The following is a 288,358-nucleotide window of genomic DNA, read 5'->3' on the forward strand; positions in this document are numbered from 1 at the left end:
TGGGAAACTCCTTTGCTCCTCTGGAAAGAATAAGAACTTCTTAGAGGATATAAGTCTCTATATTGGTAAAGGTCCATGCTGCAGAAAAGATAGGAGCCCTTAGCATGGTGGTGTATTTGCCCTGTGGTTGTTGGTGATCATGGATGGGGAAAAAGGCACTGGGGTTTTCAGAGGCAGCTCATTTTCCATTAGGCCTCAGACTTCCCTACAATGTGCCTCTCTGCCCTTCAATTGCCAGGGTCAGTGCATCTATTTAAAACAAGAGATGCTGTCTTGAGTACAGCTTGTAATAAGCAGTTTATTCTGCTTTGAGTGCCCTAGCAAGTTATCTGATCTTTTCAAAACCAATTAGTACGTATCTATCATCTCATACTTTGGCCTATAATGACATTTCCTTTAGCTATATACTATGAGCTTGATATCACAGATATGGGAAGAATAGAAGATTAAGATTTTAAAAAAATTAAAATCCAGGGAAAGAAGATGAAACCATGAAGTCATTTAGCTCAACAGAGAATCTCCTTGGATGTTCTCAGAAACAGAGTCTTTAGCCCTCAGGGCTCAGACCCAGAAAAAACTTCTCAGAAGTTTTGTCCAAGGGTTGTGGTCCCTGCTTTTTTGAGGGGAGGAGCCTCGTACCTATTTAAAGGCACCTGGAATACCATAGGAAAGGGGTTCCCCACCACACAGTGGCACATGTGAAAATACAAAAATAAGGATTTTGTTTCCAAGATTTCATAAATAACTGGGTGGCAGGTATTAAATAGGACCACGGGAGAGAATGAGGATGTGGAGTTACAGCTTGTTCTCCTCAAAGAGGATCTGGGCATAGACAGTGCTGGTAGGGATGCCTCTGGCAGCCTGATGGGGCTTGATCAGCTCCAGCTCAGCATAGGTCAAGTTCTCCTCAGCAATCTTTGGCTGTAAGACAAAACACAACAAAATTCTGGCTGACCACAGGAAGTTCCATATCATACATTTATTCATCAGGCATGCACTTTCATTGCACTTTGGGCATTCAAAGAGGAACAAATGAATAAAAATTTACAAGGACATATAAAACCTAAATAACATAATATAGATCTCATGTCTCATATAGAACACTATGCCCTACAAACAAAACACTGTGACTTGTTTTCAAGTCAATACAGAACACTAACAAAAAAGTGATTAAACATTAGACCAAAGAAAACTTTAATTCTGAAAAGTAAAAGTAATGCAACTAGCAGTCTTTGATCAAAAGGAAAAAATAAAAGATAGAAACAGAAACAAAAATCTTAGAAATTAGTAACAAAACCAGAATTACCATCTAGGAATTTTCTTAAATGACTTAACCTGTATAAAACTAAAATTTAAGAATATCTTCAAAATAATAAAAACTTACTTGCTAGAACCTAAAAAAACACAATGTCAGAGAAAAATCATAGACTTAAATATTTACATTAAAAATATGAATTAAATGGATGAACCCTCCTACTGAAGAAGTTAGAAAAAGAACAAAATACATTAAAGAAAAGCAGAAAGAAGGACCAAAATTAAAACCAGATTGTGTGAATCAGAAAACAAGATAAAACAAACAGAAAAAATTTATTTATTAGAATTAATAAAAATATCCAAAAGCTTGTACTTGGAAAACACCAACAAAATAAATAAACTAAAAATACTGTAATCAAGATAAAAAGGGAAACACATAAATAAATAAAATAGGAAATAAGAAAATATAATGTAAATAAAGTAAAAACTTTAAAAATTCAAAAACTACCTTTCTCAACTTGTTGCAAAAAAAAAACCCCTAAAATACTCAGAATGAGTAATGTTCTAGAAAAATATAAATTATAAGCATTAACTCCAAAAATGAGTGTACTAATTATCATAAAAATAGAGAAGAAACTGAAAGAAGGAAGGAAGGAAGAAACAAGAAAGAAAAAATATTGTGATATACTCTTTCTCAAGAACACCAGGCCCAGGCAGTTTCATACAAATTTTTAAAAAATTTTTAAGGAACAAATAATTCCAATGTAATAAAATAATCAGTGCATTAGAAACAAAAGAAATTCAAATATTTTACAACAATCTCATTTATTGATATAAATTTTAAATAAAATTTACTAAGAAAGAATGAAGAAGTATATTAAAAGTTACATAATCAAGATAAGTTGATTTTATTTCAGGAATGCAAAGATACTTCAATATTACAAGAATCTATTTAGAATATTCTAAATTTAGAACCTAAAGAACCTATGTTTAGGTTTAGAACCTAAATTTAGGTTCTAAATTTAGGATATTCTCTATTTAGAATCAATATTAGAATAATAGTGGTAGATGAAAAAACGTTTTTGTTATCTTCATGGATACTGGAAAGGCATCTAATACAATTTTTAAATATTTTTGTTAAAAACAATTTTTGAATAAAGTAGTTACAGGTGTGTGTGTGTATAACCATGTTTAAGAAATATTATTGAAATAAATACTTGGTGATGCAACCCTAGTGATATTAAAAATCTAAAGCTGCCATCATTAAAATGTGGTACTGGCAAATGAAAAGATATAACATTAATGGAACTGATGAGCAAGTCTAGAAATGACACCCACCTCATTTCAACAACTGATGGAGGGATATGTGAATAGTCTTTTGAAAAAACATTATATCCTTGTATCAGTCTTTATACCAGAGGAGTTCCAGATGAATTAAACATTTTAATGTGGAAATAAATTCATAAAAGTGCTAGAAGAATGTGTAAATAATCTCAGCATATGAAATGCCTTTTAAAGCATGATATAATAATCCAGAAGCAATAGAGAAAAGATCTGGACATCTTCATGCTATATAAGGCAAAATATTCTCTAAATAAAGTCAAGGAACAATTTAAAAACTGGGGGAAATATCTGTAACTTATATCAAGGGGCTTTACAACTCAACACAATATGGCTCACAATCCTTCAAAAAATGAAGCAGAGAATAATGACTAGAGAGTTCACAGGAGAGGAAATACAAGTGACTCTTATGAAATGAGAGTCAATCTCTCTCCTAATAAGAGAATTGTGATTTAAAAATCACACTTACACTATACATCACTTTTTTGTCTTTCAGAAGAACAAACTGACATTGCCAGAAGGGAGAGGGTGAGAGGATGGGTAAAAAAAGGTGAAGAAAAATAAGAAGTACAAACTTCCAGTTTAAAATAAGTCATGGTGTTGTAATGCACAGCACAGGGAACATAGAACATAGTTGATAATTTTGTAATAACTTTGCACATTGACAGATGGTTACCAGACTTATTGTGGTGATTATATTGTAAGGAATACAAATATTGAGTCATTATGTTGTACACCTGACACTAATATAATATGGATGCCAACTACACTTTAATAAAATTTTTAAAAAGGTAAAGGGATTAGCCAAAGAACATATATGCATAACCCACAGACACAGCCAATAGTGTGGGGATGGCCAGAGGAAAGGGGGGGTGAAGGCGGGGAGGAGGGTGGCAAAGGGGGATAAAATGAGGATGCCTGTAATAGTGTAAACAATAAAAATAAAAAAAACAATAAATTGCTAAAAGAAAACAATAAATTTGCTAAATAGAAAGAAACAGGTCCTATTGTGTATTGTTGGTGAAAATGTTCATTGGTATAAGCAAGACTCTGGAAACACTTGCATTAACATCAACAGAAAGACTGGTGCATCCCTCCAATGGTGCATATGCTGTGATCTTTACAAGGAGTAATATATATATGCTGTATGTTTTACTATCATTAAGTATATGTGTATATATTTATATGCTTAGAAAATCCTTGGAACCTGCTTGAAAAATCAAGAGTATGCACTTTTCTCTCTGGGGAAGTAAACTACATGATCAAATGGACACCTCCCTCTTTATTGTATGCATTTGTTTATATCTTTTGAATTTTCTGGTAGGCACATGCATTCAAACATGTTAATTAATGTTAATTCATAATTAGAGAAATACAAGTCATTACCTAAATTACGGTCACAAAAGGCACATGGACCCATTTAAGCAGCCACACTTTTGCTTTTGGTTTTTGGCTTTGGTTGTGCTGTTACTTTGTCCTGATTTTTGTTCTTTTGTGCTTAGATCTTGTTTATCTTGCCAAAATTCAGGACAAACACTTTGCATATAATTTTTCTTAAAGGAAGAATGTCAAAAGCAGAAAGCCCCTTTGCTTCTGAATAAGATATAATAGGAACATGGAGCAAGACACAAAGAGAGTATCTCCAGAATTCCTTACAGCCAGTATATACTGGTCAGAGCCAAATGCCAAGTGACCACTGGCATTGGCCAGTGAATTGGCCATTTTTTAATTTCAAAGTTAAGGACGTTTATAGGGATGAAAACCTCCTGTTTGTCTTTTGACACCAAAACTCTACACTGCTTCTAAGTTGTCCATATCTTACAAGCCAACAAAAATCCCATTTACATCTTGCCTTTGGTTTAATTACATTTTACATTATAATTCCATTTAGAAATGCCATGTGTCCTAAAATAAGCACTCAAAACCCAACTCATGTAAATTTTAGAACCAATATTTATGAAATCATATTGTCCAGGTGTTTTATTACATTATCCTGAAATTGCATTGTTTTCTAGTGTAGATTATCTGTTTATTCTTAAGTTATTCCATTATGTTTGGATATGAAAAATAACACTAGCTTTCTCAATACAGGTCACCAGACTGGCTTGGCTGGTGTGTTGTATTCATACATTTTTATGATGTTTCTATAGTAAACATAATTTAATAAAGCCAAAGCACACTAAATAAATAATTGCATCTAGAAAAGCAATAAAAACAAATAAAATTAGTACTTTCATAAGTGGAAAGGTACTTCAATTACTGCTACAAGCACCAACCCCCTCCCCATAAAGTGTGTAGAATCATTTCCCTTATGCATATTTCTGGGATATAATAATTTGATTGAAGATATGAGGCAGCACACAGGAGGCTCTGAATTATGAAGTGTATACAGTTTCCAATAGAAGATGCATAATATCAGTCCTTGGCACCTTTAAAGAACCTACTGTTTGTCTGGCATGCACACTTGATTGTTACAATCAACCGTGTGTTAATTACATCTTCCATCGTGTTTAACTGGAAATAAATTCCTAAGGGCAAGTGAAAGAGGCAAGTGTAGACTCCTCACCAGCCTTTTTCATGCTACCTTTCTTCACACCCACATTTCAGTGGAGGGTTTGGGTGCACTGAGAAGTAGCTCAGAGAAAAGTATCAGTTTATCAGTAAGATTGGGTAAGGCTCTAGAATGGTAATAAACAGGAGCCAGGAGCAGAATATAAAGGTGAAAGTAATTGCAGTGGGATGGAGACAGGGTGAGAGCCTGCTGCAGAACCCAGCCTGTACTTCAGGTGAAGAATGCAATCTTGGCCAATTCACGGCAGTCCTGGGTTTCAGCTAAAGAATATCTCCTTGTGCCTATGGCAATTCAAGGACTGGAGTACAGTAGGTCTCTGGAGATGAATCAAGAAGCTCTTCTGTTATATCTCTGCCATCTACTAGCCTTCAAAATGACTCCTTCAAGACCCCATCCTGTTCATGGGGGTGCAGGAAGTACACAAGTGTATGGGGCATTAGTACTCAAGACTACAAACGAAGTACTCTTGAGCTGGTTATTCACACTTTAGGTTCCACTGAAACACACAGGAAACTGATGAAAATGGGATTTACATTTGTACCTTGACACATGTACCTGATGTTGTTCTATTTACTGGAAGTCAGGAGGGAGAAGGAACAGACAGCAGAAGTGAACCAATAGCTGGAAGCCCAGGTAGGGTCCTTTAGAAACAGCCTGGAATGTTCTAAACATGCAAGAAGCAACTGAGCCATTTCCTCTTTCCCAGGACTGTTTGGTTTACTTTCTGTTCCTTTCACCATCCTGCAGACACTCCTGGCCAGTTTCTTTCCCTCCAATAAAGGTCTGATATTTGTGTTCAACTGCTTGGTATATTCTAAACCCCTCTGTTTTATGAATCTTTAATCTCGCTTTTCATATGTTTCCTCCCAGCCAGGGCAAACCCACTCCTTAGTTTGCAGGGGGTTTTATGCACAAGAGGGGATGGGGGTTCAGATACAGACAGATGTTGATGCATCATCAAAGGAAGGGTGAAATTAAAGAAGGTTCTAACTCGCAGTTCAATGAAGTGTTCATGAAGAGGAGGTAAGGAGAGAGGCCCTGGGGCTGCCATCCTATACTTAACTTGAGAGGAATTCAGACCTCAATTCAAATGTCAGCTGCATGATTTTTGGCCAGCTCTATCACTAGCCTTCAAGGATCCATCTTGTTCATGTGAATTAGGTTTTAAATGAAACGATGTATGTAATGATTTTGGTACCGCAGTGCCTACCTTATAGAAGATGTTAAAACACCTGTGTGCTGAATAAATAAATGTTTTGATATCATCACTTTCTCACTAGTCAGTTAAAATATCCATTTGTCTATGTTCTGAATTATGTATGAGCTACCAAGAACTATGTGAACTAAATAGCCCTGTATATCTTTTGACAGATAAGAAATAGATTCTGGGAAATTTGTTGTTATGGGTTCAATTGTGTTCCAGAAAAATTCATATGTGTAGAAACCCTAACCCCCAGTACCTCAGAATATGACTGTATCTGGAGACAAGGTTTTAAATAGGCAATTAAGGTAAAATGAGGTCATTAGAATGAGCCTTAATATAATATGACTGACTGGTGCTCATATATGAAAAGGACATTAGGACACAGATACATATAGACAGAAGACCATGTAAGGACAGGGAGAAGGCAGCTGTCTATGAGATAAGGAGAAGGATTAAAAAAAAAAAAAAACCCAACCCTTCCAACACCTTGATCTCAGACTTCTAGTCTCCAGAACTGTGAAAAATAAATTCCTGTTGTTGAAGTTGTCTGGTATGTGGTATTTTGTTGTGGCAGCCTGAGCAAACTGATGTATTAGAAGAGAAGGGAAGAAAAGGGAATAGTCTTTCTTTAGGGGAGGAGAAATGAACTACCTGATCGGGGCGGGTGCATACAAGAGATCAACACATGTTATCTTGACCCCAGAGGGAGAGGTCTACAGCTTGATGCAGAGAGCTCTGGAGCTATCAGCCAGTGACCCCCAACACACATGCCTCCCACCTCCAGCTGCCCTCCCCCCACAGCTTGGCTTGATTCTTCATACCAGCTGCACAATTTCACTTCTACTCAAACTTCCTGTTGTGTCTTCCAGTAACACAAAGAGGATTTCTCACAATTTTTAAGTTTAATTTTCTTAAATGCCATGTAGTACAAGTGATTTTTTTCAGGTGGATAGTGTATGCATTTTTAACAAACAAATTAGTGGCCACCTCCATGACAGGGCACAGAACAATTAGTTACATCAACACTCTCTCTTGTACCCCTCTGCCCTCTGTGGTCATGTCTTCCCAACAACTTTCCCCCCTGGAGCCCTCTGATCTGTTTTCTATCACTACGGTTTTTTTGTTGTTGTTAGAGAATGTCATACGAAAGGAATGATACAGTATGTAACCTTTTGAGGTTGGATTTTTCTCAACATAATTCATTCAAGTTGTTACATATATTAATGATCTGTTCCTTTTGATTGTTAAGAAGTATTCTGTGGTGTACCATGTATACAATTTGCTTATCCATTTACCTGCTGTAGACATTTGGATTGTTTCAAGTTTTTGCAGTCGTGAATGAATTGCTTAAGTATTCATATGTATATTTTTGCCAGACTTGGGGGAAATACCGAGGAGTAGGTTTTCTGGGTGATATGAAAAGTAATGTTTAACTTTATAAGAAACTGCCACACTATTTGTTCAGAGTAATGCACCAATCTTCCCTCTCACCAGCAATGTCTGAGACTTTTAATTGCTCTGTGTTCTTGCAGGCACCTGGTATTGTCAGTATTTTTTATTTTGGCTATTCTAGTAGGTGCCAGTAGTCTAGTACTTACCTTTTCACTTTCCTTAAGGACCTCACTGGTCTTAAACTCAAACTCAAGTGCTCATTGATGGCCGCTGAGTCACATTAAATCCCCACAAAGCACAACATCCTCTCAGAAGAACCAGGAAAAGGTGATCACAAAGAGCAGTTTTCTAGTGCAGTGATGGAACCTCTGGACTCTACGAAGCTTTAGGGATGCCATGTCTTCCACCTCCTATCCACCTGTTCTGCCAGGGGTGAGATATGCAGCAGCAGATTTCAGGCTCCAAGCTAAACCCCACTTTTCTAGTTTAAAACCTTCTTCCCTCCAGTTTCAGAGAATAGAAAATATGTCTACAGGAAGGATCTACTTCATGGGGCTAAAACTAGACAAGTCACCCCAAAAGATTCAGAAGCTGAGCATCCCATTCTTTGAGCTCCTAATCGGTAGCTTTTGAGTCCTTCATTTTGTAGGTGTGTCTACTAGGAAAAAAAAGAGAGATTTCACATTCCATGGAGACTCCAGCAAAACAACGTATTTTTATAGGGATAACAGTTGGATGCATAAGTTAAATTAAGTTGCAGGAATAAAAGAAAAATGCATTTACAGCCATTGCAGGTTCTCCAATGTCAGAAGTTCAATTGGGTAATACCATTATCACAGCAACAAATCAATAACTAGGACATGGGATGTTTATGCTAACGTCACCTTGAAGTTAAGAAATGTTATTGCAGTTCTACTAGAGTTGCACTATCAGGCATCTATTTACCCAAGAGAGAATTACATATTATCGAGGGCAGACTTCCTCTTCCCCCTTGAAGATAAGTGCTCATTTTTTATTCAATAGAGTAGTACCTGGCAAAACAAAATCTCCTCACAATTTCAACACATATAGAACTATAAGCCATGGAGAGGGGGATGCTGTGTATTCAGTGAAGCTCTGTTTGGGTCCAAGCTCAAGAGAGAAAACTATGTTGTGATCCCCAATGGTCCTGTAGGAATCAATGTGCCTTGGATATGAACTTGACTTAATTTTGAGTTCCACAGGCTTGCTGATTTATATTTAAACATATTGTAAAGAGAAATTGAGTTCCCTGAGGTGCAGGTTAAATGGAAATAAGGAATCAAAATGAACAAAAGAGATACCTTTCCCAGACAGAGATGTTAAATAGTTAAAAAATAAATAAAATAAAAAGACACAATCCAAAAGTGACTTTGGGAGGTAGCCGAGTGTGGTGATTGAGAATCAGTCCTTCTGAGATTGCAACTCAACAAATGTTAATTAATGTTCACTATCTCACTCAGTCCTCTCACCACCCCTGTGAAGTAGGTCCAGTGGGTCCAGTGGTCATGCTCACTTTACAGATGAACAAGGTATTATCAGTTGGAGTTTGGACTCAGAACAAGGCAGCCCTGCCCAGGATCCACACGCTGCTCCTCACAGGGATCCAGCCCTTACAGATGACTAAGACTGACTGCTGACTAGACATGTCTTGACAATCTGAGCCAGGGTCTAGAGATCAGGACTCCTGGTCTATCGCACATGGGGACACAGGTGCTCTCTGGGCCAAAACGTGACCTTCCTCTGTTGCTTCAGACATCTGTAAACCTTGGTATTATATCTGCCCAGACTCCTACCCCACATCCAGCTTCCACATGGTTATTTAGTAATTAATGGCCCATAAATAACCTAGTGTTCTCTAGGACTTTGGATAGATTAGAAAGGATCTAGGACTAAGGAGAGGTCTTGGATGGAGATGAAGATTTCAAAGTCCCGTCCAGGATTGTTGGCACCTTAGATTGGATGAAGTCACTTGAAAATCTTAAATGGAGCAAATTCACATTATGCTCTAAAGTCTGGAGAAATCAAAGAATGTTTAGCAAAGGGCATTCCCAGAATGAATTTGACAGGACAGAAAGTCACATGCCTCTGGCTAAGTGCTTTGGGACAGAATGAGGTGACCCACAGAACCTGTTAAAGCCATGCACAGAAAGGCCTGAGGCTTTGCAAGTTGTTAGACAGATGAATGTCTCTAGATTTAACCAATGCATATTTGGGGAGCTAAAATGTTATTATAGATAATCCTCTTGGGGAGGATCCTGATACATAAAACTTTCACAGTGACAATGATCGCATCATGATTGAATATAGTCACTCATTTTCTTTTCCCTATGGACCTTCCAAAAGTAGTTTTACTGGCAGTATTATTGAAGAGAATGTTTATGCCTAGAAAAAGAGCCCACTCTGAGAATCTTCAGTCTGGAATACTCTCATTCCTCTAATCAGCTGTAAGCTGTAACACCGTGCTAGATTCATCAGACTGTGCAAGGGTCTGTGTAGTGGTAGCAAAGACCATGGACTCTCAGAGACAGAAAGACTTCCATTTGTAAGCTGTGTGACCTTGGGCAAGTTAATTAGCCTCTCTGTGCCTCCACTGCCGTATCTGTAAAGTTTGACTTAAAATAGTACCTATGTCACAAGGCTATTTGGAAGGTTAAATGCATTCACACATGAAATGTAATTAGAAAATTACCTAGTAAGTAAATAGTAAATGCTATCTAAGTGTTAAATTGTTATTATTGCTATAGAATTTATTATAAAGTAAAAGAAGTGTTATTTTAACAATCAGTCCCTTTGAAATGCTGCAATATTTAGAGGCAGAGAGAAAAAGACACTCAGAAATCATTTGGAAAATACCATGTATGAAACTTTGATGAATACCATTGGGCCTTAGGCCAGTGCCCCCCAAAAAGGCAGTGATTTTTTTTAATAGTGGAAAAGCTAGTTCTTCCAAAAAGATAGGTCGAACCATGCCCCCTCACTGCTTTGCATAAATCTTCCAGTGGTTTCTCATTACCCTTAGGATCATATCCAGAGTCCCTATCAGGATCATGACCCATCAGGATATTGCATGGCATGCCTCCAACCTCGGATCACACACAATCCTCACACAATGGCTGATTTCAAGATGCTAAGATTTGCTCTCTCTACTGGAGAGCAGTAGATCAGAGCATGCTGCTGATATAACTTAGCTCCTAGGAAGATACCCTACCCTCTCAGATACCAGCTGGCACATAAAACATAGTGCACATTTTAAAATAAATGGTTGAATGAGTTTAAGACAAAATAGAAGCAAATCAGTCTGGCACAGTCATTAAAATTCCTCTTATAGATATCCTTGCCCTCAGGAGTGTAGGGAGGGGGTGCTGTCAGGAATTATGAGCAGAAAAACCATGAACTCTTTTCTCTTTCAGCCTGTCTAGGGTATCCATACGGACATACTACTGAGAGTAGTATACATGGGTTCTACTGCTTGGAATCACACAAAATCTACCTGTGGCTTCCAACTCAAAAGGCTAATATGAAGATCAGATCAGATCAGATAAGAGAAGATGAGATGAGATAAGATGAGATAAGAGGGCAGACACGTGGTGCTCGTTACACTTAGTAGCCATTAAAAGAATGGGAGGATCTACATACACTGATGTAGAAACATGAGCCTGGTATGTTATCAATGAAAAAAACAATGTGTGAACATTTTATTTAGGATCATTCTAATTTTTAGGGAACTCTGCACACAGAAATAACCTATACTCATTGTGGGCTGACTACATGTGCACTTTGGGAACATATATACAGATATGGGTACAGTTTTGTATATACATAGAAAAATACTCAGACGCATATAAGCCAAATTTCTAAGAGGTTATCTCAGAGAATTAAGAGTCTATGGAAGGAATTTTACTTTGTATTCTAACATGTAGAGATTCTGAATTACCAGTCCCAGTTCTGTACCCAACTTAGACTCACCATTACAGTTTTCATCATGTAAAAATTCATGCAGTAAGGTCAGGACAGAAAACTCCCTGAGATCCAGAGGACTAGGACTTTACTGAGTGTTTCTGATGAAAAGAAGCACAGCCTGAGCCCTCTGGGTAAGAACAGTGACCTGGAGCCAAGTATCTGGCCAGACCCAGCTCTGCCACTCCCTGGTGCAGGAGCTTGTGCTGGTACTTCCTCCCTGTGCCCCCATGCTTCATCTATGAGATGGAGATACTAACAATGCTTAGGACAGGGTTGGTCCAATGTAAACATGGGGATAGTGCCCACATAGGGAAGGACCATTGCCATCATCTATCATCTATTATCTATCATTATCATCATCATCGTCATCATCATCATCACCACCATCATTACCACTAGCATTATGGCATAGACACAAAGTAGGGAACAAACCAAGAGAATAGACTGACAGCTATGAGGGGGTGGAGCAGTGGTTAGGGACTGGGTGAGAAGAGTGAAGGGATTAAGCAAAAAAGAAACAGAGAGAGACTCAAGGACATCAGTGTGCTGACTGTCAGAGAGAGAGGGTTGGGGAGAGGTCGAAGATGGTTGGGGGATAAATGGTGATGACGAATTCTAGAATTGTGTACCTGGGACCTACATGTTTTTTTTGACTGATGCCACCCCAATAAATTCAATAAAGAAGACCAGATATAATTAGCAGTAGATAGCAGTAGATATGCTAGTTTATTTGTTGAATTCACATGTAATGCAGGCAATGGGCACATATGATTGAATAGTTTGTACTCTTCATTTTTCTATGAATACTCTAATCATAAATTCATAAGGCCATTGTTGCCTTTTGGACATCACGTGTGCTTGTTGCAATTTATAAATTCAGGTTGAGAAAGTTATAACAATAAATTAGAAATGAATCTGGCCAAGGAAAGAAAATCCCCTTAAATGTATTACCAGTTTGTCACAAACACAGAATTTCATATAGAGATAGTCTTTCTGATGTTTTAAATGCATAGCTTGATGTAACAAATACAATGATATTTTTTCTTTTTTCTCTGAAATGGCACTTCATTTCTAGTATTCTCAATTTGAGATTGAAAAAATCCTTTAATAACAACTCTAAAGTGCTCTGCATTAAAAACTGAGGTTTTAAATGAAATAAGTTTTTTTAAAAATCAAATGTTAGCACAAATGATATTGTTCTATGAGATTACAAAAATAAAATAGAGCAAAAAGTTTTTAAAAATTTCCCAGCAGTGCAATGATTGCAGCAATGAGGTGCCCAATAAATGCAGCAAATCAGCTGAGCTAAGACGGAAAAACGACCCTACTGCTCCACAGGGACAATGCCGGCAGACGCGCAGGGACCAGCATGTCCAGACCAGGCCCCTTGGGGATCCAGGGAAGGCCTGTGAAGCCAGGTGGGTTGCTCATAGGACTGAGCCTGCTGGAACTCCAGGCTTGGCTTGCCTCTCTGCCACCTGTTCACCTTTGTCAGGAGCTGCAAGACTCATGGTCCTTCCTGTCCCCACAGCACCTTGCACACTGCCTGGCAGCACTCAGTAAATGCCCAAAGAAGGAATAAGTGGATGACTGATAATGGTTGGCATGAATCAGTGATGCAGAACAGGAGAAACATAATCCTGACGAACCCAGTTTCAAAGTCACCTCCCTCCTGACAGCACAAAGCCATGCTACCCTTCTACAACAGGGTGAGGTAACTTCCTTGGCAGTACAATTCCTCTCATCTCTGTAAAGTGGTCCCAAATGACTGTGTAAGGCACTACCAGTCTTAAAAGACTACCTGGAAGTAACAGCTTCACTTGGCCTGTCATTAATAAAATCAGAGCCTTAACTAAGTCCCACTGACCTCTGACATGGCTGAGAAACATCTAGCTTCTTTTGCAGACAGTGTAAGGCATCAGGGGCCTTGGCATTAGCCTTCTGCCAGCCAGGAAATGCTGGCCTATGTCAGAGCCAGCAATCTCTCAGACAAGTTCCCACTTCCACTTTTGGAGGTCTTACCCCTTCTCCCAGATGACAGCATCCCATTCATGAATGGCCCCACCCCCTTCTCCAGACTGCAGGAAGTCCATGAAACCAATGACTTCCGTTTTCCCCTCTCATCCCTTAAGAAGCCTCAGCGTCTGCTCTTCCCTCCAGTCAACATACATAACTCCCGGTGACAATAATGGCATGTGCATGTGTACCGAGGGGAGCATAGAATTTTTATCTCTGTAAAAATGGCACTAGTGTGGTATAAGCAAAGTTTTTGTTTTTTTCCCATGGCTTTTACTTGGGGCAATATATTGTACATGTGGTTGTACATTTTTTCCTTCTTTTTAATTTTAAATCGAGATTATGAACATATTTTATGCAGGTTAATATATCCTTTTCATGTAAAATTTAACTGAAACCAGTTCTATCTAGCACATTAACGACAACAAGAGAAATTCTCTGGCTTATTATAAACATCCTTCAAGAAACCTGAAATGTATGTCCTCTGGAAATAATTTTGCTGGGATTTGGGTTATTATTAAAACCCTCTCAGAATTCTCTCACTGGTGTCTAGTGTACCTCAAAGCCTTCTCTGCTACTGATCAGAGAAACACTCTCAGTCTTGGTGGTACCTTCTCAATCATGAAAGCTGGGAAGGGAGCAGGTGCTTGTTTTCTGGCCCAGGCCAACAACGAACAGAGCATGGCGCCTGGTCCTGAGCTGACCACAGGGTGAAAGGCTTCTTCCTAAGGCTCCCTCTTAAGTACCATAAAGTACACCCCATTTCTTCTGTCCATTCTTTCAACAGGTTGAATGTAGATTTTAAACTCACAGGCATTCCAGAGAAGCAAATCTTGGTCACATATTCCCTGCTAGTCAGAAATCTACCTGTGAGAGGCCCTAGCAGATCATTGGACAGAGCTACCCCAAGCTGAGATACAGACAAACTCTCCAAAAAGGGTTTTCAGGAAGGAAGGAGAGTCACAATACCCTTTAAAAGCACATTCTCACATTTAAATTTCTCTTTGTTGATTAAGCAAGAAAAGCCACCATTTCCCTCCAAGTGGACTGAACTCTTTTACTAAAATGTAAGTCCTCTGTGGGGGTGGCTGGCAGTGACCAGAGCAGAGCTGGCTACTGAGTTTGATAAGTTATTCAGAGCTGCACTTCTCTGCTTTAGCATTCCTCAATTTAACTGGGATCTTGCTAAACTGCAGATTTGAATTCAGTAGGTCTAGGGTGGGACCTACCACTTCTAGGTGATTCCTAGGCTGCTGATCCATGGACCAGACATGGAGCAGTGAAGATTTAGAGCTAAAATCTCAGATATCTGCCTTCAGTCATTCAGCAACCTCACAGACAATCTACACATTCCAGACTCCCTACTGGGGATACATAAATGCGGAGGACAGGTCTTCAATAATGTTAAAACTAGTGCTAATAAAAATGTAAAACTTCTGCGCATCAAAACATACAATCAAGAGAAGGAGAAGGCAACCCAGCGAATGAGTGAAAATATTTGCAAATTATATGTCTGATATATAAAATATCCAAAATATATGCACAAAGATCTACAATTCAGTGACAAAAACACCACCACTGATCATCAGGGAAACACTAATCAAAATCACAATGATTTACCACCTCACACCAATTAACATGGCTATTATAAAAAACAGAAAATAAGTGTCGGAGAGGCTGTAGAAAAATTGGAACCCTTACGTACACACATTGTGTTGTTGTTGGAAATGCAAAATAGTACAGCTGCTATGGAAAACAGTATTATTTCATTTCCTCCAAAAAATAAAAATAGAATTACCATATAATTTCACTTCAGCAATTTCCCTTCTAGGTGCATATACAGAAGAATTGAAAGCAGGGACTCAAAGGCATTTGTGCAGCCATATTCACAGAAGCATTATTTTCAATAGTTAACATGTGGAAGCAACCCATGTGTCCACTACAGATAAATGGATAAGCAAAATGTGGTATATACTTGCAATGAATTATTAATCAGCTTTAACAAGAAAGGAAATTCTGACACATGTTGCGAAATGGGTGACCCTTGACAACATTATTCTAAGCGAAATAAATCAGTTACAAAAAGATGAATACTGCATGATTTCACTTACATGATATACCTAGAGTAGTCAGAGTCCTAGGGACAGAAAGTAGGATAGTTTTCAGGGCTGGCAGATGAGAGTGAAAGGTTGTTTAATGAGTACAGATTTTGCAGATGGAAAGATTTCTGGAAATTGTACAACAGTGTGAATGCACTTAACACTACTGAAATGTACACTGATAAATAGAATAGTAAATGTCATCTTACATGTATTTTAGCACAATTAAAAAAGAACTATTCCCACTGTCTGTACTATCTAAGGTGTCTACGGTGTATATAGTATAAGAAACATAAAGGTCACTTTGTAGGAGGAAACCACATGATTCCAGTGGAGGATAAAGTCAAGTCATGAAAGTAAATATGATTTCAACATGGAGTGGGAAGTACTAACATACAGGCAAGGCCAGGTGCTGTGGCAGCCCCCCAAAAAGGCCCTGACATCAGATGGATGGAAAGGTGGTGAGCCAGCTGTGGCAGCATGTAGGAGGAAAGGGACAAGCCTGGGCACACCAAAAAGTAACAGCCAGGCTTCAGCCGGCAGTGCACATGGGGGTGACGGGGAGGCACCTAGACTCTGGACAAGACAGCCATTCCCTGAGGCAGGGACTTCCCAGGCGGACCAGGACTAAGGAAAGGGGATGGGTTTGGCATGTGCTGGAGTAAATTTGGGGTGTGTGTGAAGCCTGTAGAGGAGCATTCCATACATAGTCCAGAGCAGTTTGGAATTGGCTTGGAGACCTGTTGGGGAAAAATGTATTGCACAGGTGACTGCTGTACCTGTGAGAGTGTTGACTCTCTCAGACAATGTGTTCAAAGAGAAAAGAAACCCAGAAGCAGCCATCACTCTGGAGAGGTGGAAAAGGGAAGCCAGCCTGACCATCTGGGGAGTAGCAACAGCAGGAGAAAAGCAGTTAGGTGGGGCCACAGCAGGTGCCTCATGTCTGCCTCCAGGGACAAGGGTATCAATGCATCTACGGGTCAGAAATAACAGATTAACTGAGAAGTGCTATGAGAGTTGGCAATGGGAAGGTTGCTGACATGCAGACATATAATTTTGGTGTCCAGGAAAACCTTGATTTGTAAAACAGTGAGGCTGAAGGGACAGGAGGCCTCAAAAAGAAGGTGGCAAGTGAGCCCCATCTAGTAAGTGTGTGGCAGTTCGGTGGGTGGATTAGGATAGGGCCTCTGGGGCCAATGGTGAAAGGACCTAGACCAATGGGAAACCAGGTAGAGGAGAGAGATGGTAATGGCCTGCGTGCCCGGTGCCACTCACATAAAGCTGTGCTTCATTCATCCTGGAAGCAACAGGGAGCTATGAGAGTATTTTAAGTGGGGAATGACATAGTTAGAGTTGTCTTTTAGATAAATCCTTAGGTGGTAACATGGAGGATGGACGGGAAGAAGAGAGACAGGATACAAGTGGCCCCCTGGGGAATGTGTGGTAGTTAAGCCCATGATGTTCCCCATATTTCCGTCTTCATTGTTTTGCTCAAAGAAATCATCTTCTCCTTTGAGAACAAGGGTGGCCTAGCCCCTTCCAGCTAGCGAGAGCTATGTATGAGTAACTTAATGGCAGAGAGGATGAGGCGGTGTGGGGGTGGACTCTGAATGAGGCAGAGGAGGGCATGAAAGTTCACTTAGCCTAGAGCAGGGTGTCAAATGCATTTTCACGGGGGCCATATCAGCCTCATAGTTTCTTTCAAAGGACCAAAGATAATTTTAGGACTGTATAAATTAACTACTCCTTAACAGTTAAGTGAGAGCTCAGCACTGCCGTCAGGTAGAAACAAGGTGCCAGGCTGGATAAAACAAGGTGGAGGGCCAGATATGGCCTGTGGGCCTCATGTTTGCCACCTGTGGTGTAGGGGGTAATGTTCTCTTGTCTTTTAGGTGGTTTCAGTATGCTGACTACCATTCTTTAGAATTCACATTTCCTTTTCTCCACAACCTCTCCAACACTTGTTGTTTGTTGCTGTTTATGATGGCCATTCTGACTGGTGTAAGGTGGTATCTCATTGTGATTTTAATTTGCATCTCTTTGATAGCTAGTGATACTGAGCATCTTTTCATGTGTCTCTGGTTCTTCTGTATTCCTATTGCTATTTTCCTTTCAACACTGAGCTTCCTTTCAACACTGAATTTCTGTGATAGGGAGGCAAGACCTCCTTATCACAGAAACTGTTTGTTTTCTCTTCCTCCACTGGGTCTCTAAATCAATAACTGACTTAATGCAATAAAAATAAGTGTAATGTACTTCTGGCTTTCTCTTTTTCTTCTGAAACAAGGAAGCAGTGACATTTTTTCCTGGAAGTTTGTGAATTAGCTCAAAGGATGCTGGGAGGTCTGCTGCAGGGTCACAACCAAAGGGAGGAAATTCAAGTCCCCAGGAGGCTCCAAAGGGTCTTTGATCCAGTGCCCATCCTCCAACCCTAATTTAAAGGAAATGACACATTTTGAATTTTGTTAAAGTGCCCTCAAAAGGATAAAGAACCACTAATATATTGTAATAACAACTCTTTGTCAGTGTGCAAAGGTCGTCAGACAAGAGGATTACTTTCTCCATTGGAAAGAATCTGTGTGTTCAGTGTGGCCTCAGTACCTTAGTACCTAATTTTGAAAGCAGGTGGCTGAGTTTGGTGGTTGTTAAATAAAGAGGACGCATTTCTCAAACTTCATTATAAAATGTTCAAAATGTCTTTCTTCCCTCTTTTTCCTACTTGGGTACTTTGTCTTTTTTAAAAAAATCTCCTAGCCACTGTTACTCTCTGGTAAAATATACTTCTTGCAAAATGTCATGTTATCTTGGAAACTTAAGAGAAGATGTCCACTTGTTAATTCTTTGAGGGTGGAAACACAAGGACACAGGCTTGTTGTTTTTTGTTTGGAGCCTGGAGGGTCCATCTGCCAAGGGTGGGTATGTACAGTTGAGATGAGAAATGGAGCCCATAAAGCACCAGGCAGAGGTGCTGGCGCACAGTAGGTGCTCAACAGATGAAGATTCTCCCCTTTGGTCAATAAGTCAGTGGAGGCGGTAGGCAGGTTGGTGTTTGAGGTTACCCCATGTCTCGTCACTCTGGAAAAAAGGGCTGCGGAGCTCTGAGGCCTGCAAGTGCTCTAGGACGCCATTTCACAGAGATTGTGGCAAGATGGGAAAACCATAGAATTAACCACCTGAACTGGCACCGGCCCCAAAGAAAAGATGCCTCCCAGTTTATTTTCTAAATTCCCCACCAAAGCCTCTGTGAGCCAACAAGCAGCTATTGACTTTGGATTCAGTGACTATCAAGACTTAATGATTGAGAGATAAATATTGACCAAACTGGGACTGAGGTCAATGCTGGCCTCCAGGGGAAATAAATCTTAATATTAAATAAAACCTGCAGACGCTAGAATTTTTTATCCAAACTGGTAGACAGAGACCCATTTCAAGTCAGCACCTTTCTTTTTTGTGTATTATACTAACTATAAACTGGTTTCCAAATTGACTTGTTTCTTGGTAGCATAGGAAATTTCAAGTCTTTTCATATCTTAAATGATCAGGGGACAATTTGGTATTTAAAAAACTATTATTGGCAGTACTTCCATAAAACATAGAGTCCTTTTGAAATGCATATAACTGCCCAGGACTAACCCTCTGTGAAAATTAAGCATTTCCTGGAGGTTGGAAAATGGCGATACAGTAGAAGGGAGCAGATTCCACTTCCCCCTACACACAGGAGAAAAACCTGGCCAATCTACGGAGGAACAGAGCAAACAGCCAACAGTTCCCCAGCATATATGAAAATAAGCGACCAGAAATTGTAGCAGATACTGAAAAATCAGAAGGTAAGGAGACTACTGCAGGACAATTAGGTCCCAGGGACCAGCACGGAGACGGAGACAGGGCTTTAGCCCCAGGCCAAGCACACAATGTCTGGTGCCCAACATTTGGGAGCCCAGCGCTCAGTGCTGGGTCTACCCCAGGCTGTTTAGGAGCCATGGGCCTGCCACAGAGTCTTTGGGAGAGAGCTGGATCAACCGCTCCCTCCCTCCCTAGCCAAGCAGGGTTTGAGCAGCACCGGGAGAGACCTTGTTGCTTGAAGTTGCAGAAAGGTGAATAAGGACAGAGAGGCAAACACACAAGGGCTGTGATCACCCTCAGAGTCTGTGGTCACTGGCTTAGGAGAGTTAAGAGTCGCAGTGTCGGGCTCTGAACCAGATGGTCACCAGTCTGGCTGGAGAATTGGGATGTGCTGAGCAGCAGGCTTGAGTGGGAGGAATTTCTCAGAAAGTAAAACTATTTGGAGGATTCTCCTATAACAACCACTTGGCTTACCCACACCCAGTCCGGCAGCAATCCCAAGGGTGCACAGAAATCCCTGCATTTCCCCCATAGCACAGGGAAGGGTTCATGCCCAAGCCCATGGGACCCAGGGGGCCTGGCCGGCAAGCGCACCCACCCTCACCCCAGCCCATGACAATGACCAGTGAGAAAAGAACCCTCTGAAGAAGACCTGGATCCCCTGCCTGGGCCCCTGGGGAGAGGTGCCAGACTAGCTCTTGGAAGAGTGCTTACGAGACTGGCTGAGTATACAAGAAAGGCCACACCAATCACTCCTCAGCCTGCTGCAGCCAGCAAGACCAGAAAAACGAGTTTGGCCAGTTTGAAACCAACAAGAGGTATTGGGTGGTTTTTTTTTTAATATTTATAATTTTTCTATTTTTACTTTTGTTTATCTTTCAATACCTTTTTCCTCACTTTCTTTCTTTCTCATTTTACTCCTCCTTCCTTTCTTTCCAATTTTATCTCTTCTTCCTCAACTTCTCCTGCCTTTTTTTCTTTAAGACCCACAAGTAAGATAAAAAGCATGGAACTATAAAAGGATCAGAGTTGGACCCAAAGAGGGACATCCCAACAGTTGAGAAAGAGAGACAAATTTCACTTTGCTATTGAAGAGAAACTACAAGCTTCTGCATATTTGTATTATTTTTTTCATTATTCTTACATCTTTTATGTTAATAGTATTTTTGTACTTCTCTCTGTAGAGTTTTCTAAGCTTGGCTCGTTATATTGTATCATTTGACAGGTTTCTCCTGTTCTCTCTTCCACAGAGTATTGATAATTTACTACACTTCACGTCACTTGTGTTACTTTAGCACACTACTCAAAGGTCTATACCCTGTATTTATGTTATCCATATTACATAGATTCTGTCATATGACTGGTGCTCCATTATTATTGTAAATAATAGCTGTTCCATACAATTGTAAATACTTCACATCACCCCTCCCGGATCTTAGCCCACTTCACAGTTTCCTGAACTCTATTACTGTAGTGGTTAACTCTATTCTCTCACAAACTATACCTATTTACTATCCTTTACTCTCACTTTTCATCAGAATCTGATCTCCCACAACTTCACTGCTTTCTAAATCCAACTCACAATCCTTCCCTCCCCAAAAAGAGTCTTATCTTCTTTCCATCCTTCCTTAAAAGTGGCTAGGTGGGTTGAAGATCACGGTTAACACTACATAGCCAAAGAATCTCTTATCTCTTCTCTACTGGCTGCTACTGTCAGTGTCATAAAATACTCTCCTGCTGTCATAAACCATTTTGCCTTCCTCTCCAACTGATCACAAAAAAAAGAGTAAGTGAAAGTGGTAAACACCAGGAACCCACTGGAAGAGGAAACCCAACACCAAGGAAACACCAACAGATAACAACAGAAGAAGTAAAGGAGGGAGTGGAAACCATACAAACCTCAATCCAGGACCTATCTGGAAATACAACTAAGTAGTGGAGAAACTACCCAGTATAAAAAACTGAACAAGAGCAAAAGAGAATCCTCAAAAGCCTGTACATACAGACAAACTAGCTTCAACACAACCTGCCCTCAACAGCACAACAAACTACAAGAGGTGGTGGACAGAGTGACCTTCAGTTACCCAGATGGTGAGAAGCACCCACCTAAGAAAGATCCAACAAGAATCAAAACCCAAAGACAAACACAGAGCCAACATAAAGGACAGCCCAAGACCAGTGAGCTTGGAAAATGAAAGAGAAAGCAACACAGAATCTCACAGGGATTCCAGCATAGAAGTTCACACCATAAACCCAGGAAGCCAGAACAAATAAATTTAAGAAGCTGAAGCTAAAAAGAAGAGTCTCACAAAAAATGGGAAGACAAAGAAACAATCGCCAAATGAAAGGAAAGGAGGAAGCCTCAGAAAGAAAGCTAGATGAAATAGAGGAAAGTCAGTTATCACATATTGAATTCAAAGCACTGGTTATCAGGAAGTTCAAAGACCTCACAATGAGCTACCAGAAACTACAGGGGAACTACAATGAACTCACTGCAAACTATATCAACATGGAAAAGGAAACAGAAACTATCATCAAGGGCCAAGAGGAAATGAAGGATACAATTTCTGAACTGAAAAAGACAATGGAAGGAATCAAAAGCAGGATGGATGAAGCAGAAGATCAAATCAGTGAGTTGGAGAACAAAGTAGAAACAAACACCCAGAAAGAGCAAGAAATGGAAAAGAGGCTCAGAAGGAATAAAGAGGGATTAAAAGAAATGCAAGACAATACAAAATGTAATAATATCCATATACTAGAGAAACCAGAAGGAGAAGGAGAAGGGTAAGGGATAGAAAACCTATTTCAAAAAGTAATGATGGGAAATGTCTCTAATTTGATGAGAGAAAAAGTCATGCAAATCCAGGAAACACAGAGTCCCAATCAAGAGGAACACAAAGAGGCCCATTTCAAGACACATCTTAATTAAAATGACAAAATTCCAAGACACAGAAAGAATCTTAAAGGCAATAAGGGAGAAACAGGAAGTAACATAAAAGGGACCCTAATAAGATTAACTGCTGACTTCTCAATGGAAACACTCCAAGAAAGAAGAGAATGGAAAGAAATATCCCAAGTAATGAGAACCAGAGGCCTACAACCAAGGCTACTTTACCCAGCAAGGCTCTCAATCAAGATAGAAGGACAAATAAAGAGCTTTCAAGACAAAAGAAGTCTAAAAAAATATGCTTCCACCAAACCAGTCCTACAAGAAATACTAAAAGGACTGCTTTAAGGGAAGGAAGGAAAAGAGGGAGACAGAGAGGAACACAGGTACAAAAATGGCAATGAATAAGAACCTATCAATAATAACCTTAAATGTAAATGGATTAAATGCTTCAATCAAACGACATAGAATAGCTGAATGGATATGAAAGTGTGACCCACACATATGCTGCCTACAAGAGACACACCTCAAGACAAGAGATCTACACAGACTAAAAGTGAAGGGCTGGAAACTAATTTTCGAAGCAACGAACAGGAAAAAAAAAAAAAGAGCCAGGGTAGACTCATATCAGACAAAATAAACTTCAAAAAAAGAGCCATAAACAGAGACCCAGAAAGTTACTTCATAATACTCAAGGGAAGAATCTACCAAAAAGACATAAAAATTGTAAATATATATGTACCCAGCATATGAGAACCAAAATATATAAAGAAAATCTTAGAGGCCTTCAAGAAAAGTACTGACAGCAACACAATTATACTAGGGAACCTTAACACCCCACTGTCAAAAATGGACAGATCCGCCAAAGAAAATACCAACAAATATATGGTGGCAATGAACAACGCCCTACATGAAATGGACTTAACTGATATATAGAGTGCCCTTCATCCCAGAGAAGCTAAATACACATTCTTTTCAAATGCACATGGAACATTTTCAAAGATAGACCACATGATAAGACACAAAACAAGCCTCAACAAATTAAAAACTGAAATCATAACGAACATTTTCTCTGACCACAAAGGACTGAAACTAGAAACAAACCCAAAGGGAAAAGATACAAAATACTCAAAATCATGGAGATTAAATAGCATGCTATTAAACAATGAATGGATCAAAAAGGAGATCCGGGAGGAAATTAAAAAGTTTCTGAAAACAAATGAAAATGAACTCACAACAACTCAAAACTTATGGGACACAGAGAAGGCAGTCCTGAAAGGGAAGTTCATAGCAATACAGGCCTACCTTCAAAAGACAGAAATATTTCAAACAAACAACCTAACTATATGACTACAAGAACTCAAGGAACAACAGCAAAAAAAGCCCACAGCAAGTAGAAGAAAGGAAATAACCAACCAAGACCAGAACAGAAATAAATAACATACAGACTAAAAGCACAATTCTAAGGATCAATGAGTGATGAGCTGGTTTTTTTAAAAGATAAACAAAATTGACAAGCCTTTAAGCAGGCTCATAAAGAAAAATGAGAGAAGACCCAAATAAACACAATCAGAAATGAGAGAGGAGAGATTACAACTGACACCACAGAAATACAAAGGATTGTAAGAAATTAGTATGAAGAACTGCACGCCAAGACATTTGAAAACCTAGGTGAAATAGACAAATTTCTAGAAAAATATAATCTTCCAAAACTCAATAAAGAAGAAGCAGAAAGCCTGAACAGACCAATAGCAGCAGTGAAATTGAAGCAGTAATCAAAAAACTCCCATCACACAAAAGCCCTGGACCAGATGGTTTTGTAGGAGAATTCTACAAAGCATTTAAGGAAGAGCTAACCCCTATCCTTCACAGACTATTCCAAAAAATCCAAAATGATGAAAGACTCTGAAACTCTTTTTATGAGGCCAGTATCATCCTAATCCCAAAACCAGATAAAGACTCAGCACAGAAAGAAAAGTTCAGGCCAGTATCGCTGATGATCATAGACGCTAAAATCCTCAACAAAATATTGGCAAACCACATCCAACAATAAATTAAAAAGATCATACACTATGACAGTACGATTCATCCCAGGGATGCAAGGATGGTACAATATTCGCAAATCAGTAAATGTAATATATCACATAAACAAAAGCAAAGACAAAAACCACATGATCATATCAATAGATGTGGAAAAAGCACTTTATAAGGTACAGCACCCATTTATGATAAAAACACTCAACAAAGTGGGAATAGAGGGAGTATTCCTCAACATATTATAGGACATATATGAGAGACCTACAGCCAACATCATATTCAATGGGCAAAAACTAAAAGTTTTTCCACTACGATCAGGAACAAGACAAGGATGTTCACTTTCACCACTTCTATTCAATACAGTATTGGAAGGTTTAGCCACAACAATCAGACAAGAAAAGGAAATAAAAGGCATCCAAATCAGAAAGGAAAAAACAAAACTGTCACTATTTGAAGATGACATGAGAGTATACATAGAAAATCCTACAGATTAGGCCCAAAATCTGCTCAACCTAATAAATGAGTTTGGCAAAACAGCAGGATACAAAGTCAATATCCAGAAATCAAAGGCACTTCCAAGAATGAAACAGCAGAAGCAGAAATCGAGAAAAAAATCCCGGGACTTACGCCAAGATGGAGGCATAGGTGGATATCCCTGCCTTCACACACAACCAAGTTTAGAGACAGCTAAATATGAGCAACAGAAAACACAGCCAGAACACAGAAAATTAAACTTTTCAGAAGTCTGTTAACAACAAATTCTTCAGTCTGACTGGTAAGGGGTTGCACAGGAAAACTCGGTCAGATGGACTCAGGCGCACGGAATCCAGGCGCAGGGTTGGACCTAGTTAGTGACGGAGCAAGAGACCAAGAGAGCGACTGCGGGGAAACAGAAAGGGAGCATGGCTGCGGGGTTGACTGTGGTCTCGCATTGCGGATAGACAAGCTAGGGAGTGGGCGATTGGACCAGGACCCAGCGGGTCCCCACAGCTAGCAGCAGGGAGGGCGCCGCCGTTTCCCTGCTCTGACGCCACCTCCACATACAGAGTCATAACCCAGCGACTCTGAGTGGCCCTACCCTGGTGAACCACCTAAGGATCTGCTCCTCACCCAGTGGCACAAAACAGCAGAGGGGGCCGCCATTTCCCCGCTCTGACCACGCCCCCACATACAGAGTCACCACCCAGCGACCTGCGAGTCCAAGGCTCCATTCCTCACACTTAAAGGGCGCGAACAGACCAAAAATGGCTCAAGAAGATCTCAAAGCCCCAGAGCCTATAAATCTAAGCGATGAAGAAATAGCAAAACTCTCAAACGCACAGTTTAAAACACTGGTGATCAGGATCCTCATAGAACTAGTTGATTATAGCCACAAATTAGACAAATATATGAAGGCGAAACTAATTGAAATGAATGGAATTGCACAGGAAACCAATAGCAATGAAAAGAAAACTGGGACTCAAATCAATGGAGTGGACCAGAAGAAAGCAAATAATGGCCAAACAGAAAAGAATGAAGCAGCAAGAATTCAGAGAAATGAGGAGAGCCTTAGGAACCTCCAGGACATCTTTAAACACTCCAACATCTGAATTATAGGGGTACCAGAAGGGGGAAAAGCACAGCCACCAGTGGAAAACTTATTTGAACAAATAATAAAGGAGAATTTCCCCAATCTGGCAAAGGAAATAGACTTCCAGGAAATCCAGGAAGCTCAGAGAGTCCCAAAGAAGTTGGACCCAAGAAGAAACACACCAAGGCACATTATAATTACATTAGCCAAGATTAAAATGAAGGCGAGAATCCTAGAAGCAGCAAGAGATAAGGGGACAGTCACCTACAAAGGAGTCCCCATCAGACTGTCAGCAGATTTCTCAAAAGAGACTTTACAGGCAAGAAGGGGCTGGAAAGAGGTATTCCAAGTCATGAAATCCAAAGACCTACAACCAAGATTGCTCTATCCAGCAAAACTTTCATTTAGAATGGAAGGACAGATAAAGTGCTTCTCAGATAAGATCAAATTCAAGGAGTTCATCATCACCAAGCCCTTATTATATGAAATGTTAAAGGCACTTACCTAAGAAAAAGAAGATAAAAAAGATGAACAGTGAAATGACAGCAAACTCACAGTTATTAACAACCACACCTAAAACAAAAGCAAAGTAAAAGGACAGCTAGATCAGGAGTGAACCATAGAAATGAAGATCATATGGAGGGTTAGCAACAGGGGAGTGGGAGGAGGAGGAGAAGGGGGGAGAAGGTACAGAAAATAAATAGCATAGATAGTAGATAGAAAATAGAAGGGGAGCAAGAATAGCATGGGAAATATAGAATCTAAAGAACTTGAGACACATGGTCATAAACTAAAGGGGGGGTAATGGTGGGGATGGGGGGGTAGGGTGGAGGGGAATGAAGGGGGGAATAGAACAACTGTAACAGCATAATCAATAAAAAATAAAAGAAAAAAAAGAAAATAAAGAAAAAATCCCATTCCATATAGCAAAAAACAAAATAAAATATCTGGGAATAAACCTAACCAAGGAGGTACAAGGAAGACACAAACAAATGGAAAAATGTACCATGCTCATGGATTGGCAGAATTAACATCATCAAAATGTCTATAATACCCAAAGCAATTTATAGATTCAATATAATACCTATTAAAGTAACAATGGCATATTTCTCAGACATAGAACAAACACTTCAAAAATTTTATGGAATCATAAACAACCCTGAATAGCAGCTGCAATTTTGAGAAAAAGAATAAAGTAAGAGGGATAACAATACTTTATAACAAACTGTTTTACAAGGCCACTGTAATTAAAACAGCCTGGTACTGGCATGAAAACAGGCGCATAGACCAATGGAACAGAACAGAGAACCCAGAAATAAACTGAAGTCTCTACAGGCAATTAATATTCAACAAAGTGGTCAGCTACATAAAATGAAGTAAAAATAGCCTCTTCAACAAATGGTGTTGGGAGAACTAGACAGCTATATGCAAAAAAATGAAATTTGAACACCAACTTACACCATACACAAAAATAAATTCAAGGTGGATAAAAGACTTAAATATAAGCCATGACACCATTAACTTCCTAGAGGAGAACATAGGCAGGAACGTCTCAGCTATTTCACGCAGCAACATTTTTACTGATATGTCCCCTAGAGAAAGGGACATAAAGAAATGAAAAAAAAAATTGGATCTCATAAAAAAAAAAGCTTGTGCATGGCCTAAAAAAACAATATTAAAATAAAAAGAGTGCTCACTTCAGCAGCACATATACTAAAATTGGAACGATACAGAGAAGATTAGCATGGCCCCTGCGCAAGGATGAAACACAAATTCGTGAAGCGTTCCATATTTTTATAAACAAAGCAACAAACAACAAATGTTGGAGAGGTTGTGGGGAAAAGGGGTCCTTAGTTCACTGTTGGTGGGATTGCAGACTGGTACAACCATTATGGAAAACAGTATGGAATTTTCTCAGAAAAATAAAAATCAACCTGCCTTTTGACCCAGCAATTCCGCTGCTAGGATTATATCCCAAGAATCCTAAAACATCAATTTCAAAGAACCTATGCACCACAATGTTCATAGCAGCACAATTTGCAATAGCCAAGAGTTGGAAGCAACCTAGGTGCCCATCAGTAAATGAATGGATCCAAAAATTGTGGTAAATATACACAATGAAATTCTATGCAGCAGAGAGAAAGAAGGAGCTACTGCCCTTTACAACAACATGGATGGAACTGGAAAGCATTATGCTGAGTGAAATAGGCCAGGTGTTGAAAGACAAATACCATATGATCTCACCTTTAACAGGAAACTAAACAACAAAACAAACAAGCAAGCAGAAAAAAAAACAAAGACATTGAAATAGAGAACAAGGGGACAGTGACCAGAGGGGAAAGGGAAGGGAATTTAAGGGAAAAAAGGGGGAGGGATTTGGAGGAACAAATAGGAAGGGCACAGGAATGAGAACTAAGGGGGGTGGAAATGGGAGGGAGGTGGGGAGCGCGGGGCGGGGGAGGGCTGGGATGGGAGAAATAGACAAAAAAACTGTACTTGAAAAATAACTAAATAAAAAATTTTTTTTTAAAGTTGAAAAAAAATAAAAGAGAACCAACTGTGTGAGAAAACGTATTTGCCAATGATACCTCAAACAAGGGTTTAATATCCAAAATATATGGGGAATTTACACAACTCCACTGTAAGAAGACAAGCAACACAATTAAAAAGTGGGTTAAGGACTTGAACAGACACTTCTCCAAGGAGGACATACAGAGGATCCAGAGACACATGAAAAGATGCTCAATATTGCTAGCTATCAGAGAGATGCAAATTAAAACCACAGTGAGATACCACTTCACACCAGTCAAAATGGCCATCATAAATAAACCAACAAACAACTGTTGGAGAGGTTGTGAAGAAAGGGGATCCTAGTTCACTGTTGGTGGGATTGCAGGCTGGTACCACCACTATGGAAACCAGTATGAAATTTTCTCAGAAAACTGAAAATGCTTCTTCCTTTTGACCCAGCAATTCCACTGCTAGGATTATATTCTAAGAACCCTGAAACACCAATGCAAAAGAACCTATGCACTCCAACGTTTATAGCAGCACAATTGACAGTAGCCAAGAGTTGGAAGCAACCTAGGTGCCCATCAGTAAATGAATGGATCCAAAAACTATGGTACATATACACAATGGAATTCTTTGGAGCAGAAAGAAAGGAGGAGCTCCTACCCTCTGCAATAGCATGGATGGAACTGGAAAGTATTATGCTGAGTGAAATAAGCCAGGTGTTGAAAGACAAATACCACATGATCTCACCTTTAACAGGAAGCTGAACAGCAAAACAAACAAGCAAGCAAAATATAACCAAAGACACTGAAATAGAGAATAGGCTGACAGTGACCAGAGGGGAGAAGGGAGGGAATTCCAGGGAAAAGGGGAAGAGTGTTTACGGAAACTAGTATAAAGGTCACAATGGATGAAAATTAAGGAGGGGTGGAAATGGTTTGGAGGGGGAGCACTGGAGGGTGATCTGGAATGGGAGTAAAAGAAAGAAAACTGTATTTAAACAACAATTAAAATTTTTTTAAAAAGGATTTCCTGTGTTGAATCTCCATGCAGAGGACCATGCCAATGGGAAACAAACACACAAACAAAACAGTCAATAATGGAAAGTTGTGATTAGGACAGGAGCTATTCTGTTGTAGGTGGCCCAAACTGCTTAAGGCGGCATTTTGTACCAAACAGGTAGGTGTACAACTGACTTTTATTTGATGGATAAATGAAAGGTGGGCCCCCCCTGGCTGTGGAGTACAGAAAGTTATCTATTCAAGACTGATGGTACTGGGAAGAGGTCATCACGGTGTGGTCACCAAGGGAGAAGGAATGCTATCCCCGTTGGTGGTGGGAACTCGCTTTTTTAAAACAGTGTGTTCTCACTTGCAAATGTAGAGATGGAGAAGGACTTACTGTGAGAATAAAATATGATGGCATGCAGAAAGCTCTTTTTGGGATGTACCCCTCTGGTATATCAACAGAAATTTAATAAATAGATGTTTTTATCAGGACTAACAGATTGGTTTGGAAACAATGGGTCCCTGAGCAACTGAGAATGTAAGGTGAGGAAACTTACAAGTCATAGTTACTCTTGAGGTTGTTGATAAATATCAGAATTAAGGATAAAGAATCTAAAACAGATGCACACATACCCATGCTGATGTACAGTGGAATGCATAGTTGAGAGGAGAATGAGTTCAGCCTGTCTGGGGAGACTGAGTCTCATGGGAGGGACACAGGATGCTCCAAGGCAAGGAAAATCGGTAGTTTCAGCTTTCCTGTTCAATCCAGTTTCCAAAAGCCTCCTGAATGACCAGAGATCTTTTCAAATCAGTAAATAGTCTGCTGCTGCATTTAAAGATGAGGGTAGTGAACAGAGGACAACTGATGAAGAATTGTTGATGATATGAACTAAATGGAACTGTATTGTATGAACCCACAATTCACTGTAGGCAAAAGAAGGCTCTCTTTGGAAAACAAGTGAACCAACTTTTCCAACACAAGCGTAAGAAATCTGGGCATAGAGCAGCAGGGGTGGGAGGTCTAGCCATGACAGGACATTAGAACCATGCTCACGACTTACATTTAAGTCTTTTATCCACCTTGAATTTTTTTTTGTTTATGGTGTAAGTTGGTGATCGAGTTTCATTTTTTTGCATGTAGCTGACCAGCTCTCCTAACACCATTTGTTGAAGATGCTATTTTTACTTCATTTTATGCTGCTACTCCCTTTGTCAAATATCAATTGACCATAGAGACTTGGGTTTATTTTGAGGTTCTCTATTCTGTTCCATTGGTCTATGTGCCTGTTTTTATGCCAGTAGCAGGCTGTTTTGATTACAGTGGTCTTGTAATACAGTTTGGCATAAAGTATTGTAATCCCTATTTTGTTCTTCTTTCTCAATATTGTTGCAGCTATTTGGGGTCATTTATGGTTCCATATAAATTTCTGAGATGTTTGTTATATATCTGTGGAACATGTCATTGGTACTTTAGTGGGGATCTGTTAAATATGTAAATCACTTTGGGCAGTATGGAGATTTTGTGCAGCCCAATGTTCATAGCAGCACAATTGACAATAGCCAAGTGCTGGAAGCAACCTAAGTGTACGTCAGTAAAGGAATGGATCAAAAAAAAACTATGGTACATTTACACAATGGAATTCTATGCAGCAGAAAGAAAGAAGGAGCTCCTACCCTTACAACAGCATGGATGGAACTGTAGAGCACTATGCTAAGTGAAATAAGCCAGGCAGTGAGGGACAAATATCATATGATCTCACCCTTAAGTGGAACCTAATGAACAAAATAAACAAGCAAACAAAATATAACCAGAGACATTGAAATTAAGAACAAACTGATAGTAGCTAGAGGGAAAGTGGGAGGGGATAATGGGGGAGGGTGGCAAAAAGAGGAAGGGTTTTCAGGAACAAATATAAAGGACACTGGGGCAAAACCAAGGCAGGGGGTGGAATCAGGGGAGGAAGGTCAGATGGCTGGGGTTGGGGGGAGTGGTGGGGTGAAAAGGCAGACAACTGTACTTGAACAACAATAAAATTTTTAAAAATGTTTATCATTTCAAAAACAAAACAAAATATATTCAAAATATACTCAAAATAAACTCCACACTGAGGCAAATGTTCAAATGAGCTGGTTAAAATTTTATGCTTTGGTTCAGAAGGACCCTTGTTCAAGTCCTGACTGCAGGCCACACACTGCATGAACTTGCTTGCATAAGTCACCCATTTTACTGACTCTCAGTCTCGCTGTCCCCATCTGTAAAAGCAGAGTGACAGAATCTACTCCATAGAGGTGGTATGCAGAATCAGTAACAAATTTCCATCCTGCTAGACTGACCTGGGCTTTGGGAGTACAGCTATGACTAGAGCAGATATGTTCCTTGCCTTCATAGACAAGCAACTGGTAGAAGAGAGAGGCAATTAATAGACAAATATAAAGTATGTGAAAGAACATCTGATGGGGAGTGCTGTCAGAGGGTGGGCATGTTTTAGGTAGGACTTCAGAAAGCTCCTTTATTGAGGTAATGATTGAATAGAGACCCTATAGGTAAGTGATAAGCCACAGGCATCTGTTTAGAGGGAAGTTCCAGGCAGAGAGGACAGCTGGTACAAAGACCCTTGCAGACCTTTTGGTTTAAGGCCTGGCAGGGAGGCCAGCATAGCCAGAGGGAAATGGGAAATAGGGGTGGCAATAAAAATGATGTCAAAGAGGTAATAGGATCTTTTACCTCTTTGTAGTGGGGACAGCACACCATAGAGGGCTATACTGTCCAATGTGGAAGCCACCAGACTAATGTGACTCTTAAGCACTTGAGATGCAGTTCTGAAATGAGATGTGCAGTAAATGTGACATATATACTGGATTTTGAAGATTTAGTTGAACAAAGGCATGTGAAATATTTCATTCATAATTTAATATTGATACATTTAAATAATACTATTTTTGATATATTGGGTTAAATAAACCATGTTATTAAAATTGGTTTCATCTGTTTCTTTTCAAATCCTTATGCTGGCTACTAAAAAATTTAAATTGCATATGTGGTTTGCATGATATACAGTGTTATAGGTTACAGTGAAGAGTTGGCATTTACCTTGAGCAATGTGGAAAGTAAACATTTATACACATAAAACTCTTAGCATGTCTCCCAGAACATAGTGGGGAAAGTTTATAAAACTGATTTCCACTCAGAGATAAATTGCTCAAATGTAAAGGCAAATAAAGATATTTAAAGGGGAAGACAATGAACTTAAAAAAGAGTAATAATACTGGTAAAAGTTAAGTTTAAATAATTACTTAGGATATAGTGATAAAATACATGGAACTAGCAAAAAATTATTATTGAAATAATAAAATACAAAACAAAGTAAAATTAAAAAGAATCTGACAAATAGATACAACTGGATCTATTTCTGAATTTCAAATGGACCAGAGGAAAAAAAAGGCAATCCCACCCCCAAATAAAATCCAAAACATACAAGTATTTTAGCCATCCTGGTAGATGTGAACTGGTTTTATGGTTTTAACTTGCATTTCCATGATTCCAATGAGATTAAATAATTGTCATGAGATTACTTTTATAAAGTGCATGTTTAAGATGTCTTCCCATTTTCTGTACTGTTGTCATTTGTTATTGATTTGTAGATGTTTATATGGATAATCTTTTGTCAGATAGATGCATGACAGATATGTTTGCCCAATTTCTAGCCTGTCTTTTGATTCCTGTATTGATAGCTTTAATCAGAAGAGACCTTCTAAATGTCAATGTAATCTAAATTTTTCAATCTTTTTTTTATGGTTGGTATTTTATGTGTCTTGTTTAAAAAATTTTGCCCACCCTGAAGTTAGGGAGATATGCTATGTTTAGGAGGCTTTATTTTTAACTTTTTTTTTTACTTCAGTCTATGATCCTTCTCTAATTTCTGTGTGTGATTTGAAGTAGGGGTTCTGGATATCTTTTTTTCAGATGGATAGGCAATAGACCCATTATCATATATTGAAAAGATACACCCTTCTTCACTACATTATAATGTCACTTTTGTAATAAGTCAAGAGACAATACATATGTAGATTGGTTCAGGGTTCTTTATTCTGTTCCTTTGGTCTATTTTTCTACCTTTGTGCTCTTACTATGTTGAATTAAGTACTGTGGTGTTTATATAAATCTTTGGAGTTGATATATAAACTCTTCACTTTGTTCTTTTTCTTCAGAAATATCTTGCCCCTTCTTACTACATATGCATTTTAGTATAGGTTTGGCAGTTTCTCCCCCCCTACACAACTGATGTACATTAGTACCAAAATAAGCATCAATATGATTAGAAATTTAAAAAATTAAATATCCATGTACCCATACTGATATAAAAATTTAATGAATAAATAAATGAGGGAAGGGTTCATTCATCTTTTCCTTACAAAAGAACTTTAAATAATAAATGTAGTCAGGTTGAAGAAAATAAAAAATGACTATTAATATACTATAGCAAAATCCACTGATGAATGCTAAAAGCAGTGAATGAAGTTTAAGGGAAAAAAAGAATATTTGCATAATCTTGATGTAACTCCCCTAATGTATTTATTAATTACTCTGGTGGTTTTGACAAGTCCACAAATTCTCCACTCTTCCCCCCTTGAATATGAATAGGACTTACTGACTGGCTTTCAATAAATAGGATGTGAAAAGGAAAAAACAGTACTTTGGTACTGAATAAGTCTGGCAGATGCCACCTAACCAAGTGATAGATTCATACCACCATTAATCAGATATACTGACATCATGTACATCTGATATGATGCAACCAGAAGGGAGTATCACCTCTGTGTTGTTCTTCTCCCAAATCTGTCACCCTATTCCAATCATCAGAAAAACCCAAATCAAGGGAAATTTTAAAAAATAACTGGCTTCTACTCTTCAAAAATCTCAAGGCCATGAAAGAAAATGACAGGATGGAGGGACTGTCACAGATTGAGAGACTAAGTGCAAAGTGATGGGATCCTGGAGCAGAAAAAGAAAGTTAGTGGAAAACTGCTGAAATCTGGTCAAAATTGGAAATATAGTTAGTGCTAATGTGCTGAGGAAAATTTCTTAGTTTTGACATTATTCCATGGCTATGTAAGATGTTAACATTAGGAGAAGCTGGGCAAAAAGTAGACAGAAACTGTACTAGCTTTACAACTCTTCTGTAAGCCTAAAATTATTTCAAAATAAAAAAAAAACTATAATGAATTTCTTTTAAGGTTCTTCACTGTGGCTATCAGGTAAATTTATACATGCAGGTCCACTTTCTATTTTATACATTCCTGAGTGTGACCTTTTTCTTCTGTTTGAAAGCAGCATTTATAATGAAGAATTCCACTTGGATTGTAAGAAAGACATGATGGAACTACGTATGTAGAAAAGCTGGCTCAAAAGCTGCTCCAAGAAGACAGAATGCTCCAGCTTGGGATGAGAGCACCAGGGACTTTCAACATGTTTTGAGTCAATAAAAGTACCACTTGGACCCAGAAGTGTGTTAAAGGTTTGAGGGGACAACAACACAGAATTTAATTACTCACCAGGGTGGTTTTCCTTTGTGGTTTCAGCAGCTTCGGTTTATGGAAGGTGGCAGCTATGGGAGCTGTGGAAGTATGTCAAGGGTTCAGCTTGTAATTTCCCCTGGGACTCTTCTTAACACCCACATCTTATGAGCATCACAGACATACTCTACGGGGACAGAAGGACTCTTCCTACTCCAATGAAAGAACTCTAGTTTCTCATCTAGGTATCGGTGGGTGCCCCTCCTAGTCCTTGGACATGTCAGCCTCTCCCCTCATAAAGTTCAACAAAAAACTCTGTATAAAGCATTGCCCTCTGCAACAAGGTCAGATGTGCAGATGAGAAACACATAGGATTGGTAAAGGCTGAGGCTGGTACCTTCCCTGGGGTCCTAACTGCACACTAACACTGACAACAATGACCTTTGGCTGTTACAGCAGCTCTCATTGGTCATCAGGGAGGGTGGAAACTGAGAAAGGAACTGAGACCCTTAAAGAGAAGGAAACTGAGGCCCTTTCCCTAATGCCCCCTAAATACTAACATAATTAGTATTTAGCTTATTTGAGACTTGAACTTGGCCTTGAAAGTCAGGCAGATCTCACTTCAAAGTCAGGCTCTACTACTTAGCTCTCTGAGGCTCATTGTCACCCTTTTGAAGGGGAGGTACGATCTTCTCTGATGAGACATTAGAGCAGCATGTGTCTGGCCCAGGCAGGGGTTCTCTGCCCCCTTCCCTTCCCAGATCTGCACTTGTAATGCCTAAAAGAACACCATGTCATACAGCCCCTCTGCCCACTCAACACATGTGCAGCCTTAGCACAACTGGACTTCACCACAGGGCTCCAAGTATCCCTAGGAAACATCCTGTAAAACAAAGGATAAAATGTACCTTGCTTCATTATTGAGATATTTATCTGGGTAATCCTAGTACTTCCAACTTCCAAAAAATATTTCAAATTTTTGAGGTATGAACTTCTCTTAACTTGGCCACAATTATTTCAGAAACTATCTATAGACAGTCTTAATTCTCCTAAGATGTGTGCAGTTCTCTCCTCCACAAATATCTTTCCCTCCTCATTTATGTTCCTCTAAGTCATAACTGGAATCAAAGAATGACCCTTGTTTTATCCTCAGAAAAAATATAACATAAATTACATACCTGGTTTACATCTTTAGAACAAGCAAAGAGCCTTCTTTCCTTTGAATGAACCAAGAAGATATGACATCCTCTTGCCCCTCCCCACTATGTGCAGAGCATATTGATAGTTCAAAGTAAAATACACTGTGGAATCAGTCTGTGATGTTAACCTCCCACATCCCTGCTAAAGCCATGTTGGGCCAATGGTACCACCACCAGCCCCACCCCAGGATGGGGCTCAGTTATGACCAGAATCTAGATGGGGTTCTCTGGACCATATAATCATTACATGGCATGTCCTCCATCTGTCTGCTCACCCTGTGACCCCACATCAAACCCCTGGCCAACTACTGGATCAGTCATGGTGGTTTCCCCATGGATAATAGCAGGCTGGCTTCCTACCTTTAGCAGGAACTGCGGGAGGAACATCAGTGTTTTCCTTTGACCTCTTGCTCTTCTTGGGCTGCAATGGGGCCAAGCTGGTCACACTGGTAACAGTCTCCCCTGAGCTGTAGAAGAAAAGGGTCCTGGTAAAGGAAAGGCAGGTTTGTTCCAGGAAAAAGGAAAGGAAGCAAGAATTTCTAATTTTCCCTGTGTACCTTTGTAAGATAGGGTTACCTTATAGCTGAACTGGGATTAATTGCTCTTTGCTTATCTCCAGGGATGTCTGGAGGTCTGGTACTGACCCTCGGCCAAGACAAGAACAATGAGATGAGCTAGTTAGTGATTTATAATAGGCTGTTCAAAGTTCAAAAATCCTGGAGACACCCAGGGCCAGCCTCTCTACATCTCTTAGGGATGTATAGATTTATGGTTTTACTCAAGGTTTCATTGGTTATACAGCCTGGCTCGGCTATATCACGAGTAAGGTATTAAGATTTATCAGTAGAAACTTCTGCTTGAGCTCTTCTAAAACCAAGATTCCTTGCACACATCTTTGTGGTTCATAGCTGAAAACAGAGCAGCTCCTGTGCAAATGAGACAGGACCTTGGAGAGTTGCACCTGGAAGTCCTGGGGGTCCTTGTGATTGTTCATGCTTTCTTCTCCTGCTGTAACTTTACCTTCAGTTCAGGCTAAGTGAATGCAACCACAGGGGTGTTGTTCTCAATCACTGACTGTAGTGTCAGATCCTTTCTATGTGTTATCCATGATAGCACAAAGGGATGGGCTGATAAGTCTAATATTAGAGATAAGAAAACCAAGACTTAATGATAAATGATTTTCTCTAAGTGACAATGTTAGTATGCAGCCTACATGAAAGCCGCAAACACAGGCTGTCCTGATGTGAAACCTGTTCTTGACATCATGTATGGAGTGGAGTCCACATACTTCCCTGAATGGTCTTTTATAAATGCATCCCATTGGTTCCAGCAACCCAGAGGAAAGGCCCTTTTAGAATCTCTTGTTTTGGGCACATTTTCTAGTCAGAGAGGTAGTTATCAAGAGAGGCTCTCTTCCTAATACATAAAGAATCTCTAGAAATCCATAAGAATATGACTGCCTGCTTAGTAATCAAAATGAATGAAGGTGATAGACAGTTTTCACATCAGAGGAAAGGCTCTTACCTATGAAAACATGCTAAAACTTTTCATGAAAGAACTCCAAGTTAAAACATACTGCACTTCCTTTCTCCATCTAGTGATTATATGAAAAATATCAGAATAGAAGTCATTGAGTTTAAGGCAAAGCCTTAAAACTCTTTTAGCAAATGTGTGGGGAATCAGGCACTTAGAAGTATTGTAGGTATGAATATAATCCCTTCTTAAGGGAGAAAAATGTGCAAATCAGAATAACTTGGGCTATCAGAATTACAGAGGCTTATAATTTTTGACCTGGCAATTTCATTTCTAGGAATTTATTCTGTAGATATTCTTGCACATGTATGAAAATGTATGCATGAGTCATTACAGTGCTGTTGGTAATAGCAATAGATTGGAAACAACCCAGCTGTCTATCGGCAAGGGACTGATTAAGGAAATTATGATGAATCTACAAATCTATTCTTAGAATCATCTGTAGCTGTAAAGAGGGATGAAGAATCTGAAATAAAATCTGAATAAGAAAAGACACATTATTAAGTGAAAAATCTAGGTGCTGAAAAATATAAAATGTGATACTTTTTGAAAAAAATAGGGGAAAATAAGAAAAAATATCTACTTATTAGTATTTTTATATATATGAATAAAGAAACTCTGGAAGTATCCATAAGAATTTAAAATCAGTGGTTCCTTAGAATGGGGGTGTTTAGGAGCTGAACAGATGGGAAACTGAATAGGGAGGGTAGTAGTCACTATATATATTTAGATTACTCAGCTTTTTATTTTATTTTTAAATTAATTTATTTAATTGTTGTTCAAGTACACTCTTCTGACATTTACTCCCATCCCAGTCCACCCTCCTAGTGTTCCCCACCTCCCTCCTACTTGCACCTCCCTTAGTTGTTGTCCATGTGTCCTTTACACTAGTTCCTGTAAACCCTTCCCCTTTTCCTCTGAAATTCCCTCCCCTGTCCCCTCTGGTCACTGTCAGCCTGTTCTCTATTTCAGTGTCTTGGTTATATTTCAGTGTCTTGTTGTTTAGGTTTTTAATTTTAATTTTTAAACCACCTGATTGTATAATCTTTTAAAAACAGTAAATTAAACACAAATAAATACCTAGATATATTTAATAAAAGAAAATATGCTATTCTAATGTAGTCCTAAAATTTGAAACATAAACAAAGACTGAATTACACACATAGTGGGAAAAATTCCAAGAAAACAATTCACACTGAGCTTCCCCAAAGATGGCTTATTTTTACTGGAAGCAGAAATTCTAACTGGTCATGGCCTTAGAGTACATAATCAATTATGTAAATTCACAAGTAGCTGAAAAAGATGTATGTTTACAAAGCTCTGATTGCTAAGACAAAACAAGGGATCAGAAACTCTCAGAACTTCTTAAACATACAAGCACATGTCAAGCTTCATTTTGTAGCTGTTTAAACTCCTAAAATGTTTACTTTTTTCTTTCCACTTTAAGTTATACATTAATTCATGTTCATGATTTAAAATGGTAATTACAGGCATGGAAACAAAAGAAAGTAAGTCTATCATAACCAAAGTACAACCTTCATAAATACATAACACAAACCTTCATTTCCGGTCTTTTTCCTCTTGTGGTACTTTTCTTAACAGACTTCATTCCTTAGAGAGGTTTTTGGTTCACAGCAAAATTGCGGAGCAAGGTACAGAGATTTCCCATATACCCCACCCCCACCACCTCCTTGTAGATATACAACAACCCCCATTACCAATATCCTTTACCAGAGTGGTACATTTGTTACAACTACATTGACAGATCATTATCACCCAAAGTACATCATTTACCTTAGGGTTGATTCTTGGTGTTGTACATTCTATGAGTTTAGACAAATATAGTATAATGTGTCTAATATTGTAGTATTATAAAGAGTAGTTTCACTGACACAAAAACCTTCTGTGGTCCACCTGTTTGTCCCTCCACCTCTCAGCTTCTGCCAACTACTCATCTACTTACTCTCTCCATAGTTTTGCCTTTTCCAGAATGTCATACATTTGTAATCATACAGATTATAGCCTTTTTAGATTGGCTTCTTTCACTTAGTAACATGGATTTAAATTTCCTCTATGTCTTTTCATTGCTTGTTAGCCCACTTCTTTTTAGTGCTAGAAAATATTCTATTATCTGGATGTACCACAGTTCATTTGTCCATTTCCCACTGAATGAAGGACATCTCATGTGCTTCCAAGTTCTGTTGTAAACAGAGCTGCTATAAACCTCCACATTTAGGTTTGTGGTCAGACAGAAGTTTTCAGCTCTTCCTTGGTTTTTATATTTTATTTATTATATTGTATTTCAATTTTGCACCCTTCTTTTTATTTAACATACATTTCTCTTACTGTTACATCCTCATACTATTCCAGTGAGAAGATATGCCACAGTTTACTTAGCCATTCCCTAACTTCTAAACATCTAATTTGTTTCCCAGTTTGACATAGAAATAATAATGATATAAATGTATTTATGCATAACTTCTATTCAAGACTTTTGTTTTTAGGATTCTTGGAGTTGGACTTACCAGTTCACAGACCATATTCAACTCTAATTAATGGCTGCTGTCAAAATGCTTTGTGGCAATTTGGAACTACTTTTATAGCCACTTTGTCAATGGATGAAGTCTTCATCCTCTTTTTTGTTGTTGTTCTTTTCACCCTCTTTAAAACCAGGTTTATCAGCTTAACAAATTACTCACTTAATGAACAAAAATGTGATTCCCCTTTTCCTTGCATTTCTCTGATTGTTAGTGAGAATGAGTACTCACAGGTTTGTCTATTATGTATCCTCATTTATGAATGATGTATGGACATCTTCTGCACTTATTTATTAGGATCTTGAGATTTTCCTTACAGATTTGCACACACTGTTCAATCAGTCTGACATGTTTATTTCAGACATTTCCCCCAATTCCCTTCAAATTTTGGCTTTTTGTTAAACATACAATAATTTTTCTTGTTTGCCAAAATCATTCAAATATTTTTTTGTCTATCATCTCTGAGTTGGATCTTCCTCCCCAGCTGCACCTCACATCCTGCAGAATATATAACAGTTGCCCTTACTCTTCTCTTTTCTGGGCTATAATTCTTTAGTTCTTTAATAAAAAGGAAAGCTGTGGGACATCACTGCTGTGAACTTAGGCTGTCATGCCCAGGCCTTAGTAAACTGGAAAAGATCTGCTTTGTCATCACCGTTTCCTTTCCAAACTGCATGCACTAAACTAAATATAGTTCTTTTTAAAATATATATTTTATTTATTATGCCATTACCGTTGTTCTATTTCCCCCCTTCATTCCCCTCCACCCTGCACACCCCTCCCCCACCATTCCCCCCTTTAGTATATGACCACGTGTCTCAAGTTCTTTAGATTCTATATTTCCCATACTATTCTTGCCCTCCCCCTATCTATTTTCTATCTACTGTCTATGCTACTTATTTTCTATACCTTCTCCCCCTTTATCCTTCTCCCACTCCCCTGTTGCTAACCCTCCATGTGATCTTCATTTCTATGGTTCTGCTCCTGATCTAGCTGTTCTCTTAGTTTGCTTTTGTTTTAGGTGTGGTTGTTAATAACTGTGAGTTTGCTATCCTTTCACTGTTCATCTTTTTCATCTTCTTTTTCATAGATAAGTTCCTTTAACATTTCATATAATAAGGGCTTGGTGATGATGAAATCCTTGAATATGATCTTATCTGAGAAGTACTTGATCTGCCCTCCCATTCTAAATGAAAGCTTTGCTGGATAGAGCAATCTTGGATGTAGGTCTTTGGATTTCATGACTTGGGAATACTTTTTTCCAGCTCCTTCTTGCCTGTAAGGTCTCTTTTGAGAAATCCACTGACAGTCTGATGGGAACTCCTTTATAGGTGACTGTCCCCTTATCTCTTGCTGCTTCTAGGATTCTCTCCTTCATTTTAACCTTGGCTAATGTAATTCTGACGTGACTTGGTGTGTTCCTTCTTGGGTCCAACTTCTTTGGGACTCTCTGAGCTTCCTGGATTTCCTGGAAGTCTATTGCCTTTGCCAGAATGGGGAAGTTCTTCTCTATTATTTGTTCAAATAAGGTTTCCACTTGTGGCTATTCCTCTTCCCCTTCTGGTACCCCTATAATTCAGATGTTGGAATGTTTAAAGATGTCCTGAAGGTTTCTAAGCCTCTCCTCATTTTTTGAATTCTTGTTTTTTCATTCTTTTCTCTTTGGTCATTTTTTTCCCTCCTTCTGGTCCACTCCTTTGATTTGAGTCCCAGTTTCCTATCCATTACTATTGGTTTCCTGTGCATTTCCCTTCATTTCAATTAGTTTAGCCTTCATATGTTCCTCTAATCTGTGACTAAAATCAACCAGTTCTGTGAGCATCCTTACCACCAGTGTTTTGAACTGTGCATCTGAAAGTTCGGCTATTTCTTCATCACTTAGATTTATTGGCTCTGGAGCTCTGAGTTGTTCTTGAGCCATGTTTTGATCTGTTTGTGCCTGTTACATATGAGGAGCGGAGCCTTAGTTGTTCACCAGGGCGGGGCCACCCAAGTCTCTGGTTTGTGAAGCTGTATGTGGGGCGGGGTCAGAGAGGGACAGCAGTGGTTCCTTCTGCTGCTTCCTGCCTCTGGGGCCTGCGCAGTCCGTCTCACTGCTCACTCCTTTACCGGTTTATCTGCACACAAATGTGTGACCTCAGTGGGTCCACCACCTTGCACCCTCAGTGGGTCCAACGCCTTGCGCCCTCAGTGGGTCCACCCGCTTCTCCACCCCTGGGATCCACTCACGGCTGCTGGCGCACCTGGGTCGCGCACCCAGGTCAGTCAGGTGGATCTTTCCTGTCTGACCCCACTCTGCTGCTGGCTCTGCCCCTCTTACCAGTTTGGCTGAAGGGTTCATTGTTGTCAGACTTCCATATAGTTCAATTTTCTGTGGTTTGGCTGCATTTTTCTTGCTAAAACTTTGTTGTTTTTAAACCTGGTTGTGCGAGAAGGCACAGTGCTTCCACCTACACCTCCATCTTGGCAGAAGTTCTCAATATAGCTCTAATTTATGTTTCAACAATTAGTTACCACAATGACATGTAATAGACATTATTTCCCTCAGAATCTGATGTCCCTCATTAAGCCAGCAAAGCTGGTAAAAAATTTTTGACTAAGAAAGCCCAGTTTATGATTACTTACAAGACAGTTATTCTATATCTTATTTGGAACAGGATGGTATTTTGTCTCTGACACAAGGGAGTAAGTATTGTTGGGGCCAGTCAAACCAAAGGAGATAGAAAACAGAATGGAAGCTATGACTGAATTAGAGAGCTGCATGAATGAAGGGAAGTGCTATATGTGAGGAACAGAACTGTTTTTCTGGCTCCAACAAGGGTAGAGCCGGAGGCACATGGGTGGAGCATGTATGATGTTCCGGTATGGCTGTTTCTTACAGAAGCCTCTGTCCCATACAGCCTGGGCACCTCCACTTCATGGCACATGGTGACCAGATGTAGTGAATGGGCACTGAACCAGTGGCAGAGAGATGACACTGGGCAAGTCACTCACTTCCCTGAGCCTCATCTCACAACCTGTAAAAAGGGGATACATAACCTTGCTATCTTTCTCACAGGATTTTTACCAGGGTTGGATGAGATAGTGTAGCCTTAATTACATGGGGCATGAAATAGCTAAATAGCACTGACCCCCAAATCCATCATGTGGGTACAGTGTGAACAGGGCATTTCATGGTACTACCCAGGTATCTCATGGAGGAATGTCTTGGTCCTGAGAGGAAGGCTGCAAGTTTCAACTTAAATCTTGATCAGAAAGTCTTTCTGCTCAAGATATTACAGAATTCCCTCTCCCATTGGCACAGATACACCAGTATGAGAACCAGTGCAGGAAAGAGCAGGCAGGGAAGAAGGACAAAGAGGATGTACCCTGAGGAATGAACCACCGCCCTATAATAAGGAGGCACCCTTGGTCTCACCAAGTGCTGACCAAATTGTGAGCAACCACATTCTGCAGAAGCTGAAGTTGATAAAACCTGTTTGTCTCTATCCAATGCAAGGCATTGTGTGGAAAGAACTTGATATCCATAGTCTCTGACCCAGATGTGACAACTAAGCCTTAGCGGTCTGGGCAGGAGACATGGGATCTGATGTAGGTCAGTCTGCCTCCTCGGCCCAGAAACAAGGACTCTGGGCCCCAATCAGAGAACAAGAAAACTAGTACAGGAAGAATGGAAATCAAGTCAGATACACAATGCCTGCTTCATGCTTAAGTCAGTTTCATAAAGAGAAGGTACTGGAAGGCAATACTAGCACCCCAGTGAACTTAAGTTTGTAGTAAATTCAGAGTGGGAAGCTCCCAGGCCCACTATACCTTCTCTAACCTCTGCTCTGGAGGGAGGAGGAGAAAACAACCTAAGTGCTGGGTCTTGGGGACAGGAGCTACAGCTGGGGCCCAAGACCAAGGGCCAGTCTGGCCCAAGATTGGGCAGAGGTGGAGGGGAGCACATTCCTGTTGTTGGAAATTCTGGAATAAGTGATGCCAGCTGGCAAAATGGAGGTGAACAAGGGTGGGCCAGCCTTGTGGAGATCTGCCTCTATTTTTGAACTTAGTAGTAGGGAATAGAAAAAAATAAATAAGAAAGCATAAATGGGCTGATCTACCAAAGAACATGTGATAACTAAAACTCACAGCCCAGCCACACCTTGCTCTCATAACTAAAAGTGAGATTACCCTCACACTGCCCTGAATCCTCAGAGGTCCTCACTTCCATGAACCAAATTCCTCCAGCCCCCAGCCTTTTATCTGCTATGCTTCTTTCCCCTATCTCTGCATCTGCCCTCCCTAGTCCTCTTCAACTAGAACACGCTTACTTATCCTTCATGATTTGGCCCACATACACCTCCTATAAGCCTGCCCTACCACCCACAGATGCCTGATATGGTGTTAGGAATATCTCCTCTGGGTACCCATGACAGATCCATGGGCACCCCAAGGGTACTGCCACAATTTTACCTCTTCGGGTCTCCTATTTGATGCAGACTTCAAAGGCATAAGCTTTGTGTTATTTCATCCATGCTTTATAGGCCTTATAAGCTGTCCTACATAGTAGACTCACTCATAAGTACTGCCTGAATAATACTAGAACCATTTGTACAGATCTCACCATTTACCAGAAACTGACTCATTTAATTAATCCTTCCAACAATGCTATGCACTAGAGCTATCATTGTCCCCATCTTACCAGAGAAATTGAAAAACTACTCAAAAGTACACAGTGCATGAGTCTGGATTCTAACTCAGGCAGCCTGGCCCCAGAGCCTTGAACCATCATGGAAGATGGCTTTCACAGAAGAAATAAGTGTTTGTAACACTAATATTATTCCCTAGTATACAAATAAAGCCAATAGTTACATATTTAAGTTCAGAACACATATCTGTAGATTCTTTTTAAAATCATAAGTCTGTCTTCACTCTAATACCCTTCACGAATCAGTACTAATTAAATCTCATATTTGGATTATTGGTGTATGTTTAAAAATCTTTGATGGTTCTGAAAAGACTGCAAAATGCTTTAGTTTAAGCTAAGCTCATAAACCAGAGTAAAACTGTGCCTATAATTTATCCAACATATAAATAGTCTCTGCCCCTGTTTACCCTTGAGAAAGTGTATGCACCAGAAAAAATTAAGAAAGCTTGGATAATTTCAGTTGTAGCTGCTATTGGCACAGGTAATATAATGTCTAGTTTAATTTCTCCCATTTGCAAATATTTTGTTATCTCAAAACTGTAAGGAGAGGTCCAATAAAAGGTCAGGAAATGCGCTAGCTGGGAATTGCTTTTCCTGTGCACTTGCCCATTTTTTCTCTTGACAGATTTTTTTTGTACATAACCTACAGGAAAGAAGGCATCTGAATCCACCAAAGAGATGTGTCACGGTGTGGAAGCCCATCGCACCCACAGGCAACTAGTGGCATTTCATTTGGAGAAGTGCCATGCAGTTGCACTGATCTGAAAGCGGTTTTCTCACAGGAGGGCCTGTCTCAAAGCTCTCAAGACCCTAAGAGGCCTGCTTGAATCTGGCTTTATGCTCCACAATAGCACTTTGCCATGGGAGACAAACAGTATACCATCCCTGAAAGTCATACTTGTTCCCACTTCATGGATGACACAAATTCAAGATGAGACTTATTTTCTTCTGTTTGAAGTTATTTCAATAAGTTGTAAGATTCTCCAGAGCCTCCAGATTCTGCCCAGTTGCATGAAAAGGTCCCCCAATTCAGTGACTGCAGGCTCAGTGCCAGTATGTGTCTTCTTCATGAGGGTTCCTCCCCTGCAAAGTGTTTCCATTCCTGGCACCTTGCCCTAGTCCTGTGCTCTCTGCCCATTGTTCCTCAGGAGGAAGTGGTCTGAGGACAGAGAAGGACATCTGTCTTGAGATTCCAGGGGCCCAGTTGCCCACTGACAAAGCATAGATGAAGGAGCCAGGATCTGAAAGCCCCCTGGCAGTACAGGGACAGGAGGATCTGCCTGGGCTACAGAGACAGAGCACACAAGCCAAAGACAGTTCAAAGGCAAAGGATGGCCTGGTCACTAGTGAGGTACCATGACAAGGAATCTGGGCTGCATCTAGTCAAATTAACATGATTCTATCAGGAAGATAAAGGGAAGTCAGCAAGTTGCCCATTTCCATGTATGTGGGAGCAGGCCTGGCCCCTTCAGGATGCTGGGTACAGTGGAGTACAGGCAGGCTTTCCAGAGGCAGATATGCAGGCTGGCCCAACAGAAGACATGCCCACAGGGAAAGCTCAACTCAGAGATCCAACCAGTCTTGTTGACAGCACCAGATCATAGAGGAGGTGGCATTTTAGCAGAACTGTGGTCATATCTGACCTCTGCTAGGCATCCCAGGTCTGGGGAGACCCAACTCCAGTGCCTGACAGGCTGGAATGATGCCCTGTCTTGTACTTCTAGCTTTGGTCAGCACCAGCTCAGAGTAGGGCAAGTAAAGGGAAGGCCTGGGAGGGGAGGGAAGGTCTGGGAGGGGAGGGAAGCAGGCCCGAACTCCTTGTACTATATGCTACTATAGAGAGGCCAGACACTAGAGTGCAGTAAGCAAATCCTAAGAAACAGTGAGGGCTGGCTCTCCACAGCCTCTGACCCCCAGCTATCACTATATGTAATGCCTTATGGGGGCATATGCTCTAAAAAAGAAGCAAGTAGCTTTATTGGGGCATGACTTATTCACTATGAAGTTGACTGACCACAGTGTACAATTCAATTTTAGTGTATTTATAAAACTGTGCAATTATCACTACAACATAGTTTTAGAACATTTCTCTCTCCCCCCAAAAGTTCCCTGTAGCCTGTTTATAGTTAATCCCTATTTCCACCTTCAGCTCTAACCAAATACTACTCTACCTTCTGTCTCAATAGATGTACCCTTTCTGGACATTCAAACAAACAGAATCATACAATATGTAATTTTTTTTATATCTGAATCTTTCACTTAGCTTAATGTTTTTGAGGTTAACCCATGGTGTAGTATATCAGCAGTTTGTTATTTTTTATTATCAAATAGTATTTCATTGAATGAATGTACTAAATTTTGTTTATCTATACACCAACTGATGAATATATTTAGGATTTTTCCAGCTTTTGGTTATTATGAATAAACCAGCTATGAACAATTGCATATATATCTTTATGTGGACATATGCTCTCATTTCTCTTGGGTAGATTCATATGAGTGGAATTGCTGGGTCATAGGATAAGTTTATGTTTAATGTTTAAGAAACTAACAAACTCTTTTCCAATGCGGCTACACCATTTAACATTCCCACTAGCAATCACATATCTGAGGCTCTATTGTTAGGTTCATATAGATTTATAATTGTTATATTTTCCTGATATTTAGATCCTTTAATAATGATGAAACTTCCTTCTTTGTCTCTTATAATATTTTTGTCTTAAATTATATAATTTAGTTATAACCTCTCTTATTATTACTGTTTGCACAGTATATCTTTTCTTATCCTTTGGATGCTCTCCATTTACTGGATATGCATGTTGCCTCAGTGAGAATTATGCTTTCCCCAACCATAACCAAGCAACACACAGGTGCCATTAACTCCATCTCATAGGAAAAATGTCCCAGGAAAAGAAGGCAATACAAGGCCGGGGATGGGAACAGAACAACAGAGAGGCTGAGAGAGAAAGGGGCCCACCCTCTAGTGTCTGGCTTCTAGGATGGGCTTTTTTTTTTTCCTCAGGGTTCAGTGGAGGATCGCAGCAGGAGAAGTGATAACTACTTTGATGTTCTCTCTCAGACATATCTTGATGAAGAAGTGGAATACTGAAGTCACCTTATATATACGTGACTTATACAGTCCACTGGTACCAACATTCTATCACTTTGAGTGAAGTGTGTAAATCTCACTCCTATTTAGGTCATTTTATCTTCAAATAACAATGTTCTTCTTGAGTATCTTATGATTTTATAATTTCTTTTAATCATCAAATATTATTTTTAAAACTCATGAGGAAAAAAAGCTACTTAGGTACCTATATTTATGTTTTATTTTTCCTTTTTCCTTCCTCACACTAAGATTTTCTCTGCTATTTCAAGAATTTCTTTTAAAGTAGGCCTGATACTGACAAATTCATTTAGTTTCCCTTCATCTGCGAATGTCTTTATTTTCCCTTTTTCTTAAAGGATAATTTTGCTGGATACAGAATATGTGGTTGACAGAGTTTTTCTTTTTTTTCCTATTTGAAAATAGTGATTCAATTTCTTTCTGCCCTCCACAAATTCAGATAAAAAATGCGCTGTTATTAAAATTTATGTTACCTTGTATGTAATACATTGCTTCTCTCTGGTTGCTTTTAAGATTCTTTTCTTTTTCTTTGTCTTTCATAATTTTCTTTTAACCAACTTTCAGAGTCCTCCTGTCTCCTCAGTCCTCTTCAATATAAGAGATTGGTTGTCTCTTATATTATTTCCAAGGTTTAGAGTTCTGTTTAGCAGGGAAGAGCAGGGACAAACTGACCTATGCTGTCTTGTCTGGATCAAAAATATCACATTTTTAAACACTAAAAGGTTGCAATATTTATCATAACTATTATGTTACCTGTGAGGTGTGTTCCACGAGCTAAAAGACTAGCATCTTAGCGCATATATTACTAATGGCTTCATTTTGCAGAGGGCCATAGGATAAGCAAGCATTGTTGGAAAAAGATTAGGAGTAATTGTGGGCAGGAGGCATCAAAGCAGTTCAGTCTGGTTGCCAGCCTCTATTTAAAAGGGGAACCATCCTTCAGGAGCAGCTGCCAAACCTCCTCCAGTGTGAATGTTGGGCCATCAGGAACCACCTGTTTTCTGGATCCTCTGGGAGTGATAGCCAGAGCATGGAGTCTAGAAATATGCAAATGCATGCAGGGGTATCACACATTTTTAGGCCAATTTGTGAACTAATGTGCAGGCCTTTAAGTAAAGATACAAATTTAAACAAATTTTTGGTAATATCAAAAGAAAGTAAAATAGCAAATAGTTTTTTTAAAAAAAGGAAAAATATTCCTACCTGTTCTGAGGGCATTTCACCAAATAATGTCTTGCTGTTAAAGGAAAAAGAAATAGAAGACAGTAAATAGATGGTACTTTAGACATACATGAGCCAGGAATTAACAGGAGACCTAGGTGCCCAAGTGTTGACCAGGTACTGGTTCAAGCCACTTCTCGAGACTTTCATATTTCTCTTTGGATGAGTACAGCAGAGTCAAAGCATGGATATGTCAGGGATTTGATATTGCTCCACACCTGCATCAAGCCAAGCATGAAGCCAGACACCCAGACTTCCTGGTTACCTGATCCAAAATATTGTTTTTATTTTGTTTTGTTTTTTGTTGTTGTTACTATTGTTTTTTGCTAGGTTGAATTGTCTTCTAGTTTGAAGGGTCCAGGAGTAATAGTCACCCAACTTATGAGCTTGGCCTTAATGATGAAAAAGCTTTCTTGGGGTCACCTGTTTCCACTTAAGACATTCTTCTCTATAAAATGGGCTTCCATTCTCTGATCAATGCTCTTCCAGGACTAACAGATATCCCTTGAAAAATAGTCTTAGGCCAAGATATCTACCACAGTAGCTCCCCTTGAGAAAAACAAGATTCTACTTGTAGAGGAAATATAAGAATGCCTAGGCAAGTATCCTAACAAGTCTCCAATCTAACCTCACAGTTGAGTTCACCTCAAATAGAAGTAGAACTGAAGCAGCCACAGGGCCTTGGGGTTGTGTGATAGACTGTATGATCACACCTCCCTGTACCTTTCCACACCTATGTGTAACACCCTCCCACACTGACTCTGGGCTTGGCCACATGGCATGCTGTGATCAATGAAACACCAGCCAAGTAGAGACATAAAAGGCCCCTTTGTCCTGAGGTTTGTGCACACACACACACACTCTCTCTCTCTCTCTCTTTCTCTCTCTTCCCTTCTCCTCTCAAACCCTGCCCTGCACTGCCCTCCACTACCCTCCCCTGAACCCCTTACTCCTCCTCCTCCTCCTCTTTTTCTTTCCTCCCTCTCTCTCTCCCTCCCTTCTTGCAGGGAATTCTGCTACCACAAGCCTGGTTAGCCTATTGAAAGATGAGACCACATAGAACAGCTGCAAGTCATCTCAGCTGAGGCCCTAAAGCAGGCCCCAGCTGACTGACCACTGGACTGAAGCTGCATGAGTGAGTGTCTCCAGTTGATCCCAGAACAGCTAGGCTGAGCCCAGCCCAAATAGCTGATCTGCAAAATTGTGAGCAAATAATATGTTGTTTAAGTTATACATTTGGAGTGATCTGTCAAGAAGGTGACCAATTCAGGTTCCAGACTAGGATGAGAGAATCTCAGCTTTAAGGGGGGCTTTTGCACATTTATCTGGCCCAACTGCCTCTTAGTGCCTAAACTCTCTCTGTATTTCATTTTAGTACTATGTATCATATAGTCTATAGATACAACAATAATGTCACAGTTAATATTTGAGGACTTCATAAATTCCTGGCACTATCCTAAGCATATTATATAGATAGGTGCTTTGTATACCCTGGGGCTTGCAGACCCCAGGCATTCTTAGAAAGGGCAGTTTTAAGGAAATCTATTTCTAGATTCTCCCCTTTCCTAACAATTCTTTTTCCTGAAACATCCCTGAGGTCAGGCTCTATTCCTTTCCTCCCTCCCCTGCCACATCACCCTTTATACTTCAATCCAGGCATAGCCTTCACCTACCCTGGCTTATACTGATACTATAGAAACCTGTTCCTGGGACAAAAACTAGTGGGCATCAAACAAGAGATGATTTGAAATATTGGTGCCAGTGTTGAGGAGATGAATGACATGACTGGGCCACTAAACCTTTCACTAGGAGGAGGTTTCCAATATTTTGCTTTCAATAGGGACTGAATAATGACCTAGTCCAGTTGTCAGCTCGTAGAGTATTAAAAATCATTTTCCATGATAAATTACTATGACTTTTGACTTATAACTATTGCAGTTTAAAGTATTGAGTATAAGAATACTTCGTCCAGAACTTTGGGCCATGTTGAAGGCATAGATAGATATACTTTTCCTCCTCCCACAACAACAACAAAAAAGAACAACAATAAATTTAAAACCAAAACTGCCAGAAAATCAAATTGTATGGAAGTCCAACGACCAAGGAGTTAAAGAGAAACATTCATTCAGACTGGGAGGAGAGGCAGAGAAGACACGGAGCAAGGCAGCAGCTGGTGGTCCCACATTTGCATGCAGATAAACCAGGAGGAACAATTGGGCAGTGGGACAGACCAAGCAACCCAGGGTTCCAGTGAGGAAAAAGAAGCCTCAACACCTCTGACTGAAAGAATCTGTGGGGGTTGAAGGAGCAGGAGAAACTTCCAGCCTTACAAGAGAGCTCATTAGAGAGACCCACAGGGTTCTAGAATGTATACAAACCCACCCACCCAGGAATCAGCACCAGAAGGGCCCAATTTGATTCTGGGTAGCAGAGGAAGTGGCCTGAGAGCCAAGCAAGTGACATTGTTCCCTACCAGCACCCCAGACAGCACCAAAATGCAGCAACATAGGTTGCCCTGCTCTGGTGAGTACCTAAAGCTCCACCCCTTACAATGTTACAGGTTTGCCAGGACAAAGAAATAAGGCCCAAATGAAGGAAAAGATCAAATTTTCAAAATACAACTAAGTGATGAACTGATAGCCAACCTATCAGATGCAGAATTCAAAACACTGGTAATCAAGATGCTTATAGAAATTGTTGAATGTAGTCACAAAATGGAGGAAGAAGTGAAGGCTCTGCAAAGTGAAATAAAGGAAAATGTACAGAGAACCAACAGCGACAGGAAGGAAACCAGGACTCAAATCAACAAGTTGGAGTAGAAAATAAACACATGAGAAAAAAATTGGGACAACTGTAATAGCATAATCAATAAAATGTACTTAAAAAAGAAAAAGAAAACTTCATATTTTTATATTGAATGAGGTGTTTCAGAGCTAGTATCTATTAAAAAATAGAAATAAAACTGAGGCTGAAGTGTATCACTAATCAAATTTATACGAGTGTATATGAAGTAAAATAAAGATTTGTTTAACATTTCTAATAAAATTTTACTTCTTATGGTTATTAATTATTTATTTAAATTTTGTATGTATGTGGTTTTAATTTTATATTCATTTTCCAAATATTACTCATTGTTCAATATTGATACTTAATCCAGAAAAAATTTAAAACTTAGAAACTTATGAAATAAGAAAATAAAAAATTGAATTTAAATTTTGTGCAAATTATTTCACAGAGAATTGTAACAGGGTGATCAATCAAGGACTTTCAAAACAAAAAAAAAAAGTACTAAAGTAGGATAACATTTTCTTGGGTAAGTGAATTGAATATAAAAGCTTGAGACTTCCGGCCAAGATGGAGGCATAGGTAGATACACAACCAAAGAAGGACAACAAGTTTAAAAACAAAAAACAGACTTCCGCCAAGATGGAGGCATAGGTGGATGTGCCGTGCCTTCTCACACAACCAAGTTTAGAGACAACTAAATATTAGCAACAGAAAACACAGCCAGAACACGGAAAATTGAACTTTTCGGAAGTCCGTTAACAACAAATTCTTCAGCCTGACCGGTAAGGGGCGAAACCAGCGGCTGGTGAAGCGAGGTTGCACAGGAGGACTCTGTCAGACGGACTCAGGTGAGGAATCCAGGCATGTGGAATCCAGGCACAGGGTTGGAGCGACCGAGTGAGCGACCTGCTCGCTAGTGAGCGACCGAGCGAGCGACCAGGCGAGCGATCGCGGGGGAGACAGCGGAGGAGCGGTGCAGCGTGTTGACTGTGGTCGCGCATTTGTGCGCGGGTGGACAGGCGAGGGAGTGGGCAGTTGGACCGGGGTCAGCGGGTCCGCGGCAAGCAGCAGTGGAGGGCGCTGCCATTTCCCTGCTCTGACCCCACCTCCACATACAGTGTCATAACCCAGCGACTCTGAGTGGCCCAGCCCAGGTGAACCACCTAAGGCGCTGCTCCTTACCCAGCTGTGAGAAACAGCAGAGGGGACCGCCATTTCCCCGCTCTGACCACGCCCCCACATACAGCATCACAACCCAGCGACCTGGGAGTCCAAGGCACCACTTCTCACACTTAAAGGGCCAGAACAGACCAAAAATGGCGCAGGAAGATCTCAAAGCCCCAGAGCCCATAGATCTAAGCGATGAAGAAATAGCAAAACTCTCAGACACACAGTTTAAAACACTGGTCATCAGGATCCTCACAGAACTGGTTGATTATACCCACAAATTAGACAAATATATGAAGGCGAAACTAATTGAAATGAATGGAATTGCACAGGGCACCAATAGCAATGAAAAGGAAACTGGGACTCAAATCAATGGAGTGGACCAGAAGAAAGCAAATAATGGCCAAACAGAAAAGAGTCAGGAAGCAAGAATTCAAAGAAATGAGGAGAGTCTTAGGAACTTCCAGGACATCTTTAAATGCTCCAACATCCGAATTATAGGGGTACCAGAAGGGGGAAAGGCACAGCCACCAGTGGAAAACTTATTTGAACAAATAATAAAGGAGAATTTCCCCAATCTGGCAAAGGAAATAGACTTCCAGGAAATCCAGGAAGCTCAGAGAGTCCCAAAGAAGTTGGACCCAAGAAGGAACACACCAAGGCACATCATCATTACATTAGCCAAGATTAAAATGAAGGAGAGAATTCTAGAAGTAGCAAGAGATAAGGGGACAGTCACCTACCAAGGAGTTCCCATCAGACTGTCAGTGGATTTCTCAGAAGAGACCTTACAGGCAAGAAGAGGCTGGAAAGAGGTATTCCGAGTCATGAAATCCAAAGACCTACAACCAAGATTGCTCTATCCAGCAAAACTTTCATTTAGAATGGAAGGACAGATAAGGTGCTTCTCAGATAAGATCAAATTCAAGGAGTTCATCATCACTAAGCCCTTATTATATGAAATGTTAAAGGGACTTATCGAAGAAAAAGAAGTTAAAGAAACATGAACAGTGAAAGGACAACAAACTCACAGTTATTAACAACCACACCTAAAACGCAAGCAAACTAAAATGACAGCTAGATCAGGAGTGGAAATGTAGAAATGAAGATCTCAAGGAGGGTTAGCAATAGGGGAGTGGGAGGAGGAGATGGGGGGAGAAGGTACAGAAAATAAGTAGCATAGACAGTAGATAGAAAATAGAAGGTGGGGGCAAGAATAGCATGGGAAATATAGAATCTAAAGGACTTGAGACACATGGTCATAAACTAAAGGGGGGTAATGGTGGGGATGGGGGGGTAGGGTGGAGGGGAATGAAAAGGGGAATAGAACAACTGTAACAGCATAATCAATAAAAAATTTAAAAAAAAACAACCAGAACTGCCAGAAAATTGAATTGTATAGAAGTCTGACAACCAAGAATTTAAAGAAGAAACAGTCATCCAGACTAATAGGAGGGGCGGAGATGGGCAGCTCAGGGGGAGAGGACTCAGGCCAAGGTGGTAGCTGGCAGACCTGGTGAGGCAGCCGCTGGCAGAGCAGGTCGTTCCATATTTGTGTGCAGATAAACTGGGAGGAATTGGGGAGTGAGATGGCACAACCCAGGGTACCAGCATGGGGAAATAAAGCCTCAAAATTTCTTATTGAAAAAACCTCTGGGGGTTGTGGGAAAGGGAAAAACTCCCAACCTCACAGAAGAGTTTGTTTGAGAGACCCACAGGGTCCTAGAACATATACAAACCTACCCACCCACCTGGGAATGAGTACCAGAAGGGCCCAATTTGTTTGTGGGTACAGGAAGAAGTGACTGAAAGCCAGCCAATCAAGTGCTAAGCAAGTGGCACTGTTCTCTCTGTGACCCCTTCCCCACATACAGTACCACAACACAGCAAGGGGCTGATGATGAATGCCTAAGGCTCTGCCCCTTACTACATAACAGGCAAGCTAAGCAAAAACAAAAAACAAAAAAACATTTCTTGGGGGAGCTATTTTCATTCAAAAAAATGAAAGAGCAGATCAAAGCTCAAGTAAAAAACACAAGTAAGCTGGGCCTGCGAACCACACAATCGCAGCTCGATTCCCAGTCAGGGCACATGCCTGGGTTGCAGGCCAGTTCCCAGCAGGAGACTCACAAGAGGCAACCACACATTGATATTTCTCTCCTCTCCTTCTCTCCTTCCCTTCCTCTCTAAAGATAAATAAATAAAAGCTTTAAAAAATACAACTAAGCAACAAAGAGATAGCTAACCTATCAGATGCACAGTTCAAAACACTGATAATCAAGATTCTCACAGAACTGGTTGAGTTTGGTCACAAAATAGAGGAAAAGGTGAAAGGCTATGAAAAGTAAAATAAATAAAAATGTTCAGGGAGCCAACAATGAAGAGAAAGAAACCGGGACTCAAATCAACAGTTTGAACCAGAAGAAAGAAACATTCAACCATAACATAATAAAGAAATAAAAAATGAGGAGAGGCTTCAGAACCTCTAGGAAAACTTTAAATATTCCAACATCCAAGTCATAGGGATGCCAGAAGGAGAAGAGGAAGAGCAACAAATTGAAAACCTATTTGAAAATACAATGAAGGAGAACTTTCCTAAACTGGCAAAGGAAATAGACTTCCGGGAAGTCCAGGAAGTTCAGAGAGTCCCAAAGAAGTTGGACCCAATGAAGCACACTCCAATCAATGCACATCATAATTACATTATTCAACATTAAAGATAAGGAGAGAATCTTAAAAGCAGCAAGAGAAAATGAGACAGTTGTCTACTACGGAGTTCCCATTAGGCAATCAGCTGATTTCTCAAAAGAAACCTTGTGGGCAAGAAAGGGATGGAAAGTATTCAAAGTCATGAAAGGCAAGGACCTACATCCAAGATTACTATATCCAGCAAAGCTATCATTTAGAATGGAAGGGCACATAAAGTGCTTTCCCAGATAAGGTGAAGTTAAAGGAGTTCATCATCACCAAGCCCTTATTGTATGAAATGTTAAAGGGACTTATCTAAGAAAAAGAAAATCAAAACTATGAACAGTAAAATAACAAAAAACTCACAACTGTCAACAACTGAAAATAAAAAAAAACAAAAATGAACTAAGCAAACTAGAACAGGAAGAGAATCACAGCAATGGAGATCACATGGAGGGTTATTAGTGAGGAAGAACAAGGGGAGATGGAAGAAAAGGTACAGGGAATAAGTAGTATAAATGGCAGGTAGAAAATAGACAAGAGGAATTTAAGAATAGTACAGGAAATGGAGAAGCCAAACGACTTATACGTATGACCCATGGACATGAAGTAAGGTGGAGAAATGTGGTTGGGAGAGGGTGTGCATGGCAGAGGGGAACAAAGGGGGGGGAAATGGGACAACTATAATAGCATGATTAATAAAATATATTTAAAAAATAAACACTCAAGGAGAAAAAGGAGTAATATGAAGTTTTTAACAGCTAATGCTTGTTTATAGAGTCTTTTTTAATTAATAGAGCTAGTTACTGAAATCATGACACTTGGATGTACAAGGAAGATTTGACCATTTCATTTTAAGATGTCAATATTTGAGATGCTCTGGAAATTACAATCTTTGCAAAAATTTACACTGATGATGAAAAAGTTTAGATGTCAACAAGACACATTCAAGGGTCTACAGTTTTTTTAAATGATTTAGGAACTATGCAAGCAAACGTATTTGGGACTACAACTTTGTACTCTAATATTCACAATCATCTTGTCATCACACCTCTTTTACAGCTGGACATGAGGTACAGAGAGGTTAACCACATTGCCTAAGGTCACACGGCTAGTGTTAGGGGCTGAGCTATGGCCTTCCAAAATTAATATCTCAGAATGTGACTATATTTGAAGAGAGGGCCTTTAAAAATGTGATTAGCCCTGGCTGGTGTAGCTCAGTGTATTTAGTGCGGGCCTGGGAACCAAACAACCAAGGTTGGATTCCCAGTCAGGGCACATGCCTGGGTTGCAGGCCAGTTCCCAGCAGGGGACACACAAGAGGCAACCATACATTGATATTTCTCTCCCTCACTCCTTCTCTTCCCCTCTAAAGATAAATAAGTAAAATCTTCTTAAAAATGTGATTAAGTTAAAATAGGTCCTAGTCCAATATTATTGCTGTCCTTAAGAGAAGAGACTGGGAAGGAAACACGCACAGAGCAGACCACACGGGAGGACGGCCACCTATAAGCTTTGCACTGGCAGCCTGAACAACTAACACACTTAGGACATGAGAACACTGACTCCAGAGCCCTCACTGTTTCCAGGCACACTGGGCAGCTGGGGGTAGGGTTGCAAGAGATAAATAAACTGAGACTCACAGAGAAATGCTGGCCCACTGTGTCACAGGTGACACAGCAGAGCTGGACCGGGCCCTACAGAATGCCTTGCACTGTCTGCCCTGTCTTTTGGGAAGTCCACTACAGCAGCAGTGATGTGAACAGAAGCAGAACCTGGGAAGAAGCAGAGGGATTCCTGTAATAGTTGGCCTTGGGGACTGACTCAGAAGGACCATGATCTTAGTAAGAGTAGTCAAGACCAGGCACAGGAGATGCTCCTCTGCCAACACTTGCTTCTAAGTTCTCAACCAGGTGAATGTAGGGCCTGTGTCCCTTTAAAAGACTGCCCAAGGGGCCAAAAGTGATCTTGAACACCGAAGGTGAGACTTTCAGGCATCTGAGCCATAGACCTCAACCACGATCCCCCTTAAGTACACACAGCATAATCAGTGCTGATTACATATATGTGTTAACCTGTTTTAGTTTTGGCTCCCCAGGAAGCACAGTCTGTAAGATCAAGGTTCAAGTGCATGTCTATGTGGGAGATGATCCCAGGAAACCCATTGGAGAGTGGGGAGATGAGACCAGAAGGAGAAGAAAGCCAATGAAGGGGTTATCCTGGAGCTAGTGTTCCCCATGGTTCATAGCCCGGCACCTAGTGTACTTGACTCCAAAGTCCCCAGCTTCCATTCTGCTGGCAACCATTCTGCACAGAAATGAAAATGTGGGATGCAGTTCCATTTAATGGCGATCTTTTGATATTTAGGACTTTAAAGACTCTAAAAGGAAGGACTATTATTCTCATCTCCCCTGAAAGAAGATACCTGTGAGCACCAGGCCTTGGGCCACACTTTATCAGCCTCCTCAGCTGTGGCCACACTGCTCCTAGCCTCCACCACATGGCCAACCTCCCAGGTGACATGTCTAGGCTTGAAAGCTTTCTCACCTCCACCTGGCCCTGTCCCTGTCATCACAACCACCCCCAATAGCTGATATGGGTGGCAGCAGCCTTGTAGCAGTGTTGGGGCATCCAATGGTGGCTGACCTTCCCATACCACTTCCACTCCCCACCCCACCTGCAGACCCTCAGGCCTTGCAGTGACACAGAGATAAGACCTGTGGATATTTCTGCTCTGTTTACTTGAATATTCTGCACTCATGGTGAGCACTATAGCAGCCCAGCACAGGGCCCTGGGCATTTGCATAACCCTGGCCTCCTCCAGTCTCAGTACAGGCAGGGAGCCCTGCAGCCTGGGAGGACAGACAGAACCTATGTGTGCCCTTCTTCCTGCCAGCTCTTTCCTTTGCCAAGTAGTGGGCTCCTACCATGCCATGCTCAGGAGCCCAGCTCCCTTCTGGAAACATCCTGTCCCGGCAATGTTCCTAGGCCAGCACAGTTATAAGGACAGATGGGATTGTCTCTCTGGGTCACCAAGTGGAAAGCTGAGGAGAACTAAGCTTTCTACCTCCTATTCTTTTGGTATGAAGAGCCACTTTGTGACCACAGCCATTCAGTGAAAAGCACAAGCACATAAAGTTGTCTATCTGAAGTCATGCTGTCCTACATGGAGTCATGAACCCAGGTGGCTATCAGGCACTGAAAATATGACTATCCCAAAATGAGATGCTGCAAGTGAGATCATGCTGAATTTCAGCATTAGTGTGAAAAGGAGAATGTAAAATATGTCATCCAGAATCTTTATATTGTTACTTATTGAAATGATATTTCGTATATATTGGGTTAAATAAAATTAATTTCCAATTTCTTTATACCTTTTTACATGTAATGCTAAAAAAAGTCCAGTTACACACATGCCTCTCACTTTAGACGTTACATGTGCCCTAGTGGCAGGGATGGCTGATCCCACAGTCCTCGTGACCTGACAGAAGGTGCAACCTAGAAAGGTGAACAGCTTGTGGAACAAGGTGTTCCCTGGAGCCACCCACACCCAGGACTGGCTACCACACAGCACCTGGAAGAGTGCTCACAATAGCTCTGTGAGGTAAGAGGATCTCTCATTCCCATCTTACCTGTGGCCTAAGAAGCCAGGCTTTGTAGGTGCAGGAGCTTGAATCCAGGCTCGAGGTTCAGCACTATGTTTATTCAGCTCCTGTGTGTGTTGGGAGATTGTGGGGGTGAAACAAACTCCCACAATGAAGGCAGCAGAAGCCAGCGAGCCTGTCCACATGCTCTGTAGACAAGACCATCACAGAAGTTCCTGGAGAGGAGAGCTCGTGCTTGGGTCGCCAAGTGTCTGACACCAAGCTGCTGAGCTCTCCATTTTCCCAAAGCCCAGGAGTCACCCTTCTACTCATCCATAGACACTCTGGTCTGGGTTTTGCAGCCTTACCTCAATAGTGTGCCTATAAGTGGGAGAGAGCTCCCAAGCTCTATCTTTCTCATAGCTCTGGGAGAAAAGATTGCAGGCCTTTTGATCCTATGGCCATGAAGGAGCAGCTCAGAGCAAATTGAGGCAGGGGGCTGTGGCTGTCTAGCAGGCCCTAGAAAGTCCTGGCTCTGGTGCTAACACAAGCCACATGGAGTCCAAGTGAACACGGAGCATAGACACAAAGGAGTTGGGCTGCCCCCTATGTGGTTCTAGTGTGCCTTTAACTCTGTTATTTTAAAAGCTTAGATACAGAAGGTTGACAGACTGTTGGGGCCACCCCAAAGCAGTGAGACTGGACTAATTTCCCAATAAGGAAAGACCTTTGGAAACCAGTGTGCTTGGGGAACTACTAGAATAACTTGGGGCTAAGTCCTGGGCCATCAGTGCTGGTGTTTTCAGGTGACTCTGAGCTGCAAAGGCCCTAGGATGCAATTCCAGGCTGCTGGCACTAACAAAAAATGGAGACAGAGTCACAGCTCGGGAAGGGAGAAGAAAACATCTCTGTGCTTGGCAAGCAACACAGGGATGCCATTAACTGTAGCTCATGGGAACAGTGGGTGTCCCAGGAAATGGCAATGCAAGGCCAGGGCTGAGGGCAGAACAACAGGAAGGTGGAGAGAAAAGGGGGCTCGCCCTCTGGTGCTTGGCTTCTGGGATGGGCTTTCTTTATCTCATGTTTCAATGCAGGGATTGCAGCAAGAGAGGTGACAGCTACTCTGATGTCCCCTTTCAGACAGATACAGATATTGCAGAGGGAGTGGGAGACTGGTGCTGGGTTTACCTCTGCTTTCCACATGTCTGTGAGCAGCCTGAGAACCTGGAGGCTCTTTGGCTCCTACATAGGCAGCAGGGGCTGGATTTTCTGTGGTCAGGATGCACAAGGCCCACCAAACCCACTCTTGCATAGTAACCTCAGAAACCATCAGTATAACAAGGGGGTCTAAACTGCTATTGGTTCCTAGTAAGGCTTGGGCCCTTCACATGCCAAGCACTATTCTATGCACTTTATATGGTTTTAATCAAAATGAAGCAAGTTTGTTTTGATGCATTAAGTGTAAGAATATGCTATATTTGAATTATAAGAGTGTTATTAGTTTTTATTTGGACATATTTGTTTTGGCCCACAAATGCATGACTGCCCCAATGAGAGCCATGACCTCCCACAGCTAACCAATAAAAGGAACAGTCTCCTGGGGTGGAGCCCACATAAGACATGTGCCCTGTTCTAGCTTTTACTCTGGTGCCTGCTGGAATCTGCCACTTTGGAATCACTGCCACAACCTCCCCCTGCTTGGGTACAAATGGTACAGTGCTCCCAAGGAACTAGTTGCCTGCCTGGAGAATGCCCAAGCACCACCAGCTCTCAGGGCCCAAAGTGGTCACAATTACATCCTGGCCACCTGAGGGACTGGGGTGTTTCCCTCATTCATCCTGAGCTGGGAGCTTCCCACTGAGTCTGTCAGTGTGGAAAGACAGCAACCAAGTTTTCCTTGTGTGGTGGTTTAAAGGTGACCACAAAATCTTTGACACTCTCCTCCCTTCCCCTGAGTCTGGGTTCCCATCATGACTAGCTTTACCTAATAGAATGGGGCAGAGTGACGCTGTACCCAGGTCCAGGCTAGGCATGCCCTTGGAGCCCAGAGTTACCAAGAGGGCAATCTGGACACCCACCCTGCTGGTGAGACCAGAGAGAGAGACAGAGAGCAATGTTATTGGCCCTGCTGTCCCATGTGTGTCAGAGGTGGGACCCAGGGCTGAGAGTGGCACCATCCTGGATCTTAGCCCTGTTCCACTTTAGATGACTGAGGCCACATGGAAACTCGAGGTGACTACCAGCAGAACCAACCTAACTGAGCCTAGCTCAGATTGCAGAATCTTGAGGAGATAAATGTTTAAAGCCACTGTGTTTGGGATGATTTCTTATGCAGCAACAGATACCTGCAACATTTGGGGATTAGCAGTGTGCATGCTCTGGGTAAGAGCTTGCTTACTCAATGACAAGAAAGGCAGCTGCTCTAAGTTACATATTCAGAACAAACCTGAAACAAGATCAGACTTATCAGATCCCCTCCCTCCATTCAGATCAGTTTGTTGTTTTTAAATTTCACTGAGAAAACCAGTTGTGAAGGGTCCTATAATCCAGGCCTCAATGGAGGCTTAGGGCTCCTCACTGCAAATCTACCTACAAACCCACTCCTAAAACTCCACAGATTCTGATCCAGGGGCTGCTGTCCAGAGCATCACAAAGGTGTCTGCACCCTCCCACACCTGCCTGCAATGGGGACAGGACTACATGAGGGTTACTTCTGTGGAAGTTCTGTAGAGGACACACATGGTTTGGAAATGGAAGTGACAGTATTGGGGGTTCTGTACAATGTGTGAGCAATTTACCTGTGCTCTGCATGCCCCTACTTTCTCAGTTGTGAAAAGGGGACCTAATAAAACGACTTCCATGCCAGAGAGAGTATTAGGAGGAAAGCAGAACTCTATTGGGCCTGTCCCCAGGGGTTCCTGGAGACCTAATTTCCTCCAACTAAAGGGATGGAGTTCCCTGGCTGGTGTAGCTCAATGGATTGAGTGCAGGCCTGTGAACCACACAATTGCAGTTTGATTCTCAGTCAGGGTACATGCCTGGGTTGTGGGCCAGTTCCCAGTAGGGGACGAATGAAAGACAACCATACATTGATGTTTCCCTCCCTCTCTCTTTCCCTTCCTCTCTAAAGATAAATAAATAAAATCTTTTAAAAAAAAGGGATGGAGCATAAGACCTAGGTAAAGCCTTCTCAAAGTACAAGGCCCACCCCCTGAGGGCAACTGGATTAAAGATATTGTCTTCTTTAAAATTGAACATTCAAAAGAAGAGATTTAATATGAAATGTTTTATTGTGTTATAAATTACATTTATTTCTCCTTTATATTGGGTTGGCCAAATAGTTCATTTAGTTTCTTCTATGTGATGGCTCTTCTTCTGTATGATGATTTTTAGTAGTGCTTAGTTGTCTGTAACTTCATTCTAAACAATTTTGTTAAGATTGTATTGTGACAGCTGTCATATCAGCACGCATTTTTAAAACACTTATCAAAATTGGTGAATTTTTGTGCAGCCATTTTAATATTAGAGATGAAAGAAAATATGTAACATTTTTGCATATTATGCTTTATTATTTCAAGAAAGATAAAAGTGCAACTGAAATGCAAAAAAAGATTTGTGCAGTGTATGGAGAAGGTGCTGTTACTGATAGAATGTGTCAAAAGTGGTTTGTGAAGTTTCTTGGTACTACTGACATTTTGGCCAAATAATTCTTTGTTGTGGGGCTGTGTTATGCATTAGAAGATGTTTAGCAACACCCCTGACCTCTATCCACTAGAAGCCAATAACAAGAGATAGCTGACATACTCAGAATATCCAAATCAATAAAGTTTTTGGTGAAAATGAAAACTGTGTCTTTTATTGTACAGAAAAAAAACTAAATAGACCTTTTGGCCAACCCAATGTTATAGTTACAGCATTAGATTGATTTTTGTGGCTACAGGTAGCATATCTTATTTTTTACTTTCATTTCAAAATAGCAATGGGGTCATTTCAATATATTTGCTGTAAAAGGGAGTGCTGGGTAGCATAAAGTTACAAAGAACTTGCTCCAAGTGTGGCCCCAAACTAGCAGTGGTGGCACCACTTGGGATCTGAGTAGAAATGCAGACTTTCAGACCTGCTCAGACATACCAAATCAGAACCTACATTTGAGCAAGTTCCCAGGTAAATGAGCTGCTCCTGAAGGTTGGGATAGTGCACTGCTTTAAGGGATCTGGTGAGGGCAAATAGTGAGCCACCATTCACACTCAGTCTATGAGCCCATGAAGTGACTGGGGCCTACAGCCTGCCTGCTAAAGCTCCATGGGACAGAATCTGTCCTGCCAGGGCTACAGGATGCCAGCCTGCTACAGGCAGCTACACACACCCAGAACCAAGCTGCCAATGGGCTACAGAAGCTATGAACTGCTTTTTGGAAAGGACCTCAGCAACAACCACCATGGAAGGCTGAAGGAAAATTCCTCGGCAAGGGAAGCCCCCAGAGGGCTAAGATTTCCTTGAATAGAAATGTGGTCCTGGCTGATGTAGTTCAGTGGATTGAGTGCAGGCTGCGAAACAAAGGGTCACTGGTTTGATTCCCAGTCAGGGCACATTCCTGAGCTGCAGGCCAGGTCCCAGGTGGGGCCACATGAGGGGCAACCACACACTGATGTTTCTTTCCCTCTCTGTCTCCCTCTCTTCCCCTCCCTCTAAAAATAAATAAATAAGATCATTAAAAAAGAAAAACTATGGGGGGCTAGGAAGCAGGCTGGTTTAGGCTTGAGTACTCCCTTTTTCAAGACTTTCTCAAGCTCCTCAGCTTTGCTGTCTGCCAAATGGGAGTGATATGGGCTGTGATCCTGGACTGGTAGTGAGTATTACATGAGAACAGAATGTGGAAGAGCAGGCGAGGGGTCTGGCTCGCAGCAGCTATTCAGGCAATGCTGTGGGTAGCTCAGCAGGGCTTTGGGCACTGTGTACGCGAGACCATCTGGAGCCCACTCAGGGGGAGCAGATGAGGGCAGCTAGGAGCTGGGTTCTGAGTAGCTGTGGGTGAGGCCTGCCCCAATCTGCCTTTGGAGGATTTGGGGGAGAAGGTCATCTCCTGAACTGCCTTGCTCTGTTCTCCTCCTCCTACCTAAGCACTAACATAGTATATATAGCATAGCCTGCACTTCATAGCATGTTCTCTGTCATGACCCTGAGCCCAGACAGATATGTCTTTAGAGCAAAACAGACTTGGAGACTGACTGTGTGGCTTCCCAACTTCCACATATGGGAGCCAAGCAGCTAGAAGCCAAACCCATTTGTCCACCATTTGTTGAGTACCTATCATGAGCCAAACTGCAGGAGAATAGATTAGACACATGGTCCCTCTCTCACACACCATTCTCTTGAAGGGACACATGCAACATGGCACATGAGCTCTCAGAAGGAGTCAAGGGTTTTAGGCAGGAGGAAAGCTCAGGAATTGCTGCTGTGGGTGGCAGATACCATGGAGGACAGCTCTCAGAGCACAGTTAGGAGTCACATACAGAGCCTGGTGGGAAGGGCACAGGCTGGGAGGAGAAGGATCTGGCTACCACCCTCACTCCATCTTCAGGTGCTCAGTGTTCTGGGTGTCCCGGGAAACCTCCCTGGGTCCCTGTCCACCCTTCTCTGCCATGCTTAGGATCCTGGGGGCTGACTTCTAAGCACTTCTATGAATTCTGGTTGGTGGGACTGAAGCAACAGCAGAATATCTGGAGGAAGGGATAGGGAAGGGCTGAGGAATGTATGCTCCTGGCTACTTCCCTTCTGCCTCCTGGTTTATCATTGCCTAAGTCCCTCTTCTAAGGTTCCTCTTGGTGACACTTCTTCCACAGCTGCAGTTATTACAAGTTATAGGTACCTCTCCTCCCCTTGTCCCCCAAGATCTAGGGTGGAAACAGCTTCTCACAGGTGCTGGTCCATGAGTACCTGACCTCCCACTCTCCCTAGTTCTCTTAACCCTGCTTGAACCTCTGAAGAGAGTCCTCTCTGGAAACACTGCTCAGTTTCCCTGTTTGACTGTCCCCTTAAGCTGTGACCACTGAATCTAATTCTTCCTAACTTTATGACCTTAGGCTAAGAGTAATTATGTACAACTCTAACTATGTGTCATCATAAATACAAGATATTTATAAGGAGCCAGAATGTGTTAAGGGTTTCTGTTTTTATTTTTATTTTTAAATCTAATCCTCACAACAATCTTATGAGGCTGGTATATTACTGTTTTCTCCATTATCTAAATGGGAATTGTAAGGCAAGGTGGGTAAGTCATCAGCTGGTAAGTGAAGAGTCATTGTTTGAACCAAAATGGTGTAATGTTCAAGCCCAGTTCTGATCCAGATCTTGAGGAGCAACAAGGTCCTCATCTGTTTCAGAAATTCTGAAAGGGGTTGCAGAATGGGTTGCTCAAAAGAAATGTACAGGAGCTTGTGGAAATGTGACATTGGGGCTTGGTGATAGGAGGGCTAAAGACAGAAAGCAGATAGCAATTGTGGGGAAAAATGATTCACTAAGAAGAAAGAGTAAAGTGGGGCAGTTCAGGGGAATAGGGACACCAACAAGAACAAGGGAACCCTCAGACTAGTTGAAAAGAAAGGGAAGAGAAAAGCTCTCTAATAATCCCACCTGCTTGGCAAGCACACCACTGGGCACTACACTTAAAGTATAAATACTCCAACAAAATCCAATCTAAGTAAGGTGCTGTCAATCCTACTGAATTTCATAATGAGGAATCTAAAGTTCAGAGTGGCTAAGGAAAGTTTCTAAAAACTCAGTCTCAAATGGCAGAGCCAGAATCAAACCCAGGTTCATTTGACCCATAGCCTCTTCTGGGAGAATGGCAGAGGTAAGGGCCCTTAAAACAGAAGAAGGAAGGAAGGGATTTTTTAAAGAGGATTAAAAGATAACAGTGATCACAGTCAATTTTAGCGAGTGAAAGGGAGGCATATCTTGCTCACTTGGCTGGCCATTCACAGGTACATAATTCCTGACTGCTACCTTTTTCAACCAAGTTGACACTTTGTCCAGAGTTCTTCTGCTGTCTGTAGTTTGGTTGTACTCCCATTCCAGTCATGAGCATTCTGTTCTCTTACCTCTGGACTTCCTCTTGTTAAGCACAGACTGCCAGACAATGGTCAGGGTGAAGAGCAGAACACTGAGGATCCCGATGCAGCACACGAGCACAGCATACACATAGAGATCTGAAAGCAAGGACACAGCAGTGATTACCGAGATGATACATATCAGAGGAAATGCACCAAATAAAATAAACATCCTACAGTCTACAAAAATCAAATCAAAACGAACCACAAACCAAATGTAAAATATAAATTAGAAAACTTTTAGAAAAAAAACTAGAAGAAAAATCTCTGGGATCTAGGACTAAGCAAGGAATTCTTAGACTTGACACCAAAAGGACCACCCATAAAAGAAAGAGTTACCACACTTGATCAAATTAGACTGTTTTGCTCTGTAAAAGCCCATATGAATAGAATGCAAAAACAATCTACAGACTGTGAGAAACTATCTGCAAACCACAAATTGAACAAAAGAACTACTATCTAGAATATAAATAACTCTCAAAACTCAACAGTAAAAAATATATAATCCTATTAGAAAATGGGCAGAAATGTACAGAAATGCTTAACCAAAGAAAATATAAAAGTAGCAAATAAGCATAGGAGAAGATGTTTGACTTCCTTAGCCATTGGAAAAGTACAAAGTTAAACCACAGTGAAATATACCACAGCTATCAGAATAGGTAAAATAAATATAGTGACAATACCAAATTCTGGCAAGGATATAGATAAACTAGGTCAGTCAGACATTGCTGGTGAGAATATAAAATGCTACAGCCACAGTCTCTTAAAAGACACTCCTACAACTAACTAGCATTTGACCCTGCAGTTACATTCCAGGGCATTTGTTTCAGAGAAATGAAAACTTAAGTTCACACAGAAACCTATACAAGTATGTTTATAGAAACTTCATTCATAATAGCCTAAAGTTGAAAAACAGTACAGAGGTCCTTCGGTGGGCATGGTTAATCAAACTGTGGTTCATCCACACCAGGAAATACTACTCAGCAATGAAGAGGAACAAACCACTGACACACACAGTAACCTCTCCAAAGAATTATGCTGAGTAAAAAATAATCCCAAAAGGTTACAGTATGGTTTTACAGAGGGAGTGGGAAGAAAATGGGTTTGGCTATAAGGGAAGCTCGTAGTGATAGGAATGTTTTGTGTCTTGACTATATCAATTTCAACATCCTGGTTGTGATACTGTACTAGAGTTTTTCAAGATGTTATCATTGGGGGAAATTAGGTACAGAGTACAGAACAGTACAAAAAAATCTATCTTCTTTTCTTAGAAGTACATGCTGATCTACAATTTTCTCAAAATAAATTTTAAGTTCAAATAGTTAAAACATGTTCACATATGTCTTAATAGACTGGGTGGCATAAGTAACAGACATCTTTCTCAGAAGACCAGGTGCTGGCAGGTTGGCTATCTGGTGAGAGCTCTCTTCCTGGTTTAGAAACATGTCTTGGTATCCTCAAATGGCAGAGAACAGAGCCACAGCAAGCAAGTTCTTATGGGCTTTCCTCTTATAAGGAGATTAATGCCACACATAGCTTCCATTGTCATGACACAATCACCTCCCAAAGTTTCTATCTTCACATACCATCACACCAGGGATTAGGATTTTAACATAAATTTTAGGAGACACAAACACCCAGCCCATAACAATATATATCCATTTCTCAAACTCCAGTGATCAATTCTATCACCAATCTGACTAATAAAATGCTCAGAAGGTGAAAAAGAAAGCCAAAAGCTTTATTTTAACCTTCTAGGCCTCAAAATACCACAGATGGTTAGATTTGGTAAATTATTGAACTTAGCAAAAATGTTTTGCTGACTTCAATTTCTTTAGCCAATAGATATCAATCATCAGCCACTTTCAGCACACTCCAAGATATGAGAAATATAACAATGAACATTCGGAGGTTCTCTCATCAAGAAATCAGAGGCTGCATAGTACTGGAAACACTAGGAATGTTTGCCCAATACTAGGAATAGGCAGAGAAGAAACATAGCCCAGCCTGGGAGGGTTGAGAGGGGATTCCGAGAGAACTGGAAATCTGCTCTGAGTCATATTGAAAATAACACAGAAAAAATGCAAAAACATGTAGAGAAAATAAATATATATAGAGAGAAGAAAAGTATTCGACCTCCATCACCCTAAGTACTGCTAACATCTGGTGTCCATTATTTTTTTAATATATTTTACTTTAATTATTGTTCAAGTAGAGTTTTCTGTCTTTTACTCCCCTCCCAGCCCACTGACTCAGCCCTCCCCACCTCCCTCCCATTTCCCCCCCTCCCCTAGTTTTTGTCCATGTGTCCTTTATACTTGTTCCAGCAAATGTTTCCCCTTTTCCCCTGAAATTCCCTCCCCTCTCCCCTCTGGTCACTATCAGTCTGTTCTCTATTTCACTGTCTTTGGTTATATTTTGCTTGTTTGTTTTTTTGTTGTTTAGATTCCTATTAAAGGTGAGATCATATGGTATTTGTCTTTCACTGCCTGGCTTATTTCACTCAGCATAATGCTTTCCAGTTCCATCCATGCTGTCACAAAGGGTAGGAGCTCCTTCTTTCTTCCTGCTCCATAGAATTCCATTGTGTAAACGTACCATAGTTTTTGATCCATTCATTTACTGATGGGCACCTAGGTTTCTTCCAACTCTTGGCTATTGTAAATTATGCTGCTATGAACATTGTGGTGCATAGGTGCTTTTGGATGGGTATTTCAGGGTTCTTAGGATATAATCCTAGCAGTGGAATTGCTGGGTCAAAAGGCAGGTCCATTTTTAGTTTTCTGAGAAAATTCCATATTGTTTTCCATAGTGATTGTGGAAATCACAGTCTGCAATCCCACCAACACTGTGAACTAGGGTCCCCTTTTCTCCACAACCTCTCCAACACTTGTTTATTGCTTTGTTTATGATGGCCATTCTGAGTGGTGTAAAGTAGTATCTCATTGTGGTTTTAATTTGCATCTCTCTGATTTGATTACATCTCTCTGATAGCCAGCAGTACTGAGCATCTTTTCATGTGTCTCTGGGTCCTCCTTGGAGAAGTGTCTGTTCAAGTCCTTAGCCCATTTTTTAATTGTGTTGCTTGTCTTCTTAGAGTGGAGTTGTGTAAGTTGCTCATATATTTTGGATATTAAGCCCTTGTCTGAGGTATCATTGGCAAATATGTTTTCCCATACAGTTGGTTCTCTTTTTATTTTAATACTGTTTTCTTTAGCCATGCAGAAGCATTTTATTTTTATAAGATCCCATTTATTTATTCTTTCTTTTATGTCCCTTGTTCTAGGGGACATAACAGTAAAAATGTTGCTGTGTGAAATAGTTGAGATTTTTCTGACTATGTTCTCCTCTAGGACTTTGATGGTGTCACCACAATATTTAAATGTTTTATCCACCTTGAATTTATTTTTGTGTATGGTGTAAGTTTGTGCTCAAGTTTCATTTTTTTGCACATAGCTGTCCAGTTCTCCCAACGCCATTTGTTGAAGAGGCTATTGTTACTCTATTTTATGTTGCTGCCCCATTTTTTAAATATTAATTGTCCATAGTAACTTGGGTTTATTTCTGGGCTCTCTGTTCTGTTCCATTGGTCTATGTGCCTGTTTTTATGGTAGTACCAGGCTGTTTTGATTACAGTAGCCTTTTAATACAGTATGGTATCAGGTATTGTGATCCCTCCTACTTTGTTCCTCTTTCTCAAAATTGCAGCTGCTATTTGGGGTCATTTATGGTTTCATATAAATTTTTCAAGTATTTGTTCTATGTCTGTGAAATGTGTTATTGGTACTTTAATAGGTATTGAATTGAAACCTGTAAATTGCTTTGGGTAGTATGAACATTTTGATGATGTTAATTCTTCCAATCCATGAACACAGTATATGTTTCCATCTGTCTGTGTCTTCCTTGATTTCTTTTTCAGTATTATGTGGTTTTCTGTATACAGGTCGTTTATCTCCTTGGTTAGGTTTATTCCTAGGTATTTTATTTATTTATTTGTTTGTTTGTTTGTTTGTTTTGCTGAATCAAATGGGATTTTTTTCTTGATTTCTGCTTCTGCTGTTTCATTGTTGGTATACAAAAATGCCTTTGATTTATGGATATTGACTTTGTATTCTGTTGTTTTGCCAAACTCATTTATTAGGTTGAGCAGATTTTGGGCCAAATCTATAGGATTTTCTATGTATACTCTCATGTCATCTGCAAACAATGACAGTTTTGTTTCCTCCTTTCTTCTGATTTGGATGCCTTTTATTTCTCTTTCTTTTCTGATCACTGTGGCAAAAACTTCCAATACTATGTTGCATAGAAGTGGTAAAAGTAGCAACCTTGTCTTGTTCCTGATCTTAGTGGAAAAGATTTTAGTTTTTGCCCATTGAGTATGATGTTAGTTGTAGGTCTCTCATGTATGGCCTTTATTATGTTGAGGAATGCTCCCTCTATTCCCACTTTGTTGAGTGTTTTTATTATAAATGGGTGCTGTATCTTATCAAATGCTTTTTCCACATCTATTGATATGATCATGTGATTTTTGTCTTTGCTTTTGTTTATGTGATGTATTACATTTACTGATTTGCTAATATTGTACCATCCTTACATCCCTAGGATGAATCCCACTTGGTCATGGTGCATGATCCTTTTGATGTATTGTTGGATGTGATTTGCCAATATTTTGTTGAGTATTTTAGCATCTATGTTCATCAGAGATATTGGCCTGAAGTTTTCTTTCTTTTTTGTGTCTTTATATGGTTTGGGGATTAGGACGATACTGGCTTTATGAAAAGACTTTGAGAGTCTTTTATCATTTTGGATTTTTTGGAATAGTCTGTGAAGGATAGGGGTTAGCCCCTCCTTAAATGTTTTGTAGAATTCTCCTGTGAAAGAATCTGGTCCAGGGCTTTTGTCTGTCAGTAGTTTTTTGTTTGTTTTTTTTTTTTAATTTATTTATCTTTAGAGGGGAAGGGAAGGAGAGAGAGAAAGAGAAACATCAATGTATGGTTGCCTTTCATGCGTCCCCCGCTGGGAACTGGCCTGCAGGGAACCGGCCTGCAACCCTGGCATGTGCCCTGACTGGGAATTGAACCGCGATTGTCTGGTTCGCAGGCCTGTGCTCAATCCACTGAGCTATACCAGCCAGGGCTCCTGTCTGTCAGTAGTTTTTGATTACTGCTTCAATTTCATCTGCTGTTATTGGTCTGTTCAGGCTTTCTGCTTCTTCTTTATTGAGTTTTGGAAGATTATATTTTTCTAGAAATTTGTCCATTTCACCTAGGTTTTCAAAATTTTTTGGCAAACAGTTCTTCATAATAATTTCTTACAATTCTTTGTATTTCTGTGGTGTCAGTTGTAATCTCTCCTCCTTCATTTCTGATTGTGTTTATTTGGATCTTCTCTCTTTTTTTTTCTTGATGAGCCTGGTTAAAGCCTTGTCAATTTTGTTTATCTTCTCAAAGAACCAGCACCTGTATTCATTGATGCTAAGAATGTGCTTTTAGTCTCTATGGCATGTAATTCTGCTCTGATCTTGGTTATTTCCTTCCATCTACTTGCTCTGGGCTGTCTTTGTTTTTGTTCCTCGAGTTCTTGTAGGCGTAGGGTTAGGTTGTTTGTTTGAAATGTTTCTATCTTTTTTATGATGTATACATATATAATTATAAATTAAAATCCTATAGTTTCATATATTGCTTTTTCTTTAATCTCAATTGCTCATTAAGCTCTCTTGAAAAATTATTCTGAACTATTTTTAAAAATATGATAAAAGTTTATCATATTAATATGAGTGATTTAATATCTTATTATTGGTAACTCAAAGTGCTTCTAACAGTTATGTATAGGAAATGATTCTATGATGAGCATTTATAAGCTTAAATTGTAATGTATCTCTTTCATTATGTTCTTAAGATTAAGTTCCTAGAAGTAAACTTGCTTGGTCAGCAAGCATTCACCTTTACAAAGCCCTTGGGATTTGGAGAAGCAATTGGGTAAGTGCTTAAACTGAAAGAGCAAGCACGCCAGGAGTGGCAGGGTATCAGGCTTCCATGGCGAGCCTGGAGAAGCAGGTAAGGCTTATGGTCAGTGAGAGAGGAGGGAGAATGGGATGAAATCAGACATCTCAGTTTCCTGCCACTCAGTTTCCTGTCACATGTTCTCCCTCCTCGGCTCCGGCCCCAGAGAAGCCCAGTGCAGCTGATGCATTGAGCTCCTCCCATGCCTCAGTGTAGGTATTAGAGCTCAGTCAAATTTTCTTTTTCCTAAGCTACTCTGAGTGGGGTTCTGTTCATGGAAACTTAGGAGCCTGGGGAAAAAATTAAGTGGAAAGCATAACAGGACAATGTGGTAAGTGAAGAGAGTACCTACACTAATTTTTAAGGGAGCAGGGTAGTGTCTCCTACAGAGGGAGCTGGGAGCCAGTCCTAGAAGCAGAGAGGGACTGGAGTGAGAGTTCTAGAAGCCAAGGGAGTAGAACATTGTAGCAGAAAATCCTTAATAGCAGTAAATGCTGCGGGAAGACACACACTGGTTTTCCCACTAGGAAGCTACTAGAAAAGTCCTGGGGTAAAGCTAATTCAGGGGATGGTGGGAACAAAGCCCGATTAAAGAACTAGAATTAGTCAATGGCACATGAGGAGTTTGAAACAGAAATAGAAAAAACTCTCTCCTACAACCCAAATTAAAACAACCTTTCCATAGATTCCTCTGTCTCAGATGTGTGGGCTTTGAAGATTAATATGGTTGAGCACTCCACAAATGGTCAGAGTTAGGAGGGAGGCTTGGGGCTCCATGTAAAAACATGAAACTCTGAGAGACAGAGCAGAGGTCATAGAGCAGGTTACATGATAGGACATAGGCTGGGACCAAATATGAAGAACATGTGACCAGTCCTGGATTCTACCCCATGGAGCAGACTCTTTGGGAAGAGGGTTGTAGAGCCATGTCTGGAACAAGAGGATGGGGAACAGTGTGGTCACAGTGTCAGGCAGACAGACGTGGGCCAGGTGCACATACATGTGCCTCAAAGGGGTTCTGGAGAGGTGGGCCCCTGGACTAAAAGACAAGGAAAATTTGGCTTCAGTTTCATTCCTGGAATAGACAAAAATACCCTACTCTGTGCCACTGGAGCCGAATGATGTGATCCACAAGCTCACCTCATCAGAACTCTTTCCTTAGTTCCAGGACTGCGGAAACCAAGGAGGGACAAGGCCATAGTGAGAACCTCCCATGTGTCCCTAGAAGTATAATGTAGACATCTGTGGCAGGAGGCCAGGGGCTCCCAGAGGCCCATGTTAAGGTTTCAGATCACAGCCTCCTCAACATAGCACAAAGGGGCTCTCCACAGGCAGCCACAGATACAGTATCATAAAACATCTGGCCAGTCTGGAAGGCTCAGCAGACTGCCAAGCACACAGGCCCTCCAGGCTGTGGACACTGGCCAGCAGGCACCAGCTACCCATGTGTGAGTTTCCACAGGCCTCAGATAAATTGTGCCTGTGCTCTGTTGTGTTCTTGAAGCTATGCGAACCTTAAAAAGTATGGACCTGCAGAAGAAAAGCTTAAAACAAAAAACAAAAAACTGAGTTTCCCTAGATTGGGCAGCAACTATTACCCAAGAATTCTCATTTTCCCCTTTGTTCCCAGCTTTCCTTTTGCTGCACAAAAACTATGAAAAAAAAAAAAGAAATTAAGCTCTGAGCCATTTAAACCAGGGTCACAGACTCCTAAAATTCCAGGGCCACCTTCTACAAGGGGAGCTATTGAAAAACCTGTGACTTACCTGACAGACAGCCATTCTGGGGCCAGAAAGGCAGACTGATGCCTTTAATTTTTAGGTAAAAACCTGTATAATTATAAATAAATGTTGTCTCAAATGTTTTTAAAGAGACTGAACCAGTGTTTGTCCAGAAATTGATAAGCCTTCAGGTATAAATTTAACAAAATGTCTGCACAAAATTATATCTGGGATTCCCCTTTAAAATACCACATCTACCTGCACACTGAAATAATTCTAAAAATTGTATTATATTCCCTGAATTCATTTGCACTTTTGTCTTTTGCCATTGCACTTCCAAAGGCACCCATGTCATTTTTAGCCTCAATTGCAAGCTGTCACACAGAAAATGTCTCCCACAGCCACCAGCACAGGCATCCCTGAAGCAGATGGTGAGGCTGGTGGGCTGGAGTGATGATCACAAGGCTGGGAGGCTGAGATGGAGTGTACAGTGTCTGCATGCCAGCTCCTGCCTTTTCACAAAGCCAAGCCACAACAGCCCAGGAAGAGTAGCCCACAAAAAAGGCAGACAGCACCTGTTTCTGGGCCACCCTAAGGCCTGCAGGGGTATTCAGAGTTGCTCTGAAATCTGGTGACCCCAGTAGAATGGAGAAACACAATGCTCCCAAACCATTGAATTTAGAAAGTTAATGTCAGTCCTCTACATTTCCAGAGCAAAGGCCAGTGCCTAGAAGATCACAGCTCTGTAGAGAAAACTGTGTACTTCTGCTATTTCTTACCCAGCCTACAATATCATCTTGCTTGAGGCAAAATACCTGAGCAACAGCCCAGAGCAATTTTAACTCCTTCCAGCATCTCCTGAGAGGCCTGACAATGCCTTTCTTTGTGCTGCTGTGCACAGCCAGGCCCAACTAAACCCAGGAGGATGGATGAATATCCACCAGCAAGCCCTACTGCAGTTCTCCCATCCAGGAACAAAGGGGCAAAGGCCTGGGAGCAGGTGCCAGGGAATTTCAACTGTCCCCCTGACCTCGCCAACACTGTGTCTGGATTCAAAAAGCAAAACCCAAGAGAAACTGATGCCAAAATCACTGGGAAAAAGAACCATGGAAACAACTGCTCTGAGACATGCAGAGTAAGAATGCAGATTCTGCTTTTCAGAGAGACCTAGTTTTCTGTGTTGAGATGAGAGGGCACATTGAGCTACAGACATTGTATAGAGTTAAATAGAGAATAACCCTGATGTTCCATAGCCACATGTGAATTATAAAATATTATTAATTAAACAAAGTGTCTTAGAGATGTTGATTATGCTGCAAGGTGTATGGGGACTATATCTTGTTAGATTGGAATTGCTCAAGAAACCAGATGGATGCAGAGAGCCAAGGAGCAGGGTTTATTAGTGGGGAGTCAATCTAGAGAGGTTAAGACTCATTTGATTGTTCTTAGGGCAGGGTTTTTAAGTGCAAAAACCCATGAAGGGTAACTGGTCAGGGTGTCAGAGTCTGATTGGCTAGAGCTGGTTGCTGAGTGCCATTTCTGCTGACCATTTTTCTTGATACATCTTGTAAGACCTCAGGTTAAAGCTGCATCCTGTTATGCCAGATAGGCCAACCCAAGACCCCAATCTTAGCTGGGCATCTGTTTGTCCTGGGTAGGGTCAGTAGGCAGTTTTCCAGAAGGCATTTCCCAGGCTACAGTTTCCCACAGTGTAGTTTTCTCACCTGGTGATTTTCCATTCTTCCTACATCTACCTAGGTCTGTCACATGCCACAGTCTTTCCAAATATATAGTGTTGGTCTTTGAAAACACCTCTAGCCCTAAGTGCAAATTATTGGATTTCTTCCTAAATGTAATAATCTGACTTTCAAAAGGGAGCACAGAGTCTGGGTTACTACTAACAAACTTGCAGAGATTGTTATGCATCTGATGATAAAGAGGGCTCTCCCATCACAGCTGCCAGCAACCTGCCATAGGGCCCCACAAGACTGCCCTCTATCATAGTGCCTGGCTCACAGAAACACAGGCTAAATCTATCACTTTTTCTACTGTTTCACCCTGTGAGTGTTACCCAACAAGAAGTCCGGGGGGGGCAATATTTGGCCCACCTAGGCACACCAAAAACTGCTACAGAACAACAGGGGCCCCTCCCAAGGACAGAGTACTAATATCTGCTGTGTTCTTTTGTCCGCCACCAATTGGAAAGACATCTCTCAATGCCAGAGATTTGTGAAAAGGAAATGAAATGTTTATTTAATGTTATTTAGGCCTAATGCCTCCACTAAAATATCAAAGTCTTTTAGGGTGTACACCTAAACACACACACAGCTCTCCCTTCTCCCACTGTCCCAACTCCGGGTACCGTAAATCAGGAAAAGAGCACACGTCTGTGTTTCAGGCCACTGGCACTGTAGGCTGTGTCACTGTGCAGGATCTCGAGTTAATCCAAAGTTATGTGGCACTCTCTCACGGTCCACTGGCAAGAGTTCTTTGTACCCAGTTCCAGTCAAAGTCTCTCTTGCTTTCCAGGCCACGCAGCCAAAGGGGGCACCCCAAAGCCACATGGGCCTCTTCTACCAAAGCTGCAGGGGTTCTCACTCCACCAAAAGCATGTGGCTTTCTTCTTCACTTGGCTGCAGGGATCTCCATTCTGGCAAAGCTGTGTGGTTTTCCCTTTCACCTGGGAAAGAGGGGGTCTGCACTCTGCCAAAACCACGTGGCTCCCTCTTTCACCTCACCAAGAGGGGGTCCTCACTCTGCCCAAAACCGCATGGCTCTCCCTTCACCTGGCTAAGAGGGGACCCTTACTTTGCGGAAACCACATGGCTCTCTCCTCAATGGCTGCTGTTTCTGGGTTTTAAATCCTCCTGCCAATCTTCCTCTGTACCCCTATTTCTGACTCCTCCCATGATCAGTTACACCTGCCAGTATTTCTGTATTATTACAAATTTACTGGGCTGCCATCGTTAGTCTGGGCAGATATGGCACCATGTCCTGGAGCCAATCTTCTCCAAGTTCCCACACAGGTGCTATAACTTGGGGGACCTACCCCCAGTTACATCTTGGGGGAAGCAACTTCATCCCCCTAGCTCCAAGCCTGGCCACAGCCATTTAACATATCCAAAAAATAAAAATAAAAAATAAAATAAAATAAAACAAAGACACTGAAATAGAGAACAAGGGGATAGTGACCAGAGGGGAGAAGGAAGGGAAGTTAAGGGGAAAATGGGGGAGGGATTTGGAGGAACAAATAGGAAGGACACAGGGACGAGAACTAAGGGGGGTGGAAATGGGAGGGAGGTGGGGAGCAAGGGGCGGGGGAGGCTGGGATGGGAAAAATAGACAAAAAAACTGTACTTGAAAAATAACTAAATAAAATTAAAAATAAATAAATAAATAAATAAGAAAAAAATTTAAAAAATAAAAAAAACATATCCAAGTGACCCACCAAAGGCTATAGATATGTTAAATGACCATGCCATGGATTAGCTGCAAGGCTGTGGCTGTACAAAACAGCCCTGCATATTCCTGCTCCATGTGTTCCTTCCCCCAACTCACACCTGTGGGGAAAGGGGTGAGGACATCTTATATGTCTCTCCAATATTCCTATACAATTTGAATTCTGGACACCATTCCAAATCTTTTTTGCCCCCCCCCCCGGCTGTACCCTGTATCATGAAGAGTCAAGTCACTTTTGTGTTTTTGCTAATGAACAGACATTCACTGAATGAAGGACTAAGAGAAGAAATTTGGGATTATTTTTCTAGAAGGTCATCACATAAAGAAAGAGGCAGCTACAATATATGCACATGAAAAGCAGGGAACACAAAGATCACTGTGAGAGTAAAGTGCAATCTGAGGAACACGATGTGTATTTATGACTTCAACATGAAAAAATAAATCCTAATGGCCCACCTGGGTGACACCTTAGAGTTGGCAAACTAAGTTCATAATTATGGTGACATTTTTCTAAGAAAAAACGCCTCAACGCACTGCTTCTATCTAGATTTTGGGCTGGTGGGTTTAACTCCAAGTGTTCTTGCCTAGGGCAAGCTTTGCTTCCACCCCACCTATTGAGTTAATAAAAGAGGATGGTGAAGCCCCAAGGCACACAAGTCTCCTAAAATTGTTTTGACAAGGTCATGCTCATCAATAAATGCCCTGCCTTCACTAGATATAATCCCTCTCAATTTCCTGATAACCTCTTAACATTAATTAGTTTTGTACTAATCAAAGACTCTGCCTGAGAATTTACAAAGCTCATTCTTTCCTTGTTTGTGGTCATAGTCCTCAACCACTTTGTGATATTTTTGTGGTTTTCCTTACTTGAAGGCCAAGGTTCTCAAGCTTGGCATGCCTGGCATTAGGGGCCATATCACTCTGTTGTGGGAATGTGCCCTGTGTACTGTAGGCTGTGCACCTACCCACTAGATGCCAATAGCACCAAAATGCTAGCTGTGACAATCAGAAATATGTTCATGTGTTGACCAATGTCCCCTGGAGAGGCAAAACTGCCTCCTGTTGAGAATCATTGCCAAGGCTCAAGTGGGAGCTTACATCAGCACCCTGCCAACCCATGGCTGGACACCACGTCAGAGTTTCTGATTTGGTGAGGGTAGTGCCCTATTAGTACATCTGTAACAGGTTCCCAGGTGATTCTGATGCTTATTCTGCTGGTCTGAGACCAGCCTAGAATGATTGTTCTGAGGCCTGACTGCGCTGGAATCACCTGAGGAGTTTTCAACAAGCTCTACCACCACCAGAACCTCCAAAATAGGCAGCAATGTTTTCAAAGATCTCCTGGTGATTCTAAAAATGGGTCAAAAATCCCTTGCTTAAGGTTTTCAAACAGTTTCCAGAATCCCAAACTCCTTAAGAATCTGTGATAAAATTAGTTCACAGTGCATATACTTTCTATTTTTATATAAGGTGAAGACCCCATCCTAATATCACCTGAAAGTAGGAATTCTGAAGCAAAATAAAGCAACCCCAAATTATGCAGTTTGGGGCTTTAACCTCCACCTTTTAAAAACCTTTTGGCTGAAACCACCAGAAATTCCCATCCTACTCTTGAGTAAGTTTGGGGCTAGAGAACAACTTGGCAAAATTAAGAAGTGGGGATCTTTTCCTATTATTTTATTCCTTTCCTATTACATACATGTGAGATAACATCTTATAATAAAAATATGCTAGCTTTACCTTCAAAAAATGCCCAAGTCTTTTTCTTTTTTTCAAAGGATGAATCTTCAGAAGATTTCAGGGAAATCACTGTAAGACAAAAAGGAACAGCACAGCATAAAGCAAGGCAGCTATGGACCAGGCCCACATTGCAATCCAGAATAATGCTGTATGGCACATATGGCACTTTTTATAAAATAATTTTCACTTTTGAAAAACCACATTTAGTTGTCAAAACTCACAGGCAATGGGGAGCTGCAATGACTGACATGGAACAACTGAGAAAGCTGACACACTGGAGGGGAACTAAGATTTCTGTTTAAAGCCAGTAAATGGCAAATCTGAGACACAGTTTAAATAAAGTCCCAACTGCCCCCACATTCTTGCAAAATAAAGAATTCTCCAATGGGGAGTCCAAGAACCAAAACATTATTTCTTTTACAATTTGATATCCCAAGATAGAGAAGCCTGAGGTCACCTGATGACTAAGGGTTAGTGCTCTGAGCACCATTCTTCATGCAAGACAGTCACACAAAGCAGCAAGCATCTGATTCTGAGATTATGTTGTCTTGTTGGCTTTCAGTCAATGGTTGATCACTGAATTCACTGTGCCTGCTTTCAATAGTCATGGAAACAGAACTGAGTAACACTGTTTTAAACCTTGAACATCATACTAAAGAGTCTGAAACCATGCAAAGGCTTCATGCACAGGGGTAACATTATCATAATATCTAAAAATTAATATAAAAAATGTAAAATGTCAGAGAATTAAAATACTGTCCTATAGGACTTTCTGAGGTGAGAGAAATGTCTTGTCTACACTGTATACACAGTAGCAGTCACTGGCCACATGTGGCTTTGTGGCTAGTCCACATGGGACTGAGAAAGTGAATTTATAGTTGTATTTCATTATTTTAAATTTAAATAGCCACATGTATTCAGTGCCTACCAAATTGAAGAGCTCTAGAGAAGAGAATCTAGGACTCTAATAAAAAGAATGTATCTATCTATCTACCTACGTTATCTATCTACCTACGTTATCTATCTATCTATCTATCTATCTATCTATCTATCTATCTATCTATCTATCTATGTTATCCTTCAGAGAATAATTAGGATAGCTGAAATATATATGCACATATATAATTGTGTAATATAAATGTATTTATGAAATATAAGTACGTAATTAAGAAAGCTGAACCCTCGCTGGTGTAGCTCAGTGAATTGAGCGCAGGCCTACGAACCAGAGGATCGCGGTTTGATTCCCAGTCAGGGTACATACCTGGGTTGCAAGCCAGTTCCCTGCAGGCCAGTTCCCAGCAGGGCAAGCACTAGAGGCAACCATACATTGATGTTTCTCTCCCCCTCTCCTTCCCCTCTAAAGATAAGTAAATAAAATCTTAAAAAAAAAAAAAAAAAAAAGAAAAGAAAGCTGAAATGCAGATGTTTTCAGCTTTTCTAATTGTTCTCAGAAGGAGGGTTTTGGCTTGCTATAAGTTAGTCTGACATTACTGAAGAACTCCTTTCCCATTTGAACTTAAATTCCCTAAAACCATAAGCAGTATCTTCTACCTCTATATCCCCATCATTGGGCACACTGTCTCATAGCTGGTAGGTACCCAGTAAATAAATAATTTTTTTCTTTCTAATCGCCCCACAAAGTAGGCCACCTGAAAGTCTAGGGATGAATTCAGTAGATATTTGGTCTGGTATGTGATATTAGATACAATTTGTTCGCCATCTTCCTTACTTAATTTGCCCCATCCACAGGTCCTATAATTGCTGACTACCAGAGCAAAAAATCAGTTTCCCCCTCAAGAATTTAAACTAAGAAACAGGGTAAATATGGTTGTATAAACCCTGGGGCTGAAAGAACCTGTGAACTTTGAGGCAGGAAGCTGTGTTTGGAAAATAGGCAAGCAGAAGAGCATAGAAGGCAGAGTCTATAAGGGAAAAGTAGAGGTGAGAGGCTGGCAGACTTGATGTTGATGGCACTTTGGGTCCCAAGAGGGCTGATGTATTGCATTTGCTATCCTTGCATTCCATGAGCTTTATATTATAGCCTTAAACTATCGCCTCTTCTCTTCTGAGTTACCTTAAATGGGTTTTCATAGCTTCAAGTAATAGAGTCTAGTCTAGGCTAGGCTAACTACAAAGAGTCTTAGTGACAGCAATACAGAAATTAGAAATAAATTAGAAAGAAATCTCCAGGGCACTTAAGCTTTCAGACAGTCAAGTATGCCTATCATGATCCAGAGCCTTAGCACTTTGAGTGTGCTCCACAGACGAGCAGCTTCAGTGTCACCTGGGGACCAGTCAAAAATGCAGAATCACTAGGGTTCCAAACTAGAGCTACTGGATCAACATCTGCTTCTAAACCCAGACTTCTTGGGTGGATCATATGCCCTTTAGAGTTTGAGATGAATTAATGTACACTGGGTTGAAATACTAAGTTGCCATTTGCTGGTTGTATGACTGGGAAAGTCACTTTACTTCCCAGTAATGCAGGAATAATAAGTCCTACTCTCAGGGTAAATGTGAACATAAGATGTATTAAAATATGTGAAGTGCTCAGAACAGTGCCTGTGACCTAGTGAGCCATCTCTATCCACAAGGATGTTACCTGCTCTAAATTCCAAACCTAATTCCAGCATGGATTTTTGCTATCAGCCCTTTGCCTCAACGTGTGAATCTCTGATTGTTCAAATGGTCCATAAGAAAGAGCTTCTTATCCTTGGAGCTAAATGTTTGCAGCTCAAATAGGCTGTTACTATTCTAGTAAAGAAAAGTACCTTCAGACCATTTTTCATTCATCTTTCATTTTTCCTTTCTCAAATTTGTTGGCTCTTGATCTAGTCCAATTACAAGTCCCTTTGCCTTATTTGAGACAGAAGGTAAGATTTCCCTAATTAACACATGGAGATATGTGCAGAAAGAGCTAGCAAACCAGGGTTCTAAGCTAATGGGTCTGTAAGAGAGGAATTCAGGGATGTTCATCTCCCCCAGTAGCAGCTATTTTATGGGAAAGTGCAGCACCTTTGATCAATAATATCAGTCATACCCTTTATCTGTTCCTATAAGAAAGAAAAACCGTGGATAAATTCGACCACAGTTTCAGAAATTTTTCCAAGTTTCTGCATAACAATCTTATTTCAGCTGCCAATCTCCTGCTATTTCAGAGTGAATTTGATACAGTCAAGCCATGTGCCTGAGTCTGAAAGCCATAAGGACACACTGTGGATAGAGCTAGGCCACCGTAACAGTAGGGCTTTGTAGTGGACAAGAAGTGGGTCCACTGACCCTGTGGTGGGTCTCCCTCCACAGTCAGTCTGGGGAAGCTGAGTGGAAGAGGCCACTAAGGGATAGATGGGATGGCAGAGGATGAAGTACTTCAAGGAAATATTTTGCCTGACCAAGAGTGGCAAATTTTCCAATCACAGATTATTACAGTTGGTCAAAAATTCTATGAGATAAAATGCAATCTCTTGATCAAAGAGCATGTGCAATGGTTTACAATGACTTTAGCCATCAGAAAGTAACAGCCCATCACTTTCAACTGTGTTTGCCTAAACTTATGATCTAGCCAGACTTCCAGACAATTGAAAGAAGACAACAGCAGCCCTTCATAACCAAAGTCCTAGTTCTTACTAAGCACCAGTTCAGGGAAGCTGAAAATCCTTACCTTCTGACAGCTACCTAGGACTCAGGCAGTTCTCAGTTCAATCCCTCAAAGATTAGGCAGTCATCAGCTGCCAGCCTTTTTAACTACTGAGTTGTCTTATAGGGTTTTCATGGTGGGTTGAGGCTGTACTCCTCTGGGTAATGGAGTAATGGGACTTCAGTCCCTGGCCAGGAGGGAGCATAACTGAAGGTAGTAACACTTCATGACTCTCCCCAACTCCCATCTTCATTCACCCTCCTTCTTACCCCTGATCCAAGTGAGCTTCTGACAAGCTGTCCTGCCCTGAATGAGAGGAATGTGGTCACAGTCCTATTCTGGGTGGCCTCTGTCTTGCCATGTGCTCTGAGACTGGACTTTCAGTAAATAGCTAACATGGGAATGGGCACTGTGTGCCCCTTGGAAATGTTTCATTACCCCAGTTGCTGGGAGTGTTGCCAACCTTGTTTCCCAGACAGTCCTACTTGGGGCCACTCATGTGCACCCTTCTTTTCCATCCTTCCTGGATCCAGAGGTCCAAGGAGGGTGGGTGGTATAAGGAACCCCTCCTCCCACAGGGCTCAGGGCCTGGAAGAATGTGAGGAGGAAGAAGCCCATTTAGCCTCAGTGTCAAACCACTTTCTCAGTACAGCTTTACAAGACATAGAGTGGGCATTTGGTTTCTGTCTAACTCCCATGCCCACTTATGAGTCACATGAAGCTGACAGAGGAGAAGGGAGTAAAGAGCACTCCAAAGTTGTCTTCAAATGACCTACTAACTGCTTTGTAATTTCCTTGGGACCCCAGTACCCAGGTCAAGGCCATCTGCCCTTCTGATGAGGCAGTGGCCCAGATGCCGGAACTGCAGGTAGTGCTGGGGCCCCTCCCTGAGTGAAGGGGCATGCTGTGGCAGACACTATGTACTGCCTCCTCTGGGAGGAACTGGTTAAAAGTGTCCCAGGATTAAATAGTCTGGAAGAATGAAGCACAGAGGTACCAAGACACACAGATCATATCAGTCTTATGTCTGGAGGAAGCAGGATAGAAAGAAAGACTCTTAGTCAAATCCCCTTTAATAGGGCCTATGGGGACACCATCACTCTGAGAAGTGTGAAAAATGAGATCCTTGATTCCTAACTTGAACAGAATGTCCACCGACTCCCCTGGGGAGGGCATGTTTCACAGGCTGTCACAGATTGTGTTCCCTGAGTTCATGCCAAGACTCTTTGACAATGACAATGCCCAGGGCCAAGGGGCCTCCACTTCCCTTCCTGGTCTCTGTTCACCGACGATAGTGACATCTTTGTCTGGACCAGTGTTGAAGGACTGATCTCATCATTCATGGAACAGGTGGCTGACAATTTTTAGAGGCCCTGGGAAGGCTTCCTTTTTCCCAGTATTCTTTTCTACCTGCTTACCTATGTCTGAATTCCTTTAATAAAGAATTGTACAATTAAAAGCTTAATTTGTACCCATAAGTTACATCCAAGGTGAGGTGCACATTTATGACACAGAAACCTTCCAGAATTCAGGTGTTGATGGAGAGGGAATTAAAGAGAGCCCAGCACATAGGAGTGAGTGGGCCTGAAAGAACAGTGGCAAGGATAAGGGGAAAAACATGGAGGTTGGGCGGCCACACCTTAATTTTTCTCTTTCTACTGCTGGCCAGTCTGAGCTAAAGTATTTTCCAGATTCTCTAGATCTTCCATTGGTGCCCAAAGCCTAAGAAAAATTTAGTGTTAGAAGAAGTACCTGGAATTCTGGTTAAAATGGAGAATTCCAGGCATCAACCTGATCTTCCGGTTTGAGAAATCTGGGGAGAACTCAGCAATCTGTATGATTATGGAGCACACCTTAAAGAAAATTCTGACTATTGAGGTCTCTGGAACCTACTAGGAGAAGCCTTGCATCATACACTCCTAGTAAAGTAGGCACCAAGTCCACAAAGACATGGGAGAGGAAGTTCAAGTTATAAGGGACCACACCCTGGGCCTCAATCTCCTATCCAGCCTAGGGCAGGATCAAAGACTAGAAACTAAACCAATTCCTCTTCATTTTAATCCAGGGAAAACAAGAAAACAGCAAAACCTAATGACTAAGCCAATTACACAAGTATTGTTTTCAAAGGACTCTAAAAGGGCCCCTTTAAGTAGCAGTCTTTCAGTACAGTGAATACAAAGTGAAGAGTATGGCTTTAGAAGAAGTTCTTTTCAAAAGGATAGGCATCTATAACAATCCACGTGTCTTCCCATGTGCTGACTCAAACTGAGAAACTGGAGAAAATCTGAGTAAGAGAGACCTTCTCCAATGATCATCTAATAATACTTACATATTCTCTCCCCAACAAATGTGTTGCCTTAGAATGTCTCACTATGTGTTTTACTTGTTTATCTTGTTTCTTACCCACCTCCCCATCTGAAGGGTAGGGACCATATCTTTTCTTCACTTCTAGAATCCTTCGTGGCTATAACAGGTCATAGTTACTTTGAATGAAAGAGTGAATGGAACAAACATTAAACCATATTGGTGGGTCAAAGTCCTGGGACCATGACATTATGACATTCTGGGAGACAGGAAAGAGAGGCCAGGGCAAGGGGCCCCATCTTACCCAGCCATTTTCTTCCCCTGGAAGCTGTGCCTCAGAAGTGTTGGGAGTGCACCAGTATACCAGGCCAACAAAACAGCCTACTACTGAGTTCTGGCTAAGATGGAGGTATGGGTAGATATGTTTTGCTTCCTTGCACACCCAAAAGGACAACAAAAAATTTAAAAACAAAACTAACCAGAACTGCCAGAAAATCAAATTGTATGGAAGTTGAACAACCAAGGAGTTAAAAAAGAAACATTCATCCAGACTGGCAGGAGGGGTGAAGACAGGCAGCTGGGGTGGAGAGGACACAGGGCAAGGAGATGAACCAGGTGGGTGTGAGGTGGCGGCTGATGGTCTGAGTGTTCCCGCATTTGTGCGTGGAGAAGTCAGGAGACACAACTGGAAAGAGAGATAGACCACACAACCCAGAGTTCCAGTGCAGAAAACTAAAAGCTCAAAACCTCTGGCTGGAAAAACTTGGTATTGAGGCAGCAGGAGGAACTCCCAGCCTCACAGGAGTGTTAGTTGGAGAGATCCACAGGGTCCTTACACAATGTATACAAACCAAAACACCCAGGAATCAGCACCAGAAGGGTCCAATTTGATTGTGGGTAGCAGGGGAAGTGACTGACAGCAGGCCGAGAGCCAAGTGAGTGGCATTGCTTCCTCTCTGACAACTCCCACACATACAGTGCCATAACCCAGTGACTTGGGTTGCCCCACCCTGGCAAATACCTAAGGTTCTGCCCTTTACAATGTAACAGGTATACTGAGGCACATAGTATGGCCCAAATGAAAGAACAGATCAAAACTCCAGAAAAAGAATTAAGCCATGAAGAGATAGCCATCCTACCAGATGCACAGTTCAAAACCCTGGTAATCAGAATTCTCACAGAAATGGTTGAGTATGGTCCTGAAATAGAGAAAAAAGTAAAGGCTATGCAAAGTGAAATAAAGAAAAATATATGAAGAATCAACAGTGAAGGGAAGGAAACTGGGTCTCAAACCAACAGTTTGGACCAGAGGGAAGAAAGAAACATTTAACCAGAACAGAATCAAGAAACAAGAATTCAAAAAAATGAGGAGAGGCTTAGGAACCTCCAGGATATCTTTAAACATTTCAACATCCTAATCATAGGGTTGCCAGGAGAAGAGGAAGAACAAGAAAGTGAAAACTTTCTTGAAAAAATAATGAAGGAGAACTTGCCCAATCTGGCACAGGAAACAGACTTCCAGGAAGTCCACAAAGCCCAGAGAATCCCCAAAAAGTTGGGCCCAAGAAAGCACACCCCAATACACATCATAATTTCATTATCCAAGATTTAAGATAAGGAGAGAATCCTGCAGCAACAGAAAAGGAGACAGTTACCTACAAAGAAGTTCCCATAAGACTATCAACTCATGTCTCAAAAGAAACCTTGCAGTCAAGAAGGGGCTGGAAAGAAGTATTATAAGTCATGAAAGGCAAGGACCTACATCCAAGATTACTCTATTCAGCAAAGCTGTCATTTAGAATGGAAGGACAGATAAAGTGCTTCCAAGATAAGGTCAAGTTAAAGGAGTTCATCATTATGAACCCCTTATTATATAAAATGTTAAAGGGACTTATCTAAGAAAAAAAGATCAAAACTATAAATGGTAAAATGACAACAAACTCACAACTATCAACAACCAAACCTAAAAGTAACAACAACAAAACCAAAGTAATTGAACTAGAACAAGAAGAGAATCACAGAAATGGAGGTCACATGGAGAGTTATCAGCAGGGAGGGGGAAGGGGTAGAATGGGGGAAAACTTGCAAGAAACATAAGTGGTAGATACGAAATAGACAGTGGGAGGTTAAGAACAGCATAGAAAATGGAGAAGCCAAAGAACTTATATATATATATATATATATATATATATATATATATATATATATATATCACCCATGTACATGAACTAAGGTGGGGGAATGCTGGTGGAAGGGGGGTGCAGGGCAGAGGGGTATAAAGGAGAGAAACAAATGGGACAACTGTAATAGCATTATCAATAAAATATACTTTTAAAAAAAGGACAGCTTTCTATGCAATGCTCTGGCCTCTGCATGACATGCTTTGAGTCTGTTATGATTCACTTTACAGACTCTGAGTTCTTATCTTCTTAGAATGTCGGAAGTTTTCAAACCTTAAGCAAAAGGTGATTTTTAAGTTCTTTCAAGTTGAAAGAACAAAGGAAGAATTTAAGGCCCTGATCTCTGGTCTGTAGACCTTGCCAATTTGCACCCAGGGGGCATACAAATCTGGAGAGCAGATGCCAACCTGCCTCAGTTTGCTCAGGCAGCATTTTTCACAGATCAATGGAAGAGAAAAATCTATAGGGGCCAGAAGAGGTTGGTGGTATGAAATATGCACAAAAAATCCTTTAAAAGACCATTAAATAAAACAAAGATGAGTCTAAACCTTGCTCCAAATTTTAAAAAGTAATATACTCAGTTCACTGGTCCTTCTTATTCAGTGATGGTTCCCAGGGAAAATATTAAATGTAGCTGTGTCCCCACTATTTACTAGAACAGCATTCTCAGGGAAGGTAACTGAAGCCCCAGAGACACAGAAACCTTCTCTGTTTCTGCTCTCAGAAGTTTGCCTATGGCTTTTGTTCCCTCTTGCTCTCCAAGACTCAGGCCAAAGGCAGTCAGTCTCTCTTGGGGTGCAAACAAAGCATCCTGCAGTGATGGAGCAACTGATGAGAAATGGAAAAGCTCTAGTTTTGCCTATTTCAAGTCATTCTTTCCTTTGCATTCACTCTAAAACAAATTCTAAAAATCAAACAAAAAACAGATTCAACAGACTTTCCTCATCCCCCTGCAGTTGGAAAAGAAGTTTGCATTCTGAAATGCAGTCAGCTGCAGAATACCAAGGACACGTGTGCCCCCAATCAGCAGCTAAGAAACTTTGATACTTAGGGCTTGGTAACTGGCCCTCTCCAGATACAACTCCAAGATGGATCTATATTTTCCTTTGCTGTTGCCTTCCACTCCTTGTTGCCATTAATTAAAATAGTATTCTACCAAAAGGTTTAGATCACTCATTCATTCTTCCATCCAAAGAAACTGTTATTGAGCCCTTTTGTGCACCATGCATTGTGTCAGGTGTGAGGATGCATTTAAGAAGAATCTGGCATTGTCTCTGGAGTCAAGTTCCCTGCCAGGTCTACCATGCCAACTTTCTTATTATCACTATCCACCCTGGCCTTTGCTAAGCACAAACACTGAGCATCCAACCATCCAGTCATCTGCAAATTCCTTTTCTCCCCTTGCTCAGTGTCTGATCAGGCTAACCACATCTTTGCTCAAGCTAGTTGGTCTCCTGATACAGCATGACCTATACTGTCATAGCCCTTCTTGCCCTGGGGTCCAGCAAAATTCCACATCCTCCCAGGTGACCTTCTCATATTCTCCCAAGAATGTACCCTTGTCTGTCTCTTACTCCATTGCCAGAGTTGCCTTCTTGTATGGCCCTTTCACATTCTCATGCTATTAACTACCTCGATAATGTCTATCTGATCCACAAGTATACCCACATGTACATATGTCTTCTCTACACTCCTGGGGTGAGGCTGGCACCCCAGGAGGGTAGAAACTAAACCTCTTCACTCTCACTTCTTTTTAGGCAAGGCACAGTGGCCACAGACTCATCAAACAGGGCAGGTTACACACTTGCTCACTTTATGTTTTCAATCTCTTCAATTCTTCCAAAACAATGGCAGTTGGAATGAGGGTAGGTACAATGAAGAACTGTCTTAAGCATTATTTAAATTACACTCCAGTTGTCCATTTGTTCCCTTTGAGTATCTGTACCTGTTGACACTTTAAATATCATGATTCGTGCTTGTTTAATTAAGCAGTAGCACTCAATGTTTAGTTAATCTCATTCCTAATTATCTCCGTCTCTGGAGAAAAAGGAATTATTTAATTTCTTCTACCAAAACTTGAGACATCAGTTCCCTGTGGCAGTACTCTCAGATCCAGTTATTAAATTACCTCTAATCTCATATTATAATTTCATCTTTGCCCCCAAATACTTTTAGGTAATAGTCTTCTGTTTGCTTTGTTCACTACTCATATTTAAAGCTTACATATATGGTTATAAGTCAAATAACAGTTTGGCTTATTAAAATATGCTATGTGGGGTTAGAATGAAATACTGACTAAACTGCAGGAGACAGCCTTTGCAAATTGCTTCTATTATCAGCATTTTCATTGTTGATGAAGACATCTCCATTTCAGAATACCAGACTGTTTCTGAGTCTGTGGGTGTTTGAGCTGGGCTGAACAGCCATTGAGGGCAATTTGTTTATGAAGTTCGGGGAATTGAAACTGTTGAACCCCTAAAAGCAGAAGCCTAAAATGAATGACAATGTCACTCTGAACCTTGGGAGTTTGTGCTCCCTTGTATGAAGAACCCATGTAGTTCTCCAAGGCTGAGCCCTGAATACTGGCCTATCTCCAAGCTTATCAACAGCTAAGGACACATGGCACTCAGGACTGGCCAGGGCCTGCCCTTATCTGGAAGCCCTCAGGCTTCATCTCAAACTGTCTCATGGACAGGTGATGAAAATACAGGCTTTGGGGCTAGTCCAGCCTCCCATCCCTACCCTGGCTGCCCTATTGCTTAGAACAGGATCTGCATTTCCTGGGAGGGACATGCCAAATCAGTGTCTGAGGAAGACACAAGTAAGGGCCACAGGGACATCAAACAGGATGGAAAAGGATGTGAGGCTCTCAAAGCTCAGGGAAAAGAGTCAAGGAATGAATCACTGAAGAGCAGAGACAGAACATAGACAGAAGTGCCTGGATGCAGGGACACTAAGTAGAGATAGGGAAGGGCATGTGGAGGACAATGGGGACACTGACTTTCCAGTAATAGAAAGACAGCCACTTCATTTATAAATTGCATACCAACAGATGCACAGCGAGTGATCTGCCAATGATGAATGTGGAGAACAGATGCAGGTCAGACAGTCCTATGTGTCTACAAGGACAGAGCATAACAACCATCCTCAATTTATTACCAAAAAACCCACAAATTACCACAACTAGCAATATATTATTTTATACTTAATGGAGAGATTTGGGTCTCTATATGTCAAATTTTCACTTCACTTCAAAGTGACCCTGGAATTTACTCAAAAGATGACAGCTTATCTCAGCCTCTAGGGATATATTATGCTTTCAGATTTTAGGACAGAAACACTTAGACTATGTTGTTGGACCCCATTACCTAAAAAGCAACACTTGTTAGCTATTTCTTTTGGCCTAAGGTGACCAAGAACACTTGGAAATCTCTGCACTAGTTTATCTATAATATCTTCAATTCAGAAACCCTTGAACACTCCCAAAATAAGTAAGTCACCCTGAGAAAGAGATAGTTCTCTGAGTGGCTTCATCTTCTTGTTGGAAAGTACACAAACCTCGGCTCATACTCCCTTAATTTCCATCCTGACTTCCTTGTTCCACCAACTCCAGCCTTGCTGTGCCTCCCGTGTTTGGTGCAGGGCAATCAGGACTGACTTCCCTGCTATTCCTGGAGTTCGGTCGGTTCTCTCACCATGTCTTACCTGCAGTGAGGCCCACACCTGCATTTCACTTGCTTCACTGGAGCTGAGGACACAGGGCTCACTAGGCTGCTGAGATGGAGGTGAGCACACCTCACTCCCACCTGGAACACTATGCTACTCTGGATTTTGTACAGATTGACCTTCTGGGATCCTAGGAAAGAGCTGCTGTATCCTCACTCTGCAGTGCTGCTCTTCCACTGAGGACACTTCACCTTATCTACATGGCCAATGGGCAGGAAAGAAGGAGTTACTCCTCCTGCTGCCCCAAATGTTGGTGTTTCCCAGGGCTCCTTCCTTGGCCCTGCCACACTGGGTATCTCACACCCCCTCCCATGCTTTCACCTCTCTGACTCAGAAATCAGCTCTCACTAGCCAGATCAGACAGAAGCATCATCCCATGTGTCTATGTGCCAACTGGACATCAGTGCAGTATGGCCTCCTGCTACATCACTCTCAATCCTAAACTTCACCTCTGGAGCAGCTCCTTCTCTTGTGGTCCCTCTGTCAGCTGTGGGGACCACCTTGGCTATCACCCCAAATCTTTCTCCCTTGCCCACATCCAGTCAATCCTAAAGTCTTCTCATTTCACCTCTTAGTGTCTCTCCATTCCTACTTCCCAGTTTAGTCCTCCATCATTTCAAGCTTGAACAACTACAAAAGACATTCCCTCCATACCCCCTTGTCTGGTGCCTCCAGATCTATGTCCTAAGCAGTTAAGAGAGGGACCTAGCAAAAGACTTTAAATGCTTTTCAGCCTAAAGCAGAGATTCCTCAAACTTCCTAATGATAAAATCACCTGGACTGCATGTTAAATATTCAAATTCCATCCCAGACCAAAAAGACCAAATCTCCTGGGCAGAGGTTTAGGAGTCTTCATGTTAACAGTGGCCCTGGTGATGCCTATCAATAGGCAAGGTTGACAATACTGGCCTACAAAATCAAGTATAAATTCCTTCATATTTGGTGTGTAAGCCCTTCCACCATCATCCCTGCCTCCTTCCCCTACTTATCCATAGCTGCCCCTGCCTCTCAGTTTAAACTCCAGGAGTCTTGACCCACTGTTGTAGGGCCCCCACATACTGAGCATACTGAGATGCCTCTCCTTCCATTCCCTGCCCTACCTAAATGCCAGTATCAGTGTAAGCACTGCCTTCTCCCTCAGCCTGGGGGCACTCCTATATGATCCCATGATTTTTGCATATTTATCATTGCACTTACATGGTGACATCATATCTGTTTATGCATTTGCCACCCCTATGGACAAATCCATGTATATGTCCCCAAGTTTCCAGCATAGCAAGGGCTTGGAGCAGAGCAGGTGCTCAATAAATGTCCACTGAGTAAAGGGGCAAATGAATCCACCAAGAACTCCTGAACTCTAGGCAATATTATTTTCCAGTTCAATTTCTTTACTGAGCCAACCAAAGCTTCCTTTGCTGAACTTATTATGGCTCTGAAGGCTGCCACTCATTTCTTTATCATTTTTGACACTCTTCTGTAGTATGAATCTATCTTTTCAAAAATGAGGTTCCCAAAACAGACTGTGTATTCTGCATTACTATCTCACCAGCTCAGTACACTTGACACAATTACTGTTCTTCTCAGGGACACCAGGACAATTTGTACCTGGATGGAAATGACACCGGCTGTTTGTGCTGCCATATCACATTGCAGATGCACATCTAATTCACCACCATCATCACTGAAGTCCCTTCACAGAGACAGCCTCTTAGCCTCCTGTTGACTACCCAACAGTGCCTGCAATCCATTTTCCACACATGTATGATGTTGTCACTTTCCAAATTGAATCTCACTCTGTTATTTCCTACCCATATTTCTTACCTCTCTGGGTTCATTTTTATTATGCTTTACTCCTCGCTAACATTAGGAACATTTGCCAATTTTGTATTTTCTGTAAAGTTCATTAGGATGCAGTGTGCTCCTTTTTCAATGTCATTGATAAAACAATTAAATGAAATGAAACCCAACATTGACCCTCCTGATTTCCACTGGAAATCTCTCTAGAGGATTCAGTGCCATGTGTCACTTAGGACATGTCAATCCATTTTCCTGCAGGCTGGGCTTTCACTCAGTGAGAGGGTCACATGGCACAAGCAAATGAAGGACCTGTGTGATATTCTGTACCTTTTCTTATACTTTGGGTATTAAAAATGACATTGACGAGTTCATCTAGCATGACAGACTCTCTAACGTAAGCCAAATATGACTCTATTGTCATTTAGAGGGTCATAATACATATACATTCTACATTATTTATCATTTCATTTTGTGCCAAACAGAAACAATAACCCTAAAGCCAAACCCCCTGCTGCAATCTCACACGTACATGTTTTGCAGATGAACCCCAATTTAACACTTCCACATTTATCAAAATCATCATTTTCTATCATATCTTAATAATTTTAATATTTAACACATAAAATGGTTATATATGCTGTACTCCAAATTGCTACATCCTGTGTTTCTTAGCCAAACACTTTTAGGGGTGTCCTCAGGAAAAAGCCATGACAAATTCTTCATTAGTATAAGTTTTTTCCAGAATAATTTGCTACTTATTTTCCTTTGTCACACACACACACGCTAATACTAACCCTGTTTGGGGGGGGGAACTCAAAAATATAAAGAAAAAAGTAAAGCAAATAATACTACTGATATTGAGGTAGGTTGGTTATTTATTTTGTTCTCAGGTTTTTGTTCCTTTCTTCTACTTTGTATGATGTTGGCAAAGCATTTTAAAAGCACAGAACTAATGAGCTGGATTTGTCAGGAGCCACCATCTGAGTTACACAGCATGAATGTAACAGGCTGTAGGTTATGCCCAATTCCATGGGTATCCCTTTATTAGTCCTTTTCTCTCCCACCCCAAAGAGCTATGCAAAGTATGAGTAATAAGGACTAGTATTGTAGTAATAGACTTGACTATAGTAATATATATAAACAATCTAAAGATGCTAAACTGTAATCGATGTTCATGATAATTTAGTTGTGGCACCCCAATAATATTCATGAGTTTAATTTACTCAACAAGCAGGCAAGTGAGCTTTCCCAGTAATGACCTTTGCAGCTGGTGGGCTCATTGACATTTTCATCTCCTTCTCTTCAGAGAAGAAACTGTGACCTTTCTGAAGTGATCATTCATGGGTCAAAAAGAATTCCAGCTAAGAAAAAATGAGATGTCCTGGAAAATGCAAAAAGTGTTAAAAGGCAAGAAGCATGCAAGTTCCTTGATTTAAAAAAAAAAAAAAACAGAAAAGTAGGTTTTATTTATTTTATTTTTTTCTCATTTTTTAATTTAGTTATTTTTAAGTACAGTTTTTTGTCTATTTCTCCCATCCAAGCCTCCCCCCGTCCCGTGCTCCCCACCTCCCCTCACACCCCCAGCCCTCGTCCCTGCGTCCCTCACATTTGTTCCCCTAAATCCCTCCCCCCTTCCCCCTTAAATTTCCTTCCCTCTCCCCTCTGGTCACTGTCCCCTTGTTCTCTATTTCAGTGTCTTTATTTTTATTCTGCTTGCTTGTTCATTTTGTTGTTTAGCTTCCTGTTAAAGGTGAGATCATATGGTATTTGTCTTTCAGCACCTGGCCTATTTCACTCAGCATAATGCTTTCCAGTTCCATCCATGTTGTTGTAAAGGGTAGGAGCTCCTTCTTTCTCTCTGCTGCATAGAATTCCATTGTGTATATGTACCACAATTTTTGGATCCATTCATTTACTGTCGGGCACCTAGGTTGTTTCCAACTCTTGGCTATTGTAAATTGTGCTGCTATGAACATTGTGGTGCATAGGTTCTTTGAAATTGATGTTTTAGGATTCTTGGGATATAATCCTAGCAGTGGAATTGCTGGGTCAAAAGGCAGGTCGATTTTTATTTTTCTGAGAAAATTCCATACTGTTTTCCATAATGGTTGTACCAGTCTGCAATCCCACCAACAGTGAACTGAGGACCCCTTTTCTCCGCACCCTCTCCAACATTTGTTGTTTGTTGCTTTGTTTATGATGGCCATCCTGACTGGTGTAAAGTGGTATCTCATTGTGGTTTTAATTTGCATCTCTCTGATAGCTAACGATATTGAGCATTTCTTCATGTGTCTCTGAACATTCTGTATGTCCTCCTTGGAGAAGTGTCTGTTCAAGTCCTTTTCCCATTTTTAATTGGGTTAGATGTCTTCTTAGAGTGAAAAGTAGGTTTTAAAACTATAGGCTATAGGACTTTTCATCCATCTATGGCAGGTCTCTAGAATGGATTTTCTTTATTATTAAGACTTTATTTTTTAACAGCAATTTTAGTTTCAGAACAAGATTGAGGGAAAGGTACAGAGTTTTCCCCTATACCCTACACGTGCATAGACTCCCACACTATCAGCATCTCCTACCAGAATGGTATAATTGTTATCATCAATGACCCTACACTAACACATCCACATCCCACAAGATCCACAATTTATATTAGGGTTTACTCTTGGTGTTGTACATTCAATGGATTTGGACAAATTATTAATTATACAAATCCACCATTATAGTATCATACAGAGTGTTATCACTGCCGTAAAAATCATATGTGCTCCCCACCTATTCATCTCTCCCTCCTACCTAACCCTGGTCTTTTTACTGTCTCCAAAGTTTTCCTTTTCTAGAATGCCATAGAGTTGCCATCACACAGTTGGAGAGCTTTTTCAGTTTGGCTTATTTCACTTAGTAACATAAATTTAAGTTTTCTCAATATCTTTTTATGGCTCAATAGCTCATTTCTTTAAAATAGATTTATAAATACAGGTTTTAAGAAATTAAAAAAGGAAAAAAGTATATTACTAAGAGACACTGTCAGGCCAATCTCAATTGCTTTTCTGATAGGTTTACTACTGGGGATCATGAAAAAATCATGGATATCTCAAAGCTGGCTTTTTAGTAAAGTAATTGGCAGTCTCTAACAGTAGCTATGTGAGCTAAATGGCAAAATATGGTTAAGATAAAAGCTCAAGTGCTAAAGTTAAAATTCCTAGTACTTTAACAAGAGATGACTCTACTTCTAAAGTGCTGGCCAGCATACTAAGGTAAGAAAAAGTAACAAGATATAAATTTGCAGATACCATTGAGAAGCAACTAAAAAAGACTACATGCCAAAAGTGAGACAGAGGAGATCCAAGATGGCCTCAGAATACGTAAGAGATACATTCACCTTTTCTCACGACCAAACTGGTATTACAACAAAAATATAGATCAGTTATCCTGAATAACCAGCTGAAAACTGGCTGAAGAGGAGTGTTATAACCAAGAATTGGCAGAAGAAGCCACATTGAGACTGGTAGGAAGTCTCATTCCTACCAGTCCCACAGGATATGCAAAAAGGACCTTTGCTGACATGCAAAAAGGACTTGCTCCACTCCCATGGGTGGCAGCAAGGATGCTGGAGGGATATCTCAGATGTTAAGGTCATCCCAAGAAGTATGGGGTCTCAACCATACACCAGGTTCCCCAGCCCAAAGCACCAGAGCTAGAAAGAGGCATCCACATAACATCTAGATCCCCTAAGCCTGATCAGCAACTCCCCCTCTCCCAACTCCCTACTGAAATCAAGTTCCTGGCAGACTTTGGAGCAGACTGAGTGGTGTAGCTCTAGGACAGAAGAAATTTCCCCCCACATGCTGGACATGTGCAGAGCCTTCCTTTCACACAGCTAAATCTTTGTCTGTTAGGGACTAATAAATTCTGCTGGCTTCACACTGACAACTCCCTGAGACCCTACTCTACCACAAAGGTATGCAAGTACCCAACAGGTAGCACCTAGATTTGTTATACCCTGGTACATTTGCTGCATGATCCCAGACCAAGGACTGGCAACAAGTTTCCATGTATCATTCTGAGGGAAATCAGTCATCCCTACCTGCTGACTCACTAAGAACCTATCTCATGAAACTCAGGTACTGCTAAAGGCTCTTTCAGTAGCTGAGCCTAACAGGCAGCCAGAAGACTGAGGCAGGTAGAGGTGGATCTCAGGACCCTTTGGGACTTTTGCTGGCCTGCCTCTGGGTCTGCTGTTGGAAAATCTGACCTTGGTGTACAGCCAGATCCTCCCTACACATACCCAGGCCCAGCAGAGGTAGCCACATACTGTGGATTGCTTTGTAGCTCCAAACAGGTTGCTCATGGCCAGTCACAGGCAGCTTCTAACACTGGTCTGCAGAAAAGTCCCTCCCCAAAAGTCCCAGAACCAATACCCCGTAGTCAGCTTCATATAATATCAGAGAAGGATTCAATATGCTTCAGAAGTAGCATATCCAAAGGAAGATCTCAGAAGACACCAGACTCTGCTGAAGAGAACTCCACACCTGTAGTCAGCACCTGCATAGTACCTCGTACACCATGATTGGAACTGATGCTCACAGTCAGCCAGCCTGAGGGTTAATGCCATACAGGAACAGACCAATGAGTCCAATTAGGACTCATTTATAACAGGAGGACCCACATAACCTACACGAGGGTGGTTCCTTTATTCCTTATATGGAGCAACCAGCACAAGTTATAAAGAGATTTCACCATGGGGTCCCACAGGACACCTACTAGGTAAGGCCACCATACCAAGACTGGGAGTCATAGCAGATCTACCTAATACATAGAAACAAACACAAAAGGGCAGCCTAGATAGGGAGACAAAGAGACATGCCCAGAAGGAAATAATAGGAGAGATCTCCAGAAAAAGAGATAAGTATAACGGAAACAAAAATTTATCAGACATAGAGTTCAAAATGTTGGTTGTAAGAATGCTCAAGGAATTTAGAGAACTACAACATGAAAAAGAACAAAGAAACCACTTTAAAAAGTCAGAAATGAATACAAGATTTTAAATGAAGAGTACACTAGAAGGAATAAACAGTAGATTGGATGAAGCAAAGGACTGAATCACTGACATAGAAGGTAGAAAAAACACCCAATCAGAGGAGCTAAAAATAACAGTAACTTTTAAAAACAAGGATAGTTTAAGGACATTTGAGACAACATGAAGTAAGCCAACATTCATATCATAGGAGTACCAGAAAGTGAAGAGAGCAAGCAAACAATCAAGAAACTATTTGAAGAAATAATGACTATAAACTTCCCTAAATGACACACAAGTCCAGGAAGAGCAGGGAGTCATAAACAAGATGATCCCAAAGAAGCCCATACCAAGACACACCATAATTAGTATGGCAAAGGTTAAAAACAAAGAGCAAATCATAAAAGCAGCAAGAGAAAAACAGTTAGTTGCCTAAAGGGGATCTCCCATTAACTGTCAGTTGATATCAAAATAGAAATATTTCATGCCAGAAGAAATTGGCATGAAATACTTAAAGAGATGAAAAGTAAGCACCTACAACTAAGATTACTTTACCCAGCAAGGCCACCATTCAAAAACTGAAAAAGAGATAAGGAGCTTCCCAGACAAGAAAAAGTTAAAAAAGTTTGTTACCAACAAACCAGTATTATGAGAAATGTTAAAGGGTCTGCCTTAAGAAGAAGAAATAAAAAATAGAGGAACAATCACATAAACAAAAGCAAAGACAAAAATCACATGATCATATCAATAGATGTGGAAAAAGCTTTCGATAAGGTACAACACCCATTTATAATAAAAACACTCAGCAAAGTGGGAATACAGGGAGCATTTCTCAAAATAATAAAGGCCATATATGAGAGACCTACAGCCAATATCATACTCAATGGGAAAAAACTAAAAGTTTTTCCACTAAGATCAGGAACAAGACAAGGTTGTCTACTTTCACCACTTCTATTCAATATAGTATTGGAAGTTTTAGCCACAGCGATCAGGCAAGAAAAGGAAATAAAAGGTATCCAAATAGGAAAGGAGGAAGCAGAACTGTCACTGTTTGCAGATGACATGATAGTGTACATGGAAAATCCTATAGACTCTACCCAAAAACTGCTCAAACTAATTAATGAATTTGGCAAAACTGTGGGATACAAAGTCAATATCCAGAAATCAAAGGCATTTTTGTATACAAACAATGAATCAGCAGAAGCAGAAATGAAGGAAAAAATCCCATTCGATATAGCAAAAAGAAAAATAAAATATCTGGGAATAAACCTAACCAAGGAGGTAAAAGACCTGTATACAGAAAACTACACAGCATTGAAGAAAGAAATCAGGGAAGATACAAACAAATGGAAACATATACCGTGTTCATGGATTGGAAGAATTAACATCATCAAAATGTCCATACTACCCAAAGCAATATACAGATTCAATGCAATACCTATTAAAGTACCAATGGTGTATTTCACAGACATAGAACAAACACTTCAAAAATTTATATGGAACCATAAACGAGCCCGAATAGCAGCTGCACTTTTGAGAAAGAAGAACAAAGTAGGGGGGATCACAATACCTGATATCAAACTGTATTACAAGGCCACTGTAATCAAAACAGCCTGGTACTGGCATAAAAACCCGCACATAGACCAATGAAACAGAACAGAGAGCCCAGAAATCAACCCAACTCTCTACAGTCAATTAGCATTCAACAAAGGGGGCAGTAACATAAAATGGAGTAAAGATAGCCTCTTCAACAAATGGTGTTGGGAGAACTGGACAGCTACATGCAAAAAAATGAAACTTGAGCACAGACTTACACCATACACCAAAATAAATTCAAGGTGGATAAAAGACTTAAATGTAAGTCATACACCATTAAAGTCCTAGAGGAGAACATTGGCAAGAAAATCTCAGATATTTCACGCAGCAACTTCTTTACTGATATGTCCCCTAGAGTAAGGAATGTAAAGAAAAAAATAAACAAATGGGATCTCATCAAAATTAAAAGCTTCAGCATGGCTAAAGAAAACAGTATTAAATTAGCAAGACAACCAACTGTATGGGAAAACATATTTGCCTATGATACCTCAGACAAAGGTTTAATCTCTAAAATATACAAAGAACTTACACGACTCCACTCTAAGAAGACACCCAACCCAATTAGAAAATGGGAAAAGGACTTGAACAAACACTTCTCCAAGGAGGACATACAGAACATTCAGAGACACATGAAGAGATGCTCAATATCATTAGCTAGCAGAGAGATGCAAATTAAAACCACAATGAGATACCACTTTACACCAGTCAGAATGGCTATCATAAACAAAGCAACAAACAACAAATGTTGGAGAGGTTGTGGGGAAAAGGGGTCCTTAGTTCACTGTTGGTGGGATTGCAGACTGGTACAACCATTATGGAAAACAGTATGGAATTTTCTCAGAAAAATAAAAATCGACCTGCCTTTTGACCCAGCAATTCCACTGCTAGGATTATATCCTAAGAATCCTAAAACATCAATATCAAAGAACCTATGCACCACAATGTTCATAGCAGCACAATTTACAATAGCCAAGAGTTGGAAGCAACCTAGGTGCCCATCAGTAAATGAATGGATCCAAAAATTGTGGTACATATACACAATGGAATTCTATGCTGCAGAGAGAAAGAAGGAGCTACTACCTTTTGCAACAACATGGATGGAACTGGAAAGCATTATGCTGAGTGAAATAGGCCAGGTGCTGAAAGACAAATACCATATGATCTCACCTTTAACAGGAAGCTAAACAAGCAAGCAGAAAAAAAAAACCCAAAAAACAAAGACACTGAAATAGAGAACAAGGGGATATAGACCAGAGGGGAGAAGGAAGGGAAGTTAAGGGGAAAAAGGGGGAGGGATTTGGAGGAACAAATAGGAAGGACACAGGGACAAGAACTAAGGGGGGTGGAAATGGGAGGGAGGTGGGGAGCAAGGGGCGGGGGAGGCTGGGATGGGAAAAATAAAAAACTGTACTTGAAAAATAACTAAATAAAATTTAAAAAAAATAGAGGAACAGAGTCAAAAGAACAAAATGGCAATAAATACACACCTATTAATAATCACTTTAAACTTAAAAGGCAGAAATGCTCCAATGAAAAGACATAAGGTAATAGAATGGATAAGAAAGCAAAACCCACATATATGCTGTCTAAAAGATACCTATCTCAGAATGAAAGATACACACAGACTAAAAAGTAAATGGATAGAAAAAGATATTTTATGCAAATGGAAATTTTAAAAATGCTGGGTAGCAATACTTACATCTGACAAAAATAGACTTAAAACAAGGCTATAGTAAGAGACAAAGAAGGACACAACATAATTATAAAAGAGCAATCCAACAAGAGGATATAACCCTTGTAAACATATATGTACTCAACATAGGAGCATCTAAATATACAAAGCAAATGTTAATGGAAATAAAGGTAGAGATCAAGAGTAATACTGTCACAGGAGGAAAGTGTAACACCCCATTGACATCAATGGATAGGTCTTCCAGACAAAATCAACAAGGAAACAACAGCCTTAAATGACACACTAGATCATAAATATCCCTGTTGAACATAAATGCTAAAATCCTGAACAAAATAATAGAAAACCAGATCCAGTAATACACTAAAATGATCATACACCATGATCAAGTGAAATTTATTCCCAGCAGGCAAAGATGGTACGATATCCACAAATCAGTAAGTATGATATACCACATAAACAAATGAAAATTAATAGATTCGGGAAAGACATCTGATAAAATCCAGCATCCATTCATGATAAAAACTCTCAGCAAACTGGGAATAAAGGGAATATATCTCAACACAATAAAGACCATGCATAGCAAACCCACAGCCAACATCATACTCAGAGGGCAGAAATTACAAACATTTCCCTTAGGACAAGGATATCTGCTTTTACTACTCTTATTCAACAGAGTTCTGGAAGTCCTAGCCACAGCAATCAGACAAGGAGAATAAAAGGCATCCAAACTGGAAAGAAAGAAGTAAAATGATCATTATTTACAGATAATATAATACCATATTCAAAGAACTCTATCAGAAAGGGAAACTAAGGAAACAATCCCATTTATAATTGCATCAAAAAATAAAGTACCTGGGAATAAATTTAACCAAGGACATAAAAGACGTGTACTCAGAACATTATAAGAAACTGAGGAAAGAAACTGAAGAAAATACAAATAAGTGGAAGCATATACTGTTTTCATAGATAGGAAGAATTAACATTATTAAAAATGTCCATCGTACACAAAGCAATCTATAGATTCAATTTTGTATCTTCCATCAAGATACAAATAGCTTTTTTCACAGAACTAGAAAAAATATTCAAAAAAATTTATATGGAACCACAAAAGGTCCTGAATAGCAACAATGACCTTAAGAAAGAAGAACAAAGTCAGAAGAATCATGCTACTTGACATGAAACTATACTATAAGACCATAGTAGTCTAAACAGCATAGTATTGACATAAAAACAGACATATAGATCAATGGACCAGAATAGAGAGTCCAAAAATAAACCCACATTATTATGGTGAATTAATATTTGACAAAGGATGCAAGAACATACAATAAGGTAAAGAGTGCCTATTCAATAAGTGGGGTTGGGAAAATTGGACAGATAATGTACAAAAAAAATGAAAATAGACCACCTTTGTATATCACACACAAGAATACACTCAAAATAAATTAAAGACTTAAATGTAGACTTAAAACCATAAAAATCTTAGAAGAAAATATAGACAGTAAAATCTCAGAATTTCTCATAGCAATATTTTTTCCTTATATAACTAACTCCTAGGCAAGGAAAACAGAAGAAAATGAAACAAATGGGATTACATCAAACTAAAAAGAAAACCATCAACACAATGAAAAGACAACAGTGAATGGGAGAACATATTCACTGATACATCCACAAGGGGTTTAATATTCAAAATTTATGGAGGCCTTATAAAACTCAATGCCAATAAAACAAACTATCCACCCTGGTCAGTGGCTCAGTTCATTCAAGCATCTTTCTGTGTACCACAAGGCTGTGGTTTTGATCCCTGGTCAGGGCACACACACACTTAGGTTATCAATCCCCAGATGAGGTATGTATGGGAGGCAACCAGTGAATGTTTCTCTTTCACTTCTTTCTCTCTCTCTCTTTCTGCCTGTCTCGCTCTCATTCTCTCTCTCTAAAATCAATAAACATATCCTTGGGTGAGGATTAAAAATAACTTCAATTTTAAAATGGGCAAAGGACCTGAATAAACACTTCTCCAAAGAGGACATACAGATGGCCAATAGACATATGAAAAGATGTTCAATTCACTAACATTGAACTAATCATCAGAGAAATGCAAATTAAAACCACAATGAGATATCACCCCACACCTGTTAAAATGGCTATCATCAATAAATCAAAAAACAACAAGTATTAGTGAGGATGCAGAGACCAGGGAGCCTTCGTTCACTGTGGGTGGGAATGTAGATTGGTGCAGCCACCATCAAAAGCAGTATGAAGTTTCTTCAAAGAACTACAAATGGAACTTCCTTATGACCCAGTGATGCTACTTCTGGGAATATATCCAAAGAAATATGAAATACTAATTTGAAAAAAATGCTCCCTTATGTTCACTGCAGCCTTGCTTACAATAGCCAAGATTTGGAAGTAGCCCATGTGCCAATCAGTAGATGAGTGGATAAAACAGCTATAGTACATTAGCATAATGAAATACTACTTGGCTGTAAAAAAAAAAAAAGTAATCTTAACTTTTGGGACAGCATAGATGGACCTGGAGAGTATTTTTCTAAGTGAAGTAAGTCAGTCAGAGAAAGACAAATATTGTAGCTTATACTTGCACTTATATGTAAAATCTAACTAACAAAATAAACTAAAAAAATAGAAAGACTCATAGACACAGTGAACAGATTGACAGCTGTCAGAGGTGAGCATGTAGTGAAGGCTGGGTAAAAAAGATGAAGGAATTAAGCAAAATTAAGCAAAAAAAAACACAAAAAACCCTCATAGTCAGACAATAGTTTGGTGATTGCCAGAGGGAAAAGGGGTTAGGAAGAGATAGGAGAGGGTAAAAGGAGAATAAATGGTGATAGAAGGCCACTTGATTTGGGATGGTAAAGACACAATACAATATATAGAAGATGTACTACAGAACTGTATCCCTGAAAACTACATTTTATTAATTAATATCACCCCTATACATTCAATTTTTTATAAAGTAGTGTAACTTATATTGCTGAATAAAACTTAACAACTTTTCTATAAACAGGGAATAACCAATTTAAAAGAGATCCATGTGTGTTTGTGTGTGTGTGTATACATAAAAGATATATTCTAATTACAAGTATAAAAAACTAGAAATAAACACAATAAAAATGTTTAAGATTTATGTGAAGAACTCTTTACTTAAAGATATTTACAAAACAGACAAACCCTGAGTGCATGAAGGAACACAATAGGTTCTTGGATAGGAAAATTTAAAATCATAAAGATATATAAGATATATATGACAACCCAATGTAATTTATAAAGTCAGTTAAAAGGAATTTAGCTTATGAAGAAAGTGGCATTCAAAACAGGGAAATTTTATTTGATCAATAAATAGATGACATAAGGACAATAAAACAGCCATTTGATAACAAAAAGTGAATTAGCTACTCCACACCTTGGAGTATATAAATGGACTCCACACCTTGGAGTATATAAATGGACTCCAAATAGATAAAGAAGTAAAACTTTCTTTGAAAACATTAAAGACAAATATGGAAAACACTTTTATAAGCTTGGGGGGAAATATCTTCCTGGATAAGATATACAACCAAAATGCCATGTGCAATTTGTCAAAAATAAACTACATCTCAATAATAAAATACAACTAGAGGGACTTCCGCCAAGATGGAGGCATAGGTGGATGTGCCATGCCTTCTCACACAACCAAGTTTATAGATAACTAAATATTAGCAACAGAAAACACAGCCAGAACATGGAAAATTGAACTTTTCGGAAGTCCGTTAACAACAAATTCTTCAGCCTGACCGGTATGGGTGAAACCAGTGGCTGGTGAAGCGGGATTGCACAGGAGGACTTGGTCAGACGGACTCAGGCGAGGAATCCAGGCTCAGGGTTGGACCTAGTGAGCGACCCAGTGAGCCACCAGGCGAGCGACCTCGGAGGAGACAGCGGGGAAGTGGTGCTGCGTGTTGACTGTGGTCGCCCATTTGTGCGCGAGCGGACAGGCGAGGGAGTGGGCAGTTGGACCGGGGCGCAGCGGGTCCCCGCGGCAAGCGGCATTGGAGGGTGCCGCCATTTCCCCGCTCTGACCACACCCCCACATACAGCCTCACAACCCAGCGACCTGGGAGTCCAAGGCACCGCTTCTCATACTTAAAGGGCCAGAACAGACCAAAAATGTCGCAAGATCTCAAAGCCCCAGAGCCCATAGATCTAAGCGATGAAGAAATAGCAAAACTCTCAGACACACAGTTTAAAACACTGGTCATCAGGATCCTCACAGTACTGGTTGATTATAGCCACAAATTAGACAAATATATGAAGGCGAAACTAATTGAAATGAATGGAATTGCACAGGGCACCAATAGCAATGAAAAGGAAACTGGGACTCAAATCAATGGAGTGGACCAGAAGAAAGCAAATAATGGCCAAACAGAAAAGAGTCAGGAAGCAAGAATTCAAAGAAATGAGGAGAGTCTTAGGAACCTCCAGGACATCTTTAAATGCTCCAACATCCGAATTATAGGGGTACCAGAAGGGGGAAAGGAACAGCCACCAGTGGAAAACTTATTTGAACAAATAATAAAGGAGAATTTCCCCAATCTGGCAAAGGAAATAGACAGGAAATCCAGGAAGCTCAGAGAGTACCAAAGAAGTTGGACCCAAGAAGGAACACACCAAGGCACATCATCATTATATTAGCCAAAATTAAAATGAAGGAGAGAATCCTAGAAGCAGCAAGAGCTAAGGGGACAGTCACCTACAAAGGAGTCCCCATCAGATTGTCAGCAGATTTCTCAAAAGAGACCTTACAGGCCAGAAGGGGCTGGAAAGAGGTATTCCAAGTCATGAAATCCAAAGACCTACAACCAAGATTGCTCTATCCAGCAAAACTTTCATTTAGAATGGAAGGACAGATAAAGTGCTTCTCAGATAAGACCAAATTCAAGGAGTTCATCATCATCAAGCCCTTATTATATGAAATGTTAAAGGGACTTATCTAAGAAAAAAGAAGTTAAAGAAACATGAACAGTGAAAGGACAACAAACTCACAGTTATTAACAACCACACCTAAAACAAAAGCAAACTAAAAGGACAGCTAGATCAGGAGTGAAAACATAGAAATGAAGATCTCAAGGAGGGTTAGCAACAGGGGAGTGGGAGGACGAGATGGGGGGAGAAGGTACAGAAAATAAGTAGCATAGACGGTAGACAGAAAATAGAAGGTGGGGGCAAGAATAGCATGGGAAATATAGAATCTAAAGGACTTGAGACACATGGTCATAAACTAAAGGGGGGGTAATGGTGGGGATGGGGGGTAGGGTGGAGGGGAATGAAGGGGGGAATAGAACAACTGTAACAATATAATCAATAAAAAATTTAAAAAAATACAACTAGAAAAAATAGCATATAGGAAAAAATGGCAAATTTGACTGTATAAATATCCTGAAAATGTAAACTTTTCTACATGGCAAAAATAAATAAATAAAGGGTAAAGGCAAGTAACAAATAAGAAGAAAAATTTGCACCATATGTAACAGCTAAAAAATTAATAATCAGGGATAGATGATAGATAGATAGATAGATAGATAGATAGAGATAGATAGATAGATAGATAGATAGATAGATAGATAGATAGATAGATAGATAGATAGCAATTGAAAAATAGGCTAAAGTTATGGGCAGGCAATTGACAGAAGAAAAATTTTAAATGGTTGTAAGAGAATTCAGAAATGCAGTATTGCTCCAGCAGTAAAGGTGTCTGGGAAATGTTGGACTCTAACATTCTGTGACTGTTTAACTCTCTGTAGCCTCAGGTTTGGTTAAATACCCAGAAAGTCAGAATGCTGCCCAAAGATAAATATCATACCAAAGGAAGGAGGTTAACAAGTATATAGAGTATGGGTAACTGTATGACGTTATCTGTTAACTTAGAAATGCATTGTTGCCCTGGCTGGGTAGCTCAGTTGGTTAGAGCATCATTCTGATATACCAAGGTTGAGAGTTCAATCCCCAGTAAGGGCATGTACAAGAAGCAACCAATGAATGAATGCATCAATAAGAGGAACAACAAATTGATATTTCCCTCTCTCTCTCTCTCTCTCTCTCTCTGTGTATCCCCCCACTCCTCTCTCTAACAAACAAACAGACAAACAAATAAATAAATTCCTGCCCCCTGCCAGAGGTAAGCTGCAGGTGAGCAAGTGAAGTTTCCCTCATATTACCTACCGCCTGAGCTCCACCTCCTGTCTCCCTCCACAATCCCCCTCCCCCATCTATGGAAAAACTGTCTTCCAGGAAACCAGTCCCTGGTGCCAACATTGGGGATTGCTAGTCTACAAGACTACCTACCATTTGGTTTTACTATTAACCCCCTATAAAACAGAGACCCTGTCCTAGGAAGTATATGTATTTCTCCCCAGCCAGCCAACACTGGGAGCAAGTAGCTGCTTTGCCCATGTATGTAAGTTTCTTCTATTAAAGCTCTTATGAATTTGAATAAGGCTACATGTCATTTATTTGTAATTGATCCTGAATTTACACTTTTGGGGCTTTCCCCGAACAACAGTCAATAAACTTATGACTAGATATACAAGCTCACTACTAATCGAGTACAATAATTTAAATTAAACTGTATTGTATTGGAGATAATAATAAATATTAAAACAATGAAATATTACTTTCCCATCATTGTGATAAATAATGGAAAAGATTAATAATATACATTGTTAATGAAGCTTCAGGGAAACAGATATATCATGCAATGATGGTCAGAGTATAACTTTGTAAAGTCTTTTAGGAGAGCATCTTGGCATTGTCTATTAAAAATTTAAATATGCATAGCCTTAGGCCCAGCAATTCTCTTTCCAGAAATCTAACCAACAAAAACACTTGGAAATGTATATAAGGATGTTCACTGAAGCCCTTGTTGAGTTAATGAAATATATGAAGTTTCCGAAGTTTTCATCACTGGGGAATGACAGGATGTAGTTTGGTATTGCCTTGCTATGTAATATCAATGAAAAAAGTGCAAATAATATCACCAACAATGTTTATAAAGCATTAAGTGTAGTGTTATAATATGGGTGTGGGTACGTATGAATGCCAATAGGAGAGGGACTTGAAAGCTCTAAACCAAATCATTGGCAATGATTATCTCTGGGGATAGCAATGGAAGTGGGATATTAGGGTGAAAACAGGGGAAATGCAGACTCTCACATTTTAATTTTGAGAGTTTTTGAATCTTTTACATATAATATTTTTCTACATAATGCCTTTGTCACAGCAGCTTACAAAAACATTGGTATGACTACATTATGTTGTGCAAACAGTGCTAAAAACAGAAGTTACATGATGCCATATATGGAAGAGGTCTCCAAGAGCTAGCACACACAAAGATGCCCTCATGGAGGAGGAAGGGTAGATGAGGGACCTTAAATAAGATGTACAATTGGAATAGGCCAAAGGAAAAAGGGTTAAGGTCTCTTGGTCTCCTCCAAGACAGGGTGACATTATCCACCAAGTCAAGAGCATTTCATTCATTTGTTAAGTACTTATTGACAGTCTGCTGTGTACAGATCATCATCATCATCCCCCCAAAGTATGTATTGTGTAGAAAAATCCATGCAAAAAAGGCACTTTCAATGCCGGTCGATATATAAATTCATTAACTACTATAGAGACCAATTCGACTCTTTAAATTGTATCAGTCTTTAACTTGAGTGTACCATTAGCCCTTGCAATCATTTCCAGAATTTTATTCTAAGGACAGAAGAATTAGTAAAGATTTACTGACCAGGTAGCAGAACAACTTTAGTGACAATAACTAGGAAGCTAAATTGTGGTACATCCATACCATGAAATATTATTCCACCATTAAAAGTAGGTTAAGGAAGCATATTTAACATAGGAAAATGTGAATATTATTTAGTAATATGAGAAAAGCAAGTCCCAAAATGGTATTTGTGGTACAAGTGAAATTAGGTTTTTAATTTTTATGTGCATAAAAATGTCTGAAAGGATTTATAATAAAATGATAAGTTATGACTGGGTGGAGATATTGCAAGTCATCTCTGTATTTCCCATGTTTTCTCTAATCAGACTATATTATTTTTGCAATAGAAAACAACCAACATGTGGAAATCGGGGTAAATCAAAAGAGCCAACACTGCTCTGACACTTGCCATGCCAAGAACCATCCCTTAACTGCATCAACACAAGTCAACCTCTGTTTGCAGCAGCAAAAAGAGACCATCAGTCTTTCTGGAAGTTTACAGGGAAATAAAAGCAATTTGATCTCACATTAATAACATTGCAAGGACAACAGAATACTCCATGGTTGTGGGTGGGTAGTGTTAGAAAGAATTCCCAAGAAAAGCTAGTTCCTCTCTCCTTGAATGACTTGAGAAGCCCATAGGAAGGAGGAGAGCCGAGTGAGCATGCAGAAAAGGTGAGTGAGCCATGGGGCCCAGGGGAAAAGGCTTTCTATTCAGAAACAACTCTTATTGAGGGAACATATTAAAAAATGTTTAGTTTTAAGTTCTTAAGTTAATAAGCTTAGTAATTAATGCATATAAAAAGCTAACATTTTAGGAACTGAAGGTATAACCCACCCCAAATTCAGGAGACCATAAGCAATTCAAACTTTGTGCCCCAGAAAGACTGAAGGAAATCAAGATGGTATCTGAGACCATTGTGCTCCAGGGATAGAAGTCTACGTGAGGTCAACAAATGAAAGGGTGTTGAAAAATTGCCAGACTGCAGCTTTTATCTGAATAACATCTCCTGAATTCCAAACCCCTTCACTATACTTTTTTTCTACTTATAAGAATGGTCAGCTTGAAATAAAATGTAATCTAGTCTTTTAGGGAACATAACCTGCTGTCTCCTCAGATCACCAGCCATCTGAATAAAGCATTCCTAAAGATTCAATTCTTCTCCTTACTTACTAGATCTGGTAGAGATAGGCAGCACAAACACCAACTTTTCTGGTTTCACGCTCAGAGTTTCTATTTAACATTCCAAGCCAAATGCATCTTCCCACAGAACTTTTCATTGTGTTGTTATTTTTGCTCCTGTTTTCCTTAATAACAACTACTCAAGTGCAAATTTAGGAAAACAAGGCCCTTGGAGATGATTGAAGCAAAGGGACTGGGGAAAGATATCCTGGGAGGCTGGAGTCTCAGGCCTGTCCCCAGACTGGCCCAGGAAGGACAGAAGCCAAGCCTCCACACACTCCCCTTAGCTCCGTGCAAACAGGTTCCAACCTAAACAAGCCTATCTACTTTCAAGCCATTCCCTTTGGGTTATCTCTCCTTAATCCCTTACAGTAGACTCCTAGAAGCCTAAGTGGATCTTTCTAGAGGTATGGTCATTGATTCCTAACGTTTTCAACCTTCTCATGAGAAACCCATGGTCCAGCCAAGAAGCTGAGGAATTGTGTAATACGAGAAGCTCTGAGGCAGGACAGGTACAGCAGGGAAGGCTCGGGTCCTTGGAGAGTTAGAACCACCTCCAGGGGAGAGACCAGAATGGGTTAGGGGAGTGAGCCCCAGATAGTGACAGAAGAAAGAAGAGGAGGAAAAGAAACAGTGAGTGAGAAAAGGCAAGATGAAGAGGAAAGAGAGAAAAGGGGAGTGTCGGGGAATGGGAGGAGAGGAGTGAGAAGAGAAAGAGGATTTTGAAAAGGGGAGGAAGGAAGATAAGGAAAAGGAAGGAAGGGCAAAGAGAAGGGAACAAAGTGAAGAGAAGAAAAGAAGCAGGGGCAGATTTTTAATCCCTCTGAACACTTAGAAACTACCTCAGAACAAGTACACCCAAATGTTCTAAAAGGAATCCACTTCACTCCCTGAAAGTAGATTTGCTTTAGTACACTAGATGACTGTACTCATTTGAATGTAGGGAACCTTTTTATCTATTCTAATTGGTAGACTTACTGCCAGTACACTTAGTGTATGGCTCCAGAATATACTATGATGTAAAAAAAAAAAAACAGAACATACATACAATCGTATGTTTCAGAGCCAAGTGATATGCAGAATAAATTCCCTTACCAGCCTTCTGTTTTCTGTGCCAAAATACATGAGTATATTTATACTAGTAGTCATTTATTCTCTTGACTTAAGTTGCTAAAACAAAAAGTGATGACATTTTGTTTTTTAATTATTTTTTAAATTTTTTATTTAGTTATTTTTCAAGTACAGTTTTTTTTTGTCTATTTCTCCCATCCCAGCACCCCCACCCCGCCGCCCCGTGCTCCCAACCTCCCTCCCATTTCCACCCCCCTTAGTTCTCATCCCTGTGTCCTTCCTATTTGTTCCTCCAAATCCCCCCCTTTTTTTCCCCCTTAAATTCCCTTCCCTCTCCCCTCTGGTCACTGTCCCCTTGTTCTCTATTTCAGTGTCTTTGTTTTTATTGTGCTTGCTTCTTTGTTTTGTTATTTAGCTTCCTGTTAAAGGTGAGATCATATGGTATTTGTCTTTCAACACCTGACCTATTTCACTCAGCATAATGCTTTCCAGTTCCATCCATGTTGTTGCAAAAGGTAGTAGCTCCTTCTTTCTCTCTGCAGCATAGAATTCCATTGTGTATATGTACCACAATTTTTGGATCCATTCATTTACTGATGGGCACCTAGGTTGCTTCCAACTCTTGGCTATTGTAAATTGTGCTGCTATGAACATTGTGGTGCATAGGTTCTTTGATATTGATGTTTTAGGATTCTTGGGATATAATCCTAGCAGTGGAATTGCTGGGTCAAAAGGCAGGTCGATTTTTATTTTTCTGAGAAAATTCCATACTGTTTTCCATAATGGTTGTACCAGTCTGCAATCCCACCAACAGTGAACTAAGGACCCCTTTTCCCCACAACCTCTCCAAAATTTGTTGTTTGTTGCTTTGTTTATGATAGCCATCCTGACTGGTGTAAAGTGGTATCTCATTGTGGTTTTAATTTGCATCTCTCTGCTAGCTAATGATATTGAGCATCTCTTCATGTGTCTCTGGATATTCTTTATGTCCTCCTTGGAGAATTGTCTGTTCAAGTCCTTCTCCCATTTTTCAATTGGGTTAGATGTCTTCTTAGAGTGGAGTCGTGCAAGTTCTTTGTATATTTTGGAGATTAAACCTTTGTCTGAGGTATCATAGGCAAATATGTTTTCCCATACAGTTGGTTGTCTTGCTAATTTAATACTGTTTTCTTTAGCCATGCAGAAGTTTTTAATTTTTATGAGATCCCATTTGTTTATTCTTTCCTTTATATTCCTTGCTCTAGGGGACATATCAGTAAAAATGTTGCTGCATGAAATAATTGAGATTTTCTTGCCAATGTTCTCCTCTAGGACTTTAATGGTGTCATGGCTTATATTTAAGTCTTTTATCCACCTTGAATTTATTTTGGTGTATCGTGTAAGTTTGTGCTCAAGTTTCATTTTTTTGCACGTACCTGTCCAGTTCTCCCAACACCATTTGTTGAAGAGGCTATCTTTACTCCATTTTATGTTACTGCCCCCTTTGTTGAATATTAATTGACTGTAGAGAGTTGGGTTGATTTCTGGGCTCTCTGTTCTGTTCCATTGGCCTGTTTTTATGCCAGTACCAGGCTGTTTTGATTACAGTGGCCTTCTAATACAGTTTGATATCAGGTATTGTGATCCCTCCTACTTTGTTCTTCCTTCTAAAAAGTGCAGCTGCTATTCAGGCTCGTTTATGGCTCCATATAAATTTTTGAAGTGTTTATTCTATGTCTGTGAAATATGCCATTGGTACTTCAATAGGTATTGAATTGAATCTGTATATTGCTTTGGGTAGTATGGACATTTTGATGATGTTAATTCTTCCAATCCATGACAAAGGTATATGTTTCCATTTTTTTGTGTCTTCCCTGATTTCTTTCTTCAATGTTGTGTAGTTTTCTGCATACAGGTTTTTTTACATCCTTGGTTAGGTTTATTCCCAGATTTTTTTTTTTTTTGCTATATCGAATGGGATTTTTTTCTTGATTTCTGCTTCTGCTGATTCATTGTTAGTATACAAAAAATGCCTTTGATTTCTGGATATTGACTTTGTATCCTGCTGTTTTGCCAAATTCATTAATTAGTTTGAGCAGGGTTTTGGTAGAGTCTATAAAATTTTCCATGTACACTATCATGTCATCTGCAAACAGTGACAGTTTTGTTTCCTCCTCTCCTATTTGGATGCCTTTTATTTTCTTTTCTTGCCTAATCGCTGTGGCCAAAACTTCCAAAACTATATTGAATACAAGTGGCGAAAGTGGACATCCTTGTCTTGTTTCTGATTTTAGTGGAAAAGCTTTTAGTTTTTTCCCATTGAGTATGATATTGGCTGTAGGTTTCTCATATATGGCCTTTATTATTTTGAGAAATGCTCCCTGTATTCCCACTTTGCTGAGTGTTTTTATCATAAATGGGTGTTGTACCTTATCGAAAGCTTTTTCCGCATCTATTGATATGATCATTTGGTTTTTGTCTTTGCTTTTGTTTATGTGATGTATTACATTTACTGATTTGCGAATATTGAACCATCCTTGCATCCCTGGGATGAATCCCACTTGAGATCATGGTGTATGATCTTTTTGATATATTGTTGGATGCGATTTGCCAATATTTTGTTGAGAATTTTAGCATCTATGTTCATCAGCGATATTGGCCTGAAGTTTTCTTTCTTTATTGTGTCTCTATCTGGTTTTGGAATTAAGATGATGCTGGCTTCATAAAAAGAATTTGGGACTTTTATATCCTTCTGAATTTTTTGGAATAGTCTGTGAAGAATAGGGGTTAGCTCTTCCTTAAATGCTTTGTAGAATTCTCCTGTGAAACCATCTGGTCCAGGGCTTTTGTGTGATGGGAGTTTTTTGATTACTGCTTCAATTTCTTTTGCTGTTTTTGGTGTGTTCAGATTTTCTGTTTCTTTTTCATTAAGTTTTAGAAGATTATATTTTTTCTAGAAATGTGTCCATTTCCCCTAGGTTTTCAAATTTCTTGGCATACAGTTCTTCATAGTAATTTCTTACAATCCCTTCTATTTCTGTGGTCTCAGTTGTAATCTCCTTCGTTTCTGATCGTGTTTATTTGAGTCCTCTTTCTTCTTTTCTTGATGATCCTACTTAAAGGCTTGTCTATTTTGTTTATCTTTTCAAAGAACCAACTCCTGGATTCATTGATTCTTCGAATTGTGCTTTTAGTTTCTATGTCATTTAATTCTGCTCTAATCTTGGTTATTTCTTTCCTTCTGCTTGCTCCGGGCTGTCTTTGTTGTTGTTGCTCGAGTTCTTGCAGGCGTCGAGTAAGGTTGTTTGTTTGAAATGTTTCTGTCTTCTTTAGATAGGCCTGTATTGCTATAAACTTCCCTCTCAGGACTGCCTTTGCTGTGTCCCATAAGTTTTGGGCTTTTGTGAGATCATTTTCATTTGTTTCCAGAAATGTTTTGATTTCTTCCCTAATTTTATTTTTGACCTATTCGTTATTTAATAACATACCATTCAGTCTCCATGATTTTGAGTGCTTTGGGTTTTTTCCTTCAGGGTTGGTTTCTAATTTCAGTCCCTTGTGGTCAGAGAAGATGCTTGGTATGATTTCAATTTTCTTGAATTTGTTGAAGCTCGTTTTGTGTCCTATTATGTGGTCTGTCTTTTGAAATGCTCCATGTGCATTTGAAAAGAATGTGTATTTAGCTTCTTTGGGATGAAGGGCTCTATATATATCAGTTAAGTCCATTTCATCTAGGGTGTTGTTTAATGTTGCAATATCTTTATTGATATTTTGTTTGGAAGATCTGTCCATTTTTGATAGTGGGGTGTTAAAATCCCCTACTATAATTGTGTTGCTGTCAATATCTTTCTTGAAGTCCTCTAAGATTTTCTTTGTATATTTGGGTGCCCCTATGTTTGGTGCATATATGTTTACAATCTTAATATTTTCTTGGTGAATTCTTCCCCTGAGTATAATGAAGTGACCTTCTGGGTCTCTCTTTATGGCCCTTTTTTTGAAGTCTATTTTGTCCGATATGAGTATTGCTACCCCAGCTTTTTTGTTGTTGTTGTCCATTTGCTTGGAAAACTTGTTTCCAGCCTTACACTTTTAGTCTGTGATGGTCTTTTGTCCTGAGGTGGGTCTCTTCTAAGCAACATATGTGAGGGTCATGCTTTCTTATCCATTCAGCTATTCCGTGTCTTTTGATTGGACCATTTAATCCATTTATGTTTAAGGTTATTACTGATAGGTACTTATTCATTGCCCTTTTTGTGCCTGTGTTCCTCTCTGTTTCCCTCTTTTCCTTCCTTTCCTTAAAGCAGTCCTTTTAGTATTTCTTGTAGGACTGGTTTGGTGGAGGCATATTCTTTTAGAATTCTTTTGTCTTGGAAGCTCTTTATTTGGCCTTCTATCTTGATTGAGAGCCTTGCTGAGTAAAGTAGCCTTGGTTGTAGGCCTCTGGTTCTCATTACTTGGAATATTTCTTGCCATTCTCTTCTTGCTTGGAGTGTTTCCATTGAGAAGTCAGTGGCTAACCTTATTGGGGCTCCCTTGTATGTTACTTTTTTCTCCTTTGCTGCCTTTAAGATTCTCTTTGTCTTGGAATTTTGCCATTTTGATGATGATGTGTCTTGAAGTGGGCCTCCTCGGGTTCCCCTTGATTGGGACTCTCTGTGATTCCTGGATTTGTGTGACTTTTTCTCTTATCAAATTAGGGAAATTTTCTCTCATTATTCTTTCAAATACGTTTTCTATCCCTTGTTCTTTTTCTTCTCCTCTAGTATTCCTATTATTCAGATATTATTATGTTTCATACTGTCTTGCATTTCTCTTAATCCCTCTTCATTCTTTCTGATCCTCTTTTCATCTTCTTGCTCTTTCTGTGAGATGCTTTCTACCTTGTCCTCCAACTCACTAATCCAATCCACCGCCTCATCTATCCTACTTTTGAAACTTTCTACTGTGTTCTTCAGTTCGTAAATTGTATTCTTCATTTCCTCTTGTCCCTTGTTGATAGTTTCTATTTCCTTTTTCATGTTGATGCAGTTTTCAGTGAGATCATTGTAGTTCCCCTGTAGTTTCTGATAGTTCATTGTGAGCTCTTTGAACTTCGTGATAACCAGTGCTTTGAATTCACTATCTGATAGTTGATTAGCCTCTATTTCATCTAACATTCTTTCTGAAGCTCCTGCTTTTTCTTTCATTTGGGGATAGTTTCTTTATCTTCCCATTGTTTGAGACTCTTCTTGTTAGTATCAGCTTCTAAAATTATCTGTTCTGACTCCCTGGGTTGATGGTGTGAACTTCTATGGTATGATACCTGTGAAGTTCAGTGGTGCAGATTCCTTCAGGTATTTTGACGTTCTCCGTCTCCACCTACTCTCACTCTGGTCCTTGCGCTGGTCCTGGCACTGGTCACCTACCACTGCTGAGTGTCCAGGCTCCTGTAGCCAACTCCTCTAGCACTCAGTCCCGTTGCTATGGCAGCGGCACAGGGACCGAGAGTGTTCCAGCTCCCGTAGCTGACTCCTCTGGTGCCCAGGTTTGTCACAGGGGCTTGGAGTGTATGGCTCCCGTACCTGACTCCCCGGGGCCCAGGCCCATTTCTATGGTAGCAGCACAGCGGCCTCCAGTGTCCCGGCTCCAGTAGCTGACTCCCCCTCATCCAGGCCCATCGCTATGGCAGCGGCACAGGGGCCGAGAATGTCCCAGCTCCCCTAGCTGACTCCTCTGATGCCCAGGCCCATCAGAGGGGCTTGGAATGTCCGGCTCCCATACCTGACTCCCTGGCTCCCAGGCCCATTGCTATGGTGGCGGCACAGGGGTCGCATGTGTCCCAGCTCCCGTAGTTGACTCTGCCGCTGTCTGGTGTTTCAGCATCGGTCACAATCTCTGGTCTTTTAATTTCATAAATGCTGGGTAATTGATAGTTTATTGTGCTGTTTCTCTATAGATCTGCCAGGATTTTCACCCACGAGTACAGGAGCTAGAATCTGCTCTGTCCTACTCTGTCGCCATCTTCCCAGCATCCCCAACATTTTGGATTAATATATCGTTCTGTGCTTAAGAAAAATTCTAAGGACAAAGGTAGGCTTCTTAAAGACTATCCATGTAAGTTATTTACATTAACATATCCCTTATTTATGTAGGATACTAAAAATACCTTTCACAACTGAGTTTTATCCTTTGAAAAAAGCTTATCAAAAGCTCATTAATGCCTTTAATATTATACTACATGTATATATAAAATTAGGTTCTTTTTTCATATTCAGGACTATCAGCTTTACTTTATGATCTCCTTGCTCCTGTGCCAGACCAAATTCAAAGCAATCAGAGATGTAATTTTCGCAATCAATGGGAAGTCTTATTAAAATTGTGAGAGGTGTCTTGAATAGAACATTTGTGATAACAATAACCCTCAAGTATGGCACTTGGTAGCTAACATGTGCCAGAATGATGCCCACACCTCCTGTCTGTCTCCAGTTGGAAGGGCTACTTCTGGTCCTTTGCCCACTTTCAGGTGAATTTCTCAATGAGCTTTGGGCAACAGATCAGAGTCAGCAGTCTTCCCTGTTCCAAGGCCTGGCAACTGACATCAGGACCTCTTGCGTGCCTCCTCTGTGGACGCTTGGCACCCAAAGGCCAAAGTAATACAGGCTCTCAAACCTGAGCTCAAGGTTTGAGAAGCATCCAGTCAGTCCCAGCTTTCAATGTGAAGGATGTTTTGCTCTGGGGCAGGCTGGGCAGCATGGGACCAGGTTCTTGCTTCTTTCTGTCCTTGCTTTCACATCTACCAAACACGTCAGCCCACAGAACAATCTATCCTCAGTGCATGACCTGGCTCCTTATGGTCGTGGCTCTTAGAGGCTGAGAAGATGTGCTCTAACCCAGCATAGTCATCCTGGAAGCTGCCCGGCCCCTTCAGGGAGGCCCACTGACCTGTCCCCATGCCTCTTCCAGGAGAGCGTATATGCTTACCTCTAATTTCTGTCTCTGAAGAGCCATTGGACCAGGCTGTCCATTTATTCTTGTACTTACTAATTTCCTGAACTTTGCAGACATAATGCCCTTGATCAGCTGGTCGGAGGGTCAAAAGAGAGAGCATGTAGAGTACCCCATGCCTTTCCTCCAGAAGACGCAGCCGCTGCCGGTAGGAGCTGCGGCTGAAATTCCCATAGTACTGCACCACCCTGAGCTTGGTCATCTTAACCATCAAGGTTTCCTGGGTGTTGGGATGTGCAAAAAACCAGCGCACGGCCAGCAAGCTGTCCTTTCGCCTCTTCTGGGAGATGTGGCAGAGAAGAGTGGCATTTTCCCCCTCCACGTAGTTAACCACAGGTCCTGGGGACACAGTAACATTGAGGGCCCCACAGACCTCTGCAGAGAAAAGAAGAAGAAAGATAGTGAGGAAGATCACTCTTCTTCTATAGGTGGACACAGTGTGTCTTTTTCCAGGAGCTGATGTGATCTGCATGGATAGAGAGTTAGACTACCCCAGTCCCTCCATTCTTGCTCTTTGCCCTCAAAATGGCCAGAAAGAGGGTTCCTCTGAGGGAACCCTCTGATGGAGCACACATCTTCTCCTATGAAATGGTTTCATCCACACAGAATGGCACTGACCACCAGGCCAAAGGTATTTTTTTTAATTTGTTTAAATGAATTGCTGATGCTTAAAATTGAGGATATAATATTTCACATAAAAATTTGGAGTTTTGGAATCTCTTATGAATGTTCAGCCCTCATAAATCCCTCACCACCCACCTCCCCAAGGCCTGCTTGGACCAGTTCTACCACAGGCATAAATGGGCAATGCTGTGGGTTCAGGAGCTGCCCTTCCAAGCACCTTTCCCTGTTTCTAGTTCAGCTGTCACCAAGACAAATTATCAGATAGCACTAGTCAGGCATGTATTAAATGAGTACTTAGAGCTAGAACCATGGGGGTTTCTCATTTTCTTGCTCCAAGTCCCTTTGGACTCAGGGCTGACATGCAGGAATAAAGATGAATGAGCCCGGGAACTGGAAGGGGTGAAGAAACCTCCCAATCGCCCACAAGATGCTCCAGCATTGCAGGCCTGGTCCACTACTTCTTGTCCTTTGGTTTCTTAGTTACAGTCACCTCAAGGGCTGCCCCTCCAGATTGTGCAGGGCAATCAGGCTGCCCTGAAGCTTCCAGGTGGCCCCTTCCTCTGACCAGCAAAACTCAGAAAATACAAAGGATGCCCAGAACCTCCTCTGTCCAAGCAGGGCTGTTCTGTCCCCAAAAGCCACATCCTCACCCCTGTGCAGTCCAGTGCATGACTACAGGAAGCACCATTCCCTGCCCAACCCACTGCCTAAGCAGATGTCCTGGATCATCCTAAACCACAAATATCTCCTAAATGTCATCTGGTCAGCTGCAGGGGTCAGGGCCTGAGGTCAGAGTAACCAAAAGTTCTGAACTCAGGTCAGTGCTGCAGGTAGGCAAGGAAGGATGACAAAAAGATGGGAGATCTGTATCTTATGCTGTGAAGAGATTGTGAGTCAACCTGGTGAGTCCCTATGTGTGTCACGGTGGGTTGGGGGTGCAGCATAAAAAATATTCTTGCCCTGGCTGGATGGCTCAGTTATTTAGAATATCATCTGTATACCAGGTTAAATTCCCAGTCAGGGCACATACCTAGGTTGCATGCTTGCAACCTGATACACTGATACCCAGTCAGGGTGTATATAGAAGGCAACCAATTGAAGTTTCTCTCACATCAGTGTTCCTCTCTCTTTTTCTCTCTCTCCCCTCTCCCCCACTCCTTCCCTCCCTCCCCCCCCCCCCCCCCCCCCCCCCCTCAAATCAATAGCTATATCCTTGGGTGAGGATTATACATTAGCCAATAAGGTCATCCTCTTGTATGTTTTCCACTATTGATTTAACAAACTGAACACCTTGAGAGATATGACTTGAAGGTCAATGTTCTTTCATTTTCTTTCTCATCTCTTAGAAGCCAGGCTCACCAGGATACTTCAGGACCCTTAATTTAACCACATGATTAAGCGCACTTTGCCACATAAGGTAACATTCACAGATTCAGGGATTAGGACACAGACATTTTTTGGGGGGAAGGGGGTCACCATTCAGCTTACCATATTATAATAGTCTTTTGTTACCTTAAAAAAAAGATGGAAGCAAATTCAGAAGAAAAAGATTGATGCTCACATGGACTCTAAGTAGCTTGTGGACAAGAATGAGGTCTTCTGTATCTACAGTGACAAAGGACAAAGTAGCCCAGGGAGTTACTCGGGGAATGTACATGCTCTCTAGTAACGATCTCTAACAATCTCACTGTCAACACAAGTCACTGATGCAGGACAAAAGGGGGAAACTTCCCCAACTGTCTCCCCTGCATCTCACCCACCTGGCCTGCACTTTGCTCATATGCCATATTAGTCCAGGAACATTTCCCCTGACTGCTAAGTTCCTGTCTAAAAGGCCCTCATGTTGGGAGTTACCTGGAGAGCAGCCACACACCCAGAATACCAAGCTGACCCAACTCCAACAGCAACACAGGCGTTCAACAGGCAGAGAGCAGCAGAGGCAGCAGCTGACCTCCAGACTTGAAGTCCAGCTCCACCCACCCCCAAGGGTGGGCTCCCCACTGGAGGCAAGGAGAAGGGGAAGGCAGGAAATTAAAACAATATGGGTGGATGAGGGCAAGGCTGGGTCCCCACACCCCAGTCTCCTTCTATTAACACTGCATGAAGGAGGGATTTTTATGGTGAGAGAATGTGCCAAGTACTCTGGTCCCCAGGGAGGCCAGATTCCATCCTGGAAACAAACCAGTAACCCTTCCACTTCCACAGCTCAGGCCAAGAGTAAGCAGTTCCCATGAAGGGAATGGACTGAGCCATCTTCCCAAAACAAGTCCTCCCCTCCTTTTTACCTATATGTCTTTCTGCCTTCATTCATCCCATGTTCTCTCACAAAGGGCTCCAGCACAATTCTCTCAGCGAAGTGCAAAGATTTCTGATATGGGCTGAATTGTGTCCCCTCCTAATTCATATACTGAATCCCAACCCCTAGGACCTCAGAATGTGACTGTACTTGGAGAGAGGGCCTTTAAAGGGGTGATTAAGTTAAAATGAGGCCACTAGTATAGACCCGAATCCAACACGATTGGTGTGACGATTGGTGTCCTTGTAAGAAGAGGAGATTAGGACACAGACACACACATAGGGCAGACCATGTGAAGACAGAAAGAAAGTGGTCATCTACAAGCCAAGGAGAAAGGCCTCAAAAGAAATCAACTTTGTCAACACCTTGATCTCAGACCTCCCAAGGACTGTGAGAAATACATTTCTGTTGTTTAAGCTACCAGTCTATGGGACTTCATTATGGCAGCCCTAGTAAACCAATGTAACCTTGTTCACAGGAAGACTCATTTCAGCCCTAACTCTGCCACCAACCAGACAGTCGCACTCACTTTCAATAAGAATAAGTGCAACTGAAACTGTGATGCCCAAAAGGCCCTTGGAATCTTAAAGCTTTGCTAAAGAACATAGGCTCTCAGGCTGTGGGGTACTCCCAAGCCTGTGATGATCTTGCTCCGAAGGCCAAGTACCCCAGGGTAACATGCTCCCCTAGGCACAGAGATGCCTAACTTAAACCCAGGAGACACAGCTCACGTGTGTGGGGGTGAGGAGGCACTGCAGGAGGCGAAAAGATGCAGGTGGGGAGCCTATGCCTGGCCAAGGTTAGCTGACCTGGATACTGAGTTATATACTAGGTGAGAGCCACACTTTCTTCTCTACTTCAGTCACCAGGACTCGTGTGGCTCAGGAGAGAACACAGCAGAGGTGGGCAGGACCACAGAAAGCAAAGGCAAAGCTGATATGGAGCCAAATGGTATCTGGGGGGTCTAGGCCTTTCCCTTCTTGATCTCAGTCTAAAGAATAGAGCATACACACCCTGGAAGGCATGAAGGAAGCCCAGAAATCCTGGGCCAAGCCAGCTATAGGACAAGGGAGAATGGGTGTCACCAGACCCTCCTACACCTGGTAAGGTAAGGGAGCAGTCCCGGGCAGGGCAGAGTCTCCCCTCTTCTGGCCTAGGAGGGAGAACTGTCAAAGTTTGGCCCAGAAAAGAACTAAATTTTTTGCTTTGTGATCCTGGGGGAACCTCCATATTCAGAGTTCCCATTTCCCCTAGTCTATGCTTCAGCTTATGCTTTGTACCCTTAACCGTTCAACACATACTTGCTGAGCAACAGCCATGTGCTGGGCACTGTGTGAAGAAGAAGATAGCATTCTTAATTTCATGGAGCCTTCAGCCCAGTAGGAAAGGCAGCTAGCTGCTCATCAGGAAAAAGACAGGAGTTTGTGACAAGTAGTGTCACACACTGCAGAAACAAGATACAAGGCTTAAACAAATCAGGGCAGGGTCCTGACATAGTCTAGGGGTCAGGGGAGAGAACTTGGGGAGGTGACCATGAGATGAAGAATGAGTTGGACTTAATGCCACAAAATTCAGGGCAGCTGAAGGAATCACTCTCCTGGGAGAAGGCCCCACCTGTGCAAAGACCCTGAGGCAGGAGCACCTAGAACAAGCTGGAAATAGAGAGATCAGCATCCTCTAGTATACACGTGGCAAACACGAGACCTGCAGGCTGTATTCAGCCCTTCACCTTGTTTTATCCAGCCTGGCACCTTGTTTCTACCCAGCTGCAGCGCCAAAATCTCACTGAACTATTAAGGAGTAGTTACATTTATACAGTTCTAAAATTATATTCAGTCCTTTGAGGGCAACTGCAAAACTGATGTGGCCCCCCAGTGAAAATGAGTTTGACACCCCTGACCTAGTGAAGTCCACTGCCCCATGGCCCATGCAGCCACCTGGATCTGCAGATGGATTTCAGGAAAGGATTTTCCACACCCACCAGGGCCTCCAAGGCCAGTTCTTAAAGGAGGCAGGGAAGACACTGATACAGAGAAGGACAGGACACTGCTGCAGTGAACCTTGTTCCTTCAATAAGCACAGGCTCCATTACTTGGGAGCCCTGGTTACCCCATGTGGTCTGGGCACTGGGCTTCTCACGGCTCTAGGACATCCCAGTGGCTTATTGGGGCTGGGCAGAGAGTCAGCTAAGTTGGAAACTTGGTTCTATTAGGAGTAATTCCCTCAGAGCTTCATTTTCTTCATCTGAAAAATGAAAAAGTAATCCCTTACATGGTGAGTATAAAGCTCCAGTGTGAAACTAACTTTAAAACCTTGATAATAGTTTGCATGCCCTGAAAACTAAGCAGGTAGGGACAATAAAAAGTGACATACACGCTGACCCATGAGTAGGGTGGGCTTCCTTGGTGTGTGTCTTGCAGTTACACAGGGGGCCCCCCCATTTGGTTTGATACTTCCTGTCATTCCCTGCACATTTTAATAATTTCTGAGTAGGGGGCCCCACCTTTTTACTTTGTACCAGATCCCACAAATTATGTATCTGGTTCAGGCTGTAAGCAAACACTGAATTCCTGTGGGTAAGATTGATGGGGTATAACCAACTTGTTCCTATTTGGATAATGTTTTCCAACAGCTCAGAAAACGCCTAAAGGACATCAGTGTAGTCAAATAGTACTACTCATCTAGCACACAACCTCTCCTCATAAGGGGAGGGCAGCAACTTCCAGATACTGGCAAATGTGGGACTTATAGCAGAAACAAGGCACCAGCCTTGACTGAGAGCAGAGGTGGGCACAGCCTGAGTCCTTCTCCTCTAACCTGGCCAGTGATGTGCTAGTGGCTCTGTGCCCTGCACTTCTTTTCTGTCCTGAGGAGCCTTGCCCCACTCATTTCAGAGAGCCACGTGCCTCTATGTTTATAAGGAATGCAAATTTTGTGTACCACTCAACAGCAAAAATCTCATTCTCATTAAATGGTTAGTGTGAAATCATGACAAGTAAATCTCTGAAAATAATACAACTGTATTCCTTGAAAACCCATGGCCCTAGGATGAAGCACTTACTGAGCACCAAGCACAGGTGCAGGGGCTGATGCAATCATAATAAGCCCACCACCTGAAAAGAGCTCTCATCCAGGACAAACATACGGCTTTGACCAGTGGTAAAGGCTAACATAACATTCTCTAGATGTGAACTCCATGTCAAGTACTATCTAAGCACTTTAGATGTATTTTCCCAATTTACCCTTACACTGTGTTTATCCCCATTTACAGACAAGAGGGGTGAGGCCCAGAGAGGCTAAGCCACATGCACAAACTCCCATAGAATGTGGTAGAGCTAGAATTGAACCTAGGCCATCCGCTTCAGAGCCAACTCTCAACCAGCACTTGGTACCAGTTTGGCTTCTACTAAATACTTTGCCCCTTGGTTTGCTGTAAAATGAGAGGTGGTACCAGGTGATTGCTAAGGTCCTACTCTGCCCCAAAATAGAGAGGTAGAAAAGTTCAAGGGTTAAGACTTTAGACTCATTGTATAAAGTGGCTCTGCCAGGCTCTGCCTTGGGGGATGGTGACAAGGAGTCACAGGTGAAACACTTAGAAGAGTGGATAGCACATGATGAGCGCTGCCAAGCAGGAGCTGTCATCATCATTACCTGAGCTACCGCCTTGGTCACAGCCAGAGCAGGCTCTAAAGAATCCTGAATTCCAGCTGATGTCTCCTGGAACATGAAAATGTCCTTGACCCCCAAAAAGCCTCTCTGAGGGTGCCCTCTCTGACAGCACCCAAGATTAGGAAGGTGGTCATGGAGCCTGGGGACAAAGACCCCTGTGCCCTCTTGCATCCCAATTAGCTGCTGGCTACTCTACACAGGCCATCAGAGCTGGCCAGGCCCAACTATCACAGTCAAACCTGCAGCTTTTGTCAGTCAAGACGGTGACAGCCCTAAAAGAAACATATCCCACAGTGCTGATTTCAGGTTCACTAGAAACCCCATTGCTCTGGTAGCCAGGGGCAATGGGTGAATTTCTTCCCACCATAATGATCCAAGTCATTCCTCAGATTCTGATCTATGCTAGTTATCTCAAAGGCCATCTCTACCACTTGGTAGCTGGGTCACCCCTGGGAAATTACTTAACACTGAGCATCAGCATTCTTGTTTACAAAACAATGGCAATACAGCTTAGCCAGTATAAGCATAGAGTCTAGACCCAGGCTTCCTGGGTTCAAATCCCAGCTCCACCACTTATAAGCCTTATGATTTAAGGCAAGTCAACTCATGGGCCTCTGCCTCAGATTCCTCATCTGTAAATTGGGGAATTTGCAGCACCTCCCTCAAAGATTATTGGCAAGTTTAACTGAGTTAATGTTTGTACCTGGATATACAAGTATTTGCTCTTGTCATTATTATTTTGAAGTAGTACTCTGAATAAATGAGATAACTGTATAGCACAACACTTGGAACCCAGTTGGCTCCCGGGAAACCTGACAGCCATTGATACACTTATTTTTACTATTATTCTAGCCAGCGTGGCTCTTTCAGCTCTGAGGCAGGCAGTAAGGGCCCTGAGGAATAAAGAGAGAAAATTCTTCAACAACTTGGAAGTGAGCGCAGAAACCCCCAAATGAAAGCCAGCGAGCTGTGCGGGTAGAGGCTTTCCGTAAGGCAGGGTGCTATGTAAATGCAGCTATTGGATACCCTATCTCACCAGGCCCGGTCATCACAAATGGCCCAAATATGTATGTCCCCAGACCCAAAGCTAGCCAGGGAGATCCAGCCCCTCCAAGGAACGTCCAAAGACAGTTAAGGGAAGTTGCTGCGCAGACTAACCGGCTAACAGTTGTACGTACTGTGGAGGAAAAAGAAAACCAACAACTAGGGTTCACGCTTTCCGGTTTAAATCTTCTACTGAGAGACCTGGCCCTTGAAAGGGAAAGGTTGGCTGTTTTGAGCTTCTCTGTGGAGCGACAGGGTCCTTGCCAAGGAAGGAAAAAAGGGGGAGAGGGCGCCGCCCGTGCCCTCTGGCAGGCATCCGCGTGGCGACAGGGACAGCACAGACTCGGTCCGCCAACGCGCACAGGGAGGGGGAGGCCTGGAGGCAGCCGAGCCTCCTCACCAGGCCCGAGCCCCGAGCCCCAGCCGCCCCGAGCCCGCCGGCCGCCCCTCACCCGCCAGCCGCCATCCGCGGTGCTTACCCGGGGCTGGAGCCCACGCCAGCAACAGGGCAGTGGCCAAAGCTAGCAGCCGCATCTCCCCTCCGCTGCCACCCAGAGCTGTGACGCGCCGCTGCCCGCTGGTGCTGCAGCCTAGCCCGCCCCGCGCCCGCCCCCAAACCCGGCCCGAGCCTCGGCCGGCCTGGCCCATCCTGGCCCGCCCCTAGGCAGCCCGCCCCGCTGGGCCCGGCTTCAGGGTGCCTGGGGCCGCCCTGGGTGAGGGCAAACCGCGCCCCCCCCACCCCACCCCCGCGATCATTCCAGGGCGACCTGTGAGCGTCTCGTTTTCACTACTCCCATTTCACAGATAAGAAAACTGAGATTCTGAGAGCTGATGGCTGGACAGAAGAAATACGCAGCTGCAATGGGATTCTCAGTCTGTTAGCATCACAGACAGTTATTTCTGAGGAGAGGAAATCTTGGAGCTTGCAGGTGGGGTGGGGTGGGGGAAGGACCAAATGTCCCTGTGTGAATGTAACCTGCTGCCCACCTTCTACAGAGACATTTGTGAGCCAAGGAGCAGAGCGGTCGGGAGAGAAGTTCTTTCCTGCTGCATTGAACTGGGTATGGGGGTGCCAGGGATGGGTACCCTTGCAAAATGAGAGGGTCCACATAGGCACTGTTAAAAATAAAGACTGCTTAGGGTTCTTTCAGCCACAGCCTGGTCTAGGTACTTAGCACCATGTCACTAAATCCTGACACCGTGAGGCTCCTGGGATGGCTCCTTAATCTCTATATGCCTCTGTTCCTCTGGTTTCCCCTCGTTTCCCATCTATCCAATGGGATAATGGACATGTTCCTCACCAAGTATTTAAGAAGATCAAGTTACACAGGTCCAGTTAAGGCCCATGAATGTCAGCTATCGTTAGTATTATTATCATAGGTAAGGAAGTGGAAGCAGGAAGATGAAAGAGCTGACCCAAGTCACACAGCCAGGGAGTGGTGACAAAGCCACTCAGCCCAGGTCACTCTGAGTCAACACCTAGTCTCTTTACCATGGTTCTAAACTTGGGGTCTGAGCCTAACTGATGTGTTAGTCCAGGATCTCCAGGGCATGAACAGTGCATGTTAGGTATGTTTTGTGTCTGTCTGTAAGGGAAGGTCTTTGAGGGGTTCCAGAAACAGTAGGGTCTGCTTGGGACTGGGTCCATGGAAGCAGAGGAAAACAGAGTCCCCATCTCCTTTCCTCTATGGGTAGTGAAGGGAGTGTGGACGGCAAAGAGAGAGAGGTGGTATTGAGCCCCAAAATGTGTCCCAGAGGGACCATCTACCACTATAGCCCAGGCCAATGGGTGTAAGACTTTGTGATCACTCCAAATCTCAGGCACTGCCTGAGGTCCTAGGGCCCATGGTCCTTATAGGGCTCCTCTAGCTGAGAGACCCTCACACAGTACAGGGCCCTGCAGGGACTGGGCTGACCATCAAGGCAACCAGACTGGGGAGTGGCCCTGCTACTCAGCCAGGCTGGTGAAAGGACCTGAGGAGTCTGTGGTGAGCTAGCTTCAAGGTCCCTGAATCTAACTGCAAGGACAACAAGTGAAGACAGGAACTGATGCGTGCATCAGCCCACAGTGTCCACAGTGTTATAGATGAGATACGAGACAAATTCACACAGACTATCAAGTCCTGTGGGGGAAGGGACAGCAGGGCTACTCTCAAGAGGAGAGCACACCAAACCCTGCCTTGACAAGCTTTTATTCGGTTCAGTTAGCACAGGAATACAGGTGAAGCTCATTAATCATTGTCAGGCAGTAAGGATCAAACAATGGATAGCATACCAAGAACTACAGGGGCCTATTCTGAGTCACGGTCTGTTAGATACAGGGCTACAAAACTTTGGGAAACAAACTCATTTCCTGCTCAGACCCTTATTATTTAATTGGGAGCATTCTTAGCAAAGCAGTTTTCACAGGAGTTTATGTATTCTTTCTTAGACCTGATCACCCATGGAACCCGCCCTTTCCAGCACAGGGCTGCACTGCCCTCTGTCATTGTTTCAGGCTTAAATCAGACAGGGGGAATTAAGGCAGCCAAGAGATTAGGAGACTTCTCGCAGACAGAATGAGGACTTGGGCTATTTGTCAAAGCCAAGAGGCGAGGGTCCATCACCCACTTTTGCTATAGCCCCCCAAGTCCTTCCTCGGGTCCTCCCTGTGATTATGCCTGTCTTAGGTTGCTCCCCTTTGGGGAATCTTACCCATCATTGGCTAACCGATCAAGCACTGGGGGCCAATTATGGATGAAGTAAAAGGAGCAGAAGCAGCACTCCTGCCAGGGAGTTAAGCTTTGTCTCCTTAGTGGCTTATGGTCAGAAGGTCACTCACTCAGCCTTAGCCATGGGGGGTTACAGCTTCTCAGAACAGGCAGGGTGGTTACCAACAAGGAACTGGTGCCAAACTGGATCCTACAGCCCTAGAAAGCAAACATTCCTAGGAGACTTCTAGACCAGAGCCTGAAAACCAACTAATTCTGTGAGGTAACTCAGTATCAAAGAGGCCTGAGGCCTTTTCAGAGTTCCGTGGGCCATGGAGTGTCTGAACTGGGAACTTGAACTCATGGCAGAAGAAGAGCACTGGCTCTGAAAGTCAGCTGGCATCCCACCTGAACAGTTGTAGGTCCTCTGAACTTTATTTCCCTGATGCAGTTGACAACATGTAAAATGGCATATCAACATGACTACATATGGGCAGGGAACCAAGGAAATGGCAGGACAGTTTGGTGTCCTTCATGACCTTCTACCTCAACACTGCTGCTTTCAGTTTACTCTCCCAGTTGGTAGAAAGTAGAAGGACACATGTTAGCCAGCTTTGAGGAGCAAGTTCCTGCTTCGTTCATTGTATCACTTCTTAATATCCATCTCTCCTTGCAGAGCTGAGCAGATGTTCAGTCCAGCACTGGACCTAAATGCTCAGCCTTTTTCTTTGCCAACAGGTGTAGTGCTGGGGATTTGGGGCTGGAAAGTGTTTTTCTTGCAGTTCTGTGATACATAACATTGTTCTGTTTGCAGCTATGCTCTCTCTTAGTACTCTTCAGCTTCCCCAATAATCTGCCAAACATTGGTAAGACCTTTGTTGCATGACACAGGATCAGAGAAATATACCCAGTTCCCAGGGAAGACTCAGCCAATGAGCCAGGTGAGACTCAGTAATTTAGCTGCTGTGGACTGCAATAGCAAAGGGCTTTGCCTTGCCCTCACACACAAGTTTAGGATGATTTGAAAACCCTCCACTGGCTTATTTGCCTGTCCTCTGGCTCTGTCAGGTCTGACTTATTGTGAATTAGAATAATACAATCTAATTATATATTTAAAAAATTACCTCTGATAAAAATCCCCCCTGTCTGGGGGATTGTTTGGGGTTTCTGGATGAGCATTCACATTGTTGTGAAGTTGATCCAGGTGCCTGTGGACACTAAGCTGCATGCTGGCTCTACTCAACTAATCCGGATTCAGCCATTCATCACTGAAGGAATAGAAATCCATATTCCCTCAAAATCCCTAACTGCATCCTGCTGTCTCATGGTGCCTAGGAAGTGCAAGTCTCCTTTTCCTCTTTCATTATTCAGTTGTTTGCTAAAACCTGGGCCCAAGATGAAAGTGTGGCATGGCTTTGTAATTAGTTTGATTTTGTGTATAGGAAATATATTCCTAAACTAAAAGCACCAAGAAAAAGTAAACACTCCCCTTCTAAGGTGTTCAGCACATTTCTGTATTGCTTCTTCAATCTGGATTTATATAAGTAATGTTTAAGTTTTCCTCCTCCATATGGCTCACAAGCATTTTACTGCAAAAAGAAGTTAGTCACACGCTTGTATTTTCACTAAAGGGACTGAACAAAGAGCAACTCAGGATAAAAGGGGTTTCAGCTGTGACTGATGGGGGAGGATGAGAAAGAAGAGATCACAGTTACAGAGGACAAGTCCATCCAATTAGGAAAGTCATGAGCCACTGATGGCAGACCTTTCACAAAACCTGCAGGATCTTTTCAACTCGTAACAGGAGAAGAGGAGTAAAGTGCGCTGTTTTTTCCATTAAAGGTAAGGAAATGTGAAGCTGTAAGCCTGACCATGTATCTATCTACATAGAAATAGCTTCTCCACACCAACCACACTGGTGACTCTGATAAATTGGGGTCATTCCACAAACTTAGCAGTGATTGTGAACTTGGTATCGGGGACTCTGCAGGTTGGCTAAATGAAGAAAGAAATGGCCTCCAGAATCTAGAAGGCTCCAGATGGAAGGGATTGCAATAAGGGAGAAATTAAGAACTGAACAGGTTATCTAAATCACTGACCTCAATGAAGGCCATGCCCACTTCCTCTTGCTAGTGATGGGAACATTTACAGTGAAGATAGCCCTTGAACTGAACCTTAAAGGATAGTGGGAAAATCCTGAAAGCAGAGTGAGGGGCTTGTTCCAAGCAAAGGAATAGCATGAATCAACGCACAGAGACTAAAAGATATAGGACTTTCAGGTCCTGTAGGTAGCTTCTGGGGGCCTAGAAAACCAGTTGTGCTCAGTGGGTAGAAATTGAGTCAGAAAAGTAAGAAGCTAGAAAAATTCTTTGGTAAGTGGAATGATGAGACTGAAATGGATAGCCAACTGAACTGGCCAAGCAATTTTCAGCCAGATACAGAAAGTTACTAGAGTGGAAAGTCCCTGGTGCTTAGGGGGCTTATACCTTAGGTGGCCTTTCCTCCCCTGGCATATTGCTGGTCATGTGATTTAGACCCCTTGAAATAACTTCTAGGCCTCATTTATATTTTAGTTTCAGGTTCAGAAAAGCAGCAAAACCTTTTAGGCAATGCCAACACCAGTTGCAATGTCTAATGATGCCCTGTCCTGGCACTGACCAATGAGTGAGACCATTACCCTGAAAGGGTACACCTGGAAAAGCTGAGCATTTTGTTAAGATCCGACCCTAAGACCTCTCCTAAATCTCCAGCTTTTAAAACCCTCCAAAGAAAGGAACCATGCCCACACCCTTCCCTTCTCCCTCCTCTTTCTACCACAGGCATGTATCTCTTAAACTCTAAGGGACCCCATGAGATTTGCGAACAGGGGAGCAATGGACAGTGGCAGCTTGTTCATAGCTAATCCCCTGAACCTGTCCCTGAAGCCTCCTTTTCTCTGACTTCCAAGTGAGCTGACAGCAGCCCAGCCTTGGCACACTTCTTTCCCATAGTATCTTTAGAGAGCCAAAGCAGCCTTGTCTAGTCTCGTTCTTATTGCTTCTTCTGTCCTAAGCCCTTCATCATTTCACTGTCTCCAGCTCTAATAAACTTTCCTCAAAATCACCTGGTTCATGCTGTGATATTTTTTCTGCACAAAGTCAAGAACACACACACTCTACGGGCCTACCCTAGATAGATCTGCTCTGGGCCTGGTCCCCTTACTGTTAACAAAATGAATGGAGGAACAAATAGGAACAAAGTTCTAAAGGCCCTCAAATGCTTGACCAAGAAGTTTGCACCTCATCCCAATGATGGTGGTTGTCACTGAAAGAGGTGATGTCACAAAGTGGTATGGGAGTTCAGAGTTAGTCACACTAAGATGTGTTTCAGTGATATGAGGATTGATTTTGAGTTAGGGGCAACTTAGCTCAGGAGAAACTTCTTTTCCTCACATCCACTGCCTGGAAAAACTTGAATTAGAGGCCTTGTCCATGGTCCCTAACAAGAGATTATTAGAGATAATCTCTTTTGACCCAGCTATAGGGTAGGACAAACTTTTATTTACAATGTTGAATTTTAAAGTCTGTGAGGTAGAACCAGAAAGAGATAACTAACTCATTCTCAAGCCTATACAGGATTCCATGGGAACAAATGCCATTGTCCAGAGCCAGTCCTTTGAGATGTGAGAAAGGCTGAGTACTGAGCCCTAGAAAATCCATTCTTGCTCAGTACCTAACACATGAAAGGGTTATCAATAAATATTTCAGGAGTGTATCGGTGAATTGTTAAATAAAGAAAGAAAGAAAGTTTGTGTAAGTTTGCTGGGGTGCCATAATAGGATACCACAAACTGAGTGCTTAAAAACAGAAATGTATTCTCATAATCCTGAAGACTGGAAGTCTGAGATCTTCACCTCAGTGTTGGTTTCCTCTGGGGCCTTTTTCCCTGGTGTATGGAGGGTTGCCTTTCCCCTGGATTTTCACATGGTCTTCCTTCTGTGGGTTATTGTGTACTAATTTTTTCTTGCAAGTACACTGGTCATATTAAATTAGAATTCATGCTAGTGAACCTGCTTTAACTTAATTATAGCCTTAAAGGTCCCATCTCCAAATAGTTTCTGAGGCACTGACTATTAAGACTTCAACAGATGGATTTGGGGGGGACACAATTCAGTCCACGACTGGAGGGGAAAAGGGAGGGAGAGGAGAGAAGAGGCAGGTAGGTTTTATGTGAGAGTTAAGACAAAGGGAGTTGACAAATGGAGATGTAGATGGGGAGCCAAGAGACTGCTGTCCCCGGGAGGCCAATTCACCCAGGTAAACTATCAAAGAAAGGGGCAAGGAAAGATCTAAAATGGCAGATTAGGTCAAAATTGCAATCACCCTCCCCCCTGACCAAATCAGAATCACAAATAAATTATAGAACAATCAAATTGGATAAGCAACTGTAGACTAACTAAACAGAAATCATCTGAAGAAGCCACATGGAGACATAGGAGGGGCGGAAATGTGAAATGGGCTGGCCCCACACCTACATGTGACAATTGAGAATCTAGAAAGATATCTCAGCAGCAGAGGTCCCTCAGGGAAGTGAGGGGACTCAGCCATAGGTTGGGCTCCCTAGCCCAGAGTACCAGTGCTAGGAAGAGAAGCCCGCATAACATCTGGCTATGGAAAACAGCAGGGATCCTACCTCCCCAGGGGAGACAGAGGCTGCTAGAAACCCAGGCATTCCCTTAAAATGCCAGTGCACAAATTCTCACTCACCGGCATTTAGCCTGGGCTACAGTGGAGGGACAGCAGTTTGGAGGATGCCAGAGTTATACAGGGAGAAAATGAGATATGTGGCTTTAGGGCAAGGGCTGGAGGGACAGCCTCCAATGACACTGTATTGAGTCCTCCTACAGCACAGCTCACAGGCATCATCTTTTCTGGGTTAAGTACTCCTCCCCAGACAGCATTAGCCTAGGGAGCCACACTAACTACATTCTGATGACTTGCACAAGGCTGGGGCTCTGTTGGCAGCAGCCAGCCTGGGCCCACACTGCAGTCTTTTTTGAAAAGCTCTCAAGAAATTCTGATCAAGTTTGAGGGATGCCAGAGACACACAGACAGAAACTGAGTTGTGTGGCTTCAGGGTGAGTGCTGTCTTCCTGCATGGCCCATCTTTACTGTTAAGCCCTCCCCCACACCGTCAAATCTTAATCTGGTTTACACTAATAAATTCTAGTAGCTTTGTGCTAATGACTCCCTGAGGTCTTCCTCCCCACAAAGGTCCCAGATGGGTGGCAGCTGGCCTCTATGTACTCTGAGAATTTTGCTAAGTGGTCTCAGACCCAACACTGGTGCTAAGATTGAATCTGTATTAACCTGGTGAATACCACTCACCCCTACCTGACTCATACAACTCACATCCCATCTGAGGCTGAAAGAGAAGCTGAATGTAATAGGCAGCTGGTGGGTGATGGCAGATCTTGGGGTGCCTTGGGCCTTTGCTGACCTGCCCCAGACCAGGTACTGGTAGAATTCAGCCTAGGTTCACAGCTTGGCCCCTCCAATGTGCACTCAGGTCCAGCAAAAGTAATGAACCATGGGCAGCTTTGTCGCACCTAAGTAGCCCATGGCTAGTCACAGTCAGTGGCTGGCACTGACCTGCACTAGGGTCCCTCCCAAGCAGCCAAAGAATCAACACACCTGCGGTCTGGCTTCAGACAATAACAGAGCGCCACCCAATTAGCTCCACAAGCAGCACACAAAAAGCAAGGTCTCAGCAGGTATTAGACCCAGATGGGAAAAATTCCATTGTGTGTGATTAGCCCCTGCACAGAAGCTAATACACTGTGATTGTGGCCAGTCCTTACAACCAGCCAGCCTGAGAGTTATACCCGCCTGTATACATGATGACACTAATCAAGGCTTAACTATAACAAGGGGGCACACATACTCCACATGAGGGATACTCGAGGCACCTTTGTGTTCAGGCTCAGGTGATCAGAGAGACTGCACTGGGTCCCACTAGACGCCTACTACATGAGGCCATCATACCAAGATTGGAAGACATAGCATTTGTACCTAATACACAGAAACAAGCACAGAGTGACAGCCAAAATGAAGAGACAAACAAACATGCCCCAAGTGAAAAAAAAGGGAGAAATCTCCAGAATAAGTACTAAATAAAGACAATCAAACTACCAAATACAGAGTTCAAAACAATAGTTGTAAGGATGCTTAAGGAACTTAGAGGAAGAATAGAGGAACTCAGTGAGAATTTCAATGAAGAGATATTAAACATATAAAAGGATATAGAAAGCATAAAAACAGTCAGAAATGAAAAATACAATAAGTGAAAGGAAGAATACACTAGAAGGAATCAACAGCAGAGTAAATGAAGCAGGTTTAATATGCAATTTGAAAGACAAGATAGCAGTAAACACCAAATCAAAGCAGCAAAAGAAAAATAATTTTTTTAAATGGGAAAGTTTAAGTGACATCAGGGGCAATGTGAAGCATAACAACATTTGCATAATAGGGTTACCAGAAGAAGAAAGAGGTCAAGAGATTGAGAACATATTTGAAGAAAAAATGAGGGAAATTTCCCTAAATTTGTAGAAGAAAAAGATGCAGAAATCCAGGAAGAACAATCCCAAAAAAGATAAACCCAAAGATACCCACACCAAGACACATCATAATTAAAATAGCAAAGACTAAATATAAAGAGAGAACCTTAAAAGCAGCAAGAGAAAAACAGTTACCTACAAGAGTGTTCCATAAGACTTTCAGTGATTTTCTTAACAGAAATTTCTCAGACCAGAAGGGATTGCCATGAAATATTCAAAGTGATAAAAAACAAGGGCTTCCAAGAAAGACTACTCTACCTAATAAGGCTATCATTCAAAATTGTAAGCAAGATAAATCCTCCCAGATAAGAAAAAACTAAGAGGTCATCACTACCAAACCTGTATTACAACATTGGCAAAGGTGGCCCTGACCAGTGTGGCTCAGTTGATTGGGCATCATCCCGAAAAGCAAAAGGTCACTGTTTTGGTTCACAGTTAGTGCACATGCCTGGGTTGTGGTTTGGTCCCCAGTCAGGGCATGTGTGAGAGGCAACTGATCAATGTTTCTTGCTCCGGCCCGCGGAGCAATCAACTGGGGCTCGACCACCTACCTAGAACAAATGAGTTGGGGGGACAAGAGGCGCGAAGAATGGCAGCGAGACAAAAGATTCTGATCAAGCTGCAAACTTTATTTTTCCGAACTGGGTATATATATATATATATATATATATATATATATATATATATATATATATATAGGGGGGAGGGAGAGGAAGGAGATTAGGTTGCTTGCTATTGGCTAGCTTGAGACAAAGAAGGGCCCGCTTATTGATTACTTGGGTGCAACTGGTACTCGTGGACACCTCATGTGCCTGTAGCTGATTGGCTTGTGGAGCGCATGCACACCTCATGTACCTGTAGCCGATTGGCTTTGTGGAGCGCACAGGTTCCTGTAATCAATGCAATGTTTTTAGCTAGAAGCCAGGTGGAAGGTTCCCAACATCTCCTCCCCTTTTTATTACTTTGAGGGCGAGGAGAATGTAGATAGGGTAGACTTTAACTGGCTGGGGGAGTCAGAGGCCTGACTCCTCCTGGGCTCATTCTGAGCTTTAGGGTACCTTTTGGGAGGAGAGGAGTTGGGTACCAACCTCTTTGCAAGTCAGCTTACCTCTCAGAAGACTCGAAGTGGCCGTATGTACAGGCCTCTCCTTGCAGTGCTTTGCCTTGCACCCAGCGGTGTCTATCACAGCTACTTGGCTGTGAAGCATACCTTCGAGGGTTATGCTGCTCCCGCAGGAGGGGAACCTGGCAGGAATCGTGGACTAGCACCCCAGCGGCTGTACGGCTCAGAGTCCGCTCCATGTTTCAGCATTTCTAATTGTTGATAGTGCACCTGAATAGGTCTTCCTAGTACACTGTTAAGTTGTTCTTTGACTAAGTTGGTTATACGTCTAAGAATCCAGGGGGCAAAGGAGAGGATGAGGGTGATAGAAACTAAAGGTCCTAAGAGGGGAAGGGGGTAGGGGAGAATTCCGTTAAGTCCACCCCAAAGGGGGTGTTCGGAAAGTTCTTTTCTTCTTTTTTCTAAGTCTTCTTGTAACTGTTTTATCTTGTCTTGGACGATGCCCAGTTTGTTGGCATAGAAGCAGCAGTGTTCCTGTAAAGCCAAACAGATACCTCCCTGTTCTGCAGTAAGTAAATCTAGACCTCGTCTGTTTTGAAGGACAACTTCTGCTAGGGAGTCTACTTGGTCTTGGATGTCACTAATGATACTGGACAGAGCCTGGACATCATCAATTAGTTGTTTAGAGAGCTTTGTGTATGAATGGACTGCGACTCCCAATCCTGCAGTCCCTGTGGCAACTGCTCCAGAGACGCCTAATCCAACTAATAAGGGTATGAATGTTAATGCTCTTTTTTGTCGGCCTGCAATATGGTCTAAGCTGGGAATGGGGACAGGCTCATCTCCGGGGAGAACATCTATATCTGGTAGTAAGGTAGCCAAGACACATAGCCCGGTCCAGTTAGCGGGCAAGGCTGAAAAGGCCAGGTTGTTTCCACAAACAAATAATTGTCCATGACCTGGGCAAAGGGGGTTACTATAATTGGTTATGCTTCTACAACTAGTAAACTCTATAAAGCCGACGGGAATGTCGAAGCTATTATTTTGAGCTATGCCTTGTAAGCACGGGGAGGGTGGGAATATTGTAGGTTGGACTCTAAAAGGTAAACTAGGGTTACATTGTAGCTGTGATTTATTAAGGGTGGATATATTGACAGGAATAGCTAAAGGCATGGGGGTGCCTAGGCTCATACATAACCAGCAATCCTAGGCTAGGTGAGGGTTAGATATGTTAAGAGCTTGATGTGTGGCTATTAAAATGTCAGCAGTCTGGGTATCTAGGTCTACTCCCCACAGTTTGGGGAAAGCTAGTAATTCAGTGGGGGGGTGGATATGGTTAAATCAGTGAATTTTTTAGCCACGGCCTTGATTTCTCGAATGAGAATTAAGGCTTCTTGAATGGAGGTTTTTTGGAGAAGGGGTTTTTGGTGGATTGTTGGTGGCTCGGGGTTGTTTAGAATGGGGGCTAGAATACGGGTGGCTGCGGGTGGTAGGTTTGAGGGTGCATAGGGGGGCGGCCGAAAAGCTGGGAGATCTTTAAGTAAGGGGGCAGAAGAGAGGGGAGGCCAGTCAGGGTTATTGTAATGAGTGGCCTCTTCTTCCAGTTCGGCCTCTTCTGCTGGGTTTAATTGGTCGACATGGTTATTTGAGGAATTACGGGAAGGGTTAGGGGTTTTTTTTAAATCTCTTCCTCTATGTTAATAGAAATTGAGGGGCAAATTGAGGGGGCCCTGGAAGGGGGCCAAGATTGATTTTTTGAAATTTCTTGTCCCTCTTTACAGAGATTTTGGGCTGAAGGGGCCCTCGAGGGGACCAGGATTGATTTTTTAGAACTTCTTGTCCCTCTTTACAGAGGCTCTGGACATCCGGAGAATGCCCATGAGTGACTAAGATTTCTTTAATAAGATTAAAATAACTGAAGGCGGTGATAGGGACGGTCTCGGGGCCAGAGACTCGATAATAGTCATTAAGGCAATCTCCGACCCGGTTCCAACACTGCGGGTCAATTGTCCCCTCTTGAGGGAACCAGGGGCACATTTTCAATATAAAGTCAAAAAATAAAACTAAATCCTTTTTCTTAACTCGAGTTCCTCGCACCTTGAGTGTTTGCTTTAATTGACTTATAAAAATACCATTCTGTGAACATGCTTGTTCCATGATTGGGGGCCTTACCTGGCCGAGTTCGCCATCGAGGGGAGGGGCTCCTGGATCTGTCTCGCGGTCGAGTAGTCAATCCAATCTGTGTGGGGAAGTCACTGGCGGGGACGGCGCTTTGTTCCGGCGGCTATCAGGCCCCACGTTGGCCGCCACTTGCTCTGGCCCGCAGAGCAATCAACTGGGGCTCGACCACCTACCTAGAACAAATGAGTTGGGGGGACAAGAGGCGCGAAGAATGACAGCAAGACAAAAGATTCTGATCAAGCTGCAAACTTTATTTTTCCGAACTGGGTATATATATATATATATATATATATATATATATATATGGGGGGAGGGAGAGGAAGGAGATTAGGTTGCTTGCTATTGGCTAGCTTGAGACAAAGAAGGGCCCGCTTATTGATTACTTGGGTGCAACTGGTACTCGTGGACACCTCATGTGCCTGTAGCTGATTGGCTTGTGGAGTGCATGCACACCTCATGTACCTGTAGCAGACTGGCTTTGTGGAGCGCACAGGTTCCTGTAATCAATGCAGTGTTTTTAGCTAGAAGCCAGGTGTAAGGTTCCCAACAGTTTCTCTCTCACATCAATGTTTCTCACCCTCTTTCCCCCCCCTTGAAAAATAAACAAATATATAAAATATTTTTAAAAAACAAATGATATAAGGACTTCTTTAAGAAGAAGAAAGAAAAAAGAAACATAAATATGAATATAAAATGGCAATATATATGTACATATCAATAAGTCACTTTAAATGTAAATTAATTAAATTGTCCTATTAACAGACATAGGGTAGCTGAATGGATTTTTTTAAAAACAAGACCCATGTATATTATATCCACAAGTGATCAAGATTAGACTGAAAAACACACAAACACTAAAAGTAAAGGGATGGAAAAAATATTTCATGCAAAAGGAAACAAACAAAAAATTTGGGGTAGCAGTACTTAGACAAAATAAACTTTAAAACAAAGGCTATAGCCCTAGCTGGTGTAGCTCAGTGGATTGAGCATGGGTCTGTGAACCAGAGTATTGAGGTTCGATTCCCAGTCAGGGCACATGCCTGGGTTGCAAGCCAGTTCCCAGCAGGGGACACACAAGAGGCAACCATACATTGATATTTCTCTCCCTCTCTCCTTCCCTTCCCCTCTAAAGATAAATAAATAAAATCTTTAAAAAAAAACAACAAAAAAAGAAAGGCTATAATAAGAGACAAAGAACAATGTTACATAATGTTAAGGAGATCAATTCAACAAAAAATATCATTCTTGTGAACATTTATGTATTCAACAGAAGAGTACCTAAATATATATAAAGTAAATACTTTTTCAAAAGATCTTAGTTACTTATCTTTAGATAGATAGGAAGGGACAGAGAAATGTCAATGTGCAAGAGATACATTGACCAGTTGGCTTTCTCATGCCCCCAACTAGGGACCTTACCTGCAACACAAGCATGTGCCCTGACTCAGCATCAGACCAGCAACATTTTTGTTTGAGGGCTAGCACTCAACCACTGAGCCGCAGCAGCCAGGGTAAAGTAAATATTGATATGGACATAAAGGGAGAGATCAATATTATCACATTTATAGTAGGAGACTTTAATATCCCATTGACATCAATGGGTAGAAATCTTCCAGATAAAAAATCAACAAGGAAAAAGTGGCCTTAAAAGATTGTTACAGAACAAGAGGTCTGAAGAGGGGGGCAATAGCTGGCCCACCTAGGGATGCCAAAAACTGCTACAGAACAGGGGTCCCTCCCAAGGACAGAATACTAATATCTACTGGGCTCTTATGTCCGCTGCCAATTGGAAAGACATCTCTCAATGCCAGAGATTTGTGAAAAGGAAACAAAATGTTTATTTAATGCTATTCAGGACTAATGCCTCCACTAAAATATCAAAGTCCTTTAGGGTATACACCTACACCCACACAGCGCTCCCTTCTCCCACTGTCCCAACTCCGGTACCATAAATCAAGAAAAGAGCACACGTTTGTGTTTCAGGCAGCTAGTATCCTCAGCTGTGTCAGGCAGGATCTCTAGTTAATCCAAAGTACTCTGGTACCTTCTCATGGTCCACTGGCAAGAGTTCTTTGTACCCAGTTCCAGTCAAAGTCTTTCCTGCTTTCCAGGCCATGCGGCCAAAGGGGGCATTCCAAAGTCGCATGGGCCTCTTCTACCAAAGCTGCAGGGGTTCGCACCCCACCAAAAGTATGTGGCTTTCTTCTTCACCTGGCTGCAGGGATCTCCATTCTGGCAAAGCTGCCTGGTTTCCCTTTCACCTGGGAAAGAGGGGGTCTGCACAAGCCAAAACCACGTGGCTCCTTTTTTCACCTGGCCAAGAGGGGGCCCTTACTTTGCTGAACCCACATGGCTCTCTCCTACATGACTGCAGGGGTCCTCACTCTGCCCCAAACCATGTGGCTCTCCCTTAATGGCTACCATGTCTGGGTTTTAAATCCTCGCGCCAATCTTCCTCTGTACCCCTATTTCTGACTCCTCCCACCTGCCAGTTACACCTGCCAGTATTTCTGTATTATTACAAGTTTACTGGGCTGCCATCATTAGTCTGGGCAGTTATCACCCCATGTCCTGAAGCCAATCTTCTCCAAGCTCCCATGCAGGTGTTATAACTTTGGGGACCTGCCCCCAGTTACATCTTCGGGGAAATGACTTCATCCCCCTAGCTCCAAGCCTGGCCACAGCCATTTAACATATCCAAGTGACCCACCAAAGGCTATAGATATGTTAAATGACCATGCCATGGATTAGCTGCAAGGCTGTGGCTGTACAAAACAGCCCTGCATGTTCCTGCTCCATGTGTCCCTTCCTCCAACTCACACCTGTAGGGGGTAGGGGTGAGGACATCTTATATGTCTCTCCAATATTCCTATACACTTTGAATTCTGGACACCATTCCAAATCTTTTTTTGGGTACCCCCCCTTGGCTGTACCCTGTATCAAGATTACATTAGTTCAATTGAAATTTTTAGAGCATTTCATTATAAAACAATAAAATATACATTCTTTTCAAGTGCACATGGAACATTTTTCAGGATAGGCCACCTGTTAGGCCACAAAACAAACCACAATAAATTCAAGAAGATTGAAATAATATCAAGCATCTTCTATAACCACAATGCCTTGAAACTAGGATTCAATTACTAGAAAATAACTGAAAAACACACAAACACATAGAGACTAAATAGTGTGTTACTAAACACTAAGTGAATTGACAACAAGATAGAGGACATCAAAAGATACCTTGAGACAAGTGAAAATAAATAAACAACAACCCAAAATGTATGAGACACAGTGAAAGCAGTCCTAAGAGAAAATTCATAGCAATACACGCCTACCTCAAGAAATAAAAATAATCTCAAATAAACAATCTCACCTTACACCTAAAGAAATTAGAAAAACAAAGCCCAAAATGAATAGAAAGAAAAATAATAAAATCAGAGTGGAGAAATAAAACAGTCTAAAAAACCACAAAGTTCAGTAAAACCAAGAACTGTTTTTTTTAATGAGTAAGATTGATAAACTTTTAACCAGACTCATCAAGAAAAGAAAGAGAAAGGACCCAAATAAGTAAAATGAGAAATAAAAGAAGGAAAGTAACAGCTGATACCACAAAAATACAAAAGATTATAAGAGAAACATTAAAAACAACTATATACCAACAAATTGGACAGGGTGGAAGAAACGGATAAATTCCTAGAAATGTACACTCTTCCAAGAATGAACCAAGAGAAACAGAAAACCTCAACCACCAATTACAACCAATAAAATCTATTTAGTTATCAAAAAACTCCCCCAAAACAAAATCCTGGTCTAGACAGCTTCACAGGTGAATGTTACCAAACATTCATACAAGAATTAACACCTATCTTTCTCAAACTTACAAAAATTTCAAGAGGTAGGAAGGCTTTGAAGTTCATTTTATGAGGCTACATATGCAAAAATTCTCAACAAAATACTAGGAAACTGAATTCAGCAATACATTTAAAAGATCACAGCCATGATCAAGTGGAATTTATTTCTGGGAAGCAAGATTGATTCAAAATCTGCAAATTAATTAATGTGACACACCACAAACAAAATGAAGACTAAAAATTGTATGATAATATTGAAAGATGCAGAAAAAGCATTTGACAACAACCAACATCCACTTATGATAGAAACTCTCTGGACAGTGGTAATAAAGAAAAGATAACCCAGAGCAATAAAGGCATACATGACAACCCGCAATAGACATCACACTCAATGAGAAAAAGCTAAAAGTGTTTTCTTCAAGATTAAGAACAAGACAAGGATGTCCACTTTTACAAATATTATTCAACATAATATTGGAAGTCTTAGCCACAGGAATCAGACAAGAAGAAATACAAAGCATCCAAACTGGATAAGGAGAACTAAAACTGTCACTTTTTGCAAATGACATGTTATTAAACATAGAGAACCCTAAAGATTCCACAAAAAAACCCTGCTAGGACTGATAAATGAACTCAGAAAAATAACAGGACACAAAATAAATATTCAGAAATTGATTACATTTTTATACAACAATAATGAATTATGAGAATGGGAAACTAAGAAAACAATCATATTTACAATTGCATAAAAAACAAAATACCTAGAAATAAATTTCACCAATGTAAAAGACCTGTACTTAGAAAATTATGGCACTGAAGATATAAACTGAAGAAGATACAAATAAGTGGAAGTATGTACTGTGCTCATGCATATGAAGAACTGACATCATTAAAATGTCCATACTACCCAAAGAAATCTATCAATTCAATGCAATCTTTATCAAAATACCAATGGAATTTTCACAAGACTAGAACTAGAACAAATAATCCCAAAAATGTATATAAACCCATATAATACCCTAAATGGCCACAGCTATCTTGACAAAGAAGAAGAAAGTTGGAAGTATTATACTACCTGATATCAAACTATACTACAAGGCTATGCTAATCAAAGCAGCATGGTACTGGTATGAAAACAGATACACAACTTTATGGAACAGAATAGGGAGCTTAGAAAGAACCCACAAGTATATGGCCAGTTAATATATGACAAAGAAGGCAAGAACATACAAAAAGTTAAGATAGACTATTCAATAACTGGTGTTGGGAAAACTGGACAGATACATTTAAAAAATGAAACTAGATCACTTTTTCATACCATATAACAAGAATGAACTCAAAATAAATTAAAGACTTAAAGATTAGACTCAAAAAGTAAAACTCCTAGAAAAAATATAGGGCTTAAATTCTCTGACATTTCTCTTAGCTATATATATATTAGATACATCTCATTGAGCAATAAAAATAAAGGAAAAAATAAACAAGTGGGACTGCATCTTTTTGGGCATTTAAAAAAAATTTAATATGCAACTAAAAGAGAGGGTTAGCATTTTATCTGAAAAAATGCAGATGTAAATTGGACACTGTCAAGTTTGACAATCCAGTAAATTACTTCTGTAGGCAAGTCAACCAGAGAAAATCCAATAATATTCTTTAAAAAAAATTTATTTACTTATTTGATTATTTTTCAAGTACAGTTTTCTGTCTTTTACTCCCATCCCAGCCTACCCCCCTGTGCTTCACACCTCCCTCCCATTTACACCCCCCTTAGCTATTGTCCATGTACCCTTTATACTAGTTCTGCTAAATTCCTGCACTTTTCCCCCTGAAATTCTCTCCCCCCTCCCCTCTGGTCGCTGTTACCCTGTTCTCTATCTCAGTGTCTTTGGTTATATTTTGCTTGCTCATTTGTTTTGTTGTTTAGCTTCCTGTTAAAGGTGAGATCATATGGTATTTGTCTTTCAACACCTCACTTATTTCACTCAGCATAATGCTTTTCACTTCCATCCATGTTGTTGCAAAAGGTAGGAGCTCTTTTGTTCTTTCTGCTGCATAGAACTCCATTCTATATATGTACAATAATTTTTTTATCCATTCATTTACTGGTGGGCACCTAGGTTGCTTCCAGCTCTTGGCTATTGTAAATTGTGCTGCTATGAACATTGGGGTGCATAGGTTCTTTTGGATTGGTGGTTTAGGGTTTAGGATATAATCCCAGCAGTGGAATTTCTGGGTCAAAAGGCAGGTCCATATATAGTTTTCTGAGAAAATTCCACACTGATTTCCATAATGATTGTATGAGTCTGCAATCCCACCAAAAGTGAACTAGGGTCCCATTTTCCCCACATTTGTTGGGGAAACCTCTCCAACATTTGTTGTTTGTTGCTTTGTTTATGATAGCCATTCTGACCAGTATAAAGTGGTACCTTATTGTGGTTTTAATTTTCATCTCTCTAATAGCTAGCAATATTGAGCATCTTTTCATGTGTCTCTGGATTCTCTGTATGTCCTCCTTGGAGAAGTGTATGCTCAAGTCCTTTTCCCATTTTTTAGTTGGGTTAGTTGTCTTCCTAGAGTGAAGTTGTGTGAGTTTTTTGTATATTTTGAATGTTAAACCTTTGTCTGAGGTATCATGGGCAAATATGTTTTCCCATACAGTCGGTTGTCTTTTTATTTTAATACTTTTTTCTTTAGCCATGCAGAAGCTTTTAATTTTGATGAGATTCCCATTTGTTTATTCTTTCATTTATATTCCTTGCTCTAGGGGACATATCAGTAAAAATGTTGCTGTATGAAATATCTGAAATTTTCCTGCCAATGTTCTCCTCTAGGACTTTAATGGTTTCATGGCTTATATTTAAGTCTTTTATCCACCTTGAATTTATTTTGGTGTATGGTGTAAATCAATGCTCAAGTTTCAATTTTTTTGCATGCAGCTGTCCAGTTCTCCCAACACCATTTGTTGAAGAGGCTATCTTTACTTCATTTTATGTTACTGCCCCCTTTGTCAAATATTAATTGACTTTAGAGAGTTAGGTTTATTTCTGGGCTCTCTCTCCTGTTCCAATGGTCTATGTGCCTGTCTTTATGCCAGTACCAGGCTGTTTTGATTACAGTGGCCTTGTAATACAGTTTGATATCAGGTATTGTGATCCCTCCTACTTTGTTCTTCTTTCTCAAAATTGTGGCTGCTATTTGGGCTCATTTATGGTTCCATATAAATTTTTCAAGTGTGTTGTTCTACGTCTGTGAAATATGCCCTTGGTATTTTAATAGGTATTGCATTGAATCTGTATATTGCTTTGGGTAGTATGGACATTTTGATGATGTTAATTCTTCCAATCCATAAACGTGATATATGTTTCCATTTGTTTGTGTCTTCCTTGATTTCTTTTTACAGTGTTGTGCAGTTTTCTTCATACAGGTCTTTTACCTCCGTGGTTAGGTTTATTCCCAGATATTTTATTTTTGTCTTTGCTATGTCAAATGGGATTTTTTTTCTTGATTTCTGCTTCTGCTGATTCACTGTTAGTACACAAAAAATGCCTCTGGATATTGGCGATGTAACCCACTGTTTTGCCAAATTCATTTATTAGTTTGAGCAGTTTTGGGGTAGTATATAGGATTTTCCATATACACTATCATATCGTCCGCAAACAATGACAGTTTTGTTTCCTCCTTTCCAATTTGGATGCCTTTAATAAAAGGCATCCTTTTCTTGCCTTTTCTTGCCTGATCACTGTGGCTAAGACTTCCAATATTATATTGAATAGAAGTGGCGAAAGTGGACATCCTTGTCTTGTTTCTGATTTTACTGGAAAAGCTTTTAGTTTTTGCCCATTGAGTATGATGTTGGCTGTAGGTCTCTCATATATGACTCTTATTATATTGAGAAATGCTCCCTCTATTCCCACTTTGCTGACTGTGTTTTATCATAAATGGGTGTTGTACCTTATCAAAAGCTTTTTCCGCATCTATTGATATGATCATGTGGTTTTTGTCTTTGCTTTTGTTTATGTGATGTATAACATTTACTTATTTGCGAATGTTGAAACATCCTTGCATCCCTGGGATGAATCCCACTTGGTCATGGTGTATGATCTTTTGGATATATTGTTGGTTGCGATTTGCCAATATTTTGTTGAGTATTTTAGCGTCTATGTTCATCAGTGATATTGGCCTGAAGTTTTCATTTTTTGTTGTGTCTCTATCTGGTTTTGGAATTGAGATGATGCTGGCTTCATAAAAAGAATTTGGGAGTTTTCCATCCTTCTGGATTTTTTGGAATAGTCTGTGAAGAATAGGGGGTTAGTTCATCCTTAAATGCTTTGTAGAATTCACCTGTGAAACCATCTTGTCCAGGGATTTGTTGTGACGGGAGTTTTTTTATTATTGCTTCAATTTGTTTTGCTATTATTGGTGTGTTCAGATTTTCTGTGTCTTTTTCATTGAGTTTTGGAAGATTACATATTTTCTAGAAATGTGTCCATTTCCCCTAGGTTTTCAAATTTCTTGGCATACAATTCTTCACAGTAATTTCTTACAGTCCCTTCTATTTCTATGGTCTCAGTTGTAATCTCTCCTCTTTCATTTCTGATTGTGTTTATTTGAGTCCTCTCTCTTCTTTTCTTGATGAGCCTACTTAAAGGCTTGCTATTTTGTTTATCTTTTCAAAGAACCAACTCCTGAATTCATTGATTCTTAGAATTATGCTTTTAATCTCTATGCCATTTTGTTCTGTTCTCATCTTGGTTATTTTCTTCCTTCTGCTTGCTCTGGGCTGTCTTTGTTGTTGTTCCTCGAGTTCTTGCAGGCATAGGGTTAGGTCATTTGTTTGAAATGTTTCCATTTTTCTTAGGTAGGCCTGTATTGCTATAGACTTCCCTCTCAGGACTGCCTTTGCTGTGTCCCATAAGTTTTGGGTTGTTGTGAGATCATTTTCATTTGTTTCCAGAAGCTTATTGATTTCTTTCCTAATTTCATTCTTGACCCATTCATTGTTTAATAACATACCATTCAGTCTCCATGATTTTGGGTGCTTTGGGTTTTTTTCCTTTGGGGTTGATTTCCAATTTCAGTCCCTTGTGGTCAGAGAAGATGCTTGGTATGATTTCAATTTTCTTGAATTTGTTGAGGCTCATTTTGTGTCCTATCATGTGGTCTATCTTTGAAAATGTTCCATGTGCATTTGAAAAGAATGTGTATTTAGCTTCTTTGGGATGAAGGGCTCTATATATTTCAGTTAAGTCCATTTCCTCTAGGGTGTTGTTTAATGCTGCAATATCTTTGTTGTTATTTTGTTTGAAAGATCTGTCCATTTTTGATAGTGGGGTGTTAAAATCCCCTGCTATAATTGTGTTACTGTCAATGTGTTTCTTGAAGTACTCTAAGATTTTTAAAATATATTTGGGTGCTCCTATGTTGGACGCATATATATTTACGATTTAATGTCTTGGTGGATTCTTCCCTTGAGTATTATGAAGTGACCTTCTGGGTCTCTCTTTATGGCCCTTTTTTTGAAGTCTATTTTGTCTGATATGAGTATTGCTACCCTGGACTTTTTTCTTGTCCTTTTGCTTGGAAAATTTGTTTTGATCCCTTAACTTTCAGTCCGTGTAGGTCTTTTGTTCTGAGGTGGGTCTCTTGTAGGCAGCATATGTATGGGTCATGCTTTCTTATCCATGCAGCTATTCTGTGTCTTTTGATTGGAGCATTTAATCCATTTATGTTTAAGGTTATTATTGATAGGTACTTATTCATTGCCATTTTTGTACCTGTGTTCCTCTCTGTCTCCCTCTTTTCCTTCCTTTCCTTAAAGCAGTCCTTTTAGTATTTCTGGTAGGACTGGTTTGGTGGAGGCATATTCATTTAGACTTCTTTTGTCTTGGAAGCTCTTTATTTGGCCTTCTTCTTGATTGAGAGCCTTGCTGGGTAAAGTAGCCTTGGTCGTAGGCCTCTGGTTGTCATTAGTTAGAATATTTCTTTTTAAAAAAAATGTATTTATTTATCTTAAGAAGGGAAGGGAAGGAGAGAGGGAGAGAAATATCAATGTATGGTTGCCTCTTGTGTGTCCCCTGGTGGAAACTGGCCCCTGCTAGGAACTGGCCTGCAACCCAGGCATGTGCCCCGACTGGGAATTGAACTGCGATATTTTTGATTCACAGGCCCGCACTCAATCCACTGAGCTACACCAGCCAGGTTGAATATTTCTTGTCATTCTTCTTGCTTGGAGTGTTTCCATTGAGAAGTCAGTAGCTAACCTTATTGGGGCTTCCTTGTATGTTACTTCTTTTTTCTCCCTTGCTGCCTTTAAGATTCTCTCTTTATCTTGGAATTTTGTCATTTTAATGATGATGTGTCTTGAAGTGGGCTCCTTTGGGTTCCTCTTGATTGGTCCTCTGTGTGATTCCTGGATTTGTGACTTTTTCTCTCATCAAATTAGGGAAGTTTTCTCTCGTTCCTCTTTCAAATACGTTTTCTATCCCTTGTTCTTCTTCTCCTTCTGGTATTCCTATTATTCAGATATTATTATGTTTCATATTATCTTGCATTTTTCTCTTAATCCCTCTTCATTCTTTCTGAGCCTCTTTTCTTTTTCTTGCTCTTTCTGTGAGATGTTTTCTACTTTGTCCTACAACTCGCTAATCCTATCCTCTGCCTCATCAATTCTACTTTTGAAGCTTTCTACTGTGTTCTTCAATTCAGAAATTGTATTCTTCATTTCCTCTTGTTTTTTGCTTATAGTTTCTGTTTCCTTTTTCATGTTGATATAGTTTGCGGCGAGATCATTGTAGCTCCCCTGTAGTTTCTGGTAGCTCATTGTGAGCTCTTTGAACTTCATGATAACCAGTGCTTTGAATTCAATATCTGATTGTTGACTTGCCTCTATTTCATCTAACATTCTTTCTGGAGCTTCTGCTTTTTCTTTCATTTGGGGATTGTTTATTTGTCTTCCCATTGTTTTTGAGATTCTTCTTGTTATTCTCAGCTTCTAAAATTGATCTGTTCTGACTTTCTGGGTTTATGGTGTGAACTTCTGTGGTAGAATACCTGTGAATTTCAGTGGTACAGACTCTTGCATGTATCTTTATGTTCTCTGCTTCTACTTACTCCTTTTTGTGTGTGTGTGTAATCAGTTGGTGGGGGCAGCCAAATGGTTTTTGACAGCAGAAAAGTATTTTATGATATTACAGTCACAGCCGGTGGAGAGGAGATAGGCGATCTTTAAGCTATGTATAGTGTTAATCTTATTCTTCAACCCAACCTGCCACTTTTACGAAAGGATGGACAAAAGATAAGCCTCTTGATGGGGAGGGAAGGCTTGTGAGTTGGAACTAGAAAGCAGTTAGGTTGCAGACAGTCAGATTTTGAGGTAAGGTGAGAGTAAGGAATAGTAAATAGGTATAGTGTGTGAGCAAATAGAGATAATTACTTGAGTAATAGAATTCAGGAACTTGTAAAGTTGGCTAAGATCTGGAAGATTTGTTGTGAAGTGCTTACAGTTGTATAGAACAGCTATTATTTACAATAGTTTTAGAGCAACAATCATGTGACCGACTCTATGAGATCTGTCTGAATAGGGGGTGCAGAGCTTCGGGTAGCGTGCTAACAGAAAAGAAACTGCATAAGGTATAGAAAATTAGAAATACATTGTGGAAGAAAGAACAGAGGAGACCTGTCAAATAATACAATATAACCAGCCTAGACTAAGAAGCCTATACAGGAGGAGGAGGAATACAAAGATACTATTAGAATATAAAAGAAGTGAGAATAATGAAAAAAATAATACAAATATGCAGTAACAAACAAATAAAAGAAAACAGCACAAAAAAAGGCAGGAGAAGGGAGGAAAAAGCAATAAGTTTGGGAAGAAGGACTAAAATAGGAAAAAACAAAGAAGAGGATCAAAGTATTGAAAGATAAAGCAATAATAAAATTCAAAATAAATAAGATTACTTAAAAAAAACCCATAAAACAAAACAAAAAATCTTCCCTTGTTGTTTTAAACTATCCAAACCAGTTTTTCTGGTTGCAGCAGGACCTTTCTGTGGGCCGTGTTGCCAGCACATGCCAGCCAGGCTACCAGACCTGGATGCAGGTGCCCGTACTCCCATCAGGTTGCCTGGTTCCCTTGCTCTCTGGTGCAGTTCTTCCTCGCTGCTAGGCTGGGTGGGAAGCAAACCAAGCCCTCGCAGGAGAGCACCTCAGTCCACTTTCAAAAAAGAAAAAAGCCTCTCCAGACAGCCTGCCTCTCAGCCCAGCCCAATCCCCAGCCAGACTGGTGGCAACAATGTGCCTCTCAATTCTCCAGGGCTGGCAACCACAGAGTCCACAGGTGAACATGGCCCTTTGTTCTTGTTGCTCTCTGTTCTCTGTGTAAACTCAACCACACAGGTCTCTGCCTGGCGCAGCCCAGGCGGGGAGGGAGAAAACTGGTGACCCGCGCTGGTTACCTACTGGGGCTGCTTGGTACCCCTGCTCCTGATAAGGACACCTCAGGCACCGGTCCCAGACCAATGTCTCTGAACCCCAATTGCCATGGAGCAGGGTCCAAAGATGAACTTGGCCCTTTGTTCTTGTTGCTCTCTGTTCTCTGTGTAAACTCAATCACACAGACCTCTGCCTGGCGCTGCTCAGACAGGGAGGGAGAAAACTTCTGACCCATGCTGGTTGACTACAGGGCTGCTTGGTACCCCCCGCTCCTCAGGAGGATGCCTCCTGCACCGGTCCCAGACCCGCTGCCGGTCCCAGACCTGCTCCGAAGGCCATAGCACCAGGGTCACCTGGCTGCTGGTGCTGGCCCTGCCTCTGCTCCTGTCTCCACTCAACTCCCCTATTCGCCACTAACATGCCGCTGACCAGAACCTCAGCATGTCACAATCGCTGCTCTCCCAACTTCATAAATGCTGTGGATCTATTACTTAATTATGCTGTTGTTTCTCAGTAGCTTGGCCAGGCTTTTCACCCACGTGTACGGGAGCTGGAGTACTTTCCCTCCTACTCCGTCGCCATCTTCCTCTCCTCCCCTCTTTTGCCCATTTTTTAAGTGGGTTGCTTGTCTTCTTAGAGTGGAGTTGTGCAAGTTCTTTATATATTTTGGGGATCAAACCCTTGTCTGAGGTATCATCGACAAATATGTTTTCCCATAGGATTGGTTCTCTTTTCATGTCAATGCTGTTTTTACTTAGCCTTGCAGAAGCTTTTTATTTTGATGAGATTACATTTGTTTATTCTTTTTTTTTTAATTTCCCTTGTTCTAGGGGAAATATCAGTGAAAATATTGCTATGTGGAATATCTGAGATTTTTTTGCCTATGTTCTCCTGAAAGACTTTTATGGTATCACAACTTATATTTAAGTCTTTTATCCACCTTGAATTTATTTTTGTGTATGGTATAAATTGTTGGTCAAGTTTCATTTTTTTGCATGTAGCTGTCTAGTTCTCCCAACAGTATTTGTTGGAGAGGCTATTTTTACTCCATTTTATGCTGCTGCCCCCTTTGTCAAATATTAACTGGCCATAGACACTTGGGTTTATTTCTGGGCTCTCTGTTCTGTTCCATTGGTCCATGTACCTGTTCTTATGACAGTATCAGACTGTTTTGATTACAGTGGACTTGTAATATAATATGATATTAGGTATTGTGTAAATGGAGCACTTTAAAATAGAGCTGGAGCTCCCAGCTCTGAGGAACTGCCTTGTACTCCTTATGCTCCAAAACTGTAAAAACAGGGCAGGATTACCTTTGTACTGGGACTAAAGCCACATTGTGTCTCAAAAAAACTACTTGCAAAAATAACAACAGAGTATATATTATGACTACTAGATATGATGACTACTAGACTGAAAATTAAAAGCATTATTTTAGAATTAACATCACTACATTATGTTATCCCACACTGACAAATATCTTCTTTCCCTTCCTGTTCCCTTTTTTTCACCTTGCCCTCCTGATAAATATCCATTGCCTTTATCCCCTAATCAGAACATCATTTGGGCTTCTTCCTGAATCAATGGTTCTACAATAGTTATTCTTATTAATTTCATGTATGATCAATTGGCTCTCACTTTGAATGGTCTTTTTATTTTTATGTTAGCCAAGAAAATACAAGTTAACATTTGTAATTAAAGAATACTTTTCTAAATTTAAGTGATATCAATTTTCACAAGCTTCTTTGAATCTTCATCATTTTTTAAACTTTATTGCTTTAAAAAAAACTCACTGTTTCAATTTGCATCTCTGTGCTTTTTAGTGAAACTGAAATGAACAGGTCAGGAGAGAAAATAATCAGGCAATTCCCAGGAAATGAAATGCAGAGGGCTGTTAAACATGTAAGATATTTAACCTATTATAATAAGAAAACTACAAATTAAAAAAAATCATGATATACATGATATCATTTTCACCTATAAGTGAGTTAAAGATATTGACAATTCTATGTCCTGGTGAGGAAAGACATGAGAAAATAAATACTTTAATATCTACTTTTATACTCTTTTGGTAATACTGTAACTTGCTGTACTCAAAGGAAATTTGGTAACATCCATTAAAATTTAAAGGGGGAAATGCTGTTTTTTTTTTATCAAGTAAACAAATTTATTGGATAAAATTCACAGCACAGGTAATTAACCACTGCCATTTATATTTGTACTTTCTGTTACATCCCGTCCTCGCGAGCAAGAAGGGTCGGAGACTGCTGGGTAGTCAGAGGTGTTTTATTGGCCAAAGTTTCAAAGTTTTACCTGCGCAGGGGCGAACTCTCGGGGTGCCTCCGGAGACACACGAGTGCCAAAATGGCTGCAAATGAGAGTCGCGCCTAACGCTTACAGGCTAGGATTCTTATAGAGGCGAGCAAGCAAGCAACTTCCAGAAGCAGAAGGTGGCAGTTAGCTATTGGCTCAGGGGCTATACCAAGGTGCGTGATCTGACCAAGGACTGGTTACTAGAGCTCGTGGACAGCTTGTGATAGTGTGGCTGATTGGCTCTTAAACCTCATGCTGTGGTTGTGGTCTTTTTACCCGCCCCCCCCCGCCTTGGCGTTCCAGGAGCTGACTTAACACAATCAGCTCTGTACCTCCTTTAAGTGCACCCTGTCCTTATGGTCAAGCGAGCAGCTAAAATTGAGAACAATCACTTCCTCATTTCCCTGGCTCCTTCATTCCCCCCTTCTGTTTGGAGCAGATCAAACCCTTGATTCTGTTTCATTAGAAGGGAGAATAGTATAGGGTTGTGATAAGACCATTAATTTCACTACCTCTACTCTTTCTTTGATAGAGGCTAAAAGTTTACTTATAACAATAGGTCCTATAGTCAATGCTAATAGAAGAATCAAAACAGGGCCAGCTATAGCGGATATTAGGGTAGTTAGCCAAGGGGAGGTTTGGAATATAGAAGCATACCAGCTGGAGTTCTTTTCTTCTAATTTCCTATCTTTTAATCGGTTGGCGAGAACTTTGATGTTCTCTCGAATTACTCCAGAGTGGTTGGCATAAAAACAACACTCCTCTCCTAGGGCTGCACACAGTCCGCCCTGCTGCAGAAGCAAGAGGTCAAGTCCTCTTCTATTCTGTAGTGCTACCTCTGCCAGGGAGTCTATCTGGCGTTCAAGATAGATTACTTGATCTTGCAATAGGGCAATGTCCTTCGAAAAGGATTGTGACAATTGCTTCAGACTCTGTTCCCCATGGCCTATGGCCCCAGCCCCTACTGCTGCAGACCCCAAGACCCCGATAGTGGCCAGTATAGGTATTAATAACGGTGCTCTCTTGGTTCGCCACCAGGGCTGTACTAGTGAGGTAGGGTCGCCTCCATATAGGTACACTTGGGGAACAATATATGTACTGATACACAGTTCTGGGCGGCGGGTTGGCACCAAGCACTTGAATATTCCTTGAGTGCAAATAAACCATAACCCCTCAGCAGCTCGGGTCACTTGTGGTGTATTGATGGTTCCCATGATGGGGGTGATACAATTGTCTCGCATCCCCAACTTTTACAGTAATAATCCTTTACCCCTCCACAGAGGTCTTGAAAATATTTCATGTCATTCCCGACCCAATGCGAACACACATAAAGGTCGGTATGGAAAAGGTCTTGGTTCAGATTTTCATTTCTGTTATAGTCAGATCCTTCTATCCCTGGAGTTCCTCTTAAGGTCAATGCCCTATTTGGGTTAATAGAGGTGAGTCCATTCCCTTCACATAGCCTATGTCCGAACCATTGAGAGAGGTCAGCTTGCAGGGTTACTCTGTTGTCCTTCCCTATGCCGCTGCTGGCAATTACTTCACTATCAGAGAACCTAATTATAACCCACTGGTGGGCCAGTCCTCCCGTGGGGATGGCCCAAGAGGCAAGCCATATTCCTATGAGTGGGAGAAAGTAAGCTTTAGGGGTCTGTCTGGATCCTTTCGAACCCGCCATTCTCGAGAGTCTTCTCCTGGTGCTTGGGCTACCTTGGTGTGGGAGAGGTGTATCCAATATGGCTTCTCAGCTACTCAAACTGCAGTGGGGGTACTTAGCAGTACCTGGAAGGGCCCAGTCCATCGAGGCTCTAAGTTCCCCTTTCTGTGGTTGAGGATCCACACCCACTGTCCGGGCTCCAACGGCTCAAGCGCTGTGCCTCCTCCCTCCAGGTGGCGGGCTTGCTGCAGGGCACGCACCTCGCTCCGGATCTTCTGCAGCGTCTGCAATGGCCTAAGGAAGTTGTGATTAGAGACTTCTATCTCTTCCTTAGTTAGGCGGGGAACCAGGGGTATAGGTTGACCAAATAGTATTTCAAAAGGGGCCCAAGTCTTAATATATGGGGTACATCTCACACGGAAAAGGGCAAAAGGGAGTAGCTCCACCCAATTTTCGCCGGTCTCTTTCTTTAACTTTACTAGAGTTTCTTTGAGGGTTCTATTCATCCTCTCTATCTGCCCTGAACTCTGGGGTCTATAAATGCAATGAAGTTTCCAATTAATCCCTAGCCTGGCCACTAATTCTTGTGAAACCTTAGAAACAAATGCAGGTACGTTGTCAGATCCTATGGCTAGGGGTACCCCATATCTAGGTATAATTTCTCTCATTAAAATCTTACAGACTATGGAGGCCGTCTCTCCTCTTGTGGGGAAAGCCTCGACCCACCCTGAATAAGTGTCAACTAGGACTAGTAAATACTTGCAGCCCGACTTCCCTCTAGCTATTTCAGTGAAGTCAACTTCCCAGAGTTCTCCTGGGGTATTCCCTCGATATCTCACAAAGCAGGGCAACTTCCTGTTTTGTGCATTTACCTGAGCACATGCCCTACACCGTGAGGTGATCGAGTGAATTACTGCTCTGAGGTGTGGCCCTAGGTAGTACTTTCTAATCAGTTGCTCTAACTTATTCTGACCTAAATGGGTGCTGGTATGGATATCTTGCACTACTTGCCTTACTACCCCTTGGGGCAAGTAAATCCTAGTATCAGGGAGTACTATCCATCCATACTTATCTTTTCTTCCACCTAATTTGGTTCCCTCTTGCTCCTCCTCGGTGGAGTATTTGGGATCCAGTGGCAATTCTGGCTGGGGAACTAGGGGGAGCAAATTGTCACCTTGGCTTGTTGCAGTCTCCTTGGTGGCAGTATCAGCTAAAGTATTTCCTCTTATAACTGGGGAATCTCCCTTCTGGTGGCCCCTGCAATGTATGATAGCAACTTTCTTGCGTAGCCATATGGCCTCCAGGAGGGTGAGGATCTCCTCACGATTTTTAATGTCCTTGCCTCCTGTGGTCAGGAGGCCCCTTTCCTTGTAGATAGCTCCATGGACGTGGGCAGTGGTGAAGACATAGCGGCCGTCAGTATAGATATTGACGACCTTTCCTTCAGCTAGCCTTAGGGCCTGGGTCAGTCCTATTAACTCCGCTCTTTGTGCAGATGTTCCTTTGGGCAATGCCTTTTGCCATAGCACCTTATCCTCTGTGGTCACTGCTGCTCCTGCATACCGCTGTCCATTTTTGATAAAGCTACTCCCATCAGTAAACAGAGTCAGATCTGCCTTTTCATAGGCTTGGTCTCGCAAGTCTGGGCGGGCCCCGGTCACTGTGTCTAGGACCTGGGTGCAGTTATGAACAATCTCAGCATCTGGAATCGGTAGCAAGGTGGCCGGATTCAAGGCAGTTGTCTTAAGGAACTGCACTGCTGGAGGATTCAATAGTTGGGCCTGATACTGCGTCAGCCACGCATTTGACAACCACCTGTCTGGGGGTGACCGCAGGACTTGTTCTATATAATGTTCACCAATAACTTGTATATCCTGTCCCAGAGTTAGCTTGCTCGCTTCCTTGACTAGCAATGAGGTGGCTGCAATGGCCCTCAGGCAGGCCGGCCACCCGGAAGCAACCGGGTCAAGTTTCTTGGATAAATAGGCTACGGGTCTCTTCCATGGTCCTAGTGTCTGACTCAATACACCTAGGGCTACTCCTTCTTTTTCTGCTACAAACAATTGGAAAGGCTTAGCCAAATCTGGCAGGGCCAGAGCTGGGGCAGCTACTAATGCTTCTTTTAATGCCTGAAAGTCTTGTCTCTCTTTTTCAGTCCATGCGAATGAGTCCTCTTTGCCCCTGGTTAGCTCATGCAAGGGCCTCACTAGTTCTGCAAAGCCTAATATCCACAGCCTGCAGTATCCCACGGCCCCCCAGAAATTCACGTACCTGCCTTTTGGTGGCCGGCTCTGGAATTTGCAGAACCGCCTGGATCGGTTGACTGGACAGAGTCCTCTGTCCCCCCTGCAAGTTGTACCCCAGGTAACTTACAGTTTGAGTCACGATTTGGGCTTTCTTGGCGGAGACCCGGTATCCCATCCTCTCAAGGTCCCGCAGCAGATCTAGGGTGGCTGTTTCACATTCCTCTTGTTCTTGAGCTGCTATTAGAATGTCATCTACATACTGGAGGAGAACTATGGTGGGGTGAGATTTCCAAAACTCCTGGAGGTCTTTACTGAGGGCCTCATTAAAAATTGTAGGTGAGTTTTTATACCCCTGGGGCAGTCTGGTCCATGTGAACTGCCCTACTAGTCCATTTTCGGGGTCGTTCCATTCAAAGGCAAAAATCTCCTGGCTCTGAGGAGCCAGGGGTATACAAAAGAAGGCATCCTTCAAATCTAAAACAGAGTAATAAGTATGCGTTGGGGGCAACGAGCTTAACAGCGTATATGGGTTGGGGACAATGGGGTGTATTGTCTCGACTCGGGCATTCACCTCCCGCAAGTCCTGCACCGGACGGTAATCCTGGGTTCCAGGTTTCTGGACAGGCAACAAAGGGGTATTCCATGCGGACTGACACTCTCTTAGAATGCCTGCCTCTAGCAGGCGCCGCAAGTGTCTCGTAATCCCTTGCCTGGCCCGCGCTGGTACAGGGTACTGTCTTATTCTGACTGGGCTTGCTGTACTGGACAGCTGAACCAGCACTGGTGGCTGGTGGATGGCCAGCCCAGGCGGGTTAGTTTCTGCCCACACCCCTGGTACCTTTGACTGCAGCACTTCGGAGACTCTGGCGTCCCCTTGCCTCTCTTCCTGGAGTGCAGCCAGCAAGTACTCCTCAGAGAGGGGAACTGTTACCTCCACGCTGGCTCCTGCCGCGGGGTCTTCTTGTTGCTTGAAGGTTATAGTGGCTTGGAGCTTCTGCAACAGGTCCCTCCCCAGCAGCGGGTATGGACAGTCTGGGATAACTAAGAAGGAATGAGTGATCGTGCCCCGACCCAAGTCCGTGATTCTGGCAGTTGTTCATGGGTAAGCTTCTGCTTCACCCGTTGCCCCTACAATCTTGGTGGTTGCCTTCTGAATTTGCCCTCGGGGCTGCTTTAGGACGGAATAAGTGGCTCCCGTGTCGACCAGGAAGTGTGTTTGCTTGCCCTCGACAGTTAAGGTGACCATGGGCTCCTGGGAGCCAACAGGTATGGAGCCCTGGCCCCGTCAATCCAGAGTCTGGAGGAGGACTTCCGGGCCATGTCTGGGCCCTTACTTGCTCCTCCTAACTTTGGGCAATCCCATTTCCAGTGTCCTTTCTCCTTACAGTAGGCACACTGGTCTTTGTCTAAACGCTGTCTCTGACCTTTCTGCTGCTTTCCACTTCCTTTTCCTTTCGGAGGTGCCTTCTGTGCCTCGACCAGGATTTTGGCCACTTCTTTCGCTCTCCCTACTTCTGGGTCATCCCTGTTTATATATACTTCCTGTGCTATTTCTAGGAGCTTGCTTATATTTCTCCCTCAAACCCTTCGAGCTTCTGTAACTTCTTTCTGATATCTGAGGCTGCCTGCGTCACAAAGGCTATATTGACTAATCTCCTGTTTTCAGGTGCCTCTGGATCTAGTGGGGTATACACCCTGTAAGCCTCCCTCAAGCGCTCTAAGAAAGCCCCGGGCGACTCATCTCGTCCTTGCACAACTTCACTGACTTTACTAAAATTAGTGGGCTTCCTAGCTGCTGCCATGAGACCCCGCAACAGAGCCCAGAGCCCGGCAATATTGGAGGAGCGCTTCCCTCCCACCACTCGAATTTGGATCCCAGTTAGGAGGTTGGGAGGGCAGGATACCCTCTAGCTCTAGCCTTCCTCCCACAGTGGCCCCCTCCTCCCCCATAATGGCTTTTGCGGCCTCTCCCATAATTCTATCCCTTTCCTCTGAGGTGAACAAGGTGTGCAGAATCTGTTGGCAGTCATCCCAAGTGGGCTGGTGTGTCCTAAAAATAGTTTCTAAAAGGGAAATTAACCCCTGCGGCTTCTCTGAGAAAGGGGGGTTCTGGTGCTTCCAGTTGTATAAATCACTGGTGGAGAAGGGTACAGATCAAGCGCGGGGGAGCCCGCGGCGCATCCGGCGCGGTGGGGGCCTCTCGCAAGGGTAAAATGGCCCCTCCTGCCTGAGGAGGTAAAACGGCGGCCACTGTATCTGCCCTGTCGGGGGGCCCGTACCTTTACTATACTGAGTGCCGCCACGAGTATGAGGCGGACTCTGGACCCCTCTACCCTCCTCGGAGGAGTCTGGCAGGTGCTGGGTTGGATACGGGGGTGGAACAAGGGCTGGATCCAGAGGATCCTCGGGCTGACCGGGCAGTACGGGGTATAACCTGGGTCGGGCTGTAGTTACAGTACGTGACCCCCCCGCATCTGGTTCTTCTCTCACCCCTGTGTCACCTTTCTGCCCTGTGGTTACACAGATTGCCCTCTTCCCCCCCTTATTGGCCTGTATACATTTCCGAATGTATCCAGGACGTTCAGTGGCTATATCCACCCAGACATCAATATAGACAAACTGATCAGGATGGGGCACCCGATACACTGTGGCCCGAACAGCAAACAAGAGGGGGAGATCAAAAGTCCCTTCGGTGGGCCACCCCACGTCAAAAGTTGGCCACTCAATCTGGCTGAGGGTCCGCAGGAACTCCGGGTCGGGCGGAGGCCCACCATATCCACTAGCCCGCCTCTGAAAATCAGAAAAGTTGTTCAATAGACAGTCGAGGGGCGACCTAGGCACTGATCCATTCTGGCCCATCCTGAAGTGCTGGACAACCTTAGGGATTTCAGAAACAAGAAAAGAAATGACCAGAGCTAACACAAAACACGTAAACAAACGCCACAACTCCCTACCATGCACTCTCCTCTCGCACAGGCGAACCGCGGTTCTCAGGCCTGCGTTCTCTCGCAGCGCAGCGCAGCGCGAAGTGGAACTAAACACAAAGCGACCTAGTCGCCACTCCCGAGGGCGTCCCCTCTTCCGGGAGCCCCTGGGTGGTATTGCGGTGACGTCTCACCTACCACTTCAGGGTCAAACAGTCTAGACTTCCAAACCAAATGTAAAAAAAAGGATCCTTATTACTTACGTTCGCTCGAGCAGCTCACCCAGTCTCCGAATTTAGATTTTAAATCTCCGCTGGGGCCTCCAAATGTTACATCCCGACCTCGCGAGCAAGAAAGGTCGGAGACTGCTGGGTAGTCAGAGGTGTTTTATTGGCCAAAGTTTCAAAGTTTTACCTGCGCAGGGGCGAGCTCTCGGGGTGCCTCCGGAGACACACGAGTGCCAAAATGGCTGCAAATGAGAGTCGCGCCTAACGCATACAGACTGGGGTTCTTATAGAAGCGAGCAAGCAAGCAACTTCCAGAAGCAGAAGGTGGCAGTTAGCTATTGGCTCAGGGGCTATACCAAGGTGCGTGATCTGACCAAGGACTGGTTACTAGAGCTCGTGGACAGCTTGTGATAGTGTGGCTGATTGGCTCTTAAACCTCATGCTGTGGTTGTGGTCTTTTTACCCGCCCCCCCGCCTTGGCGTTCCAGGAGCTGACTTAACACAATCAGCTCTGTACCTCCTTTAAGTGCACCCTGTCCTTATGGTCAAGCGAGCAGCTAAAATTGAGAACAATCACTTCCTCATTTCCCTGGCTCCTTCACTTTCTTAGTCCATCCACCTCTTTTTCTGATGACAGGATCCTGATTTTCCAGTGGTGGGGTGGGGGGCTGGTATTTGTCATCTCAGCCAACCAAGGAATGTTGAGCTAAATCCCAGCTCCGGAAACAAGTCCAGATTGGTCAAAGCCAATTGGGCACAAGCTTTAATCTGGGCATTAGGAATAAGACCAGGATTTAAACAAGAACCATAGGAAGAGACCGTTTTCTTCCTCTGAATCAGTGCAGGGCTGCTGAAACACGTAGCTTTATGAAGGTACCCTTGGGGCCAAAGGGCCCCTCCCGTGGACAAAAGATGAAGTGAACTCTGTAGAAGAGCACTTTACTTGTGATTTTTTTCCTGAGAAAGGTTCAGATTTTGCGCTCTATGGGTAAAATTACATATAGATAAATATTTGTTGTAGTATTGTTCATTATAGAAAAAAGGAAACATTTTAAAGATTCAACAAAATAAAGAAATGGTTAAGTAAATCACAACATAATCAAATGGTAGAATACGATATTGCAATAAGAGAAGATCTGTACATACTAGTAAATAAATTCATATTAAGTGAAAAAAGATGCAAAGTATTCCTACTTATATAAAAACCTAAAATGTTAACTCCTACCCCCACAAACTCCAAACTAAGTTCTAGAATATCTGTGTATGTACAGGCACAGAGGCAATCTGAAGAAATGAGAACAGTGGTAACCTCAGGAAAGGGAAAAAAGATTAGGTGGGAGATTGTATTTTCCAAAGGTGGCCACACCAGTATATCTCTCTCACCCCAAGTGCTCTTTTTACCATGTGAAGTTGACACTCCTTTATTGAGAAAGATAAGGTGGATTTGCCTCAACTAATCAGATGCAAAATTATGCTTGGAGATAGTCAATGCTAGGTCATAAAAAACAATAGGTCCCCTTGGTTGGTTATCTATCTATCTATCTATCTATCTATCTATCCATCTATCTCCTTTCTTTAACACTCTTCACACCCCTTAAGACAGCCAGTAGGTTTTGAGAAAGCCCAGGCTACTTAGAGGGACTGATATGGGTGTGGTGCCCTGAATGAGGGAGGAGCCACAAGAAATGCCTGAGGCTAGGTAAACAAGCTAGTACTTTGCATGAGGACAGATTTCCCCACCCCCAGACAGAGACATGGTAGGAAGAAACCTTGCACAGAACATTCACAGGCTAGTGAAATGTTTGGATAAGAGAAAAGTCCTCCTACTCACCATCTGGTCCCTGGGTGTGGGTGGGACCAGGTGACACAGTACTTGTACCATGAAGGTCAACATGGTGGCAGGGTGAGATGCACTCTTATCAGTCTAGTCTAAGAAAAGGAGAGGATTGTGGGATTGGCTGGTGAGGGAGGGTAAGGTGGGGGGGAGGGTTGCAAACCTTTCCTGAGTGCAGGGAAGTTTGGGTCAGGAGATTTAAACCAAGGGAAGGGAGAAATATGTGCCTCTTTCCTTTGGGACTCACCAGCACAGATGTGTAGGCTGGAGTGTATGTGGAGTCAGCTGGGTCCTGGATCCATGGGATGATGGCAGTGTTGGCTCCACACATGCACCCCAGGAGGTAGCTTGAAGACAGAGAGCTATTCACTTAGCAGCCTTGGGCTCCAAAGGACAGATATGCATGGGATGGGATTTCTGGGCACTGTTTCTGGTTCTGTAGATTGCTGGGGTTTGTCTGAGTTTTGAGGAAGGGATAAGCCTGGAACTAGGGAGTCCTTCATCCTCCCAAATTGTGCAACATTTTAATAAAGACCTCTTTCCTTCCCCACCAACCTTTGTTTTTGGAATTTGTCTGTGGGTGACACTGGGCAGCTGAATCCCACTTTTGTTCAGTAACAAGGCTACATATAGGTGTTCCAGCCAACAGTTTCAGCAGAAGTCCCAGCTAACCACTATAGGTATGAATGAACAAGGTTTCAGATAACTGTACCTTCGAGACTTTGAGTCTTTCAGTTTGTACCCCAGACATCTTATAGCAGAGACTAGCCATCTTTGTGGAATTCAGCTACCTGTCCTGCCTGAGTTTCTGACCCTCAGAAACTGTGAGCATAGTAAAAGGGGTTTTACATGCTAGATTTGGGGCAATTTGTTATGCAGTCATAGTAATTCAATGTACTGATTGTCCTTATTCTAGTGAGGCAGCTCATTGACCAGCATCTGTATTGTTGTAACAGGGTGAAGCCAAAGAGCCCCCCCCCCCGCCAAATGGGGATTTGTAATGGGGTCCAGAACTCAGGATGTCCAGGAAACATTAGAAAAATATATATAGGATGTCCTCACACCCACAAGTCTGAGCTAGGGGATGGGACACATGGAGCAGGGCCACAGAGAACTGTTTTGCATAGCAACAGCTTTGCAGCTAACCTCCAGCATGGTCATTTAACATATCTGTAAGTTTTAACTGGTTTCATGGAAATGTTAAATAGCTATGGTCTTGCTTTGAGCCAGGGGGATAGGAGTGAATTTCACCCAGGATGTAACTGGGAAGCAACTCCCCCTGGTTACAGTGCCTACGTGAGAGCTTGGAGATGATTGGCTCTATGCCATGGGGCCATGTCTGTCCAAACTTACTATGGCAGCCCAGTAAAGCTGGAAGAATATGGGAATGTTGGCAGATGTAACTGATTGTGGGAGGAGTCAGAAATGGGGCTGCAGAAAAAGATTTGTGCTGGGATTTAAAACCAGGCCCAGCAGCCATGCTGGGGCTTTTTAGGAACATGTGACTTTAGTGAAAGTTGGGACTGTGCAGCTTTAGGGTGCTCCCTTTTTGCCATGTGGCTTAGGAAGTAGGAGAGACTTTGCCTGGAAGAAAAGGAGTAAAAGGATTCTTGCTGGTGGGCCATGAGAAGGTGCCACATGGTTTTGAATTAACTGGAGATCATGGCAGTGACACAGCTGATGGTGCCATAACTGAGGGGCTGCCTGAACCACAGACTTATACTTCTTTTCTTGAGATATGGTACCCCAGACTGGGCAAAGAGAAAAAGGAAAGAATGTGCATTTTTGGGTATTCTAAAGGATTTTAGTATTTTTAATGAAGACATTAAGTCATTATTCTAAGTCTGTATAACTTTTTAAATAAACAATCCCTTTCCTTTTCACCAATCTCTGGCATTGGCGATGTCTTTCCCTGGTGGCAGGTAAGGCAAACCTAGTATGGCAGAGTGACCCCTAGAGCACAAGGGTGGGTCCATTCAGTAACAGTATATCATTCACACCCACCACTCCGAGTCTGTTCTGTAAAATAGTGAGCCTTCTGGGCCCAGCTGAGCATTGTGGTTCCCTGCCACCCATTATTCATTACTTGTTTAATCCCATTATGCATGTATAGCAGTTACAAAATTATTAACCTACATCCCTATGGGAAACTAATTTACAGTGTTTACATTTTTGTCTTTAGCCTGAGCTTTTCTAGTCAAAATATCATTTTCCAAATTATTCGGCTCAGTCCTTTTTTCCCCCAGGAATCTACATAATTTCTCTTCAGTCCTTTCAACACTCCTGCCAGGTAGGTACTGCTAACTCTACTTTAATGAGGGAGGTTGACCAATTTAAAAAATGGGCAAAAGACTTGAACAGACCCTTCTCCGAGTAGGATATACAGTGGGCCCAGAGACATGAAAAGGTGCTCAGAATCACTAGCCATCAGAGAGATGCAAATTAAAACCAAAAGGATATATCACTTCACACAGTGGTGTTTATGACCATCATAAACAAATCAACAAACAAAAAGTGCTGGAGAAGACAAAACCCTAGTGCACTGTTGGTGGGGAAGCAAACTGGTGCAGCCACTGTGGAAAACAGTATAGAATTTTCTCAGAAGACTAAAAATGGAACTGCTTTTGACCCAGGAATGCCACTGCTGAAATTATATACTAAGAACCCTGAAACACCAATCCAAAAGAACCTATGTCCCCCAATGTTCATAGCAGCACAATTTACAATAGCCAAGTGCTGGAAAGAACTTAAGGGTGCATCAGGAGTAAATGGATCAAAAAACTATGGTATATATACATGATGGAATACTATGCAGCAGAAAGAAAGAAGGAGCTCCTACCCTTTGTGACAGCATGGATGGAACTGGAGAGCATTATGCTAAGTAAAATAAGCAAGGTGGTGAAAGACAAATACCATATGATCTCACCTTTAAATGGAACCTAATCAACAAAACAAATAAGCAAGCAAAATATAACCAGAGACATTGAAATTAAGAACCATCTGACAATAACCAGAGGGGAAGCTGGAGGGGATAATGGTGGGGGGAAGGAAGGGTTTTCAGGAACATCTGTAAAGGACACATGGACAAAACCAAGAGGGGATGGAAGCGAGCGAGAGAGATGAGAATGGCTGGGGTTGGGGTGAGGGCGGGGGAGTTGAGGGGGCACGTGCAGACAACTGTAACTGAACAACAATAAAATGATTAAAATTTTTTCTGAGGATCCTAAATAAATAAATAAGTAAATAAATAAGGATGTATGTTGAAGCTCTAAAGGTTAGGGGACATGCAGGTGGGAAGGATGAAAGGCAGGAATGCTTTGCCGGGCTGTCTTCTGCTGCTCCCATGGCTGCTTCCTGGGGGGTGGCTTAGAGCAAAGCCCCACCAAACTGTGAAGTGTCCTTCATGATCACGTTGCCTCTGGGCTGCTTCTGGCAAGCACCACAGAAAGACCCTCTGTCTCTTCCTCTTGCTCCATGCAAACATTTAGCTGAGGCCACACATACAGGGCTCCTGCTCCCCTGCTCCTGGGGAATGGAGGAGAGGATGGCTATGGCCAGGTGGCCCAACCCACTGTGTCTGAGCCCCACAGTTTCAGCTGGTCCACAAGCCTTGCCAAGAACCTCAGGACTTCATTGCCACAGACAGCAGGGCTGGTGTGCAAAACCTGAAAAAGACTAACACAGCACTTTCTTTGAGCATTGACTCCTGGCCAACTCATCTCACACATATTATGTGAGCACTAACCCTCATCAAGAATGCTGGAGTATTTTCTAGTCTCAGCCTTTTTTCCAAAACTCTTCAAGAGATGCCACCTCTTGCTTCCTTTCCCTTTTCACTCCAAAGATTGTTTTATGCCAGTCAATCAAGGCTACAGGGTGAATCAAATAATTCATTCCAGACCTAACAAGCATTCTCATTGCTCATGAACAGGCAGAAATAGCCTGTCCATTTGGCCAAGGAGTCTGATGCTACCTGGGAGGTGCATCATTGTGGCATTTCTACGGCTGGGCTGCTATTGTCAAGTGTTTTAAATAGGCAGCACTCTTCTCTTCACACTGGGAAGGGGGAAACTAACCACCTTACCAACCTCTCCGTAAAGAATTCTTATTGTCAGATGTAATAACACATGAGGGAGGGAGAGACGTGGTAAGCTGCCCCAGATGCTACAAGCTGGGTATAGGATGGGCGCTGGAGTAGAGAGTTTCTCCCAGTGAAGGTCAATTTTCAGGACTTATTGAGGACCTTAACCTTTGTGCTAAATCTGCAAAGAAATCTCCAGAAGTTATCAGAAATGTTGAGCATTACAGTAGAAAAGTATTTTTTGTATGTGTTCATTTTTGTTGCTTCTGGTAACTATTTAAAAAGTGAGTCAGTGGACAATGTAAGGAAAAACTCATCCCCAGAGAAATGTAATACAAAGAGCTCTTCCTCAATCTCCCAAGCAAATGGGAAAAGGAGTTTGCTTTTTTTTTTTTTTTTTTTGCCCTCTGACTTAATAACAGACAGGCTTCTTCTTCTCCGTGGTTTGACTGGAACTGTCTTAGGATTTAGGCCTTAACCTCAGGGCACCCACACAAATAGCCTAGGCCTTCTCTGTCACCAGAGCAGAGGGTGGGGGTACCCCTTGGGCTGGGCCCTTGGGCTTGTCAGTGGCTATGCTCCAGGCTCCAGAGCCCCTCCCTGGCCCAGAGCCTCTCTGCCTCCTACCCAGTTCTGTTCATGAGGCAGGAATGTTTAATGAGAGTTCTGCAGGCAGAAATGCCTTTTTCCGACTTGGGCTTTCTTGGGAAAGTGATCTCAGTTGGAAAGAAGGACTTCCTGGCTGGAGGCCATGCATGTGACCCAGAAACTCTAGGATCCCAGCAGCTGGTCACTCCCCATGCATGTTCTTAGAGAGCCACGCTGAGAGCTCTGGGGGAGGGGAGGATCTTCCCTCTTTCTATGTTTAAAATGTACTGGCCACAAGCCACCTTGAACCTAACTCTCAGGCCACAAAGTGTTAACTCATTCTGAGTGAAACTCTGGATGCATTGGCTTCATCTTAGAAGGTAAGATCCCAGAAACTCCAAGGCCAACAGTGAGTTACCATAATTTCTAAGTGTTCAGGGATTAGTCCTGCCCAGCCTTCCTTTCACATCCAAAGCATTTGCAACACCCACTGGAAAGCAGCATGTGTGCTCACATTTAACCAGGGCAGAACTGGAAGGATTTATTTTTATCCCCACAATTAGAATGGCTGTTGCAGACCCTCACCTTCAGACTGGCTTCTTCCCATTTAGTCTTCAGGGAAAATGTCTCTTCTGTGAGATGATGGTGGAGGGAGGAAAAGGCCAGCCAGTGTCCCTCCCCCAGCATATCACCAAAGCCTTGTAGTTGATTCCAGGCCCTCCTGGAATGAAGTGGGAGTGAAGTGGGGACTTATGGGAAGGCTGGATAATTTTTTGTGAACTCTCACAGGAAAATTCTCAAGAAAGGAGTCTGAGGCCAACACTGAGGGGCCAGAATGTGAGGTGATCCACCCATGCACACAGTATAGTGAGACTGGCTCCAGCTCCCCTGCACACCTGGGTTCAGGGATGTAGTTTTCATGTATAAATTTTGCCCTTCTTTAGTTAATTTCATTCCTAAACATTTTATTCTTTTTGATGCTATGCAAATGGAATTGTTTTTAAATGTCTTTTTTGGACTATTTATTACTATTGTTCAGAAATACAGCTAATACTAAATTTGCTAATTAATTCTTACAATTTTTTGTCACCTACAAATATAGTTTTACTTATTTTTCAATTTGGATGCCTTTTGTTTCTTAATTGCTCTGACAAGTATGTCAGTAAAACATTGAAATAAAGTGGCAAAAACTGACCTTCTCTTTCTATCTCTGAGGAAAGCTTTCAGCCTTGTCATTGGGTATTTTGCTAGCCTTGAATTTTTACATATGCCCTCTTTTTATGTTGAGTAAATATCCTTCCAATTCTAGTATATAGAGTGCTTTTATCATAAAAAGGATGTTGGATTTTGTTGAATGCTTTTTCTGCATCAGTTGAGATAATTATACATGTAGGGCTTTTCCCCTTCATTCTAGTCACTTGGTACATTATGTTGTTTGTTTGATTTTCAAATGTTAAGCCAGTCCTACAGCCCCAGGATAAATCTCACTTGGCTTTGCTCCAGTAGGGAGGTCTGGTTCCAAAGACCCCTCTTGCTCCACGTGATCAGGTCACTGAAATGGGAGGTGGTCATGGTGAGGGGAAGTCATTTCAGTGAGGCAAAACTGGGCTCTGGCACACCCACAGTGCACAGGGAACAGTCATAAAGTGGCTGGAGTAGTGTGCCTGTCCCACCATATGTCACCTGAACCAGCCAACATCATGGACACCTACTCCTAGAGGACAGAGAAGTCCTGCCAGTGATGGTGAGAAGGAGGTCAGCTTCACATGATTCACTTTAGAAGGGAAAGGTAGCTCTCCTCTGAAGCCATTCCTAGTGCAACTGGCTGTCAGAAATTCACCAAATACAATAGTCCTCCCTCTCCATGGCTTCACTTTTTATGGTTTCAGTTACCAGCAGTCAACCACAGTTAGAAAATATTAAATGGAAAGTTCCAGAACCAAATAATTTAGAAGTGTTAAGTCACATGCCATTTTGAGTAGCAAGGTGATATTACGAGCTATCTTGCTCTGCCCTACCTAGGACGTGAATCATCCCTTTGTCCAATGTATTAATGTTTTTGTCCTGGCTGGTGTAGCTCAGTGGATTGAGCACAGGCCTGCGGACCAGAGGATCGCGGTTCAATTCCCAGTCAGGGCACATGTTTGGATTGCAGGCTGGTTCCCTGCAGGCCAGTTCCCAGCAGGGGACACAAGAAAGGCAACCATACATTCTGATGTTTCTCTCCCTCTCTCCTTCCCCTCTAAAAGATAAATAAATAAAATCTTTAAAAAAACCCTCCCTGTGTATTGATGTTTTATATGTTACTATGTGTTAGTCACTTCTTGGTTATCAGATCACTTGTCTTCATATTGCAGTGCTTGTGCTTAAGTAACTTATTTTATTTAATAATGGCCAACAAGCACGAGTAGTGATGCTGATAACTCAGATATGCCACAGAGAAGCTGTAAAGTGTTTCCTTTAAGTGAAAAAGTGTATATGTATGTATGTATGTATGTATAGAAAAAACATAGTGTATATAGGGTTCAGAAGTATGTGCAGTTTCAGGAACCCACTGGGGGTCTTGCAACATATCTCACATAAATAAGGGGAGACTACTGTGTGATAAACATCAGAGGCAAGCACATAAGAATAATTTATTATTTATAGAAGACTATAAGCATCTGCATATTATTTAAATTTTGATTTGAGTTTTAAAGCAATTTTCAAAACTTGAAGATAACCCAGCAAATTCATTATTGCTTTTTTGGATAAAACACAAAATAGGCTATTTACATAGCACAGATTCATAGGCAGTGTTACAGTCCAGTGAAATATCACTGTAGAGGCCAAAAAACTTTTTTACATTATTTGCATGTCTTAGCAGAAAAGGTATGAATGTCTCTTAATTGAAGCACAGCACAAATGCAAATTCAAGTCAGCTTATTGGAAAATTACAGCCCACAAACATTTAGTAATGTGATAAGGAGCAGTCACACTGTAGGATTCACCACCCAACCCACGACAAATTAAATTGATCATAATAAAAGCAAACTAAGATAATTAAAAGGCAAGAATAGCAGCAATTGAAAACTGATCTCTCAAGACCTCACTGATGAGGTTCTGGAAACAAAGCATGCTTCCCCAAATTGCCAGATTCCTCTCTGCACGAGTCATGTGCAGAGGAACTTGGCTGCACTGCATGAGAGCCAGATGTCTTAGCAGGACCCCACATTTCAGTTCTTCCAAAGCCTAATACTAGGACTATTTTAATATACAAATGCCAAACATCTGGACCGAAAATAATTCAGATTGACAATGTACAGTCCTCAACTGAATGTAAAAAAATGAAATTAGTGTAACCATGCATTATTCCTTTATGAGGATGGAAAACAAACTTTAATGAGTTTAAGGCCAAGAGGGGCCTCCAGTGGTATGCTGCAGCCAGCCAGTACTGACCAATGATAGCCAATTATTAACTCTTTAAATAACTTTTTGCAAACCAGTTGTTTAGTAGTCATTATCAAAATTAAAATCATATAAACTTACAATTAAATAAATTATATTAAAAACAAAAGTAATAAATACTTAAGTCTCATCAATTCCTAATTATTTTTACTACATTTTGTGACATACTGGCAGCCACATTGGCAGGGATTAGAGGGAGAATTGATACCATGGTAATAGGCAAAGGCTAAAATCAAGGCCTTTTGTCCCACCCCCACCCTGACAGGGAGCAGGTTGTGACACATTCAGCATCACATTGCACCCCTGGGACTCCCACATGCAATCGCTGAGCCCACAGTTCAGACTGTAAGACATGCCCTTTAGGCAATTTTACCCTGATAACTCTATTTTTGGAAGTTTGCCCAGTACAAGCCATATCGTAACCCTTTGGAGTTCTTAGGACACTCTCATCTACATGTGGGTCACAAGTTAGGAAAACACTCCCATCTATCATTTGGTAATTTCACAGCAACCTAGAAGTGTGGGCAAGGGAGCATTTTCTCCCTTTTAATAGATGAAGAAACTGAGCCTCAGAAAGGTGAGAGAGATTTCCTGGATTCACACACCCTGTAGGATGGGAACCTAGCTTTATTGACTATATTAGTTAGATGAGGCAGACAAATTTAATTTAAAAAAATTAAATAAACACAAGGTCCAGAACTGGTATATTTTGGTAAGAAAGTAAGTTGAAACAAATTATCTGGATATATATATAACCTTAAAACTAAAATACTGTCTAAATGGTAACCCAGCTTCATTCCTAGTGAAATTAGGGGTGTGCCAAAGATTTTGCTAGCTAGTTTTTAGTAGTGTTATTTACATAACAGTACTCAGAAGCAACCTGTGTCCCAAGGCAGGAAGTTGAGCTAAATTGACTGGATTGTATCAGCCTCACCTGGGAATGTATTAGAAATGTAAATTCTTAGGTTCCCCATGTGGGCCAGCAATCCATGTTTAAATAAGTCCTCCCTGAAATTGATTCAATGCCTGCTAGAGTTTGAGAACACCTGGATTAAATAAATTATGGGACAACTAAACAATAGAATACAATGTGGCTAATAAAAATATGGAAAAATATGTTCACAGTATAATAAGTAAAACATATATCATGTAAACCCAGTTTTGTAAACTTACTATATGCATATATTTATATGCACACCAAATGATACACACCAAATTGTGAACAACATTTATCTTTGGAAAAGGGATTCCCCCATCCATTTCTTTATATTTATTTTCTAAATGTTTTATAATAAACATAAGAAAATGTTTTAAAAGTAAGCAATAAATTACTTTTAGTTTTATTTAAATACTAATAAATTTTTGTAATAAAATTTATTACAAAAATAGGCTTACTTTGCAAAGCCCAATGGCCCCTGTCCATCCATCTTTAGGATGCTGCACACCAGGTCCCATGGGCACTCCTTCAGCACAGGGCATTAGCATCTGGGTCAGAGGGCAGCACTGGCTCACTGGGTGCAGAAAATAAGGCTGGGGTGAAGAGCAGAAACCTGTGCCTGCCCACACAGGGTTAAAATAAACTGGCTAAAAAGAAAGTCTGTGGGAAAGACATGACATTTTTTTTGCAAGAAAACATGAACAAGGACAAATGAGGTTGGAGAACTGTGGCTCAGTGAGAGGCTGATCAAAGCCAGCTGGGTATGCAGGGCTGGCTGCAGGGAAGAGAGGCAGATGGAGGGAAGATCCCAGGGTGGGCTGGGTGGGCCCAGGCACAGAGCCAGCAGTCTTTCTACCCAGGGGGCGCTAGGACACAAACATAGCTTGGAGAAGTTGGGTATGATTAGGCTTCTGGTACTTTGAGACCTGAATGAGCTGGTCCAATTGCCAGGATGGGAGGAAGGCCCACCCAGATTCTATCTTTTTTAGCCTCAAGTTTATAGAACAGAAAAGAATCAGCATTTATTTATCATTAACTGTGTGCCAGACATGGAGCAGAGTGTTTCATTATGTTGGTTAATTCCTGTAATGGTCCTAGAGGAGATCATTGCCGTTACTCTAATTTTCCAGTCTAACTTGCTCAAGGTCAAAAGTTGCTATGTTCAAACTGAGATCCATATCCATCTACAAAACACTGGCTTTCCCCATCACAGCAAGCTGGATTGTTATCAGTGCCTTCCAGTGTCCTCCCAGTGCCCACCCCATGTCCCTTTCAGCCTGCTCTGGACACCTGCTGTAGCTTACAGCTTTTCCACCCATTGACATCCACCAGTCCAGAGCAACAGAACTACTAAAACAGCCTGTGTGAGCCCCAGCTTTGACATTACTTGAAACTTGTAAAGGCGAAGGCAGTTTTACAATGCTCATTTAAGATTGCGGTACATTTGCACAACAGAATACTACTCCATTATAAAAAAAGAAGAAAATCTTACCTTTTGCAACAGCATAGATGGACCTGGAGATCGTAAAGCTAAGTGAAATAATCCAGTCAGAGAAACACAAATACCATATGATCTCACTTATATGTGGAATCTAATTAATAAAATAAACTGATCAACAAAATAAAACCATAGGCATAGAAACATGGAATAGGCTGACAAGTGTCAGAAGGGAAGAGATCTGGGAGACTGGATTAAAAAAGGTGAAGGGATTAAACAAAAAACATATATGAGGTCTGTCCGGGAGGTATCCAGCCATGTAATTTGGGAAAAGCCAGAAGTCATAGGCACCACATATGGGCTATAGGGGTGCTGGGTCACTTGGATGATTTGATGTTTTGCAAAAAAAACTCTGCACGAGACATGATGCATGAGCAAGTGCCTTGTTGTGATGAAGCTGCCAATCACCCGTTTCCCATAGCTGTGGCCTTCTTAATCATCCAAATAGTTTCCATGGAAAAATGTTCAAGCTTAATGCAAAATTTTATGTATATTTATTGCTCTACTCACTCAGTTGTTTCGAATGTGATGGCTACACAGTACACATGCTCACTCAAGGGCTTTTATTGCCCCCACTAACTAGTATAGTGAAGTCATCATTGTTCATGCATGCATATTCCAGTCCACTCTCCTTGGCTGACAGGCTACATTGATGTTGTGAAAACCGTTCTTCTTATATTAACAATGGTTGGACTCAGACAGACCTTATATGTGTGTATGTGAGTGTGTATGTGTATGACACACAAATGCAAACAAGTGTGATAACCAAATGGAAGGGAGAAGGGGAAAAGGGAGAAATGGAAGTGGATAAAAAGGGAATAAGTGAGGATGAATTTGGGTGGTAAGCACAAAATGAGGTATGCAGATTGTGTTTTATTGAGTTGTACACTTGAAACCTCCATGGTTTATTAACCAATGCCACCCCAATAAATTCAATAAAAGTAAATAAATAAAATAAAATTGTGCCCCCAAAATGCTAAGCGCATATTATAAACTATCATTAATGTGAAGAAATGCTTCCCTCAGGAGAAAAACCACCTCACTGATTTCATCAACAATAGCTGAAGCTTAAAAGTTACACTATATTTGAGCTTTCTCAGTTGGCCTTGGCCTAAATACAACCTTTCATTCATTACTTTTATAGCACAGATACAGGCTCCCCTCTCAGACTGGGAGAGACAGTAGAGGGGTTCCTGTCAGGACCCTGGTAATGTCTGAAAGCATGACCCAGGTGTCAATTACTTCCTGGCACCACCCTGGAATTGTACATATTCCTTCTTTCCCTTATCACAGTCACTTTCCTTATCTGGTGAATCATTATCATCCTCATTTTGGAAGTCAAAGGAAGAAGATGATTTTGGCCTGCCTGAGGCCAAGTCACACCCATACTGACAAACACTCATCTTTCCTTATAGCAACATCAAGGGTTTTACATGGCTAAACTTTTAAAAAATCTTCTTTCAACATTATTTTCTCTATAAAAAATTTCACTCTAATGGAAAAACTTCTCTCTCTTTGAGGGCAAATTCCATTCCTGCCATCTTGCTCCAGTGCCTACTGCCCCCCTCCTTAGGGAAGTAGCGTCAGCCCCTCAGTCTGGACCTCATTGGGAGGGGAAGTACCCCACAGTTCAGGAGCATAAACCCTCCGTGTCGTCCTCTGCAACTTGGATTGTTCTATCAGTGTTGAGCCAGTAGTAGATGCAGAGCCACCATGGGGAGCTGACAGCATCTAGATGCCATACCTGCCATCACACCTAGAGAGTCCACCCTGATTTAAGGTCTTCCCCTATCAGTTCAACCAACTAGTGAAAGAACAGCCACCTCTAAGCCAGCTACTTCCAAGGCAGAGCAGAGAAATGAGTACTTTCCCCCCTTCTCCTGCTTACTACACCTAATCTGACATCCACAAGTCTCCACCTGACTTATCCCACACCTGTATCTATTCTCACTGCACCCACCCTCCACCCCAACCAGTCCTTGGGCTATCCTTGTCCCCTGATTTTGTTTTTTCTATATTTCTGCCTTTTTTGCACAGTGGTCTTATAGCTCATTCTGTCCACTTCCCCACGTGGGACTCCCTCAGCCAAGGTCACTTGAGAGCACCCCATCAGGCCAGCCAAAGCAGCTCATATTTATCTCAGTCCAAGGGCAGCCTAACACAGGTGCCAAATATGAACTGCAAACTAGGACGAAGGGTACAGAGAGTGACATAGCTCCATCATAATATCAGGGTCCAGCAACCTTGACAGGCTACACATTACACTAGGGGATAATATCATTATGCATAATACTATGACTTACACCATATTCACACTGGCCATGCTACATGTATGCTGCAGTTTTAGAAGTAACAATTCTAACTGCCCTAGAGAAATTTTCATGTTTGTGCCAACTGAATATACACAAGAATTTTCATTAAGTGTGGTTTACAATAACAAAAAATTAGAAATGACACACATTTAAAAACTGAATATAACATTGGAAATAATTTCAATCAGTAAAAAATGGGAAAATGTTTAAAAGGCAAAAAACATTGGTGAGCATGTGGGGAAAGGACACTGCTTGTGCACTGTTAGTGGGAAAGTGAATTGAGAGAGACTAATTAAAGAATATTTAAGCAGTAACTACTACAATTTTTATTTTTAATCCACCCATGGTGATTAGCCTATCAGTTTTTAATTTTTTTAAGATTTTTATTTATTTATTTTTAGAGAGAGGAGTAGGGAGGGAGAAAGAGAGGGAGAGAAATGTCAAACAAGCAAGCACAATAAAAACAAAGACACTGAAATAGAGAACAAGGGGGCAGTGACCAGAGGGGAGAGGGAAGGGAATTTAAGGGGAAAAAGGGGAGGGATTTTGAGGAACAAGTATGAAAGACACAGGGTTGAGGACTAGGGGGGCAGGAAATGGGAGGGAGGTAGGGAGCACGGGGGGTGCTGGGATGGGATAGATAGACAAAAAACTGTACTTGAAAAATAACTAAATAAAAATAAATAAATAAATAACATTTCTAAAAATTTCCAACATTAAAAAAAAATCAATGTGTGGTTGCTTCTCATGCATTCCCTACTGGGGACCTGGCCTACAACCCAGGCATGTGTTCTGACAGGGAATCAAACAACCTCTTGGTTCACAGGCCCACACTCAATTCACTGAGCTACACCAGCCTGGTCAGCTTCTTTTTGAGTCACATACAGTCATTTAAATTTTCTGGGAAAATAATCCATTTTATCTAGATGTTCAAATTTTCTGCCATAAAAGTGTTCTGTGTTGTACTTACTTTCCTTCAACATCTTCCTATCTATACCTAAATAACAATAAATGTTTATTAAACACCTATTTTCTGCCTGTCACTGTTTTAGCCTCTGGGATACAATAGTGAACAAGAAAATCCTTGTCCCCAAGTACCCAGCATACCTGTGGGGGATAAATAATAGACTGATAAAATGTTATGTTGCTCTGCTTCTATTGTTTTGCTTTAAGGATCATCTGTTTTTGTTTATTGGAATACATGGTATTATTGCATTAAATAGTGGACATTTTTGATGGCACATCATGGAGACTCAGGATTCTGTTATCTCACTCTGAAGAGTGTTGATTTTTGTTGTTCTGTGTTTTCATAGATTTTGCATTTGTTTATTTAGCATCCATTAATCACAGAGCCATCTAACAGCCAAAGTCGTTTATACCTCCCCTGCAACCACATTTTGCAGGCAAGTGAAAGTCGTATTGTAAACTCTCCAGGTAATCCTGGGTTCATAGCCCCAATCACTTCCATTTTGCAATTGTCACACATTAAACGAATAGTTTCCCTGCTTCGAATTACCCAGGCCCAGGTATCAGACAACTAGACATCACCCCTGTAGCCCAGAGCCTGTCAACCTTATTCAAAGTGGCCAGTCCTAAGCTGTTTTCCCTTCTCTGCCATGCCTCTCCTGTAGAAAACACTATGAATGCTTTTGCCTTGCTCCTATCTCCTGACCAAACTGGTGCTTCCGCTGAGGGTCTGCAGGTCATAGGGTTTATATTTCTTTTTTTCTGCAGGAAATATACCTACTAAATTCATCCTAAATGAATGGACTTCTGTATCATTACAGAGTCATCTAAAATCTGGGCACAAATCATTAATCTGTCAAGTTAAATTACTGCAAATGATCTTGCTTCTATAGATTTCTGGTTTTAGGATTTGTTGAGTGGGTCTATTTCAGTTTTTCCTCTGGTCCTAGGGCAAAACCCCCAGTCATGGTTTCAGTGGAAACCAGATGTTTTTACCAAGTGTACTAGTAAAGGTTCTTCAGAGAATGGAACCAATAAGATGTGCATATGTGCATATATAAAGAGATTTATTTTATGAAATTGGGTTATGCAATTATGGAGTCTGATAAGTCCAGATCTGTAGGGTAGGCCAGCAGCCTAGAGACTAGGGAAGAGCCACTGTTGCAGTTCATGTATAAAGGCTGTATGCCAGCAAATTTCCCTTTTGCTCATGAGAGATCTGTCTTGGGCTATTCAAGCCTTCAACTGATTGGAGAGGCCCACCTACATCATGGAGGACAATCTGATTTACTCAAAGTCCACTGATTTCAATGCTAATCTCATCCAAAACACACCTTCACAAAAACATTCAGAATAATGTTTGCCTACATATCCAGACACTACAGCTCAGAATATCTTGCCCTCTTCCCTGACTAGAAACTCCTCATGTCCAGACTAAGACATGACTCTCTGCTAGTGGTTATTATTTTTTTCTGGGCTCCAACAGTACTCTATTGACACCTCTAAAATAACATGTGCTTACTCTGCTTGCCTACAGTTTCCTCTGTTTAAGGATCACACCTCTTCCCTGGTCTTCCATAGGGGCCTTACCTTGTAATGGCTAACATGTATAGAACATTTACAAGTTCTGGACACTGTTCAAACTGTATTTCATGCAATAACTCATTAGAAAATCACAGTACCCCTCTGTGGATACTATCTCCAGTTGACAGACAAGGAAACTAACACTAAGTGAAGGGAATCGTCGGAGTCATGTGCAGAGTAAGGGGCAGACAGCTGAATTAGAATTTGTTCATCTGGGTTAGAGCCTATACTTTTAATGGTGTTGAGTGAATGATTCTGTCAATAAAGGAGCACATAGCTTGTTACAGTGAGTGCAACTATGTCCAAAAAAGCTTGGCTTGGAGGTTCAGACAATTTAAATAAATAAAGTATCCATAAAGTCTAGAAGGAAGTAACAAGTGCCTCAGCAAGTTTTCTCTAGTTCTGTCATCTTTTATTTTCCTTCTGAGACCAATCATTTCCTTATAGACATCAGTCTCACTTATTCCCAACCCTAATAAACCCAGATCAAGGCCTGATGGGGGAGTAGGAGTTGTTTATGTAACCTGACTTCAGAAGGCTGAGGGAGCCAAGAGGAGGGAGCATCATCTACCTTAGCAACAGGCGGGGCCTTTTGGATGACATGGGCAGAGTTCACACAAACTCCTTCCTTAGAATGAGTCTACTGTTGTCAGGGAGCACAGTCCTGCTGCTGGCTACAAATGTCCCCTCAAAACACTTTTGGGGTAATTCTTATACATGATTTGAAATCCTTTTTGGTTAGTGAGTAGTTGTGTTTGACTCACAATATGTTGCCAGTATATAAGAACCACCTCCTGATTTAAATTCAGGAAAGGACAAAAAAAATCAAAACTTCCTTGTAAGGTTTCCTAATGGGTCATTATTTTTGCTAAGAAAAACAGTGGGCAACTCTGAGCCACTTCTCTGGAGAACTCAGGCCACTCTACCAAGGGCTCCTGCCAGTCCACAGAGGGAGCAAAGGTGGGATTGTCTTATCTGGGGTAGGGAAAAGAGTGGTGTCAAGTCTACACCTGCCTTACCAGGGTCCCAGCACTTTCTTAGTCTCTGCTATCTAATGCACACAGTGGTTATATGTTGCTAATCTCAGCAGCCCCTCAGTAATTAAAAAATGTCTGTTTTTTTTTATGTTTAAAAAATGTTTTTCTTTTTACTGAGCCTACCCAGTTCAAACAGATTTGTCAGCTATCTCACTAATTTTATTTATATAAGTAAAGACTAGATTTTATTATGAAGATTAGATTTTATTACAAAGATTTTATTTATAAAAGTTAAGATGAGTAAAGATTTGGTTTATTGTTTGATTATAATCAGTTTTATATTACTCAAAAGAAATTTATTATCATTAGAAAATCATCAGGCAAATCCTGCATTAAGGGACAGTCTACAAAATCTTGACAAGGGCTCCTTAAAAATGTCCAAGTCATCAGAAACAAGGACAGTCTGAGAAAGCACCACAGCCAACAGTTGTCTCAGAATTCACAATGTAATATGGTGTCCTGGGAGGGATCCTGGCACAGAGAAGAGATATTAGATAAAAACTGAAGAAATCCAGATATGATATGGACTTTAGTTGATAATAATGTCATGATATTGGCTCATTAATTGTGACATCTAAACAATACTAATGTGAGATGTTACTTTAGTGTGTGGCTTGTGGGAACTCTTCAAACTACCCTCACAACTTTCAAGAAATCTAAAACTATTCTAAAATAAAACCATATATCAAAAATATATAAAGAAGCTATATATTTCACCCAAAATTTCACTAAGAGTGGAAACTTCCTTAATCTCAAGATGTGAATTTTTGAATGGGATAAAAATTGACCAAAACAAATTACAAGTAATAGATCACATTTGCTGAGTGGTAATCACATGCCAGTGTTCTAAGAGATTTATGTCATTACCTTATTTAATGTTGACAAAGAACCAGGATAAGAACTGTTAGCCCTTTTTACAAATGAGGAAATTGAGGCACAGAAAGGTAATGTATTTTGTCCAGCTCACAAAGAAGTATGTGGCTGTAGAGCCTACATGCCCTGCCATCATTCAGTACTGCTCAGAGTGGACCATAAGTGAAGAAAAAACCTAAGTCAGGTGAAATTCCAGGACTGTGAACACACAGATCTAAAATACACTAAGAAGTGAGGCTGGAATCATGGCCTTAGTGACATCCTTGCACTGTACCTGAGACAAGTGCCACTTATTTGTCATCCAGTGAGAATGTACATTGCAAAATCATATGCTTTGAAGAATGATTAATTTATAGGACACATCTGTGATTATGATAAATAACCAAGGAGGAAAAGGGTCAGTCAGCAAGATGAGCCCATAGCAGAGCCTGGCCTGGGCCTTCAAGGTTCACCAGCCCCTCTGCTGGTAGCCTTGTCTCCACTCAGATCTGCTTCCACCTGTCTAAGCCACCCTTCTGCATATCCTGTCTCATGGGAGAGGAGCCTTACAACTCCTCCAGGTGATTCTTCCTGCTTTCTCTCATGGGTTCTTGAGTACATGTAGGAGCAGTCTCCAATGTGTGTGTTTTAACCCTTGTTCACAAGTTTGAACACTTGTAGAAATGTGGGTTCACTCTTTCTCCAAGTGCAGCCCATCCTTTGGCTCCTTAATAGTTGCTACAACAGATCCAAGACAAGCTGTAGAACTTTCCCAAGACCAGAGATCCTGGGTCCTCCACTCTCTGGGCAATGACACCAAACTCTAGGAGTGGTGATGCTGAGTTTGCCTCTGCCTCAACCCCAAATCTATCTGTTAACAAGTCCTACATCTCTACCTCCAAACTGCATCCCAAACCCATCCATTCTCTCCATCTTTGCTGCTGGCACTCCAACTCAAGCCTTTCTCAGCTCTTGTTTGAATTGAGGTCTGGACATGGAGTAGGAATCTAGGACTGTAGACTGATATTGACATGTCATGATTTATTTGAAAATCACAACTCTGATATTTTCATCTCTATCTGCTTAATTGATTTCCCTACCTCTCAACTATTTGTAAAGTTGGATGATGAAAAGGGTTGTCTGCTTACTTATTCTAATCCCATATGTTCTAGAATAGAATATATCACAGGACATATAAGAATTCTATGAAAATTTTATATGTGCTATGATAAGAATTCTATAAGAATTTTAACACATATAGAAGAGTATACACATATTGATTAATTTTATGTATTAAATTTTAATTTATATGTTAACATATGTTAAATTTATATAGAAATTAATATATACTTAATTTGTTGATCTTGCCAGATAACCCTTTTCCAGCTTACCTTCTTCTCCTTCAGGTATTAAATCCTGAAATCAACAAACCTGTAGTAGCACTCCAGATTCTGGCTGGCTACTACTGCCAGCCGCAGCCTGCTTCGCCTATGTTACAATGGTTCTTCCTCTTGTGTTTGAGTGTCATCTGCTCCTTTGCTTTGGACAAGGGGCCCTACCCACCAAGATAGATTGTCTGGGACTTGCATGTGTTCTAGAGCTCCCAGTTCCCCCCGAGTTATCACAGCCCCTTCCCTCCACCATGCTTCCAAACCACAGCTTGAAGTAGTCGAAATGCCCTTCACTGAAGACATTGCACCCACAGACACAATAATTACTTATGGCTGCTTCCAAACATATCCAAGGAGATATGCTCACCAGAAGCTCCATCCACAGGATCTAGTCCCATGGAGAAGGAATGCCAAAGAGGGCATGAGAGAGCTCCCAGTAAAACTACCACAGGAGAAAGCCACTGAGCTTGAATTTGGATATAAGTCAAGGAGACTTATTGCAAAGGTTCCCCAGCCCCTTTTGCCTCCTGGGCATGTCAGCCTTTATAACTTGAAGAAATAGCACTTGTCTTCAGTGTAATTCTCTGTGTTCTTCAAACACAAGAACTTGTGTGGTGATCAAACAAAAGCATAGCCCAGAAGTGGTGCTGGGAAAATATGTCATGATGTAGTGTCAGGGAGAGGACCCTATGGTTCTGTTGTGTCTATAGAAAATTAAATGATTACTGAAAATCCAAAAGCATTACCTTCAGTTCACAAGTGTCTCTGCCACTCACAAACCAGATGTCTTAATTAAAATGCTGCTAACAGAAGCAAATCAATTAACATAGCTTACATGATGGTTTATTTTATCTTACACACAGAAAATTACTTATGAGTATTGCATTACTGCTTTAGGTTATCAGTTAACAAAGGCTGCTAATGAACTACATTGTTATCAAGTCAGATGAAAGATGCCCTGGGAATCCAGGCAAATTATTGTAACACAGCACTTTGTTTTGAAATATAGCTCATCTTTGATCACACACAAGGAGAGTAATCGAATCCAAGAAAAACTAGTCCATGTAACCACCTGGATTTCTGTTGAATGGAGAGGCAAAGAGTATTCCAAATGAAGCCCCAGAAACACAAGGCTGATATTACAGGGCAGAGAAATGTTAACAGGGGTGTGCCACAGAGTCTTACATTTATGAGAATAATAAAAATATGTGGATTTCCTAAGTCTCTCCATGACAAGGTAGGCACACTGTAATAATATCCACAAAATAATTCTATGAGCATAACAATACCCACTCACATTTATACAGCTTTCTTCAAGGCACAGCATCTGCTTTCCCATTTAGTCTTTTGTTGCCCCCATCATCTTAGGAGCTGCAGAGCTCCAGTCTCAGTACATGGCCATGAGACCTCCTCCTCTCACTCTAGTCCAGTGTGCCATTTCTTCTATGGAAGATCAGTGTTTCATCTATAGGAATAGAGACTGCCCCATGGTCTTCATGTATCAGGACACCTGAATGTTCATGGGCAGATTCTTCTGGCAGCTAAGAAGGTAAAGCCAAGAGTTCTGGAAAATGCTGCTTACCTGTTGTAAGATGGTGGTGTTAAAGAGTCTGTGTCCTGAGTTGGGTTCTCGTTCCACGAGTATTGCTGTGGTGGAAGCAATGCCATCACAGAAGCATGGCAGCTCTGACACGGGAACCAGGATAGGCAGTGCAAGTTCAGTGGCTTCCATCCTTTTTAACTACTGGATAAAGTGCTCATGCCTCCCTCAATGTAACAAGCTTCTTGCAGAATACAAGTGATATTTTCCTTCAGGACAGAGGCACTGTAGATTCTGTTCAAATAATATATTTGCCCTGGATATTGAATTCCATGTGAAGATCTATCACCAGTTTTGGACAAATTCAAGACATCTCCAAAACTTAAGTGGACAGTTGTCTAGACTGCAAACCTCTCCTGAGTGGCTGCTCATTTAGAGCTCAAACATTTGTGCATCTCTGGAAAAGAAGAGAACCATCTGGGAAACTTATTGACAGAGTGACTATGGTCTAATCATGGCACACAATTAAACAGGTGTGAAAAACTTTACCAGCAAATGATACCAAAGTGGGACATTTCTTCATGCAACATAGAAAAGGACCTGAAGACCAGTGGCTTCTAGGTAAAGAGGAGATTTTTAGGTAGAGCTCAAGCTGAAGGTTGTTATCTGCCTGACAGATAACTCAACAACACCTCATGCATTTTGATAACAAAAAGAAAAGTCATTCCCTAAGGTTAACAGGCACGTTTAAGGGAAAGGTGCCACTTTCTATACTTGAAGAGTTTTTACAGACCTGAGAAGATGCTAAGAGGAACAAAGTAGGCAGACCTACAGGAATGTAGGTCTGATACTATCAAGTTTGAACTACACAGTGTTACAGACAATGAGACTTTGCTGTACATAGTTTGCTAGCTTTGACAGGAAGGGTGGGAGAATAGGTATGTATTAAAAACCAGGAACAGAGAAGAAAGATGAGGTTACCAAACCAGATCTCAATACAGAAGAGCCTGGACTGAAAGTAGGGCAGAAACCCTGCTGTGGGCCCTCTTGGCTAAGGTCCTCATCAACACATGCATGTTGAGACTGAAATCACACCAACACTTAATTGCAGTTTCACATAAACATTATGTATAGTTATAACAGAATGACATATTTATGCCTATATTGCATACCTATTTATGCCATTCCATTGTATATATTCAAGTCTTAACATCTTGATGTTTAATAACATCTCCCCATGGGGGAAGATACAGCACTAGCAGAGATAGGGCAGAGTGAAGCATCAATGGACAAGTCAAGTCAATGGCCATAAAAGGGACAGCACATACATACTTACCTACCCATGCGTGGAAGACCAAGGGCACAGGTTGAGGTTGGAGTTACAGAGCTTATTGGCAGCAGAGCCAACATGGAAAATTAGCAGGTTGGAAAGACACAAGGACAGTAAGAGAGAGAAGTGGATAAAGGGATTCCAAGAGAGGGCCTAAATGCTGTCAGGTGTTTGTACTTCTTTTTGAAAGTGTGATGGGGCCAGATCAAATTTAAGTTGGTATAGAACACAGGTGGCAAACACAAGGCCCAAAGGCCAAAACCATCCCTCCACCTTGTTTTATCCAGCCTGGTACCTTGTTTCTACCCAGCAGCAATGATGAGCTCCTTGCCCCTAGTAAGGAGTAGTTACATTTATAGTCCTAAAATTACATTCAGCCCTTTGAAGGCAACTAAGACTGATGTGGCCCCTGGTAAAAATGGGTTCAACATCCCTGAAGAGATTCAGGCTCAATAGAAAGTTTACTCTTCCTATTGCCTTAAAAAAATCCTGAGTTCAAAGAGTCCCTCGAAAGGTTAATTAGACTGCAGACCCAAACAGGGTATAAAGGAAAAGGGTCTTTTAGAGACTGTAAGATTATGGTGGTTACCTAAACCCAAATCTTCCACCACATCCTACAAAAATTATATAGACCAACAAGTAAAGAAAGAAGAAAACAAAACAAAACTAAAATAATAATAAAGGTGCCTGTCTATACTTCTTGGTTTGCTTAGGACAGTCCCAGAGTATATCTGCTGAGGGTAAGTTAATGCCTTCTCATGTTGAAAAGTCTTTTGACCAACTCCAGCACATTTTTCTGATTTTAAAATTTTAATAAAATAAGAATTGATAGATACTTTCTCAGTGTGATAAAATACACATACTTCAGTCCTAAAGCCATCTCTTACCTAATGTAAAGCATATTACCTAGTGTATTTCCCACTAAGATCAGGTGCAAAACAAGTCTACACACTGTTTCCACTATTGTTTAGCATTGGTGGTCTTAGCTGATATAATCAGGCAAAAACAATTACAGGCATAAAAATTGGAAAGGAGATCCACAGTTTGGCAGATGATATGATACCATAAAATTTAGAACATGATAAAGGTGGCAAATAAAAGATCAGGAAGAAAACTAACACAAACAATAGCAGCATTTAATAAGGCAGATGCTATAATGTTAATGTACCAAAAAATCCATAAACAGTCAATGACCAAGTAGGAGACAAATGAGGAAACTACATTTATAAAGCAACGAAATCACAAAATATTTAGAAATAAACCTAACAAGAAATGTGAAAAACCCATGAGCGTAAAATCTGAAAATTCCTGAGACACATAGAAACAGACTGGTAAAAAATAAATCTCTTTTCTGTGAATGACTACTTAATATTGCAAAGAAGTCAATTGTCTTCCATTGACTACATAGATATAAAGCACTTCCCCCAAATACCAACATGTATGTATTCCTAGAAAGATTCTGAAATTGATTCTAAAGCTCATCTGGAAAAGGAAATTTGCAAGAACAGCTAGGACAGAAGAGCCAGAGTGTACCCCTAGAGAGGAAACACAGTGCTTGAGGAGAACAGCCCAGGCAGACATTCGAGTGTGCCAACAAAGCCTCCACAGAGCATATACTAGCACCTGAATGATCTCAGGTACCACTGGAGAACAACTTAAATATAGAAACTGTCCAAGGACATGTAGAAGTTTAGAACATGATAAGGGTGGCAAAACACTAAGGAAAAGAGGGAGCATTAAAAATGATATTGAAATAACGGGATCACCATCTGGAAAAAAGATACAATTAAATCTCCATCTTATACTACACTCTACAATAAATGACAAATAGTCAAATTAAAAAAACACAGAAGAGAGGAAGGTGGGGATCAAGGGGCGGGGGAGGCTGGGATGGGAGAAATAGACAAAAAAATTGTACTTGAAAAATAACTAAATAAAAATTTTTTTAAATTAAAAATTAAAAAATTGGTAAAGAAAGAAACTAAAAAAACACAGAAGAGCTAGGAAAAATTTATATTTATGTACATATATATACATAAAAACATTTCTTTAATTTTATAAAATATTGTATATATGTAAAAATTTTAATTAAATATATTTGAAAAATGAACACAGAAAGGATAAAGCAGAAACTATTGAAATGAGTTAGCTCAAAGCATAGTGAAGTAAAGAAGACTTCTATGAGTTTATATATTTACATATTTTATCTTTGAACTATATACATGTTTGACATACTCAAAAAGTAAAATTAAACTAAATAATATGAAAGAAGACATGAAAATAGCAGACAAACTGAAACAAATGTTTCTAAATATATCAAATTAATAGCATAACCACACACAGAAAATAAATTCAATTTGAAAACAATACACACAGAGAAGGCTAGATTCTAAGAAGAAAAAGAACTATAAAGAAATACTCAAATTACTAAGTAAGTTTGTGATTGTAATTCTGAAAATATTGTGTATGTATAATATGATGGAGAAAATGAATAAATCTGAATCACTTTCATGTGATTAAGAAACAGGGTTTTTATCTTGGAGTAGGCCAGATAAAAATATGGAATAAGAAAATTAAGAACATTAACGTATTAAGTGTGTGATTTTAATACACACTTCCTGTCTGTCACAATAAAGCCTCAGTAGTTATTACACACATCATGCCCAGATCTTAATTTCTAAAAACTATTTCACATCAAGAAAAGAAAGCAAGGAGAGGTGGAGAAAGGGAGGGAGAGAAGAAAACAAGAACCCTAGGGAAAATGGGTGATTCCAGGTTTGAGCAGGAACAGTGTAAGGTGAACTTGGGGGATTGTGTTGTGCTGAAGTCCCAGAAATGCTCAGCGAGTAATGGGGTCCTGTCAAAGCCACTAAGAAGTGACTTGGACTGGATAAACTTGAAATAATAAAACATAAAAATTTTATAATGGTGATGAATTAAAATGCATTGAAATTCATAGGAATAATATTTAACAACTAAAAGAAAAAAAACTGGGGAAAAGAAAAAGTCTTTTCTCAAGAAAAATGTCAGCTAGTAACTGTAGAAAGAATGCTGGAATTAGAAACTCAGTATTTTGTAATTCCCAATGCAATAACTGATTCAAACATAAATAATAAAGGGATATTAAATCACTGGGTGAAGAATTGTTGAGGGCCAGGATGTTCACTTGGTCTCAGAGTACTTCTCCTCAGATAAATTACTGGTTACAAAGGGGAAATTCTATTTCAACACTATAGAGATGTAGCAGTCACTATCTTGACCAAGTGATCAAACACAGAGTTCCCAAAAGTGAGAGAGCCTGACACCACATGCCTCCTGATGCAATGCAAGGAAAAAGAAACAGCTTGACAAAATTCTCCATCTGAATTTACTCAGGAGGACACAATCAGACAAATCAAAAAAAAAAAAAAAGGGACATCATACAAGACTTAGTTACTTCAGAAGTGACAATGTTATAGGGCAGCAATTTTCAACCGGTATGCCATGGGAATTTTTAAGACATGCAATACCTGAACTTCTGGCCAAGATAGAGGCATAGGCAGATAACTCCGCCTCCTTACACAACAAAAAGAAGGACGACAACAAATCTAAAAACAAAAACAACCAGAACTTACAGAAAATTGAACTGTATGAAAGTCAGACAACCGAGCTGTTAGAGAAGAAACACTCATCCAGACTTGTAGAAGGGGCAGAGACAGCAGCAAGGCAGGAGGACTTGTGGCAAGGAGGTGGCTAGAGGACCAGGGTGGGCAAAGCAAAAGCTGGCACAGAAGGAGGTCCCAGATTTGCATGCAGATAAACTGGGAAGAACAAGCAGGGAGTGAGACAGACCATGCAACCCAGGGTTCCAGCATGGGGAAATAAAGCCTTAAAACCTCTGATTGTAAAAACCTCTGGGGGTTGAGGTGGCAAGAGGAACTCCCAGTCTCACAGAAAAGTTTGTTGGAGAGACCCACAGGGTACTAGAATGTACACAAAACCAACCACCCAGGAATCAGCGCCAGAAGGGCATAATTTGCTTCTGGGTACCAGAGGAAGTGATTGAAAGCCAGGCGAGAGCTGAGCAAATGGCACTGTTCTTTCTCTGACTCCTTCCCCACATATAACACCACAACACAAGGATGTAGGTAGCCCCACCCTGTCAAATACCTAAAGCTCAGCCTCTTACTATGTAACAGGGGCACTGAGACAAAAAAAAGTGTCCCAAATGAAAGAACAGATCAAAGCTCCAGAAAAAATACAACTAAGCAACAAAGAGATAGCCAACTTGACAGATACACAGTTCAAAACACTGGTAATTGGGATGCTCACAGAATTGCTTGCGTATGGTTGCAAAATAGAGGAAAAAGTGAAGGCTATGAAAAATGAAATAAAGGAAAACATACAGGGAACTAATAGTGATGGAAAGGAAACCAGAACTCATATCAACAGTTTGGGTCAGAAGGAAAAAATAAACATCCAACTAGAACAGAATGAAGAAACAAGAATTCAAAAACTTGAGGAGAGACTTAAGAACCTCCTGAACAACTTTAAATGTTCCAACATCTGAATCACAGAGTTGTCAAGGGGGGAAAAGGAAGAATAAGAAATTGAAAACTTATTTGAAAACATAATGAAGGAGAACTTCCCCAATCTGGCAAAGGAAATAGACTTCCAGAAGTTCAGGAAGCTTGGAGAGTCCCAAAGAAGTTGCACCCAAGGAGGAACACACCAAGACACATCATAATTACATTGCCCAAGATTAAAGATAAGGAGAGAATCTTAAAAGCAGCAAAAGAAAAGGACAGTTACCTACAAAGGAGTTCCCATAAGACTGTCAGCTGAGTTCTCAAAAGAAACCTTGCAGGCAAGAAGGGGCTGGAAAGAAGCATTCAAAGTCATAAAAGACAAGGACCTACATTCAAGATTGCTTTATCTAGCAAAGCTATCATTCAGAATGGAAGGGCAGATAAAGTGCTTCTGAGATAACGTCAAGTTAAAAGAGTTCATTATCACCAAGCCCTTATTATAAGAAATGTTAGAGGAACTTATCTAAGAAAAAGAAGATCAAAATCATGAACAATAAAATGACAACAAATTCACAACCATCAACAACTGAACCTAAAAAATAAAATGAAAACAAAAACAAACTAAGCAAACAACTAGAACAGAAACAGAATCACAAAAATGGAGATCATATAGAGGGTTATAAGTGGGGAAAAGGGGGGTGGAATGGGGGGAAAGGTACAGGGAATAAGTAGCATAAATGATAGGTAGAAAATAGACAGGGGAAGGTTAAGTACAGTATAGGAAATGTAGAAGCCAAAGAACTTATATGTATGACCCATGGAAATGAACTAAGGGGCAGGGGGAATGCAGGTGGGAGACTGTGTGGGGTGCAGGGGAATAAAGGTGGGGGGGAATGGGACAACTGTAATATCATAATCAATAGAATATATTTTAAAAGGAAAAAGACATGTACTATCTGACTATTTCTCAGAGGTACTGACCTCTTTTTCTTATGATTATCAAATAAAAAGTTGACAACAGCTAACACAATAGCTGTCCAGTGTGAACGAATCAAAATTATACCTATTTTTGTCAGATTGGCAAAAATATGATATATTTTTTGGTGTGCAGTAGAATTTTAGAATTTGTTTATGTGTGCCATGAGATGAACAAGGTTGAAAATTTCTTCCATAGCATGAAAAAGCAGAGATTTAGCCAAACGAAGAGACTGATGACACACACAAAAAAGTTTTGAAATTTTTTTCATCAAATGGAGTAAACTGGCTAACTGCTTGATTGGCCTCTGTCAAGGGAAAGTCTTGGGGAATGAAAAAAATTAGCTATGTTGCTATTACTCAGTTTCTCAGCTCTACTTGGGCAAATGCCCCAGTTTCATTTTCTGTCTTGTCAAATTGCCACATACTAGGATTTTCTATAAATGTCCAAAAAATATGTTGATTCCTGGTCTTGCACCCATTCTACACATGGCCTTCTGGACCATTGCTAGCAGTTGCCTCCAGTCCCGTGTGGGGACACACAAGAGAACCTCTGCCACTGCAGGAGAGAGACTATCTCTCCTCCTTTCAGTAAATGATGACTCTCACAACTAACTCACCTTTCAGAGAGAGAGGTTGAGGATTAACCTGAAAACATAATTTATCCTATTTATGATAAATGCTTTATGAAATCAGTCTTAGATGACAGAAAGCAACACAAAGTTTTGCTACAAGAAAATAACTTTCCTGTCCTTTGCCTTTTATTTTGGGTCTAATTTCTTCTTGACTCAGCCTGATTCCATCTAGTATTAGTTTCAGAAACTTGAATTGTGCCTCCCTTGTCTTCAAAAATCCTTGCGTTTTAGAGTATTTGTGATATGACCCATCACAAGAGTAGTTCCCTGTGCCTGCTGAAGGAATATGTCCTGGGAGGAAGCTCCAGCCAGCCAATAAGACCCAGTTATCCACTCACACCATCCTTCATTTCCTCCTTCCCTCCCTTCACTCACCTGCCTTCCTCCTGCTCCCTTCATATCCCTTTACCTGTACTTCATTTTCACAGTGTTTATTGTTTGCATGACAACAGTAGCCACCTCACCTGGATTGTGGAAATGGCTTCCTATGTCTCTGGTGTGTCAGAATAATCCAGATTTTAGACACACGAAACTGAGAAGCTCCTGATATGACCATACATAGAAACATAAAACCATAGTAACTACTTGTTTGTGTCATACTGTTCATAGCAGCATCTTTACAAACACAAACATATGTGTGCCAGTCATTTATTATACATCATCACAGTTTCTTCCAGTCCCTCATCCTGCTAGTATGTTGCATTCTCAGACACACACACCAGAGTTAAAAATTGGGTTTTGTACTTCTTGCCAAGATGGAGGCATAGATACACTGTGCCTCCTTGCACAACCAAAATAAGAATAACAATTTAAAAACAAAATAACAACCAGAACTGACAGAGAATTAAACTGTATGGAAGTTGGATAACCAAGGAGTTAAAATAGACACATTCATCCACACTAGTAGGCAGGGCGGAGTCCAGAGGCTGAGCAGAAAGGGGTCATGGCACAAAAAGTGGTAGCACCAGGTGCACAAGACACCCTGGGCATGCAAGGCATTCTGGGCTTGCAAGATAGCAGTGGCTGGCAGACCCCAGGCTCAGGATGGCAATGGGCTGACCCAGCAAGGTGGTGATCGTGAAGAAAGGCACTGCACACAAGGCTGGCTGACCCGGCAGTCCCACATTCACATGCAGATAAAGCACCCAGAAAAGCCCAGTTTGCCTGGGAGAAAGAGCAGAAGGGACTGAAATCTGACAGAGAGTGGAGGAAGCACCCTTATTCCCTCTGGAACCCCACCCCCACATACAGCGTCACAACCCAGTAACTGGGTTGTCCCGCCCTGGTGAACACCTAAGGCTCTGCCCCTCATATGTTACAGGAACATCAAGCTAAAAAATAAGTGGCCCAAATGGAAGAATAAATCAAAGCTCCACAGCAAATACAACTAAGCAACAAAGAGATAGCCAACCTATCAGATGCACACTTCAAAACACTGGTGATCAGGATGCTCACAGAATTGGTTGAATTTGGCCACAAATTAGATGAACAAGTGAAGGCTATACTAAGTGAAATAAAAGGAAATGCACAGGGAACCAGTAGTGATGGGAAGGAAACTGGGACTCAAATCAATGGTGTGGATGAGAAAGAAGAAACACCCAATCAGAAAAGAATGAAGAAACAAGAATTCAGAAAAATGAGGAGAGGCTTAGGAACCTCCAGGACATCTTTAAACATTCCAATGTCGGAATTATAGGGGTACCAGAAGGGGAAGAGGGAGAGCAACAAGTGAAAAACTTATTTGAACAAATAATAAAGGAGAACTTCCCCAATCTGCCAAAGGAAATAGACTTCCTTCCAGGAAGTCCAGGAAGCTCAGAGAATCCCAAAGAAGTTGGACCCAAGGAGGAACGCACCAAGGCACACCATAATTACATTACCCAAGATTCAAATGAAGGAGAGAATCCTGGAAGCAGCAACAGATAAAGAGGCAGTTACCTACAAAGAACCTCCCATTAGACTGTCAGCTGATTTTTCAAAAGAGACCTTACAGACAAGAAGGGGCTGGAAAGAAATATTCCAAGTCATGAAAGGCAAGAACCTACATCCAAGATTGCTTTATCCAGCAAAGCTTTCATTTAGAATGGAAGGGCAGATAAAGTGCTTTTCAGATAAGGTCAAGTAAAAGGAGTTCATTATCACCAAGGCCTTATTCTATGAAATGTTGAAGGGACTTATCTAAGAAAAAGAAGATAAATATATGTATAGTAAAATGACAGCAAACTCACAATTATTAACAACTACACCTAAAACAAAAACAGAAACAAACTAAGCAAACAACTACAACAGGAACAGAACCACAGAAATGGAGATCACATGGAGGGTTAGCAACAGGTGAGTGGAAGGGGTAGAGATGGGGAAAGGGTACAGATAACAAGCAGCATAGATGGTAGGTAGAAAATAGGGGGAGGTTAAGAATAGTATAGGAAATGTAGAAGCCAAACAACTTCCATGTATAACCCATGGACATGAACTAAAGTGGGTGAATGCAGGTGGGAGGAGGTGTGCAGGGTGGAGGGGAATGAAGGGGGGGATGGGACAACTGTAATAGCATAATCAATAAAATATATATTTTAAAAAAGAATTGGGTTTTGTGAAGTGTTACATTTTTTGAGAATGCCAATACTAAGATATTCCTGAAACAGAGTCTGCAACAAGCTCAGGAGACTTCCAGAGCACCAAATTTCCAAAACTAAGTACCTTAACTCAGAGAATATCTCTCAGTGTGTGTGGGTAGTTTGGATGGCCAGGGGAATATTGCTCATCCATGGGTGATGGTAAGAGTACTATGCTAGAATCACCATCTGAGCACTCTATCCTCCTGACACAGGTCCAGAAATGGCACATAGTTTTTAGCCACATGGCCAGGATACACAGAAGCAAGCCTAAGCCCTTTTGGCTACCATAGCCTGTGCTGCACCCCCTCCTCTCATGACACCTGCCCACCGGCCCAAAGGAGCAGAGCATAAGTAGAGGGAAACATGGGGTGCACTCTAGCCCCCCTCAGAAGCATTTCAGAGTGGATAAAGGGCTAGCATGACAGGAGAAAAGCAGAAATATAAAACAGGAGGGAAAACGGTACTGCAGCAGCAACCTTACCTTGGGGCTGTCTTCTTTAGTGCGATGGTATCTAAACAGAGAAAGCAGGGCATTAGGAAGGAGGCAGTAATCAGTGTGCAGCTCACTCTGCGTCAGGCAAGGGGAGGGTTCATAGCCAACTGGACTTAGGCAGGACTGAGAGGTTTCCTGGGTTGGGGCCACTGGAGGTATTGGTCCTGGGCTGAGTGCCATGCCCACACTTTTGGCACTGTCTGCACTTCTCTATTCAGATCCTGTCAACGAGAACTATTTATTAGTTTAGTATGCAGGTGAGACTGAGCCTTCCCTAGAACACCCCTTCCTGTTTCATTCCTTGCCTCTTCTCTACATGCAGTTCCTGCTAACGTCTGTCCTAAGATCTGACATGTGCCTCCCTATATGATGAAGTGGCTATTTGCTCTTTCTCCTTCTTTATTCATAGGGATATAAAATAAATGGTAAACAAACTCTTATGACCAATTAAGTCCCTCATGCACTTGAACACGCAAGCATTTCAGGAAGCTCCCTGAATGCTGTCACTCCCCCTCTTCCTGGCTCAGATACCACCCCCCATGCCTTCTGTTTATCTTTACAGATAATCATCGAATCTTCCTGAGATGTGGTAAGGTGTCTTCCTCATCCTCAGGAAAACCTCATGGAAAACTTCATCATCATTCCAAAATGCCTCATATGGGGGTGGTTTTTGCAGGACCCACCTTGAGGAAAAGGGGTGTGAATCATGGTTTCTTTTTGCTATCAAAACTCACAAACTAACAGCTCGGTGCCTGCCTGAGATATGCCACCCTGTGGATATCATGGAACACTGAGAACCCTGTGAGGTTCATGAAAGCCCAATTCTCCTTGGATCAATAAGACTTCTGCAATTTATTTTAAAAATGTCATTTGTCCCACATGATCTACGCTGGCAGGACCTTCCACCCCCACCCCACCCATGCTAGAACCAGCCTCATTACCTCCAGGGATCAATTTTATCTTTCCCACCCTTCTCCAGGAAACATGATTCTTACAAACATCAGAAACAGAGAGTCCCAAAGAAGGTGGACCCAAGAAGGAACACACCAAGGCACATCATAATTATATTAGCCAAGATTAAAATGAAAGAGAGAATCCTAGAAGCAGCAAGAGATAAGGGGACAGTCACCTACAAAGGAGTTCCCATCAGACTGTCAGTGGATTTCTCAAAAGAGACCTTACAGGCAAGAAGGGGCTGGAAAGAGGTATTCCAAGTCATGAAAACCAAAGACCTACATCCAAGATTGATCTATCCAGCAAAACTTTCATTTAGAGTGGAAGGGCAAATAAAGTGCTTCTCAGATAAGATCACATTCAAGGAGTTCATCATCACCAAGCCCTTATTATATGAAATGTTAAAGGGACTTACCTAAGAAAAAGATAAAAAATATGAACAGTGAAAGGACAGCAAATGCACAGTTATTAACAACCACATCTAAAACAAAAAGCAAGCTAAAAGGACAGCTAGGTCAGGAGCAGAACCATAGAAATGAAGATCTCATGAAGAGTTAGCAACAGGGGAGTGGGAGGAGAAGGGGGGAGAAGATACAGAAAATAAGTAGCATAGACGGTAGGTAGAAAATAGATTGGGGGGGCAAGAATAGTATGGAAAATATAGAATCCAAAGAACTTGAGACACATGGTCATAAACTAAAGGGGGGAAACGGTAGGGGTGGGGAGGTGCAGGGTGGAGGGGAATGAAGGGGGGAATAGAACAACTGTAATGGCATAATCAATAAAATAAAAATTAAAAAAAAAAGAAACAACTAAATAGAAAAGCACAGAGATGGAAAGACAGAGATATAGGGTGTGGGGGGGGCAATTACTGTATTACTTTTTGGCCCATGACTTTCTATTTTTTGCTACCAAGTATGCTAGAGTAGTTCTCACTGCCTTGTGCTGGGTGGCTGTAGGGAACACACCCTTGTCACAGACAGAGCCTCAGTTGAGTGTCACTATTTGCTTACCATTGAATCTCAGGTCTGAGGAATCAATATCAAACAAGTGCTTCTTGATCATGCAGATCTTCAGGGCCAAGAAACCAGCTAATATGGCAACACCCAGAGCTATTCCGATGATGGCATATTTGATATCTGAAGTGCAAAGAGGAATTGAACATTGGTTTCAGTGGGTTGCTACCCTGAAAAGGTCTTCTAGGCTCCCTTTACATCCTGTATGAAGTCCAAAGTCATGCATGTGGACCTTAAAATTCTACCCTTGGAAACCCTTTGAGACCAACATAATTTTCTGCTCTCTTGAGGGCACATTCTCACCCCCACTCCTTTACCCACACCCTATCCCCTCTTCCTGGAACTACACTCTTCAGCTTTAGAATTCACTTCCAAGTAACTAATCGTCCATTTCCATGGCCTCCTATACTCCTTTTTCACTTATACTTTTGTTAATTCTTTTATCAAGTATGTGTTAATTGTCTGCTGTATGATAAGCGCTGCTGGCAAAGGAATGAGACCTGTTCCATCTTGGGGAACCTGCAGTCAGGTGGGGAATACAAGTCTCACTCTAATGCCAGGTGACAGGGTTGGGCTGGCTGACTTGGGGTTGGCAGCTTTCCTGGCGGAGGTGACAATGCAGACTTCACCTTGCCATTCTAGGAGAACTCTGAGGTAGAGAGGAGCTGGGACCATGCAGGCAAAGAGAGAGAGTGGGTGAAGGCACAGAGCATGGCCGAAGCTGTTGTCTGGGGATCAAGGCCGCACGCGGTACAGGGCACTCTGGGTGCTGGAGCTGCTCATCTCACAGAGTGTGGACAAAGGTGGCCCTGATGATTCACATTCTCTTTGAGGACAGGTTCCTGAGAAGGACAGTATCCCTGGGATAAAGGGCAGGCCTGAAGGTGAGTGCTGCCCTTCCTTATTCTGTGACCACTAGCAGAATCATCTGGGCACTGACCTACCAGTTTCAGCCTCAGCTGACTTGCCCATTGCCAACACTTGAGCTCCTCCAACACCTGCGAAGAAAAAAGACCCATGATCTGGTTAAAACAGAGCTGCTGGCCAAGGCCCTATCCCCAACAGGCCCTCCCATACTTCTGGGAAAGCTCTGCCACACATGTCCCTCCTGCTTGGCCATCACCCTTAGGAGCAAAGAGGTGGACCTCTGGTTGCCACAGAGTGTTGTGGAGTCTTGCTGGAATTTTAGAGCTCTCTTCAAAACCCAGACCAGGAGAGAAGGCTCCACTGAGTTCAGTAAAGCCAGCTCCTTTGACACAGTTTCTCAAACCCACACTCTGACCTTGACTGCTTTTCCAGCCTCCTCCTCTATCACTCCCACAAACCCTCATTCTGTTCAGACTGAACTGCTTCCAGTTTCTTGCACAGGCCAGGGATCTGCTGCCCCTGGAACCTCTCCCCAAACCCATCTTTTCCTTCTCCTGCATCTCATCTTGGTTCCATGTCATTTTCTCCCACACCTGGCTACCCTAGCCTGAGTGCTCCACAGCAACCGTACTCACCCATCACAGCTGACCGCATCATTTATTGAACAACTTATGGAGCACAGCTATATGCCAGATGCCCTCCTAAGAGCTCCTCATCTATTAACCCACTGACTGCATCTTCTAGTTTGTCTCCCACTGGGCTGTGCATTGCCCTGTGGGATGTTCCACCTGCAGCATTTGGCACAGTGCCTGGCACATAGGAGGTATTGATACATGTTTGCTGAATGAATGAATTAAATAGAGTATGTTGCAGGGGTATCTCACTCTTCTAGCCAGGGCTTGAACACTTAAGACAGGAGATGTGTCTTGCACATGGGCCTGAGGTCCCTGCAGACAGACCCTAGGAGAGTCAAGGCAGAGCTGTGAGCCTGGAGAGGAAGGCACACATTAATTGGCCACTTACTTTGAGGCAGATATTGGTACAGCACTTACTTTAGTACATGTAATACTCATGGCAACAATTCTGTAATATGGACACTATTATCATTGCCACTTGATGGAAGAGGAACAAGAGGCACTGAGAACATGATGATGTAATCAAGGACCAGGAGAAGTGGAAAGTGGCAGAGGCTGGGTCAGAACTCCAGGGAGGACCTTCAAACACAAGTCCTAGGGAGCTAAGAGAATGATGCCAAAACATTAAAGCCAAAGGGCTGGAGGAGCTTAGACAGGAGGTAAGTGGATGATGAGGCCCAATCCTGACACTCAGATTCAAGCTTTCAAGCAAAGTCAGAGCAGGAAGTACCATAAACCTTGTTTCTCTTTAAAGGGGTCAGGCGACCTTTTGGGATGGATCAGATTGTCCCAAGCTGAGTTTCAAGAGAAGTCTGCCTCCGCAGCCCTGACCTCCTGGAGGATGAACAGTGGCTGAGGCACTTGCTCCCTAAACAAGCACTGACCACTTTTGCTGACCATGTTCAGTACTGCCCAGGGCGATATGTTGGATTGACATGCCACAGAAGACATCTCTTTAAGTGATATGAGTGGGGAAGGGATCATCATGATGAAGCTTAGAATTTGTCTGGTGACCTCACTTGGTGAATGAATAAAGCTGGGGAATTCTGATATAAAAGTAGGCAGCCTATTCTACTCAAAAGTCTGCTTGGAAATTTAGTGACTCTTCTCTGTGATTGAGAATGCCTGCCTGCTCCCCACCTGTGGGGCTGGTCCACTTACCCACACCATAGACATTCCTGTGCACAGTATGACCCTAGTTTTGCCATTTCTCTGAAACCCTCACTGAGCTTTCTTGTTTTTTTACATAATTCTTTATATTAATCCTGCTGCTCCAGCAAGGTTGAAAAGCAATGAACAAAGCCTCGTATTTACCATATACCTGAACTGAGTTCACTAAACCAAGTGGCTGTGGCTGGGAGGTGACTTGCAGACCAATGCCTGAGAGTGAGAGCTGGACATGCAGCAAACTCACTCTATCTCCTTTCCCAGCACCAGTCTGGCCATGTTCTGCCCCCAGTGGACAGAAGACAGGACAATGGTGAGTGGTCCAGACTCACTAAGAGACAACCTTTTCTTTGCCGAACCCCCCACATGCACACACAAACATAACCCTTTCCTGGCTCCCACCATTGCTCTCCACATGGAACATGCAGTACAAAACTTCATAAAAGCTCAAGATGAAACCTGGACAGAGAAAGAAGAAAGGACACAAAACAGTAAATGAGACAAAAAAGAGCCAGAGAGCCTGAGAGAGACACACATAAAGACAATCCAGGAAGCATGTCCACACGGGTATACCCAGGGACTCTGCCAAAGCAGCTCAGTCTGCTGGCAGGAGGTCAAGAAGGGAAAAGGAGGAAAAATATCTAATCAAATAGGGTCTGGCTGCCCGGAATCCTCTCTCAGCCCCACCCGCCAAATAATAGTCCTAAACTCTCAGCTCCTGTCCCTCTCTGGTAGGGAGTCCATGGTGGGGGGTTCAATTCAGCCTGACTCCTCCCCCAACACAGAGTTGGGGCCTTAAATCACCACCAGCCATGCTCTGTCTGTGTCCACCATAAGCCCTGGGCCAACCCTTATTCCTGGCCCCAAATAGGCTCTCGAGGCTCACCTGCCTCAGGTCCAGGATCAGGGACTAAGTGAGTGCACTCCATGGGACCAGTGCTCTGACAGGTGCAGGCAAACAAAACCTGGCACAAAACCATGCAGTGCACTCATACAGGCCACACCCTCTCCCATGAATCCCTGCTAGTCATCCCAGGCCACTTGGTGACAGTGGCAGCATTTCCCCTCCTGGGAGAGGAAAATACCTCCATACAGCCCACCCCTCTCCTTACAGTCTGCCTCTCTGCCCTGAGCTCTAATGAGCTCTTGGATGAGGATCTATCCTGAGCACACCAGCCTGATGACCCCACCTCTGCCTCCTGCCAAGGTCATGAGCTGTGGATTCACTCCTGGGGTGGTGGGGTCCCTCCTAGACCCCCTGCAAGCTCCCAGGTGCTGCTTTTCCCTGGCTCTGCACAGTGGCTGGAGAATGGATGGCCCTGGCAGGGCTGTCCTGTGAGCAGAGCCAGAAGGTTCTAAATGTTCCCATGTTCGGACCTATGAGAGACCCAGGAAAAAGTCAGAAGCCACTGCACTTGGAAATCTCTGGTTTCTCTTGCAAACAGGAAGAAAGGGCATAGCATTCAAAGGACAGGCTCTCAAACCCAGGGGAGAGTCCAAGGGGGCTGAGCAAGAACTGGCTTTCCCAAGGCTGGACTCCTTAGGAATGCAGGGACCCTGCTAGCCAGTAGATGCACAGGGCAGTAGTAGGCACAATGCTGGCCAAATCTGACTTGGCTGTTGGCATTCCTTATACTGGCCACACTGAGCCAGTATAAGGGGAAGTAGGGGAAGGCTGACCTGAGTGTTTGTCAACTGATGCATGACCATTTTCACCTTGGAACTTAAATATTGCAGAATGACTTCTAACTTTAGATTTCATGAATTCCAAAATTCTCAGCTAGAGGAAACAGTTTCACATATCTAGGAGAGGCATCCATGATCTTCTAACTGAGTCCACACATAGAAATGAAGTACTTGAAGTGTGCTCTGAATGGCCATGGTGCCCAGGAGCAACTCAAGACTTCTGTCTCTCATGAAGGAGTCCACAGAATGACAGAGAAGACCAGATTTACACTAAAGAAAAGATCAGCATGTCATTGGTGATGTCTAACATCTTCCTGCAAACCTTGATCTCCACAAGCTGAAGAAAATCTGAATGTATATGTGGAGTGGATGCTTGTGTGTGTGGCTTGTCCACCTCTCCTGATCCCTCAGCTGCTGGCAGCACCTGGATTTTTCTTTGGGGAATAACCTGTTGTGAGTCCTTCAGGGCTGGCTCCAGGATACTCCTGTGTCCCACACTTGAGTAATTAGCATATCCCTTCTTCCTGTCAGCAATAGTTGGTGAAGGGGCAAGGCAAATGATCCAATTCAGATCAGTAAGTCTCAACTCTGGGACTTCAGGGAAAATATTGAGAAACAGGCATTTTCCAAAATTGGTAATAGTGGAACTGAAGGTGGCCCAGTGGGTGAGACTGAAAGAACCTGCTGAGACTGAAGACCCCCAGAAGAGCATCAGGCTGAGACCAAGTCCTAAAGATAGTTTTTGAGCCCCTGAATTCAGCTGTGCCTAAAACACCTCTGAAAGGATTTTTTAAAGCCCCTTTCAGGCCCTCTTTACCAGTGCTAGTTCTCTCTCTTTCCTTAAGTCTGTCAGGCATAATTAACTGTTGTTTCTTTGAGGCTCTATTCTCAGGACTGAGAAGATTCTTAAAAGCATCCCCCATGCAAGAGTTTTAAAACACACAAACAGGACATACCAGACTGGAGCACCTGGACCTTGAACCCAAAGATAATGGCAAAACAAACTGAAGCCTGCACTATCAACCTGAAACTTTCTGATTTACAATTGCCATAACTACCCAGCTACAACCCCCTTCCCCTTTTTTGATCCAATAAAAACTCATAGCCCCTACCCCTCAGGGCTGGTGCATTTCTCCACATCTAGCCCTTTCTTGGGAAAGTAAAAATAAAAGTTTGTTCTCTGCATTTTCTCTTCTTTGTAAATTCTTTCACAGCCTATGTCACTGACCACACTAACATATTTTTGACTTTTCCGTTGCCTCAGTAAGAAAACACCTTTATCTTAATTTTATCTGAGTCCAGTAATAGTCATCTGCAATCTCAAGAGTCCTGATGACTTAGATGGCAGGTCCTTCATAGAGCATATTTAGAAATCAGGTAGACAAGGCGGGAACAAGAGAGAGAATACTGTCCATAAACAAGGAGCTCATGGCAAAGCCTCTAATAACCTGACTAGGATCTGCAAGCTAAGCAGCTCATGTTCCTCCGTGCCTTTGTATATGTTGCTCTCTTTGACACAAAGCCTTCCTTGTCCCTGTGGAAAGTTTTTACTATCCTTAAAGACTTATCACAAAGCAGCCTCCTCTAAAAGTTGCCTTGTTCTCTGTTGGTCCAGGATCACCCCCTACCACTTCATCACACCTTTGTTACTGCCCATTGTGGCATGAAGGACACGCTTTAGAGTTCTCAAGGTGAGCTGTTTCACCCAACGCCAGGATGACATGGGAAACTTAGTTTCTCCTCCTGAGAGATGCAGAGAAGGTCGAAGGGAAGAACCCTGAACTGATTGGGAAGTTACCCCCAAACAACTGAGCATTAAACCAAAAGTGGCTTGAAGTGATAAGATCAAGGTTCTAGTACTGAGTGATAAGGGAGCTCAGGAGGAAAGTAAAGTTTAGCCACAGAGAAATGAATTGAGTAACATTTCTCCTGAAACTCTGAGAGTGGGAGCACTTACAGAATACTCATTCAATCATTAGAACATACATGAAACCCTCACACAACTGTGTGAACCACACACAACACACCCAAGCAAATGTATGGGACACACATGGAAAACTCATGGAACACACGTGGAACACTCATGACTGACACTGCTGTGGTTGCCTCTACCTTCTCCACTTGAGGCCACAGACTAAACATCACAGTCAGGACCCCAGTGGGAGTGAGAACTGAAAAGGGAATTGGAGTGCAGTGTGAAAAGGGACAGTCCAATTATGCTTCATAACACAGTTGAATCCTGGGACTCACGTTTTTCATCTGAAAATGGGAATGTAAGCCTCTGACATATAGAAATGACTCACCAAGATAATTCCTTTCTTTCTTCCCGTTTGTTCCTAGCTTCCCTATAACCTAAGCTGACCTTGTGGTGGAGGTGGGCAGAGAGGGATCCCAGAGGTGCACAAGGACTCTTTCTCTCATTTGTGCTGGTGTGGGTGCTGTGAGTGTTGATAGCCATGTTTCTTCCTCAGAGCTCATGTATGGGTCCACTTCTCAGAAAGGCAATGTCAGTGGCCCTGGCCATTCCTATGCCCCATTGAGCTCTTCAATGTGGGAAATTAAGCACATGAAGTCCAAATGTGGAATGGACGTTATAGTTCACCCTAGGGCAGAATGCTAAGTAGAGCTGGGTCATGCAGTGCTCCTGCTCCCAGCAGCTGCTGGGTTTGCACCGGGGGCTAGGGCCTTTCTTTGATGTGGCTAGGACTTGCAGAAACTATAAGCTCCCTCTTTGCAAGCATAGAAACCACCTGAAATTGTTTGTTCTCAATATCCTCTTCAAGTCTTATTAAAGAGACTGCAGCTGCCAAACTTCAAACAACCAGGGAATCCCACTCCACCAGTGGTATTCCTTTCTTCCTCTGAAAGCACCTAGACTTTAGGCAGAACCCACAGCTTCCAGTGCTGTACAGTTTTGAGAGATGAAAAACAAAAGAAAACAAAGGAAAGAGGAGAGCACATTACAGATGCCCCAAGGGGAATGGAGTAGGGGGGTCTTTGGACACATCCTTGGTTGCCACGGATCTCCATCAGTGGCAAAAGGGGCACATGAATCAGCCAGAACACACCCTCCCCACCTAGCTCAGTACACTTGGCCCTGGCCAGCAGCAACCAGAATGCCCAGAAGATGGGTGGCAAGTAAGGAATGCCATGCATGGGACCCCTGTTAGCACATGGAAGTACACAGCCATTACCAGGACCAAGAGGGACCTAACCCAGCCCGAGGGAGTCAGAGAAGGTCACCCGGAGTGTTGTTTAAATTAAAAATAAAAGGACATATGGGATCTGGTGAAGACACTGGAGGAAGGTAGAGAATGGGGACAGGTAGTGAAGGTGCCCAGGCAGAGGAAGAGACACCAGCAAAGGCCATGAGGCTCGAGGGAGTACAAGGACTTCAGCATAAATAAGGCAGCTCAGTGGCTCAGAGGAGCTAGGGGACATGGGTAAATTGAGGCTTTGCAGGCTTTTCAGAGAAGAGAGAGGGCTTGTCAGCCAGGACATGGCCACCCTGGTGAGGAACTGGACACAGGAAGTTATTGAGAGCCACCAGGAAGATAGAGAGGCTGAACTGAGGCTCTGAAAAACAAGGGGAAATGCCTTCAGCTTCCAGAAAAAGCATCGTAAGCAATAGGAAAATAGTGGTGGTGGGTGATCAGGCAGTATCAAAATATGTGCCTATTTTGTTTTTCCTGAACAATCTTTGCCAATTAATTCTTAAAAAGTCACATCATGGCTGGAATTAAAATACTAGCTACAGAAGCCAAACTGATTAATGCTTTTCCAGGCTGACGGAAGGGCTGGAGGCAGGGGGCTGGCTTCAGCCCCAGGTAGAACCAGGGCACTCCAGGTCCGAGAAATGCTCCCAAAGGGATGTGTGCAGTATTCCAGGTCAATGTTGGCTATTACCAGGAGGTAGTGACATGAAAATTTTGTCACACCTGGCAGAAGAGCTTACATGCTAAACCTGGTTGGGGAACTGCTAAACACTTGAGGGAACCAGAGGTACTGGAAGCTTGAGACTGCCCTGGTGGGAAGGGAGGTAGTGTAGGAATCACTAGACTAGCAGGCCCACAGCAGAACATCCAGCTAACCCTGCTCCATCTTGATACTATCTGTGGGGGCATGAAACCTTCCCATGAGGTCACTGTGGATGGGAAGGACTGAATCTTGTCATCAAAGCATCTCAGTCCTCATCTGCCACTGTTCAGCAAGACATGATGTGGCTCTTAGTTCTGTGGCCCTTCTGCAATGGGCTGACCACAAGAAGCTTCCCAGCCACACACACAGTGTGTGGCTGGGTGTGTGGGCACAAACTCAGATGTCTTCCACAAGCACTCACACACCTGCTTGAAATGGGGTCCTCAGATTTCCTGGGGCCATGGGAGATGTGGAGAGTAGAGCATACCAGAGGCAGCTCTGAGGATGTGGTCATATCAGAAAGCAGATAGACCTCCCCATCAAGGGCTCAGGTGTCCAGTGTTGGGACAAGCTGCAGAGCCAAGCAGAGGCCTCCATAAAACTGCATGACTCCAGGAGGGGGCAGCCTACCCACTTAACATCAGGGCTTCAAACTGAAGAAGGCCTGTTTTCCAGAGTGAGTCTTTGCAGAGAGCAGGCAGAGGGATGCTGGAAACAGTGCAGAATAGCTAATTAATGCTGGTGAAGCATTGTGGTTGGGGAAAGCACTGCATAACCACTAAGTGGTGGGGTTATTATTATTCATGCAATATTCATACTGTGCTCTTCAGCCTCTGAGAAGCTTCATTCAGGGGTCCCCTGGGACCTGGCAGGAAGCATGTGCACAGGGGTGGGGCTGTAGGAAGACAGCTGGCATGGCCCACAAAAAAAGGGGCTATGACACTGCAGAGGAATCATCCACACCAGCCAGTACAAGACCCCTGGACCTTAGCAACACAGAGCTATCTGCCTTGATCTACCAGGAGAGGTTCCTTGAGCCTTGCTGTGGGCCAGGGTGTGCCCAGTGTTCCCATTATAGTTATCTACTCTAAGGCAGCTTCTAACATTTGCAGAGCCCAGGGCATGCCATATATCTAAACATTTAAAAGTTCTAAATCAAGCCATACACAGGGACCTGCTCACTTTCCTCCCAGGTTCCTGCAGTCCACACCCTAGGGGTCACTTTTCTCAGGGGGAAGCTCAGCTCTGCCAAAGCCTCAAGAATTGGCAGGGTCTTCTGGACAGAGGAGGAGGATGCTGGGCCTCCTGGAATGACTAGGCCTTCCAGGACTGGGAATGGGACCTGGTCCATTCAGACTACTAGCAGGTCCTTCTACCCAACAACTAGTTACTCAGAAACTGGGTCTGCCTAGAAATTCTTGTTGGTCATTGAAATGACAGCTCTCCTTCCCTCACTCTTTCATTTCCTTGGCCCTGAGCAGACTGCGGTTCTCCCTCCAGAAGGCACCACACTCACCTTCAGCTGCCCAGTACACACACAAGTCACTTTCTCTTATATACATGTGCTGATCCAGTTCCTGAACTTCCTAAAGATTTTCTGGCAAGACCCACAAGAAAAAATGTCTTTGTGTTCAGATGTGTGTGTGTGTGTGTGTGTGTGTGTGTGTGTGTGTGTGTGTGTGTGATATGGGGGCCTCTAAGGGGCTGGGGCAGGGGCTGTCACCCTGGGGACCAGAATCCACATTTCAGCAGGAAGCCTCAGCAGATAATGTGCCCTTTCAGGGTCACACATCTGAATTGGAGGGCTCTGGGATTTGAACCTGGGTCAGCCTGGCTCCATGGAAGTGTCTCACACAAGCACACAAGGCAGACAGTGGCTCCAAGCTGACTACAATTTCATAATGTGGCATGTGTGGCTTACCTGAAGCTTAGGAGGGTCTCTGTTCTTTGTTCCCCAAGGTTACCTCAGAGACCTCTGAGTATCTCCAGAGCCTTCCCTGCATCAGTTTAGCCCTGTTCAACATTGTCCTCTGTGGAGCTGAGCATGGGCCGGCCAAACACTGTGATGGACATCACATCTCAGCCACATCCCTGGACCTCAGGGCACATGCTGCTTGCAGTGGAGAAGCTGAAGGGAACTGTGCCCTGCAGCCTCAGAAGCCAGTATAGATCTTGTTGGCATGGCTCTCATTAAATCCAGCCTGTCTTCTTCTGCCTATAAAATTTCCCTGCTGTCAGCCACCTGCTCCTTGCAGCTAGGGGTCCTCCCTCTAAGGCTGCTTAATGCCCTTTAGGGGAAGACCTGCCCTCCTCCACATGGCTCATTAGACCCTCCTCCATTAGCCCTTGCTACCTCTCAGCCCCATGTCCCATTCCCCTCCACTCCATGCTGGCCTCAGCCCCAACCCTCCTGCCCCAACCAGATTTGCTCCTAAAGACTGGCTTCTGGAAGCTGAGGTTCCTTTTCATGCCCTAATCAACTCACAAACAAGTGCCAGTTACTAGGTATATTTGAAATGGTGGCTTAGCAAAACCAGATTTCTGCCAATAGAGGCAACAATACTGGGGGAACAAGACACCAAATAGACATGCATGAGAACAGATCCGCTATTAGGATTGTAAGGAGCATTGCAAGATAGCATCTCTGGAGCCCTAGTGAAGGGGCAGCACACATTCCACACAGGGGACATGACATGAGGAGGCCTCGAGACTGGACAGGAACTCGGACATTAGTAGGGCTGGGGAACTGGAACATTGGGTGGGCCACATGACAGGCCAGGGGAACCTGTGGAAAACGTGAATGCTTTGGTCTGTCCTGGCAGCAGTGGGAAGCTGCTGAAGAACTTAAAGTAGGCAGAGGCATAATCAGTTTGATCTCAACAAAATTTCTCTTCCAGGAAGCCCTCTCAGATACCTTAGTTTGGATTAAGGATGCTTCCTCTGTTTTTCTGTGTTTCATTCATCTCAGCACTTAACATACCACACTGCAACTGTCCTCCTAATAGACTGTCGACTCTTGCAGCTTGGGGCCTGACTTACTTATTTTTGTGTCCCAGAAACACCTGGTGAAAATCAATATTTGCTTAACATATAAGAAAGCCCCTGTGTCCATATGTCCCAGTCCTCTGGAGTAGCCCCCAGCACCAGACCATTCACCATTATCCCTAGATACCAACTTCTTGACAACATGAACTGAGGGTCTGTATAGACTCATACAGGTCTCTGAGCCAGGAACAGACAAATTGCAGACAGAAATCCCTTAGCTGCTTGTCTCATTCAGACACGCACAGGAGAGTGAGCCCTGTTCATCTTACTGAGAACCATTAGCTTGTTATTTTGTGAAATCAAATTTAATAAAAGAAGCAGTTCAAGCAATTCTGGTGGATTAATGAGGAGCTGGGTGTGACAGAGATGTGCACAGTAACTTTAAAGAAGGAGCACACATGGTCTAATTTGGAAATGAGTGAGAAGTCTGCGAATTTGTGGCAACCAGGTCAGCTCTGGCTTCTCGGCCTCTCAGCTGTGGCTCCATCCAGAGTATGAGGACAACAGGGATTTCCTGATAGGTACACTCTCCCAGTGTCACTCCTCCTGCCTTCACCTCATGGGGAATTGTCTCCCCTTCAGGAGCCTCTAGGATCACCTATGTGTGTTTAAGAAATGTTATGTAGCCCAAACTTCTTCCCAAAGAACACTCCCCCACATCACCTGTGTCCCCAGGCTCTTAACAATTCATTTCAGGGAAAGATAGGAATAAGTTTACTTTTCACTAACCCTCTCGCCAAGTATACCTAAAGTCCTATTGCTATATTAAAAACCAACATAAGAAGCTCCTGAAAGATGGAGAGACAAAATGAACTGACTGAGGATTTTGGGAGCCCTGGTGGAGACAACAATGTCCTGATGTCAGGGTCTGGCTTAGTAGTCAGTGTCTGTCACAGCTCATAAAAATATGTGAGTCAATAAATAGACTTCCATTCTCCTTTAAGATTTCTAAATTGTGTGTGACAGCTAAAGTTAAAAATGATAATATGTATGATCTAGTTGCCAACATACATAGAAAAATATTTAACAGAGTAAAGGGGCATAGATGTATAATTTCTACATTTCCCTTGAACTATTAAAATGTTGACACCAGTAGACTGTGATACATTACGTGTATACAGTGTGATATAGCAACCACTGTAAAAGCTATGAAAAGCAATACACTCAAAAACACTACAGAAAAATCAAAATGAAATTCAAAAAATGGTTCTTGCAATGTACAGGAAGTAGAAAGAAAGGAAATGACAAAGAACAAACAGAAATCAAAACAGAAATTGACAGACTGAAAGCTCTATTATATCAATAACTACATTAAATGTAAGTTACACAAACTTGCCAAATAAAAAACAAATTTTCAAACTCAGTTTAGAAAACAATTAAACTATACACTGTTTATAAGAAACTAAATCCAAATATAACACATGTAGGTTGAAAGAAAAAATATAGAAAAAGAAATGCTATGCAAACACTAATTTAAAGAAAGAGTGGCTACACTAGTATCAGTAAAATTTCAGAGCAAATGAAGTTATCAGAGCCAGTGATACTATGTTACATTATATTATATTACATAATAAGTCAATTCACCAAATAGACACAGTAATCCTAAATATCTATATATCAAACAATAGCTGCAAAATATCTAAAACAAAAACTGGTAGAGCTGAAAGAAAAAATAGGCAAATTTATAATTATAGTTGAAGGCTTCAAAAACCTTCTTAATAATTAATGGAACACTAGATAGAAAGTCAGTAATGATATTTTAAAATTCAACCATACCATCAAGCAACAGGACCCAACACTAACAGAATATATATCCTCTTTAAACACTCATATTAGTTATATTAAAATAGACTATACTCTGAGTCATACCTGAACAAATTTGGAAGAATTTAAATTATACAAAGTATATTCTCTGACCACAATTGACTCAACTGGAAATAAACAATAAAAAGGTAACAGAAAATTTTCCAGATACCAGGAAACTAACAATACTTCTGAATAATCCATGGGTCAAAGAGGAAGTCCTAAGGGAAATTAAAACTGAATAAAAATGAAAATACACATATGAAAATTTGTGAGACATAACTAAAGCTGTGCTGAGAGGGCAATTTATAGCACTAAATGCCCCTTTTTTACATTAGAAAAGAGGAAAATCTTAAATTAATAATCTAATATCCCACTTGAAGAAACCAGAAGAATATCAAAATAAAGCCAGAGTAAGCAGAAGAAAGTAAATAATAAAACAAGAGCAGAAGTCGATGCAATTGAAGAGAAAATCAGTGAAACAAAAAATTGATTCTTTGAAAATACTGATGGAATTGACAGACCTCTAGTAAGACTGACAATAGGAAAAGAGATAAAAAGCCCAATTACCAATATCAGACATAAAACAGGGATATCACCACAGAGCATGCACACATCCAAAATGATAATAAGGAAATACTATGAACATCTCTAAGTGTAAAAACACGATGGCTTAGATAAAGTGAACCAATTCCTCTAAAAGTACAAACTATCACAACTCACCCAATATGAAATACTTTGAATTAAGAAAATTGAGTTTATAATCTATAAACTCTCCCAAATAGTTTCATGAGAGAATTCTAAAGTTAGTACCAACACTATTCTATCCCATCCAGAAAATAGAATAGGAGGGAATACTCCCTCATTCATTTTAGAAAGCCAGCATTACCATAATCTTTAAACCAGACAAAAGCAGTGCAAAGAAAAGGAAACTGCAGACCAGTATCTTTCATGAATATAGATTCAAAATCCCTACCAAAATTTCATCAAATAGAATTCAACAAGGTAAAAGAATTATATATCATGATCAAATGGAATCTATTCAAGGATGCAAAACTGGTTCAATATTCAAAAATCCATGAGTGTAACCCACCATATTAACAAACTAAGAAAGAAAAAAAATCAATGATTATATTAAGTCAGGTAGAAAAGACATTGACAAAATTCTTATCCATTCATGACAAAAACTCTCAGAAAACTAGAAATAGAGGGAAACCTCTTTAACTTCTGCAAAAAAAAAAAAATCCCTACAGCTAGCATCAGACTTAATCATGAGAAACCAGATGCTTTTTCACTAAAATTAAGAACAAGACAAAGATATCTGCCATCACCATGCCTCTTCAACATAGTGCTGGAAGCTTCTGCCAACCCAAAAGTCAAGAAAAAGAAATAAAAGGCATGCCATTTATAAAGGAGAAAATACAACTGTCCCTAGTTGCAGATGACATCATAATCCATGTAGAAAACTCCAAAGCATCTAAAAAATAACTTAAAACTAAAAACTCTACAAAGCTGATGATAAAAATTTAAAAGAAGCTTAATAGCAGCACAATTCACAACAGTCAAGAGTTGGAAACATCCTAAGTGCCCATCAGTAGATGAGTGGATTAAAAAACTGTGGTTCATTTACACAATGGAATACTACTCAGCAGAATAAAAAGAGGGAACCCCTGCATTTTGCAAATAGCGTGGATAGAACAAGATTATTATGCTAAGTGAAATAAGCCTTGGTGGTAAAAGACAAATAGCATGTGATCTCATTTATAATAAGAATCTAATGAACAAAATAAACTAATGAGCAAGATAGAACCAAAGGCATAGAGTCATGGAACAGACTGACAGCAGTAAGAGGGGAGGAGGGAAATTGGGACTGTATGAAAGAGGGTGAAGGGATTAGCTGAAGAACATATATAAAGGACCCATGGACATGGACACCAATGTGGGAATTGACTATGGAAGTAGCGGACAGGCTGGATGAAGAGGGGAAAAAAGGGGAAATTGGGACAAGTGCAACAACATAAATAATAATAACAACAGATAAATAAAGTAGAAATTACTCTATCATCTTGGAACTTGTATATTTACAGAAATCAAGACTCTGTGGTATGGGCAAGTGAACAGACACATACATCAATGAAAAACCAAAGATAACCCAGAAATAGTCCACACAGGGATGACCAGCTGATTTTTGACCAGGGGCAAAATCAATTCAAAATAGGAAAGATAATTTTTAACCAATCATGCTGGAGCAATTGGATATTTACATAGCAAAAAAAGTAACTTGACTTAAATTCACAAAGAAACTTAAAGTGGATAATAGATTTAAATGCAAAATATAAAACTATATAACTTTTAGAAAAAATGTTGGACAGTTGGGGCTTGGTGAAAATTTCTGAGATATGATATCAAAAGCACGATCCATAAAAATATTATTAATTTAGACAATTAAAATTAAATACTTTTGTTCTGTGAAAGACCCTAAAAAGAGAAAGAAAAGACAAGACAAGAGACTGGGAGAAAATATTTTCAGGCTACATATTTGATTAAGGACTCATGCAGAATATTTTAAGAACTCTTAAAATTCAATAGCAAGAGAAAAATACAAGCAATCTAAATAGAAACTGAGCAAAAGCCATGAGGAAAATTGTTGCTCTAACAAACAACAAATGTTGGAGTGGTTGTGTGGAAAAGGGGTCCTTAGTTCACTGTTGGTGGGATTGCAGACTGGTACAACCATTATGGAAAACAGTATGGAATTTTCTCAGAAAAATAAAAATCGACCTGCCTTTTGACCCAGCAATTCCACTGCTAGGATTATATCCCAAGAATCCTAAAACATCAATTTCAAAGAACCTATGCACCACAATGTTCATAGCAGCACAATTTACAATAGCCAAGAGTTGGAAGCAACCTAGGTGCCCGTCAGTAAATGAATGGATCAAAAAACTGTGGTACATATACACAATGGAATTCTATGCAGCAGAGAGAAAGAAGGAGCTACTACCCTTTGCAACAACATGGATGGAACTGGAAAGCATTATGCTGAGTGAAATAGGCCAAGTGTTGAAAGACAAATACAATATGATCTCACCTTTAACAGGAAGCTAAACAACAAAACAAACAAGCAAGCAGAACAAAAACAAAGACACTGAAATAGAGGACAAGGAGACAGTGACCAGAGGGAAGAGGGAAGGGAATTTAAGGGGGAAAAAAGGGGAGGGATTTGGAGGAACAAATAGGAAGGACACAGGGATGAGAACTAAGGGAGGTGGAAATGGGAGGGAGGTGGGAGCACGGGGGGGGGGAATGGGAGAAATAGACAACAAACTGTACTTGAAAAATAACTAAATAAAATTATTTAAAAAAAGAAAAGAAAATTATTGCTCTATTAGGCAACTTCTCCTTGTCTTCCTGGGGTCCAGTGTTTTTTCTTTACCTTTTAGTGAGTTTCTGAAAATCCCTAGCATACTAGTTTTCTTTGGTTATGTGGCAATTTTTCAAACAGGAAAAAAAAAGCAATACATCAAGAATATTTTCTCACTGGAATCCCCAACCCACAGGATTCTGAACCATTGTTTTGGCAGGGATCAGAAATGGGAAAAGCAGTCAGGGAGGATTTTTACAAAGATCTCAGGGACTAAGAGTCAAGGAACAAAGTGAAAGCTTTGATCTGTAAGATAAAAACAAATTTAGTTCTCTTTGCCTGGGCCTCTGCCATTTTTTCATTATAAGTTAAGAGGAGGGATAAGACTCTGTTCTCTTCAACAACTCTGACTCCTAGAATGTAATTAAGTGGTATTGTATTTCTTTTATTAACATGATTATAGTAATACATAGATTTCGGCAAGTGATTTCCAATGGAATTAAAATGGAGACAGATGGCTGACATTTTGGTTCGAATTAAAATTAAGAGGAATATTTTACATGTCAGCTTCTTTTTTTTAAAAAGGTGCAAACCTCTAATAAGATGTCTAGAAACTTTATCATATATTTTCAATAATTATTTCAGCAAAATTTAAAAATATTGATTGGTCAGTAGTTAAGTGGCAAAATATTTACTTAGAATTGTAACAACAATAATCCAAAACCTAGCTGCATTAGTATTAGTATTAGTATTAATTGGTATTAGTACTAGCATTGTATTATTATTATTTCCAAAGTCGTCAGGCTTAGATATCCTATGGCTCCAAATATGAAACCCTGAGAAGGACACAAGGTCAGTTTTGTAGTTTTCTGGTGGGGAATGGATAACCAGAATCTAATCATTAATATATCATACAAACCACCAAATGTTTTATCAAAAATATTCTGTGAAAGAAAGGGGATGGAAGCTTCTAAAAGATCAACGTCATAAAAGAAAAGGGCTGTGAAGATGCTCCAGATTAAAGAAGGCTAATGAGACATGGTCACCAAATGCAGTACCTCGTCCTCCTCTGGCTTTTTTGTTAAGTGAGGTATAGTCAAAGCTGCAGAGGGCATTGTTAGGTCAACTCTGAAAATATTGGACAATGATAGATTATGTAAATGTAGCTTGTCAATGTTAGATTTCCTGAAGTTGATAACAGAACTGTGGTTATATGAGAGGTTATCTCTAGAGAAATGCACACTAATGTATTTAGGGGTTAAAAAAAACATGTAGTGTATAACTTACTTTCAAATGGCTCAGAAAAAAGGCTCTCTGTATCTCTGATAAATTTGATTGTATCACATTTAGAGACTTCTGCAGAGCAAATGATGCCAAAAAGATAAAAGATAACATACTGAGAGAAAATATTTGCATGTATTTGCAACACATTAACACAAATAATTAATGTACAGAAAAAAGTATTCAAATGACCAATAACCAAATATAACTAACATAAAATTTACAGGAAAAAAATCTGGCTGTCTGATAAATATAGGAAAATTGGTTATTCTCATTAGTAGTCAGGAACCTATAACCTAAAACCTTGGCAATAATATTTTATAATCCTCCAACTGGCAAAACATGAGAAGTTTGATAACACCAAGTATCACTGAATCTGTAGGGGGACAGATATGTCAGACCTCATTAATGGAAAGCAATTTGGCAATGTCCAATAAAAGGAGATGCGACCTCCCATGACATAGCAACTTCTCTTCCAGGTAGGTCTCTTAGAAACACAGCTGCACCTTAGTTCCAGAAGCAGCACTGGCAGTCATGCCAAAAGCTAGAAACAACAAAAATTCCAACAAAATTTCCAATAGGAAAGGATAAGTGAATTATAGATACTGTTTCCACAGAATCTCTAGAGGCAGTTGCAAATGATCAAAATGAGTAGGTGGGTAATGCAGCGTGTTGAGTGTACGACGGTGGCATTAAGGCCAAGTCTTTAACACCTAGAAAGTGACACAGGAAGAAAGTGCAGCCAAAGCTGGTGCTATTTCCTCTGGAAAAGGAGGGAAGAGAACAAGACAGAGGAGGGAAGCCAAAAGAGCTTCAGCTCCTTCTCTGGTGTCATTTCTTTTATGAATATGTCAATTTATCACCTACACACTTTAAAATACATCTAGATACATATATCTAGAAAACATCCAAAATTTTAAAACTGTTAATTTATGGTGTTGGTTTTGTGAATGTTTGTTACACTGATCTCAGTTTTTAGAATATTCAAAAACTGGTTTTTCAAAACTCTCAGTTACTCAGTATATGGGGTCCCATGAGAACCTGGATGTCATTGGGGTGTCAGGCAGACATGCTCCTCTGCCCGCTGTGTCCCCCAAAGCCCTCTTACATACAGCTCTCACCTACACCCTGGAGGAACTGGCATATGGCCAACCACCTTCACAAGCTGTTCATTAATAAGTTGTACTAGATAATCCAATCCTCTAGGTCCCCTTCACCAGTCCCTAAAGGAAAAACCTTTTTCTTGCTGTTTTCAATAGGCTGTCATGTTATTTTTTGTTTATAGAAATATACTTATTATAATTAAAAATATATCAATCATTATGAAAAATTTTAATGCAAAGAAACTAAAAAATGCCTTATAACCCTATTTTCTAAAAATTATAAAGGATACTATTAACCATTTGGTAGAGTTTTGTCCAGTCAATTTTGGGATAGTTAAGCAAACATATGCAAAATATAACCACATAATTACAATTTAATAACTGTCACTTTGTTACTCCTCCTCTGTCCATGTTTGTTCTGAGAAAGTTGTGTTTTTCATTTAAACATACTAAATACTGTTTGAAACCTTAGAACACAATTGATTTAACCAGAGTCCTACTGGTAATCACTTGTTTCTAATTTTCACTGTGGTCAGCAGTGCTAAATAATATCCTATTAGATATTTTGGAGAGCTTTTACCCTATTGTTTCATTAAGATAAACCCTAAAGCTGGAATTTCTGGGTACAAGCTTGTGAACAGCTCATATTTTGATACATATTGCCAAATTGCCTTCTGGGAAGATTGGATCAATAGGTTCCCCTATATCTCATAGTGAGTGCTCACCTCATGTCAGATACTGGCTGTCTGATTTAAACATGGGAAGAGATTGAATTCTCCTACCAATCCTATGAGGTGAGTACTATTATTATCCCCAAGTTACAGAGGAGGAAACTGCACACAAAGAAGATGAATAACAGACCCATTCTTTGAGCCGGTAATGGTGGGGCAAGGGTTATCATTTAGGGAGTCTAGGGCAAAGGTTCAATCCTAACCAATACTATCTCTACTAATAGTTTCCAAAAGCACTAACTAGCTACAATACCTTGGCCAAGTCTTAAAACCTCATCCATAAAATGCAGCTAAGAGTGGGACCTCTTCCACAGAGGTGTTGTGGGGACTGAATGAGCTCATGGAAAATATCTGACAGAGAATGCAGTTTAGCAGACTACAGGAGCACTCACAAATTTTAAGTGTTTTTATTTCTTCTATTATTTGTGATCCTGAGCATTTTAAAGGCCTACTGTTTGTTGGTAATTCTCCAATAAAGTACCTATTTGTATAATCTGCACATTTCCACTGACTCTCTTAGACTTAACTTCCCTTTTCCTCCTCCCACCCCCCTCCCCACACAGCCCAGAACAGATTATCTAGATAGGTCAAAAGCAGAAACAAGGGTTAGAACTTTCACAACTTTCTGCCACTTTACTAAGCACACTTTGCATGAGCTGCCCTGCTCTCTGATTCTCACCATCCCCTCAATGCCACCGTCAGAGATCATATCCACATATAAACATATACATACCATGTCTGTCTGCCTTTGTTTTTTTGCTGAGCTTCTTGCAGGATTCAGAGTCCTGCCCATGGGAGTAACTTTTCTGTGTCCAGGATAAAGGCTATTTCTCCAGAGACAGAAAATTAAATTTGGAGACCAACTGCTTGCCTTTGAATCTTGCCCCAGTGCAAGTTCTGGAAAAGAGCATCTTTGTGTGTTTGAGGGATGTCCATTGCATTTTCAAGAAATGACAGTTTATGTCAGAGATAATTTTGCAAAGTTGCATGATTCTTTCCTTCTCTGTCTCTATCGATACATTTTTTTATTTTCTCTTTTTTTGACAAATGTTTCTAACCATCACTCAGTACCTCCCTCCACTCTATCTTTCTTAGTGTCTTCCTATCTGTTTCTCTGACCTTATATTTCTCCCACTATATCTGACTGTGCTTTTTCGTTAATCCTTGCCTCTCTCTCTTGTTCCTTCTTTTGATGCACAGAATTAAAGATGACTTTAAAAAACAAAGATACCTCTGGGTTAAGTAGGACCTTATTTTATAAGACTGATTAACCATTAACTGCAGAGAAGCATCTACATACCAACAGTTTCTCATTTTATGTAATGATTTTTATTTAACTTAATTAACTTTAACTTAATTTTCACTCTATCCTAAAATATAAACATTATTATCGCCCAATCTATTGGTTCAGAAACTGACGCTCAAAGAATCTAAGATGCTTGCTGCAGTTTGCCAGCAAAGGAGCTAGGTTTAAAGCCACATGTGTCTGGGTCCCAAGCCCAAAGGTCTTTCTGTCACATGACCCTTTTCTGTTCTCTCTGTCTCAGACCATGTGTAAGTTGTGATGGTAATGAAATAGACAATAGCATTATTCACTGTCCAGTCAAAGTGAGAGAAGCCATCTGTCCACAGAGACACAATCATGCTTTAGGAAGTGAATTCCAATGGGCAAGTACTCACCCAGTTTTCCACTCTTGGTGGCACCCCTACCACATGAGAGCAAAGTCCACCCCAGTTCCACATGCCTCACTTACCCAGGAGAAAAAGGAGGGCTCTCAGTATGCTGGCTGCCAAGCCCATGCTGACTCTGCTCCTGCCTCCTTGCAGAACAGGCATTGGCAGGCTGTGTGACCCGAGGCTCCTGAGGACAGACACAAGCCCCACGTGATGGGAGGGCAGGAAGCCACTGCCACAAACCCGTGTTTCTTAGTTCCTCTCAACTCTGTCTTACAGGAGGGCTGAAGGAAGGCCTTGTCATCCTGGCCTCTGCCAGGTGGCAGAACGTTGTGCCTACAAGTAGGACTCACTGTGACACACTGAATGCTAGTTTTTACCCATCACTGTCTCCTGCAGTCCTCTCCCTTAGCATTGAAAAGAAGCAGGGTTGGATGAAGATTCTTGTCTGGAGACCCTGGCCAGTAAGTTCAGAGGGGATGGGAGCAATGCTTTTTGCCTGGATCTCAAGCTCCTGCTGTGGTCCCCACAACCTAGAGCAGGGTCAGAAAGCAACTCTCTCTGGTCCAAAGCACAGTCTAGTCACTATTTTTGTACCATGAACCCCTTAGCATCTGGAGACACCTCTGACTCCTTTCTCCGAGCAACATTTTTAAATGTCCAAATTAAAGTATGTAAGGATTATAAAAGAAACCAGTTATTTTGAAATGCAGTTATCAAAAAATTAGAAAACAAACTAACAATATAGAAATATATGTGCTTCTTTATCCACACAGTAAATAGCAAGAATCTAGTTGTAGGCAAAATAACTACCACAGCCCTGACATTGTGATGAATGTGAAACATATTTAGAGAGATGTGTAACCACTAGAATGTATATGAAAATATTCACAATACCTACTACTGGTAATAATAAAGTCACTCAGGTGGTAATGTCATTGTGGTTAGGCTGCACTAACATCAGAAGAAAATGCTCACTTTCTATTAGAGGTTAGAGGACAGAGACATGACTTTTTCCACCCAAGTTCACAGACTGCAGGCCAAGCACCCAGCCCTGGGGTACCTTTGTCAACACAGGCTCAACCCACACATTTGGGGCTACATGTTCCTGTATTTTTTTGACACCTACTTGACTGTCAAGTCACCAACTCAAGTGTGCAAGGAATGTCACTTTTAAAAATGTAAATCAACTTAATGACGATTGTTGAGTCCCATCCAAGTGAGCTAGTAGAAATTAAAGTCTTTTCATTCTTCGGCTCCCTTGGCCAAATTCCTAACACAGCCAGCTCCCTGAGCACTCCCCACTGTGCCAGGCATGTTTAGAGATATTCTAAATATGACATTTTTGGCCTCCATTATAACACTATGAGTTAAGTGTGAGACACCCACAATGCTATTCAGCAGGGAGTGTGAGAGTGGGCTTTGAACCCATGCTGTCCACTGGCAGCTTGTGCTCCCCATACTCTGCTGTGCCCTCCTCCCAGGGGCACCACCTCTGCCAGGGGACAGCCAGCCAGCCAGCCAGAGGCAGTAAGTTTTCCCTGGTGGCCACTGACACTCAGTGGGTCCTTTTAGCACAGCCTATAGTCCTTCTGAGTCTCATATGAATGACCACGTGAGTGGAGCAGGCTGTTCATGTTACTTTATTTTGGTGCCTTACTAAACACTTTGGATCAGTCTTCACACGCACCAGGAAAAATACTCTCTTTTGCTTCTCCTGAAACATATGCCCTTTTAACATTTTAATCCTACTCAGTGGAGACAATCATGAGAAAACTGCTTTCTGCTAGGTGAACTTAAGAAAGTGCCAGTGCAGATGCACTTATCTGCAGATAATGCCTGGGAACCATGGGAAGTGCACCAGGAGAGCTGCAAGCAGCCCAGGGCTTCCAGGTATGCAAAGAAGTCTCGTGTTTATGTGAAATTACTAATTTTTAAGTGTTGGCAATTAATTTTAAGTGTTTTCCATGTGGCAGGTCAAACCAAACACCAGTGATTAACTTTTGTAATAGAATACCTCTCAAGACCTCTTTCGGGGCTCAACCCTTTACACATAAACCAGGATGAAAAGTTTCTGCAGAAACTTCTGCTTTTTCCCCTGCCACAACCTCCTGACACCAGAAAAGTACAGCATCTGCTGCCTACTTGAATGGAGAATGCAGAAATACAGAGGGCCACATGTTCCATTAGCTAGAATCTAAAATGTGACCTAAAATCTAGCCAGTGCACCTGGCATGATGGTTCATTTGTCATCTCATTGTGGTATGATGCCCCTCAGCCAGAGTGGGAAGCCAACCCCATGCTCCAGTAATTAACTCCTGTTTCTAAACCTGAGGCTTCTCTAGTCATAGAGATGGGATGACTCCCACTGAACTGGGAACCAGGGAGGGCAGCGCCAGAGCTCCAGCCCATTGTGGCACAAAACATGGTCTCAATAGCATTTGTTGAACAAAGGAGTCAATTTACTTACTTGGCTTATACCCAGTCTAAGCCAGCCCAATCTCCAGCCTACTAGGGGAAAGGTTGTGGACTTTGGTTTAACTATGGTTGGATGTTACCTGTTCTACCAATCAGAAAAGAGCTAGCCATCAGCTCTGCTATTCTGCAGGGTGCTGTCCCTCCTCCAGTGATGTCATGGTCCTCCCCCAGTTCCTTAGCACCAGCTACAGAGCACATGAATTCATATCTAATATGCCTGAGGTACAAGTTTGGAAATAATGTCAAATCTACCAACTTTACAGGAGATTTAAAAAAAATAAAGATAGAGAAGATTTGAAACACACATTGATTAATTGGACTTAAACAGAACTCTGCCCCCCTCCAAAATTAGAAAATAGCTTCTCTTTTCAAGCTATGTGCAATATTGATCAAAGAATTACTACATATGGCTCATGATGTAATTCTCAATTTCAAAAATGGATGACATACACATTTCTTACCACAGTGCAGCTGAATCAGATGACAATAACAAAAAATATACTGTTTCCATGTGTTTGGAAATTTTTAAAAACACTTCTAAGTAATTCAAAGATCAAGAAAATTATAATAAAAAATTAAAACAACTAGATCGAACGATAATAAAAATGTTTTATATTAGATATTGTATAATGTAAGTGAAGTAATAATTAGAAAGAAATGCATACAGGTAAATACCTAGAAAAGAAGAACAGAAAGAGAAATGAGCTAAAAAAATCTGAGAATTCTGGAAAAGACTAAACCTAAAAAAAAAAATAGCCAGATGAAAAGACATAACAAATGTGAGGGGAGAAAAAAATTACCAGAAACAAAAAATGCAATAGGAAGATGTTGAGGTCTAAAACAGATGTTGAAAAGGGACAATCCCGAACGAGCCCCGGATAAAGTTAGGCTGACCAGGAACAGGAAAATTTTTACTTCCTAAAAGGGCTACACAAAGAGCCTTTTGAATTTCCCTAATAAGCCAATGGCAATCAGCTGTTTAGAGCTAGCCAATAGCTAACAGCCACATCTGCTTCTGTTCAAAGCTTGCTTGCATACCCCTATATAAGGACATAGCTGTAAGCGCCAGGGCGCGGCTCTCATCTGCAGCTCTCCTGAGCATAGTGTCCTCGGACACTCAGAGAGCTCACCCCTGCGCAGGTAAAACTTGGCCATTAAAGTAACATCTTGAAAATTCTGAAAGTCTCCGAACCTCCGTTTCTCGTGACGGTGGATGCAACAGAAGACTCAACATCTTTTTTTTTTTTTTTAAATTGATTATGCTGTTACAGTTGTTCTATTCCCCCCTTCATTCCCCTTCACCCTGCCCCCCCAACCCCACCATTACCCCCCTTTAGTTTATGTCCATGTGTATCAAGTCCTTTAGGTTCTATATTTCCCATGCTATTCTTGCCCCCCCAATCTATTTTCTATCTACTGTCTATGTTACTTGTTTTCTGTACCTTCTCCCCCCATCTCCTCCTCCCACTCCCCTGTTGCTAACCCTCCTTGAGATCTTCATTTCTATGTTTCCGCTCCTGATCTAGCTGTCCTTTTAGTTTGCTTTCGTTTTAGGTGTGGTTGTTAATAACTGTGAGTTTGCTGTCCTTTCACTGTTCATGTTTCTTTAACTTCTTTTTCTTCGATAAGTCCCTTTAACATTTCATATAATAAGGGCTTGGTGATGATGAACTCCTTGAATTTGGTCTTATCTGAGAAGCACCTTATCTGTCCTTCCATTCTAAATGAAAGTTTTGCTGGATAGAGCAATCTTGGTTGTAGGTCTTTAGATTTCATGACTTGGAATATTTCTTTCCAGCCCCTTCTTGCCTGTAAGGTCTCTTTTGAGAAATCCGCTGACAGCCTGATGGGGACTCCTTTGTAGGTGATTGTCCCCTTAGCTCTTGCTGCTTCTAGGATTCTCTCCTTCATTTTAATTTTGGCTAATGTAATTATGATATGCCTTGGTGTGTTTCTTCTTGAGTCCAACTTTTTTGGTACTCTCTGGGCTTCTTGGATTTCTTGGAAGTCTATTTCCTTTGCCAGATTGGGGAAATTTTCTTTTATTATTTGTTCAAATAGTTTTTCCACTGGTGGTTGTGTCTTTCCCCCTTCTGGTACCCCTATAATTCGGATATTGGAGCGTTTAAAGATGTCCTGGAGGTTCCTAAGACTCTCCTCATTTCTTTGAATTCTTGCTTCTTGACTCTTTTCTGTTTGGCCATTATTTGCTTTCTTCTGGTCCACTCCATTGATTTGAGTCCCAGTTTCCTTTTCATCTCTATGGGTTTCCTGTGGAATTCCATTCATTTCCCTTAATTTAGCCTTCATATGTTTCTCTAATTTGTGGCTATAATCCACCAGATCTGTGAGGAAGGTGATGACCAGTGTTTTAAACTGTGCGTCTGAGAGTTTTGCTATTTCTTCGTCGCTTAGATTTATCTGTGGGGCTTTGAGGTCTTCCTGCGGCATTTTTGGTCTGTTCTGGCCCTGTAAGTGGGAGAAGCGGCGCCTTGGAGTCCCAGGTCGCTTGGTTGTGATGTTGTATGTGGGGGCGTGGTCAGAGCGGGGAAATGGCGGCGCCCTCTATCGCCTTGGCCGCCGCAGCCGGTCCAACCGCCCACTCCCTCGCTCGCGCGCAATTAGGCAACCGCAGTCAACACGCTGCACCGCCTCCCCACTGTCTCCTCTGCAGTCGCTCAACCGGTGGGTTGCTCGGTCACTCACTAGGTCCAATCCTGGGTTTGGAACCCGTGCGTCTGGATTCGCGCGTCTGGATTCCGCGCCCGGGTCGACCGACCGAGCCCTCCTTTGTAACTCCTCACCAGACGCCGGTTTCGCCCCTTACCGGTTGGGCTGAAGAATTTGTTGTTAGCGGACTTCCGAAAAGTTCAGTTTTCCGTGTTCTGGTTGTGTTTTCTGATGCTAATATTTAGTTGTCCCTAAACTTGGTTGTATGAGGAGGCACGGCACATCCACCTAAACCTCCATCTTGGCGGAAGTCCCTCATTTTGTTCTCAACATCTTAAATTTTGTTTGTAAAAAGCTAATCAGATAACAAACTTCACACAGAATAAATAAGAAAAAGGAAAGAAGATGAAAATAATATTAATAAAAGGAAATGTAACATGATTTTATTAGTTAAAATAGAAAAACATACAATTATTTCAATAGACACAGAAAAGTACTTGATAAAATCCATCACCCTTTCATGATATAAAACATCCAATAAACTAGGAATTGATAGGGACTTTCTTTTCTTAATAAAAGGTACTTAACACAAAAACCAACAAACATTATTATTATGGTGAGCCACATACATGCAATCCCTTTAAAATCAAAGACAGGAGATATTGTTCTCATCACTATATCTATTCAGTATTGTTGGGAGTCTAGTTAGTGCAGATTTTTCAAAGGGGGAATGCAAAGAATAAAAATTAGGAAGAAAAAGAACTAGAGGGTTTGGCTGGGTTGAGGGGGATTGGTGGGGGGAAATGCAGACAACTGTAATTGAACAACAATAAAATAATTTAAAAAAAGGAAAAACTAGGTTCTCAGATGATTTGTTTATCTATCTAGAAAGTCTCTAAGACTCAAAGATTGTTTGTTAAAAATAATAATATGGCTGTATACTAGCTCAAATTTTTCAAAATTAATTGGATTTTTATTTACTAGTAAAAACACAAAACACATTTTTCAAAAATTACTACCACCAATATGTATGTGTGTATACACACATATGTATGAAATGTAATAGAGAATAGAATAGAATAGAATAGACCTAACAAAGCTTACTCAAAGTTCATATAGAGAAAACTTTAGTTAACAGCATTAGAGAAGACTTAAATAGCCCTGCCTAGTGTGGCCCAGTGGATTGAGTGCCAGCCTGTGAACCAAAGGGTCACTGGTTCAATTCAAGGTCTAGGGCACATGCCTAGGTCCCCAGTAGGGGGCTTGTAACAGGCAACCACACATTGATGTTTCTCTTCTTCTCTTTCTCCCTCCCTTCCCCTCTCTAAAAATAAACAAATGAAATCTTAAAAAAATATTAAAAAATAAGACCTATACAAACAAAAACTGTGTCATTGTATATAGAAAAAGTCAAATATCTTGAAGATGCCAAGTCTTCTCAAATTGATCTATAGTGTCAGTGCAACTTTGTACTCAACTACATTAATAATCAGGACCAAAGTAAGAATCATATTCCACTTTTTAGATTGGTAACAATAAAATTTTTAGTTAATACATTTGTGACACTTGAATGAACCTAGAGGACATTATGCCAAGTAAAATAAGCCAAAGAAAGAAAAAAAAAACACTGCATGATCTCACTTGCATATGAAATCTAAATTACTGTAACTTACAGAAGCAGAAAGTAGATTGGTGATTGCCAAGGACTGAGGGGAGAGGAAAATGGGGAGATGATGGTCAATAGATGGAAGATGAATAAGTTCTGGATATCTAATGTACAGTGTGATGACTATAGTTAGTAATACTATATTGTATACTTAAAATTTGCTAAAAAGGGAGATCATGCATTCTCATGGCACATACAAAGAAGAAAATGGTAATTATATTAGGTGATAGATATGCTAACTAACATGATTGTGGTGGTTATTTTGCTATGTATCATGTATATCAAAACATCACATTGCATAACTTAAATGCTCAGGGTGGGGAAAAAGAGGTTTATGGTTGTGAGTATGTGAAACACAGACTTTATTCTTGTATTGTTATTAATATTACCCCATTTTCTTCATGTATAATTGTAAACCTACTTTTCCCCCACCCTGTATATTTTCTTCAATTATATCTCAATAAAAACAAAAAAATCTTAGGTAATGATAAGGTTAATTTGAGAATGTGAAAACATAAGGCATTGAATCTTTGAAAGCAATCTTTTGTTCCCTGATAGAGCTGAAGATGTCTGTATCATGTAACCCAACAATTCTGTTCCTGAAAAAATAACCAGGGACACTCTTAGACATATACATTCAGAGACACAGATAAGAATATTTATAGGACATGATATGTAAAGCTAAAAGACCTTGAAAAAACCATGAAACCTATTAGTAGGAGAAAGGATAAATAACTGATGCTATATATTGCTTAGCTATAAAAATAAACTACAGCAACATAGGTAAGTGGATAAATCTTAGAAAAATAATAGTGTTAGAAATCAAATTGTAAAAGATAACAAACAGAATGATATCATTTTTGTGAGTCACAGAAACAAGCAAAACTAAACAATAAAGACTCTAGAGAATACATATATGTTTTTCATTGAATAATATTTTTAAAAATCATTAGAATAATAAATACAATATTCAGGAGAGTGAAGGGAGAGGATAGGAACAGGCAGATAGAATGCAGAGGTGATGTTTTAGTTCTTTTTTGTGAGGTGAGTACATGGGTATTTGTATTATTACCATGCTTCATTAGTAGGAAGAGTGTATGTTGACTTTTTTCAGGTAAGTCCTGGCTTTACGGTCATTAACTTAGTGCAATTATAATAGCATCTCCTTTTACTCTCAAAGGTTTGACAAAGGCCAAAAGGTTTCAATAACAAATTATATTGGCTCCTAATATATAGCCTACATATAATATGAAGAATTTGATATTTATTAAAGACTGCATAATTAAAATGTAATTGATACAAATAGTTATACAAGCAAGGTTGTGTTAATAGAAATTTGAGTTGTTTCAATCATTCTAGTCATAACTATAAACAGCTTCAAAGATTTACACAAGCTCTGACCTATTAATTACACTTTAAGAAATATAGTTTAAGAAAATGATTGAACATATTTATAATGGCATGTAAAAGTTATGAACCAGCCTGAATTGAACTAGTAAGCAGATAGGAGAGCACACACAAATAAATGAATAATTTTATCTTTATCATCTTGCTTGAGTTTCACTAAGCAAGTTGCTGTAAATATCTATTTTCATGGAAAGAAGAAAGTTCAAGTTGTGGGCAAATATGGTCACTTGTGCAGCCCATTTGTCTAAAATCTTTTGCAATTAAGGGACAATGCAACCTTGAACTATGGGTAGCAGCAGAAGTAATAAAGTAAAGTAAGAACATGTGTGCATTTAGGAATGGGCCACAGGGAATCATATAGGTAAATGTAACCCAATCTTACCATAAATACATATATATGTGTTGTTTTAATATTATTTCCTCATTATAAAAATTATACTTATGCCTTTACATATGGCTTAATTCCTTTCCTTATCTCATGACTGTACATAGTTCTGTTGCTGACCCAAGAATAATATTGTGATTCTAAATTTTCTCAAATATGGCCAGGTCATGATAAAAAGTATAAAATCCACTAAGGTATTAATGCAAATTTCATTATTAAAGTAATTAATCTTGAAATAATGAAACCACCAAAACTCAAAAGCAACTTTCATTTTCAATTTTTTGCCAGTGCCTCATGGGAGCTAAGGAACTGGGTATTTATTGATGTGACTTGGGAAAGCCATGGACTAAAGCAATGCTCAACATCTCAAAGCTCCTTTGGCTCAAGGGCTCCTCACCAAGGAAACCTATGCACACTTTGCTAGGAGCCCAGTTCAAAGGGACCTCATGGGGCAGAGCATCTTTCTCAGGCTGGGCCTTCAATTTTATCCACACTTGGCCACCTGCAGGGTGTCTGAGAATGAGGAAACTATGGTGTATGCAATAGTTCCCTTACTATTAAAAAGAGGAACTTCATTCTCAGCCCATATCTCTCAGAAGGTTGCAAAAGTTAGCATTTATCAAGTTTAAAGACCAGCATAAATACAAACCACCCAGATGCCCCATTTCTTGACCTCAACCTTGAGTAATGGATTGTCTGTTACCTGGGCATCTTAGGTGTTACAGGAAGCTTCTTAGAGAAGGTGGCAAATGTTGTGGGGGACTCACTTCTACCTCATTTTGTCAGAAAGAATTAAATTTTTTCCTGGTTTCTCTGCCTAGGATGCGAGGCTTGAGTCATTTACAAATTCTTAATTTGCAAATGGCATTCTACCCAGGAATCACAAGAGTTTAGTGCAAATACTAATTTCATTTGTATTAACAAATGTTATCATTGAAATAAAGATTCTAAAAATGAACTTACATGGAAAATATCTTCTTACCTAAACAAACCCCAAAAATTAACTGCTTAGGTAATACTACCATAAGGATATTGCTTACTAAAACAAGACAAAAATAAGGCAAAAATCTTGGAAAGAGGATTAGTGCTGGAATTGAGTCAGTCTTTTTAAAAAGAAATTTAGTCAGTTATAATGTGTTAAAGAGCATAGACTTGAGAATCATATGATTTTGATCCTAAATTTAACCTCTCTGCTTCTTAGGTTCTTTATTTGTAAAAGAGAAATAAAAATGTGCTCCTAAGGTGTTTATGAGGAGTATGTAAATTAATACATATATGCCTCCTAAAACAATGATGGGGAGCATTGTAAGTATAAGTGCTTGATGTAATTTTTTGTGATGTTGATTCATAAATGAACCCAATTGTGAGTGACCTATAAATTGAATACTAAAAATCTGTACTGAGAGAAACAGTGGGTGACTTATCACATATTCCCTCTAGACTGGCATAAGGTCCCTTGTAGACCAGCACAGGGCTTCTCACAGAAAAATCACAGAAGGTCAATCCCTACCTTCTACACTGAAAATGTGAGAAATCTTTGTGGGAACAGAAGGTAGCTGAGTCTCAATATGTGCATGTGGAAATGACCTCCTGGAGCTGAAAAGCCCAGGCACTACACACTAGGTTTAGGCTCACTGGAGATCTCTGCTTGATCTTCCCTCATGTAAATTGCCTGGCTGAAGCAAAAATACAGTTGATTGTCCTGCCCCTGAGCACATTCTAACACTACCTCCATCCCTTCCCTACTCTGCATACACATATACCTATAGCCTGGAAGCTAGTTGATACCTAGAACTGAGAGGAGGGCCAAATTACAGAGCAGTTCTCTATGATGGCTACATTTTATGGCTTAGGAGTAGAGGAAGCATGCAAACAAGCAATGCTTGCATCCAGATCATAAAGCCAGAGGAAGTTCCCAACTCTCTTAGGAAGACAAAAAGGAGCTAGGATTTTGCCACTCCTCCCCACATTGCTGACCAAGACAGCTGATCACCCCAAAATAAGATGAGTTCATGAGGGAAAATAAGAGATACCTGAAAAGCACTAATGCTGAGTATGAAAAACAGAAAAGCCAAACACATGATGATAGAGAACTTAGAGTTAATGAAGCAGGAAATAAACACAATAATTTAACATAAGCATAAAAAAGTATCCAGAGAAGTAAGAGAAGATAGTGGAAAACAGGAATAAGCAGCAGTGAGAAAAAAAAAAACCACAGTCACTGGGCATAAAAGTATGTAATTATGAAACACTATAGAGGAAATGAATAAAAGAAAGAGACATCAAAAAATTAATTAGTGCACTTTGAAAAGTTTAGGAACTCCCTCTGAAAACATCATAAATGGGTAAAAGAATAATAAATAAATGTTTAAAGCTTGGAGGTTAGAAGTTAAAGAGTCAACATAAATATAATTGGAGTATTGGAGGAAGAAGAAATTGAATAGTATTTGAAGAAATAATAAATTAAATTTCCAAGAAATAAAGATTAATAATTTCAGACTGGAATGGCTCTGGATTGTTAAGAAGCATATATTCAGGTGGGAGCAGTATATTTTATTTAAGTATATTCTATTAAAATTTAATAATATTATAAAAAAGGAAAATATTATTAGAGCTTCAAGAGAGAAAAGATACCATATTTTGTTGTGTATAATGCACACTTTTTGCCCAAATTCTTGAGGGAAAAATAAGGATGTGTGTTATACATGGATAGTACTAATTTTGTATCTGTGTAAAGGTTTTTAATTCTTTTATTTATGCTCATGTATTAAGAGTGTAACTCTACATGCAAAAAAAAATGAAACTCAACCACCAACTTACACAATACACAAAAATAAACTCAACATGGATAAAAGGCTTAAATATAAGTCACAACACAATGAAAGTCCTAGAGGAGAACATAGGCAGGAAAATCTCAGATATTCCACGTAGCAATATTTTCACCAATTTGTCCCCTAGAGGAAGGAATATGAAAGGATAAACAAATGGGTCTTCATCAAAATAAAAAGCTTCTGCATGGCTAAAGAAAGTAGCATTAAAATGAAAAGAGAACCAACTGCATGGGAAAACATATTTGCCAATGATACCTCAGACAAGGGTTTGATCTCCAAAATATATAAAAAACTCACATGACTCCACTCTAAGAAGACAAGCAACCCAATTAAAAAAATGTGCAAAATACCTGAACAGACACCTCAAGGAGGACAGAAAGAGGGCCCAGAGACACATGAAAAGATGCTCAGCATCACTACCCATCAGAGAGATTCAAATTAAAACAACAATGAGATACCACTTCACACCAGCCAGAATGGCCATTATAAACAAAGCAACAAACAACAAGTGTTGGAGAGGTTCTAGAGAAAAGGGAACCCTAGTGCACTGTTAGTGGGAGTGTATACTGGTGCAGCCACTGTGGAAAATAGTATGGAATTTTCTCAGAAAACTAAAAATGGAACTGCCTTTCAACCCAGCAATTGGACTGCTGGGGTTATATCCTAAGAACCCTGAAACACCAAGTCAAAAGAACCCATGCACCCCAATGTTCATAGCAGCAAAATTTATAATAGCCAAGTGCTGGCAGCAACCTAAGTGCCCATCAGTAAATGAATGGATCAAAAAACTATGGTATATATACATGATGGAATACTATACAGCAGAGTGAAAGAAGGAGCTCCTACCCTTTGTGACAACATGGATGGAACTGGAGAGCATTATGATAAATGAAATAAGCCAGGTGGTGGGGTCTTTTGGCTAAGGTGTATGTAGACACACTGTACCTCCTCACACAACCAAAAAAGGACAATAACAATTAAAAAAAAACCAGAACTGACAGAAAATTGAATTGTATGGAAGTCTGACAACCAAGAGTTAAAGAAGACACATTCGTGCAGGCTGGTACGAGAGGTAGAGTCAGGAAGCTGGGGTAAAAGGACTCCCAGCAAAGTGGTGGCTGGCAGACCAGGGTGCACGAGGCAGCAGCTGGCAGACCCAGTAAGGTGGCAGATTGTCAATGGGGTGCCCCAGGCTGCAGCTGGCCAGCAAGACTGCAGTGGCAACTGGTGGAGTAGGTGGTCTCACATTCATGCTCAGATAAATCAGGTGAAACAAAGAAGTGACATGGACCCCATAACACAGAGTCACAGCTCCAGGAAATAAAGCCTCAAACCACTGATTGAAAACACCTGTGGGGGTTGAGGCAGCAGTGGGAGAAACACAAAGCTTCACAGGGAAGGTCAATGGAGAGACCCACAGGGTCCTAGAACACATACAAATCTACCCACATGGGAATCAGCACCAGAAGGGCCCAATTTATTTGTGGGAAGCAGGGGAAGTGACTGAAATCCAGCAGAGAGTGGAACAAGTGCCATTGTTCCCTCTTAGACCCTTTCCCCACATCCAGCGTCACAACGCAGCTACATGGGTTACCCCACCCTGGTTAACACCTAAGGCTCTGCCCCTCACTATGTAACAGGCACATCAAGACAAAAAAAACTGGCCCAAATGAAAGAACAAATCAAAGCTCCAGAAAAAATACAACTAAACAATGAAGAGGTAGCCAACCTATCAAACTATCAGATATACAGTTCAAAATACTGGGTAATCAGGATAATCATGAAACTGGTTGAATTTGGTGATAAATTAGATGAAAATATGAAGGCTATGCCAAGAGAAATAAAGAAAAATGTACAGGGAATCAGTAGTGATGGGAAGGAAACTAGAACTCTGATCAATGGTGTGGACCAGAAGGAAGAAAGAAACATCCAATCAGAAAAGAATGAAGAAACAAAAATTTTTTTTAATGAAGAGAGGCGTAGGAACCTCCAGGACATCTTTAAACATCCCAAAATCCAAATTATAGGGATTGCAGAAGGGGAAGAGGAAGAGCAACAAGTGTAAAGTTATTTGAACAAGTAATAAAGGAGAACTTCCCCAATCTGGCAAAGGAAATAGACTTCCGAGAAGTCTAAGAAGCTCAGAGAAGTTGAACCCAAGGAGGAACACACCAAGGCACATCATAGTTACATTACCCAAGATTCAAATGGAGAGAATCCTAGAAGCAGCAAGTGATAATGACACAGTTACCTACAAAAAAGTTCCCATCAGACTGTCAGCTAATTTCTCAAAAGAGACTTTGCAGGCAAGAAGGGGATGGAAAGAAGTATTCCAGGTCATGAAAGGCAAGGACCTACATCCAAGATTGCTCTATCTAGCAAAGCTTTCATTTAGAATGGAAGGGTGGATAAAGTGCTTCTCAGATAAGGTCAAGTTAAAGGAGTCATAAAGCCCTTATTCTATGAAATGTTAAAGGGATTTATCTAAGAAGAAGAAGACAAAAAGTATATACAGTAAAATGACAGCAAACTCACAGTTACTAACAACCACACCTAAAACAAAAACAAACCAAGCAAACAACCAGAACAGGAACAGGACCACAGAAATGGAGATCACATAGAGAGTTATCAACAGGGGAGTGGGAGGAGTAGACACAGGGAAAATGTACAGAGAATAAGTAGCATAGATGGTAGGTAGAAAATAGACAGGGGGAGGGTAAGAATAGTATGGGAAATGTAGAAGCCAAAGAACTTATATGTATGACCCATGGACATGAACTAAAGGGGGGGAATGTGGGTGGGAGGGGGTATGCAGGGTAGAGGGGAGTGAAGGAGGGAAAATGGGACAACTGTAATAGCATAATCAATAAAATATATTTAGAAAGAAAGAAATAAGCTGGGTGGTGAAAGATAAATACCATATGCTTTCACCTTTAAATGGAACTTAATCAACAAAACAAAAAAGCAAACAAAATATATCCAGAGACATTGAAATTAAGAACAATCTGACAGTAACCAGAGTGGAGGTGAGAGGGGATACTGGTGAGAAAGGTTTTCAGGAACTACTACAAAGGACACATGGACAAAATCAAGGTGCAGGGTGGAAGCAAGGGAGGGAGGTGGGTTTGGCTGGGGTTGGGGGAGGGAATGCAGACAACTATAACTGAACAATAAAATAATTTTTTAAAAATTAAATTAAATGAATAAAAGCCTATATATTTTGGATGTCAAAACCAAATAAGAGCAATATATATATATATATATATATATATATATATATATATATCATAAAATATTAATCAAATTTAATTGCTTACTTAAAAATAACAAACTGTGACTAAATAGGGTTGTTCAAAGGACTCAGAAATGATTAAAATAAAAAATTCTATCAATATAATTTATTACATTTGTGAATCAAAGGAGAAAAATTACATGATCATCTGATTAAGAAAATACGTTTAATAAAGTTTGACACCTTGCTATGTTTTTTTTTTTAATTGGAGATTGAGAAGATGGCCGCAAGGCAGGTGGGAGTGGAGCCCAGTTCTCCCTGTGCCCAGCTGGAACACCTAGCCGATCTGAGGAACAGAGTGAACAGCCAACGGAATCCCAGCTTATACGAAGTTTGGAGGCCAAAAATTGCAGAGGACATTGAGGAGATTGTGCTGGGATACTAAGGTCCCTGGGTTCTGCACAGAGACCAAGGCTGCTGCGACCCCAATCCCGGTGTCTGCCGCAGGATACAGGGAGGAGAGTTATATGACCAGCTCCCTCTCCCTACCAGAGCAAGTAGGGCAGCCCTGACCGGGAGGAACCTGGATGCTGGAAGTTGTCGGGGGGGAACAGAGAGAAAGTGGGAAACACACAGAGGCAATACACATCTGCTGGGACGGTGGATGCTGGTACCAGAGAAATTGAGATGCCAGGCAACACCCAGAGGAGGGAGGAGTTGAACCGTGTTGGACCCTGACTCGGATAGTCTCAGTGATTGGATAGTTAGGCTGTGTGAAAAGCTGTGTGCTCGTTAAGAACAGTGGGCAGTTGCTTTGTATGGAACTCTTGAGCAGTGGCTGGATTGCCCTGAGGGTGATTTCAGCTGCACACCCAGAGGCTGAGTGACCAAGTGGAACTGTGCACCCTGCTTATGTCCTGCTGAGCACCTGGAGTGAATTGGACCTGCACACCCAAGACTGAGCGGCTGAGTGGAACTGTGCGACTGGATTGTCTTGAGCTGAATGCTCAGAGGCTGAGTGGCTGAATGAAACAGTGTGCCCAAGAATTACTACTTCTGTAAGCAGCTGAGTGGCTGATTTGAGCCTGGCAACTCATGGAAGACCTGGACCAGAGGCTGGGAAACTGAATATTGAAGCCCAGATCTGGTCCCCATCCTTTCAAAACCATAGAAATGGAGAAAAGTGAAGCTCAGCATGCCTCTTTCTGTGGCATCTAGGAAGATCAGCAGAACTTGCTGAATAGATTTAAAGTCAGAAGGACACACATAATTACGTCTTTTCTCTTTTTGGTTCCTCTCTTTTTTCCTCCCCCAAGTAGACAATAAGACCTACAGTTACAAAGGGTCCAGAGACAGATCAAAAGGGGGAGCACAAGCCTAACCCCAAAACTGAGAAACTGAGACAGTTTGCTATCCCCTAGAGCTGGCATTTTATTATTTATTATTGTTTTTTTTTTATTATTTTTACCACTTTTATCTTATTAGTAATTTTTATTTCTCTTCCTTGTGTTTAGTTTTCCTCATTTATTTCTGTTTAATTGCATTGTTTGATAGGATTTTCTTATTCTCTCTGCATTGTATTTTAATTTTCCTTCTTTCACTTCACCCATGTTCCAATAACACACAACTTGTGATGGGGTACTTTCTATTCTGGTTATCCAACTCTTATATTTCTTGTCATATTATTGTTGTTCCAGTACTACTGTAAATTATTGTTGTTCCATACACTTGTACATACTACACAGCAACCCTCCATGATCTTAGCCCACTTCACTTTAACCCTGAGCATTACTATTGTTGTGGTTAACTCTATTCTCTCTCACACTACACCTACATTCTATCCCTTAATCTCACTATATCTCATCATCTAACTTTGCACAAGAGTTATGCTTTCTGGATTGAGTTCACAATCACCCTCCCCTCTAACAAGAGTCTTATCATTCTTTCACCATTTATAAAAAGTGGCTAGTTGGGTGAAATATCACAGTTAATGCTATACTTATCCAAAGAATCTCCTATCTCTTCTCTACTTGCTGGTACTTTAAATCCCGTAAAATACTCTCCTGCTGTCTTAATCCATTTTCCTCACCCCCTGCCACTGATCACATACAAAGAGAGGTGGAAGCTGTGAACATCAGTGTACCCAGAGGAGAAGAGAAACCACCAACAAAGGAATCACCAGAATGCAAAAACCCAAGTACAACAAGAGAGCCCACACAAACAGAAGAAAGGGCAAACCTAAAGCATCCAAACAAGAAGATCAAAGAGATCACATGACTAATCCCCGTAGAATTCCTACCATAGAAGTTCACCCTACAAAAACAGCTAGCAAAGAAAAACATCAGGAAGAACAGAAACAAACAAAAAGAGTCACCTGAAAAGGGAAGACCAAAAAAATGCAATAAAAAAGAATGGAAGACTCCCCATTAGAAGAGCTAAATGAAATGGAGGTAACCAAACTATCAGATATAGAATTCAAAATAATGGTTAAAAACATGCTCAAGGAACTCACAGACAACTACAAGGAAATGAGTGAGAACTGCATCAGCATGAAAAAGAAAATAGAAACTATAAACAAAAACAGGAAGAAATGAACAATAAAATCTCATAAATAAAAAACACATTAGAAGGAATTTCAAGTAGAGTAGATGAAACAAAGGATTAAATCAGTGAGCTGGAGGACAAGGTAGAAAAAAACACCCTGATAGATCAAGAAAGGAAAAGAGTCTCAGAAAGAACAAACAGGTAGTAAGGGAGCTACAAGACAATGTGAAACGTAATAAGATCTGTACAAGAGAGATACAGAAAGGAGAAGAAGAGCAAAATAGAAAACCTGTTTGAAAAAGTAATGATGAAAAACTTCCCCAGTTTGATGAGAAATAAGGTCACATAAATCCAGGAAACACAGAGGGTACAAATCAAGAGGAACCCAAACAGGCCTACTTCAAGAAACATAATTAAAATTGCAAAATTCCAAGACAAAAAGAGAATCTTAAAGGCAGTAACAAAGAAACAGGAAATAACATACAAGGAAGACCCAATAAGACTAGCAGCTGACTTCTCAACAAAAATCTCTAAGTCAGAAGAGGATGGCAAGGAATATTCCAAGTAACAAAAACCAAAGGCCTGCAACCAAGACTACTTTATCCAGCAAGGTTCTTGATTAAAATGGAAGGCGACATGAGAAACTTTCCAGACAAAAAAAGTTGAAAAGAATATACCTCCACCAAACCAGCTCTGTAAGAGATGCTAAAGGGACTGCTTTAAGAAAAGAAAGGAAAAGAGTGAGAGAGAGAAGAACACTGGTACAAAATAATGGCAATGAATAAGTAACTATCAATAATAACCTTAAATGTAAATGGATTAAATGTTCCAATCAAAAGACATAGAATAGCTGAATGGATAAGAAAGCAAGACCCAAACATATGCTGCATACAAGAGACCCACCTCAGAACAAAAGACCTACACAGACAAAGAATAAAAACCTGGAAAAAAAAAGTATTCTAAGCAAACAGAGAGTGAAATAAAGCTGGGGTAGCAATACTCACATAAGACAAAATAGACTTAAAAAATAAAAAGAGACATAGATGTTAATAGCAGCACAATTTACAATAGCCAAGTGCTGGAAGCCACCTAGTTGTCCATCAGTGAATGAATGGTTCAAAAAACTATGGTACATTTACACAATGGAATTCTATGCAGCAGAAACAAAGAAGGACCTCCCATCCTTTACAACAGCATAGATGAAACTGGAAAGCATTATGCTAAGCAAAATAAGCCAGGCAGTGAAAAACAAATACCATATGATCTCACCTTTAACAGGAACCTAAACAACAAAAGCAAGCAAAATATAACCAAAGACACTGAAATAGAGAACAGGCTGTCAGTGACCAGAGGGGAGATGAGAGGGAATTTCAAGGGAAAAGTGGAAGGGTTTACAGGAACAAGTATAGAAGACACATGGACAAAAACTAGGGTGGGGTGAAAATGTGAGGGAGGTTGAAAGAGCTGGGGGGATGGGATGGGATGAGAGTAAAAGACAAAAAGACTGTACTTGAACAACAATTAAAATAAAAAATTTTTAAATGGTAATACAAAAAAAGAGAGACAGGCATAGAAAGTCACTCCATAATACTCAAGGGAAGAACCAACCCATCAAGAAGACATAAACATTGTGAATCAACATGCACCTAACATCACAGCACCCAAATGCATAAAGAAAATCTTGGAGGACTTCAAGAAAGATATTGACAGCAATTATAGTAGGATTTTAACACCTCACTGTTGAAAATAAATAGATCTTCCAAACAAAATATCAACAGAGATATCCTGGCATTGAACAATGTCCTCCATCAAATGAACTTAACTGATATATATAGAGCCTTTCATCCCAAAGAAGCTAAATACACATTCTTTTCAAATGCACATGGAACATTTTCAAAGATAGACCACATGATAGGACACAAAATGAGCCTCAACAAATTCAAGAAAATTGAAATTATACCAAGCATCTTCTCTGACCACAAGGGACTGAAATTGGAAACCAACCTCAAAGAAACAACTCAAAAACATTCAAACTCACGAGGATTGAATAGCATGCTATTAAACAATGAATGGGTCAAGAATGAGATCAAGTAAGAAATCAACAAGTTTCTGGAAACAAATGAAAATGAACTCACAGCAACCCAAAACTTATGGGACATAGAGAAGGCAGTCCTGAAGGGGGAGTTCACAGTGATACAGTTCTGCCTAAAAAAGATAGAAATATTTCAAACAGACATCCTAACCCTATACCTATAAGAACTCAAGGAACAACAACAAAAACAGCCCAGGGCAAGTAGAAGGGAGGAAATAAACAAGAACAGAAAAGAATTAAATGACATAGAGACTAAAAGCATAATTCTAATCATCAATAAAACCAGGAGCTGGTTCTTTGAAAAGATAAACAAAATTGACAAGCCTTTAACCAGGCTCATCAAGAAAAAAAGAGAGAGGACCCAAATAAACACAATCAGAAATGAAAGAGAAGAGATTACAACTGATACCACAGAAATAGAAAGGATTGTAAGAAATTACTATGAAAAACTGTATGCCAAGAAATTTGAAAACCTAGGTGAAATGGTCAAATTTCTAGAAAAATATAATCTTACAAAACTCAATGAAGGAGAAGCAGGAAGCCTGAACAGATCAATAACAGCAGAAGAAATTGAAGCAGTAATCAAAAATCTTCCAACACACAAAAGCCCTGGATTAGATGATTTCACAGAATTGTACAAAGCATTTAACGAAGAGCTAACCTCTATCCTTCTCAAATTTTTACAAAATATCAAAATTGATGGAAGACTCCCAAACTTTTTTTATGAAGAGTCATAATACCAAAACCAGATAAAGACACAACAAAGAAAGAAAACTTCAGGCCAGTGTCACTGATGAACCAAAGGCCAATTTAACTGATGCTAAAATCCTCAACAAAATATTGGCAAATCACATCCAACAATACATTAAAAAGATCATACACTATGACCAAGTGGGATTCATCCCAGGGATGCAAGGATAGTACAATATTCACAAATCAATCAATGTAATACATCACATAAGCAAAAGCAAAGACAAAAATCACATGATTATATCAATAGAAGTGGAAAAAGCATTTGATAAGGTACAGCACCCATTTATGATAAAAAAAACACTCAGCAAAGTGGGAATAGAGGGAGCATTCCTCAATGCTCAATATAATAAAGACCGTATATGAGAGACTACAGACAACATCATACTCAGTGGACAAAAACTAAAAGCTTTTCCACTAAGATCAGGAACAAGAAAAGGTTGTTCACAACTAAGGGGAGTGGGAATGGGAGGGAGGTGGGGAGCATGAGGAGGGTGGGCTGGGATGGGAGTAAAGATAGAAAACTGTACTTAAAAATAATTACATAAAAAATAGGACAGGGAAAAAAAAGAAGAGAAAAAAAAAAGAAAAGGTTGTCCAATTTCACCACTCTATTCAACATAGTACTGGAAGTTTTAGCCACAGTGATCAGAAAAGAAAAGGAAATAAAAGGCATCCAAATCAAAAAAAGAGGAAACAAAACTGGCATTGTTTGCAGATAACATGAGAGTGTGAACAGAAAATCCTATAGACTCCACCCAAAAACTACTCAACCTAATAAATGAATTTGGCATAACAGCGGGATACAAAGTCAATATCCAGAAATCAAAGGCACTAACAATGAAACATCAGAAACAGAAATTAAGAAAAAATCCCATTTGATATAGCAATTAGAAAAATAAAATACCTAGGAATAAACCTAACCAAGGAGGTAAAATACCTGTACTAAGAATACTACACAACACTGAAGACAGAAATCAAGGAAGACACAAATAAATGGAAACACACTGTGTTCGGGATGGTTTTAGAAGAATTAACATCATCAAAATGTGCATTCTACCCAAAGCAATTTACAGATTCAATGCAATACCTATTAAAGTACCAATAACATATTTCACAGACATAGAACAAACACTTCAAAAATTTATATGGAACCAAAACGACCCCAAATAGTTGCTGCAATTTTGAGAAAGAAGAGCAAAGTAGGAGGGACCACAATACCTGATACCAAACTGTATTACAAGGCCCCTGTAAATCAAAACAGGCTAGTACTGGCATAAAAAAGAGGCACATGGACCAATGGAACAGAACAGAGAGCCCAGAAATGAACTTAAGTCTTTATGGTCAATTAATATTTGACAAAGGGGGCAGAAGCATAAAATGGACTAAAAATAGCCTCTTCAACAAATGATGCTGGGAAAGCTGGACAGCTACATGCAAAAAAAGTGAAATTCAAGGACAAACTTACACCATATACAAAAATAAATTAAAGGTGAGTAAAAGACTTAAATTTAAGATGTGACATGATTAAAGTCCTAGAGGAGAACATCAGCTGGAAAATCTCATATTTCATGCAGCAATATTTTCACTGATATGTCCCTTAGGGACACAAAGAAATGAATAAACAAATGGGATCTCAGCAAAACAAAAAGCTTCTGCATGGCTAAAGGAAACATTACTAAAATAAAAAGACAACCAACTGTATGGGAAACATATTTGCCAATGATGCCTCAGACAAGTGTTTAATCTCCAAAATATATAAAGAACTCACGTGACTCCACTCTAAGAAGACAAGCAACCCAATTAAAAAATGGGCAAAGGACTTGAACAGACACTTCTCCAAGGAGGACATACAGAGGATCCAGAGACACATGGAAGATGCTCAGTATTGCTAACTATCAGAGAGATGCAAATTAAAACCACAATGAGATACCACTTCACACTGGTCAGAATGGCCATCATAAACAAAGCAAAAAACAACAAGTGTCGGAGAGGTTGTGGAGAAAAGGGAACCCTAGTGCACTTTTAGTGGGATTGCAGACTGATACAACCACTATGGAAACCAGTATGGAATTTTCTCAGAAAACTAAAAATGGATCTGCCTTTTGACCCAGCAATTCCACTGCTAGGATTATATCCTAAGAACCCTGAAACACCAATCCAAAAGCACCTATCCACCCAATGTTCATAGCAGCAAAATTTACAATAGCTAAGTGCTGGAAGCAACCTAGGTGCCCATCAGTAAATAAATGGATAAAAAAAACTGTGGTCCATTTACACAATGAAACCGTATGTAGCAGAAAGAAAGAAGGAGCTCCTCCTACTCTTTGCAACAGCATGAATGGAACTGGAAAGCATTATGCTGAGTGAAATAAGCCAGGCGGTGAAAAACAAATACCATATGATCTCACCTTTAACAGGAACTAATCAACAAAACAAACAAACAAGCAAAATATAACCAAAGACACTGAAATAGAGAACAGGCTGACAGTGACTAGAGAGGGAGGGGAGAGAATTTCAGTGGAAAGGTATGAAGGGTTTGCAGGAACAAGTATAAAAGATATATGGCCAATATCAAGGGTGGGGGCAGTTTGGAAATGGGAAGGAGGTGGAAAGGGTTGAGGGTCGGTTGGGATGGGGTAAAATGCAGAAAACTGTACTTGAACAACAATTAAAATAAAAAAGAATAGAGAAACAAAATAATTTAATGCCTAGGATAATGTTATATTTCTTTAGGTGGATTTATAATGCTTTTCAAAGTCTTCTATGTTTCACTAGCAAAATCTGCAACACCTAAAAGCAGTGTCAGAGACAAAGATGAATTAAAGCTTGATTTCAGTCCTTTTGAGGGCTGTTTTAATTTTGGTTCAGCATTTCTCCTAGGGATTAGGAGCTCTGAGTTCTATGTACCCAAACATATTGACTGCTTTCTTTATTTCTCAGTCTTCCAGCCACCTTTTCTAGGACTGAAAGATAACTTTATCAGATAAACTTCAAATTCCAGGCTTGTTTTTTTTTTTTCTCTCAGATCTTATTCTTGTTTCTTCATTGCCTTATTAGCTCTCTGATAACTTCAAACAGATATTTAAAAATACATTTTGTCTAGATTTTCTGTTTATTTTTATTGAGGAGAAAGATCCAAATTACTTAGTCTATATTCCTGGAAGTCCAAGTCCTCATAGCCAAACTTCCTGCAATGCAAGTCCATACTTGCCAATATGGAGACACCCCCAAATCTCCCTAATTACAGCAATTAAAGACTTCAAGCAGATGGATTTCATGAAATTGTTAACCAGATGCTAAAGACTCAAAAGATTCTGAGTATTTATATTAGCATTGCTTGATCAAGTTACTGAATCTTTTAAAAATAGAAGTTCACACCACTATCCTTAAGCAAAGTTGTGGTGGCAAGGTCTTACCTTACCTACAGAAAAATAAATTTAGATTCTCAAAGCCAATTTGAGAAGGAATTTGGAAGGATCATCCCACACCCTGGGCTCATATCATCTAAGGTTTTGCCCTCCCTGTCCCATGTGCAATGCTTCTGCTCCCAAGAGATCCCATAATCTGAGAGCTTCTTCCAATGAGAATAAATCTGGTGTCAGTCTTCACTCACCCTATCCCAGAACTTCTCACACAGGTAATATCAACCCACATACTTTCTCCCCCTCTGCCTATCTGTTGCAATTCATAATATATACATTTAATTAATTCAGCTTTACCTCCAATCTGTAAATAGTGGAGAAATAGCAGATTTATATGGTGGATAAATAACAAGGGTTTTCCCAAGAGACTCCATGATGGTGAAAGAGGGTAACTGTAATTTTCAGCTGTGAGTAATTGTACATAATATAACCCTAAATGATTTTTCTTCTGTAATTTCATTAGAGTTTAGAAATTTAATTAGATTTTGAATCACTCTGAAATAAAGTAGCAAAACACTGAGAGACTGAGAACGGTGGTTATTTTGTCCTTTGAGGCCACATTCTTGGTCTCAAATTGGCACGTCTTCATTAGGAGGAAGTTTGCAGAACTTCTTGATATATTATTGTCTTTCAGAATGGACTCTGAATAGGTCTTTCGAGAGTATTAGAAGAGTACACAATTATTATGCACACTCTTCTTGAGGTTTAAGATCATCTGCCTTGCATATACTTAATAAAAATATGTCTCTAAAGTTGTTTAAGAAACTGTGAAGATAGGAAAGATGTTCCTTGAATGCCCCAATGCTGTTCCTGGATTATTAGCAACTACCTGTACAATATGATGCAGTGAGGAGCTGTTTGCTTAACTTTAATGATTATGTAAGGTTTATGGTTATTTTTATTGCTACAACATATGAACTGTCATGGTGGCTGTAATTAGAGGCAAGCTAAAGTGTTACTGTTACAGTCCTCTGGGACTGGGGAGAAACTACTTCCTTCTTATCAACTTTGCCTCTGTGCAAGGGTTGGGAAAAAATAGAATCAAACTGAATGAACAATTTTTACCTCAAAACATGGTATGAGACAGAAAAAATATTTAAAAATTTAAAACTTCAGGCCAGCAGTTTCCACTTAACAGAGTTGCAAGGAAACAATCTTCTGGTCTCTGAAATATCTGCATTTATTTAATTCTCCTAAAGGCCATTGCCCACATCTTTTTCCAAGTCTACATACATGTGGCACAGTGATGACAGAAATGCTCTAAAGGGTGTCCATATATCTCTGCCACAGTGCTACTGCCTTTACCCAAATATCCTCTTTGCACCCCAGTCTGGGTGCTCAAAAACTCAGAATAAACTAAAGCATATGGAGAAAACAGCCCAGAGGCTCTGGAAGTCCCTGTGCTGCAGTGAATGTCAGAAACACTGTAATATGGAGTGGATTAAATAACTCAACTCCATAGTCAGTGTGAATAAAGTGGAATGGCTTGAGTAGGATGCTGAAGGCACATTTGTGCACTCAGAAGAACTGAAAGTTCTGTGGTATGAATATGAGAGTCCAAGAGGGCATTGGGAAAGAGAGGGATTCTAGAGAAAGGAGAGGTATGGGAGGAGCTCCTGTGAACAGTGGGACCAGGGAGTGAGAATCTAGGCCTGGTGAGAGCAGAGCTGCAGATGTTTCTACAAGGGCTGCTCAGCTGTGACAGACTCTGGGCAGTAGCAAACAAAAGAACATGATACCTGGCTCCACCTTCAATCACACAAACTAGAATGGTTCATTACCCACCTTCAATTCTGGACTGTGAGCTCTCTTGAGCTGTCAGGATATATCAGATTCATTTTGTTTCCACTATGCACACAGTAATTCCTGGTACACAGCAGGGGTTCAATGACTGTTGAATGAATGAATGAATGAATGAACGAACAGGATCAGAATGTGACAAAGAAAAAGAAGTCAAAGCCACTGCTGTAAAGTGGGATCTGTCATGGGGACCTACTTGAGAAAGTCAGTTGGTAATTTTTAACAAAATCTTCTAAAATGGGTGTGCTTTCTGACATGCAAACTGTACTGCTGAGGATTTTTTCTAAGAAAATAACCTTAAAGATAGAAAATAGCCCTATGCACAAATATAATTATAATAATAAAAAATTAGAAGTAACCCAATGTTCAACAAGGAACATACCAAATCAGGACACATACACTTATTGGGATACAGTGCTACTTAATAATAATAATTTTTTAAAAGTTATAACATGGAGAGCTCATTTAAGGAGAAAACAACATAAAAAATTTTCACAGAATGATCACAAAAAAATACATAGAAGAAAAGACTGTAATGAAACATACCAAAATAACAAGAATAGCTGTATTTGGGCTATAAACCTTTGGGAGAATCAATGTCTACTCCTCCTAACATTTCTGTATTGTTCAAACATTTATTAAAGCCACAGCAGTGGTTCCACTTCTAAAATTGCCCACTGCCCAACCCATGTCAGTTGCTACCAAATGCCTGCCAACCTACCTCCTAGCAAGCAGGCTTTGCAGTGAGACTTTCCCAAAAAAATGTTTAGTGAGGTTTTCACAGGTGAACCATTTCCTGTGTTCAACCCATGGGTAACTTTTGCTCACAAAAACCTGAATCCAACCTTGTTAAGAATGTACAGCAACTCTAAGTCATGGAGCTGAAGGAAGCTTTATGTACTTTCCCCTTGCTTTTAAGATTTTGTCCCATTTTATTTTATCCAAACCACTGAGGCTTCATTTGCATCAGACTTCTGCCTTAGGTCCCAGATGGGACAATTATCTACTGCTTATCTGCATCCTTCTGTCATTTTCTGTGGAATTTAATGTTCTCATCACATCCTGCTCTGAGCTTTAGCTGCTTCTGAGCAGTTGAGAAGAGTTTACTCCAGCATCAGACATCAGCTTCTAGGTGGCTCCTATGGCTCCTGGATGGACTTATCCTTTGGGTCCATGGAGGTCATCTCACCAATCACTGAGTTGTCAGCCATGGGCCTTGCCTCAGGCCATTTTGTCTGGGAGGAACCAGGAGGCAAGAGCAGTCAGTGCCAGAGGAGCCTGCTGAGGGAATGAGATAGTGAGTAGGTTGTGAGTTCTAATTAAACTTGGGGGTTGGGGCACCCAAGGGAGGAAGCAGAGTCCACAATCAGAAAGTCTAGACAGACAGGAAGAAATGAGTGGTGTTGGACTGGAGAAACATCTCCCTAGAAAAACAGAGAAAGCTGAACACTGTCCTAAGTTTCTGGGGCTGAGACCTGGAGGGTCCAGGCCATTCTTGAGGCCCGAAGAGGGTTCTAGTATTTTTCATCCGGAAAGTACTGGCTCTGAGTTCTAGCTCTGTTCTTACAGGCTGTATCTAAGAGTGGGGTGCACAGTGACATAGCAGGAGCCAAGGCTGTCAGCCCAAGAAGGGAAGCTGCATTGTGTATATTCAGAAGCTCTGCCTTGGAGATCAGCTGCCTGGGTCCCAGTCTGCACGTCTTCACTCATACGGTGTCACCTAAGGCAGGTGACATCACCCACTCAGACCTCAGTTTTTTTCATTTATAAGAGCAAGATGATGATCCCTGTAAGATCTGCCTGACATTGAGTGAACTGACACACTAAGGTGGTTGGAACTGTACTTGCCACACACTGCGGTGTCTGGCATATGGCAGGAATGCCTCATACTGATCATCCCTGACCTCAGTCCTCACTGACTTCTCAGGTACCTCAGAAGAAGCGTGCACCTATGCTTCTGTCCTCCTGGTTCCTCCTGGCCCAAATCCAGTTGTGCCTGTGACTATTCTTGCTCTTTCACCTTTTAAGGCTGAGCAGCTTTAGCTCCTGGTGGCCCAGCTACAGCCATCTGACCTGGCTGTCATTAACCAGAAAGAAGGGACTACAGACACCCCGCACCAGGGCTGGCTCAGCCTTGGAAACAATAGCCTTCTCTCCAGACACAGACAACTAAATATTGGTGACAAAGACCCTGGGCCCAGTTTCTCCATATCCTCCCTGACACCTTCTCCTACCATGGTCCCCACAAGGCCTGCAGTTACAGAAGCACAGGAGGCTTGCAGCTGGCTCTCCATGCCCAACCCCCACCTCACTCCCAGGCTTCATGTGAACCAAGTTCCTCAGTGGCCTTTCCTCTTCTCCCTCAGGAGAGCCAAAGTCAGGCCTTCATCTCATCTCTCTTTGCTCCTGGTGTCATAAGAAGGCAAAGAGCAGTACCCCAGCATACATTCAGGCACCCCAACTAGTTCTACACAAGCAGGTCCTGAGCCAGACTGGGGTACTGTTGGGAACCACCCTGCCTGGTTTCAGAAGCTGTAACTGCCCATGGCTAAGGCTGAGTAAAAAGACCTTGGGACTATAAACTAATAAGGAGACAAAAGCTTATCCTCTCTCTCATAATCCCCTGCTTGGCCCAAGCAGATGACTGGTTAGCCAATGATGGGTAAGATTCCTCAAGGGAGGAGCAACCTAAGACTGGCACAATTGTGAAAGGACCATCCAGGAAGGACTTAGGGGACTACAGAAAAGAGGTGATGGACCTTCACCCTCAGCTTCATTATATCCTGAGTCCTCATTCTATCTGTCAGAAGTCTCCTAATCTCTTGGCTGCCTTATTTCCCCTGCCTGACTTTAACTTAAAACAATGCTGGAAGTGGGTGTGGCCCTGTGCTGGAATGGGTAGTTCCCAGGGGCCATCAGGCCTAAGAAAGAAGGCATAAAATCCTATGAAACCTTCTTCACTAATAATGTCTTCAATTTAAATGTTAAGGGTTCAAGCACAAAATGAGTATGTTTCCTGAAGTTTTATGGCCCTTTGGCTATCTGACCCTGACTCAGAATAAGCCCTCATAGTTCTTTGAATGTTATCTATTATTTGATCATTATCGCCTGACAATAATTGATGAGCTTTCTGTGTACACCCTGTATTCCTATGCAAACTAAACCCAATAAAAGCCTACTGCAAAAGAGACTTGAGGTCCTTCTCCTCTGAGAGATTGGTCAGCCTTTCTCCCCAAGCAGATCTTGCCTTGGTAGATTTATTCTTATCCTTGGTTGCCAGGAGGGTTCTGTGGGATGGAGCTCCCCCATAGGGTACCTTCTCCCATCCTCCACACATTTCTCATGGAGGGAGGTCTACTCTAATCAACTAAGCCTGAACACAGTCCAGGTTGTCCGCAATGCAGAATACTGGGAGCAGCAATGCTGGGCAACATAACTCCCACAGCAATTTCTCTGATGCCTTGTACACTCTGCAGGGCCTGAAGCCATTTACCCTGCAGACCCCTGCAGACCCCTGCAGACCCCTGCAGACCCCTGCAGCGTGGGGTCTGTGGCAGTAGTTTTCAGAGTGCATTTGCTTTGCCTTCCTCCACAGAGAGGGTGTGGTGAAGAAGCAAGTGCTGTGAACCTATTTTCTAATAGGAAGGATGGTGAGTACTAACTGAATTTGCCATATAATTGTCTCAGCTACCATATTACCCAATGGACTTGGAGTCAAACTGCTTCCATTTCAAAGACAGGAGATGGCTGGTAGGTTTGTAGTCAGTCATCTCAGACTAGGCAAGAAGGTGTCTGAGCAAGAAACCTAGAGACCTGAACTAAATTCTCAGATGAGGAAGGAAGATGGCGACGGAGTAGGACGGAGCGTATTCCAGCTCCCGTAGACGTGGGTGAAAATCCTGGCAGAGATACTGAGAAACAGCACAATCAAATAATAGATCCACAGCATTTATGAAATTTGGAGAGCAGTGATTGTGATGGATGCTGAGGGTCTGGTGAGCGGCAGGTCAGTGGCATATGGGGGAGTTGAGTGGAGACAGGAGCAGCGGCCCCGGTGCTACCGCCACCACGGCCGGTCTGGGACCAGCCCCAGAGATGTCATCCATGGGAGCCCGGACACCCAGCGGCCCGGTGCTGCAGCCGCCCTAGGGTTGGGGTCCAGAGACATCGGTCTGGGACAAGGGCTGGAGGCATCATCCACAGGAGGCGGGGTACCCAGCAGCCTCCGTAGGCGACCAGCTCAGGTCAGCAGCTTTCTCCCTCCCCGTCTAAGCAACGCCAGGCAGAGGCTTGTCTGCTTAAGTTTACACAGAGAGCAGAGAGTAAAAAGAACAAAGGGCCGTGTTCAACTGTGGGCTCTGTGGTTGCCAGCCCGGGAGAATTGAGAGGCGCATGGTTGCCACCGGTCTGGCTGGGGATTGGGCTGGCTGAGAGGCAGGCTGTCTGGAGAGGTTTTCTATTTTTTGTTTTGTTTTGGAAAATGGACTGAGGTGCTCTACTGCAGGGCTTGGCTTGCTTCCCACCCAGCGTGGCACCGACCCAGAAAAAGGGCAGAGGGATTTGAGTCCCGCCACAGGTCTGGGAAGTACTGTGCCAGAGACCGAGGGACCCAGGCAGTCTGGCGGGTGCACAGGCACCCGCACCTCAGTCTGGTAGCCTGGCTGGCACAGGCTGGCAACCCAGCCCACAGAGAGGCCCTGCTGCAACCAGAAAAACCAGCTTGGATAGTTTAAAACCAACAAGGGAAGTTTTTTTGTTTGTTTGTTTTGTTTTGTGGGAGGAGGTTTGTGTGGGTTTTTTTTTTAGTAATCTTATATATTTTTAACTCTTTATTGCTTTATCTTTCAATACTTTGATCCTCTCCTTCCTCTTTTTCCTGTTTTAGTCCTTCTTTCCTTCTTCCCAAACTTATTGGTTTTTCCTCCCTTCTCCTGCCCTTTTTTGTGTTGTTTTCTTTTGTTTGTTTGTTGCTTTGTTTTCTTTTACCCACAAGAGACACAAACAACTGGGAACTGCGAAAAGACCAGAGTGGAACCCAAAGAGGGGGCATCTCAACAATAGAGACAGAGAGACGAAGTTCACTTTGCTATAGCAGAGAAGCCACAAGTTGCTGCATACTTCTATTATTTTTTCATTATTCTCACTTCTCTTATATTCTAATAGTATCTTTGTATTTCTCCTTCTGTATAGACTTCTTACTCTTAGCTGGTTATATTGTATTATTTGACAGGTTTTCTCTGTTCTTTCCTCCACAATGTATTTCTAATTTTCTATACCTCACACCTGTTGTTTTCCTTTAGCACACTACCCGAAGCTCTGCACCCCCTATTCAGACAGATCTCATAGAGTCGGTCATATGATTGTTGCTCCAATACTACTGTAAATAGTAACTGTTCTATACAACTGTAAATAATTTAAAACAAATCTCCCAGATTTTAGCTGACTTTACAAGTTCCTGAATTCTGTTACTCAAGTAATTAACTCTATTTGCTCACACACTACACCTATTTACTATTCCTTACTCACTCCTTACCTCAAAATCTGACCACCTGCAACTCACTGCTTTCTAGTTCCAACTCACAACCCTTCCCTCCCCAACAAGAGGCTTATCTTTTGTCCATTCTTTTGTAAAAGTGGCAAGTTGCGTTGAAGAGTACGGTTAACACTACATATATCCTAAAGATCATCTATCTCTTCTCTACCAGCTGTGACTGTACATATTATAAAATACACTTCTGCTGTCATAAACCATTTTGCCTCCCCCTACAACTGATTACACACACACACAAAAAAGGTCTAGGTGGAAGCTGAGAACATCAAGATACCTTCAGGAGTCTGCACCACTAAAATTCACAGGTATTTTACCACAGAAGTTCACACCATAAACCCAGGGAGTCAGAACAGACCAATTTTAGAAGCTGAGGCTAACAAGAAGAGTCTCACAAACAATGGGAAGACAAAGAAACAATCCCCAAATGAAAGATAAGGAGGAACCCTCAGAAAGAATGTTAGATGAAATAGAGGCAAATCAACTATCAGATATTGAATTCAAAGCACTGGTTATCAGGAAGTTCAAAGAGCTCACAATGAGCTACCAGAAACTACAGGGCAGCTACAATGAACTCACCGCAAACTATATCAACATGAAAAAGGAAATGGAAACCATCGCAAGAGCCAAGAAGAAATGGAGAATACAATTTCTGAATTGTAGAACGTATTAAAAATAGAGTTGTGACACAGAAGATCAGATTAGTGAGTTAGAGGGCAAAGTAGAAAACATCTCGCAGAAAGAACAGGAAAGAAAAAAGAGGCTCAGAAAGAATGAGGAGGGATTAAGAGAACTTCAACATAATATGAAACATAATAATATCCGAATAATAACAATACCAGAAGGAGAAAAAGAAGAACAAGAGATAGAAAATGTATTTGAAAGAGTAATGAGAGAAAATTTCCCCAATTTGATGAGAGAAGTCACACAAATCCAGGAATCACACAGAGTCCCAATCAAGAGGAACCCAAGGAGACCCACTTGAAGACACATCATCAGTATAATGGCAAAATTCCAAGATAAAGAGAGAATCTTAAAAGCAGCAAGGGAGAAAAAAGAAATAACATACAAGGGAGCCCCAATAAGGTTAGCTATTGACTTCTCAATGGAAACACTCCAGGCAAGAAGAGAATGGCAAGAAATATTCCAAGTAATGAGAACCAGAGGTCTACAACCAAGGCTACTTTACCCAGCAAGGCTCTCAATCAAAATAAAAGGCCAAATAAAGAGCTTCCAAGACTAAAGAAGTCTAAAAGAATATGCTTCCACCAAACCAGCCCTACAAGAAATACAAAAAGAATTGCTTTAAGAAAAGGAAAGAAAAGGGAGAAGCAGAGAGGAATACAGGTACAAAAATGGCAATGAATAAGTACCTATCAATAATAACCTTAAACGTAAATGGATTAAATGCTCCAATCAAAAGACACAGAATAGCTGCATAGATAAGAAAGCATGACCCACACATATGCTGCCTACAAGAGACCCACCTCAGGACAAAAACCTACACAGACTGAAAGTGAAGGGATCAAAACAAATTTTCCACGCAAAAGGACAAGAAAAAAAGTCCAGGGTAGCAATTCTCATATCAGACAAAATAGACTTCAAAAAAAGGGTCATAAAGAGAGACCCAACAGGTTTGTGAACCAGAGGATTGCGGTTCAATTCCCAGTCAGGGCACATGCCTGGGTTGCAAGCCAGTTCCCTGCAGGCCACTTCCCAGCAGGGGATGCACTAAAGGCAACCATACATTGATGTTTCTCTCCCTCTCTCCTTCCCCTCTAAACATAAATAAATAAATAAATATTTTTTTTAAAAAAAGAGAGAGACCCAGAAGGTTACTTCATAATACTCAAGGGAAGAATCCACCAAGAAGACATTACCATCGTAAATATATATGCACCCATCATAGGAGCACCCAAATATATTTTAAAAATCTTAGAGAACTTCAAGAAAGATATTGACAGCAAAACCATTATAGTAGGGGATTTTAACAGCCCACTATCAAAAATGGACAGATCTTCCAAAAAATATATCAACAAAGATATTGTGGCATTAAGCAACACCCTTGATGAAATGGACTTAACTGATATATATAGAGCCCTTCATCCCAAAGAAGCTACATACACATTCTTTTCAAATGCACATAGAATATTTTCAAAGATAGACCATATGATAGGACACAAAACGAGCCTCAAAAATTCAAGAATATTGAAATTATACCAAGCATTTTCTTTGACCACAAATGAGTGAAAATGGAAACCAACCCCAAAGGAAAAAACCCAAAACACCCAAAATCGTGGAGACTGAGTGGTATGCTATTAAACAACGAATGGGTCAAGAATGAAATTAGGGAAGAAATCAAAAAGTTTCCGGAAACAAATGAAAACGATCTCACAACAACCCAAAACTTATGGGACACAGCGAAGTCAGTCCCGAGAGGGAAGTTTATAGCAACACAGGCTTACCTAAAAAAGATAGAAACATTTCAAACAAACAACCTAACCCTACGCCTACAAGAACTCGAGGAACAACAACAAAAACAGCCCAGAGGAAGTAGAAGAAAGGAAATAACCAAGATCAGAGCAGAACTAAATAACATAGAGACTAAAAGCACAATTCTAAGCATCAGTGAATCCAAGAGTTGGTTCTTCTAAATGATAAACAAAATAACAAACCTTTAAGTAGGATCATCAAGAAAAGAAGGGAATGGACACAACTAAACACAAGCAGAAATGAAAGGAGAGATTATAACTGATACCACAGAAATAGAAGGAATTGTAAGAAATTACTATGAAGAACTGTATGCCAAGAAATGTGAAAACCTAGGGAAAATGGACATATTTCCAGAAAAATATAATCTCCCAAAACTCAATGAAAAAGAATTATAAAACCTGAATAGACCAATAACAGCAAATGAAATTGAAGCAGTAATCAAAAAACTCCCATCACACAAAAGCCCTGGACCAGATGGGTTCACAGGAGAATTCTACAAAGCATTTAAGGAAGAGCTAACCCCTATTCTTCACAGATTATTCCAAAAAATCCAAAAGGATAGAAAACTCCCAAACTCTTTTTATGAAGCCAGCATCATCCTAATCCCAAAACCAGATAGAGATACAACAAAGAAAGAAAACTTCAGGCCAATATCACTGATGAACGTAGATGCTAAAATTTTCAACAAAATATTAGCAAATCACAACCAACAATATATCCAAAAGATCATACACCATGACCAAGTGGGATTCATCCCAGGGAAGCAAGGATGGTTCAATATTCACAAATCAGTAAATGTAATACATCCCATAAACAAAAGCAAAGACAAAAACCACATAATCATATTAATAGATAGAGAAAAAGCTTTTCATAAGGTACAACACCCATGTATGATAAAACACTCAGCAAAGTGGGAATAGAGGGAGCATTCCTCGATATAATAAAGGCCATATATGAAAGACCTACAGCCAACATCATACTCAATGGGCAAAAAGTAAAATCTTTTCCATTAAGATCAGGGACAAGACAAGGTTGTCCACTTTCACCACTTCTATTCAATATAGTACTGAAAGTTTTAACCACAGCAATCAGACAAGAAAAGGAAATAAAAAGCTTCCAAATTGGAAAGGAGGAAACAAAACTCTCACTGTTTGCCGATGACATGATAGTGTATATGGAAAATCCCATAGACTCTACTCAAAAACTGCTTGAACTAGTAAATGAATATGGTAAAACAGGTTACAAAGTCAATATCCAGAAGTCAAAGGAATTTTTATATACTAACAATAAATCAGCAGAAGCAGAAATCAAGAAAAATACCATTCAATATAGCAAAAACAAAAATAAAATATCTGGGAATAAACCTAACCAAGGAGGTGAAAGACCTGTATGCAGAAAACCACACAACACTGAAGTAAGAAATCAAGGAAGACACAAACAAATGGAAACATATGCCCTGTTCATGGATTGGAAGAATTAACATCATCAAAATGTCCATATTACCCAAAGCAATTTACAGATTCAATGTAATATCTATTAAAGTACCAATGGCATATTTCACAGACATAGAACAAACACTTCAAAAACTTATATGGAACCATAAATGAGCCCAAATAGCAGCTGCCATTTTGAGACAGAATAACAGAGTAGGAGGATCACAATACCTGATATCAAACTGTATTACAAGGCCACTGTAATCAAAACAGCCTGGTACTGGCACAAAAAAAGGCACATAGACCAATGGAACTGAACAGGAAGCCCAGAAATAAACCCAACTCTCTATAGCCAATTAATATTCGACAAAGGGGGCAGTAACATAAAATGAAGTAAAGATAGCCTCTTCAACAAATGGTGTTGGGAGAACTGGACAGCTACGTGCCAAAAAATGAAACTTGAGCACCGACTTACACCATACACCAAAATAAATTCAAGGTAGATAAAAGACTTAAATATAAGCCACGACACCATTAAAATCTTAGAGGAAAACATTGGCAAGAAAATCTCAGATATTTCACACAGCAACATTTTTACTGCTATGTCCCCTAGAGCAAGGAATATAAAGGAAAGAATAAACAAATGGGATCTCATCAAAATTAAAAGTTTCTGCATGGCTAAAGAAAATAGTATTAAAATAAAAAGACAACCAACTGTATGGGAAAACATATTTGCCAATGATACCTCAGACAAAGGTTTAATCTCCTAAATATATAAAGAACTTACATGACTTCACTCTAAGAAGACAAATAACACAATTAAAAAATGGAAGAAGGACTTGAACAGACACTTCTCCAAGGAGGACATACAGAGGACCCAGAGACACATGAAGAGATGCTCAATATCGCTAGCCATCAGAGAGATGCAAATTAAAACCACAGTGAGATACCACCTTACACCAGTCAGAATGCTATCATAAACAAAGCAACAAACAACAAATGTTGGAGAGGTTATGGAGAAAAGGGAGCCCTAATGTACTGTTGGTGGGATTGCAGACTGGTACAACCACTATGAAAAAAAGTATGGAATTTTCTAAGAAAACTGAAAAATGAACCTGCCTTATGACCCAGCAATTCCATTGCTGGGACTATATCCTAAGAATCCTAAGATACCAATCCAAAAGAACCTATGTACCCCAATGTTCATAGCAGCACAATTTACAATAGCCAAGAGCTGGAAGCAACCTAGGTGCCCATCAGTAAATTAATGGATCCAAAAATTGTGGTACATATACACAATGGAATTCTATACAGCTGAAAGAAAGAAGGAGCCCATACCCTTTGCAACACCTTGAATGGAACTGTAAAGCATTATGCTGAGTGAAATAAGCCAGGTGTTGAAAGACAAATACCATATGATCTCACCTTTAACAGGAAGCTAAATAACAAAACAAACAAGCAAGCAAAATAAAAACAACAACACTGAAATAGAGAACAGGGGACAGGGACCAGAGGGGAGAGGGGAGGAAGTTTCAGGGGAAAAAAGGAAGGATTTATAGGAACAAGCATAAAGGACACATGGACAACTACTAAGGGGGGTGGCAAGGGGAGGGAGGTAGGGGACACAGGGGGAGACTGGGAAGGGAGTGAAAGAAAGAATACTGTGGTTGAAAAATAATTTTAAAAATAAATTTAAAAATTTAAAATTTTTTTCTAGTTTACACTTATAACTAGCATAAATGTATAGCTCTTGGACCAAAAAAAGATGTTCGTGAATATCTCATAATAGCCCCTCGAAAGTGAAGAAGTGTCCTGGCTCACATGAAGAGTCAGTTCCTCCTCTTGTGTTCTCAGTTTCATCTCCTCTCACCTCCTGAAAGTTTTAATTTCTTCTCCATCCTTTTTCTATACAATAGCATCAGTATCTCTACCTCTACTGGGTAATCCAACAACTCACAAATGCTCTAGAAATTCTCATCTTAAAACCAGCCAAAATACTTTTTACTTTCCTCCTACTCTCCAGCTACTGTCCTGTTTATTGACTCCCCTTATTAGCAAAAAACATCTCAGAAAAATCACCTACACTAGCCCTCTACTTTTTCTCATTTACTCTGGACTCTTCAACTCACCCCAAGTGAGCATAAATGTTATTACTTTATTGAAATAACTGTTGTAAAGGTTACTTACCTATGAGCAGCCTAGAGTTAAATACCAGGATAGCATCTTCCTCCTCATGTTGACCTCTCAACATCCTTCTCAGTTCTAGTGTCTCTTTTTGCTCCTGTATACCACACTCTTCTTGCTCCTCTGCTCTCTCAGTTAGCTCTCCTTCTCAGGCTCATTGGCTGATGTCTCTGTCATACCCAATCTATAAATGTTAGCACCTTAGAACTTTTCTGGTCTTTCTTCTCTTAGCTTTATCTGCACTCTCATCATAATGGTAATGGTTCTTATATGTACTCTCCAACCAAGTCTCTTTTCCAACCTGAACACTCCCCTATTCAACTATCTTCCTTACCTTTCTACTAGCATTTCCAACAAGTATCTGAAATGTAGCAGGATGAAAACAGAACTATTGGCTCATCCTTCTCTGAAGACTATCTCTAAGTCTCATCCAACCACTCAATTCCTCCACTGTTGGGAACCACTCTGCCTGGTTTCAGGAATTGTAACTGCATCCCATTGCTAAGGATGAGGACCTCCAGAATGAGAACCACTAGGAGACGAAGCTTGTCTCTGGTAGCAAACACTGCCTCTGCTTAATCCTCTGTCCACTATGCATGGTCAGAGATGGGTAAGACCACACAGAGGAGGGGCAACCTAAGCCAGACACAATCACTTGGGAGGCTATCATAGAAGGACTCAGGGGGCTGCAACAAAGAGGGAGTGATAGACCCTCACCCCCCAGCTATTCTGACATACCTCAAGTCCCCATGTCCTCTGGGAGAAGTGCTTCCTGGCTCTAATCCACTTAAACCTGAAAACCTATGATGGGGGGTGGTGCAGCCCCTTGCCTGGCTAGAGCAGGATCTGGGATAATTGGGCATAAGAAAGAATTTCCAAAAGTCCTGTGAAGCCTGTTTTGCCAAGACTGCTTTCATTCATATGTCAAGGGTCCAAGCAGGAAATAAGTATGTCTCCCAAAGTTTCTGCAACCCCCTTTCCTGACAGACACTGACTCAGATTAAGCCCTCAGATTTCTTTGAGATGTTATGATCCTTACCGCCTGTATTCCTGTGTATTACAACCCAATAAAAACCCCTTGAGGAAGGGGCTCCTGGCCTTTCTCCTCTGAGAGACTGGCCACCTCTCCTTCCCAAGCAGATCATGTCTTGGTAGTGTTACTTTCATCTGTAGCAGATGGGGGGACTTTCTGGCAAAGTTGCCCCCACACTCCACCCCTTAATGTGGGAGGGGCATGTGTTGATTCTTTCTCCTTGGCATAGTATGCCCAAGCATCACAACAAATTCCAGGGCTCTCCCTTCTCCATTGTGACCACCCTGCTTCAAGTCACCACCACCTCCTGCTGGGCTATTTCAATACCTCACCTGGTCTCTTGACTACATCTTTTCTCCATCCAGCAACCACAGTGATACATAAACACTTCAAAAACATAACACAGCTCATGTGACTTCCCATGTAAAATTCTTTACCTATATCCACTCCACCTTAGCATAAAATTCAAACTTGATTTTTCCAAATTTATGGAGATATAATATACACATAACAGTGTATAAGTTATATGTGATAATTTGATACATACTATATATTGAGAGATGATTATCATGACTCTATGTCAGGTCTTCATTATGATACTTTTACTCACTGACATTCGAAACTTAAACTCCTGTTTTATTCCATATCTCAGGAATCAAAAATAAATGAAGAAACAAATACATAAATTTAAACATGCTCATAATGAATCTAAAATTAGAAAGCTTAATTGACGAGCTTGAATGACTATCTCTAAACACATGTGGCAAATGTGGTTAATTTATTATTATGATTTTAGTTAGCCAAACTTACCTAATATTAATATTAGCGCCCAGTATGTATTCATATCTACCCTCAAAATTTCTACTAAGTAGCAGAATGCCTATGATAGGGAGCTATTAGACAACTATTAAATGCCAGTATGATGTTGGAAACTTAAGGCAGAGAGGGAAAGTGACTTTCCCAAGGACACATGTCTAACACATGTTACTTGAGATACAATCCCAGGCCTCCTGGAGTCTAAAGACCCTTTTCTTTTCGTGATTACCCATGAGTGTCTAAAGCCTATAGTGGAGGCTTTAACTGCAGTCACTTAACTCTGTGTCCTGTAGTAGGCACAGTGCCATAGGCTTCCTATTCATCATCCCTTGTCCCCATCTCAGTCCCATATAGTATGTATGACACCTATCACAATTTGCACATGGGGGTTGGTAAAGAGAAGTCCAGACAGCAGACTGCTCATGTAGCCAGAAAGGAAGCCAGCTCAGAGAAGCCAGGAGGAAATGAGAGCTACCAGGGCCCAGTAAGCATTCCTGCCCTGAAGCAAAGGCAGTGCACTCACACGGCTGATTGATACACACAGAGGCTGAAACACAGCCAGTGCACTGCTCTGGGTCATCTGCAGCCCAGCCAGCAGGCTCAGTGTGACCTCAAAGCACTTTCAAGCTCTTCCTAAGAGAGTCCCTGTGTGTCTCTTATTCAGCATCTCACCATCTCTCTCCAGACCTTCCCCTAAGGAGACTGAGAGAGTATCAGATCTGTAGAGTCTCTTCCTCTTAATTAGCCCTGCTTGTCCTTCTGTCTTGCTGACCAAGACACATTCTTCCTGTTTACTGCAATGTGTCTGTGGAAGTCCACTGATTGCTGCTGCTTCATTACATTCTATTTCTACCAACTCGATGCAACATTCAAGATATTTTCAAACATTCATGACCACATACAGAACCTCTTACAAGATTTATTTTCTAATGGGAGGGAGGTGGGGAGCAAGGGGCAGGGAAGGCTGGGATGGGAAAAATAGACAAAAAACTGTACTTGAAAAATAACTAAATAAAATTAATTATATAAAAATTAATTAATTAATTAATTAATTAATTTTTAAAAAGATTTATTTTCTGTGCATATTCTTTAATCTAACAAAGCCACCCTCTTTCTTTTTTAGTACTAGACATTACAATCTAGATGATATTTTGCTTCCCATCCCCCGGGCAGCAGAAGAAAGTTGGTGTGCTTAAACTTAGCAATGAGCAGCTCCAGTGTGACCAGTCTTTACAGATTAGTGAAATTAACAATAAAGTTCTATGACACTCTGTGGATTAGGGGAAACACATAGAGCCCACGTCACAGGTGAGTGAGCAGGGGCTTGACAGCTGACCCAGGTCAGCTTCTGGGGCCAGGCCTTTGCACCAATTTCAGTCCTTTGTTTTACATGAGAGTTTCCTAGATTAGGAAAAGGCTTATAGAACATTTAGGGTGAAGTGTTGAGCATTTAAATACTTATTTTCAAATATGTAAGAAATATATATATGAGAAGAAGAGAGAGGGAGAGAATCAACCTGTGGTAGTAATGAAATCAACTGTGCAAGTGATGCTAAGCTGGGAGAGTAAGGCCTGACCACTCTCTTGAATGGCAACAACACAAGTGAGGAAGGGACTGAATGCTTGAAGAAGGAGAAGGCTTTGGCCTGAGTAAGTGGACAATGATGAGGCCATTTCTTTTGAAAAGCACAAGAAGAGAAGGGGTGGAAGAAGAGGCCATTCTCTGTTTAATGCCCTCTGTGCCCTTGGGCCTCCCGGGTAGAGATTAGAAGATAGCTCCAAGCCCCAACACAGATTTGGGGGTCATCAGACCATCACTAGTAATGATGTTGGGATGGGTTTCCAAAAAGCATAAAAAGCAAAAATGAGGGGTGGGGATGATCTGAGGACCAGCATTAAAGAGACAGTTGGCAAGAGGTCAATGAACAGCCAAGACAGCAGTCATGAGCATGAGATGGATAGACAGACAGATAGGATGAGGGTACTAGACAGTGCCTGGGGAGGCAGGAAGAGGTTACCTAGTTAGTGCTAAATGCAGTGGAAAGTTCAAGTAGTCCAAAATGTGGTTTTGATAGTTGAAATAATTCCCTAAGGAGATTTGTTTCCTTAGTAAGAACAGTTTTAGAGGAGTGAGGAGATGAAAGCCAGATGGGAGTGAGGAGAAAAAGAGAAGGGAAGATAAAAGATATATACAACCTTCTAAAGAAGCTAGTCATGAAACCAGGGAAGGAAAAGAATCTGATAGCAGGTCAGTAAGGTAGAAGGGATCGTGTCACACTTCTGTTGAAAGAATGGATTGGTCCTCTTGCCAATGGAATAGGGGTCTTGCCAGCTCAGTCCTGCTAACCAAACTGAGTGTATGGTGCTTGGATGAAAAAAATACTTCCAGTTCCATCCATGCTGTTGCGAAGGGTAGGAGCTCCTTCCTTCTTTCTTCTGTCTAGTATTCCATTGTGGAACTGAAGAGCATTATGCTAAGTGAAATAAGTCAGCGGTGAGAGACAAATACCATATGATCTCACCTTTAAGTGGAACCTAATCAACAAAACAAAGAGGTAAGCAAAATATAACCAGAGGCATTGAAATTAAGAACAAACTGACAGTAACCAGAGGGGAGGTAGGAGGGGATAATGGGGGGAAAAGAGGGAAGGGTTGTCAAGAACACCTATAAAGGACTCATGGACAAAACCAAGGGGGTGGTGAGTTGGATCAGGGGACAGAGGTGGTGATGACTGGGGTAGAGGGGGAGCAGTTGGGGGGTAAATGCAGACAACTGTACTTGAACAACAATAAAACAATTTTAAAAAGAAAAGAAAAAAACTTCCTTCACTTCTCACCTTCATTCCTTTCTGCTTGTAGCTCCCTCTGGATTATCATCCCTGAAGGCCAATGTCTCATGGTGGAACTGTATCCATCCTTTAAGGTCTCAAATGCCATGTCTTTCCTGAAGGTTTCCATGATCCTCCCAAATGGATATGATACCTCCTTAAATCACCTCCTACCCCCGTATGCACTTACCTTACTCAGTCTGGTGGTGTTAGGTAATTATGTTTTATCAACTCTCTTAACTAGAATTGCAGGTTCTGTGTAGACAGAATCTGGGTTTCATTCTTCTATGAATCTGTCAGTGGATCTTGGCTGAGCTGACCTCTAGAAAATGCCCAGTGAGTGTGTAATGGAACAGAGAGATACACAGAAAGAGGGTTGGGTCTAAGGAGGGGAATGAACCTAAAGTTCTGGTAGACCCTCTCATGGCCTGGATCAGCTCTGGTCTGTGCTAGGCAGGGCCCATACTCAGCTCCATGTCCACTCAGATGTATAGCCCTGTAGCACAGCCCCCACATGCCCACAGCACAGGGTGTGGCCAAATCCCTGCTGCAGGGAAAATGCCGAGAGCTAAGACTACTGAATTAAAGAAGTTGCTCCTCTAGCACCTCAGGGAGACTTAAGGCCCTGTCTGTAAGAATGACTGGAGCTCTGGCCCTGGGACTAGTTGCAATCCTCTGGGAGCCCTCGTACTTGTCACATGGGTGTCTCTGGATGCTGTATGATTGCTTAGGCTACCGGGGCACATTAGACAAGGCACAGAGAGATTTCCAGGTGCAGGCCACTTTAGAAATCTGAGAAAGGTTTTGGCAAACAAGCCTGGACTTAGAAGCCTGTACCTCAGGAGAAGGTACTAGAAACCCAGCTGCTGAAGTTTGAGATAAAAAAAAGTAAGGTGTCCACCACTGGCTGCTAGGGCACACTGTAATACAGATGGGAGGGCAGGTATTTGTCACCAACTGGCACCTAGAGAGTCAGGCTGGTGGTCCACAATAGGCTGGGTGCTGAGACCTACTCCTAACTTATCAAGTCATGCCTGGGGCCCTGTTCTTGGCCTTCCAACTATTTTTCTCAGAAAATACCTCTCTAGGAGGCCAAGTAGTAATTTTCCAAAAGGTATGAAGCACCAGGTAGCATAGAGCCAGCTGCTGTACTTCTAAGGGAGCAGCGCCTTCAGTTACAAAAGCCAAGCTATTTAGTTTAAAATCCCCATAAAAGAAGCACTGCTCATTTCCTTTATTGAGTTGTATTTCCTAATTACTATCCCAAAGGGAAGCCTAGAAAGAAAGAGCAAGAAAGCAGCCTGTGGCCTTCTGGACATTTAAAGAAGGTGTGATTAAAATGCACACCCTACACACTTCCCTGGAACACACCTTTCTTTGGTGAAGATTTCTGATAAATGCCAAATGGAATCACTTGAAAAAATTATTAGTTTTGCTTGAAAGTAATTGCCACTTATTTTGTTTATAAAGCAAGCTCTGCTCATGACATCAGATTAGACTTAACTGCACCCTGTTTTGGTGCTAACTAATATTTGCCCTAATACTAAGCATAAATTAGTAGGAATTTCTCCTGAGACACCACAGATATTACATCTTTAATGGGACCTAATAGTCAGAGGCAGTCAATTGCCCTGCTGTGGGATTATAATATGTGCACTCCCTTTTCCCCTTTTAAATTTCGCAAACAGAGAGGAGCACTCCAGGCCATTAGGCTTTCTCCAGAAACATAGGGTAAAAATAAAACTGTGTGCAAACTGCATGCCATCCATTCTGGAAGGTGATGGCGTTCTGAATGCTCCCTAAAATGCACTGCCTTTCCCAAGGCTTCTTGGTAAGTGGTTGGTGCCACCAACTGCTTGCAGGAGCCTGGGCATTTGTATGAAGGCACAGCCCTGATGAGATCAAGAGTCTCATCTCCGGGTGGCCCCTGCCCTCAAAGACATGCTCCTGCAGCCTTCTGGGTACCTCTGGCTTTCTCCCACTGGTCTACGTGGGGAAAGAAATTCTCAGGTTTTATCTGGGAATTAGGCAGTTGCTTTTTTTCTGTGAGGAAGTTTGGCAGTGAAGACACAGAGCTCTGTGTTAAGACACTTGGGCCACCTGGACAAAAGGGCAGAGCCCTAAATAAGAGTTAATTCAGGCCTCTAGCCCAGGGCCTTGCCCCACCAAACTACTGAGACTCTGAGGCTCTAAGACAGAAACCACTATGGCCACTTGCAGGAAAATACTACAGATAACCTTGAGAACCTGGAGGCAGAAGAAGGGCTGTAGGTTCTATGCAAAGAGAATGTTGGAACGTGGACTGTTGGAAGATTGCACCCACACAAACTTAGAACAATAGACTAAGAAGCAGTGTGCCTGAAGAACAGGAAGCTACAGGGTCACTCAGACCCAGAACTGGGGCAGGAGGGGCCAAAGCAAAGCAGCCAGGCTCCAGGGCCTTTTGTCCTCCAGAACCTGCCCTGGGGAGGGGAATAAGGAAGCCAAGAGGAGAGAGTCAGCAGTGATGCTGGTGTCTGCTCCTGTCTCTCTGTTGCTGGAGTCCTGGACCCTCTGTGGGTCAGAATGAACATGGTCCTCAAGAGGGCAATTTGACAGATAGTAGGCATAGCCCAAATCTGCCTCTTTCTAGACACCTGAACATGACCTTTTTCTGTGTTTCTCACCTTGACTCCCAAACGATCTCAAGTAGACCCTTTTTTGTTCGGCCCTCTTGAGCTTAATGAATTCTCCACATCAAGAAAGCCCACCTCCAGGCAAGGCCTACAGCTTGCACCCTGACAGCCCTTTCCTGTCTTCTCACCTATCTGCCCTTGGTTAATATGTCTGGGTGCACCTGACATCAAGGTACTTGGTAAACAGTAGCTATTACTTTATTATTATTTTATAATAGGTATGGAAGAAATGTGTGGAACATGGATAATGCATGATGCAGGAACTCAGAGGGAAGGCAGACTACTGAGAGCAGGAGAGACTTGCAGAGAAGCTGATAGGAGCTGGGAGAGTGAGGAGGCTGTTCCAGGCCAGGGGGTCACCCAGGAGACAATGTGGACTATTTGGCTCTATCAAGAGGTTCTTAGGCAACAAATGGAAAGGGGTGCGGTGAGGAATGAGGAAAAAAGAAAGAGAAGGAAGGCTAGAAATTTGAGCTTAGATTAAAGAAAGGACCACAAATGTTAGGCTAAGCTATTTAGATTTTATGAGACCCTCAGTAAGTGACTACAGAGAATCGTTATATCTTGGAGGGATAGATGTGCCATGGCATTTAGGAAGGCCAGTCTGGAGTATTATACAACATAGACTGGGGAGAGAGGGGGAGAGAGACAGAGAGAGAGAGAGAATACCAGAGATCAGGGTGGGGCAGTGATGAAGAAAGATGGGACTACAGCGCTCAGGGACTGTCTGTCTATGGGGAAGGAGAGAAAGAAGAAAGAATCTCGAGATGCAGGGTTTTGCCACTGGAAAAAGGGCAGACAAGTTTCTATCCAGAGACTAGGCCTCAAGATGGCCTCAGACTGTATGAGCTGGTCAGAGAGATAATAACCCTCTAGAGGGCCCGTGTCTTCCTTCAAGGACCCTGCCACTCAAGCCTTTTTTGGACAAGTTTTTCTTGCTGCTGAGCAAGATCCTGCCCTTCTTTCATAATTTTTGAAAATTAAAAAAATACTATACAAAGGAAAGAAAATAATGACATACTTTAGAACCCTAAAATTAATCGTTGTGACTATTTTGGTATATTTTCTCTCCATCTTTTTTTGTGTGCTTATATACTTGGAAAAATTACTCAAGTACTGTATTAATTCTTTTTTTAATATACCAGTGTTAGAAACTTCAACTAAAATTAGGGCCCTTTACCATCAACTTAACCGACTGGCTGGCTCTTTAATAAATTTCATGTTGTCTTCTATTTATTTTTATAGTTTTACTTAGATTGGTATGCCTACATCCATAAAAATAAATAATGTTATTTAATATGTTTCTATTTTCTTAACTGGCATATGAAAGGAATTTCCTTTACCTTAGTTTGTTTTTGTTGTTCACTCTGCATCAGGTTTTTGAGATTTATCCATGTTGATTCAGATAGTACAAATCTATGCCTTTTGCCTGCTCTACAGTGTTCTTATGTTTACACGGGTTATATTTATTTCATCCTGCCCTCATTAACACCACCTTTAGGCTATTACAGCTTATTATTCCAAACATGGCTGCGATGAATACACCTGGACAGCTCGCCTGGTTCCTACCTCTGAACTGACACCCCAAATCACTGTCTCTGAGACTATGAAAGCTATTACCCAAGAAAAATCGTTATTTCACTGGGGCTGGCCCAAAGTGAAATTGGTGAGTGATGGAGTGTGTGCATTTTAATCTCCTTCTCTTTTATGAAGGGACTTAACTGGCCACGCATATTCCCAAAATAAACCCCTAAGCCTCTGGAAACATCAGTGTGCTCTTAGAAGGAATAGTCAAGAAGTTATTTTGGAAACTAGATTAAAAATTTTCTATCTGGATAATGCTATTTGGCCCCAGCTTACTACTGATATTGGTATAAGCTTTTATTCTTACATATTTATATTTTTAATTACCAGTACATTGTGACATTACATAAATTCTGGGAAGAGATGTGCCACTCACATAGAATTAGCAAATTACACTTTTGTAGCCCTGACTGGTGTAGCTCAGTGGATTGAGCATGGGCCTGTGAACCAAAGGATTATGGCTCAATTCCCAGTAGGGCCACATGCCTGGGTTGCATGCCATTTCACAGCCAGGGACGCATGAGACACAACCATATATTGATATTTCTCTCCCTTTCGCCTTCCCTTCCTCTCTAAATATAAATAAATAAAATTAAAAAATTGCACTGTTGTCATCTCAAGACAACAAATCTATGCAATATCATCAATGGCTGCAAGTCTATTAGGCAAGAGGTTGAGAGAAACTTCATAATAATAGAAGCTGAAATCACCTATCAGTGAGGACCAATCAGCCACTATGCATATGGTTTCATCAGACATGGTGCTCCTTATGATATGATGCAATAGGAAGAACAGAATGCCACCTCACAAGGATTCCTTCCAAAATACAGAAAAAATGAATATAAGCATCAGCAAGTATCTAGGTCTAATTGCTGATTAAAAGAACTCTGAGGGCTGTAGAAATTTGTTTAATGACACCTTAGATAAAACCTTAGACACCTAAGATAAAATCAGCTGGATTCAGACTGTAAAAGATCCACAGGATAGGTGACCAGTGTCTCCAAAACTAAATTACATGAAAAACAAGTGGCACTATAAATTATTTAAATAGCTTTTAAAAGCTAGTAACCAAACAAAAGTGGGGGGTTGGGATCCTGATTAGAATGAACTCAAGTATAAAAAAGAAACATTACAGAAAATCAGAGAAAATTAAATGCAAACAGGGTATTATATAATGTTAAAAAATTATTCTTAGTAGCCAAGATGATGGTAGTCATTAAATCAAATCTCCCAACATTACCTGAAAAAAAAAAGGAAGAAAGGAAGGAGAAAAAGGGGGATAAAGAGAGGGAGGGAGAGAGGGACAGAGCAAGGGAGAGAGCAAATAAACATATTGTGAGTAATGTTAGCTAAACTTATTATTATGGTTAGTGACAGGAAAGTAAGAAGGATAAATGAAATCTGTGGTGTTGAATTGGAATTAGAAGAAACAGAGTAAACCGATATACATTGTAGTGTGTGTGTATGTGTGGGACTTTTTGTGTGTATAAAACAGCCATGTATAGACATGAATGTTGTGAGACTGGGTGGATGGGTGTGGTTTGTGTACATACATATATTTCCTAGCCTGGTCCACTATGAGAGCCTAGAAACTATGAGCTCACCTGGCACCCATAACTTAGTTTCTAAATACAATCTCTAATAAAAGAAACCAGCTTTCCTTAGTAAAATGGGTGATTCCACTGGAACACCTTGCTGTGCTAAAAAATTAGAAAGTGCTCAGGATATTATGGAGAAATATCAAAAGGACACAGATTTACCATGAAGAGCTTTCACTGGACAAATATTAGATAATTAGAACATCAAAATAAATAATGTTATAATAAATAATGACTCCTTGAATAAAATATGAATCCTGCTGATGTCATACAATCAACCAATCACCAGGAAGAAAATATCTTCCTTACAGCAGAAAATCAACCAATAAATATAAAAGAAATTTTGAAATTAGAAAAATGGCAGTCATAACACAAGTCACATACCCACAATTTTGTGTTGTGACCTGTAGAAATGTCTCCAATTCTCTGTCTTCCAATTTCCTGATTGTAATCACTGGACTCCATTTATGCAAGAGGATGTCTTTGTTTTTAGGAAATACACATTGTGGTATTTAGAAAATACACATTGTGGTATTTAGAAATAGAGAGGCATCGAATGAGGAGTAGGAAGTTGGTGGCAAGATAAGTGGAATCAGAGTCCACTCCCCCTGCACACAGGAGAAAAACCTGGCCGATCTTCTGAGGAACAGAGCAAACAGGCAACAGTACCCCAGCATATATGAAAATAAGAGACCAGAAATTGTAGCAGACACTGAAAAACCAGAAGGTAAGGAGACTACTGCAGGACAATTAGGTCCCAGAGACCAGCATGGGGACATGGCTGTAGCCCCAGACCTGGCGCACTGCACTGGGTCTACCACAGACTCTTTGGGAACCCTGGGCCTGCCACAGAGTCCTTGAGAGAGACCTGAGTCAACTGCTCCTTCCCTCCCTGGCCAAACAGGGTTTGAGCAGCACCAGGAGAGACCTTGTTGCTTGAAGTTTCCAGAGAGAGGAATAAGGACAGAGAGACAAACACACAAGGGCCGTGATCACCCTCAGAGTCTGTGGTCGTCGGCTTGGGAGAGTTGAGAGTCGCAGTGTCAGGCTCTGAATCAGAGAGTCATGGGTCTAGCTGGAGAATTGGGATATACTGAGCAGCAGGTTTGAGTAGAAGGAATTTCTCAAAAAGTAAAACTGTTTGGGAGATTCTCCTGTGACAGCCACTCGGCTTACTCCACACCCAGTCGGGCAGCAATCCCAAGGTTGCACAGAAGTCCCTACGTTTCCCCAGAGCACTAGGAAGGGTTCGTGCTCAAGCCCACGGAACCCAGGCAGCCTGGCCGAGGCACACACCCACTCAGGCCCCAGCCAACAACAATGACCCACTGGGAAAGAGCACTCTAAAGAAGACCTGGATCCCCCACCTGGGGCCCTAGGGAGAGTTGCAGACTAGCTCTTGAAAGAGTGCTTGCAAGACTGAGTACACAAGAAAGTCCACACCAATTGCCCTAAGCCTACTGCAGCCAGCAAGACCAGAAAAACTGGTTTGGCCAGTTTGAAACAAAAATAAGGTGGTTCTTTTTGTTCGTTTGTTTGTTTGCTTTTTTTTAGTAATCTTTTTTTTTTTAATTTTGATTATTGTTTTATCTTTCGATACCTTTTTCCTCTCTATCCTATTTTGGTTTATTCCTCCTTCCTTTCTTTTCAATTTTATCTCTTCTTCCTCCCTTCTGCCATTTTTTTAAAATACATGAAGTAGAGACAATAAACTTGGAACTGTGAAAGGACTAGAGTTGGACCGAAAGAAGGGACGTCCCAACAGTTGAGACAGTGAGACAAATTTCACTTTGCTATTACAGAGAAACTACAAGCTAGTGCATATTTGTATTATTGTTTTTTATTATTCTTATGTCTTTTATTTTAATAGTATTTTGTATGCCTCTTCTTTCCGTATAGTCTTCTATACTTGGCTGATTATATTGTATCCTTTGATAGGTTTCCCTTGTTCTCTCTTCCACAGTGTATTGCTAATTTAGTATCCCTTCACGTCACTTGTGTTACTTTAGCACACTACTCTAAGTTCTATACCCCCTATTTATGTTATCCAGATCACATAGATTCTGTCATGTGATTGTTGCGCTAATATTATTGTAAATAATAGCTCTTCCATACAATTGTAAATACTTAACATCACCCCTCCTGGATCTTAGCCCACATCGCAGTTTCCTGAACTCTGTTACTATAGTGGTTAACTCTATTCTCTCACACACTACAACCTATTTACTATCCTTTACTCTCACCTTACCTCAGAATCTGACCTCCCAAAACCTCACTGCTTTCTAGACGCAACTCACAATCCTTCCCTCCCCAACAAGAGTCTTATCTTCTTTCCATCCTTTCGTAAAAGTTCTTAATTGGTTTGAAGATCACGGTTCACACTATACATAGCCAAAGGACCTCATATCTCTTCTCTACCAGATGCTACTGTAAATATCATAGAATACTCTCCTGCTGTCATAAACCATTTTGCCTCGCCCTCCAACTGATCACAATAAAAAGTAAGGGAAAGTGGTGAACACCAGGAACCCACTGGAAGAGGAAACCCAACACCAAGGAACCAGCAACAGATAACAACAGAAGAAGGTGAAGGAGGGAGTGGAAACCATACAAACCTTAATCCAGGACCTATCTGGAAATACAACTAAGTAGTGGAGAAACTACCCAGTACAAACAACTGAACAATAGCAAAAGACAATCCTCAAAACCTTGTACACATGGAAGAACTAACTTCAACACAACCTGCTCTCACCAGCACAACAAATTACAAGAGGTGGTGGACAGAGTGCCCATCAGTTAACCAACTGGTGAGAAGGACCTGCAAAAGAAAGACCTAAGAACTATTAAAAGCCAAAGACAAACACAGAGCCAACTTAAATGACAGCCCAAGACCAATGAACTTGGGAGATCAAGGAGACCACATCACTAAATCTCAAAAACAGTCTACCACAAAAGTTCACGCCATAAACCCAGGGAGCCAGAACAGATAAATTTCAGATAAAGAAGCTGAAGCTAACAAGAAGACATCACAAACAATGGAAAGATGAAGAAACAATCCCCAGATGAAAGAAAAGGAGGAAGCCTCAGAAAGAATGCTACATGAAATAGAGGCAAGTCAGCTATCAGATATTGAATTCAAAGCACTGGTTTCAGGAAGTTCAAAGAGCTCACAATTAGCTACCGAAAACTAAAAAGAAAATACAATGAACTCAATGAAAACTATATTGACATGAAAAAGGAAACAGTAACTATCAGCAAGGGCCAAGAGGAAATGCAGAATAAAATTTTTGAACTGAAGAACACAGAGGAAGGAATCAAAAGCAGGATCAATGAAGCTGAATATTGGATCAGTGAATTGGAGGACAAAGTAGGAAAAAAACCCCAAAAAAGCAAGACAGGAAAAAAGACTCAGAAAAAAGAGAGCAATTAAGAGAAATGCAAGACAATAAAAATGTAATAATATCCAAATAATAGTGATACCAAAAAGAGAAGAAGAAGAGCAAGGGATAGAAAATGTATTTGACAAAGTAATGAGGGAAAACTTCCCTAATCTGATGAGAGGAAAAAGTCACACAAATTCAGGAAACACAGAGAGTTCCAATCAAGAGGAAACTAAAGAGGCCCACTTGAAGACACACCATAATTAAAGTGACAAAATTCCAAGACAAAGACAAAATCTTAAAGGTACCAAGGGAGAAACAGAAAGTAACATGCAGGGAGCCCCAATAAGGTTAGTTGCTGACTTCTCAATGAAAACACTCCAAGCAAGAAGAGAATGGCAAGAAATATTCCAGATAATAAGAACCAGAGGCCTGCAACCAAGGCTACTTTACTCAGCAAGGCTCTCAATCAAGATAGAAGGCCAAATAAAGAGCTTCCAAGACAAAAGAAGCCTAAAAGAATATGCCTCCACCAAACCAGCTCTACAAGAAATACTAAAAGGACTGCTTTAAGGAAAGGAAGGAAAAGAGACAGACAGAGAGGAACACAGGTACAAAAATGGCAATGAATAAGTACCTATCAATAATAACCTTAAACGTAAATGGATTAAATGCTCCAATCAAAAGACACAGAATAGCTGCATGGATAAGAAAGCATGACCCACACATATGCTGCCTACAAGAGTCCCAATTCAGGACAAAAGACCCACAAAAACTAAAAGTGAAGGACTGGAAACAAATTTTCCAAGCAAATGAACAGGAAAAAAAGCCAGGATAGCAATACTCATATCAGACAAAATAGACCTCAAAAAAAAAGGGTCATAAAAAGAGAGCCAGAAGATAACTTCATAATACTCAAGGGAAGAATCCACCAAGAAGACATGCACATTGTAAACATATATGCACCAAACATAGGGGCACCCAAATATACCAAGAAAATCTTAGAGGACTTCAAGAAAGATATTGACAGCAACACAATTATAGTAGGGGATTTTAACATCCCACTGTCAAAAATACACACATCTTCCAAACAAAATATCAACAAAGATACTGTGGCATTAAACAACACCCTAGATGAAATGGACTTAACTGATAGATAGAGAGCCCTTCATCCCAGAGAAGCTAAATACACATTCTTTTCAAATGCACATGGAACACTTACAAAGATAGACCACACAATTAGACACTAAACAAGCCTCAATAAATTCAAGAAAATTGAAATCATACCAACCATTTTCTCTGACCACAATGGACTGAAACTAGAAACCAACCCCAAGGGAAAAAACTCATAACATTCTAAATCATGGAGACTGAATAGTATGCTATTAAACAATGAATGGGTCAAGAATAAAACTAGGGAAGTAATCAAAAGTTTCTGAAAACAACAAAAAAAATGAACTCAGAAAAACCCAAAACTTATGGGACACAGCAAAGGCACTCATGAGAGGGAAGTTCGTAGCAATACAACCTCCCTAAAAAAGATAGACACATTTCAAACAAACAACCTAATCCTATACCTAAGGAACTTGAAAACAACAAAAAAGAGCCCAGAGGAAATAGAAGGAAGGAAATAACCAAGATCAGAACAGAATTAAATGACATAGAGACTCAAACCACAATTCTAAGAATCCATGAATCCAGGAGCTGCTTTATTTAGAAAAAATCAACAAGCCTTTAGGCAGGCTCATCAAGAAAAAGAGAGAGAGGACCCAAATAAACACAATCACAAATGAAAGAGGAGAGATTACAACTGACACCACAGAAATACAAAGGATTGTAAGAAATTACTATGAAGAACTATATGCCAAAAAATTTGAAAACCTAGGTGAAATGGACAAATTTCTAGAAAAAAATATAATCTTCCCAAATTCAATGAAGGAGAAACAGAAAGCCTGAACAAACTAATAACAACAGATGAAATTGAAGCAGTAATAAAAAAACTCCCATCACACAAAAGCCCTGGACCAGATGGTTCCACCAAAAATTCTACAAACATTTAAGGAAGAGCTAAACCCTATCCTTCACAGACTATTCCAAAAAATCTAAAATGGTGGGAGACTCTCAAACTCTTTTTATGAAGGCAACATCATCCTAATACCAAAACCAGATAAAGACACAACAAAGAAAGAAAAATTCAGGCCAATATTGCTGATGAATATAGATGCTAAAATCCTCAACAAAATATTGGCAAACTACATCCAACAATACATTAAAAAGATCATACACCATGACCAAGTGGGATTCATCCCAGGGATGCAAGGATGGTACAATATTCGCAAATCAGTAAATGTAACATATCATACAAACAAAAGGAAAGACAAAAATCACAAGATCAAAACAAAACTGTGAAAAAAGCATTTGATAAGGTACAGAACCCATTTATGATAAACAATACTTAGCAAAGTGGGAATAGAGGGAGTATTCCTCAACATAATAAAGGCCACATATGAGAGACCTAGAGCTGATTATATTGTATCCTTTGATAGTATTCCCTTGTTCTCTCTTCTTTCTCAAAATAGCAGCTGCTATTCAGGGTCATTGATGGTTCCATATAAATTTTTGAAGTGTTTGTTGTATGTCTGTGAAATATGCCATTGGTACTTTAGTAGGTATTGCAGTTTGGACCTAGAGCCAACATCATACTCAATAGGCAAAAACTAAAATCTTTTTCACCAAGATCAGGAACAAGACAAAGCTGTCCACATTCACCACTTCTATTCAACATAGTATTGGAAATTTTAGCCACAGTGATCAGACAAGAAAAGGAAATAAAAGGCATCCAAATCAGAAAGGAGAAAACAAGACTGTCACTATTTGAAGATGACATGTTAGTGTACATGGAAAATCCTATAGACTCCAACCAAAAACTGCCTAACCTAAAAAATAAACTTGGCAAAACAGTGGGATACAAAGTCAATATCCAAAAATCAAAGGCAATTTTGTATACCAACAATGAAATGGCAGAAGCAGAAATCAAGAAAAAAATCCCATTTGATATATCAATTAGAAAAAAATAACCAGGAATAAACCTAACCAAGGAGGTGAAAGACGTGTATGCAGAAAATGACACAAGACTGAAGAAAGAAATAAAGGAAGACACAAACAAATGGAAACATGTACTGTGTTCATGGACTGGAAGAATTAACATCATCAAAATGTCCATACTACCCAAAGCAATTTACACATTCAATGCAATACCTATGAAAGTACCAATGGCATATTTCACAGACATAGAACAAACACTTCAAAAATTTATATGGAACCATAAACGACCCAGAATAGTAGCTGCACTCTTGAGAAAGAAGAACAAAGTAGGAGGGATCACAATACCTGATATCAAACTGTATTACAAGGCCACTGTAATCAAAACAGCCTGGTACTGGCATAAAAACAGGCCAATGGAACAGAACAGAGAGCCCATAAATAAACCCAACTCTCTACAGTCAATTAATATTTGACAAAGGGGTCAGTAACATAAAATGGAGTAAAGATAGCCTCTTTAATAAATGGTGTTGGGAGAACTGGACAGCTACGTGCAAAAAAATGAAACTTGAGCACAGACTTACACCATACACCAAAATAAATTCAAGGTGGATAAAAGACTTAAATATAAGCTGTGACACCATTAAAGTCCTAGAGGAGAACATTGGCGAGAAAATCTCAGATATTTCACACAGCAGCATATTTACTGATATGTCCCCTAGAGCAAGGAATATAAAGGAAAAAACAAACAAATGGGATCTCACCAAAATTAAAAGCTTCTGCGTGGCTAAAGAAAACAGTATTAAATTAGCAGGACAATCAACTGTGTGGGAAAATATATTTGCCAACGATACCACAGACAAAGGTTTAATCTCCAAAATATACAAAGAACTTACACGACTCCACTCTAAGAAGACAATCAACCCAATTAAAAAATGGGAAAAGGAGTTGAACAGACACTTCACCAAGGAGGACATACAGAGGATCCAGAGACACATGAAAAGATGCTCAATATCGCTAGCTATCAGAGAGATGCAAAATAAAACCACAATGAGATACCACTTTACACCTGTCAGGATGGCTATCATAAACAAAGCAACAAACAACAAATGTTGGAGAGGTTGTTGGGAAAGGGGGACCCTACTTCGCTGTTGGTGGGATTGTAGGCTGGTACAACCATTATGGAAAACAGTATGGAATTTTCTCAGAAAAATAAAAATCGACCTGCCTTTTGACCCAGCAATTCCAATGCTAGGATCATGTCCTAAGAATCCTAAAACATCAATTTCAAAGAACCTATGCACTCCAATGTTCATAGCAGCACAATTTACAATAGCCAAGAGTTGGAAGCAACCTAGGTGCCTGTCAGTAAATACATAGATCCAAAAATTGTGGTACATATACACAATGGAATTCTATGCAGCAGAGAGAAAGAAGGAGCTACTACCCTTTGCAACAACATGGATGGAACTGGAAAGCATTATACTGAGTGAAATAGGCCAGGTGTCGAAAGACAAATACCATATGATTTCACCTTTAACAGGAAGCTAAACAATGAAGCAAGCAAGCAAGCAGAATAAAAACAAAGACACTGAAATAGAGAATAGGGGGACAGTGATCAGAGGCGAGAGGGGAGGGAATTCAAGGGGAAAAAGGGGAGGGATTTGGAGGAATAAGTATGAAGGACACAAGAACAAGAACTAAGGGGGGTAGAAATGGGAGGGAGGTAGGAAGCACGGGGCGGGTTGGCCTGGGATGGGAGAAATAGACAGAAAACTGTACTTGAAAAATAAGTAAATAAAATAAAATAAAAACAAAAGGGAAAGCAAACAAAATATAACTAGAGACATTGAAATTGAGAACAATCTTACAATAGCCAGAGGGGAGGGTGGAGGGAACTGTGGGGAGAAGCATTTTCAGGAACTACTATAAAGGACACTAGGACAAAACCAAGGGGGAGGGTGGAAGCAAGGGAGGGGGGTGGGTTTGACTAGGGTCGGGGAAAGTTGTGTTGAGAAAATGCAGACATCTCTAATTGAAATACAATAAGTAATTTATGGAAAAAAAGAAATAAAGGGGCATCATATTTGCAACTTATTTCAGAGGGTATTGTAGAATTAATGTCTGTGCCCTCCCCCACCCAATTTATATGTTGAAGCCTAACAGCGAATGGGACTGTACCTGGATGTGGGCCTTTGAGAGGGGATTAGGTCTTTAAGGTGGAGTCTCCACGAATGAGATTAGTGCCCTTCTCAAGTGGACTCCAAATAGCTCCTTCAGCCCTAAAACCAATGAAAACACAGCAAAAACTACTCTTTATGATCCAGGAAGCACTGAATCACCAGACACTGAGTCTGGTAGCACTTTGATCTCGGACTTTTTAGTCTCCAGGACTGTGATAAATAATTGTTTAAACCACCCAGTCCATGTTATTTTTGTTATAACATCCAGAACAGACTAAAACCAATGGCTTTGAAAAAAAGTGTGTGCATTTATGGGGAGCAAGAATGAAGAGGACAAATAAGGTAGAAGATCAACATTTGGAGACTGTAGAATAAAAGTGTACAGGATTTTTTTGTATCAGTCTTCTAGCTTTTATATAAGTTTAAAATTATGTCCAAATTATTGAAAAGACAACGCACAAAATTGCTTACTTTGCTGGTTGTGATGATGGAAGATTGGTTATGCTTTGTTTAAAAAAATTATCTATTAGAGATTTTTATGAAGAAAATATTGCAAAAAGGTACTAATGGGGTGATGTAGATAGTGGCTTTATGAAAGTGTATTACCTTCTCTGTCTCCATGTATGTTTGAAATTTTTCATAATCAAAAGTAATTCTGAACAAGTTATTCTTAATTTTATCACTCCAACAATTGAAAGGAATACTATTTTATGTATTTTCCCTCCTAGTCTTCTAATGATGTATAAACCACTTAAATCTTGTCCATTTTGCTTTTCATGTTACCAAAGTCTTCAAAATTTTCTCTTTGATGGCTGCATATTAGTTCATAATTCAGATAATATATTAGATCATTCCCCTGTTGTTGAACTTGTAGCTTGCACTCCATTTACTCGTATATGTAATGCTTGTCAAATGCTTTGGGTTCTTTTCTTAGGAAATAGTTTTAGAAATGGAATTTATGGATCAGAGACATCATCATGTTTATGAATCTTGAATCATTTTGCCAAATTGCTTTCCAAAAAGTAGTACACCATATGAGGCTCGATTTACATCATGTGAAACTAGCCATTAGGAGTTAGCATTAATTTTTTAACTGGTGCTGGGGTTGTGTCATTTGCATCTTCCTGATTCTTCCTTTGTGAGTTATTCTGTCTCTGTGCCTCTGATGAGGTCTTAATTTTTTTCAAAATCTGCATGAGGTCTTTGAATAATAAAAATATTACCTTTCATATTATGTTTTCCTTGAATGTTTTTCTTGAAAAATTCACTTTAAATGGAAAGAGAATGTGTGGCTATAACAATTAGGCAGCCATTAAATGCCACCCCTCACATTCTTCCTAAGAAGAGCTCCATGTCCTAGTGAGCCAACCATTTGTTTAGAAAATAAATAGTTATATTTAACTAGAAAGTGTTATGAAATGACTTTCTCTTGAGAGCCTTAGCCAAAGACTACAAAACAGACCAAAGGTCCTGGCTTTGTCCTCATGATCAAAATAACTAGCTTTAAAAATGGCTGATGTGGTCTTGGTACTGTTTTCTTAGCAACCAAGTCAGACGGTCTCATGACTAGTAAAAGTAGGCTATTATAGTGGCCAAATAAAGCTAATTCATAGAGAAAAGATGACACAATATTTATTTTGACAGGAAAAAAATGTCTATTTCTCCAGGGATGCATTTCTAAATAAATCAACCTGAAACTGTGATAGAAAAGAATGCTAAGGTCTGACAGCCACATTGTCCCAGTAAGCAGTCCATGTTGGTCAAGTAGGTGATGTATGATTAGGCCATAACACCATCCATTGGGTGGCCCTCTCTCCTCTGGCATGTGTGTTCCCCACTCCAGGGGCCATCTGTCTTGGTCTTTCCTCTTCCTCTCCAGTTCTCATCTCTGAAGTATTCTCTAGGCAATCATTCACTAATGTGTGATGAAGTTGGTTCTGACAGGGAAACCAGAGCTTTCATCTGAAAGGGCATCTCTTACAGACTTCTGTAACAGGTGGATGGAGGAGGCTTCTTAAGTCAAAAATTCCACAACAACTGGGTCTTCCAGAGACAGAGGGAGACTGCTGCCATTTGGATCACAATGCTGGTTCCAGTCACAGTCAGCAGAATATTATAGTAATTTTCCCTGGGCGCCTACAGTGGACTGGGCACCACTTTTTGCCAATAATCCTATGTTGGGTGCCCCAGGTGCAGCTCCACACCAGGAGCATCTTGTGAGGTGCATGGAGCCACAGTTGAAAAATTTTTATTAGTCATATCTCTTTTCCCAAGTATCACATTTTAGTTGCTAGTTAGGAGACCCTCTCCCTCCCTCTGTCCCTCTCTGCCTTTCTCTTTCTTCTTTTCTCCTTCTCCTTACCCTTCTCCTCTCCTTCTTCCTCTTCTTCTTTTTTTAAAATTTTAATTGTTGTTCAAGTACAGTTCTCTGCCTTTACCCCAATCCCAGACCACACCCCCAGCCCTCCCCACCTCCCTCCCATATCCACACCCCCATTGTTATTGTCCATGTGTCCTTTATATTTGTTCCTGAACACCCTTCATTCCCTGAAATTTCCTCCCCTCTCCTCTCTAGTCCCTGTCATCCTGTTCTCCATTTCACTATCTTTGGTTATATTATGCTTGCTTGTTTTTTTTGTTGTTGTTGTTTAGGTTCCTGTTAAAGGTGAGATCATATGGTATTTGTCTTTATTCATCTGGCTTATTTCACTGGGCATAATGCTTTCCAGTCTCATCTATGCTGTCACAAAGGGTAGGAGTTCCTTCTTTCTTTCTGCTGCATAGAATTCCATTGTGTAAATGTACCATAGTTTTTTGATCCATTCATTTACTGTCGGGCACCCAGGTTGCTTCCAGCTCTTGGCTATTGTAAATTGTGCTGCTATGAACATTGTGGTGCATAGGTTCTTTGAGACTGGTGTTTCAGTGTTCTTAGGATATAATCCTAGCATTGGAATTGCTGGGTCAAAAGGCAGATCAACTTTTATTTTTCTGAGAAAATTCCATACTGTTTTCCATAATGGTTGTACCAGCCTACAATCCCACCAACAGCGAAGTAGGGTCCCTCCAACATTTGTTGTTTGTTGCTTTATTTATGATAGCCATCCTGACAGGTGTAAAGTGGTATCTCATTGTGTTTTTAATTTGCATCTTATTGATAGCTAGCATTTAAGGAAGAGCTAACCCTTCCCCTTCCCAGATTATTCCAAAAAATTCAAAGCGATTGAAGACTCCCAAACTCTTTTTATGAAGCCAGCATAATTCTAATCCAAAACCAGATAGAGACACAACAAAGAAAGAAAACTTCAGGCCTACATCACTAATGAACATACATGCTAAAATCCTCAACAAAATATTGGCAAAACACATTCAGCAATACATTAAAAATATCATACACCATGACCAAGTGGGATTCATCCAAGGGATGCAAGGATGGTACAATATTTGCAAAGCAATAAATGTAATACATCACATAACAAAAGCAAAGACAAAAACCACATGATCATATCAATAGATGTGGAAAATGCACTTGATAAGGTACAGCACCCATTTAGGATAAAAACACTCAACAAAGTGGTAATAGAGGGAACGTTCCTCAACATAATAAAGACCATATATGAGAGACCTACAGACAACATCATACTCAATGAAAAAAAATTAAAATCTTTCCAACTGAGATCAGGTTTATTGTCCACTTTCACCACTTCTATTTAACATCTTATTGGAAGTTTTAGCCACAGCAATCACACAAGAAAAGGAAATAAAAGGCATCCAAATTGGAAAGGCAGAAACAAAACTTTCATTGTTTGCAGATGACATGAGAGTGTACATAGAAATTCCTACAGACTCCACTAAAAACTTGCTTGACCTAATAAATGAATTTGGCAAAACAGCAGAATAAAAAGTCAATATTCAGAAATCAAAGGAATTTTTGTATACTAACAGTGAAATACCAGAAGCATAAATCAGGTAAAAATCCCCTTTGATATAGCAACAAGAAAAATAAAATACCTAGGAATAAACCTAACCAAGAAGGTAAAAGACCTGTACTCAGAAAACTGCACAACACTGAGGAAAGAAATCAAGGCAGACACAAACAAATGGAAACATATTTCTCCTTCCCCTTCTCCTTCTTCCTCCTCCTCCTCCTTCTCTTCTTCTTCTTCTCCTTCTTATCCTTCTCCTTATTCCTCCTCCTCCTTCTCTTCTTCTTCTTCTTCTCCTTCTTCTCCTCCTTCTTCTTCTTTCTTCTTCTTCTTCTTCTTCTTCTTCTTCTTCTTCTTCTTATTCTTATTCTTATTCTTATTCTTATTCTTATTCTTTTATTCTTATTCTTATTCCTCTCTCTTCCTCCCTCCATCCTACTCCTTCAATCTTGCCATGGTCAGCAGACTACAGTCACCTGCTTTATTTGAACAGCAAAATCACCCACTTCCATCTCATCTAGGACTGCTCTTTACTACAGTGTCAGAGTTGAGTAACTGGGACAGACAGAGTGGGCCACAAAACCTAAAATGTAGCCTAAAATATTTACTATCTTATTCTTGAGAAAACATGTGTCAACCTCTGGTCAAAATCTCCTTTGTTACTAAGTCCCACTCCTAGATTTCCCTAGAGCCACTCAATTTGCCACTCTTTTCTCATTAAGAAGAGCAATTTATTACTTTCTCATTTTTGCCTTTAAATTTACACATCCAAATCAATACTGTATTCAAGTGTATGGAAGCCATTACACAGAACGTGATAACTGTTTACACTCTGCAAACAAAAGAATTTTCAGTTAGCACACCACATGTTTCTTAGAAGACAGCAAGGTGGTATATAAAAAAAGATCACTTTGATTTGCTGCAGCATACCTTATCTCGTATAATATGTTTTTAGGGAGATCAACCATTAACTGAATGACCTTCAAGGCATAACACAATGGGAAGGAATCCCAGAACTTCCCTCAGCCTTCCTTATATCAGCCACAGGCTCTAGCTGTCCTGAGGTGTGGAAGGCAGTCTGGGTAGGCCAGGCTAGGGTTCAGAAGAAGAAAAAGTTGAAGGAAGCTGAAGGGAAGGTACAGAGAAGAGAGCTAGGCTATGAACCTTTTGCAAATTTAGGCAAATCCAACTCTATCTAGCCAGGGGTATTAAGGTTCTAGACAAATAATTACTATTGGGAAAGATAATAAAGGAAAACATTGTCTCTGACAGTCAAGCCATCACTTCAACTACAGGTACTACTGATACTCAACTTATCTAGCAAAGCTAAGCAGAATTTGGCAGCATTCAGATATTCTAAACTACATTTTATCAGTTAAAAACAAGAAAATAGGCTTGGCATCATTAACCATCATGAAAACACAAATCAAAGTGAGATACCACTTCATATCCACTAGGATGGCTAGAAGCAAAAAGTCATAAAATAATAATTGTTGTCAGGGATGTAGAGATATTGGAACCCTCATACACTGCTGGTGGAAATGTAAAATGATGCAGTCACTTCTGAAAACAGACAGTTCCTAAAATGATTGAACAAAGTTACCATATGACCCAGTAATTTCACTCCTACTTATATACCCAAGAGAAATGAAAACATACGTTTACACAAAAACTTACACACGAATGTTCATAGCAGCATTATTCATAATAGCCAAAAGGTGGAAACAACCTAAATGTTCAGCTGATGAGTGAATAAATAAAATGTGGTATTTGCATACAATGTAATATTATTAAGCCATGAAAATTAATGAAATACTGCCATATGATACAACACGGATAGACCTTGAAAACATTATGTTAATTTAAAGAAGTCAGTCACAAAAGACCACATATTATATTATTCCAGTCATATGAGAATCCAGAATGATAAGATCTATAGAGATAGAAAATATATTAGTGGTTGCTTAGGGTACAGAATGAAGACAAGGGTTTAGCAGAGTAACAACTAAAGAGTATGGGTTTCTTTTAAACACTATGAAAATGTTCTAAAACTGATTATAGTGATGGCTGCGCTTATTTGCAAATACACACTTATGTGGATGACATATAAATTATATCTAATAAAGCTGTATAAATGAAAGGCAGATATAGACAGAGATCTGAATATAATCAAGAGGGGAAGAGTGAGAGAGAGAAGAAAGAAAAGAGAATATGTGTCATTTAAAATTTTGCAAAACTATAAACCATCTATAATTTTTATCTCTGGGAAATTATATAAGGAGGGCATTTGTTTCGTTTTTGTTATAACTTGTTTTATTGCCCCCAAATTTGTGACTGTACACAAAATCTGGGGGTAAGAGGTGTTGAGAGTCTTACATTCTAAAGTAATCAAGGGCTTGCAAAGGAATGGTCAGCAATTGGAACCAGATTGTTCCTTCAGAAGTTATTAAAGAGGGCAAACCCAGTCAATTACGCCAACTGTGACAGTTAGTTGTATGTATCAACTTGGCTAGGCAATAGATTCCAGATATTTTGTCAAATATTACTCTTGATATTTCTGTAAGGTTGTTTCTGGATGAGATTTATATTTAAATTGGTGGACATTGAAGTTATCCCCCATAACGTGAGTGGATCTCATCCAGTCAGTTGCAAGTCAAAATAGAACAGAAGATTGACTTCCCCTGAGTAAGACAGAATTTTGTAGCAGATGGCCTTCAGACTTGAAGTTTAGTGTTGGCTCTTCCTGCATCTCCGATACAACAACCCCCAGACTTGACCTGCAGCATCAGCACTTTTCTGAGTCTCTAGCCTACCAGCCCACTCCTGCAGATTTTGGACTTGCCAGCTTCCATAGTCATATGAACCAATCTCTTATAATAAATTAACATATATGTATTCACACACACACATCCATTGGTTCTGTTTCTCTGGAGAACCTCGCTAATACACACACTCTCACCCCAGACCACCTTAACACATTATATTCTATAGAAGCAGAAGACCAGGACTAGAGAGGAGGAAGAGATATATGTCACTGATCTCAGGAGAAATCACCCCCATCTTGTTGGGGCAGGTTACCTCCTCACCAGACCCTCCAAACCAAGGAAGAGAGGGGGGACTCCCAGGAATCTAGGTGTCTACAAAAAAAAGAGGTCGGCCCATCATTTCCTGGTTGGACATTAAGTTAGGATTATTCATCTCTTCCACCTATGTGAACCAGAGAAAATGGAATGAAAAAATATATGGCCAAAAAGAGGGTGATAGTCAAGCAGCCCACAGTCATGTAATCTGAATAGCAAGAATATGAGTTACCTGTGTGTCAAACAATGATCCAGAAGATGAACAGGCCTTGAGCTATCTTGTTTATGTGCCACCCAAGATCTTGTCCCATATCAAGATGGGTGCAAGCACAAAGAGGCCTCTGGGAGAGCTGAAAGACAGGAGTGAAGGACATTGTGCTAAAGTTGGGTTTTCTATTTCAGAAGAGGCCGTACAGAGGGGTCTCTGAAGAACTCACACATGCCAAAGTGTGGACACCAATCACACCAAATGCAACAACAAAGATTTAGTACTAGCCATAGAATTAAGCTTACTTATGTAGGAAAACCTTGCCTTTTTCCTTACCATTCCTCTTTGCTCTGATTCTAAAGGAATTAGAACGAAAAGATGGTGGGGGAGGAAAAGTGAAAGATAGCAGACCATGCCTTCTGGGCATGTGATGGGCTCATGTGGCCTCACAGCAGCAGGAAAGAGTCCTCAGACCTTACTGAGTCCTCACTGACCTCCACTGCTGCCTGGCTGGTCAGACCTGTCCCTGAGGATGCTGTTCACTGGGCAGCTATTTACCCCATCTGGCCCCATTTGAGCACTTGACTACACTTAGCCATGGAGTCCCTGCATATTACATTTCCTCAAACCCTCCAACCATGTGCTGCCCCATCCCCTCAGAACCTGTTTCCTCTCAAGACACACACACTTCTGTGTGCCTGGCCTGGAACAGAAGCCCTTCTATGTACATTTTTCTCCCAGGTACTAAGCCAGACTACATTGTCCAGTCTCTCCTGTTATTGGGGTGGGGTAGGGGGTCACCTGATCAAGTTCCAAGTAAGATGTGGATTGAAGTTGTGCATGCCCTTTGCCAGACAGGCTCCTGAAATCTCTTGTGGGTTCTCCTCTTAACTTGCTTATTTTGGCTTGTCAACAAAGAGGATACAGCAGAGAACTCAGAGCAAGGGGGCCCCAAAGCCACTAAGTAGAAAAGTGTAGGTTTCTGAATGACTTTGTGGTACCCCCCTGGCCAGGAAATCTTCCTCCAGCACATCCACCCAGCCACCTCTTCTATCAGTGGCCCACGATTGCTCCTACCACAACTAAACTGTGATTTTGAATTGTCGCTTATGTACTGCAAAGGCCCAGTAGATATCCAGCCTCCAAGGATAACACACAAGAAAGTTATCTAAGAATTCCTGATTTGGGGGGCGGTTAAGAAATATTTCTAAACACTCCAACCCCCATCAAGTTGTATCCCCAACAGGGAAAAGATAAAGACTCTGCATTTGACTGATTTGTCCTATCTCTACCTCTCCTCTTCTGCTACAGCCCTCCAGAGTGGACAGGATGAGCTTTTTACTTCCTTATTCTATATAGCAGGGTCTATAATTATATTATATCATGAGTTTCTCTCCCCCATGTGTTTTTGTAACCTTGATGTTCATATTGGCTGAGCCTGGCATCTAACATTATAATTTTGTCTTCAAAACTTGTAAGAAGCTTTCTCTCTATATAAAACTTAAGGCCATTTTCCTTGTTACAGAGTCAAAAAGCATCTAATTTGAAAAGTCAGACCTAAGCAATGGTATGGCTTTATAGCTAATATTTGCCTTCTGTGGGAAGCACTAAAACCCATTGTTACAGTGGGGATACAGCAGATCCTGCAAGTTAGCCCCTCAGGCAACTCCCTTCTTATTTGATTTCCTGTCTTGCAGAGACAAAGTTAGATGCTCCATTTCCAAAATAGAGTTCCACATAGACCTAGCATCCACCAAGCTGATACTCCGACTCAAGACCTGGAAAATGAAGTGAATGACAAGAGGCTCTGGCCACATAACTAGACATGTTATCTTCCAGAAAGCTTGATTGCAGAAGCCACTGGCTCTTCTTAGCAGCTAAAATGGAATTCTGAGAGCCTGGTGTCATAAGTGTCAAGCAGTGGGTGGTGGCAGCAGTGGTATTTTGCTAGAATACTCCTATGTATGCTTGTGCAATTTTCCTGGCTGTGTGGAGCCAAGTTTATATCCTGGTTTCCTGAGAGATCCTGTAAGCAAACTAACATGACTTTTAAATCTGCTTTCTAATTAAACTAACTAGTATGGATTTAGTTGTCTGCTGGTAAGAATTCCGTCCAACACAGGTGGGAAGCCCAGGTCATGAAGAGTTACTGCATATGAAAACACTTCACAAATATTATACCTTTTAAACATGTTCTTTGAATACATGCCAAGTGAATTTACAAGCATCTTGCTGAAATTGTGAGGAAAAGATATCCAAAGTTTCTAGAGGGAAAAGTATGGTCAATGAAAATTAATTATAAACTTCCTGTTATTATAAATTTACAATGTGTAAGAGGCCAATGCTTTTGTCTTTATTTAGCATCTAGCCTTTGTTTTATTGTACAGAAGTAAAAAGAATGTATAAGTGCTCCATGTGTTCGTTTATGACCTCGGGCTTCAGCCCCATTTTTCTCAAAAGCTTTTCAACAATGATTCCCCTACTACCAAGGTTTCAGGGAAATTCACCATTAGGCCAAGCACAAACTCCTAGCCACACATTATCAGAATCATGTGCTTGGTAATTAATTAAGTATGGCCTGGAAATTGCAGCCATTATCTTGTGCTACCAGAAGATGTTATGGTTTTTTTCCAGCTGTAGCATTTGATACCTCCATAAGCACAATTTCTAAAGCACTGAAGTCTTATTTCTCCAACCAGTCTGCAAGGATACCCTTCTTAGCACGATTCGTGGGTCCCAGATTATCTTATATGCACAGTGTATGTCAGCACCCCAAGAGGGGATCTGGGGCCCACAGACATATGTCTGAGCTCTGAGATGAGGGAGTGCTTTGTTAAGTGGCATGGTTTCCCCAGACTGCCAGAAAAAGAAAAAAGATGAACTAGCCATCCATAGCCACTCTGTTAGAAAATTGCACAATGGAAGGGAGACAAGAGAGGACAACCAAGTGCAGTGGGAGGAGTTAGTGTTGCAATGCACCAGCACTTAGAAACTGCAGAGCCCATGTGACTGCTTCATTCCAAGCCTCTGCCATTTTTATGAGAATTGTGGATATCAGGGCATTGCAAAGGCCATCCTGAAGCAATGGTTATTGTTTGCTGGCAAAAGATTTGGATGAGGAGCAGCCCATCTTCAGGGTTTTCTTCACTGGGCTCTGTGTTTCAGAAATGCTTTAAGTAGTTCAATCTGTTCATACTGGGAGGTTCACAAACAACACTTATTTCTTACAGTTCTGGATGCTGGAAAATTTGAGATAAAAGCATTAGTAGATTTTATGTCTGCTGAAGCCCTGCTTCCTGGTTTATAGGCAATCAAGTTCATGCTGTATCCACATAGGCCGTGGAAAAAGGCAGCTCTCCAGTGTCTTTTAGAAGGGCAGTAATCCTATTCATGAGGGCTCCACTGTTGTGACCTGATCATCCCCCAAAGACTCTACCTCCAAATACAATAAGGATGAGTTTTCAACATATGCATTTTGGGTTAGTCTATATCATACCATGGTGTGATATAGAAAGCACACCATATAAGAAAGCACACCATGGACTTCCAGGAGCTGATAAATTAACAATCTGACCCTCAGATCCTTGACTAATGAAAATATGATGAAGTACACTGCAACCTGAAAGATCACACCACCCCCTTCCTTACGGCCCTTCAGAAATATTGTATGGAGACTAAAATCCCAGCCACTCACTTGGGTTCAGGACTTAGTGCAAGCAGCTCCTGTCACCCTTGCCCACATCATCTCCTTAATATTTTCTCCCCTATTCCAGCCACAGTGGTGTTCTCTCAGTCCTTTAGGCATTCTGATGACTTCCCTTCTCCAGAGTATTGCACATACCATTCTTTCCTTCTAATATTTTACATGCTTGCCCTACCCGTTCCTGATTGTGTTTCTTTATTTTTTGTCTCTCTTGTTCACTTGCCAAGTCCTTCACTGCTGAAACTGTGCCTGATTCATAGTCGGTACTTAATAAATATTTGTTAATTAATTTAAAAATTTACTGAAGTGCACTATGTATCCTAAGTAGCATGATTTATTGTGTATAATGAAAAGAGTTGTCATTTCAACTTTTTCCTTTTTGTTACCTTTTTACGCCTAGGTTCCTAAGCTAAAGGTAGATATTATACAGAGTCTCAGTTGGTTTTCTGGAACCAAAGCTTCTTTTTAAATTATTTCTCATGGATTTTTCTGTCTTCTCTTAAGCAGAATTCTGTCTGTGCCATGACAGTAATTAGAGGTTTGGAACTAATAAGTATTAAACCTTCATTTTATGCCATATTCTCTCCATTTAATACTTCTTATCTTCACAACAGACTCATTGGTTTTTCTATCTAATTGATAATCAAGAACCTCAACCTTCAGGATTAAGAAATTTGCTCACAGTCATACTTCTTCTAAGTTGCACAAAACTATTTTGACTTCAAAACCCTACTTTGATTTCAAAGCCTGTTCTTCCCTTCACAATGCAGTAGGTTATAAGTTGAAAGTATCCCTTGGAGCATCATTGAGGTCATAAATCATAGCAATCTTTTGCAGGCACATCACTGGTGGATTGGGGTGGATTGATGATTCAGTTTTAAGAAATAAAAACTACAGCTAGCTCATAGATCAAAGGCAGAGCCACTGTGTTAGGTAACCCTGGCCAAGGTTACCGGCCAGCCTCTTCTGACCTCAGCAACCTCTTCTAAGGCAGGAGAACATAACTACTGAAGTCTGCTGACAGGTCTGGAGTGCTGGGAGAATTAACTAATAAATGATTAGGCAGCACTTGGCAACTGTAAGTGCTATATAAATGCTTAATAGTAACAACCACCCTGTCAGGCATCCAGCACTGCCTTTGAGCCCTGTGGTCCCTATGCAATGATCCTGAACCCTACAAAGTGCTTCACAAATAATAAATAATTTATCCTCAGGGTACCCTAGGGAGGGGAGAAAGTATCCCTCTTACTTTAGAAGAACTGAGATCCAATGTTGGCTGGGGCTGCTCAGCCAGCAGCTCTTTACAGAGCTAAGTTTGGATTGCCATGGCCTCTGGGTTGGACCAGGTTAGGTCCAGCTGCTCATGGCTGAGGAAAACTTGTGCTCCTGAGTCTCAGGCACTTGTATGTCAGGCTCTGGAGTTGAAGGTTGTGGTCTGGAGGAATAAGAGGCACAGGGAAATTAATAAACATAGCTTGAAGTGGAAAACGCACAGTGGCTTCTTGCTATTGAGGTATTTGGCTTTGGAATAGGCTATACACTTCTAGAACCTCGGAGATATGGAGCAGACAAGGAGGTGAGACTCCTGTCTGAAGTGGCTAAAGGAAGAGCATACTGAATTCAGCCACCTCCACATAAGGTCTAGAAACTTCCTCCCCCTCAGGAATGGTCCTGCATCCAACACACCTTGAAAGGGTCCTTCCTCAGGCTAGGCTCATGACCTGACCTTGGCCAGGGAGAGAGGGCATGGGAAAATGGAAGAGGCCTAACTTCCCCGTGTCAGGGCAGGAACTCTTTCTTCAAAGAGGATGCTGCCTGGGCTCAGATCCAGGGGCCTGAGGTAGGATATCCAGGGCAGAGGTGGTCAAGCCAAGAGATTCTGGGTGTTAGAATACTCCTATTCTAGGGGCTTGACTTAGGGGCCCTGAAAAAGTTCTTTAGGTCTCTTTATTTCAGTTTTTACCCTGTCTTCCTCCTCTAACACCCCAGAGAGGTCAAAGATGCTGCATGGGTTTCTGTACCCTGAGATGGAAGATCAAAAGGCTTGTCCATTGTTTTCACAGAAAACATGAGTGTCAGATGTAATTTAAGTTCCCTTTACTATTTGAGATATTGCAGGTGCCAGTAAGAAATTTTAGGCAAGAGAAGAGGACTCTTAACTTCTCCAAAGTATGGCCCAGTGTTAATGGAAGACATTAATAAATGCAGCTTCCCACCAAAATGTTGTTTGACACAGGATGAACCTCTCAACCCCATTCCCAATGATAAATACAGATAACCATTGCTACCACTTTGCCACACACCCCCATAGAGGCCAGATGCCCTATAGGCTAATGGGCTCATGCCTAATGGTTTCACAGTATTCGTCAATCCTTGATGCTAGCACCACACTCGGGTCCCTCTCTCAAGGCTCAGGGGCAGCACCATCACATCCACCAGACAACAGGTCAGTTAGCAGCTTTCTGGCAAGTGACATTTTTATTATTTTTACCTAAACAATGGCATTGGAAGGCACAAATAGAATGTCAGGTTTTTTTCAGGGTCAGTGTCTTACACACATTATCTTACTTATTTCACAGCACATGAGAAGCTGGATGAGAGTTCAGAGAATTAAAGGGTATCCTCACAGTTGCTCAGCTGGCCAAGCTTGGCTCATGACCTGGTCACTATGCCCAGCCCCACACTCCTTGTGTTCTGCCCTTTTGCATTCAGGGACCATATATACAATGGAAAGCAAACAGGCCAGGAAGATAGAATAGGGGTGGAAAGTTAGGCTCCTTCTGCAGATGACAGCTGCAGTAGCAAGGGCAAGGGGCACCAGATGACCCCATTCTTCTACCAGGAATGGGGAGGGGAAGAAAAGAAAGAATGAACAGGAATGATCAGATTATTTCTCAGTAAAATAAAGTTTGAAGTAAAAAAAAATAACAACCTATTTAACAAGTCAAAAGGAGTGATTTGTTACCCAAGAAAATGAAGAAGAGAATATCAAAAGCATCAAGAGAAAAGGAGACAGTCACCTACAAAGGAGTTCCCATCAGACTGTCAGCTGATTTCTCAAAAGACACCTTACAAGCAAGAAGGGGCTGGGAAGAAGTATTCCAAGTCATGAAATCTAAAGGCCTACATCCAAGATTACTCTATCCAGAAAACCTTTCATTTAGATGGAAGGGCAGACAAAGTGCTTCTCAGATAAGGTCAAGTTCAAGGAGTTCATCATCACCAAGCCCTTATTATATGAAATGTTAAAGAGACTTATCTAAGAAAAGGAAAATAAAAAACATGAACAGTAAAAAAAAACAGCAAACTCACAGTTATTCACAACCACACCTAAAACAAAAGCAAAGTAAGCAAACAACTAGAACAGGAGCAGAGCCAAAGAAATGGAGATTACATGGAGGGTTATCAACAGGGGAGTGGGAGGAGAGAGAGTGGAAAGGTACAGAAAATAAGTAGCATAGGTGGTAGGTAAAAAATAAATAGTGGGAAGGCAAGAATAGTATGGGAAATGTAGGAGCTCAAGAACTTATGTCCCATGGACATGGACTAAAGGAGGGGAATGTGGGTGGGAGGGGTGTGCAGGGTGGAGAGGAATGAAGGGGGGAAATGGGACAACTGTAGTAACATAATCGATAAAATATATTTAAGAAACAAAATAAATCAGAAGTATTCTGAAGAAAATAATAGAATGCATGCCTTAGAAACAGCCACTTTAGAAGGGAATGGTAAAGTTCCCTCCTAAAAAGAAACCAGATTAAATATGTAACACTCAATGAAACTTTACCTTCAGAATAACATAGCACAGTAGATATAAAGCACTAAAAAAAATATGGAAATAAAAGACTGACTGGAAAAGCTTTGCTATAGACTGTTAACATATATCTTTCAATCTTCAACAAACCATGCAGTTAAAAATAAGGTCCATAGAAATGAGAATTATAATTAATAAGAGTGTATTATGGGTAGAATTTTAGACTATGTCCTACAGAAAAAACTCTCACTAATCAAGCATCCTGAAATACTTATAAAAGAAGGCACAAAAACCTTAAAAAGTAGAAATTACATATACAGTAGTCTAAAACAAAATACAACAAAAATTAGAAGTTGATAACAAAGTTTAAATAAGCAAATAAAATTTAGCCTCATGGAAACAAAAAGAAAGAGGGGAGCTCTTTACTAACTTGAATCAGAGATCACATTTACAATTACAAATTCTTGTGGTAGAAAAAACTGTGGGGAAGCTTCATCCAGCAAAGCTCTCCCAGCTGTCACAGATGAGAATAAATCTACCAAGAAATGATCTGCTTGGGGAGGAAAGGTGGTCAATCTCTCAGAAGAGAAGGGCCTTGAGCCTGTTTCTCAATGGGCCTTTATTGGGTTTAATTTGCATAGGAATACAGGACATAAAGCTTATCAATCATTGTCAGGCAATAATGATCAAACAATAGATAACATTCAAAGAACTATAAGGGCTTATTCTGAGTCAGGGTCAGATAGCCAAAGGGCTATAAAACTCTGGGAAACAAACTCATTTTACACTTGGACCCTTAACATTTGAATTGAGGACATTCTTAGCAAAGCAGGTTTCACAGGATTTTATTTCTGAGGCCTGATTGACCTCAGGGAACCACCCATTCCAGCACAGGGCTGCACCACCCTCTGGCATTATTTCAGGCCTAAATTGGGTGGGGGATACAGAAAGTCAACAGACTAGGAAAATTTTTATAGATAGAATGAAAACTTAGGCTATGACAGAGCTGAGGGGTGAGGGTCCATCACCCTTTTCCCATAGTCCCCTAGGTGGCCCCTTCATGACTGTACCTGTCTTAGGCTGTTCTTTCCTTGGGGAATCTTGCCCATCATTGGCTAACCAGTCATCCACCAGGGCTAAGCAGGGTGAAGTAAAGGGGGCAGAAGCTGCACCCCTGTGGGAAGGATAAGGTTTGTCTTT

The 288,358-nt window shown here is 41.1% G+C and overlaps 3 protein-coding genes and 1 non-coding gene across 8 annotated transcripts; 1 reads left to right on the forward strand and 3 right to left on the reverse strand.

Annotated features, from left to right (window-relative positions):
* Window positions 1–786: 786 nt before the first annotated feature.
* VSTM4 (V-set and transmembrane domain containing 4) lies at window positions 787–126,934 on the reverse strand. Of its 2 annotated transcripts, none has more exons than XM_037167946.2 (8): window positions 126,843–126,934; window positions 118,707–119,105; window positions 79,799–79,867; window positions 66,868–66,975; window positions 49,524–49,557; window positions 36,794–36,900; window positions 35,274–35,335; window positions 787–921 (listed from the first exon to the last, which is right to left on the reverse strand). In XM_037167946.2, the coding sequence occupies exons 1-8, from the start codon at window positions 126,895–126,897 to the stop codon at window positions 796–798; spliced, it is 960 nt and encodes a 319-aa protein (XP_037023841.1). In that variant the 5' UTR covers window positions 126,898–126,934; the 3' UTR covers window positions 787–795. The 2 variants fall into 2 exon arrangements, 1 of the variants encoding a protein (XP_037023841.1); XR_005085651.2 differs by having other exon boundaries at window positions 885–921; window positions 35,274–36,117.
* Window positions 27,886–27,992, forward strand: LOC128627778 (U6 spliceosomal RNA). The gene has a single exon (XR_008392076.1). It is a non-coding gene; the product is annotated as a U6 spliceosomal RNA (small nuclear RNA).
* A 28,307-nt stretch (window positions 126,935–155,241) lies between the features above and the next one.
* On the reverse strand, window positions 155,242–158,638 carry LOC128627777 (uncharacterized). Its single transcript, XM_053667369.1, is given in 2 exon segments — window positions 155,242–157,401; window positions 157,403–158,638. Coding segments are annotated over 2 exon segments (3,396 nt in total).
* Window positions 158,639–181,905: 23,267 nt separating this feature from the next.
* Window positions 181,906–216,573, reverse strand: TMEM273 (transmembrane protein 273). 4 transcript variants are annotated; one of them, XM_037167943.2, is made up of 5 exons: window positions 216,494–216,573; window positions 196,084–196,137; window positions 195,137–195,262; window positions 193,158–193,188; window positions 181,906–183,087 (listed from the first exon to the last, which is right to left on the reverse strand). In XM_037167943.2, the coding sequence occupies exons 1-5, from the start codon at window positions 216,537–216,539 to the stop codon at window positions 183,039–183,041; spliced, it is 306 nt and encodes a 101-aa protein (XP_037023838.2). In that variant the 5' UTR covers window positions 216,540–216,573; the 3' UTR covers window positions 181,906–183,038. The 4 variants fall into 4 exon arrangements, with proteins under 4 accessions (XP_037023838.2, XP_053523336.1, XP_053523335.1 ...); XM_053667361.1 differs by lacking the exon at window positions 216,494–216,573 and adding an exon at window positions 215,473–215,617 and having other exon boundaries at window positions 181,906–183,067; window positions 196,080–196,137; XM_053667360.1 differs by lacking the exon at window positions 216,494–216,573 and adding an exon at window positions 215,473–215,617 and having other exon boundaries at window positions 196,080–196,137.
* Between the last annotated feature and the right edge of the window lie 71,785 nt (window positions 216,574–288,358).

Source organism: Artibeus jamaicensis, unplaced genomic scaffold (assembly GCF_021234435.1).
Source record: "Artibeus jamaicensis isolate MK-2021 breed Jamaican fruit bat unplaced genomic scaffold, CSHL_Jam_final contig_468, whole genome shotgun sequence".
In the NCBI taxonomy this organism is placed as follows: Eukaryota; Metazoa; Chordata; class Mammalia; order Chiroptera; family Phyllostomidae; genus Artibeus; species Artibeus jamaicensis.

What these genes read in the sequence shown, in the direction of transcription:
- VSTM4 (XM_037167946.2), bottom strand. Translation starts at nt 126,897, where the DNA reads ATGCGGCTGCTAGCTTTGGCCACTGCCCTGTTGCTGGCGTGGGCTCCA. An exon ending in GGCGTGGGCTCCAGCCCCGG is followed by an intron (nt 119,106 to 126,842) that starts GTAAGCACCGCG and finishes TTTTCTCTGCAG; the next exon opens with AGGTCTGTGGGGCCCTCAAT. An exon ending in GTGAAATGCCCTCAGAACAG is followed by an intron (nt 36,901 to 49,523) that starts GTAGGAATATTT and finishes TTTCTTCTACAG; the next exon opens with CTCAGGGGAGACTGTTACCA.
- TMEM273 (XM_053667360.1), bottom strand. Translation starts at nt 215,532, where the DNA reads ATGGGCAGGACTCTGAATCCTGCAAGAAGCTCAGCAAAAAAACAAAGG. An exon ending in GCTGAGGCTGAAACTGGTAG is followed by an intron (nt 195,263 to 196,079) that starts GTCAGTGCCCAG and finishes TTTGCACTTCAG; the next exon opens with ATATCAAATATGCCATCATC. An exon ending in CTCAGACCTGAGATTCAATG is followed by an intron (nt 193,189 to 195,136) that starts GTAAGCAAATAG and finishes TTCTCTGTTTAG; the next exon opens with ATACCATCGCACTAAAGAAG.